General features: G+C 37.8%; 8 protein-coding genes across 17 annotated transcripts in view; 5 read left to right on the forward strand and 3 right to left on the reverse strand.

Annotated features, from left to right (window-relative positions):
• Nucleotides 1-6487, forward strand: part of LOC115419194 (sodium- and chloride-dependent GABA transporter 2-like) — a 17342-nt gene extending 10855 nt beyond the window's left edge. The window contains exons 8-15 of the mRNA XM_030133846.1: nt 272-375; nt 459-583; nt 675-787; nt 1782-1919; nt 2242-2344; nt 2570-2670; nt 4671-4841; nt 5161-6487. Of these exons, the coding sequence (XP_029989706.1) occupies nt 272-375; nt 459-583; nt 675-787; nt 1782-1919; nt 2242-2344; nt 2570-2670; nt 4671-4841; nt 5161-5316 (1011 nt within the window). The 3' untranslated portion in view covers nt 5317-6487. The remainder of the gene's footprint in view (nt 1-271; nt 376-458; nt 584-674; nt 788-1781; nt 1920-2241; nt 2345-2569; nt 2671-4670; nt 4842-5160) is intronic.
• An 11045-nt stretch (nt 6488-17532) lies between these two features.
• LOC115419199 (green-sensitive opsin) lies at nt 17533-22321 on the forward strand. Its single transcript, XM_030133850.1, has 5 exons — nt 17533-17986; nt 18097-18265; nt 19308-19473; nt 19590-19829; nt 21954-22321. Exons 1-5 carry the CDS (start codon nt 17623-17625, stop codon nt 22050-22052), a joined length of 1038 nt encoding a protein of 345 aa, XP_029989710.1. The 5' UTR covers nt 17533-17622; the 3' UTR covers nt 22053-22321.
• Nucleotides 22322-25362: 3041 nt separating this feature from the next.
• On the forward strand, nt 25363-27691 carry LOC115419195 (green-sensitive opsin-like). Its single transcript, XM_030133847.1, has 5 exons — nt 25363-25795; nt 25899-26067; nt 26426-26591; nt 26727-26966; nt 27171-27691. Exons 1-5 carry the CDS (start codon nt 25387-25389, stop codon nt 27267-27269), a joined length of 1083 nt encoding a protein of 360 aa, XP_029989707.1. The 5' UTR covers nt 25363-25386; the 3' UTR covers nt 27270-27691.
• Nucleotides 27692-39168: 11477 nt separating this feature from the next.
• On the reverse strand, nt 39169-41066 carry LOC115419197 (green-sensitive opsin-like). The gene is made up of 5 exons (XM_030133849.1): nt 40584-41066; nt 40327-40495; nt 40010-40175; nt 39643-39882; nt 39169-39545 (listed from the first exon to the last, which is right to left on the reverse strand). Exons 1-5 carry the CDS (start codon nt 40966-40968, stop codon nt 39447-39449), a joined length of 1059 nt encoding a protein of 352 aa, XP_029989709.1. The 5' UTR covers nt 40969-41066; the 3' UTR covers nt 39169-39446.
• An 11537-nt stretch (nt 41067-52603) lies between these two features.
• LOC115419196 (green-sensitive opsin-like) lies at nt 52604-54748 on the forward strand. The gene is made up of 5 exons (XM_030133848.1): nt 52604-53074; nt 53167-53335; nt 53520-53685; nt 53828-54067; nt 54170-54748. Exons 1-5 carry the CDS (start codon nt 52690-52692, stop codon nt 54266-54268), a joined length of 1059 nt encoding a protein of 352 aa, XP_029989708.1. The 5' UTR covers nt 52604-52689; the 3' UTR covers nt 54269-54748.
• Nucleotides 54749-63015: 8267 nt separating this feature from the next.
• Nucleotides 63016-71435, reverse strand: synprb (synaptoporin b). Its single transcript, XM_030134886.1, has 5 exons — nt 71385-71435; nt 70696-70820; nt 67008-67206; nt 64841-65032; nt 63016-63423 (listed from the first exon to the last, which is right to left on the reverse strand). Exons 1-5 carry the CDS (start codon nt 71406-71408, stop codon nt 63046-63048), a joined length of 918 nt encoding a protein of 305 aa, XP_029990746.1. The 5' UTR covers nt 71409-71435; the 3' UTR covers nt 63016-63045.
• A 14334-nt stretch (nt 71436-85769) lies between these two features.
• Nucleotides 85770-156896, forward strand: cadpsb (Ca2+-dependent activator protein for secretion b). Of its 10 annotated transcripts, none has more exons than XM_030134385.1 (33): nt 85770-86373; nt 100787-100900; nt 102248-102580; nt 113654-113734; nt 114006-114239; nt 120496-120617; nt 123994-124105; nt 125000-125139; nt 125470-125536; nt 126573-126681; nt 127111-127323; nt 129865-129876; nt 132661-132797; nt 133284-133471; nt 133874-134032; nt 134264-134365; nt 134470-134533; nt 134631-134754; nt 136976-137008; nt 139244-139350; nt 139994-140023; nt 140544-140555; nt 141942-142098; nt 144165-144306; nt 145069-145230; nt 146448-146603; nt 146735-146882; nt 148200-148274; nt 148379-148462; nt 148796-148828; nt 148989-149096; nt 155402-155506; nt 155596-156896. In XM_030134385.1, the coding sequence occupies exons 1-33, from the start codon at nt 86041-86043 to the stop codon at nt 155770-155772; spliced, it is 4173 nt and encodes a 1390-aa protein (XP_029990245.1). In that variant the 5' UTR covers nt 85770-86040; the 3' UTR covers nt 155773-156896. The 10 variants fall into 10 exon arrangements, with proteins under 10 accessions (XP_029990245.1, XP_029990255.1, XP_029990246.1 ...); XM_030134386.1 differs by having other exon boundaries at nt 86041-86373; nt 140547-140555; XM_030134395.1 differs by lacking the exon at nt 133874-134032 and having other exon boundaries at nt 85771-86373; nt 140547-140555.
• A 185-nt stretch (nt 156897-157081) lies between these two features.
• On the reverse strand, nt 157082-240179 carry ca16b (carbonic anhydrase XVI b). The gene is made up of 28 exons (XM_030134397.1): nt 240080-240179; nt 211660-211839; nt 206440-206588; nt 200938-201033; nt 197980-198046; nt 195547-195704; nt 194234-194426; nt 187954-188138; nt 185356-185464; nt 185202-185251; nt 184392-185112; nt 182890-183028; nt 180050-180141; nt 178459-178550; nt 176327-176423; nt 176130-176212; nt 175632-175766; nt 175406-175543; nt 170420-170592; nt 170162-170297; nt 169304-169450; nt 168738-168831; nt 168153-168229; nt 167891-168019; nt 167581-167727; nt 167273-167415; nt 162534-162669; nt 157082-160251 (listed from the first exon to the last, which is right to left on the reverse strand). The coding sequence occupies exons 1-28, from the start codon at nt 240123-240125 to the stop codon at nt 160105-160107; spliced, it is 4059 nt and encodes a 1352-aa protein (XP_029990257.1). The 5' UTR covers nt 240126-240179; the 3' UTR covers nt 157082-160104.
• Nucleotides 240180-249501: the final 9322 nt, after the last annotated feature.

The following is a 249501-nucleotide window of genomic DNA, read 5'->3' on the forward strand; positions in this document are numbered from 1 at the left end:
CCACTGCGAAAATTGCAGTGAGAAGACAAAAGTAAGTGGGAAAAATGCAAACAAAGGAACAAAAACTTGATCCTCAGTTAAATCTTCAGGAGTGAAATTTCCCTCAGTTTTCTAATGCACACTTTACAGTCCATGTTACACTTTATAAAACCAATTTTCTTCAGAACCAAAACAGAAATTCAGGTTTCATGCAGTTGCTTTTTGCTATATCTTTTCATTTGCAACTCTGTATTATGTATACAACATTTAACCCTGAAGGTTAACTCCTCAGGTATGGATGGACGCTGGCAGCCAAATTTTCTACTCCTATGGAGTTTGCACGGGTGTTCTGACATCTTTAGGAAGTTACAACAAGTACAACAACAACTGCTACAGGTTTGTAGTGTTATATTATATTTCATTCCAACTCTGATAATACTGATTGTAGTCTTACTAATGTTTCATTTCTTGGTCTACAGAGATTGTGTTTACCTCTGCCTGTTAAACAGTTTAACCAGCTTTGTAGCTGGATTTGCAATCTTCTCCGTTCTTGGTTTTATGGCAAAGGAGCAAGGTGTGGATATTTCACTGGTGGCTGAATCAGGTATAAACACTGACTTACTATATTTGATGGAAACCCAAACATGTACAGTTTGAATAATGTAAGATGAGTGTTTGTTTTTGCACATCTGCAGGTCCAGGGTTGGCATTTATTGCTTATCCTCGTGCTGTCGCTCTAATGCCACTCCCTCAGCTCTGGGCTATTTTCTTCTTCATCATGATCATCTTTTTAGGATTAGACAGTGAGGTAAGACTATATGTACAATAAATATGAAAAATCTAAAACACATTCCTTTAACGTAATACCAATTAATTAATTCAAAATATATGATGTAAAATAAGTAACTGCATATGCATTCATCACCTTGTCTCTGGTTAATCTGTATTTTTGGCTATGATTATATCACAAAGACAAAAAGAATACTCCAAGCAACTAAAGGTGCTGAAGAGGATAAGTCGGATGGATAAAACAACAACAAAAAAAAACAACACTCCAAGTCAGTGAGCAGTGCTTTTTGGGAAAAGCATCTGAGTTAGAATTTAATAGGAATGCAGCAAAATACAGGGACGTCCTAGAGGACAGTCTGATCTAGTCTGTAGGAGAAGTATGACTTGAGAGATTTATTTTTCCTGCAAGACAATGACCCAAAGCACTTGAAAAGCACCGTTTTTGCCCAATACCCGTGGCACCCCTGACACAGCTTGAGCAGTTTTACACAGAATAATGGACTATAACTGGGCGTCCAAATGTGCCAGCCTTATTGGAACCTTTTGTGTCCGAAGGGGCTCTGACTTGAAGGGGGTGAATATACACTACACTCAGTTCATTTCATTTACATTCTATATTTGTTCACATTACTTTGTAGAAATTTGTTTTCACTTAATTGTTGAAGAGTTTTTTGGGAATTTTTGTAAATTTTTGCCAGTGTCACACAGAGGGACATGCACAACATACGTATACATGATTACATTCTACCTTAGATGCTTTTCCCAAAAAGCACTGCTCACTGAGGGGCATCTTGGCCCACTGCAAAAAAAGTGCAGTGTGAAAGCAAAAGTATGTGGAAAAAATGCAAACAATGGAACAAAAACTTATTTTACATTCTATATTCTAATTGGTTGACATGACTTTGTGTATATTTTGTTTCAGTTTATTGTTAAACATTTTTTTTTGAAGATTTTAACATTTTAATTACCAAACTATTGAATGCATTGAATTAATATATCTGTCATCACCATAGTTTGTATACCAAGAGGCGTTGGTCACAACCATCTCTGACATGTATCCGACCTTCTTTCAAAACGAGTGTCATCGTAAACTCCTTCTGCTTGCCATCAGTGTTGGGAGTTTCTTTGTTGGCCTTCTGATGGTTACAGAGGTGAGTGGTAAAAACAGTCAAATAATTATCTATTCACATAATTCTAATTCACTGAAAAAAGTGTAAACATTAAATACTGTGTCTTCTTTTTTTTCTTCTTTATGTAGTTTAGATTTACGATACAAACAAAATAAGCCCAGATTTAATGGCCAATGGAATATTTTAGTGTTTTCTGCCGATTTTACTTAATGGGGATTTTAAAAGTTAAGTAAATTGTGTATATGTACTTCAGACACAATGATGGAGATGGGCATGTGCCACTGCAAAATGATTCAGTGATTATTTTATGTTTATCTTAATGAATGTGTTTGTTATATTTCAGGGAGGCCTATATATTTTTCAGTTGTTTGACTACTACGCCTGCAGTGGGATGACCCTTCTACTTTTTGCTGTTCTTCAGTCTGTCTGTATTGGATGGATCTATGGTGAGGATCATTTTTAACTCTGGAGATCTGCTGTTGCATACTGTACAAACCAGTGGTTGCCAAACTGTGTATACAACAATGAAAACAGATTTGAGAAATTGAAACATTATTCTGTATTTTCATTTTTTACTTTACACAATTACAGGATGGAGTGTATTTTTACTTTAAATGGTTGTGTGAAGCTGTGAAGTTGATAACAAAGTAACTACTGTATATTCTGTGCAGGTGCAGATCGGCAGTATGATAATATACAGGACATGATTGGATATCGACCATGGCCTTATATGAAATATTGTTGGCAGTACTTCACACCAGCTATCTGTACTGTAAGTACTGGAAGTATGAACAAGCCTGCCAGGAAAATGTCTTCATTCTGTACTAACAAACAAGTGTATGTGACAGCTGCCAAAGGCTTCTGTCCTCCAGCTAGTCCATGTCTCAACCAGATGGAAACCAGCAGCATCGATGGAGAGCTGCAACTCAAGGTTGCAGTGACAATAAGTTATGCAGACCTGTGGATCTGTGATCCCATACGTCCACTCAGTTAATGGTCGATCAGTTTTCACTTCAGTAAATGTGTGACTTTTAAAGCAGTGTATGACGTTCGTTGCCAATTTTTCATCAAATCTGTAAAACCTGAGTGGTAGCCTAATCTTTTAGTCTTTCCATGATTACGCACCTGAATCACTTCCCTCACGGTGAACAACTTCGAAGTGTACTCCATCACAAGCAGTCTGGCAGTATGGCCGCACCAGCAACAAACACAGAAACGAGTTCATTTTTTCTTGCTGCTGTGGTTGCATGGAATTTCGAAAAGGTCTGAGGGACGGTTTGGTCTTGGTTTCGGTTTGGTATGTAAACAAAGGACTGCTTGCAATGGAATCAACTTCGAAGTTGTTCATCATGAGTGAAGGGATTCAGGTGCTTAATCACAGAAAGACTAACAGACATCATACACTGCCTTAAAGGGGTCATATTTTGCTAAACACACTTTTATTAGTCTTTGGTACATTTATTTGTGTGTTTGGACCCTAATAGTTAAAAAAGTTTGAACCCTCCAGGTGCTGCAAAGCTATCTTTATATTCATTTTGGCAAAAACTGAGTGGATTTCTACAACCCATTTGAATTCCTTCTTAATTTCTTACATCTATAACTACGTCATGACATTTGCTGCACATATAAAGTCAAGACTTCTGATGAACATTTCTCTGAGTATGTCATAATTGTTTTTCAGCAGCAGCGGTTGTAGTCCATACTGAAAATATGTCCAAACTTAGAGCCAATTACCTACAATGTTCAGTTGTTGGTTGAACGGGACAGAGCAGCACAGCCAACAACCTGGAGGGGGTGGGGTGTGAAGTGGCTCACTTGCATTTAAAGGGCCAGCGCTCAAAACGGCCTCATGTCATTACTCAGAAATACGGTTGAAGATGGACCTGTGGAGTTGAATTAATGAAGAATTTAGACCCAAGCAGAGCATTTACAGTTTACGTAGACCACAGGGAAATGTTTTAAAATGCAGAATTCCATTAAAAAAAAGCAAAATATCACTCCTTTAACGGTTCAGCATGGACCAGAGTTATTATCCATCTTACACCAAAAAGCCCAGGACAGAACAACCAAAGACTGGCTATACTGGGATGCTTTTAGCATCCACTTTAGCAGACGATGAGGTAATATGGATGGTAGTATTTAATCAGGTGTAATCAACAACCTCATTAGATCCCACTACATCTTACACACTGACCCTATAAGATAAGTAAAATACTCTGTAGCTGAGCCTTAACCCTTAAAGACCTTGAACTGTTTTGGTGGTGACTGTCAGATGAATTGTTCTGTACATTAAACTTTTCCTAAATTATTCCACACCAATTATTACAGTCCTCTGTATTGTGCGTTTTCCAGTAAAAATCAGGTATTCCCCTATATTTAATTTATTGACCACAGTAAATTTAAAGGTCAGTGAAATACATCCTTAAGTGCACGTAATAATGGCTATGACTACTATCATTTGCCAAACTACATGGGTTTCATTGGCGAATCAGTGTTGCAGATCATGACTGTTTTTCCATGTTCACTATAGAACCTCCGAATCTCAAAAAAAAAAGTACATCTGCTGCTGCTGAAAAAGATGAAAAACTGCATTTTACCTGAATTATTTCAGTGTATTAATAGGATTAATGGTTTAAAAGTTATTCAATGTTTTAGATCAGAAGATGCTTTTGGTTGCTGACTGTTTAGGTCTTTGAGGGTTATTATCCATTCCTTGTGTAATATTGATGACTAATCTTGCCTTTCGTTTTTGTTCTTTCTTGCGTGTTTTAGTGTACGTTTCTCTTTTCCTTGGTCAAATACACTCCACTCAAATTCAACAACACTTATGAGTATCCCTGGTGGGGCTACGCCATCGGAGGATTTTTTACTCTTTCATCAACACTTTTAATTCCTCTGTGGATGCTGTACGCTGTGAGCATCACACCTGGAACACTGAAACAGGTATGGACACATTTCACAGTGAGAACAAACTTTCAAGACATGTACAAGAATATTAGTGTAACACAATTAATTTTTGATGTTACACATTCTTAGTTTAGATGCATACGGTACATTATATTGTACAGTTAATTTTTTGTAAGATTTATCCATTTAGGTGATATTCTTCTCAAAAACAATGACAGGATCATTTCATTAAATGTTCTGTATAATCATATTTAAATTTGAGTTAAAGGGATAATGAACAAAAGACTCAATTTAATGCAGTACACTTGATTTTAATTAGTCACAGTTAACATATCTGTTTTCTCACTCTACACAGAGAATAAAGATTCTGTGCTCTCCAACTAAGGACTTACGAAGGGGAACACTGAAGAACACATCAAATCCAGAAGCATTTCAGACTTTCACAGGATTGTACACGTTGCGGACAACAGCAAATTCTGATGACAGAGCTCAGAAAACTTCAGTTATTTAAAACATCTCAAATAATTTCCATAAGACTGAAAAATGGTGCAAATGCTGGAAAACAGAGAAAAACTCATTGCACAGAACATTTTAGCATTATGGCCTGATTTGGAGGCTGAGAATGTATATATTTTTAACTTTATATCTGACCTGAAAAAATATTTTTGTTACAAATTTTGTAAAGTCTGCTGCAAGACACTATTTTGTGAGAATTGTTTAGTAAATCATTACCACAGAAACTGGGATATTATCAAGAATTAGCATACAGTTTTTTTATGTGTTTAAAATTGATCAAACTTGCAGGTGTTTGCATAAATATCAGTTCTGAATGCTGGTTGACACAAGAGATATTAAAAGTATAAAGCATTATATTATATGTTTTCTATATGTGTATAGAAATTACAGGGATGTAAAATACCTACCGAGTAATAAAGATGAGATGGAGTTGTGTAAAAAGCATTTAAAACAATTATTTTACACAACTGCTGGTATGATAGCAAATACATCTGCTGCTGCTTTGGGACTCTTGTAATGGTGATATAATATCATATAATATAATATAATATAATATAATATATTGCTTGGTGTTTTTGAAGTTGACAAATGCACTTTACAATGCACCTGTACAGTATAATCATTTATTTAACAAGTCACATTTTCTATATTTCAACACCTGAAACTGGTAAAACTGGGTTTGCAGGGGCTTAAACAAAACTACATTGAATGGATTGGCTTTATTTTAATTCTAATTATACATTTAGGTAAAATCTAGTAAAAGCATCAGCACTACAGTTTTAACCCCTGTATTTATTTCAATCACTATGGAGACTGGTCAGGTCCTGTATTTGTTACATATTGTCAATAATCCTCATAATGTTCAAAACTCAAATTTTTGTTGTGGAATGCAGCTTGACACTGATCATTCAATAAAAAAAAATGTATGTAAAAAGATGTAAATGTTGACTTTGATACCTACAATTTTCAACAAAATGTAAAGGAATGCTTGAATGATGCCCTCTTGTGTCTAAAACGTGCAGTACATACATACAGAATATTTTCATCTTTTACCACTTTGCATGCATATTCTACCATTTTGATACCCTTTATTTACACAAATGCTGTGCATTGGCTTGACATCTCTGCTGAAACAATAACAAGTCATTCATAAACTAATAAACACAAAGCAGACAAACTGACTGCATTAAGCTGAAACACCAGCAGAGGGTACTGTTTCTGTATCTGTTCAAGGGTGAGTACAATTGAATTAAGAAAACAAAGCAGAAAGTTACCATTCAGTGTATCCTTATGTTGTCATAATAGTCTGTTATAGTCACTTATAAATATAGAGAGATGATCATAGAAACATCCTGCAATGGATTGTACAAGAAATATGTAGTGATAAATTAAGTCATTAGTGACTCCATGTATTAGGGCAGGGGTGTCAAACTCATTTTAGTTCAGGGGCCACATTCACCTCAATATGATCTCAAGTGGGCTGGACAGTAAAATGATAACTGTGAAAAAAAGTAAAAATACATTATGATCAGGTTTACATCCACAAAGTTTCCTTAAAAATCTGAATAACATGAACAACTTGAATCGTCTTAAGAAAAACAAGTGTAATTTCAACAATATTCTGCCTCAGTTTATCAGTTTATCATTTACACGTGTGCGTTACAATCACACAAAACATTTAGTAACAGGCAGAATATTGGTAAAATTGCATTTACTTTTCCTAAGACATTTCCTTTGGCTCATATTTGTTCAGGTTATTTACATTGTTTGTAAAAGTATACTTTGGTAATGTAAACATTTTCATGTAATTTTACTTTTCTACACCAAAAAAACAAAGAGAAAATTTGGTGTTGTCATTATTTATAAGTTATTATGATAATATTTTACTGGTTCTGACCCACTTGAAATCACATTGGACTGTATGTGACTGTATGTGGAACCTGAATTAAAATGATTTTGACACCACTGATTGTTAATATCTTCAGTGTAATTTTTGCATTTCACAAATTCATCCCGCGAGCTGGATTTGGCCACATGTTTGACACCTGTGTATTAGGGAGATTAACACACATATTAGTTAAGGGCTACATTAAGTTTGGTAGAGCTGGATACATGACTATGGTCACGGACAGTCCAGGTCATGATGAAACAACACACACACTAAGTGACGTTCATACTTTGGCCACTAGGAGGGGCTACAGACCCTTTTTTTTTTTGTTTCTCACTGTCTTTCAGTTCTCTCTGCAACATGGACTAAGTGTAATAACCTTTCAAGAGCTCTATACTCTGTCACCATAACTATTACGAACAATATCTTTTCTGAATTTTAGTAAAATAAAGAAAAATGTAATACTGATGATATATATATTTAATACCATTTATTTTCACTTAGATCGTTAAGTAATTAATATATAAATCAATTCATTTATCTATTCAAAAGTGATTCACTTAAATGGCACATACAGTAAACGTCATTATTTTTAAATAATAGATATCATAACAATTTTGGAAATATGTAAGAGTGCTGCTTTCAAAGAATAATGCATGTTCTGGCCTCCTGTTTTCTTCTTCAGTCCAGTCCAGTCCTGTCTCTGTCTATATAAACAAGACAGGAAACAGAGGGGATGACTCACTCAAAAACACTCAGACATGGACACCAGACCTAACCATTTAATAAAAACCATCAACAACATATTATAACAAACCACCAGTGCAATGAGTGAACTGTCACGAAAGGGAAAAACTGACCAGTAGAGGGCGCTTTCACTCATTTCATTATCACACCACAGGAGACCCTGTGAGTTAGTTTAATTCAACTCAAAACACTGCCAGTATGTACAGCTAACACTAAAAATTATGTATTTGATAACAGTAGTAATTGTTCTGTTTTAGGTTCATATCATTTTATTTTCCTTCATTTTCCTTCAGTTCCTTTGACAATTACTTCATTTTGATATGACTTTGACAGAGGAACAGATTAAAAAGCAGCACAAATGCAATAGATATGCAAGTATGCATCAACTAATGCATCCCCCAAATAATACACTAGAATAGAATAGAATAGAATAGAATAGAATAGAATAGAATGCACTCCAGTCTCCTTAACCACTGAACACAGTACATATAAAATAAGAAATTTAACCAAAGAAATCATGCAAATTAATGGAATCACCTCAGTGAAATGTCTTTCACTCACCATCAGAGAGAAAAATCAACTAAAAACCATAAATAATGTGCACATACTGTCAATATCAGCAGGGCACTATACAGGGACATTTTACAGTATATTAACTTCTTTTGTCATTGGTGATCCTTTAACAGCAATTCCAGCAGATTACTCTCGCATATTGTTTAATCGTGACATTTTGCACGATTTGCCAGGTGCGTCACATGAGGTGCTGGGAAACAGTCAGCAGCAGGTGACGGTGAAAGCAGAAGAGAAAAAAGGAGAATGGTAGCTGTTAATCCTTAGTGCACATATGTCTGGCCCCTTTTAAGCACAGATTAACTGTAGTACATACCTTATCAAACAGGGAAGTCTGTCATCAGAGAAAGTGTTCAACTGAACTGAACTGAACTGAAAATAGTCTGAAAACATTGTAAAATAATTGAAGGCTGAAAAACAGTTTTCCTTCAAGACGTCACAATGCTATGAAATAATAAATCTTTTCAGAACAGCTATGCAGGTTAAAAAAGCAGGGCTTTGTCTTGATATCTGAACTTTAATTCTATTACATTAGATGTACTGTTGTCTTGAAAGCTATTAGTTACAGATATAGTCACACCATTATGTCAGTTTTTCCTCGTCTTATAACAAAATTTTAAGAAATTCTCTTGTGATTGAAACATTTTATGCCCATGTACATACCGCTGCTTTTTTTTTAAATAGTTTTGTGACATGATGTTAGTATTTTGTATCTGAGTATGTATGTGCTTATACACACACACACACACACACACACACACACACACACATACACACACACACACACACACACACACACACACACACACACACACATATATATATATGAACCCTTTTTTTCTCTCTCTATACCATACATTTCAGATGAGATTATTCACAATTTTTTTCAGCTTTTGATAGGTCTTCATTAAAAAAAAAAACAAAACAGTAAAATTAGAAAAAATGAAGCCTTTGACTCATAAACTATTTCATAAATTTTACAGAATAACTCATATTATGTACAGATTACAGATATTTGTTTCAGATATTTTTATTGTGAAGCTTTATCATGGTACAGATTTGAGATCCCCTGATGGGTACATTATGCTTCATTTTTTATATCAACATAACAAATGCACGTTCAAAAGTAAAAAGAAAACAGCACTGATAGAGTGAGAAAAGAGAGTACTGATATTTGATTGTTATTATTTGGTGTATGTCCTATTAAACCATGCCGTCACTGTGATGTGTTATGTGATATATTCCTTCATGACCTACAAACAGATTAGCTACAGTTCCTGTTTGTCCCAGGTGTCGTACTTTCTGTAACATCTCTTGTTCTCTACAGGACTAGGACACTACACATTATGTCCTGGATCATGTCCTCTGCTTTTAACCACATTTCATAGTTTGGCATCATTTATTTAATCATTTGTTTTGTTTGTTTATTTAGCAGGGACAGTACACATTAATGAACATTTCTGTAACTGTGCCAGTATTAGCAAAAAAGCGATTTTTCAACTGTTGTCCCTGGGTAAGATGTAAAATACCAACATTCATAAAATTAGAAACATTTTAAAAATTCAGTGGTAATTAATGGTATTTATACTCTGTAATACAACATCCATTTTATCAGTTAGTTTTTCTTCTGTAGTGTTGTGTTTTCTAGTGTTGACTCTTCTTTTATTCTTATATTTTTTTTCATAGTTTGACCTGTTTTGCATAATTTCAGATTAGATATTTCATCTTTTCTCTGACCTTGATTAAGAAAGTAAGAGTAAAACTCAGAAAAGTGGTATATGCAACATCCTCTTACGCACATACTGTTGAATTATATTAAATGTCATTAAATAGATTGTCAGTGTTTAATGGTTGATTTTTTTTTTTAATGTGTCCTTAAAACACATACAGTTACTTTAATATATTATGTGATGATTCTTCCTGACCCACTAAAAGATTAGCTCCAGATCCTGTTTGGAATACGTACTACGTACGTCCTGTTTCAGTGCTCTTATCCTGCACAGGAGAAAGGTAAGTACCGGCATAGCTGTAAACCAGGATCCAGATTAGCACTTATTTACGTGTGACAGGCACGAGGCGAGCACCCTTCTGATCTAAGCTTTACTTGACTTCTCACCTGCCCTAGGCTTAGGAGTAGTGCCAAGCCCATTTAGATTTCACATCCACTTGTCCCTAATGACCTACATATGTCTGCCTGTTTGTTTGTCTATCTATCTATCTATCTATCTATCTATCTATCTATCTATCTATCTATCTATCTATCTATCTATCTATCTATCTATCTATCTATCTATCTATCTATCTATCTATCTATCTATCTATCTATCTATCTATCTATCTATCTATCTATCTATCTATCTATCTATCTATCTATCTATCTATCTATCTATCTATCTATCTATCTATCTATCTGCTGCTTGAATATCTACTTATTGCATAAAGCTCAGCTTCATGAAATAATTTCATGTATAAATAAATAGAAAAGTGCCAGTGATACAGTGCTGCAGTATGTTCATGTATGTGTATCTCTCACTCATGAAGTATTTTGAATTGATGTGCAACATACCTTTATTAAAATGTGTGAGACAAAGCCACAAAAGTCAGGTCAGTCCACTTCATGTGATAATTTACACTGTTGGCCATAAAGTTGGAATAATTTTGTTTTCAGACACATTCCTCTTTTTATTCCTGTTTATACACATCAGTAATCACCTTTGACCAAGTGTAATGATTACATACTGAGTCCCAGTTACACATTATCAATGAAGAATAAATCACATTGTCACAATCATTTAATGAGAAGAAATAAAAGTATTTATTATAACTTTATGGGAAACAGTCTATTTTCATGTTATTTGTCATGATAGTATTTCATGCATGGGTTTAACAAAAGTGCACTAATACCTAATACACACACACTAAAAATAAGTATCTTAAATCTAGCAGTATTGTGCTTTTTCATGCAATAGAAAAAATACAATATGCTCAGAGAAAATTCGAGGTCTTTGACCTGCAGTAGAAGTATGTGAGTTCTGTAATCACTGTTGGGGACTATGTAAATTGAAGAAGACAGGTGTCACCTCTAACATGCATCCTGACACCCAGGCCACCTACCCAACACCTCTGACTTACGTACAAGGTAGGAATCCAATTTGTGGGAGATGAAGCTTAGAAGAGGCCAAACCCCTCCGGTTTAACAGCCTGCTGGTGACAATTTTGGGACACTGAGCAGATAAACAAAAGCTTCTTAGTCAGGAAATCCCACTTGGGGGAATTGGTATACTTATGAAAGCCCTGTGCCAGATGGTTTCCTGTTTGTGGGTCCTGAACTAAATAACATGTGTGAGAATGTGTTAGAACAGGAATTTCACACTTTCTCCAACTGTGTCAGCAGTTTGCATGTATAATTATAAAGCAAAACACAACAAAACACATGGACACACAACTTAGACACTATGTACACGGTAATGTAAATCATTAGCAAATCAACAGGTAAATCAACAAATAACAAAATAAACATTGCAAGAATGTGGCATGTGCTGTTGAATGAGCAGTCACTTCCATCTTTCTAAAAAAATAAAAAAGATCAAATTATAAAAAAAGATGCTTTGAAAGCTACACCACTATGTTCTTAATATGGTGCTATAGGTCACTATAGTAATATATGTGCATAATATTGTAGTGTATTTAAATATTATGTATTATTTGTTTAAATTGTAACATATGTTATGAGTTATGTATACACTAAATCACATCTAACAAACAGTATATTGCTATTCATTTATGTGCACCAGTTTCCATAAATTCTGTAGCAGGCCCCTCATCCGCAGCAGTAAACTTAGATGAGGGGCCTGTTTGAGTTGAGTTGGACTAGGCACCTGAAAGACAATTACATTTTTCATGTTGCACAAGTGTGTAAGTGTTGATTATTATTATTTTTAAACAGGAGAGTGATATGAGATAGAAAGTGACTGGGATATGAGAATGGATGAAAAGGTGGGCAGTGAATGCCAATGGCTTGGAGGACACAAATAGGAGGGATGTGGAATGTGGGGAGAGGTCAAGTGAACAGGTGGTGGTGAAGATGGACAGAACAGGGCAAATGTTACAGAAACATAGAGCCAACTCACTTTCTATTCAGCAGCAAAATACTCTGAGCAGGGGGTTGAGGGAAGAAACAGTGGTGGGATGACTGCAAATATTTAATGATAAAACTATAACAATTAAAAATGCATCATTTACAGTTGTATTTTTTATGGAATGACTTTTAACTAGACAACAAATATAAAATAAATCTATGTCAAAGTGATCAATATTGGTTTGTATTTTCTTTTATTGTTAAGTATTTCCTCTTCAAATATTTTACCAGTGAGAGAAATGACATACGTACATTAAAGTCTGTTGTTTAAATATACCTCAACACATTTATACATAACCTTTAAGTATGTCTAATTTGCTTGTTTCTCAACTGTACTCTAAATTAAAAGAATATTAAGGAGTTAATCGGGCTTCAGTTCTTAAGTCAGTTTGCAGAACTGAGCAGCAGTTTACGGTCATCCTCCACACGTTTACTGCATGACACATTAGTCCCAAGACCACTTCACCAATTTACCAATTAACCACTTTACGACTTTACCAATTCTCCAATCTTCTAATTTACCAATTATTTAAATTAGGATTAATGTGTCTGTAGGGCGGACAACATCTCTTTTTAATTCAGTAAACCACTGAAGTGACCTCGTTAAGCATTCAAGCTTAATGAGCTAATCATGTAGCTGCCACACATCCACTGGTGTGCATCCGGATAATCAGTTAAACTAATGAGATTGAATGTGTGAACACGCCACCATTCTGAAGAGTTTTCATAGATGCAGTGTTTAAGAATTGAAAGTTATAAAGACTATATCAAGTTTAAGTCTTTCTTAAACAACCAATCATATGTCCACATGATGAGACACTTTGTAAACCAGTGTTTTCATTCTGTATATCATTTTTTTTTACACATAATCCTCAGGATCACCATGTAAAAGGATTAGTTGCAAACACTTTTACGGGTAATTGACAAATGGATGAAACTCATCCAAAAATGTGATTATCTAAGATGGTGTTAAGGTGTCAAAATGTTACTTTAAATGAGTAGATTATCGGGTCCTGTTCTAGTGGATAACGTGGAGGAGCCTGTGGAGCGGCCAAGCTTCATCAGATCCACAGGCCTGTAACAAAACATGGTCTTTTCATACTCACAAAATACATATTTCAGTGGTGCTATGGTGTGTGACAAATCACCTCCAGCTGATTAGATCTTAAAAATTATTCAGATAACAAAAGATAAAATAAACCTTTTTGAGCCCTTGTCAGGGAAATTTGGTTTGTCATAGCATCTGAGTAATACAGAGGTTAAAACCCAACAAAGGGAAAGAAATTAAATTACAAAAAAACCTATAAATGCAATATACATAGAACTATGAACACAATAAGACATAATAAAAATATATATACAGGTACAAGTGAGGACATCAAATACAAACACCAGGTAAGAAATATACACTTTATGTTTTCAAACACATTCCTCTTTTTATTCCTATTTATACAGATCAGTAATCACCTTTGTCAAGGTGTAATGATTACATACTGAATCCCAGTTACACTTTATCTATCAAAAATAAATCATATGGTCACAATCGTTTCATGAGAAAAAGTACAAATATTTTGTTCCAACATTATGGGTAGCAGTGTATATAAATATGATGGTTATGTAAAAAATACTAGACAGGTGCAAAAGTGGACATGATGATCTAAATTGGGCAAAATGATGCAGATGAATGTTGAAACTGCGCAAAAATATACATTAAGGTAAAATATTAAATGTAGCCATACATGCAGACATATACATGTATCAATTAAAAAAATCAAATAAATCCACGATTATGTGGTAACATACCTTACACCATAAGCATACCCCAGTATTCTCATTTGCTTACATTTGTAATTACAGGTTACTTTAAGATTGTAGGTTGCATTTCCCACAAAAATCTAAAGGTTGATGTTTATGTTTACTCCCAAGTATCTCATTGCCTCTCTTCATATTATATTTCACTTTTACCTTTCGTGCAAGAGGCAAGGACATCCGTTTCAAAATTAATGAAATGTGGAAATACTTCACCACCCATACATGTACAGCGTATGCTTTCACAACATGCCTCTGTATGTAAAGTCCAAAAATATCATTCATTCATTCATTAATACAAAGTGGCGACTGGTGAAATAATTTTTTGGTGGGGCAGAGTATCCAAGTCTGTTTTCAGCTGTACATGCAGCTGTACATGCACCACTATTTTAAAATATTAGTATAAATTAAAAAAAACACAGAATGTGTTTTCGGTCATGTATTTTTTATAAGCAAATTTCAACCGACTATTCTTCAAACATGCACATTTTTCTATGACTCATATTGTTAAAGTCAGGCATGTCCCTGACATTGTCTTTTCCACTGATATTATGGACAATGCATTTAGATCAGGGGTGAAGGTAGTGCAGGTAGATCGCATGGTATTAAAGAATAGAAAATCAGTGTAAGGGTTAAAACAACTGGATGAAACCACTCATGCTGGGAATCCAACCCACACCTCCCACATCAAATCCAGTTGTGTTAACCACTGAGCTATCAAGCTGCTGAGTAAAAAAAATAGCATTACTTATGGACCTATTTGCTGATTCCATTTCTGAGGAAGATGTTGATTCTTTTTGGAATGTGATGTTTACTCCTGTGGGTGGGGCTTGGGCTCAATTTTTTGTGTCCTGAGGCTCTCCTATCTCTTGTACTGGAGGTGGTGTACTGCGCACGCACCATTTATAACTCAAGTCTATTATGGTAAATGGAGAGCCTTGGGTGCAGATTTTGCGCCCCAAACAGGAAACACATCACTTGACTGCTCCCTAAATGACCAAAAATATTTTTAAACTAGAAAAGCACCAGGAGAGCGCAGACCTCCACCAAGGCAGATCAGTGCCCCCCCCCAGTCACCACCAAAATTTAATCATTTGTTCCTTGTGCCAGTTTTGACATTTCCTGAAATTTTCATCCAAATCTGTCCATATCTTTTTGAGTTATCTTGCACACAGACAGACAGACAGACAGACAGACAGACAGACAAACCAACGCCGGCAAAAACATAACCTCCTTGGCGGAGGTAACTACACTTGAATGCAGATTATACACAGTACCCACAGACCATATCATGTATAGCATGTTTATTTAAATATTGATGTGTTTGCAAAATTATTTTAGGTGATTCCTGTCATCTTCTTCATGTGAAGGAGGTGGGGCACCTTAGCACCCTTTATTGGATGGTGGAGTTTATCCCAGACTCCAATGGGTGAAGTTGAGGTACACGCTGGATGTGTCACATTCATTGCAGTGCTGACATATACAGAGAAGCAATAGTTTATTCTCACTTTCATTAAGGTGCATATCTTTGGACAGTGGGAGGAAGTTGGAGTCATTGGAGAGAACCAACGCAGACACAGGGGGAACATAAAAATTCCACAAAGAAAGATTCCTGCTGACTGGCACTGTGAGGTGATGGTGCTAACCACTGCACAGCACTGTGTTTTCAAATTAAGGTATAGTTAAGTTTCATTAATCTCTGCCACTATTTATTAAAATCATGCCAAGACTTGAACTTAGACCACAAATTGTCTGTATCATATATTGTACGCTGCCTGGCCAAAAAAAAAGTCACCACTTGAATTTAAATAATCACATAGGTAAACACCTCTCATTGGATGATAACTGCAGGAGTGATAATGTTTAGGGGGCAGAAAGTTATGTAACCCTAACTGATGAGGTGAGGAGTTTCCCATTTCTTAAACAACCATGTTGGAAGACACATCCTATGGTCGTGGAAAAGATGTTGATCTTTTTTGGGAGTGTCAAATTATTGGTATACATCAAGCAAAAAAAGCATTCATGGAGTTTGCTGAAACTGCTAAAATTGGGCTAAGAACTGAAAAACACATTATTAAAAACTAGAAGGATAGTGGGGAACCTTCATCCTCAAGGAAGAAATGTGGTCAGAAAATAATCTTGAATGGTTGTGATCAGCAATCACTTAGATGTTTGGTGAAATCAAAAATGTAAAAAAAAAAAAAAAACCCAAAACAAAACAAAAAAAAAACACTGTAGGATTCACAGCAATGTTTAATAGTTCAAGTAAGAACATTTCCACATGCACGGGGCAAAGGGAACTCAAGGGATAGGGACACAAACAGCTGTGTAACCTTAAGAAAACCATTTATCAGATATGTATTGCCCTTGATAGTATACTAACATGTGTAACACATACATGTACATAAATGTATGTATATATTCATAAAATTATGACCACTTTGCACTGCATAAAAGCCAAAACTGATGTTTGATTTCAGAAGCTAATCAAATGCTGTGAAACTGATAAATATTAGTCTGAAGTAGCATTGTGTTTTCTGTGACAGTGCTGTTGTGGCTTCCTCACTGCTTCACTACACGCCAAAGCTGCCCGCTGAAATCTCATTAGTAAAATGTGGTTGCCCTGTAAACTAAATGGATAATCAAATTACTAAACTTGCTTAGTGTTCCTTTAATGGGGTTTAAGCTTTTAAACACATTTTCTTCATTCAAAAGTGCCTCAGGTCAATTTGTTTACTTGTGTTTTGACGGCAACTCTGTCTCTGTATGTATATTTTATATGTTTATAAGAAAAATAATGGATAAAGGAGGTCCATTTTTTAACACTGACAAAAAAAAAAAAAAGAAAAAAAAAAGGGAAGTACTGAATGAACCGCACAGTATAAACCTACAAAAAGGCAAGAATGTTTGTCTGTCATTGTTAAATAACCTTTAAAAATATATAGGTTGACATACTACCATTGCAAACTGGGCAGATTAGGCGGAATTTGTGTGCAGATCCTCTTTGCTTCAATTATCCAGTGACAGCTTGTTAAGGGGCTATATAACCACAGCAGAATCATCACATAAAACAAGTGTGGACCTCTGGCTGTCTTGACACTGCTCCAAAAATATTCTACTCTGCCAACTGAAACAACCCACTGGAAAAGATGGAGAACGGCACAGAGGGAAAGAACTTTTACATCCCAATGAACAACAGGACCGGGCTTGTGAGAAGTCCTTTTGAATATCCGCAATATTATCTAGCAGACCCAATTTTTTTCAAAATGCTGGCTCTTTACATGTTTTTCCTGATCTGCACTGGATTCCCCATCAATTTTCTGACATTGTTGGTCACAGCCCAGAACAAGAAGCTTCGACAGCCTCTTAACTTCATCCTGGTCAACCTGGCTGTGGCTGGGCTGATCATGGTGATCTTTGGGTTCACAGTAACCTTTTATACTTCAATTATGGGTTATTTTTCTTTGGGTCCAATGGGTTGTGCCATTGAGGGATTCTTTGCTACACTTGGAGGTAAGCCTTCAGAAGATTTTTATGTTTTCATCTGATGTATTTCTTTTGGAATTCTGTGAAATTGCTTTAACCTGGTATTTCTAAAAGATGTTCTCTCTGTTTTTCTACAGGGCAAGTGTCTCTGTGGTCACTTGTTGTTCTTGCTATTGAGAGATACATTGTGGTCTGCAAACCCATGGGTAGTTTCAAATTTACAGCCACCCATGCTGGAGCAGGTTGTGCATTCACCTGGATCATGGCTATGTCCTGTGCAGTCCCACCTCTTGTTGGATGGTCAAGGTAATTAAGGACACATAGATAAAGGATCAGCTGATAGGGTTTTCTCAGGGCTGATTATGATACAGAATTTTAACAACTGACAAGACTAATAACAGATAGAACCGTACATGACAACCTGTAACTATTACAAGGAGGGCTTTATCAAAATAGCTTTACAAATATCAAATAATGTACAATTCAATATCTTTTCACATTCAAGTGCAATCATAAATGAATCATATTCTTGTTTCAGTGTTGACATTGCTCAGGATGCGAGAGGCAACAGTATTACAGCCAGAACATTGGACAAACATATAAATACCCCCACTACTGATGTAAAACTGCTGAATATCAGGCTCAGTAAGTGTCTGTGGCAATAATTATAACCCCGCCCACCCTATGTGCGGGAATTCTGTCCATCCATCAGAGTTTTGTCCAACCAATTTCTCAAAAACTATTCACTTGATTCTTTTCAAATTTGACACACGTTTTCTTTACCACTAGGAGAGGTGCAGAACACAGTTTGATGGCTAAATTTCAGTTTTTAGAATCTTTACGATTAAAAAAAAAAAAAAAAAAAAAAATGAACTCAAAGAATTTGCCCAACCAATTTCTCAAAGACTATTCACCCAATTTGGTAGACAAAGACTGAAAGTTAAGACTAGGGCAGAGTAATGTTCTTGGTTTGAATGAAGTACCCAAAAAAGACAGTTATTAATTTAATTTAGTTTACAATAATCTTTAATTTAAAATTAGAAATTAATCCCTGACTAAGCAAGGTATCAGTGAGCAGGAGTGGCCTAGTGTTGTGCAATGGGGTGTTAGTAAGCTCCACTTACTTTCTCACTTGTTGTCTATCATTGGTGGAGTATTAAACTGATCATAGGGTGTCCACATGAGAGTAAATTGAGTTCTTGAATGATTTCTCCTAATCCTTACCTGTCTCTCTTTCTGGTGCATTAATCTGAAGACAATTATGCTAAATATTTGAAGAGTGGATGTGAATATTCATATGTGTATAATGAGGTCCACCAAACACTCATTTTACTTCTTGAATTCGCAGATACATTCCTGAGGGTATTCAGGTTTCATGTGGACCCGACTACTACACTCTGGCCCCAGGCGTCAACAATGAGTCCTTTGTCATGTACATGTTCTCATGCCACTTCTGTGTTCCTGTCTTCACCATTTTCTTTACTTATGGAAACTTGGTGTGCACAGTGAAGGCGGTAAGAAACATTTACTTTACTAATCTGTAAAAAAAAAAAAAGTGTTAGTGCAGCACAGTGTGTAGTAGTTTTCCATATAATTTTCTGGTAGTGACTGATGAAAACCTCATTTTCAGGCTGCAGCCCAGCAGCAGGACTCAGCATCCACCCAGAAAGCAGAGAAGGAAGTGACACGTATGTGCATCTTGATGGTGATGGGCTTCCTTCTTGCCTGGACCCCATATGCTAGCTTTGCAGCCTGGATCTTCTTCAACAAAGGAGCTGCTTTTTCAGCCACAGCCATGGCCATTCCTGCCTTCTTCTCCAAGAGCTCCGCACTGTTCAACCCGATTATCTACATTCTGATGAACAAACAGGTATGAACATCAATGAAACAATATTTGTTATATAAATAATAGTGCTGTCAAACGATTCAAATTTTTAATCAGATTAATGACAGGGTGCTGTGGATTAATTTTGATTAATCATGATTAAATATCATTCATTTTTAATGTATATCAATTGTATTTTATTTTGCATGAGGAAACAGACTCAAGAAAGAAGGGAATATATATATGTGCTTGAGGTGTTTGTCGCAAGCTGGGCGACGCATTAGCCAAAGTACAAAATCCCCGACTAACGTATGCTTCAGGTTAATGTGGTATTTTAAACTGGAAGTGCTTTGGTGAAAAGAAAACTTCATCCTGCAGAGTGTGTATAATACTTCATGTCAGTTAACTGTTCTGTTTTGGGTTTGTTCGTACTCATATTTCCATCCAGAAGCCCAACATGCTGTTTAGCATCTTCCATCTTTATGGGTTGGTTCTGCTGCCTGTTACTACTGGATCGACTGTCCATTTGCACATGCGCGACTCCAGCTCTACTTGGACAAACTGCCCAAATGTGTTGTCAAAGACATTTAGAGTCATTCTGCTCTGCAGATGGATTAATTGCATTAACGTTTTTAAACAGATTAACTATGATGATAGTTTATCCGCATTAACACGTTAAATTTGACAGCCCTAATAAACAGTGAAAATAATTGGACCTAAAATTGAACCCTGTGGGACGCCAATCTTTATGTTATTGTTAGGTTTTGACAGGTGCTCTCGATTTAATATTATGTATATTCTCTGCAATAGCAGGCAGTTGTCTACTGGAACTTTGGATAGGTAAACAAAAGATACAACATACTGACAGTGTAAAGTAACATCAGTTACCATCCTATGCCATACTAGATTGAAGCAAGATGAGAGACCTGACACAAGCACCTTGTAGGTCTTTGCGCTACTTATGTAAGGTATAACATGTTAAGTCCACTGTGACATGCTTCACCAGAAAATCTTATCTATTAATGGCTAGACAACATACAGCCATTCACTGCAACCTAGGAGATGAAGAAAAGTCATGTTCAGCTTTGATTTGAATTTTTTATCATCTGAAAATTTTCTAACAATGGACCAAGCTTTTTTTTTCTTTGTAAATAAGCCTAGTAGATGTAAGGTAAACCAGAGTTTTGATGTGCTTTTTAAATGGATCATGGCTGTTTGTAACTTAAAACTTCAGTCTCAAATAGTCCAAAGCCAATCCACTGTCCAGAATTTTAGATGTAAGGATACATATCCCTGTGGTTGCTTAAATGATGCCCCATCATAATAAGGGGTTGGCTTTCTTTCAGCAAAATCACCAACCTCTAATCCCAAGATCAAACACGTTGGCAAAGGCCATCGTGTTAGCCCTGTTGGATACAATTAAACCGATTAGCAAATGTTTCTAAGATTAGGTCTAAAATCTGTGATTAGGTGTGATTTTGCCATTTCAAAAGAGAAGTTCAACTAAATTTCTCAGTATTTTAGAATTAGAGTTAGGCTCAATGATAAATTTTGTGACCATAATGTGCATATTACACTTAATTAGAGAGGGAACATCATCTATTTTCTTTGTTTAGCTCATGACTAACACATGACTTAAACTACATCACTGAGTTTGGCTCAAATATAAACCTTAAAGTAGGCTGTCAGTAGAATGAGAAGTAGCATCAAAAAGCCAATTTATTTTTTTATTTGTCTGGGACAATGTAATGAAACCTTGTGGACATATAGAACGTTTGTTTTGTTATACACTTATTATGTACAAAGAGTACATAGTATTCAGCTATTTTGCAACTACTGTCCATAGCTAGGCTTTTCAACAGAGAAATACTTTTAGAGTATAAACAACTATAATATAAAAACAGTATAAACAATAAAACAATAGTATGAGCAAACAAAAGCCTACCACAGACATACACACAAACACACACACACACACACACACACACACATATTCATATAGTCAAAGAAAAGACAAAAAAAGAAAAACAGTCCAATCTCACCAAACACTGGACATTTATTTTGATCTATGTTTTATACATGTGGGTTACATGTGGTTTAAAGTATTATCTAGATGGGATTTGTGATTCTGAATTTGTTAATCTCTCATAATCTTTCCTGCCTTTTCAGTTCCGTAACTGCATGCTTACCACTGTTGGAATGGGTGGCATGGTGGAGGATGAGACCTCAGTATCAACCAGCAAGACAGAAGTGTCCTCTGTTTCCTAAACATGGAAGAATCACAGCGACTCTAATGGATCATTCACATGGACTGGGAAAGTTTCAGTACAGACAAGGTTTTAATTTGCTTGTGTACTTGCAAGAAGTACGCCAGGCTGAATTCCAGGATTATTTTTTGTTGTTTTAATATCAGAAAACTTTACCAGCACTTGTTTTCTTTTGTTATATTGGACTTCATGTTCTTGGCTGATTGTAAATATATTTTATAAAGACCAAGTATGCTGTAAATGTAGGTGAATAAATAATGCATGCATCAAAAAAATGAATGTGTTCCTTTTGGTTAATTTACTTATTTTTTTATTGTGAATTGCATTGGGATGCAAAAGGCAAATCATTAACCAGTGGGAGAAGATCCTAGAGCTTCAGTTTTTTTTTTTTCTTTTACAGTTTATTGTCAGATGTAGGTGATGCAAAGCAAAGCAAGGCAAATGTATTTGTATAGCGCCATTCGTACACAAGGTAATTCAAAGTGTTTTACAAATGCATAGAGACATAAAATTACATGGGACAATAGCAGAATAAAACATTAAACAAAAGGAAAGTGCAGAAAAGATGCTCCACTCTGGCGGAAACCACTGCCTCATTGTGAACACAATTCGCTACATGGGCCACCCAAAGAATCCAAGAACCTCAACCGGTTGTTAACAGCTTCTCTGCGAACAGACTAATCCTGCTATCCTGGGTCTGAAAAACCCTGAAGCCCAATCTGGTTGTTTCCCCCATACAAATTATGAAACCCTGGCAGCGACTCAAGCTGCCTGCTGACACCTTTAAACCAATACCACACACTTTGAAACCTGAGTGGCAGAAAGAAAGAAATTAAAACAAGAATAAGAGACAGTTAAAACAAAAGCTAAAAACAGTCTTGATTAAAATTAAGAATTTAATGTTAAAACATTTAAAACAGTTAAAATTGTGAGTTGCAGTGCAGGTATTAGAACTAAAAAAACCAACCTCTAATCAAAGGCAGCCGTAAACAAATGAGTCTTTAATCTTGATATAAAAAAACTGAGAGTTTCAGCAGACCTGCAGTTTCCTGGTAGTTTGTTCCAGATGTGTGGAGCATAAAAACTAAAAGTTGCTTCTGCCTGTTTGGTTCTGACTCTGGGGACAGAGACCAAACCTGTGCCTGAGGATCTGGTCATACAGTAAAAGGAGGTCACTGATGGATTTGGGCCCCGAACCATTCAGAGCTTTATGAACTAACAAAAGTAGTTAAGTCTATCCGCTGAGAGACAGGAAGCCAGTGTGAAGACCTCAGAACTGGTGTGATGTGGTCAACTTTTTTGGGTCTAGCTAGGAGTCGAGCAGCAGCATTTTGGATCAGCTGCAGTTGTTTGATGGACTTTTTAATCCATCAAACAACTGTAAAGACACTATTACAGTCATCTAATCAACTGAAGATAAATGCGCGAACCAGTTTTTCCAGGTCCTGCTAAGTCCTTTAATCCTAGACATATTCTTCAGGTGGTAGTAAGCTGTCTCTGTAATATTCTTACTGTAGTTTTGAAAATTCAGGTCTGATTCAGGCTGATTTTTAGTTGTAATAACTGAAGCTCAGTGCTGACTTTTTATCGCTCTTCTTTTGGTCCAAAAACAACTACCTCTGTTTTGTCCATGTTTAGCTGAAGGAAATGGTGGCACACCCATTCGTTTGTACAGTTGTAAATGGCTTGAATGACTTTGTCAGAGCAGTGAAGATAATTCCCTCCTTTACATTGCACATGTCAAAGGTGAAGAAGAATGCATCTTAGTCCTGGAAATAGAACCATACTGACACTAGCTTTTAACAACACTGTACTGAAGTGGTTTCAATAAAATTTTCATAGTGGTTTGCAGCATTAATGCACAGTTCGAAATGCTGTATTTGTACTATAAAAGCAATTAAATGTAATAAGAGACACTACTCTGATGAAGAACATACTTACATTAGTATTAGATATGACAGTTAATTTGTAATCCATAACATTTCAACAGTAATGTGAAGAACAGTGATCAGGTAAAACAAGGGACGTTAATTTGCAAAGCACATTTCATACTTATAGGCAATGTATTGTGCTTGACATAAAAATAAAAAGAATGGAGAAAGTAAGAAAATTAAATACATACTTTTAGAATTATTAAAATACTGAAAGGAAGATACAGTTCTCCAAAATATCAAAGCATCAAGTTTTACAGTGCAATAAGGATTAATCAAGACTTACAGTAACAGCAAAATACTATAAGAACTGACTGTAAGTTACATAGTGAAATGAGAAAGGAAACCTAAATGAATGCAGTCTGTTGTGTGTTTTCAGCAAAGCAACTTTATTTATCTGTGTCCTCGATACATACCACTGAAATGCAATATGCTGATTCAATGTTTAGAAAAAATTATGGACACAATATTTGCAATAAAGTATGGTTGGAAAGAATTTATGAAGCAAATGCATAAAGTGTAAAATTTACTTGTGTAGCTGTTACTTAGGGTCTTTAACTGCAGAAAGTGCAAGGGCTTTTTTCTGTCAGACATCGGCTGTTATGCGTCTGAAGGAGGAGGGGGTATAATAAGCCAATGGTGAACTGTAACTGTAAATGCAACCTTTAACTGCTCTGACAAATGAGGGATACACAAACAGAAACACCTATGAACTACCTCAAACTTAACCCAAAATATACATATATATTAATAATAACACTCTACATTTGAGTCTGGGAGTTTCTACACCACAGAACGTTTTATTTGACAATATCTACTGAACTATAAAATAATCCATGTAAAGACTATGCTATATACAATATATATGCAGTATTTATTATTTAATTTCCAAATGACAAAAAAAAAAAAAAAAAAAAAAAAGTGGAGATCTTTTAAAGACAAATGTTTCTCTCTTCAGTTTAAGTGAGTTATTGTAAGATCTTAAGAAGGTTGTGATGGAATGAAAAAAAAAAGCAACAAAAGAATAAATACAACTTTTACAACATGAAATACTTTATATTTACTGTTAAAACAACCAAACGAAGAAACAACCAAACGAAGAACGAAATCTAAGCTAGTAAACTAAGTATAGTCAGCATCAAGTACATGCTTTTGTAGATACAATGAGAGCTCCCAAACATGTCATATAAACAGCCTATGGTACTATACTTTGTTAATTCACACTGGTCCCTCTTTAAAGATAATTTGCACTTGATGTATGTTTACTGCAGATTAACTGTTTAATGATTATCCGGTGTCAGGGTGACTGACTTGACCTAAGACTTATGCCAAATCCTTTAGTAATCCCATTTTTGAACAGTATAAAACCGACACCTACAAGTGTGATGAGCTGCAGAGGGTTTAATGCTTTGGCTGAACAACGCACAAAGGTACCTTCAATCAACAAAGATGGAGAACGGCACAGAAGGGAAGAACTTCTACATCCCTATGAACAATAGGACCGGGCTTGTGAGGAGTCCTTTCGAATATCCTCAGTACTACCTCGGGGATCCCATCCTTTTCAAGCTGCTGGCGGCCTACATGTTCTTCCTCATCTGCACTGGCTTCCCCATCAACTTCCTGACACTTTTTGTTACAGCTCAGAACAAGAAGCTCCGGCAACCTCTGAACTTCATCCTGGTCAACCTGGCTGTGGCTGGACTGGTCATGGTCTGCTTTGGCTTCACCATCACCTTCGTTACTGCTATCAATGGCTACTTCATTTTCGGACCAATGGGCTGTGCAGTTGAGGGATTCATGGCTACACTGGGAGGTATGAAATGAGAACTTAACTTAACTGGGATATTTCCATTGCTCAGATGCTTTCATATAAATGATCAAATCCTGACCTGGAAGCTTTTTCATTTTTATTACAGGTCAAGTTGCTCTCTGGTCCCTGGTCGTCCTGGCTGTTGAGAGATACATTGTCGTCTGCAAACCCATGGGAAGCTTCAAGTTCACTGGCACCCATGCAGGAGTTGGAGTTCTTTTCACCTGGGTCATGGCTTTGGCTTGTGCTGCCCCTCCATTGGCTGGCTGGTCCAGGTAATTCATTTTCTGAATATCTGTGAGGGAATTTGGGTGACAATTAAAAAAAAAAAAAAAAACACCTAACAAAAGTCAACGTGTAGGAGGGTGAATTTTCCGCAGACACAGATGTACTTGGTAGAAAATGAAATGTTCTAAAGAGTTAGTGGCCTGACAAATAGGTAGACATGGATCATTGGATAATGTGAGACATGGTCTTTGTTACTGAAGTTATAACAACTTCATGTAAACATACAAAGCATATACAATCTTAAAACATGATCTTAAACTTACACTGTATTCATGCCTTTGAGAACTCATTTCTTTCACAGCACTGACTCATAGCTGCCTTTTGTCCATCTCCGTCTTCACACAGGTACATCCCTGAGGGTCTGCAGTGCTCATGTGGACCTGACTACTACACTCTGGCCCCAGGCTACAACAATGAGTCATACGTCATGTATATGTTCGTCTGCCACTTCTGCTTCCCCGTCTTCACCATCTTCTTCACTTATGGAAGCCTTGTGCTGACAGTCAAAGCTGTAAGATATCATTCTTTTACCTGTATTATTTTAAAAGCAGTGCTGTAGCAGTTCTTAACTACACAATGACAGATGCCTATAGCTGAGTCATGTTTTTACTATGACGTTAACTTCTTCCTTCATAAAATATTTCAGGCTGCAGCCCAGCAGCAGGACTCAGCATCCACCCAGAAAGCTGAGAAGGAAGTGACACGCATGTGCTTCTTGATGGTGATGGGCTTCCTCGTTGCTTGGACCCCATATGCTAGCTTTGCTGCCTGGATCTTCTTCAACAAGGGAGCTGCTTTCTCAGCCACAGCCATGGCCATTCCTGCTTTCTTCTCCAAGAGCTCTGCACTGTTCAACCCAATTATCTATGTGTTGATGAACAAACAGGTGAGTTTCTTTTTACAATGTTGTATCAGCTCTTAGCGTAGAAACAAGATTGGTAAAAGATGGACAGTGACTGCATATCTGAGCACCTTAAATGCAAACATAGGGACATTAGCTTGTGATGTACACATTACCTCCAACAGCCTAACCAAATGTAGCCTGATACTCTTGTCATCTCATCTTATCTGTATTTTCTCACCTTTTCAGTTCCGTAACTGCATGCTCAGCACAGTTGGAATGGGAGGAATGGTTGAGGATGAGACCTCAGTATCAACAAGCAAGACAGAAGTGTCCTCTGTGTCTTAAGGACAATATTTTCACTCCTCTGGATATTTTCCTTCCCGGTGATGAATATGAGCAAATGGATACAAGATAATGATTGCTTCTCCAACAAATGGACATCAATCTCATGCCTATGACAACACTTTACTCTTCCCCATTTTTTATGGTGATAAAAAGGGATGTCAACACGTCGTCAAAGAGCAACAATCTGAATTGGACTCTGAAATCATACCAATAACTTCTAAAACTTCAGTTTCATCAAGTAAATATGCTTGTATTTTCTTGTAACAAATGCTGATAAGAAATGCTCTGACATGTTGGTGGGTGAGTGGGTGAGATTCACCTTTTATTTATGACATTGGAGGTTAGCATTTGTTAGCCTCTTTCTGTATATATTTTATAAATTAAGATGTGTAGAAATATTAATAAATGCATGCATGAAAATATTTTTGCTTTGTGCTGTTGTTTCTTACAGCCCAATACATTTTGTTTCTCTATAAATTGTAAAACTTTGAAAAGTACACATAAAAAAGTAATGCAACAGACCTGTGACTACATCTAAATTAAATGAATGTTTGCAAGTTAAAACATCCAGTTTGTTGATATAGATAATTCATTACCTCCGCCAAGGAGGTTATGTTTTTGCCAGGGTTTGTTTGTTTGTTTGTTTGTCTGTCTGTCTGTCGGTCTGTCCGTTAGTGTGCAACATAACTCAAAAAGTTATGGACAGATTTGGATGAAATTTTCAGGGTTTGTTGGAAATGGGACAAGGAAGAAATGATTAAATTTTGGTGGTGATCGGGGGGGGGGCGCAGACCAGAAAATTTCATCAAAATCTGTCCATAACTTTTTGAGTTATGTTACACACTAACGGAGAGACAGACAGACAGACAAACAAACAAACAAACCCTGGCAAAAACATAACCTCCTTGGCGTGGGGGGGCCCACGGGGGGGGGCCACTGATCAGCCTTGGCGGAGGTCTGCGCTCTCCGAGTGCTTTTCTAGTTTAAGATTCAAGTATTATTTGATGAGTTGATTTGACTAATAATGGAAGGAAATCTATCCATCTACCTGTACACGGAGTGACGCTCTAAAAACTAAAAAAGAACAGCAGTTGAAGAAAGATAGTCTGAATAACTCTTTAACTCCTGTGAAACTGTCACCTCTCACCACAGCTTGTGATGATGGAGAAGATGGTAGCATAGCAGGTGGGTGGCTTAGTTCAGTGTTAAAGAACATGCTAATACTGTAGTGAATGCTATTTTCTCCAGAGATCAACAAGGTCAGGTTGTACGATATTATACAAAGCTGACAGGGATATCACTCTGTAAGTCTAATCCCACCTGATCTCTGCTGACAAAGGGCATTTCAACCACAGTGTCATGGCTTTGCTTTTTGGACAGTGCCCATTGCTGAACGTGGCCAGACATCAGGAGCTGAATGAGATCTGAACTTTCAAGTCCCAAATCACTGCACTGAACTACCTGCAAATCACATTACACTCGTACAGGTTAAAGTGAACTCCCGACCACTTTTAGTCCTGACAAACTTTAAAGAATCACTTTACTTTGTTATACGTTCCGTTTACATACAGTACGAGCAGTTTACATGCAACAAAATGATGTTAATTACTATTTGAACTTTAAGCCTTGGGTTCAAACAATAAGTAAGTAGTAAACTTTTGTTGTTGGGTCCACACAACTGTTTTTTAGAGTGGATGCGTAAATACAAAATGACGCACACCTTTCCATAAACTGTATTATAAGTATCCCATAAAGACCCAATGCCACTTTAGTGGCAGTTCCCGCATGATTTTTTCCTCAAAATTCACCCTCTCTGAAGTGATTTATCACCATTTATTATCCGTTGAGTTTTATGTTACTTCAGTGAAAATGATGTATTTTCCTATATTTAATTTACTGATCATGTAGATGGTCATAAAAGCTCATGTTAATTGGGAGGCTATATAAAGTTGCTCTCCAAAAATATTACCCTTGTTACTTTTATTTACTAACTAGAGTGGCTTGCTGTGCTTTGTAATCATGTGTTGATTTGTTTTTGTGGATTTCTTGGTCTGTGACTTTCACTTGATTAATGTTTTATGTGTGACTCTTGTTATGGGCTGTGTCGATGGAGAACACCTACATCCAATCTCCCACTGACACTCCTCATGTCAGATTTTATGCTGTTTAATTGCTTCTGATTATAAATGCACAGGCTGAGTTGAGTAGAGACATGAAGGGACGCGGTGATTGCTGTGGACCAGGAGTCGACAGAGAATTGACCAGGGTGTTGGTGATAGCCAGGGCAGACAGCAAGGAGGACAACATTGGGAGGCGAACTGAAATTCTCAGCACAAGCTACAGCTAAGTAAAGGAACATGTCCCTTCTTCCCTCTTGTGAGCGTGTGTGTGTGTGCGTGTGTGTGTAGGTGTGTGTGTGTGTGTGTGTGTGGAGTGCACTTGTTGAGCACTTCTGTCTCCTACAGCAAAGCTACCAGCTCTTGAGATCCACTCTGCTTCTGCAGCAACACCACCTCTGCACACATGAGGAAGTTGCCAGCCAACCTGGAGCGTGGCTGACCCAACCAAGAGGATCTAGCTGTGGAAGCTGAAGAGTAGAGCTCCACACCTCCACTTCCGTTCACAACACGTGACCTCCACTTAGGGTAAAGGTTTGGGTTAGGGTGGTGATTCTCCAGAATTGACCTCCACTTCTGGTTAGCATTAGAATGACATTTCTCTGGAAGTGGAGCTCATGTCAGTGGAGCTTCGATTTCTCCGGCCTTCCACAACCAGAATCATCTTGACCCAACTGGGTCACCTCAGCTGGCCCCTCTCAATGTGGAGGAGCAGTGGCTCTACTCCGAGTTCCTCCCTGGTGGCTGAGCTCCTCACCCTATCCCTAAGGGTGTGCCCAGCCACCCTGCGGAGGAAACTCATTTCGATCGCTTGTATCTGGGATCTTGTCTTTTCAGTCATGACCCAAAGCTCATGACCTCCGCCCTCCGGAGGACCCACCACCCACCGAGGGAGCCGTAGGGGCTGGGTGCAGTGTGGATTGGGTGGCAGTCGAAGGCAGGAGCCCCGACGACCCGATGTCCGGACACAGAGTCTAGCTCTTGGGACATGGAATGTCTTTTCAACACAATATATCATTATCTGAACACAAAACTAGTGTCTCCATCCACTGTCATTTATCAAACTCCATGGGTTTCCATGTTCTCTACGGAGCCTCTGAACATTCAAATGGGTCATATCTCATGACCATGAAAAGATGACAAACTGCATTTTACACCAATTATTTGCATGTTTTGATAGGATTAGTGGATCAGAAGTTATTAAACATTTTAGATCAGTAGATGTCTGTGGATGTTTGGGCCTTTATGGGTTAAATTTAGTTTACTTCTTTGTGAATCTGACTTGTGGTGAATGACATACACTACGGCGAGACCTTCTAATAGGCTGTTTACTCTACAACAGCAGTTTACAGTCCCTAACAAAAATCCTATTGCTTAATCAAGTTGTAGGAACAAAAAAATGATAAGTTGACGTGTAGTTGATCAATTGGAATCGGAGATGGCTTATATGAAAGACAAACCCCTCTAGAGTATGTTTATTATACCAAAATAAAGTTTTATATCATTCTTTGAGTTTTATCATTTAATTAAAACAGGTCAGATATTGCTTGGACAAAAGTCTTGTTGCATACAGAAATAATGTAGAAATTATACATATAGTTTATTTTGAATATACAAACATGCTACAGTAACATCAGAACATGAAGTCATAGTGCCGTGGGAAAAAAAAAAAAAATACTATGGTGTATGACTCTCATGGAGGACTGAATCCATACATCTGAGTAATGACTCAAAAAGCTTTTTGATGAGGTCATCTGGAATGGCAAAGAAAGCAGCCTAACAGGACCCCCAGAGTTCATCAAGATTGTTCAGTTTCATCTTTCATGCTTCTTCCTTCATTTGACCCCAGACATGCTCAATAATGTTCATGTCTGGTGACTGGGCGGGTCAACCCTGGAGCACCTTGACCTTCATTGCTTTCATGAACTTCAGTGTAGAGGCTGAAGGATGAGAAGGAGCACTATCCTGCTGCACAATTTCCACTCTTTTGTGGTTTTGAATGAAATGGGTAGCAAGAATTTCTTGATACTTCAGGCTATTGATGTTGCCCCACACTCCACAGATCTCTCACACACCCCCATAATAGATTTGACCTTAAACCATGATTTTTCTGCCCCCAAATGTGACTGTGTTCTGGGTGAATCTTGGGCCTATGCAGGTTCCAACAGGTCTTCTGCAGTATTTGCAGTGACTGGGATGCAGTTCAATGGATGATTCACCAGAAACATCAACAGAGATGTGCACAGGATTATAGAGGGGCAGGGGCTCAAAGTCAGAAAAGGGCAGTATGTGTATGCCAAATTTTTTTCAGGCCTTAATAACACAATATGTGGCTTAATGCAAAATTAATTAAGTAGCCATAGATAACAACAACAACATAGCTGTGTATATTGTGTAGCAATACAATTAGATACATGCAATACACAGATAATCCACCAGGGGGGAAGAATTTATTCACCAAAGGCCTTTCCAGTGACACTACAAGATTGCCATTAATGAGGAAGGAGGAAGAACTTTGCCACTTTTGAAAAGGAATTACCAATTTGTTAGACATGTTTGTTATATTATGTTTTTGTTTGTTCAAAAATAATAATATTTGAGCACTGAGACATGAAATATGATATGAAATTGGAACTCATACATGGAAACTGATATTTGAAAAAAAAAACCCCAAAACAAAACAACATTTTTTTTGGTTGTTCAGAAGGACCAATAAAGGCTCCCGTTTCAAAGAACTGGAATTTTCTTTCAATGATTTAATGGTTCAGGCTTTACAGGGTTAAAACCGTATGGACTCTTACTTATCTCAATTATAAAGTCTCCCTCTCTGTCACTGTGTACTGGTGGATTTACCTGCAAAGACCCTGTTCTCTGCCTGTATTTTCTATTTTCCACTTATTTCTGGGCATCCACCTTCAGGTAGTGATATTTGTACCTTAAGCCAATAATAGAATCATGCAGCATACATGAGTGGAACAATATAAAAATGAACCAACTCTGGGTACTTTATGTTCTTCTGTCTTACTGCAGAGTTCTGCACAAAACTGTGGGCAAAGCATACACATAAACACAGACCCTTCAGTCAATCACCTCTAACAAACCTGTAGGCAACACTTGGAGAAAATATAATGAAAATGCATTTTGCCTCTCAAACATTCCTGTAGAGTTTTACATGTGTATTTATATGTTATAGAATCAGGAAATAATGTTGTATTTTTCTATCTCACTGCTTTTTTTCCTTAAGATTCTGCTCTGTCTCCCCTTTTACACCCAGTTCTGATTATAAACACAAGACAGAGAATTTTGCATTCTTTGTCTTTAAAATGTGGACATTATCTAATTAAACATGAAAAATTAATTTATTCATTGAATCCATCCTCACATGTAACATCTCAACCTGGTTCAAGTTCCTCACCATGAAACACAAAACAAAACTCTCCCGAATAATAAATCAGGCCTGTAAAATAATTCAGTAAGTCCTATTGAATGTGTTTCCTAAGTTATACTCTGGATCTGTTGTCAGGATTCACCATTTGATTTACAAAAGGAGCTGAAAAGAGAGAAAACCTCTTCTAATGTACAACATGGGTTAAAATTGACTCATATTGTCTCTTATTTTATGTACAAGTAACAGTTTCTATGCTGTCTCTTCGAAGATAGTATAGATGTTTATTTTAGCAACATTTTTCTGACTGTGTAGGTACAATTTAGAAACTGGGTGAAGTGGATTTGCAAGACGAGAAATGCAGCAAAATCAAGCTGCAGCAAGTGTATTTATGGGTTAAAATGACAGATAATATTTTAATTCAGCCTGTAAACTTGAGAATGACTGCATGTAGGGTAGGAGATTTGTACACATAATTTATAGGTTTTTACTCATTTTGCATAGATTTACTGTTTTAACCCTTTCATGCATAGTGGTCACTCCAGTGGACAGTTACTCTCCAGCTGTTCTCTTGTATATTCATGGGGTTTGTTATTTTAGTTCCATATCAGCCAACACAGTGGACACTTATGCACCATCCCATCCACTGACATTCATACCGTTACTGTAACTTTGCTGTTCTAGATAAACCTGATCTGCACTAACATGTTTGAGTGTAAAAAAAAAAAAAATTGCTAATTGTTATTAGATTTAGGTTGAATAGTTATTCTGTTTTATTGTTAATTGTGTATCATGTATGTGTTTATGTTGTTTGGACTTTGTATGGCTGCTACCTTGGCCAGGTCTGCCTTGCAAAAGAGATTCCTAATCTCAATGGGATTTCTTGGTTAAATAAAAGTAAAATAAAAATAAAATAAATAAAAATAGACTGTAATGAACAGGTTTGTTTTTTTTTTAAACAAAAAGTTGTGGTTTTTTTTTGCATATTATCTCCATGAAGTGAGTAATAGCTAGTATTAGAGTATGTTAAAATGTGAGAAAACATCAGATTAGCAGCATTAAAAATATTTTTATTTCATAGTTTTCACACAGTAGATCAGTAAATAAATGTCTTTGTTTCTAAAACTAAGCACATGGTGTCCAACAGAGTGGATGTTTTTTTTAACTTCATGAAAAATAGGTTCATAAAAAAAATTAAATTGCATTGTTTTTTTTCCATGCTGAAAGAGAAATAAAAACACTCAGGAAAAAAAATATTGATTGAGGTCCTCGTAATTCATGCACGAAAGGGTTAATTCAATCATGCAGATTGAAGGTTCATATTAAAAACCAGTGGACAGATGAGTGTGACTGACTGGTAGTGTAGTTATAGTTATGCCCATTATTTAGGACTATTTCTGCAGCAACCTTATAAATGAAGATGGTAATATTGTCACATTATACCGTGATGTCCACTTTTATATCCTGCAAGAAAAGTTCTTTTTGTTGTCATCATTAAAACATTGTAGACCTACGTAACATCGGTTTAATAGCGGCCGGATTCTCTCAGTATAATGGTATCCCTTTCTAAGTCCTTATGAACTCTCCTTCCCATTTTTCCTTAACCCCATGACATTTTCCAAGTAGGGGCAGAGGATTTATTTTATACAAACAAATATATAGATAATATATACCAGGAATTCTTTCCTTCCATCTGTTTGTCCAAGATTTTTTGTGCATCCCATTTTTTGGACACTTTTCAACTGTTTTTTTTTTGTTTGTTTGTTTGTTTTTTCAGATTTGACACACATGTTCTTTACCACTAAGAGGTGCAGTGCAAAGTTTAGCTGAATTTAAATTTGGGATTTTTTACACATTTTTGTAAAGTTTTTTGAAAAGATTAAAAGCTTAGACTAATTAATTAACCCCAGTTTAGGCAGGATGCCAATGAGCAAGATGGGCAAAGTTTTGTTACTTATTCACTTGTTTTATTATTTATTATTTGTTTTCCTATACTGTCTCTATATATCAGTGTTTTCGTAGAATAAAAAAAAAAAAAAGACTATAATTTCCTTGTTTTCTCTAACATCCTTTGCTTCACTGTAAATCTGAGCAGTGAATGGAATTCTTTTATCCATCCCGTGCTGTCTATCCTCTGCCAGTGTGGTTTAAACCAATAAGAAACAGCACCCTGGGATCTGTTTACAATTGGATTGACTTGATCTAGCTTTACCACACTAATTTTTAACCTGTCAATATTGGATGACCTTACGAGTAACCATGCTCCCGAGGGCCTCTTGTGGGTGCTACGCCCCCTGCAGACAGTCTGGGAAGGGGATAAGGACATGAGGTCAGACAGGTGCAGGACCAGTGTGTAGACCCACCTCTTCTGGTGAGGAAGGGTAGTGCAACCATATGAAGACTCCTCCCTTTGTTTCCTCTTCAGCGCCTACTGGGTCTCCTGTAAGGCCAGCTCCTGAGCCACAGACAGGGTTTCCAGTGAGAGCTACTGAAGACATGTGGCTCTGTAACATGGTACAGTCTCTGGATGAGTTTGTACCCTGAGCACCAATTTTCTTTTGTCTATCTGTGTTTGTATTTGAGAAAAATAATTCATTAAGAGTCACATCAATCTTATGTAACCTGAAAAACATAATTGACTGAGTTGATGTGTATTCTGTTACACACTCTCTGTCCTTGCACTCAACCTGTACATTGTATCTACAGTACTTCCACTGTATAACACGTTCACAGTGCATCCACCTGTTTTTTTTAATTCTAATTATTTATATATAAATATTTATATAAATACTACATTTCTTACTTTTCTCCAGTATTTCATTTCTCATTTGTTTGTGGTTTTTCTACTTGTCTTTTTATCTGCACTTGCTTGTTGCATGCTGCTGCTGAGAACTGTGAAATTTGGGATAAATAAGTGGGATAAATAAAGTCTTATCTTATCTTATCTTATCTTATCTTATCTTATCTTATCTTATCTTATCTTATCTTATTTTATCTTATCTTATCTTATCTTATCTTATCTTCTTGCCTTGTCTCATCTGCACTGCAGAATGACTCTAAACGTCTCTGGCAACACATTTTAACCAGTTTGTCCAAGTAGAGTTACCGCAAATGGGCAGTTGATCCGGTAGTGAGAGGCAGCAGAACCAACCCATAAAGATGGAAGACGCTAAACAGCACGCTGGCCCTCTGGATGGGAAATGTGAGTTCAAAAAACCCCAAGATGGAACAGTTGTTTCAAGTTGTTTTGTTGAAACTCTTGAAGATGTTTAATAAAGTGCATATATACATACAGTGGATATAAAAAGTCTGCACACCCCTGTTCAATTGCCAGGTATTTTTGATGTAAAATAATGAGACCAAGATAAATCATTTCAAAACTTTTTCCATCATTAATGAGACCTATAACCTACGGAAGCATATTGCATTCACATGAAAAAAAAAAATTGTTATGTTTTTCTGAATTAATAGGATAATTATCTCATAATTTCAAGATAATTATCTCATTAATTCAGAAAAACAGAGCCAATTTAATTTTAGAATTTATTTTTTCTCGTAATTACAAGAAAATTATCTTGTTAATTCAGAAAACAGAGCCAATTTTTTTTTTCATGTGATGCAATATGCTTTCTTAATAACCTGTACAAGTCAATTGAATAAAAAAAAAGAAATCTTTTAAGGTGAAAAAAAAAAAAAAACTTACAATAACCTGGATGCATAAATATGCACACCCTTAAACTAATACTTTGTTGCAGCACTTTTGGCTTTTATTACTAGCCTCAGTCTTTTTGGGTAGGAGTCTATCAGTGTGGCACATCTAGATGTGGTCATATTTGCCCTCTCTTCTTCATAAAAATGCTCCAGATCTGTCAGACTGTGACATCTCCTTTGCACAGCGCTCTTCAGATCACCCCACAGATGTTCAATCAGACTCAGGTCTGGACTCTGGCGGGGCCATTCCAAAACCTTCACCTTCTTCTGGTGAAGCCATTCTTTTGTTGATTTGGATGTGGGCTTTGGGTCACTCTCGGGCTAAAAGATGAAGTTCCTCTTCATTTTCATCTTTCTAGCAGAAGCCTGAAGGTTTTGTGCCAACACTGACTGGTATTTGGAACTGTTCAGAATTCCCTCCACCTTGACTAAGGCCCCAGTTCCAGCTGAAGAAAAACAGTCTAAACGCATGATCCTGCCACCACCATGCTTCACATGTGGTGTTCTTCTGGTGATGAGCAGTGTTGTGTTTGTGCCAAATATACCTTTTGGAATTATGGCCAAACAATTCAACCTTGGTTTCATCTGACCATAACCCATAACACATTTTCCCACATGTGTTCTGGAGACTTAAAACGTGTTTTTAAAAAATGTCGCCGGGCTTGGGTACTTTTCTTCACAAGATAAGGCTTTCATCATGCTCCCTTAACCCATAGCCCAGACATGTGAGATTACTGTCATATGTACTACATCGCAAGTATTTACTAGAATTTGTTGCATCTCCTTCAGTGTTGTTGTCAGCCTCTTGACAGCCTCCCTGACCAGTTTTCTTCTCTTCTTTTCATCAGTTTTGGAGGGATGTCCATTTCTCAGTAATGTCACTGTTGTGCCATATTTTCTCCACTTGACGATGACTGTCTTCATTGTGTTCCATGGTATATTTAATACCTTGGAAATTATTTCGTAGCCTTCTCCTGACTGATACCTTTGGACAATGAGATTCCACTGATGATTTAGAAGCTCTCTGAGGACCATGGCTTGTGCTGTAAGATGTGACTACAAAAATGTCAGGAAAAGCCTACTAGAACATCTCAACTTGATGTGGAGTTAATCAGAGGCACTTAAAATAGTGTGTATGCATGTATTATATATATTTACATATATGATCTAATCTATAAAGTAATCCTAAACTATTACTTATTACCACTTGATTTGAGTATGATTTTTGGACCCAATAATGTCCAAAAATCTCTGTTGGTTTAAGTTCCCTATTTACTTTAGTGAACAAAACTGCTGAACATACATCATCAGTTTGCCTCTACACTCTCCTATCATACAGTTCAGCCTGTAGCATTTTAAGTTTGTGTAGTGGAAGTGTGATAAAAATGATCTAGAACATGAAGCATATCTGTGTTAAAGGTGCAGTATGTAGAAATTATGCTCTAAGTAATCATAAAATGGCCCTGACTGTCACCAGACATTAAGGAATCATGTTCATTTCAAATACTGATATCACTGACAGTAGTAGTCCAGCCACAATATTTGCATTTGAAAAGCTAAGTGTCAGCCCCTAAATAATGTTTATGTTGTCATTTTGTGTTTTGGTCTGATGCCCCACCCATCATCTATCTGCCAGTCACCAAGTCAGTAGTGTTTGGGCATCCAGGATGTCAGTTCCCACTGAGCTGCAGCTGAAACATTTCTGATGACAAATGTCTGACATTAAAAACCCAAAAAGCATCTTATTATTCCCACATACGTTGTGACAAAGTGAGAAACAAAACAAGGATATGTATAGGAGATGATTTTCAAACACGGAGACGACTGAAAGCGGAGAAGAATTTGACGACCGACGCTGGGTCTTTCTTAGTCTCACCACCCGGTAAGAACCACTGAGAGCCGGGGCTGTGGTCTCTTCACTTGGTCCCAGACCAGCGGTGTCTTCTCCTGGGGCCAGGCTGTGGTCTCTTCTCCCAGGCCCGGGTGAGAGGGGGGGGTTCTGTTGTACTTATAATACTATGGGGAAGGGGTACGGCCCATGCCGCACATACTTTGCAGAAGTAAAAGTGAAACTTAAGGCTCATTTCCCTTTTCCCTATCTCCTGAATCTTTGCAAACTTTCATTTGAGTGGGCAGGACGTTTGTCCTGGCCTATTATATATTATACATATGTATAATAAGTCTGGTGATGACTTTTTTTGTATGAAATTTATGGTGTGGTGGCAAGGATTAGTGGAAATGCTAGTAGTAGACACTCATGCTGGATCTGGCAACCCCTAGCCTGGGGGGAGGAGGAGGGAATACCACACTCTACAGTATTTTGAATGTGATGGCAGTACCAGTTTTGGCCACAATCCTACATACGGCAGCTTTAATGTGACTTTAAACATGCAACACCAATAAGCTTGTTATAACTCATTAGCTCTTGGGTCAGATTAGAGTACATGAACTCTATGTGTATAACTTCCTAACAACTGGAGGGATTTTTGTAACACTTTGTAAGTATACTGATAAATATGTAACAATAATTATATTTATTTGCATCTAGTTTGAGAATTAAGGAAAAGGTATGCCAAGAAGGGTTGTGCCTCTTATAGAGGTGGGTCATTTATCCATGTGTAACGTTCACTTGTTTGATTCTTCAGAATTTTTCTCATTTTTAACATTAACCAGGCAAGACAACATGTTTTCATGCATGCATTTATTTATCTAAGCCTACATTTTTATATACAATGTTTACATTTCTCAATGACTGATTAAGAACATGGCAAAAATAGATGATGACTGTCGCAATATGAGATCCAGCCGATGTAGAAAAAAACCCCAAAAAGCTTCTTTGTTAATATTGCTGCATCACACATTCTTTAAAAGTATCAAATTAGTTGAGCTCCTTATGTTCCTGAGAAGATAAATTTCCATGTATCCACAGTGAAAATGTCCACATATAAGAAAATGTCTCCATATTTAAGAGACAGAGGACACTTCTGTCTTGCTGGTTGATACTGAGGTCTCATCCTCCACCATGCCGCCCATTCCAATAGTGGTCAGCATGCAGTTACGAAACTGAAAAAGCGGCAGAACAGGACATTAAAATATTGGAATGTCGTGTTTATTATAGTGGGTAAAAACAGTGAAAGTAAGAACGGTTAATTTAATATACCTGTTTGTTCATCAGCACATAGATGACGGGGTTGTACAAAGCAGAGCTCTTGGCAAAGAAGGCAGGGATAGCAGCTGTCAGGGCAGTGAATGCAGCTCCCTTATTCATGAAGATCCAGCCGGTGAAAGTGGCATATGGTGTCCAGGCTACCAGGAACCCAAAGACCATCAGGACGCACATACGTGTCACCTCCTTCTCAGCTTTCTGGGTAGAAGCAGAGTCCTGCTGCTGGGCGGCTGCCTGAAGTGTTTGAGAACAGAAAAGGTGATGAGAAGTTGTACAGTTTATTGGAAATACATTACATTTATTCAGTAACTTTGGAGTTTTAGCAATCAGCCCAATACTTACAGACTGAAATTTTACTTACAGCTTTGACTGTGAGCACAAGGCTTCCATAAGCAAAGAAGATGAGGAAGACAGGGATGAAGAAGTGGACAACAAACATGTAGATGACGTATGACTCATTGTTGAAGCCTGGGGCCAGAGTGTAGTAGTCAGGTCCACATGAGCACTGCATGCCCTCAGGAAGGTACCTGGGTGAGGTTTGTAGCAAATCATTGAGTACAACCATTATGCTTTATTATCAACTAATTCTTGAGTGCACCTATTGTATCTTCTGTTGATAACTTTCAATATAGCTCAATATTTGATTCTTAATTTAACAGCATAACAAATTTTAATTACCTGGACCAGCCAAATAGTGGGGGGCCAGCACATGAGAAGGCCATGATCCAAGTAAAAGCGACTCCAACTGCTGCGTGGGTTCCGGTGAACTTGAAGCTGCCCATGGGTTTGCAGACGACGACATACCTCTCAACAGCCAGGACGACCAGCGACCAGAGAGCAACTTCACCTGTAGAGAGGAAATTCAACTTTTCATGTTAGCCTGTTTTTATAATGTTTGACTGTCAGATATTACAATGAAAGACAAATGTTTTTACCTCCAAGTGTGGCCATGAATCCCTCGACGGCGCAGGCAGTGGGCCCAAGAATGAAGTATCCATTAATAGCAGATGTGATGGTGATGGTGAATCCGAAGCAGCACATGATGAGTCCAGCCACGGCCAGGTTGACCAGGATGTAGTTCAGAGGTTGCCGGAGCTTCTTGTTCTGAGCTGTTACGAACAATGTGAGAGCGTTGATGGGAGTTCCAGTGCAGATGAGGAAGAACATGTAGAAAGCCAGGAGCTTGTATATAATTGGATCCACCATATAATATTGTGTATATTCAAAAGGACTTCTAACAACCCCGGTCCTGTTGGACATGGGGATGTAGAAGTTCTTTCCCTCCGTGCCATTAGGCTCAATTCCACCTTCCCAAACCATCTTCAGTCGCCTGTTGCTTCAAGCTCAAGGGAAGGAATCTGGCAGTGATGAGTGACACGGTACCTTCAGCTGCGGAGTGATTTTTATACTGCGGTAACCCCGTCATCAAACTGCCAGAATGAGATTAGAGGATTGGGATGCTGTAATGAAGTTAACAGAGTTCAGTAATTAACCTCAAAGCCGGATAGAAACACCACGGCTCAGTGCTGATGTCCGGAAGAGTCCTTTTAATCCTGATTCAAAAAAAAAGGGAGTGAGTTAGATTAATTGTAACTTGGACATTACCTACCAATGAATAAAATCTCTAAATATTATAACATTAGTCTCATAGCATAATTGCCTTAGTCATAGTTTTTTTCAGTTCATAGCCAATGCTAAAAAATGAGGTAGCAGTTTTAGAAGGGTGAAGTTGCACAGATATCACTATTTGGCCAAAAATATAACTTAGGCAGTTATGCTACAAGACTAACGGTATGTAAACATTAAATATTGTGACTATTGGAACCTGGAAGTATATACTCTGAGTTGAGTTCAGTACAGATTTAATTAATCAATTTTATTTATTTGTTTGCACAATAAAAGAAAAGCAAGCAAAATGAAAGTCAAAATGTATAAACTGAGCAAATGAGAGAAAAAAAAACCTCAAGAGGTTTAGAAAAATATCTCTACTAAGTAGGCACGAACAATTTTGTGTGTTGGAACTATACTCCTTTAGTTGCAATAGTACACATTTAATTGATATCTGAATAAAATAAATGGTCAGAATAATGTACATGTGCAAACAAAATAAAGATTTCAGCACTGTGAAAATGAATCTGCAGTTAATTAAGTTTATTGCAATTTAATGAACTTTCATTATTTGTCAGGACTGTGGTGCATGTATTGAGATACGATAGAAAACTCACATCACTGCCTTGTACAAACTCTCTTGTAGTTGTTTTTCCTACTCAAATCCTAACAGAACACACATAAGGCACCTTTACATCTTCTTTTTGATTACTTCATGTTTTTAAACCAGAAGTATAGTATTGTAAAGTCACTGTCCATCTCTATATGGAAGTATCCTACTTTGGTGCCTTTATTCTGATTGGATTAACCTTGAGTTTTACTTGCAACAGCAAGACTGTGAAGTAGCAAAAGCTTATTGTTACCTGATTCTGAGAAAAGTCTTGACTTGCTATAATCCCAGAATCACAGCAGCATTGGGGTCCAGACAGGAATACTGTTGGGTTATACTGATGACCTCTTAAATCTTTATTTTTATCAAAACGGGGGCACAGAAAGTATAGACACCCATAAAGGTAAACTATTACTCTATTCGCCATTCTATAATTATTATAGACAGCCCAAGGTTATGACATAGTTTCCTCCTTTTTGTCAGTTGTCAGTTTTGTTATCATCCGGCTAAAAGATAGATGCACAAAATGATGAAAAGATGAATTAATGGATGGAACAAGAAACGTGTATGCAGTCATATGAACACATAACCTCTTGGACAGATGTGAACCCTAAAAACATCTTATATTTTAGAGTAGGGGTGTCAAACATGCGGCCCAAAAATTACACTTAAGATATTAACAGTCAAGGATGTCAAAATTATTTTAGTTCAGGGGCCACATTCAGACCAATTCAATCTCAAGTTGATCAGACAAGTAAAATAGTAGCATAATAACCTTTAAATAATGACAACTCAACATTTTTTGGGGGAAAATGTTTACCATGACAAACAATTTTTTTCACAAAAATGTGAAAGATCTAAACAACCATGAACAACCCAAAAATAAGTGGAATTCTAACTATATAATGCCTGTTACTAAATGTTTTGTGTATTTGTAGATCCACTGTGATCTGTAAGTTGTAATGTAGCTGAGGCAGAATATTTTGATAAAAACTGCACTTTTACTTTTTTGCATTTGCATTTGGCCAGGCTATATATCCTTTTTGGTGCCCAGCTCTCCAAGCAGATTGAATTTTGGCCATACATAGAAAAGCATCTCTGTTTCAGGCCAGTGCATTTCAGTTTGTGGCCTTCAGTAGGGTCATCCTCAGAAAGGTAAGCTATACAGAGAAAAACTCTACGAGTTACTTTCATATAACCAGTAAACATGACCAATAAACTTTCTCACAACATCTTAACTTGATTCTGGCTCTTGATTTGTCACTGGTATATGAATAAATAGAAGTGAAGTAAACAGGAAAAGTGTACTGACCTACATGAACAGGAAGCTTAAGACAGATCTTTCTATCACACTGTGTTTTAGCCGGATTTATCACAGGGGCATACCAGGCGGATGCGGCTTAAGAGGCAATCCGGAGTTAAAACCGTTAACATCCTTTGACCTACCTCAGCCTGAAAGCTAATTTAACCTATTTAGAAACTATTACAAGTAAAATAAGAAACTTTAATCAGATTGACCATATGGCAAAGTGCAGCCACAAACAAACTCAGGGTTCATCCTCTTACGGACGGATCTTTACAGCATTGATTTTGATGTCATCCACATTCCAGTGTTCAACACAACAGAGAGATGTCTATGAAGTTTGATGGCAGTTAGTATTATTTATCATTTAGTAGTTCAGTTTAATGGCAACATTGCAAGCAACATCTAAGCCACATCCTGGTCAGCTTATGGTGGGACGGATGAAGAACTGCTGTGGATTTATCATCTCACCAAACTGTGCAACTGTGAAGGACTCATGATCACACTGGGAGGTAAAACAAAAGCTTGTTCTGCATATGGAGCTTCTTAACCATTGAAGCTGCATATGCACAACTTTCTACAGTGTTGTAAAAAGCCATTTTGTGAGACTGTTGTTGGTTGTGACCGTTTCCACCAGAGTGGGAATGTGAGAGTGAATGAATAATGGATCAGTAATGTAAAGCGCTTTGGGTGCCTTGAAAAGCACTATAGAATTCTAATCCATTATTCTTATTCTTATTCTTATTCTTATTCTTATTCTTATTCTTATTCTTATTCTTATTCTTATTCTTATTCTTTCAGTGTTAACACGATATTTGATTGAAAACTAAATGTAGCTACTTCTCTCCTTTGTGAGAATATCACTGCATTGCAAGATTATGACAGAAGAATCGAAATTAGATGTGCAAAAATAACTTCCATAATTGAAGTCAAAATGAAAACAACACTAGATAAAAATGCAATGAAATGCAAAATCAAGTAAATCCCATAAAAACTAAATAAAATAATAATTCATAATAATAAGGAAAATTCTAAAACTATAACTCTGCTACATTGAATGCAGTAGATTTTTTTTTAAACCCAGGAAGTTATTTGGGTTTGGGTTTTCACTTGACTGAAGGACTACACGCTGAGACAAGTACTTTTAAAATGTATTACTAAATTACAGAATACACGATCTCAAGTATAATTTGCTGTTCAGATAGTTTACATTACTTTGATAGTGTCTGATATTATTATATTATATTATAATATATAACAGAGTGAATGAATTGGGTCCAAAAAGACTGGACCATGAGTCCCTCTGACTGTATATTAACAGTTACATGTTCACATTAGAAAATTGTAAGTATATATAAACACAAAGCAGTGGGATATTTGACTGAAAGGACAACTTTGACCTTTTTACTTTCCAAAGCATTAGAGTGAAAACCTGTTTAAAAAAAAAAAAAAAAAAAATCTGTTCTTTGTTTTAAATCAGGGACTTATATGAAGTCAATGAGAAAATACGGTCGACAAAAAGTGAACCATATTAAACTGTAACCGGATGTAAATAGATGTGGTTTTGATGCAAAATATATGCATTTCATTGCTCCTCAAGGATTAATCTCGGAACGACCTACAAGGGATTTGCAGCTTTATAAAAGAACATGACAGCAAACCCGTGACAGGGACCAATACTGAAATGAGATCTTTGGGTTGACCTATGTCTTTAAATCAGAGACTGTTATGTTACTGGTGAAGAGTAAGAGTACAAGTTAAGAATGTGCACATCAGAACAATAAAGTCTAGTAACAGTAAATAACAAAACATCTGTAAGTATTCAAAAATAATAAATAAGAAAAGAAATATCTAGTTTTTATACAGTATGTGACGGTGAAAGACCTGTTTTATTTACTGACTTTATTTCTTAACTTCATTTACACACTGCATCTTGAGACATTTAAGCTCTCAACATTAGTAACAGTTTGTCTCTGGGATTGTTATAAGGGCATGAAAGCAGCTGTTAAAACATTTCCTGTTTCCCTCCTTACACATGATTTGCATTCAGTGGAGCAGACCACTGCTACCATTATTATTCTTATTATTCTTATTCTTATTCTTACTATTAATGCTTTCAGTCTTAGCCTGACTGTGACAACTTTTACATTAATTTTGCTCTATGTTGAATCTTTCCTAAATTATTCATCACCATTCATTGTAATATTATTCTCTCTATTTAGTATTTTGTATGAAAACCAGGTATTTTCCTCCATTTAACTTACTATGTAAATATTGATACAATCTCAAGAGTTAATTCAGAGGTTATTATATCTGTGTGAGTTCTCATTTGTCCCGGTCATTGTTCATCCTTAGTTGTTTTCCAGAGTTCAACTGAACTGATTTTTGTTCTTGAAAATGTTTTGTCTGTCATCCACAATACTTAACTGGCAACTAAGGAAAAAGGGTTATTATATCAAAACTGAGAAAACTGAAAAAAGGTCACTCTTTCAGTAAAAAAAATATCATTAACTGAACATAAAAGCAAGTATTTTCATCCACTGTCATTTATCAAACTTCATGGGTCTTACTGGTGAATCAGTGTTGTAGTAGATTACGGAACAGAAGATGACTGCGTTTCCATGTTCACTACGGAACCTCTGAACATACACAAAAAGATACATCTGATGCTGCTGGGAAGCTAAGAAACTGTATTTTACCTGAATTAGTAAAATGTATTGATAGGACAGGGGGATCAAAAGTTGTTAAACATTTCCGATCCGTAGATGGTTTTAGAGGCAGTTTAGGTTGTTGAGGTTTCATTGCGTAAATTCTCAAGACAGACTTGTGTAGCCTGATCATTTTCATAAGAGCAAAATTTAGCCTAAATAAGTAAAGAAATTAATATTACCTTCCCCATTTGGGCAGCTATTTTGATTTAAGTGAATTATTTCAAACATGCAATGAAATTTAACATAAATGTGAACGCGCAAAACATAAAAAACAATACAATAATCAACAATCAAGACAATCTTAGATCGAAAAAACAGCACAATAGTTTCATTTACATGCCCGAAAAGGGGTAGGAAGAAGTGCTACTTAACAATTAAAACAATTTTCCATTACAAATGACAGGAATGAATAATGTATTGTACAATAATTGTATTGTACTGATGTACCTGTTGGTCAGGTCTCCCTCTAAAAAGGGATTTTATCTCAAGGGACTTCCAGATTAAATAAACGTTTAATACAGTGTTTTTCAACCTTGGGGTTGAAAAACCCCTCGTGGGGTCGCCTTGTGGGGTCGCCTGAAATTCAAATGGAGTTGCCTGAAATTTCTATTTCTAAATTACTAATAAAAAATATATGGTGAGTTAAGAGAGACAATCCCAATATATAGAAGACATGACAAACTGTGAAGCTGAAACACTGTGGTACTGTTTATCTTTCAAATGTTCATTGTGGTCGGTTTCAGATGCTGCAGCTCTTTCATAATTCATAGTTTGACTTATTGTTTGTTCAGTATTAATTGTCAGCCTTGTAAATCCAAGCTGGACTGACTGTACATATCCTGACCAAGGAAAATAAAATTCTCCCTTTGTGCAGTAATCTACACCTGGCTTTTCTGCCTCCGTCCATCATAATATACATTATATAGACTAAATGTCATCTAATATTATTTGCAACATCGTATTGCAAACTATTATACGATCAAAAACAAATTCACCAAAAAAAAAATTCTACATTTTGAATGTCTGGGGTCGCCAGAAATTTGTGATGTTAAAATGGGGTCACAAGTCAAAAAAGGCTGGGAACCACTGGTTTAATAAAAATGAGACACTGCTGTGGAAACTATTCATAGTAATATTGAGTAATTATATCCCAGCTCTGTCTCTGAGTAATGACTGACACAGAAGTCAAACATTAAACTGTACTGAATCCATGGTGTTTACTCGCTGAACTAACTGAACTGAGCTTTGCCACAGTCTGGATTGTGTTGTGGCTGGTTTCACATGCCTTGAGAGCAGGAGTCACCACCTGTTTGTAATCCTCATCCTAATCCTGTTATCTCTGTGCTGCGAGCATGGCAGCAATCATTCACGGATTTTGTTTCATCTGTATATAAAACATGTATGTTTCATGCACATATGTTAATTTATGGGAAACATATAATAATAACAATGCTTTAAAGTGAATTAATCCCACTGTAAGATCATAAAGTGTTTAAAGTGATTGATGAAACTTCTGAGTTCAGTGTTTAATGTGAACTCTGAACAAAATCAACTCAGCATTTATATCTGACCACATTTATGGACTGATTCTTACTGTTTTATATCGACCAAACTCATGTGGTCTTGATAACATAATAACTGACATAATAATTTACTACACATAATAATTTACCACACTTTAAAAATGATCATCATGTTATTGGTTAGTTTAAAAAGTCAAGTTTTAAAACTCAACCACAGATGCGTCTCACTCTCCCAGACACCTTAATTCTTCCTGTCAGCCAAGCTGTGACATGTGAGTCTAAGGTCAGGTATTAACTCTACAGACTGAAGACTGTGTGTAAAGTCTTGAAAGTAGTTTACACAGTTACTTTTGTCTTTTAATGGACTATAAAAAGCAACATTTACGTTATTCAGTTATTGAGTAACTAACAATAAGGCTCCTTAAATAATATTCTGATCCATTTGGATACATGCAAATAATCATTTAAATATTGTATACAGCTAAATAAGAATGATAATTGTAGCAAAGTCAGTTTTTTTTCTTTTCTTTTGAATCCAGGTTTATTACTGGTGATAAGTACAGTGCGCACTGTTGTGAATTTAATGCCAAAGTTGGGTGGTCTTTGTTCTAACGCATGATAAACACTGGATTTTATTTATTTATTGGTCTTTTACCTCTATTTATCACTGGATTATTATCTTTTAATACGGACACCCATAAAACCAGTTCAAATGATTTCGTGATGCTACCGATTTTCACTGATCTCAGAAAATCCAGTTTTACTTATTGTGCACCTGAAAATTAAAGAGTAGCAGAAAATGGAGAAGAATGTGTTATCTATATCTATACAGCAGGTTTTTAACTTCAGCATAATTCACTAATAATTGTAATTATTTTAGGTAAATTATGTGATTTGTATTTTTCATTGGTTTTAAGTGTTTTATTGAATCTTTGTACTGTTTATTTCTTTTTTTTTTTAATCAACATGGTGAATGGAATTAGTGTCTAATCCTATTTATCAGGTTTTCTGATGTTTCTAGTATCCACTGTTTTATTTTATTTATGACAGGAATGGATAATGATATGCTGCAGTGGAAGCTATTCATTGTAATACTGAGTAATTATATCCCAGCTCTGTATCAGAGTAATGACTGACACAGAAGTCAAACATTAAACTGTACTGAGTCCATGGTGTTTACTTGCTGAACTAACTGAATCCTGGCAGCTTTACCGCAGTCTGGATTGTGTTGTAGCTGGTATCACATGACTCAAGAGCAGAAATCGCCACCTGCTTTGTAATCCTCATCCTAATCCTGTACGGTTTTACCCACGTTATGAATGGAATAAATGTCTAATTATATTTATCAGGTTTTCTGATGTTTCCAGAATCCATTGTTTTAATTTTAATTTTTGCCAATTAGGCCTTCACCTCAATATACACTGACACTAAACAAAGGATCTATAACTTTTTTTTGGTTTTTTTTTGCACTTGTTTTCCAGTTTCTTGTCATTCCCTGCAGTAATGGTTTCTTGCTGTTTTCAGTAGTAATAGCTTTAGGTCATCTGGCTGAGCTCCAATAAGCTCTACCTGTCAACACTAATTCATCCATGGTCAAGACACACGACGTAAAGCTGCTGGTCACTCCATGGCAGGAACAAGGACCCTCAGGGTAAAAGCCCTGCACCGGAAACTACTTACTCTTCAAAATAAAGGTCTTCTTCATCCACACTCCTTCATCACTGATCCATGGATTGGTCTGGAGTGGTCATGAGCACTCTAGTGTCTGTGGGGAGTAGTGCACAACCATGTGTCAGGTACAAGAACCACGTTAATCCTGACTTCAGCAGAGAAAGAGAAGCTAAAGGCAGTGTGAATTTGTCGACAGTATAGACAGTAGATCTAAAAAAATAGGCTATGTGCAGAAAATTACATTGAGCAGTACATTTTGGCCAGAACTGATGAAAACAACAATCAAATTTGTTAAAGAATAGCATAAATACTGATTCTTTTCCAAAATAAAAGTCTTCTGCTTCTTTCATGTGTCTGTAATACTGAGGGAAATCTATGGGAATATTAGAGGGGGGTGGGTTTAAAGTACTTATAATATGCTACTTATTTTTCTTGTCTTGAAAATGTTATATACAGTAAATGTTAATTTTAATCTTTGTAGTTTTCCCACTGCTGTGTTTAAGAGATATACATAAATGTGGAAGGTTTACAGTAAATTAATCTGATTATGAGTGAAAAAACAAATTATGGTTATAATGAGCTACGTTTACTCATTTTGTTTTTGCTAAAAGGACTACATATATATAAATCTATACATGAAAAGTAAAGTACTTTTAGTAAGTACAGACAGTTTACAGGATTGCAGATGTGGATAAGGTATATATAATACAGTATTGCAGTTTAATGGTTGATGCATTTTCTATTTATTGGTCATTTGTACTTTTGCTGTAACTTTGAGCAAATAACTGTAATAATGCACAACAAAGCAAGGTTTATTTTCTTCTTTTTCGTCTAATTTTAGAGAGGACATCCAAGTTTATTAGAATATACACTGTTGCACATAAAGTTGGAATAAAATAAATTTGCCTCCTCTTATAAAATAAGTGACATTGTGATCTATTGTAGCAGCTAGTACCATGACCTGTCACTTAACTGCTGAGTGTTAGTTAGTTAACCCTAACAGTCTTTTAAGTATTTAGACACATGCCACTTAATGCCTAAACTAAAATAGCAGCGTTAGCCAGTTTAACCCTTTCATGCATACTGGTCACTACAGTGGCCAGTTATTCTACAGCTGTTCTCTTGTGTATTCATGGATTTTGTTGTTTTAGTTCCATATCAACCAGCACAGTGGACGCTTATGCATCATCCCATACACTGCAATTCATACTATTACTGTAACTTTCCTGTTCTTGATAAACCTGATCTGCAGTAACATATTTGAGTGTAAATCAGTTAGACTGTAATGAACAGTTTCTTTTAAAACTAAAAGTTTTTTGTTTTTTGGGGTTTTTTTTTTGGATATTATCTGAGTGATAGCTAATATCATAGTATGTTAAAATGTGAGAAAACATCAGATTAGCAGAATTAAAAAAAAAAAAAAAAAATTCAATAGTTTTCACACAGTATGACTGTAAATACATGTTTCTTTGCTTCAAAAATTAAACGAATGGTGTTCAGCCTAGTGGACACTTTTGTTACTCCATGATAAACACGTTCATAAAAACATTTCAGTCACTTTTTTTTCATGCCTAAAGAGGAATAAAAACACTCAGGAAAAAAAAAAAAAAAAAAAAAAAAAAACTAAAACAAAACAAAAAAAATCTTGATTAGGGCTCTCATAATTCATGCATGAAAGGGTTAAATAATAAGTAGTTCCTTGTGTCACATTCATTGTACATAAACATCAATATTTGCTAGTTGAAGGACTAAAAGCCTCACATTTTCTCCAGAGTCCATGGCTCCATGTAGTGCTCATCCTCCAAATGTAGATTTCGGCTCTGCCCGGTTGAGCCCAGGTCCCAGGTACAGATTCTTCATAGTCTGGTCGAGTCTTAATCAGTGACGTCATTCCTTGTAAAACTGGATGCAAATATGGCCCATTGAAGAATCGAGAGGAGAGCGACGAGAACATAAAACTGAGAGTGAGCAGAAAACAGACTGGAGAGCAAAGAGAACAGAACCGAGTGTGGAAATCAGAAAGTGAGAGGGGATTTTGCAAAAGGGAGCGAACATTTGGATTGTGTGCGCCCTCTCACTTTTTTATGTGTCCACAACAATAATTTTACTCCCCGTAATATTATTATATTATTATTTTTTCCTTTTCTGTTTCAGTTTGTGTGCTCGTTTCTATGTAAATTACGCCCTCCTGCTTTTGATAGTGAAATCCCTCCCTCCAGATCCAACTCCAGCCTTGGACTGTGCGCAAATCCAGAGGAGTCGGACTGAAGCATAGACAGAGCTGGACGCAGACTGTTCTCATTTACTAAAATTAATCATTACTTATTATTTATCATCATTACAGTTAGTTCTCCCTCTAAATCTGAATTATCATAACTGTCAGTATTATGCAAGAACTTTATAATCATTGTCATTGTATTTATGGTCATATTTTTCTACCGCTGTGTGAGTTGAGGCGCAAGAATGTCCTGTCCAGTTGACAAATACAATTTTATTTTATTTTATTTTATTTTATTTTATTTTATTTTGTTTTGTTTTATTTTTTACTTATTAAAACCTAAAAAGTACATGTCTGAACAGAATTTTCTCTAGTTATTTACCTTTAGTTTGCCAACAGCAGCACAGAAATGTACTCGCCTATCACGACTGAAAGTCAGAGCTTTAGAATGTGATGAGAAAATAAAATGTACTAATTTGTCAGAGGTAGAAACAGTTCAGTTTCAAGTGCACAACACACATCTTTATAGTGTTTTTCAAGTGTTTGGTTGAGTTATTATTCACCATTACTGTTATTATTGCCTGCAAAAGTTTATTATATTCAGATTAGTTATTCTTATGTACACAAAAGTTTATTAAGGTTATTAGAATTTCAGTTTAGTTATTCTTGCATACACAAAATGTTAATTGTACTGTATATTCAGTATAGCTATTATTGGCTATACAAAAGTTTTTGAGTTTATTATATATTTAGTTTAGTCATTATTGTTATTACTGTTATTACTGTTACTGTTATTATTACAATTGTTTAGGGGTTTATTATATATTCAGTTTAGGTATTATACAAAAATTCCATCTGCCATGCATCAGCTAAACAAAAATGAAACAAGCCTGTTTATTTATCTATTGGCTGGTTTGGAGTTTTGCCATAACTAATCTTATACAATGCTCTGAATTAACCTACATGTGAGATTAGGTTACATTCTAAACACAGTTTATAAAGAAATGTCACGTACCAGTTTTTCTGTTAAATGAAAATGGTGCATCCACCACTAAAAGAAGTTAAATAATGTGAGTATTTTAGTCCTTGTATGAGAAAATCATTGATTTGGTATAATGACATAAATAAATAATTTTAAAACCCAGTCTTGAAACGGACATGCCTGTCAGTGACCTTTGGGTCAGGGCTCTTTACTGCTTTCTAAGGTCACTAATTAGTCGGACTAGAGATTTCCACTTGGTCTCAATCCTCTTATAATGTAATTGCTCTAATTTACGGATAACCCTGAGTAGGTATAAAACAACACACGTTGGTCCAAGTCTGTGTGGAGTGTGAGACACCCCAGGTGACAGCTCAACTCAATTCTACATCGACCAGCACAGACCAAGCGACTGAAGATGGTTTGGGAAGGTGGAATTGAGCCTAATGGCACGGAGGGAAAGAACTTCTACATCCCTATGTCCAACAGGACTGGGATTGTTAGAAGTCCTTTTGAATATCCTCAATATTATCTGGCCGATCCTATCATGTTCAAGCTCCTGGCTGTCTACATGTTCTTCCTCATCTGCACTGGAACTCCCATCAACGCTCTCACATTGTTCGTAACAGCTCAGAACAAGAAGCTCCGGCAACCTCTGAACTACATCCTGGTCAACCTGGCCGTGGCTGGACTCATCATGTGCTCCTTCGGATTCACCATCACCATCACATCTGCTGTTAATGGATACTTCATTCTTGGAGCAACTGCCTGCGCTGTCGAGGGATTCATGGCCACACTTGGAGGTAAACAGAAGAAAAAACACCAAATTAAGAATTTAGCAGTGCATCCTGTATCCTCAAATGAATAACCCTTCTTATCTTTCCTCTCTCTACAGGTGAAGTTGCTCTCTGGTCCCTGGTCGTCCTGGCTGTTGAGAGATACATTGTCGTCTGCAAACCCATGGGAAGCTTCAAGTTCACTGGCACCCATGCAGGAGCTGGAGTTGCTTTCACCTGGATCATGGCTATGGCTTGTGCTGCCCCTCCATTGGCTGGCTGGTCCAGGTAAATAAAAATCAGTGCTTGTTTTGCTATTTCTTCCAAATCTAAGTCAAGATGTAGATCATGAAAAACACTTAGAAACACCATTCAGCCTAAGGATAAGAAAATATCTCACAGTTTAGCCTTAATGTAAAGAAGGAAAACAGCAATTTTAATACAAAACCTGTTTCTCTTAAACCTCACCCAGGTACCTTCCTGAGGGCATGCAGTGCTCATGTGGACCCGACTACTACACTCTGGCCCCAGGCTTCAACAATGAGTCATACGTCATGTACATGTTTGTTGTTCACTTCTTCATCCCTGTCTTCCTCATCTTCTTCACCTATGGAAGCCTTGTGCTCACAGTCAAAGCCGTAAGTTTTACCTTTTTAGTAATAATTTATTGTAAAGACAAGCAACATAATAACACAAAGTGAATGTTACTAAAGGTAGAACACTAGAATTTAGTTAATAATCACACATTTTGCTTTCGTGCTTTGATCTTATCCACTTCAGGCAGCCGCCCAGCAGCAGGACTCTGCTTCTACCCAGAAAGCTGAGAAGGAAGTGACACGCATGTGCGTCCTGATGGTCTTTGGCTTCCTGGTAGCTTGGGTGCCATATGCCACTTTCGCTGGATGGATCTTCCTGAATAAGGGAGCTGCATTCACTGCCCTGACTGCTGCTATCCCTGCCTTCTTTGCCAAGAGCTCTGCTTTGTACAACCCCATCATCTATGTGCTGATGAACAAACAGGTCTGTACATAACATTCTTTACCCTCTAATAATTTCTTGTCTTTACTTATCCCCCCCTGACTTGTGAACACAGTTTTAACATCTTTCTTTTCTCCTTTTCAGTTCCGTAACTGCATGCTGACCACTATTGGCATGGGCGGCATGGTGGAAGATGAGTCCTCAGTTTCTACCAGCAAGACAGAAGTCTCCTCTGTCTCTTAATCATCATAACATGCTCAAACCTGTGGACATTTTCTTTAAGAATGGCTTCCAGATTTTAACACATCCCATCATGAAAGCTTTGCCAAATGGATACAAGGATTTGAAAAATGGACTGTGGACAAAGCACACAAAGGAACTCAATTTCATCTGTTAATATGTGTAAACCTCAAAAATTACATTGAAATGCATTTGCTGTGTATGTTACCTTGCGCAGTTTTTGTGTGTGTATGTACAGCAAGCTTGTGTGACTGAGTGAGTGTGACGGAAGTGTGTCTCAATGTACAGCATCTGGTGACACTAAAAAACACTGCATCTCTAAAGTCAAACTGTAAATTTGTTGAAATGTGACAACTGTTTCTGCTCATGTAAGTATGTGGGGAGCATTTGTTTTACTGGTCTGCCAGTTGTATTATTTTTATGTATTTTATGAAATGGAAAAAACATAGAATGAAGTAGTCAATAAATGCATGCATTGAAAAACAAAAAAAAAACTATGTGGTGTGTTAATTTAACTCTTTACTACCTTGTGCTTTACTCTGTTACTGTGCATTTTGCTTTGACTGTTCTGATGCACTGCTTTAAGGAAACCTAAACTACTTTCAAAGTTAATACTGAAATGAACTTGAAGCATTTATTGCAATAAGATCTGACTCCATCATAAGTTGGAAAAGAGTTTTACACTATACCACAAAGTCATTAAATAATTTGAACATTTAACTTGAAAAACACATAAAATAGTTTTACTAGGAAAATGGGATAAGCTTCACGGGAGCAACTGAGAATAAATCCTTCGTGCCAGAACATAAGCTGTCTTGACGGAATCTAAAACTCTTACACGTGTTTAGATAATTTCCAATAATCATCTTATCTGTCTGTCATCATTGCTCAATGACAGGGCAGAAAAAACTCTCTAATATAATTGCTGAAAGACCATTAGTGTGATCCACTTTGGGAGAATCCACAGTCTCTATCATAACCCTTTTATCCCTAATTGTAATCCTTTCTGTACCTGCAGTAATGGTGCAGTTTGTTCTCAACCAGTAACCATTACATCACACATGACGACAAAAAAAAAATTGAGACACAGAAACAAAGATTCAGTTCATTTCAGTTTTATTCATACAGTTAATAGATAAGACAGTTTGTTATTTTAAGTTCTTCTTTAATACTTTAGCTGATGCAAATGCAGTGGTTTCTGTAGTAATATTTAGACAAAAAATAAATAAATAAATAAATAAAACTAATATTTAAAGTTTTAACAGTTAAAGACACCACATTGTATGTTACTTATGCACAAAGCAATATAGGCTACATGTATGTCACATACAAAGGCCCAGGTAGATCCCTGAGTATAGATGTTGACTGGTTGTTGATTCATATAAAAAAGTACAAATCTGCTTTTTAAAGTATGTTAAAACTCATGATTTAAACAAAGACACATTTTAGCAGCTCACCAAACAGGATCATCATTGTAGTATTATTTGCTACTATTTACTATTAAGTAAATTAATTCTAATGTGGTCAATTTGCATAAGTTTTCCTTTATTGCTTAAATACAATAAAACTATCAGCTATTGTATCACATCTTTGCTCTCATTGATTAATGACTGAAAGAACGAGATCATGGACACAAGTAACTGACACAAGCTTCCTCAGCAGGGTGTCTGAGCTCTAACAGCTATGAGTTCAGGAGATCAGAATCCACCGTGAGGTCAGTTGAGGTGTTTTGGGATTGCAGTTAGTCCAGGATGCCTCCTGGATGCCTTGTTTGTGAGGTCTGTTGAACAGGACACTCTGAAGGGATCATGTCCCCACATAGCAAGAAGCACACAGAGTATATGAAACACTGTGGCTGTTGCTTTTCTGTCTGCACGCAGAACCATATGCAACAAATGTTTTTTCATACATGGTGTAGGGTAAAAACAAAGGACAACAGGAGCATAAATGTACTGTATATTCTGAACACAACACACTATGCATATTTACACTGTATTTGTTGAGTGAACCAATGATCTCACAGTTTTTGTGTGCATGTCAAAGTACAAAGGCAACTGATAGAACAGTGTGACATATCCAGACCATTGTTTAAGGTTTTGCTAGAAGTGGAGTTGTCATGAATCTGAGCTTAAGCAGAGGATGTGCCTTCAGTTTGGCATACTTCATGAACACTTTGGCCAGAAATGTAAATGTTTTCAGGCACTGAGCTTCAAGAATCACTGATAGTGTTTAAATATTGATTCAAAAGGGTCTGTTGTGTTTTTTTCCTTTCCTTTTTTCCCCCCTTTTTTTGTGTTGTTTTAACAAATGGAAAAATCAAGGAATATATTGTTTCTATCTAAATATGGGTTGTGTTTTTGGGGCACAGATATTTATGGTTAAGGGGCTTTGTCATTCTCCATTTGTCTTAAGGAAATGTGTTTCCAAACCTTAGATGTCTCTGGTGTGATACTCTACCACCCTCTTGAGGTCAATGACTCTATACATAAGACCCTAACCATAAGACACTTGGTTCAGAATACCAACCCATTCAACAGCGTATGTGCAAACATTCTGAAAGTTTGATATTGACTGTAAGGTCTACTTTGTGGAGTCTGTATAAAATATGTTGTTTCTGCTATATTATTTTTCAAAAAAACATTTACAACAGGAGGATCCTTTGGTGGTTAACAGTCAGATCATCAGACTGGTGGATGCTGCCCCCTGCAGGAATCTACAGAGAAGTGTTTCATGGTTTGGCACCATCACAGTGTACACAATGTTCCAACATGTTCTCCATTTGCAAATGAAATTCACAGCTGCTGCATGTTCTGCTCTTGCAAAATCCACACAAAACCAACAGTCAATGTTATATTCTAGTCTATAACATGTTACATGTTCAAAGGGGATTAATTATATGTAAATACACCCTTCCATAGGCGATGGGCCATCTATGTCTTGATGTAACCCTTTATTTCCTGCTGATAACCTGACCCTAATTGTCATGCAGTGGGAACATGCTCTGTAATTTCCTTCAAAGAGCCTTCTGTGGACACCTGCATGTGCTTAGAGTCTCTGTCAGGGGGCCGGCAGAGATGAGCTTTGCCTGTTTTTGTTCTAATTGGAGGCGCTGCATACAGAGGTCTTAATAACAAACTTGGGAATTCACTGGATATATTTCCAGGCTAATGTTCACATTGATGAGGTCAGGAAAGGCATTCATTCTGCAAGCTGAGGCCTGCAGTGGAACAGCTCTCATCATATATTAGTTTTATACTGTCAGTAATATTGCTGTTGTGGTATGACATGAGTCAATTACATGGCATATGCTCAGCTAATATTTATAATTTCAGGCATTCAAGAATTAGAGAGAATTCACAGTTATACAGGGCTGCAACTGACAGATTATCTTCAATAGTTTGTGATCATCTCCTTAATTAATCAATTAAGTGTTTGGGCAATAAAAAAAAGAAAAAAAAATGTTGGTCTGTGTTTCTCAACATGTTCAAATGTCTTCTAGGGTTCATATATTAAAAAATATTCAGGTTACTGTCGTAGTGAGGCAAAGAAAAAAAAATATGATGATTTAAATGTAAGAAGATAGATTTAAATGTAAGAAGATAGAATCAGATAATATGGGCTTTTGTCTGGAAAAAAGACTCATACGAGATCAATAGATGATCAAAATAATTCAGAAACTTATTGATTCATACAATAATCCCTGCAGGAAGTTAGCCTTCAAAACTGCTGCTTTTTGCATTTAATTAACAGTTACTTGATGTGCTGCCATGTTTATCTTGTTACTAAAGATTTATTAAGGTTTATTAATAAATTCAATAAATAAATGTATAAAATGCATTAAAGATTTATCAAAGAGCTGGTCTCAGATCATGTTAAAAAAAAAAGAAAAAAAAAAGTTTTTTTATGCATGCTTACTGGTAGAGCATGCATGATAGGTGCTATAAAAAATATAGCAGAGAAAAGGAAACAGCAAAGAATGACAAAATAGCACAAAAAAACCCTATCAAATGTAGCAGCAACTAAATGAGTGAATGAATGATGAATTCCTGTATTTAATATCAGTGTTTCAGCTGTAGTGGTGATAAACATTATGAAGTTTCAAAATAATATCATTACCATCACCACCGCAGGTGTTTAGAGCCATAAGAGGTTTTGAGCATTAGTTGGTATTATGTTAACTGACTTAGGTAGGATGAAACAGACACCATGAGGGATTATCCCTTTGGCCTTTGCAGTTCAGATAATCCTGATACACAGTGTGAAACATGCTTTAATGTCTGAGCTGGGGTCTATGTGAGAGTCAATATTCATTACTCATTCCCTATATCACTTTCCCACATTTTCTCAGCATTTCCTCACTTTCAGTCTCCTCACCTCCTTTTCTTTTAACATGAAAATAAAGGAGAATGACAGTTCTCACAGCATGAGGAGAGACTTTTATCAGCTCTACAGTGAATTTTCTCACTTGAACTGAAAATGTAGAATACTTGAATACTCTGAAAAACTTCTGCAACACATGACCAAAAACCACAGTAAAAAAACAACAACAGTAATTACCTAATGCACCTGCCACCAGTGATAGCAGATAGTAAGCTCCTTTATATTACTGTACACATTATGAATCTTATGCACATTTTCTAATTTGTAAAATTCAGATTTTAATAATCTGTATATTATAAACATCACAAACACTGCAAACATATCTTAGGTGTTTAGCATTCACCACATTGATTTAGATGACATCTGTATAAACAGTCCTCTGTAATGAGTAAATACAATGAAATATGAATATACATATATTCATACACACATCTGAATGTTCCACCAAAATATCAAACATTATCCATTTAAATGTTCAGTGCAAAAAAATTGCGTCACACAGTCACACATGAAGTACTGACAGAAAACTGTAAATGTAGTCAATAGATATAGCACTGTTTATGTATATACTATCTATTGAATATTACACTCCATTTATTTATTTATTAGCATTTGACTCTGAATATCAAGGATTTATAAAATAAAGTTAAAATGAAACCTCAAAACAATGTGGTCACAATGAATCAAAAGCACGTTATGTAGTCACAAATTTCTTATGTTGAAAAGAATACTAATAAGTAACAACATGCTTCGCACAGGTTCCTGCAGCACATCACCACTGCAGACCAAGTGCTGCCACAGTACTTTGTATCACTTCAGATCATTTCAGTGAGTTACTGAACACACTTCTAAACCTGATGAATATGGCAAAGTAACAACATCTGAACTACTGTTAGATGTTACAATATAAACTATTTCAGGCTCCTTGTGGTAAAGGGACACTGAAAAGACAAATACATCTTTTCTATATCTGACTGTGTTTTAGACTATTAACAGTGCACTGTTATTCTACTCCAGTTTAATGTATAATACTTGTCAGTCTAATATAAATAAAACATCTGCTAATCTACTGGCACATCAGTTTTAAATTTAATCCTTGCTCAAACTGTTTTATTCAATGTTTTATTACATGAACTATATCAGATTAACTGACCATGTATCAGCGACAGAAATTGTGAAACCAACTCCATTGTCATAACAATGACATGATCTTTGCAAATGGTCCTTCCCCATGCCCCACCCTTCTTAGTTACTGTTGCCATGTCTGTCACTTGGCATGTCACTTCATAGACTGCTGAGGTCCCGCCCCTTACGGCTGTGCCTCCTTGGATTAAAAAAATTGGACTTTACAGTCAATGGCAAGAGACAAGAAATATATTGATCCCATTATTTGAATTATACCATCATTTACACACCATACCATTATTTTATCAGTTTAAAAGATAACTTTGCAAATTCAATGGAAAGACCCAAAAGGCAACGACTCCAATACCCAATATCTATTCAGAGTCTGAAGATGTCACTGCAGCTTCAGCATGATCTGAGTTGTAGTGACTTTCTCTATTTTTACCCCACACCCCAAAGGGGACTCAAGGGGTAGTGTTTGTTTGTTTCTTTGTTCATATCTTTGTTTGTTACCACCCTAGTAGCAAAACTATTGGATGAATTCATACCAAACTGGGTTTATAGATTGCCAGTGACCCAGAATAGATCTGATTACATTTGGGAAAAGTAGGTCAAAGTTAAAATTTCTTATGAATTTTTAAAATCTTTTTTTTTTCCCTCCCATTTAATTATAAGGGGCAACATTTCAAATGTCTATAAAAACATCAATTTGTTTCAATTTACTTCAAACTTGGAACATATACAGTAGAGGGGGAATTGATATGCTGACATCAGCACACACATACACATGATGACATCAGCTGGATCAATGCCAAAATAAGATACAATACGTGTGAGGGGTGGAGTTTATAGTGCCTGGCACCACTTGTTAATTCTTTTTTTGAAAATGAGGTGAAATGTGCTGTTTTGGTGTTGGTGGCTGTTGGTGATATGCATCACATGATAAGAAATGTAGTCCACACCATTTCACACTTTATTCAAAACAAACTGCAATTTTCTTAATGTGTACAATATTTTAAATAGACAAACATCAAACGTGTAAACGGTAACACAATTCAAACCGGATCAAAACACTACTTATTTCTTCCCACCGATTGCTGTTCATTTAAATTAGGTCTCAGTGGGGTACAATTATGGAATAGATGCAGCTCTGGCTGTCAGTGGTGGCAGTGTTAGAGAGATATTCCACAGAAAACTAAGAAATAGAGAGAGGGAATGACTACAGGAGCTAACTTCACAATATATTACTAACTTCTTTAAAACGTCTTCGGTGAAACAGTAAGTTAGCTAGTTTAGCATACAGTTAGCAACAAAGATAATGTTATGTCAACTTGACGAGAAATAACAGTGGATCATTTGAAAGTAAATAAATACTTAACACCTTACAACACACTGACATGTTTGCCAACAACTATGGACTAATTTCTCCAACATTAGTCAATGTCTTAAGTCTAATTTAACCCATAAAGACCCAAATAGCCACCGACAGCCAAAACTATCAACTGATCTGAAATGTTTAATAACTTCTGATCCACTAATCCTATCAATACATGTACATACTTGTTGCAAAATACAGTTTGTCATCTTTTCATGGTCATCAGATATGACCCATTTGGATGTTCAGAGGCTCCATAGTGAACATGGAAACACCGTCACCTTCTACAACATTGATTCACTAGTAACACCCATGGAGTTAGCTCAATGACACTTGTTTTTATGTTCAGTTAATGATATATTTTGCTGAAAACGTCACTTTTTCTTCACTTTCTTTGTTTTTGATATAATAAACCTCAACTTTAATCTGGGCTTTTATGACCGTTTACATGATCAGGAAATTGAACATAAAAAAATACCTGATGTTCACTGAAAAAATGTAAAATACAGAGGATTATGTCATAATAAATTGTGATTAATCACTTAAGAGAAGTTAAATATAGAGAAAAAAAAAGTATTTGGGAGCTGCCAGAAAAGTAACACTGGGTCTTTATGGGTTAATGTCTTATTTTTCTGGGCCAGATTAGGAAAGTAGCTCTAAATTAATTTTTTTTTTACAGCCATTTCTATCTTCATTTCTCTGATATTTCAAAACTTTATTGCAAAATTTGATATTATTTTCTTCAAAATATCTGATCTATGTCAAACTGATCATTTAGGTATGAATATCATAGCACAATGAAAAAAAAAAAAAAAACCCTCACAAGTTCAGACATCCTCAATTTAAATTACACACAATATATTATCATTTACCTAGGAAATGTCACGCCACTCGAGGCACTATAATAGAAGAAAGTCAGAGTGTTTTCCCCGGTTACTTCTTCTGTAAGTTCATGGTCAGTAATGAACATCTAGAATTATCTGTATGTAATAAGGAACATAGTCAGTAACTTTTAGTTGTGAGTGGCTTTCATCTTCAGAAAATAAATTACAGCACCCTCCTCTAAAGATATCTGCTATTGAACTTCCATTATTGATAATATTAACACTCATGAAACCATAAAAAGCATGAATGGCTGTGTATAACAGCAGTGATTTTATGGGCAGTTTTAGCAGCATTCTATTCAACTTTTACTTTAACCGGAGTTAAAAAAAAAAAAAAAAAAAAAAAAAGTAGTGTAATATGTCTAGTTGATAGAAGCTTACATTAATCACTGGCAACACATTAAGTGACTAACTATACAAGAAGTGCTTATATGTATGAGGTCCCTCCACACATCACCTCAGCCTCCGTCACTCATATTGGAAGCTTGATGGGCTTCCAATGCTTCTTTACAGTCACTATTGTAGGATTGGGATGTAGCCATTTTGGGAAGGGTTTAAGAATGTTACAGATTTCATTATATACTCCTCATAAACATATCTGATATTTCTATTCATATATATTTAAATCGTTATGACACATATACAGTATATATATATTTTATTGAATATTTTCACTCTATAAAATTTTCTGATTAATGAATTGGGCTTTTATTTGCTCTATTGATTATACTATCTCTATTGAATATAAAAATCTCTAAAAGACATTTTCTATATGGTAAAACATAAAACAACAACAATCATACTAACAGTCTTACTATCCCAGATTGCTCTACTCAAATGGCATCAAATGAATGAGAATTTCATGTTTAGGAGAAAAATTGTCACATTATAAATTCTACACATCTCAAATGCATACAATTTATTTATGTTAATATCATCATACGACGTATTTAAATAATTTTATGTAAAAATGTTGATGCCACAGATGTATGTTTCCATGTGGTTTACCTTCAGAATCACATCTCATTGACAAATATCATCGGCCCTTGAGTGGCAGCTTTGTTCTCCCTCTCGTACATCACTGGTTTACCCAGATATGTCTGCGGTAAACTGAAGCTCACTTGTGACTGATTAAAACTGCTTTGTTTATGGACCTTCTGACCATATTCCCCCCTTGACTGATTGAAACTGTCTTGCCTGGATGGTTGTGGTCCAAAACTCTCCTCCGGTTGGTCGAAGCTGCTCTCACTGTAGAGTCGCTGCCGCATTTCACTGGCACGTTTCCCAGAAGCACTCCTGGTCGGGTATCTCTGACCAGTCTTGTACCAGCCTGTCTCTTTGAAGACAAACCAAATATTCCCAACCCAGAGGACCACATTCACAAAACCAAAAACCTGGAGAAAGAACAATGTGTTAACACAGTGAAACCAAAACCCATTTTCACCACTGTGTTGGGAAAAGGATCCTGTGAACCAAAATAATGAGTCTCTCAACATAATAAAATAGTATCTGAAAATAATCAAATAGTAAATCAAAATAATGTGGTACAAATGATGGCTGTGCTTTTGTATAAGATACTATTTTAACCCATAAAGACCCAGTGTTACTTTAGTGGTAGTTCCCAAATCATTTTTTCTCTGTATTTAACATTGCTCAAGTGATCACCATTCATTATAAAATAATCCATTGTATCTTGTATTTTTCCAGTAAAAATCAGGTATTTTCGTACATTTAATTTACTGATCATGTAGAAGTTCATAAAAGCTCAGATTAAAGTTGAGGGTTATTATATCAGAAAGAGAGAAAACTGAAGAAAAAATGACATTTTCATTCAAATCTCTCATTAACTCTGTGTCCATCCACTGTCATTTATCAAACTCCATGGGTTTTATTGGTGAATCAATGTTGTAATAGATTACGTTGTTTCCACAGTAACTATGGAGCCTCTGAACGTCCAAATGGGTCATATCTGATGACAATGAAAATATGACAAATGTATTTTACACCAATTATTTGCATGTATTGATAGGATTAGTGGATCAACAGGTATTAAACAGTTTAGATCAGTAGATGGTTTTGGTCGCCAGTGACTGTTTAGGTCTTTAAGGGTTAAGTATTATTTTCAGATGTTATGTCATTTTCTTTGAGATATTAAATCATTGCATAATAAATAATTTTCAAACAGTAATCCATTATTTTAATATATTAAGTCATTGTTTTTGAGATATCAAGTCATACTTCTGGGATATTTAATCATCATTTTCATATACTGAGCCATTTTCAAGTATTAAAATCTTGAGAGAGTGAGTCATTACTTTCAGCTGTTAAATTATTATTTCCAGATACTGAGCCATTGGTTTGGGATTTTATCTCTTTTTTTTTTTTATATGTAAGTCATTATTTTGATACGTTGGTAATAGTTTCCTAATTTTAATATTAAATAATTTTTTTTAGATACTGAATTTCTATTTTCAGATATTAAGCCATTATTTTGATATATTAAATATTATTTTCAGATATTGAGTTCATGTCTTCAGATACTGAATCTTTGTCTCTAGATACTGAGCTATTATTTTAAAATGTTGGGTCATTATTTTCAGATATTAAATCATTATTTGCAGAAAATAAGTCATCATTTTGAGATATGAAGTTATTATTTTTAGACATTAAGCAGTTTCTTTCATTCTTTTGAGATACTGAGTCATTCTAATAATCTTTGTCTTTTCAACACAGTGGTGGAGTTGGGCGTCCATACTCATTATATAAGTCATTGAGGTTATTTCTGTGTCCGATGTCCAACTGTTGACTTACAGCAGATGTGTTGAGTCGTGACCACAGAGGCCCCTGTGTGGCCGTGCATCTGTTTTCATGAGCTCTGCAGGCAGAGATGAGCAGAAGCACCTGGGTTGGGTTTGTCGCAGTCTTGATGTCAGAGAGCGCTTTAGCCCAACAGCAGCTACTAATGAGCCACATGACAGAGAAGATCATGGTCACCACAAAATCCTGGAACAAATAGACAAGAATAGAGGCGGTCACATACAAGAGAACATATGTCATGTCACACATATAAATAAATCAGTAAATACAAACTATTATATTGTTAAGTTAAAGGGTACCTGTACCGGTCATGTTTACAACATTAATTGTGGTTTGTGTGAGAGGCACAAATCCAGTAAAAATCACTATAAATGCACCACACTGGGCCTTTTTATTATGTGAACTATGAGTGGGAGCAGAACATATTGGGAGCAGATATTGCTGGCTGGAAGTGACGTACCATCATTGATTCTGGGTGATGAATTCGAGTAAACAAGCAGCAGTCAGTGAGCAAGTCTGAGTGGATTTCCGGGATTTGCTTGTGCAGCGGTAAGCTTTGCACTCCACCATTGTCCAAGAGATGTGACCCAGCACTGGTCAATAATGCGTCATGTTAGACACTGGGTCAGCGACTAGTCCATCACAGTCCAGGTAATCAGACAATATAACAAGGTTTCATCACTACTGGTGCTGGAACAGTCCGTGAAGTTAGGTTATTATCGTTAACGAAAACTAACAAAATGACGAAACTAGAATTGAAAAACATTTTCGTTAACTGAAATAAATAAAAACTTTAATTAAAAGAAAAAACACTAACTAACTGAAACTGTATTGTGTGCTTACAAAACTAATTAAAATGTAAAAAAAAAAAAAAAAAGGAAAAAATTCCCTTTGTTTTCATCTTTGTCAATGTTGGATTGATATGAAATTGATTTATTTCGTTTGAGCAATTTTAGCTGACAGCACCATACAGCACTTCACGATCCGTCACCTCTTGTCACTTGTCGTTTAGAGTCAGCTTCTAGTTCCCACTCTACTTGGCAACATGGAGACTAAAGTTGGGAGAAAGCAGCAGAGTCCTGTATGGGATTTCTTTAAATATGACAGCGAGGAAGGTAAAAGAAATGAAAAAGCTAAAACTAATACTAACAATAAACTAAAGCTTAGCATTTAGAAAAAAATGAAAACTAATAAGAACTAGAAAACCTGCTCTAAAAACTAGTTAAAACTAACTAGATTAGAGAAAAAAAGTCTAAACTAAATAAAACTAAACTATAATGAAATTCCAAAACTATTATAACCTTGCCATGAAGAAAGCAACATATCTCTGACCATGTCTGACTGACGGAGCAGTGACTTAGTACTTGACAACAAGCTATAACCCGATGGAACCGCTAGTATTATATGTGATCAAATAGCTAGCAATAACAATTCACAACAGGTACCCTTTAAGACATTGGTGTCAAACTCATTTTAGTTCAAGGGCCATATTCAGCTAAATTTGATCTGCAATGGGCCGAACCAGTGAAATAATGACATAATAATATAGAAATAATGTCAACTCCAAACTTTTTTCTTTGTTTTAGAGCGAAAAAAGTTAATTTATATGATGAAAAGGTTTACATCTACAAACTATCTTTTCAAAAGATGTGAATAACAAGAACAAACTGAAAAAGTAAGTGTAACTTTAACAATATTATGTCTCAGTTTATCATTTACACCTGTACATTATAACTTACAGATCACAGTGGATCTACAAACACTTAAAACATTTTGTAACAGGCAGAATATTGTTAAAATTGTGCTTGCTTCTCTTAAGACATCTCAGGTTACCCGCATTTTTTGCAAAATTATATTTTATTTTAGTGTATTTACATGAAAATGTTTACATTTACAAAGAGAAACTTTTGGAGTTGTTATTATTTCTGTGTTATTATGATGGTATTTTACTGGTTCTGACCCACTTGAGATTGAATTAGTCTGAATGTGGAACCTGAACCAAAAGGATCCTTAATATCTCAGTGTAATTTTTGCATTTCACAAATTCATCCCAAGGGCCGGACTGGACCCTTTGGCGGGCTGGATTTGGTCCCCGGGCCACATGTTTGACACCTGTGCTTTAAGACATATAAGTGCTGGTTAAAGGTATAATTTCACTGACCACAAGCGGGCCTCTGTTGTTCTTCAGGTATTTGTTCTGGTAGAAGACGTACACAACAGTTGCCAGGAGTGAGTACAAAAAAGCAAAAACACCCACAACCACGAAAAACTGAGCAGATGAAGAAAAATCCCCATCCAGGAAAAGAATCTCATTTCTTTTTGCTTCACACAGGGGAGCCTTGAAATGCACTTGTTGTAACCTAAAAAAAAGGAAGAGGAGGTTTAATGTGATGAAAAGAAAAACAAAGGAGCTTCGTTGTGCAGGCAGCATGTCACTTCACTTTGCACGAGGCAAATCATAAGAAGAAAGTCAGAGTGTTTTCTACCGTTACTTCTTCTGTAAGTTTAGTTTTGCATAAAGTAGAGTTCTGCAGCTCAGTTTTTCTAAACCTTTGATGTGAAACTCTTTCCAAATAACTTTCAGACAGTGATAACAAAAGAGGATTAGATGATTGGCAAAGTTTTTCTCATTCACATAAGCCCCTTTTACATCACACACATTAAAGATGATGTTTCATTATTCTGTCAAAATACTCCTGTTTTTGTTGCGATAAACACAGAAGCACAAACTATTTATTACTGAGGGCAAAAGGTTGAAACTCCCTCAGTCTTCACAAAGTTTTTAGTTTTTTGCTTTTTCTTACTTTGAGTTATCTAGAATATTTTACATGGGGTTGCAAAGAGGTCATCAGGAGGACACAGAAGGATGGTACATGAGAGTCTACGTAAGTGGAATCAACAAAAGATCCACAAAAACAAGACTCATTATCATGGGTATCATCAAAGTTCCCAAGCACTCTTAATGTACAGCAAGATCAATACCAGTGTTCAAGAAAAACAAAACTGTGCAACTGCTAAAAACTAACAGTATTAAGAGGAAAATGAAAATACTCCACTGCACATAATAGTTCTGATGTAAAACTAAATGATAATTGCCTCTAAGGTGCTGTGGAGAAGAAAAATAAAACACTTAACAGCACAGTTTGGTTGATTTATTGTTTGTTTCATTGCACCCCTACATCTTGTTAAAAACAATATTTAACCCTTTCATGCATAATGGTCTCTACAGTGGACAGCTATTCTACAGCTGTTCCATTATTTATTCATGGGTTTGGTCGTTTCAGTTCCATATCAGCCAACGTAGTGGACTCTTATGCATAATCCCAAACACTGCAATTCATACAATTATTGTAACTTTGCTGCTCTTGATAAACCTGATCTGCAGTAACATGGTTTAGTGTAAATTAATTGCTAATTGTTATTAGACTCTAACAGTTTTCTGAAACAAATTTTTTTTTTTTTTTTTTTTTTGTGGCATATCCTCCTGAGACCCAGCAATGCATTTTGTCCTCTGTAGGGGACAAAAGTTTGACAGTTTAACTTAAAAAATACTGTCAATTTCAAAGGACATGCCATTAAAAAAAATAAAGCAATAAATAAAAATATTTTTAAAAATATATGTGGAAAAAAATGCAGTTTCCAATCAAGACAATTTTAATGTAAAAAAGCTAAAATTGTCAACTTCCTGGGTTTAAGGAGGATATTATCTCCATGAATTGAGTAATAACTGGTATTAGAGTATGATAAAAAGTGAGAAAACATCAGATTAGCAGCATTAAAAATGTTTTTATTTCATGGTTTTCACATGGTATATCACTTTCTGATGATGAATTTTAAACACATGTTTCTTTGCTTCAAAAATTAAACGCATGGTATCCAGCTGAGTGGACATTTTTGTAACACCATGACAAATAGGTTCATAAAAATAAAAAAAAAATTCAATTGCATCATTTTTTTAAATGCCTAACAGAATAAAACACTCAAGAAAAAAATATTGACTAAGGTTCTCATAATTCATGCATGAAAGGGTTAAGGATGCAGATGTAGATCCACCCCTGAATGCAGTTTTCTAATTGTTACATGTCTATGTATTCCATTTCTGATGATTCTTTATCATCAATTGTTTTGCAAAACACACATCTTTTTTTTTAAACCAGGTCCAGAGGAATCGTTTTACACCCAAATTAACTGATTGTGGGGTAAATATTCTTGATTGAAATAATTGAACTTAAAAATACTTTGTATTTCTGTACAGGATAATAACAGGATCCACACTGGTGTCAGCTGACCTGACACTGAACCGTTAATTACACATCGCTGATTCTGACTGTGGATGCTGAAACGTTGGGGGTGTCGACCACATTCCTGCACCACAATAACTCACAAACAGTCAATCACATAAACGTGAAATCCGTCATCCATGTTAAATAACAGTTTTGACCAGTGCTTCTGAAATTTTATGGAAGATAATCAGTTGCATAATTTCACCTCAAATGTAGAATTACAAAACAATTTAAATAATGATTGAAGGAATGTATAGTAATTCTTGCATTTAATAAATATTTGTCGGTTTAACACACAGGTGTCAAACATGCGGCCCGGGGGCCAAATCCAGCCCGCCAAAGGATCCAATCCGGCCCGTGGGATGAATTTGTGAAATGCAACAGTTACACTGAAGATATTAACAGTCAAGGATGTTAAAATCATTTTAAGGTCAATTCAATCTGAAGTGGGTAAGACCAGTAAAATACTATCATAATAACCTAGAAATAATGAAAAAAGCTTTTTTTTTTTTTTGTTTCAGTGTAAACAAAGTAAATTTACACAAAAATGTTTACATTTACAGACTAGCCTTTTACAAAAAATGTGAATAACCTGAACAAATAAGAACAACCTGAAATGTCTTAAGAGAAGTATGTAGAATTGTACCAGTATTCTGCCTGTTACTAAATGTTTTGTGTATTTGTAGATCCACTGTGATCTGTAAGTTGTGATGCACATGTATGAATGATAAACTAAGGCGTAATATTGTTAAAATTGCACTTACTTTTCTTCAGAATTTTTAGGTTGTTCATATATTTTTATGTTATGTTCAAGTACAGTTCGTAGATGTAAACATTTTCATTACAAAATGTTACTTTTTTCACCCAAAAACATAGAGAAAACTTTGGAGTTGATATTATTTATAAGTTTTCATCCTATAATTTTACTGGTCTGGCCCACTATGTACCATATTAGGCTTTATGTGGCCCCTGAACTGAAATGAGTTTGACACCCCTGGTTTAGCAAGACTGTTGAGGTCTCAATAAAACAACTTCAGCAATAGTTTCAACTATTATAATCAGATCTACATTGACAGAAATGTGTTCTAAAAGAAGGGCGGTCCATGGTGTCATCCATCCAGCCTCAGAGGAGCTCTTCTCACCCTTTGAACATGGTCCAATTTAAAATGAGGAAGCTGCACAGCTGAGCAGGAGGTCGACCCAGTTTAAGATCTGACTCTAAAACATTTCATTGCATCATTAAACGACACTGTATCTGAAACCCCTGTGGTTAGGGCTCTCAGCTCAGGTGGTCCCTTGTTAAACAACTACTGTCACTTCTTTGTGGCTCTTTTTTTGACTCTCTTTGTGGCGTGTCTTTGAAACCTGGCCTGGTTACATCTGAGGACCTGCATGTATTCTTATTACAATGATATTTGTCTGCCTTGATGCTAATTTAAGCCTAAACTCAAAACAGACACCAGTTTTTTGCTGCTTTCACAACTCTGACAGTAGCAAATAAAAGTTAAATTTAGTGTGAGATTAATAAACATCATGAGTCAGTGGATCTAAAAATGACTACTTTACCTGAAGGGATAGCTAAAATCAATATTGATGCTGAGATTATTCTGCCTCCTGTCTGCACAGTCCACTTTAACCTGGAGAAGACCGTGGTATCCTCCACATGTTGCAAAAGCACAAATGGCAAAAATCTATGAAACAAACAAGAAAATGTAGAAAACAGATCAAAAATTCCCCAGTTTTTCCAACGCTGTGTGAGTTACTTCCTGCACAATGCACAAAAACCAATAGATTACAGCATTGTTTATAAAGATTTATAATTGGTTTCGAAAACAAAACCTGAATAATTTAAAGGTTGGAAGACAACTAGCAGAGCTGCTGACTGTGCACTGGAGGGTGCACACAGCAGTAAAGTGAGATTCAGTTCTAAAAACACTCGGAGCTCCATTACACTATTTGCCTGTAGTTTAGAGCATTATCCAATTACAAATTTACACACAAAATAAGCATTTCGACTCATTTAAATAGAATAAATTAAATATTTGTTTTTAATCATCTGGTATAAGTTGCATGAAAATAACGCTGAGAGGCATTTCAGATCTTTTAATTAGCAAACTGTAAAACCAATTAAAAATGTTAAGTTCACTGTTCACACTTCATTTTACATTTAACAATTTTATACACGACAAACCTGAACAGAAACACAATTCATGATGAGAAGATAATTGTAAAACAAATGAAGAATTGAAACTTACCGGAGCAAATATAACCATACACATTTAAGAACCACAGAGCTCAAGTTCAACTCCAGAGTACGTTGGCAGCTTTTATCATCAGGTTGAAACACCTCAGATGTTGACAGAAGAAGAAGTAGAAGAAGAAGTGGAAGATGAGCGATCCGAGCAGCAGAGGGGAGGGCTGACAACAAATACTCTCCACAAGGAGGGGTTTGGGTTTTTACTCACATAATGATAATAGACCGCAAATATTAAAACTAAGTAAACCAAGAGCACTGGTCTTAAATATTGAGCAAAAATGTTAAGTAAATTAAACAAACTACATTCTTATTTCTCACCGGGTTTTGACTGAAAAATGCTAAAGTGTCACTGGAAAATTTATGAATTAATTATTTTAATAATGAATAAATACTATAATTTGTCTCATTGAAACTTTGTATGACTGTATTCTTCTTGTTCTTCTTGTTCTTCTTCTTCTTGTTCTTCTTCTTCTTCTTCTTCTTCCTCTTCTTCTTCTTCTTCTTCTTCTTCTTATTATGCTCTTAAGTGTAACCCATAAAAATTAAAGTGTACTTTCCTCTAAATGTATTACTTTCTTCAAATGTGCTTCAAATTTATGTTCAGATATAATTTTACTTCATATGTTCTTGTAACATATATTGATTCAAACAATGACCAAACCAACACCCCAGGGGAATTATAATATTTTGGAGAGTTTATGTATAATAAGAATCATTTAATACTGAAATTTAATTTGTTTAATGTAATTAATCATCTAATTTTATTCCCAAATGACCTGCACTAGATGAACAACTCACATAAAAAAAAGAAGTTTGCTGACCTCTTTTGGTGATTTATTTGCATTACAGGTTCATTTTTGTAAAACAGTACTGGTTAAACACTTCTGAAAACAGTGGTAAAAAAAAAACATATTAAACAAGCACTGCTGTCATGAGTAAATGTTGGGGAAGTTTACAGAGAGTTGAATATTTTGTGTTGGAGTATCATGAGCATAACTGATGACAAAAATGGCGATTTTATTTCCAATTTTACATAATATTGATAAAGCCCTTTATGACACAGTAGCAAGTAAAACATGTAAAAAGGTGCAAATTAGATATTTTCAATGAAAAGAAATAAGAATATGAATAAAAATAAAAATAAAAATAAAAATAAAAATAAAAATAAAAAATAAAATAAAATAAAATAAAAATCTGAATTTTTGGTTACAGAGAAATTCTTACAGATACCAGCAGTCAACTACAAACAACACATGCAACACAAAAGTCACAAAGGACTACAAAAACGTTCTACTTAATCCAGATATGAAGTATTACACTGAGTATAATCAAACAACCGCACTTTTATTGAGCCCCTTGAAAACAGTGTTGTGCTTGATGAGACAAAGTAAAGGCCGCACTTAAAGACATAATCAAAGTCATTAAATGTGATTTAAAAAAAAAAAAAAAAGCAGTCATTAAAAATTATAGGCACGATAAAGTAACTATAGATGCAATAAAAACATTAAGGGGGTAAAACAAACCCAAATGGACCAGTGTAAATAGAAAAAAACAAATATAAAAAGATATAAAGAGTAGATGTAAATGGTGCACAAACAAATAACTGCTGCTTTGTCTATTACCCTGTGACAGAGTGAAGACAAACTGCACAAGTAAAGAGTCTGTTAACATAATAAAGAAAGCAACTTTTACACTGAACGGTAAAAGAAATGCATACAGAGGACCACAGGACACAGGAAACAACAACATACCACACAACTTAAGATGGAAAACATGAAACAAAATGGCTTTAAAAGTGGTTAGCAGCGTGTCTTCAGAAGTTAAATGGAAGAACACAGTGGCTCTAATTGCCTAATTCCCTCAGGCGAGCTTTTGATGTTAATGAAGAGATAACCAATCACATTTTGTTTTCAGTCTAAACTGAGAAACAGCCAGAAGAGGAGGCAGCACTGAATGGCTGGTTCATATGAGGTGAAGTATTTGAAAGGTAAAGCCCCACAGTCAACCGGTGTTTAGACAGTATTTAGTTATGTCGTTGCATCTATCCTGAACGTGACGAACAATCAAAGCAGAAAGACATAGGCAATAAAAATGAAAAAAGTAACACGCTTTGGCTCTGGATGTTTAATTCACCGCTGAGAGAAACTAGACTTGATCAACAGCTTATTTTTACAGCTTATTTTACAGCTAATAAAAGGAAGTTGTAAGGGAATTGGACTTACTTTTGCTCTACAGGTTCTATTTTGTCTGAGAGGTTTGTGGACTCCATACCTCACATGTATTTGGTGCCATCCAGCTCTTTCTTTCTGCAGAAAACTATTATAGTATATGTCAAGGCCACAACTTCAAGTTACCATCTTTTTGAAAAGGATTAACCCTTGTGTGGTGTTCATATTTTTGCTATCCAGCCAGTGTTCGTGGGTGTGGTAGACCTGCTACATTTGTGGGTTTTTAATTCAATATGATCAAATAATTTTATGGTAAAATACTCAACAGATGTTTACTTCCCAATTACAAGCAATATAAAAAGCAAATATGTTTAATATTTGCGTTTTGCCTTTGCTAGATCACATTTATGAATTAAAGTGCTCCTCGTTTTAGCTAGTTTTTTTAAAATAAAATGTAATATAATCAAGATTAGGGGTGTAAGAAAATATCGGTTCTGCAATATATCACGATATTTCATTTCACAATACTGTATTAATATTATAAATTACTGTATTGATATTTTTAGGTATTTATTCAATTGCAGATATTGTGGAGGTTCATTTTTTTGTTTTGTTTTCCTTTTTTGTTCATATTTAGTTTATTATTATTTAACACTCTTTTATTAAATAATGTTAGTTCTTTTGTTGGGATTGAACTAAAAAACTGTTCTGATGTTAGTTCCGAACTAATAGAACATGAACATTTGAACAGGATCTTAAACTGTAATGTCTGTAAAACAGAATAAGTTTTAACAGAGGAACATTTTGTGATATAACATTAGATCCTGTTGTGATCAAATAAAAATGTGTTTAGTATTTGTGCATATTTCTGGTGTAATTCAATTCTTCAAGGAAATAATCATTTAAAAAAAGAAACAAACAAAAAAAATGGCCTTTTTAACAGTATTGTGATATATCGTGATATATCGTATTGTAATCCTAGTATTGTGATTTGTATCATATCGCCAGATTCTTGCCAATACTCAACCCTAATCAAGATATGAGAGGCAAAAAACTCATTAAACAATAATTACCCATTATTTTTCTTTTAATAAAAAATAAAAACGGGTCCCACAGACCCACACACCATACAAGGGTTAAATAATATTCAAGCCATGCAGAGGTCAGACACAGGAACTGATTGTTAGTTTGCACATGTAAAATCATGTAGATTCACCTCAGAATTGTATCAGTACAATCAATCTCTGTTTTGTTCAGCATGAAAGAACAATCTGCACTGGTGTAATCAGTATTCAGGTCATGTACAACCACAGAAGAACTAACCCCACTTTATACAAGTAAAAGTCCAGCATTCAACCACTTCTTTCAAAAACACTGATGTTTAAATAAAAATGCATTTCTTACTGTTTCTCATCTCCCTCCAGCCCAGACTAAATCTGATTAATGATGATATCAAATGTTCATTTTATTTATTTAAAGAGAACAAAGTGCTCTGTGACTAATTATCCAACAGAGGGCAGTACTCAGCCATGTTGAATGTGAAGAAACTCACTGAAGCTGCAGTCATGAGCCTTTCTTACTTTCTTACTGCATTTGATCTTTCTTCTGAAAAAATCCATTTGACAAATATCTCTCCTGTCTGTACAATTGGCTAAATACATCTCAGCTCATCTACTATTGCTTAATGTTGGGATTAAACTGTTTTCCTGCTGATAAGGAAACTGGGTTTGGATGAACAGCCATAGGTTTTCATCACGGTTAAGTGTAAGGCTCCAGCGTTTCACTGCATTATTAATGAACCTTTTTCTGGCATCATCTCCAGCCTCTGCCCTGAAAACGGTGGGAGCAAGAGACAAGCATAAATCTCTCTCTCTCTCTCTCTCTCTCTCTCTCTCTCTCTCTCTCTCTCTCTCTCTCTCTCTCTCTCCCTTCAAGGCTGTAAGCTGAGCAAAAACCACATAACAGTACATTTCTATAAACCCAGCACTATAGAAATATATTGTCCATGAATTTTGACAAGTTCTTTTCCTAGAGTCAGAGCACTTCTGGCCTGGGGCTTATCTACAAAATCCAAACACACAGACCTACCTGAAATTATACTTAAAGCTCCCATACAATGCCTTTCAATTAACTTATATGTGTCCTATAAATGAAAATAGTACATTCATCCATATTGTTTTCAAGTAAATAGAAGAAATCCAGTGAAAATAAAATAATTGAAAACTGAATGTAAACCATGAACTAAAAGACTAAATGTCCTGATTTTTTCCTCTTGACGTCACTAAAAATTCTCACAAGATTAATGTCAAGGCGGGAACATGGAATTTATCAGAAGTGATTTCTAATTTCGACGTAGAAGATGCTCTTATGTAAAAGAATTTGTGCAGATTTGTAATTTCAGGGGGTCTTCTTACTCCTACAACTCAATTACCACTCATCACAGTCTTAAGCTGTTTAGCATTTCACTCCTCTGCAATCCATATATGCAGTCAATTCCTTATGCAAAGCATCTACTTCAAGACACATTTTAAAATGCCAGTTACCCTGGATGTAAACATATTCATGGTGAAAATATTGAGCGTCATCATACAGTATTTGCTGGGCATGAAGCCTTCTCTGAGACGGCTATAGTAGCTGCATTGCCGACACTGACCCTATTCCATCAATCTCACATTAAAAACGCTTCCAGCATTTAAATATTTCAAAGAGCTCCTCAGCTAACTCCAGAGAAGCTCTGAGCCTCTGTGTGTTTGTGTGCATGTGTGTGCTGTCCTCCTGACAAACCCTTTTTCATTTAACATTTTTAAGATGCTACTGAACTGTGCTTGTGACTGAAGAGTAAAGGCAAAGCCTAAGACAAACAATACAGATTTAAATGATCCAAAACAAGCTGTAAATGAAATCACAGGTTCCATGTATCTATCTCTCTTACACTTTCAGAATATATACTGAGTAAATTAAACATGATCTGTACATATACAGACCAGCAGGCAGGACTGAAAAAGAAGAGAAGTGAGGAAGGGAAGTCATGAATATATTATCATGCAGTTATTCTGTGATGTTTCAGCTGAGCTGTTCTGTCTGGTGCGTCACTGTGAGCTTTACATATGCTGTCTGTGTAAACTCTCCAAAGACATACATGTGACAGCGTTCAAAAGACACATGCAAGAATATACATATGAATGTATATACCACAACCTGGGAGCACACACCTCCGCCAAGTCCCCACAGACCTGTATTCAATGAAAAGCTCCAACATGCAGTGTAAATGTTCAGGCTCTGCCTGTTCTCATGGTGCTTTGGTCTTTGGCCCATGCCCTACTATATCCAACAAGTTTCATGCAAATTGGTACAGTAGATAATGCACAGTCCAGCCAAAAAAAGAAGTCCCCATCTGGATTTAAGTAAGCACATAATTCAGATCCTTCCTTTGGATAATTATTACAGAGATTAATGTGTTTCTATAACAAGTTCTTTAAAACTTAACTGATGCAATGAGTAGCTTCTCATCAGAAACATAGGGATTAAATAGAATAGAATAGAATAGAATAGAATAGAATAGAATAGAAAAGCCCTTATTGTCATTGTGTATACAATGAAAGTAGGAGTGTTACTCCAGTCAGTGCACCTATATTAATAAAGTAGTATTCAGAAAATGAGAATACAGTGAATATTAAATTACAAAAACTAAAAATAAGATAAGAAGTAAAAGAAGAATAGAGCTAAAGTAAAATAAAAATTTGAAAATAGACATAAAATATGAATAGATAGAATAGTAACAATATTACCAGTGTGTGTATCTATGAACCCAAGTTTATATAAAAATGGTGCATTTATGTTCAGATAAATATTGAATAAATATTATATGTTATTGTAAGAACAAAGATTATTGCACATGATTCACATTGTACAGGGTTATTGCACATTATTGGACTGTGTTTCAATGGTATAACATCATGTGGTCTGATGAGTCCAGACTGGCAAATAGACGGACCTTATATAGCACATTTTATACACCTTCATGATGTCCAAAGCCCTTTACAACATACCAGTAGGTGGCTGCCGCCATGCAAGGTGCTGCCAGACTGGGAGCAACTTAGGGTTCAGTGTCTTGCCCAAGGACACTGCGACATGTGGACATTCGAACCACCAACCCTTTGGTCATTGGATGACTTGCTCTACCAACTGAGCCACAGCCGCCCCAGACTGACCCTGTTCCAGAGTGATGGTCCATCAGTAGTGATGGGAACCATGAACTGGTTCTTGTTGAGAACTGGTTCCCCGTAGCTCGATCCCTCGGAATCGTTTGCCTGCTTGCTTAACGATTCTACGATTCCGCCTTCGTTGCTCATGCGTGATGACGTCACACGTACACTGTATTTTTTTGGTCAGAACGTAGCCAACATGGCATTGAGGCAGAAACAGTCCAAAAAGATGACACCAGGGCCACTGGTAACACTTGCAAAGCTTCCATTTCTTCAAAAGGGTGGACTCCCTCCAGTCTGCTCAAACATTTGTCCACACAGCATGCAATTCATTTACAGGAATGTCACGTATTTGATATGCTACTTAGCGGCACTTGTGAATCTAGCGGCAGAGTGAACACCAGGGCGTCATCCGGGCCCAGTTCTGGCGCGGGCAACAAATGTCATGCCCACTCAAATAAAAGTCCCCCCACCCCCCCCCCAAACCGGGCCCGGCTTCATTTATTATTGTTATTTGTGCATACTGTGTATATTATATTTTCTGTGCAGAGATGGAAATATAAAAGACCGTTAAAGCAAACACACCCGTTTGTACTCTTTTATTTCTTCACCCAATGAGAATCTGTAAGAGAACTGATAAGGAATCGGATTAATAAGCAAAATCGATAATGGAATTGGAATCGTTAAAGTCTTATCGATTCCCATCCCTATCCATCAGGGTGAGAAAAGAGGCAGATGAGGTGATTACCCATCATGCCTAGTGCCTACAGTAGAAGCCTGTGGGGGCAGTGTTATGATCTGGGGGTGATTCAGTTGGTCAGGTCTAGGTTCAGCAACATTATGTATCAATAAACTACGGTCAGCTGCCCACTTTAATATACTTGATGATCAGGCCTGAACATCAGTCGATTTTCTTAGGGATATATTTGTGAAAGAATGGTTCGTGGAGTGGAGCAAGAGACATAATTTTCACACATGAATTGGTCATCAGACTCCAGACCTGATGTAATGGAGAAGAGTTTTGTAATTTGACTCTCCCATCCTCAATACAAGATCTTGGCCAAAAATTAATGCAACTCTGGATGAAAATAAATGTGTTGTGACATTCATTGTGACATTGCATAAGCACTGTGTGGAGTAAACAATGCCATGATGAATTTGTCTCAAGTCATAGGTAGTCCAGTGAGATATTGTGTGTGACTCAGTATTCAAGAATTTCATAACTTGCAGACATGAACTCAATAAATAGTTCGACCATTTTAGACTGCATATATTCAGAACTGGTTACCTTTGAAGTTTGAGTCCTCCTGTTACCTGGTATATTTGTACTTCTTAAAAACCACAAATTAAAATAGAAACAGAAATCAGTGAAATAGAGGCATTAGGAAGAAACAGAAAAAGATGTGAGAAACTGTTACAACAATGTAAAGCATCTGTGAATATAACAGATCTAAACCTCTGAACTCTATAGGGATTCCTGTCAGTAAGATTATGGCTCAAGAGTGTAAATAAAGTTAATAATGAATTATCAGACAGGGTCAAGGGGAGTTTATATACTTCATCTTATGTCAGCCTGCCTCATAATCCACTTATTACTTTGCATAACAGTCATTAAAAAGTCATTTTATTCAAAGCAGGTAAAGCCATACTCCATTCGTGACTTTCTATTACTTCCTTTATGAACTTTTATTTGATGAATGAAAGCCAGGAAGGACTCCTGGTTCTACAAATAGACCTTGTAATAGAATTTTCAACTTTAACTCAAACTAAATTTCTAAATTTACCATAAAATTAGATACAAACAATCTGTGTTTCTTTAAATGCAAGTGAAACACAAAATTAGAATTGTTGCATGACTTTACTCGTATTTATTTTTATTTTTTCCACATTGGTTGACATTGTGATGAAGTACCCTGAAGAACATCAACATTTAATGTGTACACACTCTTGCTGAAGTAGAGGAGCAGGGCATAGAACATCAGTCAATTATTAATGTTTAAAAGGTCTGGAGAGTCCTGCTGCTGAGGTTAGTGCTAGACCTCTCCAAGGGATCTCAGGAAAAACATGGGGTGTCGGTTTAGTAACAGCCTCGCCCTTCTGTGAGTGGCAGCGGCCTGATGAGGTGTATGGAAAACACAAAACCCAGGCTGAGAATGTGCAAGGACCCACTATGTGAGGGAATACAAAAGATGGAAATGCCAAGACAGGGCAACAGGAGGCCATGTAGAGATTAAGAGTCCTTGAAGGGAGGACTTTGCTGGTAAGACATAACGAACATCTGGAGGAGCAGCTCGTCAGTCCAGCTGTCAGATAGGGTTTAATCTCAAAGGTGAAGCGTGCAGGCGTGGTTATCCTCTGTTAACGCTGACTTCACAGTATAAAACCTGTCATGCTCCTACTATAAAAGCCATGAAGGTGGGGGGAGGTGAACATGGTGCAGCATCATAAGGTGGACATGAGTGATGGAGGTAAAGTAATTAAATTGTTGAAATGGGTTTTTCTAGCATGACAGACGTTTTAAACAATACAATTCTAACCCCTTTATGCACAGTGTCCACTTTTCTGTTTGGGTTTGTTTATCATGGTAAGATTTGATAAAGAACTCAGCTGTAGTATCAATAGATCCATAGTGAAATTACAACAGTAACTTGTATTTCAAAATTTGTACCCTCGGCCACACTTACCACAGGGTATTGTCATCAGTTTGTCGTCAGTCCGTCCGTCTGTCTGTTCAAAAACTTTGCCATGCATGGATAAGTCACGCCACTGGGGGCAGTAGTGAGCATGATAAGTCAGGCTGAGGGTTTTCAAGTGTGCACGCATTATATTTTGTTTGGTGACACCTCTAAATAGATGTAAAAAGAGAGACATGAAATAAAGAATTCAGATGTCATTGTAGTGTAGACTCTCAGGTGAAATTCAAGATGTTTTTACAAAAATATTGTATTCATCATTTAGATATTACATTCACTAAACAAAGTCCCTCCATTTTCAGAGGCTTATATGTACTTGGACAAGCTAAGATTGTCATAAACATGAGGATAATTTTAATACTTGGGACGCTCTCATTAACACTCTTTATTTATGATGTCCTGGCTGTCTGTTCTTTAGGCACACCTCTTAAGGGTGTCGCTTAAGATTGTAAAACAGCCACCTCAGCAGGTGTACACCCTCCCTCTGACCGAGCAGCCTGCTGACCTCACAGCCAACACACACACTGGTTTTGTTTGGTTTTCACACACAGAACTCACTCACCCAAACATGCATTACATAACTAATATATGCTATCTACATATTCCATTTTGAGTTACATCCTACTATATAATGCACGTTCTGTGTCTGTCTGTCCGATCGATGTTGCAGCACAGGAGGGCGTTTGTACGGATTTTCCTCAGCCTTCACAGGCCTGATCGCCACCAAACTCGTCAAATGAATAGAAACATTATCTGACTATCTACTAGGCACAATTTTATGTCCTTATTCAAATGTTGAGAGGTATGCTGGGTGATTTTAACAGGGTCCCAGCTCACTACAGACCGGGTCCCAGCTCACCACAGACCGGGTCCCAGCTCACCACAGACCGGGTCCCAGCTCACCTCGGACCAGGTCCCAGCTCACCTTGGACTGGGTCCCAGCTCACCGCAGACCTTCACAGGCCTGATCGCCGCCAAACTTGTCAAATGAATAGAAACATTACCTGACTATCTACTAGGCACAATTTTATGTCCCTATTCAAATATTGTGAGGTATGCTGGGCGATTTTAGCCTCTCATGCTATCGTACAATGGTACCACGAGTATAATGCCACTAGTTTACTTAAAGTAGCTTTCCTAGCTTAAGGAGGTGAGTGTATTGTCTTTTGTTACATTAATTCTGCCAGGTTTGTAACAACCAAAATAAAAATCCTTTGCAGTCAGTCAGTGACTACCTGAGATCCGGACTCCATAGTCATCAGTGAATGTTAAGTTTCCTCCTGGAGATGCTTTGCCAGGCTATTACTACAGCCGCCCTCAGTTGCTGTATGTAGGTCTTTCTGTCTTTAGTTTGGTCTTCAGTAGCTCAAATGTTGCCCCATTGGTTTAAGATCAGGTCACTGACTGGGCCACTGAAAAACATTCCATTTCTTTACCTTTAAAAGCTCCTGGGTTGCTTTTGCAATATGTTTTGGGTCATTATTGATCTGCAGTATGAAGCACTGTCCTATCAGGTTTTCAGCATTTGTCCGACTCTGAGCAGAGAAGACGTTCATTCTGTGTCTTCTATCAGCATCACCTCATCAATTAACACCAGTGACCCAACTCCACTCATACTGTACATGCCCATATCACATCATGTTGGACACATGATGTGGTCTTCTGTGGATCATGTGGTGTGATTGTTGTTTTTCAGATCGACTGTGGTGGTGTGGTGTACACATGCAACATTACAGCCCAAGTACTTTTGGACCTGACTGTATTTTCTCCCAAGATGTTACTATCATCTTACTAGGGGTGAGAATGGTCACTTTGTTTGCAGGAACTGTAGAATCCACCAAGGAATCTAAATTAGCTAGATTTGAGTTTTATAATTACATTTTGGAAAATACATTTTTCTAAATTAATCACATATTTTTTTTTCAACAATGTGATCATTAGTTTAAATCATGCTATGACCTGTTTTTATCTGTAGGCTACATCAGTCTACATTTTAGTTCTGTCAGAGTTGTAATTAGTCCCATGACTTTCCTATTAACCCATAAAGACCCAGTGCTACTTTTGCAACAGCTTCCAAATGAATTTTTCTCTTTATTTTAACCTTTATTAAGTAGTTTATCACCATTTATTATAACATTATACTCTTTATTTTGTGTTTCTTCAATAAGAATCAAGTATTTTCCCATTTTTAGTTTACTAATCATGTAGATGTTTGTGAAGTGACACGGTGGTGCAGTGGATAGTACTTGTATCTCACAGCAAGAAGGTGCTGGGTTCAATTCCAACCAGGGACCTTTCTGTGTGGAGTTTGCATGTTCTCCCCATGTCTACGTAGGTTCTCTCCGGGTACTCCAGCTTCCTCCCACCATCCAAAGACGTGCACTGATATTTTAATTGATAAACCCAAATTGCCCATAGGTGTGAGAGTGATTGTTTGTCTCTATATATCAGCCCTATGATGAACTGGTGACATCTTAGCCCAAAAGTAGCTGGGATAGGCTTCTGTGACCCTAGTGAGGATAATATGGGTTCAGAAAATGAATGAATGGAGATATTTATAAAAACTCAGATTAAAGTTAAATGTCATAATAGCAGAAACACAGAAAAATAAAGAAGTAAGTTTTTCAGCAAATATATCATTAACTGAGCATAAAACAAGTGTCTCCATCCACAGTCATTTATCAAACTCCATGGGTTTTACAGTGAATCAATGTGGTAGAAGATGATGGTGTTTCCATGGTAACTATGGAGCCTCTGAACGTCCAAATGGGTCATATTAGATAATCATGAAAAGATGAACAACTGCATTTTACACCAATTATTTACATGGATTGATAGGATTAATGGATCAGAAGTTACTAAACATTGTCTGTTGGTAGGTCATTTTGGTCATCAGTGGTTGTTTGGGTCTTTATGGGTTAAAAAAGACTCTAACACGTGAAGCTTGTTGTATTGCTAAAGGTGTGTAGCTTTGCAACAGAGGTTTCCTATGTCTCTATTTTATTTTGATGCACCATCAGTCCAAGATGGCCTGATGGCAGTAGTCATGAACAAAATGGTTCAGACATATCTGTGAAAAACCAACTGTCCTCACATATGGATGATATGCAATAGTGGAACAACTTATAATGGAAAAGTGATCACACAGAATCACACATTACTCCAACTTTATACATGCATATACAAAACAACTGTTTCCATTTTTAGGAGACCTTTTATTAGGTTGAAACCAATAAAACATGCATCAAAAGCTCACACTCCAGAAGGAAAGTCAATAACAGACGGTGGTGCAATTAACTAACCAGTCCTTTGTATTAGAGCTGCAACAAATAATCAATGAATCAATGAAGTAATCAATGAAATGATTAGGTAACTGTTTATTAGTTAATTGCTGCCCCTTTTGTCCAACATGAGAACCAGTGAAACATCTTAAGGTTTTGGATAAAGGAATTCAGAGATCACTTTGGGATGGTGGAGATTACACAGACATTTTCCCCCCTTTTTTTTATCTTGAGAAAATTTAGAAAATAATCATCAGGTCAATCAATAAAAACATACTCAGTTGTTGTGAGTTCAGTGGTTTAATCAATGAATTACCTAAAGGGTGTGTCATTTATGGGAACATTAGTCTTAGGTCGTTGATAGTCTAAAATGTTAAAATGTCTATTACAATATATTCTGTTTGTCTGTAGATCATATGTGCGCTCTTGCCATAAAAAGCGTCTCTGGTCTTGTGATTCTGTGTAAATGTACCAACAGCCAGGAGGACATATAATTAATGGCTGTCAACATAAGTCAATACTGACCACCTAAATAATTTCAAGGTTTGGGTCAAAGGATAAAATGCTGTAGATTTGACATGTCTTATTGTCCAACTCCAGCAACAAAATCAACTGAAAATGAAAGTAGGCTGGTCTTTGTTTGCTCAGCCATGGCTGCAGAGCAAATAAATATTTTAGGATGTCAGGATTCTGATTTACTTCCAAAGCTCCAAGTCCAAAGCAAAAAACACTGTTCTGAATCAGAATAATTACAGATAATTGCTTTCTTTTTTTTCAAATGGTGTGAGAAACATGCTATGATTGAATAATTTATTAGCACAGTAATCTAATGTTTTACCATTTGATTTACAGAAACGGATATACACTGTTACCCATCAAGTTGGAATACTTTTGTTTTCAGCCACATTTCTCTTTTCATTCCTATTTCTGCACATCAGTAATCACCTCTGAACAGCTGCAATGATTGTGTGCTGAGTTCCAGTTACACTTTATCTATCAAAAATAAATCACATTGCCACAATGATTTCATGAGAAGAGGTAAAAAAATATTCTATCACAACCTTATGGGCAACAGTGAAGGTAAGTCTGTACATCATGTAAATCTGGGAAAATCTGATCTTTTTATACAGTATTATTGCAGTATTTCAGGCTGATGAAATTGACTTGTTTGTAGGATGCAGTGTATGCATCTAAAAAGTCATATGACCACTTTGGATAGTTAACGTTAAATCCCATCTTAGTGTTACATGTAAGATAACTTCTGTGCAGTGCTGACACTAATTATTTATATTATATTATATTATATTATATTATATTATATTATATTATATTAGTATTTAGACTCCAGCTCCATCTTGGATTAGGCCTGGAGCAGTTGGTGTTGATCTCTCTGGGATTCTGGGCACCTGAAGTTTTTCACGAAACTTGCAAATTACACCTCTATTTAGGGAATGAAACGTGTGTGTGACTGCAGAGTGGTGCTGCTTCCTGACAAGAGATACCAGCGTGCTGCAACAATAAATTTCTCCACCAATAGCCTACAGACGGAGAATGAGTGTTTTACAGCCACCCCACCCCACCATAAGACACGGCATGGGGCGGCTCAGGAGTCATTCTAAAATTTTTACACCCACCAATCTGCATCCTGTGCAGAGGCTATAAACTGTATAATGTTCCCCATTTCAGTGACAATATCAGAGGAATCCTGTGGCAGCCATCTTAGGTGTACTACTGCAGACCGTTGTGATGGGCTACAGTGGGACGAGCCGCGCATCCTTGACTCTCTGGTCCTCCTCTCATTTCAGGACCACGGACAGCTCCCCGCGCCTGCGTCCCGCTCGGCAGGGAGAGGCCATCTCCAGCATCCACCGAAAACAGCCGCTCTGCTCTCTCTGCTCTCTCTGCTCTCTCTCTTCTCTCTCCTCTCTCTGCTCTCTCTCCTTTACCTCCTCTGTACACTACTCTCCCCTGCCCCTCCTCTCCGCCCCCTTCTCACCTCCCCCGCTCACATCCGCAGCAGTGACTGGCCAGTAAAATACAGAAAACACGTAAGCATCGACGAGTGCTCGGCGCAGGCGGAGAATGCTCATTGTGAAGCAGACTAAAGCTCTTCCAGCTCCACTAGTACTGCTCACATCTACCAGAGAACGAGTCCAATCTGGGCCTAACCCTGTCCTGACTCCGGGCATATTCTACAGTATACCCCGACACTGAGAAGACAACGGCACCGCGATCTTCAGAGGACTTCGGAAGACCTTATTTAGAGGAGTCGGATATCTGTAGAGGCGCATCAACCTCTCAAACAAGATGTTAGACCCGTCGTCCAGCGAAGAGGAATCTGATGGGATAGTAGAGGAGGAAAGCAAAGAGGCGATGGCACCCCAGGCCGGATCCCGCATCTCTCCAAGCAGGACCAGCGAGAGCTCGGGTGGACTGGCCCCAAGCAGCAGCCGCAGCAGTGCCCGTCCGACCAGCCCGAGCCCTTCAGCCGTCAGCGAGGAGAAAGAGGATTTGGAGAAGCTGCAGAGGGAGGAAGAAGAGCGGAAAAAGAAGCTGCAATTGTATGTTTTTGTGATGCGATGCATCGCTTATCCATTCAATGCAAAACAGCCCACAGATATGGCCAGGCGACAGCAGAAGGTAAGGGCCCTCAGTGCAAAGGCATAATTAATAACCACATGCTGACGAAATGCTTCTTTCATATCGCAGATGTTGTCATTGATGACCTACATAAGCCTGAACACACAGGGGGTTTTGGCCACTAGGCCTATCCGATAGCTCATGGATGCTGCACAGTTCCACTGAAACCACTATTTGTTTTTTTTGACGCAAAATGTTGAAATCCCCGGAGCATGACAGGAGCACATTAGGCGCTTCGAGCTCCGGATAGTGGAAGGACACATGGCACTGCAGAGCTGCAGCCTGAGTGCAGTGCATGTCCCTCCATTCACAAGCTCCAGAGTGAAATCAATCCCAGAGCCCAGCAAGCCCATTTAGTGGAAGGGCGTTCAAGACATGGTGGATGGCGATTTAAAACAAGACACTGTCAGTGTCCTTGTAGGTCCATATCTAGTCCTGCTTTCCATTATGTCCAGCTGTATATGTCTCTGTCTGCTTTCCTGGCGGATACTCAATTCCAAGCCGTTTGCGCCATCACTTACCCCGTCAATCTGGCCTCCCAAGGTGACTTTTAGGCACAGACCTCTTGAGGAGGGTTGCTTAATAGCCTTTCTCCTCTACAGAGGAGAATGGCTCCTCCTGATAGGTTACAGTAAATTAATTGCAAGAAAAAAAATCCACACATGTCCAGGCATTTAGTTTTTAAAGCAATTTTCACAAAAGGCCTGTAAGATTTATACAAGTTGCTCCAAGGGACAATACCCACATCCTGGTTTCATGTTGCTGCTGTGTGCTCCATTGCTGCTGAAACCAGTTTTGGGTCATGATGTCCTTACTGTCAAAGTCACTATGCACAGGCCCTACTGTACTAAACAGACAGTGAATTGATTGTTAGTCAGGAGACTTGGCTCAGTTTATTATCAGCCTGTTCTAAATTTGGCTGTCACAGTAAAAATAGACATTCTTTTATTGATGTTTCTTTCTTTAAGCTCCACATGGTCCTCAAATATAGAGGCATGTCATCAACATGTTGGGTTGGCTTCAGATTGTGGAAATGTTTGTCTTGTAACTGAATGAAAAGATAGCATCTTTTACTTGTAACTCCTCGTAAGGCAGCAGTTGGCATCAAGTGTTGGTTTGAACCTGCAGAATCTTCATTCACTTTGCTAAATTTAGGTCTGATTATGAGTCAGTTATACAAGGAAACACTGTAAATATCAGAGGAGAGATTACACCTGTGACTGTTTTCTTTTGTTTAACATGCAGACAATTTGTCTTCCTTTGGCCACAGTTAAGCCATATGGTCTGAATTTTCTGCTGACTCATGCAAGTGCCTGTGGGAGGCATAAACCACAGTGTTTCCATCCATTTGTTTATTTGTAGTCCCGTTCAGACTAGGCTACTGATAGTCTAATGCATGCTTACTAATGCACTTTCATATCTGGTAGCCTAGGCAGTCACAATCCTCTGCTGTGGGTGAGTGAATAACTGGACAAACAATCCAATGCTTTCTGTCAGACCAGGAATTCAGAGTGTGTCTGGCTGCCTACAGTCTGCATCTACACTTTGATTTGGCTCAAACAAATTTGGCTTAAACAAATCCCTTTGGGGAAATCAACATCCTTGTGCAAACTTGAATGGAAATAGTAGATTTTTCTGTTGCTGGTTTGATGTAATTGCCATGGAATGAGGATAATTAATTACTGAGAAATATTGATTAACACAGATTGCTTAAATGGAGGTGATTCTTTCTGTGGATTTATATCGCAGTGCTATCATATGTCAGTTAATATTATGTAAATGTCACTTTGTTACTGTTCATTAAACATCTGCCTTGTGGCTGTTTCAGGAAATTGTTTATTACCAAATATATTTTAGTGAGGGGAAAATATCCATGCCCATGAATGTCCTTCATCATTGGCTCCTCAGATGTTCCTAAACAATTATTTATAAAGACAGTCCGCCTTGTGTTGGCTACCAAATTGAATATATAGCCTATTACATTTTGGCTATTTTAGATTAGTCACAGAACTATGATGAAGCTACTGCTGTAATGAAAAGACTTAAAGGCCTCAGCAAAACATGTGGAGCAGCTTCATGATAATCCGTTATTAGAAGCTCTGGCACACAAACAGTGGTGATGGGCTATCACACAGAAACAGGCCAGGCTGCAGAGCATTCAGGCACCACTGCTGCTTCTTTAAATGCATTGCTATAACCTTGTGAAAAGGTAACACTGTGAGGCTGTTGCCTGTAGTTTTGAAGGGCAGAGGAAGTATTTTCTAATTCATTGGAAAAGACTTTTTTTTACACAGTTCTATGAAGGTTGACCCTTTTTAAACACTGGCCAAGTGTGTTTGCATATTTAATTGGAAACAGGTTTTGCATTAAAAAGGCCAATTGTCATGGGAGACACTTAAACTAATGGCACTCTCCCTAAGAATATGATGTAAGTAACCTATCAAGGTTATTGACACATATAGATTGTGCCAGTATAATTTATGGAAATACACACTCATTGTGATTGTCCTGCAGGGCAGAGTCATCCTGCATTTAATGGTATTATGCAGCCTAAATTGTGTTCACAGAGGGATAATTTAAAGGATAATCTGGAAGGCAAAAGTGTGATGGCAATAAAGTAAAATGACAAATTAGCATTTTTGTTTTTAAATGCTAATAAGGACAAACAAAAGGCTGTGTAAAAGGACATATGAGGATACATGAAACTATCTAGAGTAAAGAGCAAAGAGCATTATCATGCAGCAAGAAAGAATCAGGTGCTGCAGTCTGACTGCTCAATGTTAGATCTGATTTATTGAACCCTAACATTTTTATTCGCTGTAGTATCACAATGTATGTCAGAAACAGGTAATCTCTTTGGTAGAATTTTTTTTTTCACTCAATCAGAGAGTGTGTTGAAGATAATCTCACCTCCTCGACTCATCTGCCAGCAGGTTTCCTTAATAGACTGCCTCTTGGCTCAGCATTTTAATACTATACAGTATGCTGTTAATGCTCCAAGGTACAGAGCTGTGAATTGTGCAGGAGGCTTTGTGGTATGAATGTGAAACAGGCTGAAATGCAAATCAGAGATACTTGGAGGAAGTTTGCTACTTTGGTTTTTAGTGCTGAGTGTGGCAGAGGACTGTGGGTGTCCCCCTCTGAACTGCTTTTAGTCTTAGAAAATATAGATACTTGTTACAAGTGGAGTGAATTTCATGAGCATTATTTGAATCTATTGTAATTGTTGTGCTATTGAGTCAAAATTAATGGCGGCTTTTAAAGAGTCTTATGCAAAATGTAGGAATTAGTGCTGTACTGACTTCAGTTTGACCTTTGTGTTGAAAGCAGAAGAAGTTAACCTGTTAATAATATAATGACAGAAAATGTACAGGGAAGCATCACAAAGAGACAGACAGAATATAAAACACCACAAATCCAGACACATTAAGCAATATGTTATTTGCAATATGGGGGTGGGATTTAATAAGTTTTCTTCTTCCCACTCCTTTTTGAACAGTACATATTGAATTTATTTTGTTATTACTTGTGTACGTGGCAATTGCTCTTTTGTCTTGATCACCGTTATTTATTATTATTATTATTATTATTAATGCATTTGTTCGGATATTAGTTCCTTGTACACAAAAAATGTTTATTTTTTTCTAATGCTTAAAACAAATAAATGAATGAATGAATGAATATGTTAGATATGATATTTCACCTTTGCTAATAATTTATTGTGACATGTAATAACATGTGATGATAATACTGTACATTAATAGTTCAGGTGACTATAGTGTTTAAGGCAATGTAAGGATAAAAACTATAGGAAGCAACTGAGAGGGAAGATGAAACTGATTTCACTGGAATATATATTTTCTGATTGCTATTTGTAGTGTTTTTTCACTTCTACTTAATTTATGTCAGCAAAGCCATTCCCATCGCTCATCTCAATGTTTGTACTTGAAGCAGAGCAGAAGAGATTTACAAGATTATATGTGAGTGACGATGTAGATGTAAATACCAGAGGTGAAAGATTCCGAGCTCTCTATGTTCATGAAACACACTTTCATGGGAACAAAATAGAGCAGCAGTAAATAGAGAGCTCAAGTTTGTCACTGAAGTCATTTGCATTATTATGTAACCTTTTAAGCAATGTTCTGCTTGAAAACGCTATCCTTTGACAATCCAAACAAGCTCTGCAGTCAGTGTCAAAGTCAAGCTCTGACTTAACAATACCATATGTCAATCAATGTTGATGGAGTGTGAAAAATATAAATAAATAACTGATCTGTCTCATGAAGAGCAGATGTTTTTTGTCATTTCAGCAATACCAATACTGAAGAATAAAAATGTTCATCAGTAGTATGGATATAAAACTGGGTTCAAAAGAAGTGACAGCTGAGAAACAGCAGGCAAAATACCCCCTCACCTACAATCTGTGCAGCCACGTGTAACAAAGCATAGCTTCACAAATTAAACATCTCGTCTGTCAGCACATAACCAAGAAGGAATGCTGCAATCTTTGTTAGAACACCACCATCATTTCCCCAAGGTTTGATGACTTTGAAACGCCGATCACAGCTAGGATCAGGATGAGTCCTATTTGCCTGCATATGTAACTCATCCAGTTTTGTGACCTGATATTTCTGTACACAGAGCAATCACATGCTCACGAAAATAGCAGCAGAAATGCAAATGTTACCCCACAGACTCTTTGAATGTGAATGTGCAGGATTTTATGTTTATCAAGCACTAAAGCGTCACCGTCCTAAAAGGGAAAGATGCGTCTTTATTCAGACTTGAAAGCGACATCTACCATACTGATGTTTCCCTCCTCACTGTTATCAGGCCACTGTTTATTTATTTATTTATTTTTATTGGTAACTGTTTGCAGATGTTCAAATACGGCAGAACATACAATATGTGTCCTCACTGAGGCTATGTAATCATCTCTGCCATCTAAAGCAGAACCTTACTTCATTCAAGCAAACATCGACCATCTACATCTACCATTTTTAACCATAATCCTTGCGCTCAGGACATGTACAACAACTACAACATGCATCTCTGGACATGATGATGGTGTTGTTGACGATAATGCAGACAGTGTCCTCACACTGATTGAGACAGATTAATCTGTAGGGCTCCTGTCATACCTCTTTTATTGCTGAACAAGCTATAATCCCTGCTCCCAATACTCTACATTAATCACATGGAGGAATCTGGAAAATGAAAGGTGGTTTGTCAATCTGTATCCTGTTCTTTCTCTATTTTATTATTTTCAACACGTTTTTATCAAAACTTATCTAAGTAAATAAATAAAATAAAATATAATAAAATAAAAAGAAGAAAAGCACTTGGAGAGGGCAGACCTCTGCCAGGACAGATCTGTGCCCCCCCCCTCAATCACCACCAAAATTGAATCATTTCTTCCTTGTGCCAGTATCAACATTTCCTGAAAATTTCATGAAAATCCGTCCATAACTTTTTGAGTTATCTTGCTGACAAACAAACAAACAAATAAACACGCAAACACTCAAACACACCAAGCAAAGTGATCACAATACCTCCTGGCGGAGGTAAAAATAGGGTTTGTGGACTTCTTTGTGCATTTGTGCTTAAACAATATCAGCAATTACATGTTCTTTCTGTGCCCTTATTGTGCTTTAAACATCTACATTTCTCAATCATGTCAGAGTCTCTAAATGCACCAGAAAAAGTAAATTTAAATGAAACCAGCTATTATCACCCTATTATATCCTCCTGTCTCCTCAAATGGTGATGATCACTTCCTTTTTTTTTTATACTATAATTATAAGATAGTTTTCTTATAATTATGAGATGCCGAGGCATAATTATGAGATAGGAAAGTTATAATTGCTCTGCAACAAACTTTTGTGAATGTGAGTTCGCATGATGAAGACAATGTACAGCTGTTCCTCACCACCCTTTTAAATGTCTTCTGATTTGTGGTAATGTAATGAATCTAGGCAGCTGCTACTGGCCGTTTGGGGTGCAAGGATTTGTTTGTGTGACTGTTATGTTGTTATGTTGAGCATGATGAAACCTTGTTTCAGAGGCAAAATTAGACTGGGCAATACATGTGTATGACCGGGGTAATACAAAGAGGAGAGAGACAGAGTAGCACTAGTGTTTTTCCACATTAAGAAAACAATCCAAAGGTAAGAGCTACAGCGGGATCATTACTGCACTCGTCTATTTCCCTCTTTCTCCAGAGACTCGCCTTCAGATATAAAAGAGGACAAATAGAAGTATGAAGAAGCTCTCAGGCTATAGAAACCAACCCAATGTCTCCCATGTGTACTATCGCCAACACATGTCCTGCTAAAAAAGTCACCTTTTGTCAAACATAAGCATGTATGGTTGTCATATAATTTCTTTTACAAACAGCAACAACTCATTTTTATAATGATATGATAAAAAAATATTACAGAACGCTATCCTTTTGCCCCATATTCCCCATGCTAAACATGGCTAACACCACATTTCAAAAGACTGATTCATGTAATCTGTGTGATCTGGTTCTTCTACATCCTGGATTATTTCCTATTGGTAAAAACACAGGATTTCAACCTAATTGAATATCAAATGGACTGGCCAACAGAAATAAATATCAAGATCTTTTAAAAGCAAAGAGGGAAAAAGAGATTGATACAAAAAAAGGGGAGACAGTAAGTGATTTGTGATGGCAGCGCAGATTAAAAGGATTTATGTCTTTTCCTTTCGAGAGTAATGTACCAACAAATAGAAACCCACTGTCAGTTTTGTGCACTCAGAGGTATAAAATAACAGTATAGCTCAGCAGTAGGCAGTCAATTCTTCATTTTTAAGGTTTAACACTGACACCGTGGCACAAAGACATGGGCGTTAATATTGTTTTAGTTTGAGCTGAAAACATCAGTGACATAATAGAGCTATTTATGACTGTTTAGATGGTTGATTTTTGTAAATTTTGGGTGCAGCTAAGTGATTCACAAAAAAGTTAAGCTTGTCCTACCCTAAAACTTTCAATCTTTTTGCCTGGGACTTTATCCTTTTGGCTTTTCATGATCTCTGATGTTCTGCATTGTTATATTTTATTGAGATAAACATTTTAAAAAGAGACATTTAGAAATAAAAAAAGACTTCATCAGCAGTACTAGCACTAGCTCGAGGCTTTTCTATTTCATTCCTTACACCATGACTTTTACATGTCTATACAATTCTTGTTGTATTTATTTTCCCCTGTGAAGCTGAATGAGCATAATGAGGAGCCAGTTGAGATGTACGGTGCTGCCTGTGAGTTGTGAGGTGTGATAACATATGACTAGTACAAGAAGGGGCTTTGCTGGCTACGAACACCGTGTTCTACTGTATATATCAGCAGTGCCACAGTTCCTGAATATGACAACAATGAGGACACTGGTTATACAGAGCCAGAGCTCCCTGTTTTATCCCTGTTTGCCATGTGTCAGGCTCTGTCTGCGGAGTATACACCTGGCTGTTTACTAACCCAGCGGAGTGGTATTTACTCACACAACGCTGTGTTTGTGTGTCTTCAGAACAAATCTATGTGAGCGTGTCTGGCTGGGAATAATAGCTTGTGCATCTGTCTTTGTATAATTGTACTTTTGTGACCACAGTCACTACATGGTGCTGGTGTTTTGTGTTTGATGAGGCCTGTTGCTGGTAGATTTTGTGCAGCTGTCATGCAGCACTGGCTTTTGTACTAGTGTTTGCTGTTTATTCAGATGTGGACCGGTGGTGTCATCTGCAACATGACTGAATTGAGTTTTGTCTGGCGAAAGGATCCACCAGTATCATGTTTACTTAAACTAACAACAGCATTGGCAGTGCACTCTTCCAAAGCAAACACATTTGTACACCATGAGCACATTTGCGTTGCATGTCATTGTTTTATTAGATAATATGTGTTGATATTACTTATATTGGAATAAAGACAGGTTTATTCAAATGTAAAATCTTTATAATGTAAAATCACAGTATACTGTCTACTTATCTAAAATCTTTAATAACGTTTGAGCAACTAATCCTATCAATAGGGGTGTAAGAAAATATTGGTTCTGCAATATATTGCGACATTTCATTTCACAATACTGTATCGATATTAAAAAGTACTCTATCAATATTTTTAAATATTTATTCAAATGCAGATATTGTGGAGGTTTATTTTATCTATCTATCTATCTATCTATCTATCTATCTATCTATCTATCTATCTATCTATCTATCTATCTATCTATCTATATATATATATATATATATATATATGATTTGTTTGATTTTTTATTATTTAACACTCTTTTATTAAATAATGTTAGTTCCTTTGTTGGGATTGCACAAAAATAATGTTCTGATGTTAGTTCTGGACTAATAGAATATGAACATTTGAACAGGATCTTAAACTGTAATGTCTGTAAAACATGATTACATTTTTAACACAGGAACATTTTGTGATATAGCATTAGGTCCTGTTCTGATCAAATAAAAATGTGTTTAGTATTTGTGCACATTTCTGGTGTAATTCAATTCTTCAAGGATACAATCATTAAAAAAATTGCCTTTTTAACAGTATCATGACATATCGTGATATATCGTATCGTGATCCTAGTATTGTGATTTGTATCGTATCACCAGATTCTTGCCAATACACACCCGTACCTACCAATACATTTTAATAAATCTGGTAAAATGCAGGTCCTCAGCTTTTCAGCAGCATCAGATTTGTCTTTTTTTGGATGTTCACAGGCTCTATAGTGAATATGGAATCTTTGAAAACCCATGTAGTTTTGACAAATGACAGTAGTGGTAAATGCACGCTTGATTTTAAATTATTTATATATTTTGCCAAAATGTCTCTGTTTCTTGAGTTTTCTCTGTTCTTATATAATCTTTGAATTTACTCTGACCTCTTATAACACCTATATTCGCAATAAATGAAATACCTGATTATTACTGAAAAAATCTAAAACTAGACTTTACAATACATTATAATACATGGTGATAAACCACTTTGGAAAGGTCAAATGTAGAGAATAATTCATTTGTAAGTCACAACAAAGACACTCCTATATGTCTCTAGGGTTCAAATGACTAATGTGTTTTTATTGTACATCAGTGAACTCTATTGCATCCATTCAATTTAGGGAAACACCTTGATTCAACTTTCCTCTTCTGTGTTGTGTAACTTCTACAGGAAACCCAAGTGTGAGTCAGCAGAGACTTTATTGTGCTGAATTTTTCCAGCTATACTATACGCTGCATTCACTTAGCTAATTACTTCACTTATCACTGCATTACAAAGACAGCTGATATGTTGTGTACCTGTCAAACCATGTTGATTAAAACCCTCAAACAGATATTAGAACCAGTAGGAATATGAACATTTTAATTGACAGGTGTTATGTAAGCCTGCTTTAGTCTTTTATTCTTACTGAATACATCAGGAATTTAACAAATGCACATATACACACAAAGAAAAGCCGCTCTTCTGAAGCTACTTAATCATGTCTCATCTTTTAAATATAGTTTGTGCTTCTCTGACTCTTTTTCCGTCACTGGAGAGAAAAACTGAAGGAATCAAGTGTCAAATAATGGCTAGATAAAACACCTTCAAATCAGCGTCTTTTCAGCAATTATTGTATCACAGCAATTACATCTCACACTCAGGGTCAAACCAACCGACTGTCGACTGTATGTACATGTAGGTCAGTACACACTGTGGTTTGGTGTCAGTTTTCTATCATTAAAAATACATTTTGACTGATTTTACTGTAACATCAAATAAGGTTTGTGATGATGTTAATGGATTATACTGAAATTATAGTGTTCCTTCTTCACCCCAGGACAGGATGGTAGCAAAATGGACTACATACATATTGACAGGGCAATATGAGGGAAAATTTATTTCAGTTCACTGAAGAATCACTAAAGACAGCTTACATTTAACGAGAGAGGTGCCTGAGGGGACTTTATACTATGAACCTGCATTAGAGGCTCAGTGCGCTTTAGGCTGCAGGACTGCTCTGACAGACTCATCTTGTGTATATCATGCACGTACATTATAAAAATGTTGTAGGTTTTCTTGTAAATTAGGCATTTTATAATTTAACTAGTTCTTTGTATTTATTACAAAAATCAACTTAAGTCCTCCATCAGTCACATGCACAAATTTGCATTGAAATGTAATGAAGTTACTGTACATCAGGCCCATACAAGGCAAATATCTCCTGTATTGATATGTGAAGGGTGATTAATGTTACCGCCTACTTCATTGCAAGCCAATGAATCACTGTGTTACACTGCAATCTTGATAAGAGCCACAGAGAGAGAATCAATAAGAGCAAAGCAGAAAAGTATGTCTTGGGAGTCTGGCAATACTGATGAAAATGGAGGCATTTTCTCGCATCAATCAGCTCGGTAACTAATCAGTACAGTTCTCCAGTCAGTAATGAAATGAGGAGTGTGCAGAATTGAAAGTCATACTGTAAATACTGGTCTATTATTTGTTGGGGGAAGAGACACATTTTGCTGGTATTACGTTTGTGCACTTCAGTGTCAGGCACTGGCAGCCCATATGGACTGGAGCATCTTAAGTAAACTGAAATCTCATATATTATGACTGTGCTCTGAGGTTTATTTGGTTTGGGATTGTCCAAAAGTCAACTTTAAAGCTCATGTAGAACCACTCTTAGTTGGTTTTCAAGACGATTAAAGATGTGCTCTCCTGATGCACTTTCATTCACAAAGTGCCAGCTTTGGTCGAAGTCATTTTTGTGCCTTTTTCTAAACTTAAACAGCCCTTTAGTGGAGAGTATCCAACCTCAGTATGTACTATAATGTAGTGCTGGAGGGTCTGACCAAATATTTGTAGTGAAACTGACAGTTCCATAGTAGCCTGGGCCCTCATGAAGGTTTGTGGCTTAACCTTAGTTTAATTGTGCATTTGTTGAGAGCTCTGACTTATATAGACTTTGCCTCTCTCCACAAAATTTGCCAGTATACAAAGGATGGACAATGTAAAGAAATGTTATTGTCCAAACTAGTTAGATTTATGTCATATGAAAAATTAAAACACGGTATACCCACACTTCTTTTATATTTACCAGCATTAATATATTGTTTACAGACTATTTTATTTATTTATTTTTTAAAACTTTTTGTCACTTTCCCTGTTGCGAATTAATTGTATAACTTATTACTCAGCAAGTTTAAAATTCAGCCTGAGCGTGTATTCCAATTTATTGCCTTTAATTAAAGCCTGTACTACATAAGACTCCTACTTATAGTATTTTAGAACTTAATAACGGAATCAAATCTCAGTGGGAAAGAAACCCATGTCTCTTAATTAATGTTCCTCTTTACATTTTTTATTCTACAATCTGCCACCTTACAGTATCAGAAATGAAACACTGCTATAGAAACGGACAAGCAACCCAGGATGAGTGTGTTGACTTCAGCCTCTAAGTGTCTCCATAGACCAGCCTGATTTGCATACTGGTGTTAATATTAACATTTCTTGCCTCCGGATGTTCCTTGAACATCATGGTCTATTAAAACAGAGCAAGGACGCTCCACACTTTCTCTTTAATCTCATATCTAGCTGTTGCAAAGATGAATAAACCTGAAACCTTGAAGCAGAAACACAGGTATTGATCTCTGGTGTTGTTGATGTGTTGTAAGAGGATCTTTTATGTTTGGACATTAAGTGGTACATGGTCCGCTGATTCACTCTACCACCACAATCGTGAAACAGCTGCAGAATGAAAGTGATTTATCAGATTTATGAGTTTAATTTTTATTGGCAGTAGGGAGAGGATCATCCAAATGTTAATTGCAGGTGTCTATTCTATCTATCATTATTTGTTTGTATATATTCACATGTATCTTTGTCATTTTCACGCTGAGTTGAACTTTGGCACTTTTACTTTGACCCTATTAGAGAAATCTTATGTTAGCTACATGATGGTTCCTTATTTTCTGAACATTGGTGAGGAAGGGTTGGGGTTGTACGATGGACACGCAGATGGTGTTGTGAGTGCCTCACAGGCACACGATATGTGGTACTTTTCCATCTCACTCCTACACCAAAGTCTGTCACACGCAATGTGTGGCCGAACGCACGCGGACATGCAGTTTTACAGCAGGTCCTTGTGCTTGGTACACACAACAGCTTCAACTATAGACTGAAGGCACTTGTCAGAGGGATATTCACTCTGTTCATGGTTAAGTCACTGACTCACTAACATGGAAGAAGTCAGTCCAAGGACATCCAGAGCTTTGTGGGGATTGAAAGGGAAACAAGGAAAGGAATAAAGAAACAGTTTCATAAATGGTCAATACAATTGCTGAATTCTCACTTTAACAAAATTTGAACATGTATGAGCAGCTTATGCTCATGTACTTGTAAATGTGTCTTTCAGTGTGGGTTTTGATGGAAACTGGTAGAGATTTAGTTGACTCCATTTGTCAGGTAAGGGTGGCAAGTGTTGCAGAATGAAGATTATTCACAGAAAAACCTGACCAAACAGGGGCTGCTACATTGAGAAATCAGTATACAGGTTGTTTTCTAGCCAACTGTGACTGTTGTCAGCTCAGAAAAATAATTAGCAAACATCAACAAACAAGCATCTCCGAGCATAAAAAGGACTCCAACATAAATGTCATATAAGCCTACAAGCGCAGACGTACAGCTCTTAAAATGAACCCATACATGTATTGTTCCATTCTTTCAAAAAAGAATATGTAAAGTACTTGAATCTTATCCTTAAAATTTGTAAACACTGAAGGTTAATTCAATATTGAAATTATTTAATTTAATTCTACATGAAAATTCTTGATCCTGTTTCGAATTCAGGCATTCGTGTCATTCATTCTGGTTTGTACAAATCTTTTCTTCTCCATAAATACACATTATCATGGCAAGGACATCTAATTTCATCCCTAGAATCTGAAAAGAGATGTGGTCCAAAGAAGTATTAACTCGAGTACTGTTATCAAGTACTGTTATTAGTTTAATGAATCTAAAGAAATAATGCTGGCCATAAGAATCTAATTCACACTCAACAGAGGTGAAGACCTGTCCTTCCACTGTGCCTTTTGGATTTACCTTCAGGAACAGTAGTAATGGTGAAAAACATTTAGATCATATCCATTTACACATATGATGTCTATCTATCTAAAATATAATTCTACAAAAAAGATAGTTTTGTGTGGTATGGCTTGGTGGATTGCATCTCTTGTTGCACATGATACACATCATCAACACCAAAACACCCGATACCTTGTTCTTTGAGAGCAAAAACTATACACAATTAAGAAAAAAACATTGGATGATAATCAGTATTTGGCTAGAATTGAACAGATATCAATAAATCTGGCAGTGTCACTCTTTTAGCATCATTTGGCTAGTGCTTAAATTTCACACATCAATTTAATTATTTGTCAATACATACAACAAAAAATATCTAAGTTGATGTTGTCAGGCATTCTTTTCATTCAGTGTATATTTAGAATTTAGAATTACCTGAATACTTTCTTCATGTCTTTGTCACACCAGAACTCAAAAAGAACATATTGAGACACTGCTGTATATTAAACTTCTACCCATAATGCCTCAGCCGACCATGCACGTCTATCTAGGGGACTATGTTAAATCAGAATGCTATTACCTGATGCATGGGCCTTTATTACTTAGCACCCATGATTAACACCCATTATCTTGATTTCCCGTTTTGCCAGTACTGCAGGACTCATTCACTCATCACCTTATATTTGTGATATTTATAGACAGGCCGTCAATGTTTGCAGATGATTTTATTCTTTTGGCTTCGTCAGACCATGTCCCAGCAGGTCCAGTGGAGTAGTTTGCAGTGTAGACGATGCAAACGAGCTGTTGGATGGCTCAGGTTCAGGAGAAAGTATCCAGTTGGAAGAATTCCTAGAGGTTTTATTCAGGAGTAGTGGTTAAGACTGACTGCTCTTTATGGGCTGCAGTGATCCAAGCTTTTCATCAGACTGTAGTAGGACTGACACAGCTGAGATATGGAGCAAATCGGTCAGTTTAACTATCAGGCTGATATCTGTGGTCACGATCTCTGGATGTGACTGAAAGAATAAGGCTGGAGTTCCTGATCTGTGATACCTTTGGAAATGTTCAAAGCAAGACTGGAAAGGAGCATAGATCTTCGAAATACTGCAGGGATTACATGTCCCAGCTGGCCTGGGAGTATTCATTGACCCCTGGGAGGTGCTGGAATGTTTCTGGAAAAAAAGGAATCATTAGGAGAGTAAGAAATGTATAAATATGTGGATAGTTTTCTTCTTAAAATTGATGCTCGCGTGTTTTGACCCATTTTCTCTTGTGGCATAATGTAAAGGTGTTCTTCATTTGCCTTTTCTCTCACAGATAACCAAGCAGCAGCTTCAGCAGACGAAGGATCGCTTCCAGGCCTTCCTCAATGGAGACACACAAATTGTGGCAGATGAGGCGTTCATCAACGCTGTGCAGAGCTACTCTGAGGTACCAATGTTTTTTAACCATAGGGGCATGATCACATTTACACCCCTTTTATGCTGGAGCATTTCATAGTGAAGCAGCCATCTGAAAGTGTCTAGTTTCATGTGTGCTGATTACCAAAATGTAACATTTCATCTGTTCTGCTAATACCCCTACAGAATCTATGATGTGCAGTGGACAGTATTTTTATGGTACTTGCAAATACATCCTCTCGGTCACTTTGAAACAGACATGAGCTTCTAGTCCGAAATTTGAGAAAATTACAGTATGCCTGCTATTCCATTTCAAAATGCTATTCAGACGGCTGAGTGGTAAAATGGTGGCTGAAGCTTTTCACTGCACAGATTATGAGTCAGAGCATGAGGCTGACACAGCCATCTTTCCAACCTCACTTTTTCAATCCACAGATGAAAAAGCAAGTCATTATTACTATGCATATGGCTCAAAAGCCACAGCAGATAGAAGAGAATGTTAAAGGCTAAATCCATGATGGAAAAAACAAGCATACCCATTATGTTAATATGATGCATGAGGTTTAGAGTCATCCATAAATCCATACGCAGACTTATAAGAAGTTAATTACATGATAACCTGTGCTGTGTGTGACAGCTAACCTCAAATTATGTTTATTTATTTCATAATATTTCACGTTGGTTTGAAATTATGCATGGATTTTGAGGAATGAAAAAGTGAAATGGAATCATATTGAGGCTGAACACTAACCCAATCATTAAAACTGTCCTAAAGAAAACTCCCAGCAAACAAAAAGGCTGAGGAGTTGGCTGTAAATGTCAGTGATATAATAACATGCAAATATTTTGGCACCAGCTGGGGACATTTGACTTCTCCCTCCGTCTATTCATCTTACATCATTTTCTACTGCACAGCTGTCTAATAAATGTACATGCGCTGATAAATAATACAGAAATAAAGTGGCGTTCAGTATCTGACACTGACGCATAAACCCAATGACAACAGACCACAGTAACAGTTTCAGTATAGCTGCTGCTTTCAGTCTTTCCAGATGGGAATAACAAAGTGTGACTGTCAAAGTGACGATGAAATAACTCTGCTCTGATGGTTACTTTACTTCTTGCTGCAGCTATGTAACCGTGTTGTCTGTCTTTAGTAGGAAACACAACGGAGCTTTTGCCATTTTAATTTAGAAAAATAGTAAGCTTAAATTTTTCAGTTCAGGAGTAACATAATTTTTTTCTTATTTAACAAGTAGTGTTCATAAGTCTGGTTCAGTATTAGTTTCTCTTGGTTGCCATATTATTACACATCACTGAGAATGAATAATAAAAAGCCTAACAGCTGCAGTTACTGACACTGATGTCTTATTTGTAGGTGTTCTTGAAGAGTGACCGCGTGGCAAAAATGGTCCAGAGTGGCGGTTTCTCGGCCAATGATTTCAGGGAAGTGTTCAAGAGGCACATCGAGAAGCGTGTGAGGAGCCTCCCAGAAATAGACGGTCTGAGCAAGGAGACGGTCCTCAGCTCCTGGATGGCCAAGTTTGACACCATATACCGTGGCGATGAAGATCCACGTAAGGCACAGCAACGCATGACTGCCAGCGCGGCGTCTGAGCTCATCCTCAGCAAAGATCAGCTCTACGAGATGTTTCAGAATATTCTGGGTATCAAAAAGTTTGAGCACCAGCTGCTTTACCAGGCCTGTCAGGTAAGACCACAAATACACTACATGAATGAACACACCTGTTTCTACAGCATTTGGGCTGAAAACATCATCATAAGTTCATTTAGACACCCACAATCTTCTATTAACCCATAAAGGCCCAGTACTTTTGTGGCAATTTCCAAATTAATTTTTCTCTCTATTTAATCATTTTTAAGTGATTTATCACCATTTCTTATTGTGTTATCCTCTATTTTTTTTTTTTTTTTTGCATTTTTCAGTGAAAATCAGGTATTTTCCTGTATTTAATTCACTGATCATGTAGATGTTCATAAAAGCTCAGATTAAAGTTGAAGGTTATTATATCAGAAAGAGAGAAAACTGAAGAAAAGGTGACTTTCAGCAAAGATATCAGTGACTGAATATAAACCAAATATCTCCATCCGCTCTCATTGATCCAGCTCCATGGGTTTTACTGGTCAATCAATGTTGTAGAAGAGGACGGTGTTTCCACGTTCACTATGGAGCCTCTGAATGTCCAAATGTGTCATATCTGATGACCATGAAAAGATGACAAACTGTATTTTACACCAATTATTTACATGGATTGATAGGATTAGTGGATCAACAGGTGTTAAACATCAGTAGATGCTTTTGGCCACTGGTGACAGTTTGATTCTTTATGGGTTAATTACAGATTTGTGCATCCATGTAATTTTTAAAAAGGTCTCAATATTAGATAATTCCAAACAGAAGAATGCTTTACACATCTTTTTATACGACAGGTGGATTTGAGAGGGACATGTTTTTTGTGGGAGTCTTTTAGCAACTTTTATTTTGTTTTTTATTTTATTTTTATTACAGTTACATTACGTTTCTTCTCACTCTGACCTTTCATTTGACCTGTCCACTCCCATATGCACTTCTTAACCACAGCAAAGTCCATGACAACTCCACTGAAGTTGTAGAGAGACTTCACATAAGGCAAAGGCCTCAGATCAGCAGTTTATAATGATTTTATTTGTATTTTTTAATGTACATTACCAGTCAAAAGTTTGTTTTTTCTTCATTTTCGTGACTGTTTACACTGTAGATTCTCACTGAAGGCATCAAAACTATGAATGAACACATATGGAATTATGTAGTTAAAAAAAGTGTGACATAACTCAAAGCATGTTTTATATTTTAGATTCTTCAGAGTTGCCACATTTTGCTTTTATTACTGCTTTGCACATTCTTGGCATTCTCTTGATGAGCTTCATGAGGTAGTCACCTGAAAAGTTTTCCAGAAGAAGGAGTTCCCAGTGATGCTGGGCACTTGTTGGCCATCTGCGGTCCATCTCATGTCATTTAAATGAGAAGATGAGTCTAAACTTTTGACTGGTAGTGTACTTTATGTGTGGTGTATTTTTGATAAATTACTTTTTGTTTAAGACATTATAGTTATTTTAGATTTCACTCAAATTTATGCTGAAGGCAGACATTTCTGCCATACTTCAAAGAAGGCAGGATATGTTGAGATTGCAGACGGACACTTTGGTGCTTATGTCTGACATAACTCTCCTTCTCTTGCCGGCTTTACTGCTCTCTGTGGGAATGCTGAAAGCAGCAGTAATGTATTCTTTCTTGGGGAGCTTGATTAAAAGTCTTAGCAGAGTGGGATTTGAGGGAAGGCTCAGACAAATTTACATTTTTTAGTCATTTCAAGAATGAAAACATACCTCTTCATTTCATCTACAAGCAAGCCAGGACACAGAATATTTGTGAGGACAAGGTGCTGCTCTGTCAACTATTTCGAATGTATAAATCTCAGATGGTGTGATGTGAGCACAGTAAAAGTGTTAGATCATTCAGTATTGTTCAAATGTCTCAGCTGGTAAAGATCAATATAGACTCTGTTCTGCAGAGTCTTCATTAATTTGACGCTCCTAATGCTGAGGTGAAATACACCACAGCTCTCAAATCCACTGTGCATTTTTCTTCCAAATCCTTTGATGATGCTTAACCTAGTTTTTCTCTTTTTTTTTCTTTCTTTTTTTTATACACTGGCACCAAAGCTGTTAGTATAAGGTCAGAAATCTACAAATAATACCATTTCCCTTAACACATCCCACTCTGAGCAAAACAGCACAATTGAAGAAGAGTAACACAGGCCCACATACTCTAGTGTAACACTTTTCTGAGACTTGGGTCCAGGTCATTATCTTAAAAAGCATCCATTTTATTTCAAATCTGCATAAAGGCATGTAGATATAATCAAATTCTGCAAAATATTACCTCTGTTGCAGCAGTTCATTTCTCTTACTCCTCCTGCTGTTACAGTGAGTACAATAAAACAGTGACTTTGAGTGTTTCAGTAAGCAACAGCAGCAAAATATTGCCCTCTGCTAAATGATACAATCCTCACTTAAAAGGAGACGAGGCAATCCAGTCAGCATGGCTCAGGGCTGCTGGGATTTGATGAAAGGTTTTCATGGATTGGCTAGGATTCAGAGGCCATCATTTTTAGCTGTTATCGCTGGGGATTTACATTTTCAGCAGTTACATTCAAATAGTAAAAAGGAAGCACTAGTGTATTTGTCTCCTGCTGAAATAAGAGCAGCCCCTGGAAATGACTAAGAGAATGATTAGACTGGTTGGACGAGTGGCCTCTGAGCATGCTCCGTTCACCGATGACCGCACTGTGATGAAACCAAGCACAACTTCACTGAAAAGTGTACACCACAAAAGAGAGTATCGATTGACTTGTCATGTTTCTTTGTATAAACATCACCTAAGATGAAAAAAAGTGTTTGTTGCAGTAATACTACAAGTCCTGATTGAATTACATGAAAAACTTCAATTTCATCATAATCATTACTATAACAAACGTTGTATTAGCCTGATTTATATCAAAGATGCATTTACCAAAATAACATTTCCTACCAAATCTGGACAAACTGTATTAACTGAACTAAATCTACATTCTAATTGAAAATTTACAAAAACAAAAAAAAAACAAAACAAAAAACATAGAAGTAACATGACCGATCTTGTCCGTGTCAAAAATTGTGTAACAACTAAAATAAATATCTTCTGCTTTCCATTGAGTCCTCTTTTGCATAGTCCAATGTCATGTTTGCTGACCCAGCCTTGTCCAGTAAATTTAACCTTCACATTAAATTAATCATAAACAATGACCTCATAGAGACTAACAAACAAACCCAACAATTTTAGTAATGCCCCTCAGTTTCAGTGTCAATGTCAGAGACACTGATTTAGAGCTGCAACTAATGATTATTGTCAGTGTTGAATTTTTTTTTTATTGTATTTTTCATTACTGTAGTAATTGTTTGGTCCATAAAATGTCTGAAAATAGTGAAAAAACAAGTATTTCCCAAAGTGCAACAGAATGTCCTTGAATGTCTTATTTCATCACAATTCAAAGATACTCAGTTTATCGTCAGAGAGGACATTCATATGTAAGAAAACAGAATCTGAGAACTATCTTATATCATTCTAAACCACTCAAACTCACTATTAATTATTATTGTATTTAATTTATCCTTGTATTTAGTAATAAACAAATGGTCTAAATCAATCAATCAATCAGTCAATCAATCATTTGTTGCTTATAAAATGAATCACTAAGATTTTACTGATTAATCACTAGTCGACAAAGATATTCATTTTGCCGTCACTGAGAAGGAAATATACCAAAAAATAATTTACATTTAACAGCATGGAATAAATGTGGACCTCTTTTCCTAAATAATTGCTCAAAATGATTATTGATCATGAAAATTGCACTAAATTTACTTAATAATCAACTGCAAATGGGTTTAACGATGCTCTAAACTGGTACTGTTTGTTAAATGTTTTTAATAAAAACAGCCTGACTTGATGATATATGGTAAAGCTGTTGTTGCAGCTGCAATTTTTATAGCATTTTATCATTTATCTTAATCTATTAATCATTAATTGAAGTCTGAAGAACAGCGATGGTGCTTGAAACGTCACAAGTGAAATAAATCTTAATATGGGAGCTATACTGGTGTGCAGATTTTTTCTCTCTTTTATATCGATTATCTGGCTCCCAGCAAGATTATTTATTACGGGAATGTGCATGTCTTAGTGCTCTATTGCACTATTCCAATAAAAAAAAAATTCTATTTTCTATTATATATCAAGAGAGGCAGCAGATGGGTTGAAACAATGAAATGATTATTGAAAAAGTTGCTGATTGGTTCCCTTGTAGTCGATTGATTGATTAATAAACTACTGTTTCATCTTTGGTAATGTTAACGCTGCTTTGTGTCCTTATGTCAAGTTGTTTGAATCATTAATATTTATCTGCATGACTGGACTTTCACTGGCTCAAATTATTTTCCAATCTCAAGTGGTTGATTAAATTACCTTGGCCTGGGAGTTAAAATACAGCACAAGTACATCCGCACAAGTACCCCCCCACAGAGCTATAAATCACCGCCTGTGGGCCCCCCAGACTGGCACACCATACTCAAATCAGCTTTTCCTCCTAGGCTTCGAAAAAGCCCCCCCCTCCTTTTCCTCTTTAATTTGTCTTGTCAGCAACTGTTACTTGGGAAATGAGGCCTGAGCTTTCCTGGTTTAGCCGTTAGCTGATATAATTGCGTAATGGAGCCTCTTCACTGCACATAGGATTGTGAGAGGATGAAAGCATTGGCGATGCTTGTCCAGCCACCTATAAACTAAAAAGACAGTGGTGCTAAAACACATGGTGAAGCCTGACTGCACCAGTGTGGTTAGAAATTTGGACAATATTATCAACAGGGGAAGACAGAAAAAGGGCTTGGTTATCTTGAATAAGGATGTCAAAGCTTAACTACACTTAATGTGCACAAAAAGATTTAATTCAACCTGTCTCTAACTTTACGAAGCTTTTTCCAGAGATATTTCTGTAAACCTGTAATAACAGCGTGGGTGTGTTATCATCTAAGCAAAGTGTTAAGAGCATTCAGATGGTTGCAACAATACTAATTATTTAGGGTTTAACATGACCCTGTTAGAGCTTTGTTTTGATTTCACAAAATGAAAAGTAAATTAGTAAATCATTAGTAGTTCACACATGACAATACCCGTGGTTGCAAGAGCTTAGGGAGGTTAAGTCAGGTGGGTTCATTATATAATCTCATGGTTCCGTTCCTTGGGTCTATTTTGGTTAGTGGTGAGGTTTGTCAAAATTAGATGTATGTTATATAAAACACAATGTCCCAGATGAGAGTAGTCACATGGCAGCTATTTGGCTTTTTACACCCACACGTATACATAAACGTGCACATAAAAACTGTGTAATGGAATATGCTTCCATCAGAATAGGGATGTGGTGGGTGAGTGGATGTGACACAGGAGACGAGGGTGTGATTCCTCTGTGAGTTTTCTAAGCCTGTTTTTGTTTTATAGACCTTTTCACAATACACTTTAGAAAGTTTGTCTGTCCATCCGTTCATCCATAGCATCTGCTTAAAAAACCTGGAATACAAAACTATGCCTTTGCTGTCCTCTCAAAAATACTAGGCTGTTTAACAGGCCACACCCCTCTGACCTCTGTGACCCACATTGTCAATCAGTTTTGTCAGGTTAACAAGCAGCTACATGACCAGCCCATCCTCACTTGCTTCTTGCACCATCACTGTTTTATGTCCAGTGTATTTTCATGTCCTAGCAACTGATGCTGTTTACTGTGTGTGTGTGTGTTTTCCATGTGTGGAAACAAAAACATAGGCAACATGTATTTATGTGTAGAAACACATTTATCCACATAAATTCAACTAAAAGGGGAGTAATTCTTATCAAACAAAGATAAATTCAAAAGGAAGAGAGAAACTGTAATCAATGTCAATTATTGGCAGTAAAGATGTAGAATGAATTGCTTTATTGTTTGGCTGTGTGTGGGTGCTTTAGAACCAAACATTTTTGCACATGAATGAAAGAGTTTTTTGTTAAGATGTAAAAGAAAAAAAAAATTAAAGATTTTTTTATGATGTAACAATGAACAGATTTCCTAATTAGCATTCCTTCCATGTGGCTGCACTCAAAACAGCAAGTTTTTTTCTACCGCTGTGCCCATTTTTCTTAAAAACACAAGTGCACAAAGACAGACACATAGTCACACACAGCAAGTCTAAATATAGACCAGCTGCTTCAACTCCTCCAGGTCCCATCCAGCTTTGATCACGCCTGGCCCGCCTTGTCTTTGTTTTCCACAAGAAATGGGTGTGCGCTTTGCCTCTAATGTCCCGGAATCCACCAGGGAATCTGTCATCAGCTGTGCTGTTAACTACCAGCATGCTTCTGCTTTGTCACCTTTAACCTGCTGTCAGCTTGGCTACCAGTGAGCCAGTGTCACCTTTATTTAGCTGCAGTGCTGCTGTCTGCTTCAGTTAGAGGGAAACTTCTTTTAGCCAATCTCATTTTATATCAGATTGCCTGTCCTCCTGTTTTGTGCTCGTACACCGTGGACAACAGTGACCTTTCAATAGTTGTAGGCTTCATAAGGTTGGAGTGCTGTGAGACTCAGTAGGCGGTGTCTATTAATTCACACAGTCAGTGACCTCCAGCTCTACCGCCTCCTACACCAAGGAAGGTCTTTTCTTTACTGTCAAGGGAGAAATGGGAGTAATAGAAGAAGCTGCCCCATCCCCCTTCACATTACATGCTCTAAGTCACCAAGTCAGTCGTTTCATGTTAGCCATTTTGCAGACAAGCTGCAATCTGCAAATAGTCACAGTAACCATGATAATCTGCTGGAGTTTTCACTTTTACTTTTCAGTATTACTAAGGATTTTGCAGTTGGGAGAATTTTTCCTGTGCATATGCATCTAGGATGGGAAAGCCACACATATGAGACAGTAAAAATGCAATGTCAGGCACCAACGGGCCAGACAAGGCACTGACATTTCTTTTGGGATTGTACGAGTCAGATGTCGCTGGCACTACAGTCCAATAATGCCTACAGTTCTGAGTGTTTTGACAGGCAGCTCAGGATTGCCAGCAGCAGGGGGAAAAGGTCAATTCACGCACAGCTCAGGCAAGAATGTAATCAGGAGAAGTCACAGTTATGGTCTCGGATAACTCTGATTTTTGGGGGGTTGTACGAGACAATGAAAAAATCTGCTTGTGCGACTTTCTGTAACAGCACCGTTCTAGTGCCATTGTGTGTCAGAATAGTACTGTGTACCACTGTGCTGCAAGAGCAGATATTCTGCTGCAGCTGGTGGCAAAGTCTGATTATGTGCTCTACTAAACAGGAACTCTGGGTTATGTAGCAGGGTGGCTGTTCAGTGGACAGCACTGGTAACACACCAGACTCGACGGTTCACACTAACTGTCCTCTATTTAAAATGCCATCTGGCCTGCATCATTCTATAATGCACACTGGTGAGCTGAATTGATCACAGAAATTGATACTACAAAAAATAGACAAGTGGATTTCAGATACCACAGTTTACAAACATGATATTTTCTTCTTTCATAACCAAAAATATGCATAATCCTCAATTTAGCAATCAAACGTTTCTTAAATCAATGCGTCAAAGTGATTTAGACATGACTGAACCAGCGTAAATAAAAGATCCTATCAGCAGCAGTAGATTTTTTCCATGCAAAAGACTCATAAAAGTTTCAGACACAGATTTCCTTGTGATCTCTCTGTAATTCTTTGTGCAGCTGTCACTCTTTTGCTGATCCTTGTCCCATCTTGTGTTTTTCTTGATCTCTGTCTCAGCTGCACAACCACCTCTTCACTGTGCCCCCTCCCCTCCCGTTAGCAGCTGCACTGTGACTTTGGCTCCTTCTCTTTTAAAAAGGATTGCTGGAAGGGGCAGAGAATCAATATGGTAAAGTCTGAAAGACAGTGCCTGTTAATGTAATAGGAGTGGGTGAAATACCATAAGGCACAGAGAGGTCAGCCCTGGCACTCGTCCCAGCAGCAGAGAGCAACAGAGGAGTTTAGGACTGTATCACAAATAGAATCAGGTGCTCGGTTGCAGAGGCCCTGCAGCTGTGGAGAAATGTTTTTCTTGTTAGTGATATAATCTTCTTAACAGAAAAAACTCATGAATTATAAAAGGCAGCTGGCTCTCAGAAACAAAGTTCCAAATAAAAAGTGTTTTCTTACAGAGTCTTCTTGCTAATACAAAGTTAGTTTTTTATCCTAACACCCGGCAGTGACAATTCCTCACATTTTTATTCCAAAAAAGAACCTCGTCAAGTTCCCACTAAAAACACAAGACACTAAAATATGTGAAAACTGTAGCTTCACTTCCATCTCAGTTTCAAATTGTAGTATTTAGGACTGAACCTCAAGGATTTTGTGGAACAACACAACAGTGAGGTGAGGTTGATTTTCTTTCTCTCATACAACACAGCAGTGTGGAAAGATTTGTGACTCCCCAGGTACATCTGTGCTCCAGATACTATGTCTCAATTAGGCCACTGTTCTCATGGAGGACATGGTGTTGACTAGTGAGTCACTGCATCACATTTGACAAGAATGAGCTGTTTTGGCTGAGAGAATAACTGAAGGAGTGAAGCATACAGAAGCAGAGAGCAAGAAAGAGACATCACCCTTCTCGTCTGTTTCCTTGTGTCAGCTAATATGAAACTCTCATTCATTATTGATGTGAAGGAGCCATGAATTTCTATGCTTTTCAATACTCCAGGGCAAAAACTGGGCTAACTAATGTCAGACTTCTTCAAAGAGACACCGATCTTCAAAACACTTTCCTTCATTTGGTATTTTGATGTTGGAGGTGGAGAGTGCTGTCTAACATGTCGGTCCAAATTGTCCCAAAGGTGTTGAGTTGGGTTGAGATCCAGCGAGTGGCTGTTACATGTGATTAATGTCATTTACATACCCATCCACAGACATAGATTACAGGGTGGACACAGAGAACACATCACTCATTTAGAACATGTGCATTTGTCGTCCGCCATAAAAACACACATGAAGTAGTCTTTTGCTTCTGTAGAATTGTTTAAATTAAAAAAAATATGAATTGTGAAATCATACAAGCACCGACTCTTCTGAGGTAAATGCAATTATCTCCATCACACAGTTTTTTGTTTTTTTTTTCATTAGTGATAGTTAACAAGACATTGTGGACAGAAAAACAACAACAACAACACAAACAAAAGGAAAATCAAACAAATAAACAAACCAAAAACAACAACGACAGAGTAATGACAAACAACAATGACAACATCATATTACAATGATAAAGATAATAAATGTAAAGAGCAACTAAACAATATAGATGGATTAGGAGCGATAGGGAAAAGGGGAAGAGGGGAGTGTGAATGAAAGTGAGAAAGGGGGAGTGAGGGGGAAAATAATAATTATTGTAATAATGATAATGATAATAACAACACAAAAATATATAATAATAATAATACCAATAGTCTAATTTGCTAGTATTGTGGTGGTGGTAGCAGCAGAGGCAGCCACGATACAACAATGGGTTAAATAATTTAATATTTATAATAATGTATTTATATAAATTACTATCAGTTTGAATTTATATTAATTAATTTAAATTAATATGGCTATGGGGGGGGGTGGAGCCAAGCACATAGAGCCCCAGGAGGGGAGCACACCATCAACCTCCCACACACCCCACACAGACATAGATTATAGGGTGGACACAGAGAACACATCACTCATTTAGAACATGTGCATTTGTTGTCCACCATAAAAACACACAGGAAGTAGACTTTTACTTCTGTAGCATTTTTTTAACTTTAAAAATGTGAATTGTGAAATCATACAAGCACTGACTCTTCTGAGGTAAATGCAATTATCTCCATCACACAGTTGGTAACATGGTGTTATTCTCTAATAGATCTTATAAATGTTTTAATGGGTTATGGGTGGTGTTATAAGGCAGATGTGACATGTTTATGTAAAGGTGTTACTTTATTTTACTATTTTACCTTTATTTAACCAGGAAGTCCCATTGAGATTAGAAATCTCTTTTGCAAGGGAGACCTGGCCAAGGTAGCAGCCATACAAAGTCAGAACAATACAAAATACATACATGATACACAATGAACAATAAAACACAATAAAAACTATTCAACCATAATGGCATCAAGAAAAACTGACATTCCTCCTTCACTGCATTCTCTATGATACTTTAAAAATCATTAACATCATTAATTTCTCCAAACAAAAGATACAAAAGACGACTAAATCTAACCTATATGTACGTTGAGACCAGGGTTAGTATTAAATGAAAAAGTCGATCGACAGGAGACTAAACGACATGTGACAGCAAAACAGAATACCTTAAAACCTTCCACCAGGGGCTTGAATTTTGTATGCTCTTTTACATAAATAAAGAAATCGTCACCATAAACAGACACAGAAAGGGCTCACGTCCATGCATAAATATTCACCAGGATTCAGGAAATACAATGTTTAATGTTCCAGTTTTCTGGTGTGAGAATGCAGCTTAATGTGCCCCCTCCACCCAAGTGTTCAATCAAAACATACATCCATCAACCCATTCACTGGCCCTTTGTGTGGCTTATCGAAGGGGCATTGTAATCCTGAAAGAAAGCACACCCATCCAGCTTGTGCTTTAATTTGCCACCCATTAAGCTTTCTTTTTTCTCCTGTAAATGTCATAATTATCAATCAGTTTTTAATTTTACTGCCCACCTGTCAGCTCGACTGCTTCAGAGAGCTGACTGCTGATTAGAATCAACAAAAAAAAGGAAACACTCAAAATCTCAACACTTCCAAAAAGACCTCTCATCACACACTGGTCCTTTCATGGTCTCTATGGTGATGGAAGCATGGCTCCTATGATGAATTTGCTTTTCATTCTGACCCATTCACGTCGACCACCATGCCATACTGCAGTGATTACAGCCTTTTAGAATAAACGCATGCATGGGCTGGATGAATAATCAGGAAGTGCATCCAGTAATGTTAATCTAGTTTAAGCAAGGTATGTAAGTAACATCTCATTTGATGAGATAAATTAACCTGGGAAACGGCAATGACCTTTGACACCGACATTTGGCTTTGATAAAGTACTGCTATGCTCTTTTGCGTCCCCTCATCGACCTGCTGCTCTCCTTTTTTATCAATAGTTGGACAACCTGGATGAGCAGGCTGCACAGATCAGAAGAGAGCTGGATGGTCGTCTTCAGATGGCGGACCAGATTGCCAGGGTGAGTCAGACACTGCGGGGGACTCAGACTGTTTTTAATCAGCTTTGTTATATAGTTAATATGTCACTAATATGGTTTAACTTGGTGTAAAATGGCATAGTGTGAGCTGCCACCCACAAAAGAAATGGCAGTAGTGTTCAAAAAAACATATTTGTAGATTTGCATGTTTCTTTTCCGCTCTACTTTACACGGATGTTACTGTTCTGCTTTTGGTGAAATAAATGTAACTGTTATTTTTTTTTTGCTAATGTTTTTCCGCTTCTATCCACAGGGTGGTAAGTTCCCCAAATTTGTGTCTAAAGAAATGGAAGCCATGTACATTGAGGAGCTCAAGTCATCCGTGAATCAGTTGATGGCCAATCTGGAGAGCATGCCTGTCTCCAAGGGTGGGGAGTTCAAACTCCAGAAGCTGAAACGGGGACACAATACCTCCATCATCGACATGGGCCAGGAGGACGAGAACACGTTGTCCAAGTCTGATGTGGTTCTGTCCTTTACTTTGGAGGTAGAGTACATTCAGATGAGTCTTGTTATGAATGGTTAAAGCTACATTGAGCAGAAATCATGAAAAAAAAACTCTCTGTCCTGAGCATGGAATGAATATAAAAAAGACTGGATAAAGCAAAGGAGATGGATGATAAAATCATTCTGAAACTCATCATGATATAACTTCCCTGTGTTATGAATAGCAGAAGTAGGCCGGAACATTTCATAGTAATGGATGACCACTTATTCTACATCAAAATGTGTGAAATGTTTCACTGTTTGACATTTTCTGACAATTAAGAACCAGAGGTAACAATCGCTTTCCCTCAGGATGAAAAATCAGCCCTTATTCTTCAAAGAAAAGGTGTCAATGTCAACTGATTTTTTCAATTGTCCTTTTTGTACTGATTACATTTTATCCGTACCTACAGTGCTGTTTAGGGTGACACTGTGGTGCAGTGGTTAGCACGTGTGCCTCACAGCAAGAAGATCCGGGGTTCAATTCCAACACCAGTCAATGGGGGTGGGACCTTTCTGTGTGGAGTTTGCATGTTCTCCCCGTGTCTGCGTGGGGTCTCTCTGGGTACTTCGGCTTCCTCCCACCATCCAAACACATGCACTGAGGTTAACTGGTTAATCTAAATTGCCCATAGGTGTGAATGTGAGAGTGACTGTCTCTGTATGTCAACTCTGTGATGAACTGGCAACTTGTCCAGGGTGTACCCCGCCTTCGCCCCTGTGTAGCTGGGATAGGCTCCAAGCGACCCCTGTGACCCTAGTGAGGATAAAGCGGGTTTAGAAAATAAATGAATGAATGAATACAGTGCTGTTTAACCCATAAAGACCCAGTGTTACTTTTGTGGCAGGCCCCAAATTATTTTTTCTCTCTATTTAACCCTTCTTATTTGATTTATGTCCATATTTTGTAAAATTAACTTCTTTATTTTGCATTTTTTCAGTAAAAATTCTGTATTTTTCTACATTTAATTTACTGATCATGTAGATATTCATTAATGCTCAGAGTACAGTTGAGGGATATTATATCAGAAACAGAGAACATAACGTGCTCACACTTAAAAACTCTCAGTCGTCAGTCCATGCCAAAGTTTTTGCACATATGGACGGACGGACGGATGGACAGACAGATGACGAACTAATGACAACTCTGCGGCAAGGGCCGAGGGTAAAAACTTAAGAAAAAAGTGACTTTTTCAGCCAAGATAATAATAACTGCACTTAAAAATAAATGTCTGTCTGCTGTCATTGATCCAACTCCATGGGTTTTAATGGTGAATCAATGTTGTAGAGGACGACAGTGTTTCACTACGGAGCCTCTGAGCATCCAAACTGGTCATATCTCAGATGAAACATTATATACCAACTACACATACTGATAGGATTAGTGGATCAACAGGTATTAAACATTTCAGAGCAGTAGATCATTTTAGTCAAAGCTGCATGTTTGGGTCTTTATGGGTTAAGGCCAATGCTGAAACGTGAAGGTCAGATATCACAGGTAGGAGAGCTCTCAGAGATGTGCCTGATCAAGTCTTTACGGCAATTGGTCATTATAGCTGTCAATCACTTGTTTCTGTATCCTCCCTCCTCTCAGAAAACACCTGGATTGGCCAAAATTTTCCTGAAAAAAAGCTGAAATCAAAGTTAAGAGAAGTGGTATATATCTTACTTCCTCTTAGACATATTGAATTACAATATATGCTGATATATGTGCTAATATGTATGTAGCATATATATATTTATGCTATAGTTATATGTCAAGGGATGATTTGAGTCTCCAGACAATGAGAGTCATGCATGCATAGAAGCACTTATCTTTGTTGGCCGTCTTTTACGACTCGCTATGGCAACCTTGCTAGGACAAATCGCTGCTGTGTGAGTCAAATTGTGTAAAAGTACAAAGACTTGACTTTACCTTTACGGAGTATCTTTCTAGCAATCAGAAGTGATTTCGAGCAGTGACGGGACTTTTGACTCTTTGAAAGGAGTCGTTCAATCAGGAGCCGTTCACTGAAAAGAGCCGTTCAATGACTGGCTCTTTTATGTTTTTTACATTATTTTGAAACACCAATGTTTTAATGACTAAACAGGCTACATGTGATGATTGACATTACATTTTAAAGGTGTTTAATTGGCGCAGCAGTAAATATTATCTTACCGTAAAAAAGAATAGTGAGTTCAAATGTGTGGGCTAAATACATGACATGAGAGGTGACATTAGGCAAATGCTGGAATTTGACAAAAAACATCATGGTACATTATGTGGACTAGTCTGTAGCCTAAAAATGAAGAAGAAAATAAAACATTTTCTTTTGAAATAACATTTTAGTCTCCTCAAAAGAAGAACAACTAGAAGCACTCGGAGAGCGCAGACCTCCGCCAAGGCTGATCAGTGGCCCCCCCCTGTGGGCCCCCCCCACGCCAAGGAGGTTATGTTTTTGCCAGGGTTTGTTTGTTTGTTTGTTTGTTTATTTGTCTGTCTGTTTGTCTGTCCGTTAGTGTGCAACATAACTCAAAAAGTTATGGACAGATTTTGATGAAATTTTCAGGGTTTGTTGGAAATGGGCCCCCCCACCCCCGATCACCACCAAAATTTAATCATTTCTTCCTTATCCCATTTCCAACAAACCCTGAAAATTTCATCAAAATCTGTCCTTAACTTTTTGAGTTATGTTGCACACTAACGGACAGACAAACAAACAAACAAACAAACAAACAAACAAACCCTGGCAAAAACATAACCTCCTTGGCGGAGGTAATAAATGTGTGTAAACATACAGAAAAAATTGCACAAAACACAACAGTGATTAATCACTGCGATTACTTAAATACCTGAACTGTAGTGCAGTTCTCAGAACAAGAACAGTATGTGTGTAAACATACAGAAAAAATGCACAAAACACAAAAGCGATTTATCATTGCAATTACTTAAATACCTTAACAACTGTAGCGCATTTTCCCCAGTGGCGCTAAATTGACAGGCAATCAGACACTCCCTCCTTAAAAAAAAAAAAAAAAGAACGGCTCTTTACAAAGACTCGGTTCCCATCATTCATTTCAAAGAGGCGTTCAAAAGATTCGATTCGTTCGTGAACATCACATCACTAATTTCGAGTGTCAGTTTATTTGCCTACTTTTGGTTTCTTTCACAGCTAAGATGTGCGGACAGGAACCCCCTGGCCATCAGGTGGATGGGTCACATTGACATGCCAGTTGGGGGTGCAGGGACTGGCGGTCTGAAGCTCCATCTGCAACCACTAGCACCACGCTGCTAACGTTAGCCGCAGAGCTTAAGAGCTAACCAGTGGCCTGAGGCTTGGTCTGCAGCCACTAGCACCATGCCGCTAATGTTAGCCTGAGAACCTATCCAGCTGACAAATGTTTGGATCTAAATCTGGGGGAAACTTAGCGGTGGAGAGTAATCGTGGCGCTGTAGCGAGTCGTAAAAGATGGCCGACAGAGATAATTGCTTCTACGTATGCGTGACTCACACCATCCAGAGACTCAAAACATCCCTTGACAGATATATATAGAGGGTATGCATGTGATGTCACCGCTAGCGGAAGTCACTGCAGTTCCGCACACTGAGTGGCAGAAAGAGGGAGTAGAGTAGCAACATTGGCTTCAATACTGTCTAAACTTAAGAACAATATTTTTTAAAAAATGGGGAAGAGCTGTTGTGCGATTGATTGTATGAACAAGTTTGAAAAGCAGTCGGAGCTATTGTTTTACAGACACCGAAAGCAAAAGACAAGAGAAGTAGATGGATCCACAAATCCAGGAAACCAAACCTAGATTTGTGGATCCCGTTTTGTGTCAGGTAACATTCATTTATGCTGTACTTCTGGGTAAAAGCATACCTTAAATTAAGTATTGTCTTGGCTAACATTACTTAAATACGGGGGTACTGGAGAATAAAGTTACGGCGACGTATTAGGGCCACATAAGAAAATAAAAACGGTTGTCACTACGAGTATCAAGTCATAAAACATTGATTTTTGATTGACATTTGAATTTTATGATAATAAAGTCGAATACAAAAAGAATCACAATGTTATGAGAATAAAGTCATAGTTATAAAAAAACCTCATAATTTAACAAAAATGTCATTCGTTTATGAGATTAAAGTCGTCATATTCTGACAATAAAGTCATAATATTACAAGAATAATGTCATAATTTAAAAACAGGTGGGAAAATATCATAAATTACAAGAATAAAGTCATACCCTGCTCGTACATAGCAGTAGAATCTGTGTTGTATAAAGTACTTAAATCTTCTCAGTACCAGTAGATCATGCATGTGTTCACTGGGGTCAGTACACGGTCTACTGTAAATGGACTTTGATCAGTTGGTTCTCTGCCTACTTTTGGACCCTGGTTGTCAGTAATGATGAAACCATGTATATTTGTAGGAGGTAAAAATAGCGATGATCCCCTACACCCTGGATGTCAGGATACATGATTTCAGGCCACATGTCAATGTTCGTGGACCACTTGTTCTTTGGTAGCTCATACGGATCCATGTCAAGTCCAATTGTCCTTAATTTAATTTTATATTTCATATTTTCCCGGTCTTGCTGTGTTTAGTGCTATACTCCGTCATGTTGAGCAGGTAGTTTTTTGCCACTCAGTCTGATTTAGAAGGGCGTGGCCCGGGGGGAAGTGACGTATGTGCATACCCTTTATAGATATATATGCTATAATACTGTATATGCTTTTGGGATTTTTGCCCAGTGATGCCAAAAAATATTGATTATTGCATCTTTAATCTTTATCTTTTTATGAGAAAAACTTTGCATTAGAAGGGATAATATCATCGCTGTCAGGCGGAGAGCTATGTCCAAAATGGTTATTTTTCAGCAAACTGGCAAAACGATATATATTCTAAATAAATGAATGAAGTTAAGAGATGTAGCTGCAAGCCGTTTTCAACACTTTGCCTTGGTTAAATATTTCTAAAACTATCAGGCCAACGAGAAGACTGACCAACAGAATCATTTAATGACAAAAAACAAAATAAGACCAGAAATGGACATACAAGGTTTCCACCCGACAGTGACGATATAGAAAATTACACTGAGGATTTTTCAGGTTTTCTTGCAATAGCCAGATGATCGATTATCCTAACTCGGGGAACAAAAGTACCTCTGCCTAAACAAGAAATCTTAAATTAAGGCTGTTGTAGGCTCCGTCTCTGTTCCAGACTAAGTATAGAAACAGACAGCAGACCTTTTCAGGGGGTTGAACAGACGCCATGCGAATAACAGACTGACATGCATACACCTGCTCCTTAACAGGGAATGTGAGTCATCTTATTATCAGCTTGTCTGAGATGAGCTTTCACCACAGAACTGGGAGCAATCGCACCTCGTTCCTTATGATACAGTGCTATTTCAGAATCACAACGTACATACTGGAATGTGTGAGGACTATGACAGTGTTTTTGTGCTGTTTTACACAAAAGTGGGGACGCCATTATGGAGTTTGAAAGCTGATATTATTTGCACGATAGCAGCACAAAGCTTTGTTTGCAATGCGACAAGTCCATGGTGTTTCGGGAAAGCCTGGTTTTTTCAGATTAGTTTGCTTTTCAATTGGTCAGTTTGCAGCTTTTTGCAATTTTTCCATCATGAACATTTAGCTGTCTTGCAGTGGATAGCAATATTGAATCTGTCCTGAGTGATTTTATTGTCATTTAAATTACAGCAATACATATTGTACAGTAATAGTAATGTATTAGATGTCTACTGCCAAACATCTAATCTTCAGAAAACTGTCCTTTATATCAGTAAACATCATCACAAATACTAATTTATTGTAAAAGTAAAATACAACATTTTAATGACTGGAGCTAAACTTATTATCCTCTGTGAAATGGCTAAATATGCATGTGAGTTAATATTTTTATCTCAAAAAGAAGCATAATATTGACAGTCTACTTCATTTAACAGCTGCAGATGGTTGTGCATTATATTCATTAATGTATTTAACACCAGGTATTAGATTTAATGTGGTAGATTATGCCTACTCTACAATTATTGACTGATTATTGGCAAAAATTCAGACTTTGTAAGGATGGTTATAGTATTTGTGGAATCTCTCAAGTGAAAATAGTGATCTTGGCTCAGAGAATATTTCTACAATTTCTGTTAAGATGGAAGGTTTCAACATGACCACATCTGTTGCCCACTCTTTGATTCCAAGAGGAGAATCTTTCTTGTCCACAGCTTTCACTCAAGTGTCTTGTGCTTCTTAGGTGGTAATCATGGAAGTGCAAGGGCTGAAGTCTTTGGCACCTAACAGGATTGTCTACTGCACCATGGAGGTGGAGGGAGGCGAGAAACTCCAGACTGACCAAGCTGAAGCATCTAAGCCAACGTAAGCAATTCATAATTCTAGTCATGTTTGTCATACATACATTCATACATTAATTCCTAATCAACCATTTTCCATGCCACAATATTTCATCTTAACCCTGATGGTTTAATCCATAAGGACCCAGTGTGACTTTTGTGGCAGTTCCAAAATATTTTTTTCTCTATATTTAACTTTTTTAAGTGATTTATCACCATTTAATTATAATATTACCCTCTGTGTTTTGTGTTTTTAGTGAAAATCTGGTATTTTCCCAAATTTAATTTACTGATAATGTAGATGTTCATAAAAACTCAGATTAAAGTTGATGGTTATTATATCAAAAACAGAGAAAACTGCTGAAAAAGTGACTTTTTCAGTAAAATATATCATTAACTGAACATAAACCAAGCATTTCCATTCACTGTCATTGATCCAACTCCATGGGTTTTACTGATGAATCAATGTTGTAGAAGATGACAGTGTTTCCACATTCACTACGGACTACTCTGAACGTCCAAATGTGTCATATCTGATGACCATGAAAAGATGACAAACTGCATTTACATGAATTATTTACATGTATTGATAGGATGAGTGGATCAACAGTTTAGATTAGTAAATGGTTTTGGTCGACAGTGGATGTTTGGGTCTTTATGGGTTAAAGCGATTTCTTTCAGATGAATAATCCAAAGATTCCAGTTAACAATTCAAGGAAGCTAATTAAAAAATATCAGTCTCATTGTGATTACTGATCCCTGTTTGTGGACAGATAAGGCGATCAATAGTCAATACAATGGCTCAGTAGTTTGGAATCTTAGTAGTACACAAAAAAATAATGTCATTGATTGTAATAATGTTAAAGTTTGGGCATCCGTGTTATTGACCTGAACTTTCTAAACACCATCAGTTTTATCTGAATATTTGCCAAGTACTTCATTGTTCTGTTTTCTTATATCTTTTTACTGTTCCTAATTCCTCTACACACAGTGAGTTTTGGACACTAGACAGTGGCTCTGAGACTTTCTCATCTTTGATTTTTTCCAAAGAGAAAATGTCATTTTGTGATTTAGTTACCTCTCCAATAATTTAACTGTGCTCATTTTAGGCGTGTGCTGCTCACATTCTGTCTCCGTCTTTAATTGATCTGTGGTGCCTCCTGTGGGTTGATTCATAACCTCTGGATAAAATCCACTAGACTGAAAATCCTCTTGAAATAAAGAGAGAGCTCATGCTTTTCAGTGGCATCTTGTTTACAGGAACATTTTTTTTTTTTACCTTTAATTGTTCTTTGGTCTGTGTGAAATACATCGTCTAAGAAATGGCACTGTTCGCTGTTGAGCAAAACGTCAACGCTAAATCTTTCAAATATTTGGTCAAAGTGTCATTGTGGGAGAACAAACCTTTATTGTATGACAGTTTTGTTGAAGCTTTTGAGTCACTGATGATTCACAGTTAAATCAGGAAACCTTTGAGACTGGACGGTTTCTGCCTCAGTAAGACAAGAATGGGTGCATTAAAAAAAAATCCATCCTTGATTTGCAAATCCATTTAACCTTAAATACTTATGACCTCACATTTTCTTTTGCAATTTCATTGTCAGAGCTCCGGTTGACTAATTACATCTTCATACATTTTGTTACATGTAATTAAGCAGCATTGCACATCACAAGATAGACGGTAAAATGTCCGTGAAACATTCATGCAAATACAAGTTATTTTAAGACCCAAATGTCTTCCTCTGATCTCTCTAATTCAAGAGCCATTTCATGAAGAGAGTATGAGAGAGATGGAGGGACATGAATGAGAGAAGGGATTAGACGAGAACAAGGCAAGGCTAATGTGAGTGTATCTAGGTGTGGGTGGGTATTTACACACAGAAAACACACATGAGATAAATATGCTGTATTTGTGTTCATAGGAACTTATTTGCATACGGTAATTGCTTGTGTTCAGATGTATTGCAAAGATTCACACTTAACTTACTATTGTTATTTTACATACATTTACATTATTTTACTTTGGTTGCATATCTGAGGTTGATATACAGTACATCAAATGATACAAATGATCTCTGCTATTTTTTTTCTGTCCAAATAATTTTATTTGTTGCAAAACATTTAATTTTGATCTTATCATTGCTACAGTCAAGCTATTCTGTTTTCACACTTTCATTCCAATTCAATGTTCACAGGGCTTTATATTGTTTAGTGAAAGAGCTTTAGGAGCACGGCACTGTCAAACCCATTAACAGACCATAGATTGATCCACAAGGTCACCTTCATACCATCACAATGGTTCCATCTGAAATGAGCTCGGCTCTCCACGGCTCCTCAGCGTCACTCAGCAGCTTCTCTGCTCGACGCATGTCACAGCTTTGGTGTGTACATGAACTCGAAATTAATCATGAATGTTTGAAATGGTTACAAGAAAAACAGCTTTCCAAGGCTGGAGATCGACGCTGTATTCTCCATACCACACTACAGAGAATATCACGGATTTGTGTTCCATGTATCATGTTAGGCTGCACATGAAAGCAGCACAACTCGTTGGCAGCCTCAGATAGCAGCGGGAGGTAACAAAAGCCCATATGCGCTGTGTAACCTGATTACAGTAAAGTGGATCATTGCCTTGTGTCTTGTTTGTTTTATGGTGTTTTCTCTATATTTGTGGAATTTTCTTTATGTATTCAAGCAGGCCAGTGGACAAAGATGCAGCATCATGTATACAATGTGCTTCATGTGGTGTATGGTCCCTTTAACGGTGTTCTGTTTTCCAGTATATCTTATTTGTAAATACCCTTTAGTGCAAAAACTTGCCTTGCTTTCGAGATGCATTTGTCTTACAGGTTGAATAAATACAATATAGTTGACAGTAAGTTAATTTTAGCAAGTCTGTGTCTGTCTCTGCTCCTCCCTGTTGCGGATGCACAAAATAACTTTTGCTGATAAGACAAATGTTTTGTTATATGAAAATCTTGCATAACGCAGGCTTGAAAGGTCTGTTACACAAATAGCCAGAATGCATTTAAAACAAGTGATAGTGAGGAAGGAAGAGGTGTGTCTTTGTTATTTTCCTTTGTCTTACTGTAGATCTGTATGAGTCTGCTGCAGCGTGGGTTTGCATGCATGAACTACATAAATGTATTACCTTCCCTCTAATGTGAACTGCAGTCCCTTAGGCCTGAAAACTGTCGGGTGTTATTTAGAGCATGTGTTGACGTCAAAGTGTTAGTTGGGAAATGCTAAGGAGAAGGTGAAATAACTCCATGAGACTTCAGATTTTATGTATAAGTAAGTAGTGCAGTGATCTCTGTGGATGAAGACAGTGTGTGACAACATCGCCCTATCGTGCTGTCATGGAAGCTAACCTCTGGAGGGTCTTTTGTTATGTCTTTCAGCTGGGGGACCCAAGGGGACTTCACCACCACACACCCTTTGCCTGCTGTCAAGGTGAAACTGTTTACAGAGAGCACAGGGGTACTGGCATTGGAGGACAAAGAACTCGGCAGGGTAACACTTCATGTTCTTTTCAGCCCTTTCACTGACACAGACCCAACACAGTGTGGAAATATTGTGATTATACACAAAACTAAACAAAAACACATGCTCTCTCACACATTGTTTTGGGTGTATGTGACTAAAGTCTGTGTTCTGTTTAAGCTGCCTGTACCTGTGTCACATCCTGAAGTCGATCGGCTCGGCTTAGTCTCCACCTTCAACTGAATGTGATGCAGAAATAACCCAGTTTTTTCTAACTCGACTTGAAACACAAACTTTCAGACTCTATATTTTCCAAATACAAAAAAACTCAGCTCCAGATATGCTGATTTCTTTCAGCATTTTTCTTAGAAGAAACAACAGTGTTCAGTGTTCTCATTTTTCATTTTCCGTGCAATATTTGTGTTTTATCATCACCCAAATGAATAGTCCGGAGAAGTAGGCCGAGAAACGAAAAAGATTTCTAACAACAGACAGCAGCTGCTTGATCATCATGTAGATGTTCATCATGTCTTACCTGTGGTTTAAGGTAATGCTGTTGCGGGTCTGTGTGCGTCAGACGTCCCTGTAGTGGCAGTGACCTTGGTGGTGACAAGGCTCTTTGATCTCCCACTGCAGCAGCACTGGCAGGAAGGCAGGCTTCCTCAAAGCTCTTTAACTCGGCAAAGAGAGATTAGGCCTCCTCTTCAGGGAGGCAGAGCAAAGCACTGCTCTGTTCCTCTACCCTGACTCACTTTATTCTTTCACTTTCTATAAAAGTGAAGCACTCACACAAACACTTTTAATTGCCAGGTCTTGCAAACACATTGATTGGTATTGCTGAATGTTGCACATGATGAGATCAAAGATTCACCTCCATGTAACTATGAAGTCTTAAGTCTTTCTGTCTTTTTCATCTGAGTGCAGGTTGTTCTTCACCCAACTCCTAACAGCCCCAAGCAGTCAGAGCTCCATAAGATGACTGTGACCAAGGCTTGCCCCGACCAAGATCTGAAGATCAAACTGGCCATCCGCATGGACAAACCACAGAACATGAAGCACTGCGGGTAAGACATGTAAAGATTTCCTATGTAGCTTTCATTTTTTATGTTTTTCTTATAAAACTCCAGCTCTCTGAGCTCCTTGGCCTCATTTCCAGTCACGTACCATGGAAAAATACTGTGAAGTACACTACTCCCCCTGGTGGTGGACAGTGTGTATCCTACATATTTTTAATTAAAGAATGCCAAGAATATAAAAAAAATTATGCTGATACTTTCATTTATATAAGAATTATGTAAATTACCTCAGAATTGAGGTCAGATTTTACATGTATTTGATCAGATTACTCATTTCAAATATAATGATTTGGGCTTTATCCTCTTGTTTGTGGACAGGTATCTGTGGGCATTTGGGAAGAATGTTTGGAAGCGCTGGAAGAAGCGTTTCTTCGTCCTCGTGCAGGTGGGTTATAGTGTTCATCCAGATGGAAACAGCAAAGACCCTCTTAGTCGAGGTCATGGCTGTTAATGTTTTTAGTCCATTAGTTACCTTTTAAGGGCCCTTTTTAACCTACTGAGGCGCAATATTGAGTGCATCTTAAGGCTAAAAACAATAATCGTGCATACTCCATGAACTAGTAGCATAAGGTCTCTTTATATGTCAGTATATAATATGTAAGATATGTCAGGAAATGTATAGAAATTCATTGTTTTTCTAGTTTCATTGTGAGTGGACAATAACATAACCTACAAAACGCCACTAGTTTTCTGCATCAGTGGTAAAAGCCTGGAGACACAGGTTGGATTATCTGTTGAATTTAAAGGTTGTTTATGTTTTCTCCTGTGTGCGTTTCTTCTGCTTCACAGTGGCAACAGTGAACCACACTAGCTAATGTGAAATGGAATCTGTTAACGTCAACAAATGACAAGCTCCCAGTAGAGAACAAACTCTACAAATGTTGCAGATTTGACCTTTAACTGACGTCTACAAAACAAAAATTAATTCAGAGGTGTAAAACTTCAAGGCCCTCTCATGAATGTCTTTAATGTCATGGCATATTAAACCTAAACAAGAGACTAAGTGTTAAGTTTGTTGGGATTAATTTGATCATGCCATGACAGGTAGTAAGTTTGTTGAGGTTTCCTTTATTTAGTACAACACTGATCTACACACACATCCTGCATTAGTAATATGAATGTGTGTGTGTGTGTATATATATATATATATATATATATATATATATATATATATATATATATATATATACACAGAGATTTGACATTTGACACTATATTTCATGGCAGGCATTGTAATTCTGCCTTCAAGCACTGTGGGATTTTTATCTCTTTGAACCCACTTTACCATTTACTTCAAATATTTTGTCCAGTTTTGCTAAAAAAAAAGGGGGTGAATGTTTGTTGCATCATTAAAAGTCACTGACTCTTGCCACACATTGTCGCTGGCTTGTAGAGGTGATGACTAACTCCTTATTTTGTAGGTGAGTCAGTATACATTCGCCATGTGCAGCTACAGAGAGAAAAAATCAGAACCACAGGAGCTTCTCCAGCTGGATGGTTATACTGTGGACTACAGTGACCCCCAGCCAGGTGAGTCTACATGTTTTCCATTCATACAGTCACCCTTTATTTAGTTATTATTGAGGGTAAGGCTTATTTTCAATGATGTCAAGATCACAGAAAACAGAGTAAATACTTAGGAATTAAAACAACAGTTGCATTCAAAAACAGAATAGTTTGTAGTAATAGTTTTAAATCATTCTATAGCTTTAAGTATTAATTGATGTTTCAGTGTTCCATGTATTTACAACAGAATTGTAGTATTTGTCTGAGGACCCTTCAGTGGTTGCCAGTTACTTGCAGGTGCTCAATAATGACTGATCAGTTTAATACAGTAGTGATATATGGTGACATGTTGCCGCTCAAGGCTTTATAAATAAATGTCAGTGCTAATGAATTGGAGCTTGGCGTGATACATGTGAAGGTACAACTAACTGCCTGTTCATCTTGATACTCCAGGCTTGGATGGCGGCAGGGCTTTCTTCAATGCAGTGAAGGAGGGCGACACTGTGATCTTTGCCAGCGATGATGAGCAGGACCGCATCCTGTGGGTCCAGGCCATGTATCGTGCCACTGGCCAGTCCCACAAGCCCGTCCCACCCACTCAGGTCCAGAAACTAAACTCCAAAGGGGGCGTCTCAGCTCAAATGGATGCTCCCATTTCTCAGTTCTGTAAGTAGCCCGAAACTCAACATGGTAACTTAAGTAGAAAGCAGTTTCCATCCACAAATCAGTGAAAGCTCTAACCCATAAGTGTCTCACGCCATGCGCTCCACACTGCAGTCACAACTGTGCTGGTAGAACTAACACACAAGCACGCACACACACGCCCTGACCACACACAGATCCCACCAGCATCTGATGGACTTCCACTCATTTTTACCTCTCCCACAGTATGTAAAGGTGCAATCCCATATTATTCCATCAATCTGTTCACAAGGAACAACCAACCTGAAAAACCCTTATCATACAGCAGTAGGGTATGGCTTGTAAACTCTAAAATCTTAACAGGTCACCACACATTAAGATTTGAACATTCAAGCCTGCTGGGGTTGAATTCAGACCGACAGTGCAAGGGTGTGTTGCTCTTGTCCTTAACCGTAGGCCTGTGTTAATCCTCAGAGTCTTAGCTCTAAAAGGGCAGCCGTGGTTCTGAGGCGGTTCTCAGATGGTTAACCTGTCATTGAATGGCAGCCAAACCAGCCATGTCTAAAGTTTTAACCAATCTGTCACTGTACCTCTAAGCAGCCCACAGGTCAGGTAGCAAAGTGAAGGTAAGACTGTCTGCAGTAGTGTGGCATCTGTACAAACTTATGTTGTAACCGTCTCCTGTGTCTCCCCTCATTAAAGAAGGGAAATTATTTTTGTAAGTATCTCCATAAATTCTCCAAACAGCCTTTTTCTCCACACATTTAGTCTGTACTCCAATTAGTTTTATTTTCTACTTATTCTGAACCAGAACTTCAAAATAGGCCATAACAACACAAACATAGACTTATTAAATTTAATGCCACATATGGTTGAACAGTTCACAATAATAGATCCTGCTATTCAGAACAAAACATGATTTTTTTTTGTGTGCATCTTTTGACTCTGCAGTTTAAGAATTATTTCTTTTCTAACTCTAACATTTTTATCTTTATTTTTTCTAACACAAATAAAAGTAATTGGCACCCTATCTATGTTCTAGTAGTAGTATGGATAATAAAAAGCCCAGTCATTGTAGTAAAATACTCAGACATGAATTGGATCAGTTACTCACAATCCTATCACATAAATTCTATGTTGTTTCTCCATTGATTTCTTTGTCCAGTATGTGATCGTTCTTGTGGTTAGTTGACTCCTCTGATGCCAGCTGTTGCCATTCAAAGCCTCCTCACAGTGGCACAGACCTCCTACCCCCCTCCCTGAAACATTGTGGCACACCACGCGTACATGTTTCACCCCCTGGTGGTCTTGAATGGCACTGGGACCATAACATACACAGCCCTCCTGACTCTGCTGCAGTGGCCTGATTAAAACTAGAGTCCTATGAAGGTTCTGAAGGATGGGCACAAACTTAAAAACATTTACCTTAATAGTTAAATGTTTACCCTCTGAATGCTTTATTAGATTGTACAGAAAATACATCTAATAAATGTCATACCGATTTAACCCTTAAAGACCTAGAACTATTTTTGTAGCACCATATTTAAGCTTTCTTAAGTGATTTATTTCCATTTATTATAATATTATCCTCTACATTTTGCTTTTCAGTTGTATTTTCCTATTTTTATTTTTCTAACCTTGTAGATGTTCATAAAAACTACATCAGAACTGGGGAAAGTGAAGAAAATGTGACTTTTTCAGCAAAATATATCATTAACTGATTGTAAAAACAAGCATCTACCTCCACTGTCATTTGTCAGTCTACATGAGTTTAATTGGTGAATCAATGTTGCAGAAGATGACAGTGTTTCTGTCTTCACTTCAGAGTCTCTGCACATCCAAATGGATCGTATCTAAAGCCAATGAAAAGCTGAGAAACTGAATTTAACCTGAATTATTTCAACGTATTGATAGGCTTCATAGTTGAAAAGTTATTAAACATTTGATATCAGTAGATGCTTTTGGTCTTTGAGGGTTAAAATGATCAAAATCATAAGAGAAGCATGTAATTAAAAACATACTTAGTGTTTTTTCTGGATCTTCATAGCCTCTTTTCTATGACAAAAGCCATGGATTTAATCAGATAGGTGTATATTTTCCCTCGTGTCCCCTTTAAAATGAAGCCTCCTGTTTGATCTGCAGCTCAACTCAGTGACAGTACTTAACGTGCAGCTCTCGACTCCTTAAGTACTTGTCCAAAATCCAGGATAAATAAACTGCAGTGGAGTGATGAGGATCGTAAACTCTCTCTCTCTTCCTTCCTCTCTCTGTCTCTGTCTCTCCGACTCTCTCTTTCTGACAGTCTTCCTCATTCTGTCTCTAATATGCCTCAGCATCTGTTGTCAAGTTCACGTATCCTCACATGTACTCAAACACCACCGCCCACAAACTCTCATGTTGGTATAGGTTGTTGTTTTTGAGTTGTGTTTTCTTCTTCATGCTTTGCCTGTACCCTTCTTCAGTAATGCAGCTGCTAGGTCAGGGTCTCGTGATTGCTCTCCTCCAGCCTTGTTGCTAGTCTTTATGTTATTCTGGTTTGTCCCTTCTTACCCTGCTGTCTTCTAGCTGGACTCAAGGGTAAGTGCTTCCCTGTAGCCGGCACAGCTCAGATAATCCCCGCCGATTATCTGACCAATGCAACGTTCTTTCTCTCTCTTTCCCTCTTCTCCTTTCACGTCTCGCTTCATGTCTTAGATATTAGTCGATAACCTTTGTTTTTGACGACCTCAACTTGAGGATCCAAGTATAAGCATCCATTCGTGCCAGTATAGGATGCATGTATTTTATTCTAAGAATTTATTATTTGACACAGTAATGGTTAAAGCTGATATGTAGCTGTTACTGCATAATTGCCTTCTCTCTTTATTTTTTATTGGTGACTGGATCCCTCAGTGTAAAGCAATCTCATAATGCATAATATTGAAAAGCCAAAACTGGCTGACTTATTTTTGCAGAGAAATTTTAACATCAATGATACAACTTAGAGTAGAAACTATATAACATTATGTTTTTAACACATTGTTTTGAATGTAGACATATAGGTAAAGTGTGAATGAATTTTCAGGTTTATAACGCAACAACTTTCAGAAATATTTGTGATTCTTTGATAAAATTTGCTCTGACAGCCTTCATAAATATCATGCTTTACGTCAGAGGGCTCAATTGGTTTTAGTTTTTTTTTGTTTGGACTTTTCTCAACGAGAGTTGGCAAATATGTACGCGGAGTATTCTGAATGCCAAAGACAAGGAGTAGCTAATGCCGCCCCTTCTTACGATAAAATACTCCGGACCCCTCCCCCTTCCTATAGTAGATGGGCCTGTAGATAGAGGCTAGACGGGTGTTACACCTCCAGAAAGGAGAGATCTCATTTTGATTTGTTTTGACTGCCCTTTGTTTGCCTGAATAGGAGAACACCTGTGTCATGTGTCCATACTTTTGTACAAATACATATATTTCCCCCCATCTCCCAGAGAATGATACAGTTTTGCCTCTGTCGGCTTCATGCTATTTACCCATGTACTTGCACCAAATTGTATTGCTACCCTATTAGAGTTCTCCGGTAGTGGTATGCCTGTTAGTGTGCTCTGTAGAGATCATGAATACACTGCAACATATTCAAGTATTGTCAACTTGCAAATGCGTAGAGAAAAAAAAAAAAAAAAAACAACAAAAAAACGGAATGCCAAAAAAAGATATAATGCAAAATTGAAAATGGGTCTGCAGATGTGCATGACATTAAAAGCTCAAAGTCACACTGTTCGCCAGCATGTGATGATTTATAAATGTATGCAACAGTATTTGCCTATACACTATGGTACTCTGGTGATTTTATTTATGGGTGAAGTGATTATTGACAAGTTACTGTAAGCTATGACAATATCACTGTAGTATTGATTGCATTCTGGATTTAAATCCCATTTCCAACCAACAGAAGGAGATAGAGCCCACTCACTGTGTCTCATAGCTCAAACACAGGCACCTTCTCTCCACTCTTTGGATGTGTTCTCACTATCTCAACACTCCTCCACGGCATCACATCATTTCCAACTTGGCCTCGAGTGAACCTTCGTCTTGTGGTCATCACTTTGCTCTAACATTTGTCCGACCACTGGCCCATTAAAAGGTTGTCTCATCCTGCCACCGTCTGTCATCCAGTACTGGGCCCATTACTAGCGCTGTTCACTATTTTCTCAGTGTTTCTAGACCTCATGTGTTAACAACCCGAATCTTTTTACATTACGACTCACTGTACTTGTCTCGTCCCTCTTCTCTGAACAATCTCTATTTCCATCGTCCACATTTTACTTGTTGTCTCACAGGTTTTGTCTCTCAGATTGGATTAAAAAAAAAAACAACAAAAAAAAAAAAAACACGCTAATTGTCAGAAGTGTAACACATAACCCTCTGTAAGCTTCCTGTGTGCAAATTTAACTGAATGTTTAACCCCCTTACGCCTTCCCTCTCACTGACCTGGAGGTTGACAGCCCTGCCCAGACGAGATCAGGCCTCCACTTCCTCCACCCACACACCCAAATCATCCCCATTCACATCAGTGTCTCATGGACATGACACCTGTCTCTCACACTGAGGACATGACTGCATCTTTTATATTTTTGAGTCATCCTTGTCCTCATCATTTCGTCTGACAGCTGTAATATTTACAGAGCACAACAATTTATGGTCAGTTTAGCTTGTATCTGTTATGATTTATTCTAAGGATGTTTTCTCAGCGTTTCAGTACATTTTTTTTACGCAATTTATTGTAACATGTTTTTTCTTTATGTGTTTTTCTTGACACAAAGAAAGTTAATGGCAACTATTTTTCTTGAATCAGTACTTCATGCCTTTATCTCTACATTGTGTTGAGAGGAATTATTCTTTTGCCATTTTTCTATCTTTTTACTAGCACACGTCTCAATATTTGTCAGGACCTGAGCGACATTCAGCAATTGAGAATGGCAGAATCTATTGAATACATTAAGAAGAATGGATCTAATTTTATCTAAGCAGGACTTTTTCCAAACATGTTTTGGACCCTTTGAGATTGACGTCCCCTGTAAAACATCAGGGAATGTGACGTACCAAGATGCAAGCATGCACATATAGTAGAAGCACCCGTCCCTCTGAGCTTAGCTTCAGATCAGTAGAATCTCATCCACCAATACATTAAATCTCTTTACGCTATCTGACACAATGCAAGTTGACAATGTAAGCTGTAAGTGTTTATAATTTGCCCTTAGAAGTAGCCAAATAATTCCCTAGTGTTTCTGTGTTGTCATGAACACTTGCTGTTTGGCCTTGCCTCACTGATGGCTTCTCCTCTGAACCGTGTGCTTTTCCCTGTGCCATTGGCTGGATAGACGCTGACAGAGCTCAGAAACATGGCATGGATGAGTTTATCTCCGCTAACCCCTGTAGCTTTGACCACGCCTCGCTTTTTGAGATGGTGCAGCGACTCACATTGGACCACAGGCTCAATGACACCTTCTGCTGCTTGGTGAGAATCTGTTTTTACTCATTACACATTAGATTTTGTCATTTTTACACACCCAAAGCAGCTTCTTAAAATAAAACAACAACAACAACAACAACAACAAACCGGTTCAATGCAAGTTAAATAGTTTAAATTTAGGTGTCTTTTTAAGGTCTTTAGCCTCATGTTTGTGGCAGTTTTACAGTTTTATCACTTAAAATAAACCTATTACCTACAAACTGAAGGTATCTGTCAGTATGATATGATGAATAAAAATGTGTAGAAGCTGTGTGTGCATGCACAGACACGGATAAGATTTACTCCACAGGTATTGAAATTTGGTGTCAAATTTCTCGACATTTCTTGAAAGTTGATAGTATAAAAGCAATTCAGTCAATGCCACGATAACATCAAAGTTCAGTACCCAGTCCTATGTACAACACCACATTTTATATTTCATTCTGTCACCTGACGGGTGGTAAATACATTCACTTATGTTTTGTTGTGCAGGGATGGTTCAGCCCGGGCCAGGTGTTTGTCTTGGATGAATACTGTGCCAGGAACGGGGTTCGAGGTTGTCACAGACATCTGTGCTACCTGCGTGATCTGCTGGAAAGGGCAGAGAATGGGGCGATTATCGACCCCACTCTTCTACACTACAGCTTCGCTTTCTGTGCCTCCCATGTCCACGGGAACAGGTGCGCCCGGTTCCCTTTTCTTGAAATAAACAAATGGCAAATAATATTTTCCAAAGTCAGCACTGCTCCACATATAGTCATTCATTAGGTAGGTCAAGTTCAATCTCAAAAATCATCCCACAACAGGAACAGAATACTAATAAAGTTGGGCTCATCATAAGGAAGCTAGGCTTTTTGTGTCATTTTCTATTTAATTTTGTCATATTTATGTTGTCTTATTTTTACGTTGTTGTTTTTGTATTATTTTTTTGCAGTTTTTGACATTACATATTATGTTGTTAATTGTATATTTCTACATATTTCCTTGTTTCTACCATTTTTGTTTCTTTTCTCTCTGTCTTTTGTTGCCATAGTCTCTTACTGTCCATATTATTCATCCTCCCATGCGTCCGTTAAAGTCAGAGAGGGCAGCAATTACTGGGGGCCACTGGGCTATGAGGCTCTACAGTCTCCAAAGAGCTCCCAAAGCCCAGATCCCAGTACTGCCAGTAAACGGCCACGCATGTTCAAGTTTAGAAAGAGAAAGGATTCCAAAATACCACTCTGTCAAGGCCCCAAAAGGTGAGACACTGTCATCTGCTTGTGAGTGTAACACAAAACTGGAACTCAAATGACAAAATTAAAGCAAACACAGATTCACACAATGTGCACCAGCTCCCGGGGAGCTTAAAGCTGTCGGCTAGCGTTGTGTTTTTATCGCGCATTGCTCCTGTCAGACTCAGACTTACGTTGCATAACTTGAACCTCTGCGGGGTTTCTGCTGGGTTAAATATGTGGGTGTGATCTTCTTAGGCCAGATGGGCTGAGCACAGTGAAAGTGGATGAGAAGGAGCGCTTTGAGGACATCAAGGAGCGGTTGCGTGTGATATTGGAAAACCAGATTGTAAATTTCAGGTGACTACCAAGTTATCGACTGCTCACAAGCTCTAATCACAAAACACTGTGCCGGTTTGTTTTTCCACTGTTACTTATTTCTGGATCTACATCCTTCCTTGTAGATATTTTTTCCCCTTCGGTCGTCCAGAGGGTGCACTGAAGGCCACTTTATCTTTGCTGGAGAGGGTCTGTACTATATCAAAAAGACATTTTATACCCCATGAAAGAACAACTGAAGCACTGAAATAGATTGCATAATCCCTCTTTTAATGTGGTTTTTTAGGTCTTGATGAAGGACATCGTGACTCCAGTTCCACCAGAAGAAGTTAAAGGAGTTATCCGCAAATGTTTGGAGCAGGCTGCTCAGCTCAACTACCAGCGGATTAAAGATTATGCTAAAATCGAAGGTAACCAACCAATCACATACTGCGTTCCAGAGTGAATGCTCAGTTGATATAATGATAAAACACCATTAAAATGTCACTTTGTACAGTTAAAAAAGTTTCTGATTAAAATATTCAGTGGTTCTGTGTGGAAAAAAATGGAAAAGCTTTTTTTTCTTTTACAAATAATAAGGTGATTTTCCAGTAAGTAGGACATTAAACTTGTCACTGTTATTTATTTATTAACACATGGTGAATTCACTTGGTATATGGTGTATTCGTGTCCATATCCCAAATGATGTGTGGCATCCCAAATCTTTTTGTGACAGTTTGTCGGTCACTTTTTGTCTCTCAGTCCAATAACTCTCTCCTTTGTTTCAGGCCCGCTTTAGCTCTGTGCTGTTCTGTAGGTCAAGTTGGCTTTTGTGTAGAGGTGTGTGAGTAAAAATGCATTCAAATCCAAAGCCCTGAAATCTGTTGATGTGCTGATCTCTCTTTGTGCCTTGACTATTGAAGCTGTGTAGTTTTCTGGCCTCAGACATTCAATGATTGGGCTGTGAGTTCAGCTTAACTGAACCTCCTCTGTGAGTCCCTGCTCCCAGTCGATGCACACTCCCCCTCTCCCACTGTAGCTCGTACCTCTCTGATTCCTCCAGCTGACCCCCACCCCCCTCCCCCTTTTTACACCCCTGCCTTGAAATACCAGCAGCTCTCCTGTCACCTCTGTCTTCTGTTCTCGCTGAAGAATACTATCTTCCACTCCCTCCTCCTCCCTGTCTGCTCTGCTTTCCTCCTCTTCCTCACTTGTTGGCTTTATCACTTTGTTTGATCACTTTACAGTTTGTTATAAGTGGCTTTTTAACCAAAGGGATGCTGGGATTGAATAACTACAAACCAGCATCATCCACCTGCATGTGCTTTGAGACATAACAACATAGCCTTCATTGGCATGAATTACAAAGTATTACAAGATAAAACAAGACATTTTCTAATGTCTTCCATGTCCCTGCTGAGCCTTTCCTAAGTACATTGACTTACACTTTGCATATTTACCCAGAAAACACTGATGTTGTTTATGCCTTAAAAGAAATCCCTCAGGGTGCTAAAGATACTAAGGATTTCAACCTTACTATCTTTCCATGCTGTGTGAATTATTCCCACTGTCCTTGTGAGGCGCCAAATTAAACCACAGTAAACATTTGACTTTACTACGGGCCTCCTGCCCAAAACAGTGACGTTTTCACCTGGACAGGCGTTTTCCCATCAGTCCTCTGATCTGTAGCCGTCCCACCTCTGACCCCAGCCTCTTGCATGCCCCGATCCTTTTTTATAGGGAAAAAGAGGGAAATGTATGAGCACCCTGTCTTCTGCTTGGCGTCTCAAGTGATGGATTTAACCATCCGTGAGTACCTTCATCGTCCTCTCCCTCTCCAGTCTCCCTCCTTCTCCTTCTTTTAAGTGCTTTTTCACCTCATCCCCCTCTGCCTCTTCTCTTTCTTCAGTGATGTGGCTCGTGCCATGCTTGTTTTTATCTGTGCCTTTGTCTGTGAGAGTGAATGGGGAGTGCAACAGTCAAGAGATCTGAGCAGTACCAGTGAATCAGTCGGGGTCCTTTTTTTAGTACCATCTGTTTGTGATGGACATGAATGAGCGGTCTGGTCTGTAAGCTTCTTTCTTTTGGTTGGGTTCCCATTCCTTTGACTTGAATGCATTTTTACATTGCTTACATTGTTATCTCCTTCAGTCATTTGATCTGATCATGTGTCAGTGGTGTGCTGTGCCGAACAGGTAGGCTTTATTTTTTTCACTAGTGATGGAGCATCTGTGCACAGAGCTATTGTATGGGGAGGACAGGGTAGGGTGTTTTTAACCGATTCCAAAACAACACAAGTCACTCCGTGTGTCGTGTCTATGATCCTGGCAGCTTTTTGTGTGTCTTACCTGTTTATGGGTAGTCTAAGCTTTTGTGTGTTTGTTAACAAGCATCTTATCACTTTTTTGATTTCCAGTTTTCCACAGGCTAATGTTTCAGTGTTTCTGTTTTTATTGTATGTTTGTGACGTTTGTCTGTTGCCTAGAAACATCAGTCCCTGGAGCTGAAACCGTCCCAGCAGATTCATTGACAGGGTCACATGGTGATGAATAACAACTCCGAGCTTGCCCCTGTAACCTGAAAGACAACCATAGAGCGTGCTAATTCTAAACATCTCCTCTTTATCTTTTCTCTCCCTTTTTCTCGCTGAAGTTGAGAAAGGTCAAAAGGATCAGAAGGATCCAGGTGAACTTATGTTTAGCTTGTGGTTTAGCCACAGTGCACACATTCATGTACATATACACATACCTAAAACCCTCACCCCTTCACACATGTATTTTGTAAATAGATACAATGCATATGCATGCATGCACAGAATGTCTAAATACCAGTATCACATCTTCTATACAGTCTATTATTATATATGAACTAATACACACATTCTCAAATGTCTTGGCATGTTTTAAACTAGTACAAGTACATACTTTGGAGACTGTATTGCTTTATATCAATCTACATGTGGCTTTAGATGAGTTAACTCCACATTTACATTTAACAATGAAGTCAGTTTTATTTGTTTTATACTTTTCTACAGTAGCAGTACAAAACACGCTTCTCAATTTGGTTAATATGGTTAATTATTCTACTTAATCGGATGTTAGATTATTTGTAAAAATATGTATGTATGGAAAAACCTTCTTGTGTGAACATTATAAAGCAATATAGTCTCCTATATAAGTATAATCCTGTGTCTAAGTAAAAAAAAGCACAAATGAAATAAAAGTGACATAAGCAACGTTTTAATATAAATCACAATTTAGCCTACATTTATTATACACTTTTAATATTTGTCCATGATTTAAAGATTTATGTTATGATACATTTAGATCAAATTCAGCAGTTCATTTTAGGTGCAGAAAGGATCTATTCAACTCTATTTAAAACAGTGAAAAAGAATTTAAAAAATCATTTATTTATACTTTGGAGGTGTATTGTTGTGTAGAGGTTGGAGGTAATTTGAAGCGTTCCACATAATCAAATATCACCAATAAAAAGCAAAAAATAGCTTTGCTTTTTACGCCTTGTAATTTTGCTGAATCGAGCCTTTAAAGAGTACAGTTTTAACAGATATTTGACCTAATCATGTGCTGTTGAAGCCACAGATGCCCTCTCTAACCTAACTTTTTTCAGATCCGCTCCCATCGCTCCCTCTTACAGGGCATTATGATCCTAGAATATATAGTTACTGTAACACAAATCCATGTGATCCATCCATTAGTGTCGATTAAACATCTCTGAAGACGTGACTTGAGAATGACCTCAGCTCTTCAGATGTCTCAAATTTCCCTGCTGAAAAACTTGACCCCACAACGGAAAGTGTAGCCTGAAGTTGTCAGTTTTAATCTGTTTTACAACCATAATCCAAAAATGAATGAGTTGAAAAACCCGAGTAATACTTCAGAGATTAAAAGTAAAAAAAAAAAAAAAAAAAAAAAGACGGCAATTAAGACATATCAGATAAGTACAGTATTAACATAGTTACTGTTCTATGTAGAGTCACGTATATTTGTGCTTTTGATTTCAGATTTGTGTAGTCATTCAGTTCCATGTTCAACTCTACATTTTTCATTCCACTTAGCTTTAATGTCTGAATAATCCCATTTCATGACATGTAACTGTCTTATCAGATCATTCTGTCAGCAAAGGTATGAGCAGCTTGATTTGGAGCTTTGACAAAACATCAACAGCTAGAGCTAAATAACGAAAGCCAAAACAGCTTTTTTATAGAGTAAAATATTAGTTGGTGGCAAATCCATCACCATCACGCTATAGAAATATTAATTAATTCAATGGATGAACCGATTTTATACTTGACTTTTTTGAGGAGTAACACTCCTAAAGCATCTAAGTAATCAAACTAATCAGAATGTGTCAGTGAGGCAAGGTGAAAAGTAAAAAAAAAAGCTGTCAAATCCTTGCAGATTGTCTTTAAAAAGCCAATATTAAGTACTTGATGTTGAAAATTTGGAGGATAGCTTTAGAAATTGATGATTATTAATACAGTGTGTGCTCATGTATGATTTTTTTGACCACGCCATGTAACGGCTCCTTATACAGATGGCTTATCAGTACCGCTTCACAATGCGCATGTTTCCAATGCTACATTGCACCTCCATTTCAATGCCACTTTTTGTGTGCCTGATACTCTTCATAATCAAGTCTGACTATTTATTAAAAAAAAAAAAAAAAAAAAAAATCAGCAGTGTTGCTTTATGTCATGCAGCCCAAACTGCAGGTGTACTCTGCTTGTGTTGGGGGTTGTGGTAGGTAAACATCACAGTGTAAGCACTGTGTTTGTGCTTTATTAATCAGTCAAAAATATAGACAGGAAAATCTTCTGAATAGTCATAAAAATCCCCCTGGAATCCTTCTCTGTGCTTGACTAACCACTCATCCCTCACCCTCATCCTTTTGTCTCAGAGAATGTAGGCCGCTTAGTCACGCCTGCCAAAAAGCTGGAGGAAACAATTCGCCTGGCGGAGTTAGTCATAGAGGTCCTCCAGCAGAACCAGGAACACCATGCGGAGGTGAGTGAGAACCCTCTCCTCCTCTCCTCCTCAAAGCACTTTCCCTCTATACTCTCACTCTTATCTCACTCCGCCCAACGGGAGGGAGTTAGTCTTATTATCAGTCTTCTATAAATAAAGCTGCTTTCATCTACTGCTAACTAAAAAAAAAAAAAAAAAATCCTTTAAAAGATGAATTTAATTTAGGAAGGCTCTAATTGGTGTTCAGCAGACCATGGCTACATGGAGTCAGAGCGCTATGTTTGTGCAAAGAATGTAAATTAGACACTACATGATATAATGTGTGCAGTTCTTTCCACTAATTACAGTTCATAGCTCAGAGTCAGAGTTACATAAGCTGCTGAAAGGGTGTGAAAAGTAGTTACATTTTATTTAAGGTAGCCCGGTACAAACAAAAGTTAGGTAGGTGCAATAGGCAGGTAAACACAAGGTGAAACTCATCGACATTGCTCAGTTTGATTTTGTCTCCCTTTTGCCACAGTTACACCGAAACCTAGACTCCTTATTGCTTTATATTTTTCTATAAACATTCAAGCTGACAGGAAAGCATGATGAGCATGTGTAGATCTGAAGGTGATCCATTGTGATCATAGAATATGCAGATAAAGCAGATTTATTGTATCTCTCTGAATATGCTTGACAGGCGGCAGTCACAAGTTCTGGAGATCAATCGGTACAGTATTTTTATTTCTTTTTCCTCTTCAGCCCCCATCACGACCCCCCTGAATGGCATGTGCGCCACTATGGCAAAAGGCACCTTCTAGGCAGAGAATGAAGTCATAGATACTGTAGTAAATGGGTGGGGTTTTGTAGGTGTAGACCTGAGAGCAAACTTTACAAATTAAAAGGCACTGTAGCTTGCACAACATAATTGTGATCATAAAGCATGTTCATCGGGCCATAAAAAAGGTTTCCTTTCTCTCCAAGCATGCTGAACCAGTAAATATCCCGAAGTATGCTCATGTGAACCTTTGAAGTTTGATCCTCCATAAACATTTGTTTCCCCTCCATCCGACGATTAATTTCACAGTCCGCTCTTGTTCAAGCATTACCTCCCCAGCTTCTCCTCTTCCATCACTCCCTGCTGTCTATTCCTAGTTTATAAACCCTATAAGACAAATGCCTCAAAAATACATATTTGTTTTGTACATCTTCCTGTGTTCTCACTGTCATATGATTGGTGACTGTCCCAGCAGGGAAAAGAGGTATGTAGTACAGCTGAATGACAAACTCCCCTAATGGTCTGTGCATGTCCGGTAGAGGATGCCCCCCGTCCCCTGTCCCCCCCCTCCCCCCAGCATCAGTACACTCCCTCAGGACTGGTTCTTTGACACTGTTGCCTTGAAACAGCACTGTAATCTGTCTGGCTGAACACTGGGTCTGCTGTAAAGCTCAGGGTCCTGAATGTGTCCCTTAACCACTATCAAAGGTTGGAAGCCGCTCTGCCTGGCGACCTTTGAGCATTTCCCCTCCTCTCACCTGTTGGACTCTCTTAGATTCCCCCCCTTTATAGTCCCCCTACCCCTGTCCATTACAAGAGTATTTCTCCTTGAATGTGATGGAGAAGAGCTTTGTTTGCTGCCTGTTCCTTTAACATTAGAGCTATTTATAATCTTGGGAGTGGGCAGGTAAGTACAGAGGTAAGTAAGGTCTTGATGGTTAAAGCCAGATGGGAAAATAACTCAACAATTGAAAAAGTACGCATGCAGCATTATTTGGAAAGATTAAGCTTTGATTATTCAACTTGGCAACATGTTATAGTCTGAATGAAAAGCAAAGAAGCCAAGCCAAGACTGCCAGCAAAGCAGCTACTGTACTCCCGCTGTCAAAGGGCGAGGAAGTCCTGACTGTGCTAGAAAACAGTCAGCTGAATCTCAAGACGTACTTAACTAATTGGAAGCGACGCAGTACAACACTGGAGACGCTGCGTGCTGCAGTCTTTGGTGTGCCGAGGCAAAGATGGCAATGTGCATGAGTCACATTCACATCTATGGGCCGTGGGTTTGTTGGTGATGTGAATGGTGGAACCCTCATCTCTGAAGAGAAAAGCATGCAGGGAGCTCCACATTTGCATGAGAAAAGCATCGTTCTCTTTAATCTATAGGTACTGTCATGAATACAACGAGGCACGAACATGCAACCCCCTACTTTGTGATTCTCATGTTACATATGAAACGGATTTCCAAATAATCCCTCCTTGAAATCCTGATCAATAAAAGCTGTGGATTTGATATCAGTATATGATGGGAAATACACACACATTCACAACAGACAGATTTAATGTTGTGTCTTTTTGTCCATATGAAAACTACACAGAAGCACCCTGCAATATCAGTGTCTACATAAAGCATGGAACAGCCACTCAAAATTCATGAACTAGCAAAAAAATCTGCAAGATCTACAAAACAGTGGACATATATTACACATATTTTCCATACACAAGCCCTGTGCTTCCCTTCGATGAGCTCCAGTGTATATTATCTCATCCTCCTTTGTCTTTCTCTGTTTTTCCCCCCCATCTCATTTCATTTTCTCTCCAAACAGAAAGCCCTCATTCACCTGCTTTGCTTTCCCTCTCGGTGTGTCTCTAGGCATTTGCGTGGTGGACGGACCTCATGGTGGAGCATGCAGAAAACTTCCTGGCCCTCTACGCCATCGACATGGATGCCGCTCTGGAGATCCAGTCCCCTGAGAGCTGGGACAGCTTCCCTCTCTTTCAGCTGCTCAATGACTTCCTCCGGACAGACTGTAAGCTCCTGCACTTCGTTCCACGTTTCTGAGCAAATTCATGTTCTTTATTCTTAGGACTGGGTATCATCAAGGATTTACAAAACCTGCACCAATACTGACACCTTAAATTTGATACAGGTTTCTGAACCCTACTATTTTTATCCGAATTTCCCCTTAGTACACATTTTTTTTAGCACTTTACTTATTCAACACATTTTCATAACGTAACAAGTGGTGCCAGGCACAATAAACCCCACCCCTTGCATGTATTGCAGCTAATCTTAGCATCGATCCAGATGATGTTATCATGTCTATGCGTGTGCTGATGTCAGCATATCAATTGTCTCTATATATGTGAAAAGTTTGAAGTAAACTGAAAGAAAATTGATGCATTTATAGATATTTGAAATTTTGCCCATAATATATAAATGGGAGAAAAAAAAAAGATTTTTAAAACTTTAAAAAAAAACAAACAAAATTTTAACTATGACCTACTTTTCCCAAAATGTAACCACATCTATTCTGGGTCACTGGCAATCTAGAAACTAAATTTGGTATAAATTCAACCAGTAGTTTTGCTGCTACAGACATTTGAAATTTCACCCCTTATAAGTAAATGGGGGAAAAAAAAGATTTAAAAAGTTCATAAAAAATTTAAACTTTGACCTACTCTTCCCAAAATGTAATAACTTCAATTCTTGGTCACTGGCAATATATAAACCCACTTTGGTATGAATTGAAGCAATAGTTTTGCTGCTAGGGTGTTAACAAACAAACAAATAAACAAACTAGAAAAGCACTCGGAGAGCGCAGACCTCCGCCCTTGCTTCCCCTTTGGGGGGCGGGGTAAAAATATAAGTCTGTTTACCCAGATATGGTTTAAAATGTGTAATATTTAGGAGTTTTTTCAACTGTGTATAAACTCACAAACTTTTTTTTTTTTTTTTTAAAGTTGCAGTTTATAACCACAGTTCTTATAGCTGCATCTATAGTGTGAGTGGGCTGCTTGTCACAGACTATTCCATATCTCTACAACAGCTCAGATTTTGCATAACCTGTGGCATCCAACATTACAGTGCATTACTGTCATCTACTATGTTTGAGTGTGGACCAGGTTTAATATACTCTTTACTAAAAATCTCACAATAGATGAAAACAACATACAAAAAAACACATCATGTCACATTGTTAAAAAGAATTCTAAACAGCTGTTTGCTTGTGCAAGCTGTACTAATGATGACCTTGTTATGTTATATGTAATGTTTTTATTCCAAACTATGAGGAAAGGAAGTCATGAACCAGAACCCAGTCACTGTCTGAAAGTCAGTTTGCACAGATCAGTAATATGGAGAGCCACTCAAAGCTAGTTTGCTTAGCTCAGTGGTTCGACTTAAAACAGCCACAGTGAAACCACAAACCCTCTGTGTTTGTGTTGTTAATAGCTGCACTAAACACCAGTGCACAGTTTAGCCATAGTTTGTATAAACAAAATTACATCACACCTCCATAAGCTTAGGAAAATGCTGTGATTTCAGCCTCAAACTCCATTCTTTTCATTTAGAGTAGTGTGTCCAGAGGTGAAAACAACAACAGCACTTCTAGATTTCATCAGTTTACTTTTTTGTTGTTTCTTAGAGGTTGTCATCCCGTCTGGTCACTTTCTGATGCTTTAGTCAAAGGCTCTGTGGTGTTGGTTGACTGACTCAGGTGACTCATTACTCCCTCTAGTGGTCAACATAAATCCTCTGGACTATTGGTGTGAATAGGTTTAATACATTCCTTTACAATCCACTACATCGGTATCTTGAGCAGAACTTTAGATATCTTTATTCTTGCTCATTTTATAATCTTAGGGTATATTTTTTTATATTTTTAAGTAGAAATACTACATATAGCTCTCATAAGTTGTGAACTGTGATATCAAACACATTTCAACACCCTGTGGTATATAAGTACATCCATTGGTGTCAAAGTAAAAGTATGAGTTCAGTACCCAGCCCTACTTATGCTTACATCAAGATACTGATATCTTTTATGTCACTGTCTTTTTTTTGTATTTTTTCCTTTTTTTTTTTTCTCTATAGACCATCTGTGCAATGGAAAGTTCCACAAACACCTCCAGGATCTGTATGCTCCTCTGGTGGTTAGATATGTGGATCTGATGGAGTCCTCCATCGCACAGTCAATTCACAAGGGCTTTGAGAGAGAGTCCTGGGAACCTGTAAAGTAAGGAGCCTTCCGTCTTTCTAGCTCAGCTGTAGGATGGTTGGAGATGCAGGGCTTTTATATTCCAATGACAGGCTGACTGCATGGAGGCGTGAGAATCTGGGCGAGCAGCTGTAATGTTCACCCAGGCTCTCTGTAGGTTCACTTTTAAAGAACGAGCCAAGAGTGGGCTGAATAACCTATTTTTTTCTGTGAAAGAAATAGGTTATTTAGTTTTAAAATAGCTTTTAGTCTTCTTTGACTAATGTATATGTCTTACCAATTTCTCCCGACACATTGGGGTCAGGGCAAAACCAATATTTCTGTTGTTTTGTTTTGTGAACTAACCTTCATAATGTGTGCTTTGACATGTTGCCAGAAACAAAAGGCCTCCAGTCTGTTATGTTGCCATTATGATTTATTTGTTGTGGCTTTCGCTGTTTTGCTTTTGCATTTTTTATTAATAAGATTATGAGTAAGATTTATTAAGGTTAAAGTATATTTGATATATTTGTTTTTTCTCAGTCTATATTTGTGTTATTATGTTGCTTATTCCTTTCACTGCATTTAATACTGTGTGTGTATATGTGTGTGAGGGTCTTTTTGTATAATGTGTGTCCTTGACGATGATTGTCGGTCTTATGTGTATGTTCATGTGTGCTCTACGTTCCTGTCCTCACTTATTGTTAGACTTTAAGTTTATGATGAGTGTTACATGGCTTTCTGCAGCTCCCACGCCACTGTTATGGATTCTTTTTTTCTTTTTGTCTGTCTTTTCTGCAGGAGTTTAACAAGTAATCTGCCCAATGTGAATCTACCAAATGTGAACCTCCAAATTCCCAAAGTACCAAATCTGCCAGTGCCAGTAGCAGGACTATCAGTTAACCTTCCACAAATGCCTAGCTTTTCTACCCCGTCATGGATGGCTGCTATATATGACTCTGAGTGTGTATTCAACTAGTTCACTTTAGAAGTATTAACAAACAGAGACTGCCTTGGTATGAAGATGACAAAAGTAAAAAAAAAAAAAAAAAAAATAGAACAATATAGAACAGCAGATCTCAACCTATGTGGCTCAAAGTCAATACAAAATATAAAACAATATACAGTGAAGGATACGTGTTAGCATATATATGTTTTCCTCTGTGTGAATCCTGCATAATGCACATGTTCATGCCAAGGACGCTCTGAGAGGTGTTAGAGTAGATGGGGTTCTGTTTTGTAAATGAGAGGCTGAAACGCTCTCATTTGTCTCAACATGCATGCAGTTGAGCTGAGGTGCGGAGATACAGGCCTAAAAAAAAAAAATCTATACGTACTTGCTTTGAGGCTACATGAGGATTTACTGTGCAGTTTGTCCTCATTTGAAAACATTTGCAAGTCAAGATCTCCCTTTCTTCTCGATGAGATGTATCTCCCCAGATTTGTTGTCCACAGACATTGCTTTAGCATACTGCGGATATATGTTTATGGCCGTAGGTTCATCTCTGACCTTGATTCCTGATAGTAGTCTGATTGGACGGTGGTTTGGAAAAGGGGGTGATAGTACAGAGAGTTTATCACCTTCCCTTCTGACTCCACGTCTTCTCCGCTGCTGTTTCCCAATGAGATCTACTCAGGATGCTCAAAAGGTCTGCATGGTTTTGTTTGGTAAATCTTCCAGGGGTCCCACCAGCCTGGAGACATGGATGTTATGAGAGAGGGCTTGTAATGATAGGAGTCAATTTGGAGATTTTTGAGGAACACATGACAGTCAATACCATTTTACATGCCCTCCCTCACTTGTCCATTCCCCTTTCCTTTGTCTTCACATAGTGTGCCTAGCTGCTGTATTTGCAGTGACTTACCTGCATGTGGCCACTTCACATCCCAGTCAATAATCATACTCTACAGCATGGTTATTGATCCGTTACAGTAAACCCTGCCTGCTCCTTTTCACCCATACACTGACTGTCCAAAAATACTGATCAAACAGCACTGATGCACACATTCAGTCACAGTCAGTATATGGTCGGAGTAAAATCTGACTGTGTTTAGGTGTAGAGGAACTGCATCCTCCTCTACACCTGCCACAACACAACCCACCCCCCATCCCCGCTGCCTTCCTCTTTTCCATCAGTGACCTTTCTCATCTGACCTGTGTGTTTGGGTTGCACTGGCAGTAACGGCTCTGGGACGTCGGAGGACCTCTTCTGGAAGCTAGACGCCCTCCAGACCTTCATCAGGGACCTGCACTGGCCGGAAGAGGAGTTCGCCAAACACCTCGAGAGTCGCATTAAACTAATGTCGAGCAACATGATCGAGAACTGCGTGAAGCGGTGTGTGTGCATGCCCGAGAAGAAAACAAACTGACAGAAACAGAGATGTGTAGAGGCACCGGTGTTAAGAATGAATACTGTACTGCATATTTCATGTCCCAGTGCGTATTAATATTTCACTTGCATTGCAGCACTCGGATGGCATTTGAGTCCAAGCTGACAAAGAGCAGCAAGTCTACAGATTTCCGCATTTCTCCAACATTATGCACCATGTTCAATGTGATGGTGGATGCCAAGGACCAATCAGCTAAATTGTGTGCGATGGAAATGGGCCAGGAGGTAAACCCATAATCTGACATAGTGGAATCATGCTGACGGGTCACACTGTACATTTAACGCTTTGCATTAAGTTACACGTAGCTTTTACAACTTCAGTTTTTCTAGATGCCTTCAATACAAAGCTCCTACAGTACTTAGTTAAGCAACACTCTCTTATTTTGCTTCTTTGTCTTAGAATAACCTTCAGAATATTCTACATCTAAATGTTTTTGTCTCCTTAAAGCTCTGTACCCATAAAATTAATTGCTATTCCTGGCTGAATTTTGTCTCTTTTACCTTAGTTTCTGTTTTGTTGTCCTTGCTTTTACCAGTTGTTTTAATCTGTACTATATTCTACATTTTGTCCTGTCTGGGTTGTGAATTTTCTATGTTTTCTTAGCCAATTCTCCTTCAAAAAAAAGAGATTTCCTGGTTAAATAAAAGTTAAAAGCTAGAATAAACATGAAATAGTTGTTTAGGTTATATAGTGCTTTACAATCACTTTAAAACAGAGAAAACTGAGGACAAATCACAAGCCCAGAGCAACTTACATTAGTAAGATTTTGGCTCTTTATTAGTCATTATAATGCACTTATTATTGCTTTATTTGTCATGACCATATTCTACAGCTGCCAAGCCATTAACAACTGCAGTTGCAGAAAAAATTATTAGGCCACCCCTTGTTTTCTTCAATTTCTTGTTCATTTTAATGCCTGGTACAACTAAAGTTACATTTGTTTGGAGAAATATAATGATAACAACAAAAATAGCTCGTGAGAGTTTAATTTAAGAGCTGATACATCAATAGCCATGGCTTTGTACTGCCAAAAACAGTGCTTTTAGGCATTCCATGTTTTCCTTTCTGTCTGTTTTAGTCACATGATACACACAGGAGTTAGAACTTGATTGCATAATGATTATTTTTGATGACTTTTGATGGTCTAATAATTTTTTCACGACTGTATGTTCCCTCAGTCACATCCTCTTTCCTATGTATGGATAATAAATAAAGAAGCTGTTGTGCATTAATTATTAATGTGCTTTTGTTACTGTGGGCCTTTCAAGGTTTCGTTCTAGTTAATGCACAATAACTCCTCATTTAGACTCAATAAGTGCATTAACAGGTTAGTGAAGGAAAACAGTTAGTCAGTGGCCCAGTAGTTGTATTAACAGTGCTTTACAATGACAAATAAAAAGCAAAAAATGTTGTCAATATGTGGGCTAATAAACAACTAGTGGTTAACGTGTATCTTCATGTAAAGTGTTGCTTTACAGATTTCTTTTATGTTGGCAATAAGATTATTGTATTGACACTTTAAATTCTCTCCTGTTCTGCAGAAACAGTTCCACTCCCAAATAGACGATCTGATCGAGGAAAGCGTGAAGGACATGATCCAGCTCCTGGTTGCAAAGGTATGACTGCAAATTAGACTAAACACTGTATAAGTTTGTGAAATATAAAAAAATATGAACTTTTTAGTCATGAATATAGAGCGTCATTTGCTTTTTTTCCACAGTTTGTTGCAATTCTGGAAGGTGTTTTGGCAAAGATTTCCAGATATGACGAGGGCACTCTCTTCTCCTCATTCCTTTCATTCACGGTAAGATGTGGCTTCTCTTTTTTTTTTTTTTTTTTTTCATTTTAAATTATACATTTACATAAACATGTACTTAGACAGAAGAAACCACACAGACACAATACAAAAAAAAATATATATACAACAAACCAACCGTGACTTCTCTTTTTTTACTTTGTGATGTTTAGGGTTCAGTATCCAAACATTCTAAGAAAAAAAAGTAAAAATCTTCTCAATGTTAGCTAAGATTAAAGATACCATTTTGTCATGGAATCAATCTGGAGTGTTTTCTATTCAAATCCATGTTGATAGAGCATTTCTATTTTTAACTTGTTGACATTCTCACTCTGATTTCAGGTGAAAGCTGCCTCAAAATATGTGGATGTACCTGTGAGTTACTCATCTGTGTGACCATGAGCCTGTCTGATTACCTGATACAACTTCATGCTGTTCATTTTTATTACCTAGTGTTTTTCCTCTCCTGCCCTTTTTAATACATGTTTTTGGTAACACAAACTATGATTCAGCCCGCTGTGTTTGTGTTTTACAGAAGCCAGGAATGGACGTGGCCGATGGCTATGTGACCTTTGTGCGCCACTCTCAGGATATGCTTCGTGATAAGGTCAATGAGGAGGTGTATATAGAAAGGTTATTTGATGTAAGTAAGATGCCGTCTCCTCCTCACAAGAAGGGAGGGGCCTTCCAAAATGTGGCAAAACAGCAGGGCAGAGAGGGATAAGTCCCATTTTGAAAACCAGGAAGTGTATGTCAGCCTGGCAGAAGAGGCTTTCAGATCCTCTATCCCTCTTCTCTTCTCTCTCTCTTTCTTTCTCTCTCTCTCTACTCTCTGAACTTCAGCTGCTGCCCTCTGCATTCTGTTGTGCATTGCCACAGTGCTTTTGGGCCTTTGTGTCTTAAAAAAAAGGAAACTTTTATTTACAAAGAGTCCATAAAAGCATCCTCAGAAAGGATTATCTAAAGCAGTGCTCTCTGGAAAGAACAGAACAACTCTCCATAGTGATGCCATGATAGCGCACCAACATACTGTACATGTCTGAGCTAACCACGCCACTCTGTGCTTTCAGATACCTTCTACATAAAGCATGTCAGCCTCCAGGAGAAATAACACTCAGCGCTCTTGACCCAGTCCACAGTGGAGCACCCATGCTATTTCTCTGTGAACTGAAAATGCTGGGTGAGAGATGCACTGCTGGATGGTCCTGACATAATGATGTCAAACTCAGAGGCTGACATGTCGTATCCCCTTTGTCTGTTAGAGCAGTGGTTCTCAACCTGACATTACAGGCTTCACCAAGCGCTCACAAGAAAAACACTCGGAATGATAAAAATTAATCCTAGTTAATGACCTTTTTGGCAAATTTGTACTTTTTTGTCTATTACTTTTGTCTTTGCACCAGCTGTTTGACTGTAATAGAGAGCTGAGGTCCCGCCCCTTCAGGACTTAACCTCGGAAAAATATTAACGGCATTCAGTGACGAGAGACTAATAATATTTTCATTCTATTTGAATTTTGCCTCCATTTACACATATGATAAATGTCACTTTAAAAGAAAGTTGTGGTCTGTGGTAAAGATAGTAAATAAACATCTAGTTTTGTGTTTAACAATTAAATGGATTTTGTTGCACATAATACACTTCACCAAAATTAGCTTTTAAATTGGTAAACATCATATGTGGAAATGACGCATGATTCAGAAAGGATGAAAAAAATATTCGTGACTCGCCACTGACTGCAATACAATTTTTTTCCTGAAGTTAAGTCTCATGATGCACATCAGAAGGAGCAAGACCTCGACTCTCTTTTCCAACATATAATAAAAAATCAGTTTGTTATATTTTAATACTACCTTTTTCTGTACTTATACCATACTTCTATCTTTACCACTTTTCAGATCTGTTTTGAAGGCTGATTTATGTCACAAGTCCAAACGCAGTTACATTTTCTCTAACACATCCTGCGGCTGGTGCAGTAAAATACCATAAAAACAGATCTATGAGGGAAACATCACTTTCCCACTTCATAGATGAATGGTTGCTGGTGAAAAAGGTTGGGAACCAGTGTGTCAGAGGGTTAAGAGAGCACTGTCTTACCAAAACATAATCCTACCGGGATACATTGACAGCAATGTGTCCTCCATGTGTGATTTGAACGACACATAATGCTGTGATGTGTGTGCTTCATGTCATTCAGAAACTATTTGTACAGACCGGTGTCTCTGCAGGCGTGTGACGGCTTTGTGTGTTTGAGAGAGTCTCAGTTCTGTGAGGCGCTGATGTGAATACTTATGTCTGAAAGGTACCACAAAGTCTCCCCTTTTTGGTTTTGTATTTTTTGTTTTTCGGATGTAGAAGCGGGAGTCCTGTGCCAGATAAATCTGATTTTGTGTGCTGGAGTGAGGAGTGTTGTGAAGTGGGTCTGCTTCTGTCTTTGAGGTCCACACTGGCTCCCCTTTTGTCTCCTCCTGTGCCAAGTTTCCCTGTGTGCTCCGAAATCCTACTCAGCACTGTCATGTTAAACTCTTCTGATGATTTTCAATCTCTGAATGTCTCAGTTTTAGCAGCGTTTTAGAATACACTTCTTCAGTTCAAGGGTGTCAGTGTTTTTCGCTTTCATTTGAATGCATTTCCATCCATCCATCTGCATGCATGTGAACTACTAGATGTTGCATAGGCTCTACTTTATCTCTCTTTCTTTCACTGGTTTATTTCAATCCTTTGGATCTCCTCTTGATTCTTTTCTGATTAACTCCATTCCTGCTGCCTCCTCTATTCAAAAAGTGGCACTTATCTCTAGTGTTGCGTTGCGTTGTTTTATCACATTATGTTGGTTGGCATGATTTTAGAGTCAAATAATCTTCCTGTGTACATCTTCTAGCATGACCCTCCTCCTCAGAGTTCTGCCTCATTTGCACATAGAGCAGTCTTCCTTAGCACGTACTCTGCCACCCACCCACCTGCGAGGTCTGCATGCACTGCACGCTCAACTCGACTGTGAAGTGGACAGGCATCTGCATATCCGGCCTCAAGTTCAAAGCTTACAACCATTCACCTAATCCTGATCTAAACCTCAACTAAATCTCGACAGACAAACAAATTTAACCCTCACACTTGTAATTCGGGCCTAATAAGCCTTCTTTTGCATTCCTGCCTACTCACATGTTTAAAGTTGACTTCTTTTCTTCACATCGGAGGTATGACAACTGTTTCTATTAGACGTTGGTGCTGTTCTCTTGTAACTTTAAATATACACAGTCTGGGAAAGTCGCCCAAAGCTAACGAGAGAAAGGGTACAAGAAAATAGCACCGCTGCTCCCTGCCTGCTAACCATTTACTCACTCCCATTCTATTTTTCTTTTGCTAATGAACTCTTGTCAAAACTATAATTTCAATCCCTCATAGTAGTTTTCTATCTTCAGCATAGGGGGTTTTAAATGTAGCTCACATTTTTACCATAATAAATTATAAATAAAGGCTAAGTAATTGCCTTCAGTAACTGATGGGCCATGCAAGTTCTAACAGCAGAGCTCTTGTAAAATATTGACGCGGAGAGCATTTTCTTTTGTATTTCACAAGGTGATTACAAGTTCAGACAGACACTGTAAATCTGTCTGTGCTTTATGTCTTTCTGCTCTTTTATTTTCAGTATGCTAGTGTTACCGATACATGTAACACTAGTATGAGTAAATTCTTCTAAAATGCCTCTTTGCAGCTTCTTCAGAGTGCTCTAAACGCACGCTGGGTGTGGATGTTAAACTCTTGGTGTGTATGTGTGTCTATGTGTTTAGAAACATGAACTATAAAAAAAATCAGCAGATGTGTACAAAAGTTGGAGATTTTTGACAGTGGTGGAAGAAGTTCTCAGAAGGACAAAGAAGCAGTACAAAAGAGTAAAAATACTCTCCTATGTGAATGTGCAAGTACAAATCTAACATTCATTAAAATACACTTAAAATATCAAAAGTAAAACTGCAGAGTGGCCCATTTCAGAGTAACATATAGCTGTAGATCACAGATGTCAAACATGCAGCTCAGGGGCCAAATCCGGCCCACCAAAGGGTCTAATCCGGCCCGTGGGATAAATTTGTGAAATGCAAAAATTATACTAAGATATTAACAATCCTTTTACTTCAGGTTCCACATTCAGACCAATTCAATCTAAAGTGGGCAGGATTCAGTAAAATACTATCATAATAACATATAAATAATGACAACTCCAATTGTTTCTTTTTGTAAATGTAAATATTTTCATGTATTTACACTAAAACAAAGTATAATTTTGCAAAAAATGCAAATAACCTGAAATGTCTTAATAGAAGCAAGTACAATTTTAACAATATTCTGCCTGTTATTAAATGTTTTGTGTATTTGTAGATCCACTGTGATCTGTAAGTTATAATGTACATGTGTAAATGATAAACTGAGGCAGAATATTGTTAAAATTACACTTATTTTTTCAGTTTGTTCATGTTATTCACATCTTTTGAAAGGATAGTTTGTAGATGTAAACCTATTCATAGAGTAAATTTACTTTTTTCGCTCTAAAACATAGATAAAAGTTAGGAGTTGACATTATTTATATATTATTATGTTATTATTTTACTGGTCCGGCCCATTTCCGATCAAATTTAGCTGAATGTGGCCCCTGAACTAAAATGAGTTTGACACCCCTGCTCTAGATTGTAATTATTTATGCATTAATACGTCCACCTGTATTGTTGTAGCTGGTAATAGTGGGCTGTTCAGTAACTGTACAGAGCGTCTCAAAACAACATTAAAGAAAACAAACAAACAAACAAACAAACAAACAAAACTCTGTCTTTTCCTACATTTCAAGAAAACTGGAGAGGAAATAAAGCAGCATGTATGATAAAGAAGGTCCACATCCCAGGTGTTTCTTATATAAAAAAAGGATTTTTCAGTCGATTCTGTACAGAATGTGGCATTAAAATGTGAACCTCCTCCATTTTGTGACTGTGCGTGTCTCATGAAACCCCAGTTACTATTTTCAATTTCTCTTAAATGTGTTTTTGATTGCAGTATTTGTTATTTCCTGATATAGAGCAACAGGCAGACAAAAAAGACCATTCATCCAGAACGTTCCTATTTTACTGCAACTCAAACCTGATTCAGTCCCACTTCAACCCTGATTTTTTGGTCGACCTGCCAAGCACATTTTGTTTGATTGGTCCTTTTCAAGCAACCTGTTCTGTTCTCCAGAACCACTGCAGAACAATGTCTCTGTGAGCTGAACTCACAAAGGGATAATTCTGGGTCCAGTCGAAGGTGACGAAGGTGAAAAAGATGGCAGTATGGTTGAATGAGAATCTTTTGTTTGCCTGTTAAATACAGTGTTGCTCTTCATCAGGGTATGACCAACATTAAAATAAAAGTCAATGTTTGAGTGAAACTGGAAATAGAAAGAGGTGTAGCACGACTCATGTAAAACAGAGGGGGGACGCTTCACATTTTGGCTTCAGTGTTTCCGTTAAAGTAACTTAAAAGTGTGAAGTTTCGTGTTTTTAATCAGTGTAAAATAACCATGACTTCCATGTTTTTTTAATGTTTCTCTGCGTCCTTCATGTACATTCAGTGTGTTTTAATTGGGTTTGTGTGGATGCAGCCCAGATGGACACCCAAAGCATATATTACCCTACGTTGTGGGACAAAAAAGTGAATCTGATGTTGATCTATGGGAGACACCTGTGATACACACCCTCTAAATCATGCATGAGACTTTCCTACAGGTTTCTAGCAGTTTTCTTGATATTTTTTAAAAAACAGTGTGCTACTTTTTGAGACTTCCAGTAATAATTGTAAATAATTTATTTGTTGACTTTTAGTCTCAGCTAATAGTATGTATCTGCACAGTAAATTAAGATAAACCTTGTGGAGCAAAAAGCACAATATCTGTCTCCATAATGTAGTAGAATAGAAACATAAATACATTTGTTTGTTGGATTTCACTACTGATTTTAGATCAGTATAATTAAAGGGAGGGTAGGAGATGCTGGACTAACAGTTTGAGCAAGCTACATTTTGAAAATACACAATTCAAAAGTCCAAACCCCTTTTTTTTCAGACATCCTCCCAAAGCCACGCCCCCTAGAGTACTGGATTGTACTCACAGAGGGGGGAGGGGGGTGGGACAAATGGCAGTTGAGTTTGATAGACATATCACCGTTCAATCATTTTGATGGGCCGGTTAAAATGATTTGATGGTGTTTTTTCAGTCCTGTCCGTTCCACAGGTGACTAAAACTTTTTATTTTTGTGTTAGAGCATTTAATTAATTGGTTGCAATCAGGGTGTGAAGGGAATTTTAATATAGTAAAAAAAAAATGCTCCAGGAAAACATCTCCTACCCCATGTTTAAGTATTAATTTGGCAAAGATAGAAGTTTATTTAAAACAAAAAAAAATGACAGATTACAAAGACAGGTTGGGACTGTATCAGCCATCATGTTTTATTCTTACATGTTCCAACAGGTAAAGCACAAGTATAGGGTCTTAAATTAAAAATTTCCAGTTAAAAGGAAAGTTCAAACAAACACATACTGCAGCTTTTAATTTATTCCAGTGTTTTCTGAACACTGATGCATTACCACAACTTTGAAGGATTTGTTTCTGACACATTAAATGCAAGAGTGTCCAACTTCTGAAGTTGGTAAAAGCCTGAACATTAATTCTCCTTCACTGTGCATTTACTGTACACATGGGTGAGATGAAATGCAGCCACATGAAGCCTCACGTGCATAAATAATCAGGGGTTTTATTGACGACAAGCCTTAAAACACACATGGGGGTGCTTGGAGGTTAATTGTTACGGTCTTACACTGCAGGTGTTCAGTCTTTATGTGTGTCTAAAAGCGTAGTTCTATGTCATGATGTCTTGAGTATGTGTGCGAGTGTGTGTTTTGCTGGAGAGTGTTGTGTTTGTGTTTCAGCAATGGTACACTGCCACGATGAACCTTCTGGGGACCTGGCTCACTGAGCGCATGGATCAGCAGCTGCACGTCTACCAACTAAAAATCCTTATCAGGATTACAAAGGTACCTCCTGAGAGCAGTAAACACCTGTCAGGTCTGATGTATTTTCTTTGTGTCTATGCCAGCCGTGCTGATTTACTGTCCTCCTGCAGAAAAAGTACCGGGACTTTCGCCTGCAGGGTGTACTCGACTCCACCCTGAACAGTAAGATGTACGACACAGTGCGCAATAGGCTGACTGTGGAGGAGGCCACTGCTTCAGTGAGGGAAGGAGGCATGCAGGGCATCTCCATGAAGGACAGCGATGAGGAGGATGAAGAGGACGACTAGAGCCTGTGCACTGACACTCCAGACCCCCTCCCCGTTCCTGAACCCTTCACCCTGACCCCTTTCACACTTTTGACTTTAGCCTGGTTACCGATGCATGTACCAACTCAGATAGCCACTCTAGGACCTCTTTGTCAGCTCGAAATGCCTATGAAGGAACTATAACTATAAAAAAAATAGTACTTATACTGAGGAAACTCAAAATAAAAATGTAAAAAAAAAAAAATAACCATGATTGGCAGTTTAGCTGTGTCATGATAAAGATAGCACCTATCTGATTCATTCATTTCTAAATTCATTTCTATGTGTTACTAAGCAATATGGAGAACCATTTGTTTGACAATGTTGAGTGAGATTAATAGGTGTGTCCCTGTCCAATGCAAACCTATATGGCGCTTCTTTGTCGTATTCTACATTCATTAATGGTACATTGTCGTGATGATGAGTGTGTGGACCCTTTTATTTGTCTTGTCTGTTTTTAAGTGAATGCCAACTGCTTCAAACTGAAAATAAACCTCTGTATTTGTTTACGGCTGTTACAGATAAACTGTTGTCTACTCACTGTTATTAACATCAACAGTAAGTCAAGACCTGCATTTTTATCATGTGTCAATGCTATGTGATCTCATCTCAATTACCAATTAGACATGGTTCAACAGGAACCTTGAACTTAAAAGAGTGGGTACTCTATAGAGATGCAATATTCTCATAGCTCCATTTTGATAACTTGGGAGATTCTATTTTTATTTCAACATTAAAAGGCCTTGAAACAGGTTCTATTTTAATTGAGTTGCACTTTTACAGAGAAAAGAGCAAAATAATTTTTTTTATTAAAAAAAAAGTTGGTCTGTCTTTGTTCTGTAATTGTGTAGAATGAGATGTCTGGCATTTGTTTGGGTCTCACTGTTGTTTTGTATATATTATATAAATATATATATAAATATAAAATGCTGTACATTGCATTCTGAGCCATCGCTGCATGCCTGTGGGTTCCCACCCTCCCCAAACGCTTTCTGTTTTCTGTGTGAATTAGCTGGTGGATTCATTCTTGCTTTTGCCTTATGAAAGCCAACAGTTGTAATATGCAAGAGCTGTGGCCTCGAAATAAAAATTACTGTACATGTGCATCCTCTGTCATGTTTACTAGCTGCATTTGCACCTAAAGACGTGATGCATCCAGATAAGTCTCAATTGTGCATAAGGTGTCAGGCTGACAGCAGGGGGCGTCAGGGTGAACAAGTCGAATGTTTGATTTCTACAGCATCAAAACAAGTCAGAACTCAGCCATTGGTTTGTTAATGTAATACAATGATGCAGTGCATCCAAACCCAGACTTTATTTCATGTATAGCAGTACAAGTTACCTATTAAATAACACTATTACACTATAATATGGTATATAACAGCATCATAGGAATATACTGCTATGATACCATCATATAAATGTGTGATATGAAGGAGAAAACCACTTCATCATTCATGTTCAGTTACAAAATAGACTTCATTTTCAACCTGGCTGAAATGCACTGAGGCTGACATACTGAATCCCTAGACCATTTAGCAAATGTCAGGGAAATGTGGTCTAATTACAAGCATGGAGCTCTGCGAGCTTTTTACGGCTGTGGAGATTTAGATGATAAATCTTCCACAAAGTACAATCTGTTAAAGGGCCACTGTACAAACAAAATCTTTGTATGAAAATATAAACTTCTATGATCACAAATTTACATGTGAAGCCACTGCACATTAAAATTACTGTAGAAATATCAAAGAACGCTGGCGATCATCCAAAGGAACAAAAATCAAAGATTTGCTGCAAAGGGATGTTTTGTTGGGGAGATATGAGATCTGATTCTCTCCAAATGCTGGACAGTTTTCAGTGGATTTATCAAACCCCACTGGAGCAGAGAAGTGTGTGTTCACAGAAGAAAAAAAACAAAAACATTAACACAGAATTCACTGTGGACAGTTTACACAAGAATCAATGAAGAGAGGAATATTCAGGGTTGAAAAGGGCTTATAATTATAGCCACAAAGCAGTGTGGATACAGAACTTCAGCCCAAATAAAATACATTTTACAATCTGAATTTCAATCTCAGGTCTAGTGTGAGGAAAGCGTCATGTACTCTGATTCTCTACGGTGAGTTCCTGAGGCTACAACAGAAACATGCTTAGGTCTGGTTAAATTCATATCCAACACTGGAAATCTGTAGTACAAGATTTAACAATTTAGATTGAGTTGATTAAATAGATCTCAGGTTAAAACCAGTGAGCCACTGAACCACATCTTTGGTTACAAATAAAGCATCAACCCCGAGTAAAAAGAAAAAAAAAAACAAAGAACACTACCTACAAAAAGGATTCACCCCCTCACTGACTGTACGTTTTACTTATTTACACCTTTTAAACACAGTGGATGCTTGTTTTAGATGATTTTTGTTTAAACAAAATCAGCCTTTTTAATCGCAAAACACAAAAAGAAAAAAAAAAAATCCATTTGTGTTAATTCCTTTACTGTGGGACCTAAATAATCATTAGAGTTGCAGATTGTTTGCATAAACAGCTAAATGAGTTATCAAGATGTTTTTTTAATCAGGTTTAATAGACCTGATTAAAAAAAAAAAAGTTTCTCATGAGACACATAAAAAGTCAAAACTTTACTGAAAGAGAAACACTGTCAGAAAACTTCCAAGGCACTGAACATCCCTAGTCTGAGAATAAGAAAAGGAAAGGATATGATATAGCTGTAAATTTGCCCGCAGCAGCTCATTCTCAAAAAGTGAATGTGAAGCCACCGGGGGCTGACGGGGGGCCCTGAAGGGGCCACAGACTGGGATTGGAAACCCTGTCCAGGTGTTTTACAGTCACAGCTTTATGAGGAGGAGCAATGCACAGAGAAGAATCCAAAGGACAAGAAAAATGAAAATATATGAGAGACTGAATCAAAGTGACAAAGCATGCAGGGCCTGCAGAGAAAACATGGAGGACACTCTGCTGTGCTTTGTCAAATAAAAACTGCAGCAAGATTTATCTGTCACGGACAAAAACGACTTCAAGCGGAAAACGAAAACAACTCAGGGGCGGCTCAGAGACATCATTAACATCCTGGACTGGCTAAAACACAGTCCAGACGACAAATTCAGACGGAACTAGCAGTGGGAATATTTACCCTCCCTGTCATCACTCAAACTCGACATCATTAAACAGATAAATGAGACAAAACGGAGGATCGATATATACGATGACGCAAACCAGTCTGTCTACTCAACATGAGGGCTATGAAAGCTTCTAATTCAGTAAAGGAAAGAAGAATATACAATACATAAGGGGCTTTAAATTACATCAACGTGTAGCTGTTTATTTTTGACATTTTTGGTGGTAAGTGTAAAAATCTGATAACATCCACTGTTATTCAAGGGTGTAAAATAATAAAACGTAAAATGACCGACGGGGTGGAAACTTAGTGTAGACACTGTGCTGTGCGAATAAAGACATGTTAATATGTGAACTTGGGGTAAAAAAACAAAACAAAACAAAACAAAAAAACAAAAAAAACGTGGATATTTGTAGGTTATTCATAATAAGCTACAAAAACTCCAAATTATGTTTTTTACACCAGGGTCAGTGGACAAATAGATAAAGGTACAAAAGAAAAAGACATTGGCTGGCTATTAAAGATATAATATACAATACAAAACAATATAACAATATAAATCCCTGTAAAAAGCAATAAATGTTCACATTAGATGTTGTAACACAGTTAAACAAAATAAGCCTTAAGTACAAGTTTTACATAACAGTAGTGAGATATTTGGACAGTATATCGATATTAGGTGACTAATAGTCTCTTCATGTGATAAAGAGCTGCACCCATGTGGAGGGGAGCCTGAAAACAGTTAGTTTGATCAAGGTGACAAAGTGACTTAATGCATGCTGGGCTGCACTGTGATGTTATATTTTCAGAAAATGGATCCTCTGAACTCATCCTGGTCTTCATGCTTCAGGTTTGTCTCATTATGGTCCATGATCCCAGTTGTGTTGTGTTGTGTCGCCACGATTCAATCGAACATTTTTCACTCACTGGTTTTTAGGCAGTAACACTGATAGTATAGTGCAAACTGGACAGAGCTGCTTTTTCCTCACGTCAACTTAAAACAGGTGCAAACGCTCAGCAGGATAACATTTAAGACAAGAAGTAAAGGACAAAAACATAAATATCAAAAAACTTTATCAGTATAAAAAGTAATAAGGTTATTCATTTAATCAATAGTCTGGCAAAAAAGGCCTCAGAAAAGTTCTTGGATTTTTACAAATTAAGTGCCTGTAACAATGTTCTCAGACGAGCGACTCCATGCTCTCAGCGGGGTCCGACTCATCCGCAATCACCACCACCCCATTAGTGTCCATGTGCATGGGGCTCACACCACACTCTCTGTTACTGACCAGGCTGAGCATGGCTTTGTAAAGGTACTGGTACTGCTCCTGCACACAGACACACAAACACATGTCAAACAAAGGGATCAGGTCATTGACTTGAACTACAGAAAATGTGCAAAAGACAGATGAGGACAATGAATGAAGAGCCTCACTGCAAAAATCTAAATCTGACCAAGTGCATTTTCTCATTTCTAGAGAAAATATTTCATAACACTTAAAATAAGACAATCACCTAAAGAGTAAGTTTTCAGTGAGATATAAGAACTTATTTTTAGACAATAGATCTTGAAAATCTTATTTCAAGAAATCTTACCAAGATAATTTTCACTTGTTCCACTGGCAGATTTTTTGTTTGTTTCAAGATTTTTTTTGCTTAATTCAAGCAAAAAAAAAAATCTGCCAATGGAACAAGTGAAAATTATCTTGGTAAGATTTCATGAATTAAGATTTTCAAGATCTATTGTCTCAAAATAAGTTTGTATATCTCACTTACAAGTTACTCTTTAGGTGATTATGTCTTATTTTAAGTGTGATGAGATATTTTGACTAGAAATGAGAAAATACACTTGGTAAGATCTTGATTTTTGCAATGTTCAACTTAACTCAGTGTTTTGACTTTTACGCTTTTTCTTTCTAGGCTGTGACTTCTATTTAACCTTCTGTGTGTCGCCTGTCCTGTCATTAGAGGACAAAATGATGCATATAGGAGCTAAAACACCCACATCTTATCCTCAGGAGATGCTGAACACCAAACCAGAGCTAATAAGAAAGTGAATAACACAACTCCTGTCATTTTACTATTTTGGGTTCGCCTCGTCTTTCCTCAATCCCCTTGCCTGTGAGTCTTAACTCAGGATCTTGAACAATGTGTCAGTTCCTAAAATGCATCTTAACGGAACAGAGGCAGTTTCAGGTAGGAGGGACTAGAGCAGTGTTTTTCAACCTTGGGGTCGGGACCCCATGTGGGGTTGCCTGGAATTCAAATGGGGTTGCCTTAAATTTATTGCAACTTTAAAAAATATATGGGGAGTTGACAGAGACAATCACAATCCATAAAAGACATGACAAACTGTGAGTCTGAAACTGAAGCACTGTGGTACTGTTTATCTTTCAAATGTTCATTGTGGTCGGTTTCAGATGCTGCAGCTCTTTCATTATTCATAGTTTGAGTTATTGTTTGTTCAGTATTAATTGTCAGCCTTGTAAATACAAGCTGGACTGACTGTACATATCCTGACCACGGAAAATCAAATTCTCACTCTGTGCAGTAATCTACACCTGGATTTACTGCCTCCATCCATAATAATATACATTATATAGACTAAATGTTGTCTAAAATTAATGTTTATTTGCAACATAGTATAGCAAACTATTACATGATCAAAAACAAATTAATTTTAGCAAAAAAAGAATGTCTGTTTTGAATATCTGGTGTTGCCAGAATCTTGTGATGTTAAAATGGGGTCAAAAAAGGACTAGAGGAAACAAGGAAAGGAACCAAGGTTGTCCATACTAGGAAGTGAGAGGAGGGGATTAATTTAAGAGGAAGAAACTAGATTTTTGTATTGATTAAGGATTAAAGGCAAAACAAAACTGTCACCAAATCAGACATGGATGAAGGTTTTGTGTTTGTTATATATAACATTTTTACATTTAAGTTAGCTAAAACAGTGATTCTCAACAAGGGGTGGGGGGTGGCCCACCGGGGGGCCCTCAAGAGCTGCGAATGTTTGTAACAAAAATACAAAAAAACACTAATGACAAAATAACGAGAAACACATATTTAATTAAACAGATAATCGATCTGCAGTGCTTCATTTGTATTAAACAACTGCCCAATCACAAATAAATAAACTGATTAAAATGCAGCACTGGGCAGTAGTGGTGGATGTACACACCACTGAGGACCCCCTTGTCTGGACCTCTGTATTTTTTCTTGATATGGATATAAATAAAAGTAGCAAACCGCTTAGAATAACTTAACTCTGGTGCATTAAAGACTTTAACACCAAGATCATGCACATTTCCTCAAAGTACTCATATGTGTGTGTCTATATGAATGCTACTACATTATGATGCTGTTCTGATATTATGTGTGTTGACAGGCAGGAGAGCTCACTACAGTCACTTTGTCATTTGTAAGGGGGCCCTAGAGTTTTTATGACACAGGGGGGTGCTAAGTTAATACACATGGTGATTCAGGCGGCTGTGTCCCTGCTGGTTTCACGTGTTTTGTTTTGTTTTTTTTTATCTGTGCCTAGAGGCCAAAACATGATTAAAAAACACACAAATACAAAGGTGCATGAGTCAAACTGTTTTCAACTTACTATATCAGTGAAAACTCCCGGCCTCATGAGATTGATCATCTTTGCCACCTGATAGATGTCGACGACGCCTTCGCTCTCCAACTGCTGGGACAGAGTGGTGAGGGCACAGAGTATCCCCGCTGACACCGCTCCATACCTGAGAGGAAATGTTCACCAACAGCTCAGCAGGGCAGCCGCGTCAAAAACAGCAGGCCTAATCTAGACTGACAACTGAATATCCTCTTAGATACTCTTTCTGGTGTAGTGTGACTTAAGCTCTGGTCAGAAATTGAATTAAAGGGGTCATATTTTACTACACCCTCTTTTATTAGTGTTTGGTACAATTAGTTGTGTTTTTGGACCCTAATAGTTTAAAAAGTTTGAATAGGAACCCTACAGATGCTGCAAAGTTATCTTTATATTCATTTTGGCAAATATTCGAGCAGATTTCGACAACCTGTTTTAATTCCTGCTTAATTTCTTACGTCTATAACTAGTTACGTCACAACATTTGCACGTATAAGGTCAAGACTTCTGACGAACATTTCTCAGAGTACGCCATAATTGTTTGTCAGCAGCAGCGGTTGTACTCCATACTGAAAATATGTCACTTTGAACTGATTACCTAAAATGCTCAGTTGTTGGTTGAGTGGGACAGAGCAGCACAGCCAACAACTTGGAGGGGGTGGAGCGTGAAGTGGCTCATTTGCATTTAAAGGGCCAACGCTCAAAACACCACTTGTGTTCATTAAAGGGGTCATATTTTGCTAAACCCACTTTTATTAGTGTTTGGTACATTTATTTGTGTTTCTGGGGATTCTAATAGTTCAAAAAGTTTGAATTTGAACCCTCCAGGTGCTGCAAAGCTATATTTATATTCATTTTGGCAAAAATCAAGTGGATTTCTACATCCCGTTTCAATTCCTGCTTAATTTGTTACGTTTTATAACTAGTTACGTCATGACATTTGCAAATATAAGGTCAAGACTTCTGACGAACATTTCTCTGAGTACGTCATAATTCAGGGGTGTCCAACTCCGGTCCTCGAGGGCCGGTATCCTACATGTTTTACATATTTCGATCTTCCAGAACACCTGGAAGCCATTACATTGTTATCAGGCTTCTGCAGAGTGATACAATGAGCTGATCACTGATTGAACCAGGTGTGCTGTTGTAATCCATACTGAAAATATGTCCAAACTTCGAGCCAATTACCTAAAATGTTCCGTTGTTGGTTGAACAGGACAGAAAGCACAGTCAACAACCTGGAGGGGGCGGGGAGTGAAGTGGCTCATTTACATTTCAAGGGCCAGTGCTCAAAACAACCTTTCTAGTGTCATTACTCAGAAATAGGGTTGCAGATGGACCTGTGGAGTTGAATTAATGAAGAATTCAGACCCAAGTATAGCATTTACAGTTTATGTAGACCACAGGGAAATGTTTTAAAATGCATAATTCCATTCCAAAATAGCAAAATATCACTCCTTTAACATGAGACATAAGACAAAAGTACCCAGCTGTAAGTGTGTATGTTCATACTTGCATGCATTTCTAACATACTGCATTAAGAATCAATCTTAAGTCACTGAATTCTGCCAAGTATTGTCCCATTCTCCAAACCCACATGCGCTCTGTTCTGTCAAGGTTAAAACTGGATGTTTTATAAAAGATAAAACACATCCAGGGCATGACATGCAGAAATTACTACTTCAGAAAAAGTTCGTTGGAATAGCCACTTTTTCCAAACCAGGTGCTCTAAGTGCACCTTTGTTTTACCAATCAAACCTTTCAAACATTTTTGATATTAACACTCTTCTGACCTGCACATTTATTTTCAGAGCGCTATATGATTCTGACTGGCCTTCATATATCAAGCATTATTCTCTTCACAACTCCCAGACTAATCAATATCCTACCAGGCAGTCTGCAAATCTGCATTTACCTTAACATAAAACATTTCACACTCGGTCTTCAATTAGATTTCATGGTGCTAAATCATGGAACACTCACAGATGTCTTAGATACCTGTACACCAGTATCTATAGGAATAGACTAAAACATAAATTGATGGCTTTGACTCACTCATCCCAAAGTGAACTGATAATAGCTGAACCAGTTATGTTTTGGTGACTGTAAAATTATTTTATTTCATTCTTAGTTCATTCTTTAGTTTATATGGGCGTGGTGTTTTATAAACCTTTATGGCTTCTACCTCTTCCATGTACATGTTGTTTGATGTTATTATTCATATGTTGTTATTATTCTTTTGTCTTTACATGTATTTTGGTAGTTATTATATTTGGTATTTGGTAATTATATTTTAAATCAACATTGTATTAAACTGTTGTGTGCTTAAAAACAAAAAAAAAAAACAAATACAAAATTGAGTTTTGTTTTGTTGTGTTAACCATAAGCACAAAATAATCATTTGCCTTGGTTTGTGTCTGTCTGACGCAGTCACACCTTTTGAAACACAAAAAAAGATTTTTCTGCATTTGAGATTGTGTAAAATTTTAAGGGTGTCTGAAAACTTTTTGCTACTACTGTGTGTCTGATCGGATCTTATTTCCCTGCGTCTAATACAAATAATTAACCCATCTATAATCTAAAACATAGCGTATATCCTAGCATATCAAGTTGAACAAACCGGTTTTGAAGTGTTTCTTGCAAATGTAATTCACTGTTCTTCTTAAAGGTGGACTGTTTTCTGTCCATTACTCAGTGCATGAGGTGAAGCCATAACGTTGACCGTTTGATCTGTTTTTATTGGCTGACATATGCTTTAATAAAGATTCAGTCTTCAAACACTAAGAATTTCTGCTACATTATTCCAACTGTGGATCTGTATAAACTCTCTTCCCTCAGCCCAGTGAAGTGTTGCTCAGGTGAACTCACCACTCAGCACCACATGTATGAAGTTATAATAATACATCTTTGTGGGCATTTTGACTTCAGACATTTTTATAACACCAACAGAGTATGCCAGCAGTGGCAGTCCTTCCATATGTCCAACGGTCCATAAATGTTAACATTACAAGAGGAGGTGGACAAATGCCACCTGGACCGCCCCCCAAAGTGTCCTGAGTGTGTCTAAAGCTGTTCACATGTAATCAAATTTTCCATAACAGACGTTAATGTTAGGTCTGAACAGAGCCTTAATTACTCGACAACAGCTCTATGTAACTAGACAGTAAATTCATCTTCTTCCATACACTATACTATGTAATGTAATGTACTACTATATATACACACACGGACATTTACTGTACAGCGTGTACCTGTCCTTTCCTGATTATGCAAGCTACAGAAAAAGGAAAATTATTAAGGATCAGAAAATTAAACATGACTAACAGATTTGATTTGTTTTGTTGTTGGAATAATTAATCAGGATCTCATTACGTTTGGGGTTTTTATAAATAAAAGAGCCAGAAGTCTGTTGATTTATTTAGTGTTCTAAGTGACTGGATAAAGTGCGATTGATTGTCAGGACATTAAGCAATGAGGACAAGTTGCTGATGTTTTCACTAATGGCAGCAGAGGAGCTGTGAGCAAAGGAAATACTTGGGCTTGGTACAACTGTGGAGGCTGTTATGGTTGCCTAGTTACTAAAAGACTTTGGAGTAGTGTTTTGTTTATCTTGGTAGTTGCCTGTAGACTCTCATCACCAGCAGACACTAAAGGACTTATGAAATCTGAACCATGAAGAGCACTCCACACTTAATGCATTTTGATCCCGGTAAGGTAAACTCTACAGTTTAGATGAGGCAGTAACAGGTACAGAAGTCAATGTTTTACATGCTTTTAGATGTCAGGGACTTCAAATCCAGCTGTTTTGTGAGTGGAGCACACAAAATAGCAAACAGGAAGAGTTTTTTTTGTGATCAGTTCCAGGTATGAGCTATTTTTTTAAGCCAAGCTAATTGAGAAAGCTGAAGAAGTGGGCTGTAAGTAAAGACTGATCTATGGAGAACACACCCCACCTTCTAAAGCAGGGGTGTCACTTTAGTTCAGGAGCCAAATACAGCCCAATTTGATCAAAGTGGCCCTGACCAGTAAAACGATAGCATAACAAACTATAAGTGATGAGAACTCTGTATTTGCCTCTGTTTTAGTGCAAAAAAGTAAAATTACATTATGAAAATGTTTACATTTACAAACTATCCTTTAACAAAAATGTGAATAACATGAGGAATCATGAACAACCTGAAATTTATAAAGAAAAATAAGTGCAATTTTAGCAATATTATGTCTCAGCTTATTATTAAAACTGACAAAGTCACAAATCATTTAGTTACCAGTATTATAACTCTATGACCAAAACAACATGTCGGGATTCAGTGACATTATTAATGCCTTCTTTGGAAACTTTGTACTTTGCAGTTTCCTCCTGTGGGGCAGACTGAACCCTTTGGTGGGCCGATTTTGGCCCGCTGGCCATTTGTTTGACACCCCTGTTTTAAAAGCAATGTATTCTTAAAACCTGAGGATAGTACACAAAAAAGCAGCAGGTCAAGACTTCGACAATACTCATCTAAAATAAGATATTATGCTGTAAAGTTTGCGTTTCGGCTTGTGACCTTCATCAGGGTCATTAGGAAACACAAAAGCAGCGGCTTTTAAATAAAATATGACCATGAAAAAATATCTGTAAACATGCTCCTTGGAGGGAGGTGAAGTTGTACCTTCTACTTAGGAATACTTCACACAAACGAAAACAACACACACACACACAAGTCCTTTTTGGGTCAACACAAACTTACTCATCGTGCACAATGGTGGGGCCGTCTCGAGTCATGGCCTCCTCCTTGATGACACTAATGAGCTCGAAGGTGCTGCTGAGAGGAGCATCAGGGTTTGGCCATTTAGGGCACTGAAAATGTCTCACCTCCAGAACATAATCATCCTGAGTGTCACACCAAGGAAAAACAAACAAACAAAAGTACACGTAACAGGTTAAAATATATCACATCTAAGATTCTACATGTTATATTAATTACACAGAGAGAAAAGATGCAGAGAAGAAACAAATGACTGACTGGTACTTGTTATGAGGATGAGGATGAGGTACCTGTGTAGCCTCTAGGATGAAGTCATGGATGATGATCTGCTCCTCATTGGAGAGGCACAGTCTGTCTTTACTGATCAGTGTGACAGTGAAGGCTATACAGTTCATGGCCTCTTCACGACTTGGCCAATACACAAATTCATCCTCAGCCTGTCAAGTCAAGCATAACAAATATGTTTGTTACAAAACACTATAACTAATATATTGTTTTATTAATTTGCTTAGAACAAGGTTAAATATTAATGGAAAAACTCATCAGGGGGAAAAAAAAACAAACATTTAAATGGTTTATGGCTTATGTGAAGTTACTTACCAGGCCTTGGTTGTCAGGTAGCATGACAATAATTTGAGCATTATGGTCCCAAATCATCCTCCAGAAGTCTGTGGTGGTGTGTGGTAAAGGATGCTGGGTAATAATGAACTCATTACTCCTGTAGTAACCCTGAGGTGACAGAGGTGAGCTGTAAGCCTTTATAAAGCTAAAAAACTGACAAATTATCATGAAGTCCTGTCAAACACAAATGCAATCTCTCACAAAATACAGTGAGTAAAGCTAAAGATGCCTGTCACTGTACCATTATGTAGGACGCATTAATGTAATCTGTTCCTTTCATCCCAGGCAGAGTGGTGAGTCCGACCCTCGCTCGTTCCGCTGTAGAAAGGCAAAAAGATTGAAAAAACCACAAACTAGGCCTCTATAATATTGTTCTGGCTGATAATGCACACATTCATTACCAGGCCTTGCTGTTGCTATAGCAACAAGTCCTTCATTTTCCCCTGTCAGAGTGCAGAGGACGCATAGAAAGATTAACTTATAGGATTATGGAAATAGATTCTAATTCTGGAATATGAATTGTCTTTAATAATTTATTCCCTGAAAACTGGAATGTGTGGAATATTGCATGAGGAAATTAGTCTTATTTTCTTCTAGTCAAAAAAGAAAAACAATCACATAGATAAGGCTTTACTTGCAGCAACAGCTTTTTTTTTTTTTTTTTTAATCTTTTTCATTTAAATACACTGCACCTGAAGTGTGCAAAACTCATGCCACTTTCTATGCAAACCCACTCTGACCAACCCTCCTGAAACATGACCTATGTTCTCCAAACCTCAGCTCCCTGCCAAGTGTGCTGTAGTTAAAATAAAGATGGTGTACTCACAGGGAACCACTGAGGAATTGCGGTTCTTCTCCTTGTTACAGTCTTTGTGGGCGCTAAAGCACTCCACAAAGCGTGTGTTGCACTGAGTCAGCAGCTGGTGAGAGGAGAGGCAGAAGACCAGATCAGAAAAGAAAAAACGTGGTGTTGAAGAGCAGTGAGTGGTGGTTTTAGTCCAAACAGTCAGGCAAGTTAAACTGAAATATAAAGAATAATGATACAACATCGTGTAGCACCAGAGAAGTGCATATTTATTCACTTCAAGAGCGTGTGTGTGAAACTCAGGAGGAAGTGACATTATGTGAAAGCAATTAGTTTGTTTCTCCTGATGTTAAAAGAGATGGAACCCAATGAAATATTCATTAAGCTTTGCATAAGGCAGCAGGGGTGACACAAATGACTTTATTATCGCCAACATCAGAGACACTCTTCCAGTCTGGAACAGCCACTCTGCATGTTGCTAACAAGCTTCTGATCCCAAGAATGCCTCGATTTGAGCTGCCAGCGTCACAGCAGATAGTGACAGCTCGTCTAAGTGGACCAGTCAGACTCCCAGAAGGTTTACTCACCCTGAACTGCTTCTCCAGTCGCGTGCGGCCTGTCGAGTTCGGTGTCAGGATGCTGTTGACATAACTGTGCAGCTGCCAGGCAGGCACCTCTGTCTCTTTGCTCAGGATGGCCTCCATCAGAGCATCATGGATGAAAACATACTGTTCCTGGGGGGGAACCAAACAGGTGTAAGAAAAGGCACATGAAGGAATCTAAACGGTTTCAAGGACTGTCAGAGCTTAACAGACATGTAATGTTAAAATAAAACAAAAAAACACTTTAATATTGTTTTTATTAAGAATTCAACACTCAGCTGATCTACTTCATCAGGTCTTGTGATTTTCAATCAAACTTCATTGTGTAGTAGATTTTAGACAGTACATAGTACAAGATAAGTGCTTTATATGGCTGACTATGTCTGATATGATGGCATTTAATCAACAGTGCAGTCACCATAATCAATCAACCCTCAAATTTGATGCAAAAATGCCTGTATCTGCATAACAACAGACTAGACAATGCACAAAGTACCTACATCTCTTAGGTGAAACTACAAAAACAAGCATTTAAGATCAAAAATAGAAAAAACACAGGACCCAGATCATGCATGATAAAAGCTAATGGAGAGAAAATTGGTTTTCAGGACTGTTAACATACCTGGGGCCTGAGAACGGCCTATGTGGACAAATTTAGCTGTTTTACATTCACCAGCTGTTTGTTCGCAATGAAAATGCTGCAACTGTGACCTTTACCTGAACATTGAGTATTAAACTGAATAGGTTTCAACCTCCACATCCATCTTTAATCACAGGTGACCTTTTCGATATAAGAGAAGTAATCCTGTTTCCATCTCGAAGGGGCGGGTCTGCACCTCTTACCTCCGTTTGGACCAGGTAGTTGCGTTGTGTGCGTATATGTTTGAGGAAATCCAGGACGCTGACTGTGCTTTTGTCCTTGATCTGTTGCAGCATGCTGTCAATGACAATGTATGTTCCCGTGCGTCCAACCCCTGCACTGGAGAGCAGAGAGAGAAACCATGAGCATAATAGCAGGCCCATAGAGGGAGCTGTTCACTAAGTCAGCAAATATGAGCGTCTAATGCTCATAAATAACACTAATTTAAGCTGGTGTTATACCTGCAGTGCACTAGGACGGGGCCCATGTCTGCAGTACGAGCTGATGATGAGCGGTTGATGAAGGTGAGGACAGGTAGCGTGTACTCTGGTACTCCCATGTCAGGCCACTGAGTGTAGTGATACTGGACCACGGTGCGCTCATTTAGCTTCCCTTTTGGGTTTCCCTTCTGCCCCTAAAAGATGAACATATCCAATTATGAAAACAATGTACATCTGCTACTTAAACAGAGCAAGAGGGATTTCAGTTCTGCAATTAGTTTAAAGAGGCGGAGATATTTTGATGCTTTGAGTGTTTCCACAACCAGCAGCCTTTAGTACTTTTGAAACTGACTGTAGTATATTTTTCCCCCTTTGGTGAAAATCATCAGTGCAGGTGTGAACACAGTTTAGTCAGACAACTCACCTTTGGAATGTTTTATTACAGCAGCTGAGTTTGTTTAGTTTGCCATCTATTTACCCTGAATTCATCATTCCCCACAGGTATGTTTACATATAGATATTGCAATGATGAATAAATATCCTCCCCCTGGAGTCTACAGGTGGATGCGAGGAGGCAACGAAGCAGGGCAGAAGCAGAACGGACTTGTCAGAGGGAGAGCTGGAGAATTCATTCGGTTTAAGGACCTGCCAAAATTGAAGGATGCGTGTGCTGGATGAAGCGTGGGGAGTGAGGTGCATCACGTGAGTGTTCCGCAGAGCAGCTCAAGTTGACAGCATGAACCAGCTAACAGGCGTTGCTCCATTTACCGCGCTCGAGTACAGACCAGAACAACCGCACTGAGAATGTTTTGAAGAGTCTCGGTCCTCTTCCAAATGAACTCTGGAGTGGTTGTGGTCCGAACGTGATCTGATATTGATCCAGCCCGACTACCAGGTGTACTCTGCAAGTTAGAGAAACAGCTCCTACTTTTGCAAACTGTAGGAGCTTGTTAAGCAGCGGTAACATATACAGAGCCATTAGAGAGCAGTATATCCCCCCCAGTCCTCATAACATGGATAAGTGGTTTCAGCTTATTTTCTTTGAGTTGGCCCACTGACAGCAGAGGAGTTGAGTAGTTTACTGGAAAAATATTGAATGGTTTTCACGTTCTGCTCCAGTAACAAAATGATGACAAACAGCATGAGGGGCAACACAGACACATGACACACAAACTAGCAGAAAAGACCCACTCCATCACATAACTGTATCAAACATTGCAAAAATCAAAATCTTACCAAGTGTATTTTTCTCATGTCAAGTCAAAATATCTCAAGCCTCTGTCACAAATGCTGTTATGAACGGCTACGAACACTGTGCGAACAGTTTATGGACCATTTCGTACAACCTTCCCGAGGCAGGCGTATAAGAATGGAGTGTTAATGGAGTGTTCGTGGACCATTCTTAAGTTCGTAGCCAGGTGAACGATCTTATCCAAGATTTTCTACGAACGCAGTACGAAACCCCCTTTCACACGGTGCACTAACAAATGCCTTATGAACTACGTAAGAACAATGCACGACGTTCGTGGATCAGGAGGCCTTTCCAGAACCCACATGTTCCTGCGGTGGCCGCAAGTACATCTCAAGAACACATTATGGTGTTACTAGGGGTCCCTACGGCGTTCACATGAACGGACGTACAGACGGATGCAGTTTAATGCAGTTTAATGTCTGAAAAGAGCATCAATAATCACAAAATTATGGAGATTCGTATGAACCCATCGTTCGTAAAAAGCTTTGTGACTGAGGCTTTATCACACTTAAAATAAGGCATAATCATCTAAAGAGTAACTTTTCAGTGAGACATAAGAACTTATTTTTAGACAACAGATCTTGAAAATCTTATTTCAAGAAATCTTATCAAGATAATTTTCACTTGTTCCACTGGCAGATGTTTTTGCTTGTTTCAAGATTTTTTTTTTTGCTTAATTCAAGCAAAAAAATCTGTCAATGGAAGAAGTGAAAATTATCTTGGTAAGATTTCTTGAAATAAGATTTTCAAGATCTATTGTCTAAAAATACGTTCTTACATCTCCCTGAAAAGTTACTCTTTAGGTGATTATGTATTATTTTAAGTGTGATGAGATATTTTGACTAGAAATGAGAAAAATACACTTGGTAAGATTTAGATTTTTGCAGTGAGTTTGGTACAAAAAAAAAAAAGACTGAACAGTTTTCGTGTTCACTTAAAGTCTCACATACCCAGACATATCTCCACACTTCATTAGCATTGTGACAGCAGTATAGAATGTTCTAGCATCCTCCACTACCATTCTGGAACATGGGTAAAGTTACGTTGGTTGTTTAGTTGTTTATTGGGAGGTAATGAGAGCAGGAAAAATAGTGGTGAGAGAGAGGATGTTTCAGTGGACCAACATGTGCACAAGAAAGTGTGTCATGATGTTAAAATGACTAAATCCCCACAAAAAAAAGCGCAGACATGTGTCTTTGGCATTTTCAGGGTGTAGTTACAGATAAGAGTGCATTGCTCTTATGTGTAGTGAGGGGGATGCAGAGTTAGCAGAAAGATGGAGGCGAACCCGCCACGGCACAGCAGATATATTCACTGAGATTACATCAGTCCAACATATAGCTGGTAAATTGAACCATGTTCAGTAAAATGTTGAATGGTTCCAGTTATGGACGGATAGACAGACAGACATGCTTATCATTACATCCCCCTGCATTAATATGGTGAGGGGATAAAAGTGAGTCGAGATCCTGAGCCTACGTTTCTCATTGAGAAATATGCATTAGCACATAACATAGGACTCAGTGGAAACACTCAGAAGTGATTTAGACCGGGACAGACGACACATGTGAAAATGCCCTCAGTTCTTCATAGGGTTCAAGATTCAAAGACATAAGATCTCCATGATTCATGATTAGCTGATCATCTAAATATCAATATGAAGTTATTTCCTTCCAATCAACTAACCGATTAAGCCAGTGGTTCTTAACCTGGGTTCGATCGAACCCTAGGGGTTCGGTGAGTCAGTCTCAGGGGTTCGGCGGAGGTCAATGAGTCGAGTGTGTGTGTCGGGCTAGGTCCGTGTATGTAAACAAACGGCTTCGGAGATTCTTTCTCTGATTGACATCCAATATACGCGGTGTATTGTTGTTGCTTATAGCACTACAACACATCCGGAAGTGTTTATAATCTCTTCCACTCGTCTGACGATGAATTATTTGAGTATTTTCCACATCGTTGTTATGACTTTTGCTACTTCCTGTTAACCACGGAGGCAGCCATGTGTAGCGTTTGTTTACATTTTTCGGTCACTGCACCGTTCAGTTACAATCATGTGACAACCGACGCACCGTCGCGGATGGAGAAATCGTATTACGCTAAAGCCAAGCTAGTGCCGTAATAAAACAACAATCACAAAAATACTGAAGGAGTATAATGAGAACTTTTTTTTTTTTGATACACTACATGCAATTATCTTTTTTTATGTCAAAATTGCGTGGTTCAGAAAGTTCGGAGCGAGATGAAACGAAACCCGGGTTTACCTGACGGCCTACACATACTTATACACAACAGCAGAAGTCCCACTGATTTGCAGTAAATATTCATTATTATTGTAGCCTGATGGAAATTAGGTGACGGGTGTGTGTTAAAATGTTAAAAATGATAAATAGCATAAATACAATAAGTTCATTATTGGAATACATAAGGTTAAAAATTAAAACCATTTCAGTGTGGTTGTATTAAAAAAGGTCATGTCTTTGTGAAAAGATATGTAATTTGTTGTAAGTTCATGCACTGTATTGGTTTTGTTCTTTGAGCACAGTGATGTTAATGCACGGTTCATTTTGTGCACTAGTAAAACATATGCCTGTGTCTTGAATTTGAAAAAAATCATATTGTATTTTTTAATAAAGAAGGGTTCGGTGAATGCGCATATGAAACTGGTGGGGTTCAGTACCTCCAACAAGGTTAAGAACCACTGGATTAAGCATTTCATTTCTTAACTCTTTAAAACCTGACGTGTCATCGCTGACACACCCTGCACACATGCAGTTTGGATGGCTGTAACTTTTTCATCATTTATGCAATTGCAAAAATTCCAATGGTTTCTGAAACCTGAGACGTTGTGCTTTATAGGCTTTATTGGGTCATTACAGTAATTTCACTCACACCTGTACTAGAAGCTGGAGAAGCCATTTTAGCAGTAATACAACATGCAGAAAATTGTAAATCATTGCTAGATTTTGAAAGTTCTAAGTGCTCTGGAAAAATGGGCAAATGGATTCACTCACAGCATATTTTCCAACCTTTTTATAGTCAAAATAAGAAAAAAAGTCCAGGCAGACCATTTTAGGCTTAGGGTTTAAAGGGTTAACTATAGACATGCTCAGTGCTACAGTAAGTATAGCATAGTAAGCAAGTTATTTTTTTCCCAAATTAGTCAGTCAAACACATCAGATCATCTATCATGATGATTGTTTTTGTTATTCAGCATCACAATACAATTATTTTCACCAACTGATTTGCCCCCATGATAGTGCACACTAATCTTAAAATTTCTTAAAAGCAATAATTTATAGCAGTAAAATAAGATTAGGCAATGACTACTGCCACAGTACTGTAGCACTAAACATCGGTGTGTCTATTGCCACAGAGCCAAACAAATGATCTGCATTCTGCACTATGAACGTTGTCTCAGTGGCTCATTTGTATTAATCAAAAATCCGGGCAAATTCAGTTGCCACGTTTCATGTTGTTTGCCTGCATGCTGAAACTGAAAGTGTGAATATGTGCACAAACCAGCTTCCACTAACTGGTCCCCTAGCCTTTTCCTGTGACCGGAAAGGCACATGGCAGGTGCGATGCCTATTACCACAGCACTGAGGCAGCAGGGTGACAGGTTACCAGCCTACACATGATATAACGAGGGCGCTGATTGGCTCTGTGTAATAGACAAATGAGAAAGTAGTCCCACAGTGCTGAAGCAATAGCCACTTCGAGAAGATTAATACAGCATGGGTGTGACATTTACTTACCTTTTTAACTTTAGTGTTCCTTATAAGGAACTGTCGCAGTGTGTAGCAGGCGTGTACTTTGGTGCTTTTTAGTGTCACCACAATGTTTCCATACTGCTCACTGTTCTGTTCTGTTGGCCAGTACTGGTCACATTTCCTCTGAAGGACACAACAGTCACATCAAAGGTCAATACCAGACAGATAATTGATCTCTAGCAGGAATGTTTTATGATGGAAGTAAACCTACTCTTCCTTTCTCCACCAGGTTTGTGATCATGATGATGATGCCAGTGTTCTGCTCCCACACCATCCGCCAGAAGTCTTCAAATGTAGACTTCAGAGGACCCTGAGCAGCAATATATGCTCTAGGTTGGTTGTAGCCCTGAAACATGATGGTGGAGGTTTCTGTTAAGAAGTGGCTAACTTTATTTTACCCACTGACACTGACAAAGCTCATAGACACAGCATCTTGGTCTGCCATTAAACCAGCTCTTTAACCCACCGTAATGGCAAAGATCAAGATATTAATGATCATTAATGGTTTTTAAGATCAGACTCACAACTTTTCTTAGCTTCTAAAAGTACAACTGAAACATATTTCAATTCCATGAACAAAATAGGAGCTGTTAGCTTTAAAATATTCCTATGAAATTGTACTGCAACAAATTCAGTCAAACTACCACAAAAGAAAACCAAACCAGGATCTTGAAATATTTCAACAGGTCAAGTGTTTGGTACTACTCACATCCACATAATTGGCGTTGATGTAATCTGAATGTTTAGCATCTTTTCCTGCAAGAGCTCGTAACTTCACCCTGCTGTGGTCATCTGGGAAAAGCATTGACATATTTATGTGAATTAACCGCAGAGATTTTGTACAGAATCAATCGAATTTGATTGTGCAGCAACAGACACCATAATGAGATTTTGCAGCTGACTCACAAGCTACAATGTTGATGTATCTGTTTTTGTGCTTGTTGTCTGGATGATTGGAGTGTTCCGCTGTGATTTTCAGGTCTGCTGTGCAACGTTGAACCTCCTGGTGAGACAACAAACACAGAGATGGATTTTATTAAACAAGTAGAAGATACAAAAGTGGTATTACCCTCCCTGAGTAATCCATATTTACTCCGACTGTTACTGTTTTCATGTGACCTGAATGTTTTTATTCCTCAGTAGCCTCTAAGATTTCATTTATTCGATAGTGCTTTAACTGCAAGCAGAAACTGTGGCAGCGATTTAGTGTCTCAGTCAAGGACACTTGAGCACACAGATGCTTACTACTGCTGGGGCTTGAACTCCGCTACACAACTTTCTTCATTACTACACTAAACCACAATGCACCCACCCACAAACTACCACAACTACTGCCAACATAGCTTTACTGTAGCACATTTGCACACAGTCTTCACATCAAATGACCCCAATTAGAATGAATCCTCCAGGGGTAAAGCTTTTGCCTCATTTCTTAACCTGGTTGCACAGCAAATGTGTTTCCATCCAGAAAACCAGCAGACAGTACTCCTCTAATTAACCTCCGTCTCACTTGATCTTTCTCTCAGTCTTTCTCTCAACCATCTGTTCAAAATTAGAAACCCTGCACACGAACACATGCAGAAAATAATCTTGAACTACTGTTCAGTCTCAGGACCCAGTGCAGACAATATGTGCACAGTGGAGTGGGGTAATGACCTGTGTCGAGTAGACCATCAGTAAATACACAAGGAAAAGAAGACACAACAAATATGTGCTGCAGTCCCAGTGCTTTCACACCTACCCTGTTACTGTGATTTTTTTGTTCAAACTCTACAACTGACTGTGTTTTTTAAGGCTGGCATCAAAGCAATGTAATAATGTACTCTGATAATATATCTGTTAATCACAATATGGGTGTGGGGATTATGTCTGAAGCTTTTGTACAACGTGATTAGTATTAATAAACAACATTTAAACAACACACACAGGCACTTATATCATTGTGGTAAAATCCATCTTTATGATCTTCTCCAACCTGTTTATTAACAGTTCTGATCAAGCTTACCAATTACTTCTTTGCAAATGCTTTGTAACAGCATAGAATATACATATACACTGATGTACTAGAGTGCCATATAAAGTGGGGTACACACATAAGGATTTTCTAAATCTGAAGAGATTTTTTATTTCTTACAGACCAAACACATGAAGATAAAAAATCAGGCATTGCACAGTTTTGATCGTGCTGTGTGTGGTGTGTTCCGATAATCTCAACACAGCATACCACTCATGTAATAATTCTGTACCACCACCGATCTAGAATCTAGTCCTCCAAGCCAGAAATCTCGTGTGATCAAACATGATCTAACAAAAACGAAGAAGAAACATAGCAACAACTGGAAAACACAACATACAACATGGAAGAGGACATATGAGAGGAGGGAATGATGGCGTTCTTGGGACTATATTTGACAAAAAAAACCTAAATTTCGGAGGCCCACCGAACTTTATGTTTCAGGTCAGCCATGCTTGTTATTATTTACACCTGCTTCCTTGTTCCTCAGTCAGCTTGCTTCTTGATTGGCTACATTCCGTTTCACGTCACAATTCACAGAGTCATGACTCGGGAGTCGTCCGCTGTCCCCACACACGAAGATGTTTGGTGGTAAATACTGAACAAGTTTAATATTTAATATTGTCAGCCCCAACCCGTTTTGGAGCCAATTATCGGGACATATTCACTCTTAACACACCTCAGACCACAGGATAATCTTATAGGATAATCTTATAAAACATAAGATAATCTGGCGTTTGCCATCCTTGGTTGGGAAGGGGGAAAATCGGGACAAAAACAGCCCAATTATTTTTATGTGTGTACCCTGCTTAAGTGTTTTTTTCCTTCCCATGGGTACATGTAGAGCTAATGATGTATATGACCAATCAATGAGTTAACCATCACTCCCTCTGACATTATGTTTACATTTTGTGGTTTGTAAGAAGTCAGCGTGAACAAGGCGTGGACATCAACACTAAGATGTTGGTTTGGATCAACTATTCACGTGTGTGGTCAACAGTAGTTCAAAACTACATAGACATACCTCAAACTCCTCTGAGAAACCTTGCAGGTTGTTCTTGTACAGTTCCATGATGTGTTTAACAAACTGCTTAACAGGGATGGCCTCCATGTCATCTGCAGGAGACACACAAAACTATCAGTAAAGTGCACTTATCAGGGTTTGTGTAAGGTCTTATAGTGTTGTCTTGTACTGTTAGTGTATGAGCGAGGTCTTCAGGCAGGGCTCACAAAGAAGCCAATGCCATCCATCATTTTTCCAATTCCTAAGCAACCAGGCAGCAAATGTAAAGTATGGTTTGTTAACCTTAAATCAGATGCTCAGAAGGACATTTTTGAAAGAAAAAAGAATAGAAAAGGGGAAAAAAAAGAGAAAAAAAGAAAAGAAAAATGAAGCCATGCCATCCTAATAGACTCGCCTCACTGCCTAGTTTTGGTATTTTGAGCATTTATAGGAGGTAGCATCTGTTCCATCTGAGTTAAATCAGACCCCAATCACACGTGAGGGATCTCTGATAAGACTGGTCGCTGTTACTCTGGGACAATAGTATAGAGGACCCAGCTGTCACTGATACTGATGCTGGTCGATGCCTTAACTAACACAGCCTTGCAGCTGGGGCCTTTAGGACTCTTACTTGCCTCAGTGGTTAGAACATAAAGGTGAATTTCAGGTTGTAAATCTGTTCATTTATCAAAATGTCTTGTCTGCCCTATTAGAATAGAGAGCCTTAGCAGTCTGTTAAGTTCATCTGAATAGTCCTGGGTGAAATGTGGCTTTAGGAGTTTGAAATTGAAATAAACTAAGGTTCATTAGGCACAGATTTACTTGACAAGGAATAAAACTGTACAGGAGCCTTGTTCTTCTTTTAAGTCTCAAATGCCCTGTGGAAGATCAATACTTCTGACACTGGGCTGATTCTTCCATTTTCTCTTCAAATATCTATACGGAGATGAATAATGAAAATGGTGAGCCCATAAAAGTCACTGTTCTATGAATTTTACTCGTGTCAACATTTTTCCTCATGTCTTAACTTCTATTAACTACTTGTTCAATCATTCAGAATTTATGTGCTTGAAAATTGCTGTAGTTTCATAGATAATTAAAAAAAATAGAAAGAAAAAGGAAAATGGAGAGAGAGAGAGAGACAGAGAGAGGGAAACGGAGATCAAAAGAAGCAGACGAGTAATAAAAGCAATGAATGTGGAGTCGATCCTGGCATCTGCTGTGCTTTGTAACTACGATACAGTCTCATAGCGTTACAGTGTCCCTGAGCTTGTGAAAGTGAAGTTTGATATCAACTAGCTGTCATTGCACTACTGCCTCAAAGAGGAAAGGCCAAAAAAAAGCCAAACACACAATATCTACAATGAAAGCCATTTTATATGTAAATGAACAGGCACTAAAGATACTGACAGACACAACAAAGAAAACAGTAAGTTAAATGGTGTTTTCTGTCTGACATATAGTCATTTTTAGGTCTAATCTTAAAATATGAACATATATAGTAATGTAGAAATAGAGTATCTAGATAAGGGCTTAAATGCAAAGGCAACGTTCACATAAAGTTATTAATATTTAGTACTATAAATAAATAATACACAGAAACAGAGGTTACCTGGTATAGGGATGACTGGAATATTCTCATTGGCCACCACCCGTGGGGAGCTACTCTCCTCGACATAGAAGTGAGCAGTCTGAAAAAACCTCCTACAGGGACACATGGAGAGCAGTACAGTGAAACCACACACTATCGGCACAGATGAAGTCACAGTAAAGTCTATTAGGGAGTTGTTATCCCATTGTTCTCAGATCCGGTCTGTCAACATCAGCATCTGAATGTCGAGTAGAATGACACGGGAACGGCAGCAAACTGCTAATGAAAACTCCAGAGTAGCTGAGACACAGCTGATCGCACACAGATAAAGTCTTCGTCTGCGAGCGCATACTGGAAATGCAGTGTGAGCTGACAACAGGGAACAGGTAAACAACTCACAGCGACACACAGCGCAGTGCCAAAATTAGCCCTTATTCAAACTGAAGACAACTAATCCAAATACAATCTCTCCACAGGACAAAACAGAGCACTTTCAAAACTCCCTCTCTGATCTGACGAGATCAAAATCCAGTAAAAGGTGCATTTTCTGCTGGACACGTTTCTATGATTGCCCCCTGCTGCTGCTACTCAAAGCAGGTGAAAAACAATATTCATAAAGTTTTGTGTTACAAGATGAAAGTTTGACATCCATTACACAGCTATACCTAACCCCAGGTCAGAAATACTGTTATTTAATGTGTCATTTTTTGAGCTATCTGAAGTGCAAGTCCTCCAAACTTTTACACAGCAGTTTAAAGTCTGCAGTTCAAAGAATTAACAGCTTCTAAAAGAGCAAATCATTGCCACTCTTGTCAAATTGATGCATACTGCTAATAGGCTAAAATATTTTTGTGGTCTGTAAAACTCTTAGTTGAGGAAGGATTCCAGAGAAAATAAAACAAAACTCAAATTACTCAAAAAAAAAAAAAACTTTGTAAATCTCTTAAATCTCTAAGGTGCTAAACACCCTCCACAGACTGTCAAACCCTACTGCCTCCTCACACACCAACACACACAATGTATACTAATAAATGCAGAAAGAAAGACCCTGTGTTTCATCCAGTGCCAGCTTTTTTTTTTTTTTTTTCAGGTTTAATCCTACCTGTACTTGATGCAGAGGAGGGAGCAAAGGCTAGTCATTCTTTAAGAGAGATGAAACAAAAATAAGAAGGCTGCACAGCATTTAAAAGATATAGAAGGAGAGAGAAGAAAGAGAAATACACAGAGAGAGAGAGAGAGAGAGAGAGAGAGAGAGAGAGAGAGAGAGGAGAGACAGAGAAAGAGGGGAGGGTGAAAAACAAATGAGGAGAGCTCCCCCCTTGCTTTGCGTCACAGCCTCCCAGAGTAATGGGTCCCTGCGGGTGCAGATGTGGTGCAGCTAACTAACCTGCTCTGTCAACATCTCATCACTACTTCTCATTCAGGGTCTCACAAGAACACTTGGGGGAGTGGAAAATGTGTGGAAATATACGGCTTGTATGGATGTCAATTTCTTTAAAAACTGGAGTGAAGCATCCAATTTAACATTTAACACGGCCGTCAGCAGCACTCATATGAGATGGGATTCATACCCTATTTAACATCTGTGCGTTTTCAACAAACACCTTAGAGCACAGAAACTTCCAGATGTGTACTGTAACTCATGAAATTACTCCAGTATAGATAAACCTAATATGCTAGAATTAACTACAATTTAACAAGCAAAAAATGAAAGCTTGAATATATGGTTTATAATTACATATTGCTAAATAAACAGTTATAAATCAAAATGGACTACAGCGATGTGTTCTTAATGACCAGAACATCTGTGAGTAGAGGATTTTGTTAGTCACACTATTACTAAGAAAGACTACACAGAGCATGAAGAGTGTGAATGGGTTGATTTCATCTTCAATCATGGTCTCTTCCCCAAGGGAAAGCAGGCGTTGTCTGAACTGTCTGAGCTGTCATAACAACAGCTGTGATGACCATTTCTAATCTCCCAGCAGCCCCTGCTCTTCTGCTCAAATAACACAACTCTCAGATGCACCTAATACATTCCTTTTCAACATAAGGCTGTTACATAAAAAACGGTTCCATTATGTGGCACTATACAATGCTCCAAACTGCAGTTAAGTCACAATTCAGATACTATACAGTAAAAATAACTATTTAGCATGATTCACAAAATATCCCAGACTGTCAATAAACAAAATCCTCCACAGAACTTTACAAGCGGTAATCTGCATTATGTATGCATGGGACCAGCTGAGGAAACAGTCCATAGTGCTATTTGTAACTCATTATCCAGCCTGCATGTGCCAGTGGCTTGGCCTGTGTAATTACTGGGTGTCCAATAGCGTGGCTGGAAATTAGCCCAGCAGATGAAGACACAGCTGGGACCCCTGCTGGCTCTGGAGGGCCTTCAGGTCTCCTGGCTTTCACCAAGGAGGGTGATGGGCATGATGTACAGCGAGCAGGTCAGACGAGGCCAAGAAAGCAGAGCAGACCGTTGGAGACTGATGGCACAAACGCATGCATGTGTAGAAAAGCAGACGGGACTCACTGTAACCAGACAGGTGTGAATGTGTAACAGACTGACTGGAAAATCCTGTCATGCAACCAGGCGTCAGGCGTGATACTTTTTTTTTTTTAACCCACAAATGTTAGTTTAACACAATGTATAGATGACACCTCTGTGAGTTAAAGGGCAGCCTAGTTATTGATACCACTGTGAAAAGTAAGAAAAACAGAGCCAGAAGAGATGAGGCATTTCTACGGGTGTAATGTCATGTTTCTGTTTGACCAGTTTAGCTGTAAAATGATCGCTCCAGAATGTGGTTTGATACCTGAACACGGCTACGCTTTGACCTTCTTCTTACCTCCAGTAGACCATCACAACCAGCAGCATTATGAGGCAGAGCAGAGTGAGTGCTGACACTACCACCAGGGGGACAATCCACACCATCCGGCCCATCCCCGGCTGGGGGGTGCGAGTCATGTTGGTCAAGATGGTCCTATCTAGAATGAAACACCAGCACGTGTAAATGCTATATACTTTCACATGCACAAAGATATTCTAGAGACAGAATCATTTTTCTACTGCAGTGTTTTTAGACACTGTGATTAAAGAAACCAACAGAAAATGAAAGATTGATGCAGTCTTTGTATTGCCTTCTGTCCTTCATTCTGTCTCCTTGACATATTCACTGGGGAGACGTGGGGTACATCAAAATGAGAACATTTCAAATCCGACAAATAGGAGCTTTAACTGTCAGTGAAAATTGGCAGCAAATTTAATCATTTTGATTCTTTTTGAGGAATATGGCAAACATAAAGTCTATTTTCTAAAATGAAGCTTTTGAGGATTAAAATATTTAAAGAAACAAGAGCTTTGGTTTATATTTTCTTGTATATTTATGCAAGATCAGATGTTTCTTGTGATATTCAAAGAAATTTAATGATACATTTCATTTGGTTGCCAGTCTACAGTGTCATATCACCTATGTTAAGCCAACCTTAATGCTCAACATTACTTGCATCTATTCCACCCAAATCAAATGACATAACATGAATATACTGTGCACCACTAAATGAAAATTTGAGCCTTTTACTGGGTTGCCTCTGAGTGAAATGCTCTCTGTGACTATGTTGAGTCATGCAGTGTATCTGTTTAGGGCTCAAAGTCTTTTGTTCGTAACTCTTGGTTGAACCTGAAAAGCAATTTGAATCACAAATAACAATCAGATTATGAAACAATGAATGTAATCATGTTACCTCAGAGAGTTCATTATTCGATCCAAAAATCAAAGCCATTACAGATTAAAAACTACACACTGCTTAGAATAAAATCATAAGCTAAACATCTGTCTGTCAGTCAGACACTGCAGTACTATCAGATTCAGATGAGGTAGGTGCTTCTTATCTAACACATATTCTCAACAGTTTGAGTGCAACATAAATATACAATTCCAGACGCCAGTTTTCAAATCAATCTTCACTTGATATCTATTTCTAACATTGTCACAGCAAAAGATTTGGCTAAAAAAAATCTTCACAAAAAGGCTCTCCCTCGAGGCAAACTCTTCTGTAGTACTGTATGTTTAAACGAATTCCTCGAGGCACAACCCCTCTGGCAAACAGCTTACTTTTGCCTTCAGGCCTCTGTGTTGTAGTGACACAAAAGCCTGGAGCTTTGTCTTTGACTGAGATGGTAACCAGTGAAGTCACCGTCTTAAATCAAGTTATTTGTTATGCTAAATTAGGCTGCTTGGAGAGAAGTCTTGCCTCATATGAAGACGCCTTACTGAAATTTCAAAAGAGATTTTTATGTTTGGATGAAAGACATTTTGATTGCAAAAAAAAAAAGCATATTGTGACATACCAGTCTGGACAGAAAATGGCCAAAGACGACTGATCTTCGGAGCCAGCGTGGAGCTTTGGGGAATCTGCATTTCTACACTGTCATTACGAGGCTCCTGACTAGGGACTGCATTTACATCTATGTTGACCAGCTGTTCATCTCCAGTGCTTTCAGGTACTGTGGTGCCTTTAGCTGTAGGCTTCCCTCCGTCTTTCTCTTTGGCTGTGGATGCAGGGGTGGGGATTAAAGACTCTTTGGCCACAGTGCTGTTAGTTTGCTTTTCCTCATTAGTGGACGCAGGCTTGTTTTTCTTCTTCTTCTCATCCTCTTCTTCCTCCTGCTCTCCTTCTCTCTCCCCCTCCTCTTCCTCCTCCTCCACACCGTCTCGTGTGGTCTGGCTGTCCTCAGATGGGGTGTCTGTCTCTGAGCCCTGTGGCGCTGTTTGCTCCGTGCTGGACTTCGCAGGTGGGACTGAAGGATGAGTGGGGTTTTGAGTGGCTTGGGGCGCCTGGGTGGGCCAAACGGAACTAGGCAGGGAAGAGATGACACCTCCACCAACACCTAAGCCCGCCAGCAAGGTGCTAGTCACCACTGATGCTACTGTGGCCTGACTGCCACTCGAGGAGGGACCCATTCCTGTTGCCATGGAGACGATAGAGAAATGGATGCCAGAGGACGTCCAAGTGGAAGAACCAGAGCTAATGGGAGCCATGTCTGCTGAAGATGCTGGGGAAATCGTGGGCTGAAGAGGACATAAGAGAGTGGTTAAACAACAGACCCCAATGTGAGTTGCCAAAAGAAATTTGCGCTGCCATCTTCAGGCAAACTCACCATCCCAGTTTTCACAATGCGAGAGCCTTCAAATATCCTTGTTGTATTAGCTGAAAAACAAGAAAGCACTTTATAAAAATCTATTTTGTGTGTGTTTTTTTCTTTTTTCTTAACAGACACTTATTACTGTGTGTGAAAAGATGAGTGGAGTTACCTCTGAACAGCAGTGTTTGGCTGAAGTCACTGCGCAGGTCATGCTGACACACTGCCTGCACTCTGAAGAGGTACAGGACGTCAGGGGAAACATTAGTGATGACTGCTCTCTGCAAGAAAAAGATGCACATACAGAAGCACTTAAAACCTCTTGCACATATTATAGAAATCCTGATTAAATTTGTGGATAAAACATATTTACATTGATGGTTAATTCAGTCACCATTTTGCTCAACTGATCCTGAAAGCAGCCACATGTTGTTAAAAACCCCGTGTCCAGTGTGTACATGGATTTATTTATATTACAATGATCCTCAGTGATTGCCTATGGTAATAAAATGCTTGTTTTTTTTTTTCTTGAATGCATGGAAAGATAGAAAGTGAAAATTAAAATGGTAATGAAATGGGCAAAAAATATGAAAAATGACAGCTAAAGGAGAGGAACATACCAACACTGTCAATGTGACTTGCGGACTACTGAATTTAACTACATCTACAGACCAGCAACCGCTGTATTTAAAACATTCTAAACTGCCTTTGGGGCTGAAAGGTTAGGGTGCAAACCAGAGATTCACAAAACCTCTTCTTTCAATTCTGGCTGTTGGGGTTTGTTGGATGTTATACTTCTCACTGTTCCTAAATCTGTCTCTATACTTGTGACCATCAAAAACAGATCAAAATGGCAATAAATATTCTTCCAAAAGTCAGCATTCTGCTCCCCTGCCGCTACCTGCATATTTCTTTGTTCAAACTCCCCGTCGCTTTATCAAACAGCAACATCCAAACTAGTAAGTACATGCTGAAAAGTTTTGATGAAGATGACATTTTGGCATTTCCTCGAATAGAAATGTAGTGATTATAATAATAGGGTTTGCCTCCTCACATGGAGATGTTGCACCAAGACAAATTTTCATCCTATTCACTTTGTAAAGACACCATCACTCTGCATCCTTGACTTAGGACCACCCTAGACGATGATGGTTTTAAGAAACACAAACAATTCCCTATTCTCAAATGCTAATGGGTTCAGCCAGACCTTTCTCCTGCATCGACACGCCATTAAAATTAAGTCTGGCTCTGTGAGGCTACTTCACAAGCCAAACAGTAAGTGGTTACATGCAACACCCAGCTTGTGAGGCAGGTTGTTTCACAGTACTGGAGTCTTAAGGGAGAATATAGAATGTACCAGTCAGTAGAGATATGATAAGTCCGCCAGAGGACCTTGGGGTGCACTGTGGCTGATGAGAAGTTAAAGGTCAGTAAATACAGTTGGATGATGTTCAAAATAGGATGTAACCAGTGCAGCAAGTCTCGAATTGAGGTGGACTACGGTATTTCTGTTTCTGAAAAACAGAAAAATGAGCTTGAAGGACTAATATATAAGATATATAAAGTAAAAAGGTTATACACCAATGCAGAAAACAAGAAGAAAAGAAAACAAATAAGAAGAAAACAAATAGATGTTGTATTTGAGAAGGTTCACATTAATGCCGTTTGCCCCCCCCCCCCCAAGTGTGCAGTAGCTCCAACCATCCAGCAGAAGTCACTAGTGGTGATCTCTCACCAACCTCCCACCCATGATGATGGCAACTGGACTCAATGAAACGCATGACCAATCCAGATGTACAGCCACCAGGAAACTGATCCCAGGTCTCTGCACTGTTGGGCGTCTGTTTTGCCCCTGCACCATTTATATCAAAAAAGGCAGTCATGCAGACTGTCAGGACAGGTGGGGGTCAGTGAGCTTGAAAGCGATGCACAGCTGGGTATCCACAAATGGAAGGATGTGTGACCGGGGAGAGGGATATATGGTGTGAGCGTGAACAGTGCTGTAGCTGTAGCTTCCTAGAGGGGAGGATATATTTCTGGTGAGAAAGTCAATGTTCTCTATTCTGTGTTCAAGGCAGACAGGCAGAAATGTATGATCACTGATGTCAAGAACTGCATTGAGATCTAAAGGACTACACTTGCACAGCTGCCTGCATAGTTTAGTAAAAGAAGACAGTTTGTGTTCAAAGAGCTGTCTGTGTGGCCAGGAAAACAGACAGAATTTGCTAAAATGATTACACAGAGTTTAAATTGGTGAAAGAAAAAAGCATAGTCATTTCGTGTGAAATCTGTAAGAAATGAGTCCCATTCCACACTTGACCCCATCACATTCTAAACCCGTTCACAGAGTAATTACAATTGAAATCAATGCAAAAAGAAGTTCGTAGAAAATAGTAAGATTGAGAGAAGACCATGAGTGTTTTTGTCAACACACTGCACAGATTATAGGCTTCTCAGTTCTCCCTACATGTCTATTCATGGACAGATGAGTGACAGGGAAGTGCTTGGACCCTCATATCGACCGAGCAACAGCCACACGCCGAGTTCATCACAACCTGTCACTCCTCTAGCCACTCTGATCCCGCCAAGAACATCTGAGGGTCTGCCCGTCTGTCATAGCCATTTAAACTGTGTCCATCCCAGGGGGGAATAAAAAGCTGTTTAGAAATACAAACGTAACCCAAATAACCCCAGCAAATTTCCTTGCTTTCTCTGTGTAAATACTACAGTATATTTTCAGTTTTTGTTGGCAGCTGTTGCTATTACTCACCATGCTCTGGTCTCCAGTCTTTGTAAAGGTTTTTTCATCAGCAACATCACGTTTCACCCAGCTGTAGGAGACCATGTAACTGGTGATGGGTGGGTGGTAGATGGTTAGAGGGCGTTCCCAGCTCACCATCAGAGCAGTCTGGTTCAGCGGCTGGATCTTCATGCTCACTGGGGCACTGCTGCACACTGCAAGAACAGAGAGAGGGAGCATGAAATGAAAATTATTAATAAGAGAAAGGAAAAGTGTCACTTTTTCCCATCTGAATGCAGCTGGGTGGAAATGAAAGGCTGTGGCTGGGAGGAGTGCTTGACCAGAAAGATTTGTGTCTGTGCAGGATCCAGGTTTTCTTTTAACAAGCCTATTATTACTGTCTGCTGCTGGCCTGACTCGAAGCCCTTTCCACTTGGAAAACTTCTATGGTGTACATTGATACAGTAACTCAATAACAAAAACACTCCAGGAGGCTTGGCTGTGGTCAGGTAGAATCTCAGGTATCTGTTGAGACCGCCAGTCTCCACAACTGTGACATTTTTCATTTTTCAACACTCAACAGAATTCAGGAAAAAGTCCCAGTGGCTAGTTTGAGTATTTGACATGGGATACGGATAACACTGCAACTTCCTGTCTATTACATTATGAAGGATGCAGGAGGAGTGGAAATAAACATGGACGTCAGCCTCAAGGTGGCAGTGTAGGCTGAAGCATGGATATTTACACAAGGCTCTGTCACTGTGACTGAGGGACAATCTGGACATGCTTCTCAGTACATCAGGGCAACAGCAATCAGGAATCAGTGTCAGCCGATTACATGCACTCAGGGTTTGTGCCAAATTGAAATTGTCACCACAGTTTTCTCCATTTACACAGTGAAGCTATGGTGCAAATTATGCACCACGATATGTGAAAAGGAGACAGGGTGAGGGAATCAGTCAGAGGGACATGACGGAAAAAAAAAAAAACAACGGCAAGGAAATCTTTGGGTGTTGATGAGGTGTGAAAGGTGTGAAATACATAATAACACTTTGAATGTTCTAATGTCAATGAGTAAAAGCTGAAGATATCATGTGTGATTACCGATATGGCAGTCATCATCCTTTCCTTCAGTATCACTAAAATACACATCTGGGACAGTACACAATATATACTCGACAGCTTTATCGAGCTCCAAGTACACATGTAACCTGTAATTATGTTATGACAACAATCTACTGTCGTCACATCTGTGTACTGTATTCACTTACTGATCTGAGGGAGGTGTGATATTGAGATGTTTAGATAAACTGGCAGGTTGGCAGCTCATCTGATGCTTGAACTGTGATATACTCCCAATCAAATGGTGAACTGTGTATCAAACACTGAATCAGCAGCAAAATAACTACCAGCAGTGATGCCACAGGTGAAATCCTATGTTTCTTTGAATACATACAGTTATTTCCTCTAAAATAAGTGCTAGCCTCAGAGCAGTTTCACCTCAGTGTGCAATACCACTTAGAGCAAAGCATGAATCTTTCTCCTGGCAGGTTCTACCATGAAGGGGATGAATTGACTGTTGTCAACAAATGGCAGTTTCACTGCTTCTCTCATCTCTAGGCTGTACAATATGTCTTAAGTAGCTGTATGTTGACATTGGTATGATGACAAAAGAATTCAATTAAAAATGTAAAGAAAGCAATATGGCTGAATTTTGAAAACTGTTCACAGTTATCTCACGATTTGCATGACTTCCTCCTTGCTATGGGTAGATCCCCATTCCCTTAATTGCCCATTTCCTTCACTTGCATCTTTTACTGTTGTCTTAGTCCCTCCCACAGGAGACATGAAGAAAGAGGAACTGAGAAAATTTGTTTTTAAAGAAATGAGACATCCTTTCCTCCGAGCCAAAATCTGAAGCAACGTCTGTTTCTCGTGATGCCTTCAGAGCTGATCAGCTATCAGTGGGCTTTAAAATGCTCTGTAGAGACCCTTTATGGTTTTATGGAGTTTGGATTTGCACACATAAACTCTGTCCAGTTAATTAGTAAGGACACTCATTTATCAGTGTCGGCACAGCAGTGAGGGTTTTTTTTTTAAGTCCGTCTGTACAGACTGTGACAATATGTTTTAACAGTTTGACAAATATCTGCATATGTATTAATAACTGCATTCTACATTAATATTATGTACGGATCGGTCACAGAGTGTGTAAATGTACTGAGCACACATGAACTGTTTAATGTAGATATTCCTTTTCTGAATTCAATATTTAATACTTCTATAATTAGAGTGTTTTATCTTCTTTGGCAGGCAAGAAATAATTTTATTAGACAAAGCGTATATTTTGTTTACCACAGAGAAATGGGTTTTTTTTTGCAGCCCCCCCCCCCCCCCCCATTCACACCCATAGATGCACTATTTTTGTCTAGATCTTTAATCAAAACAGATCTAGTTCTATTCTGTTTGTTTTGTCCACATCTAAACTTCATTCATGCTGTGATGTGGTTTTAGATCAGTCTCATTGACTGTAGCATCTGATCAGTAACATATTTTTAATAAAAGGCTGGGTTGGTTTGATAAAAGACTGAAGGATAGTCTCATGTATCCTCAATTCTCACTCCCCAGAGCTCAAATAGGAACTTTGGGATGCTCTCTTTGATGATGGACCAGAACGATTTCCAGGTCATGTGGAGAGGATCAGGGAATAGGGGAATAAGGGCAAATAAGGGAATGTGAATGTACTCTATGCTAGGTATGTCATCTAAGGACTAAATATGGCTTCAGCACCGACTTTAAACATTATAATATTAGACAATTAATGATTTGGAAATCAAAAATAATCTTTTACCAAAATATTGTTATCACATAAAATGTCCAGCTACAAACAATTTAATTAAGAAATATAGAGCTAAACGAATTAAGACAAAATTTCTGTATTTTATTTGTGTAAAGGTTGAACCACGATGCTCCAACTGTTGTGATCTATTTTTTTTTTTTTTTTTCATTTGTTTGTCCTGCATACTGTAAAATTTGTATATAAAAATAAAATGTGAAAAAAGAAAAAAAAAAAAAAGACAACATTTGTGGCGGTGACAAAAACTGGTGATCATGGAGGGTTGTATATATAGAGGTTCAGAGAGCAGTAAGTGATGTTACACATACAGATATACAATATACACTTTTTAATAATGTGCAACCTTCCATTGCATCAAAACTATTATTGGCCACACAATAACATTCATGGCTATGAAAACAACATTGATTGAACACCCGGCCATGGTGCGTCCCTGGTTCTCAAAATATTTACAAGCCAAGCCATGATTTACCGTGCAGAGATAAATATCTCCCTCACACAACCTTGACAGATGTCACCCTTGAGGAGAAGACTGACAATGCTAACACCTCCCACTTTTTTTTTAACATTTTAACACAGAGAAATAGAAATATAAGAGATGTAAAGAGGAAAAAAAGAACAGGAGAAAAGGGAAGTGGAAGTGTTGGGAAGAAGAAAAAAAAAAAAGTACAGATACTGGTCCACATTCATTCTGCCCACTGACATAATGCCACAAAAGCAATTTCACAACTTAATTTGTATGGGTCTATTTTAGCTGTGCCACATATTAATGATGATTACTGATCGGGCCCGTTAGAGTGCTCCAACTTCATCACAAGCAATCCCAATCAATTCTCCCCGCCAGACACCAACAACACCACTTTAAGGAGCAGCAGCCTCTCTCATTAGTCTCCATAGTTCATGTACTATTCTGCTGAAGAACGCACTGTTAGATGCACATATAAAGAGAAAGATGAACAAACATACTCTAATCAAGTCCTCCATGAGGTCTGTGTTTGGTATTAATACCGGCTTTGATATAAAAAATATGTTGTAACGATGAGAGAAAAGAAATTAGCTTCTGCAATGTTGTCTGACCTCCTGATTTATGCTGGGGCTCATGAATGGATATCCATGATGACAAACTAGATGAGGTACCTTAATTTGCTCCCGAAATGCTATCAGAACTCTCATTATTCATTTTTAGCGTGGCATCTATGAATTTTTGATCAGGAACAAATGCTGCTGAAAAACCTGGACAAATTTGCAGAAATATAATGGTAGATGTGGACAAAATATTTAATATGGAGACAGTATTGGACATGATTTGTGGCTGTTGGGTCACCTGAGGATGGGCGCTAATGGGGAACCAAATTAGAACATTTTGAAGATTGCAAACCAGCAGACAGAAAAATAATCATGTTGTTTGTTTGCGTGACAGCATAAAGATTTTGGGAAGGTTTTGGATGTACTAATGCAATACTCCCCCGTCTTTGCCTAATGCGTGCTTTCTCAAAGAAATAAACAGTTCAGCATACATTATGCTACATTAATGTACACTTAATGACCGTGCTCTTATTTTCAACAAACTAACTACTTTCAGCCCGGAGAATTAATGCCATTGTGAGTAATAATTGTAATTACAGGAGCTCTGTGGGTTTAACCAGTCAGAGGTGGACTGCAGTGTAAATACCAAGGCAAATCTGATACAAGCAAGAATAAAAACTTTTTATAGCACATTTCACTCTAGGTGGGAGCGCAATGTGATATGACATTTCACCAGTAGCAGTAGCTGATACTTATCTGCTGTGATTTATTAAAAGTTTTGCAATAACTCTATATGTGAGAGTGTGCAAATTTGTGCTCATTCAAAGATAATCTGATGAGAGCCTTGATGACTTTAGAACAGGTCAGTGTTTTGTTTTATAATAATAGTTTCTTTGTTAGGGACCAAGTTCGCAGGGCCTGAAAGGCAAGGCCCCTGTTGTATTTCATTTGTTTTTTATACCATTGCCAATTTAAACTGGAATTTGACACCCTGAACATGCTGAAAAATTCATCAAATTTGGCACACGTCTGGCAAAAAATTTGATGCAGTATAAATATTAACCCCTTAGGTGCCAAAATGTGCTCTGTAGCGCCACTTACATACACGAAAACAGCCCTAGCAGCCAGTGGGAATGTTGTAGAGACATGAAACAAACGGTGAAATTTTTGTCTCATCAAGCCCTACAAACCATACACTGACACCCATGAGCCAACTCCAACAGGAAGTTTGCAATCTGCCTTTCAAAATAAAACATCAATAATTATCTTTTCCAAGGCCATTTGTCTGCAAACCTTTGTCAAAAAACTTATTCACAACTTTGTTATAACTGCCTTAGTTTTTTCTATATATATATATATATATATATATATATATAAGCTCTGAAAGTTGCGAAGTCTGAAACTGATTATTCACTTCAGACTTTTTTCCCACATTTTATATATCGATACATTCACAAGACTCACCACAACTCTCACATGCAAAACATTTTCAGATACGATGTATGGTGATGGATTAATCACAGTTTGTGTGAGAGGTGGTTTCTCACTGAATTTAACACAGACACAAATGTCTACTCCCTAAGGAGCCATGTCACAAACTCAAACACACAGCAGCTGTGTAGCAGTAGTTTGTGTAGTAAGTGGTTAGTGCATCAGACTGCCACATGGTAGACTCGGGTTCGACTCCTGGGAGGAGAGGACTTTTTTTCTGCACATTTTCTAACAGTGGTTTGGAAATGCTTAGCAGCTATAATGGGTTTACAAAATAAAAGCTTAATGAACAAGATTAATCATGAGTATTATAAAGTCCCCCGAAAGGGTGAGGGCTGGAGCCAGGACAGAGAGGTGTGAATGGAGCTGAGGTGTCAACGGTGACACGAGGCGGAACCGGGCCGAGCACAAGTTCCGCCCAATGCTGCTTGCAGCTTTAATTTTCATTTGTTTTTGTTGTATCTTATTTCCCTTTTTGGTGCCATAAAAAAGAAAATAATCTTATCAGTATTGGGCAAATTGTAATTTTAAATGGCAGCCCAAAATTTCACTATTGCATCTCTGATAAAAACAAAATAACAACAACAATAATAGTAATGATAATAATAATATCAAAGCCAAAAACTGAACATTAAACTCAAGACAAGCGACTTAAAACTTTTAAAACTAAGAATAAAACCTCATAAAACAATAACTAGTGCAATGAACAGACCAATAAAACCATCCAACGGCATGCAATTTAAAAGTAATACAAGTAGAAATAAAATAATACTAAGAGTAGACTATTCAGAGATGATAAAATGGTATGGTATTAAATACACCATGGCAGAAGATTTGGGCCTCTTCATAACCATTCCTGATGGTTAAGATAGTTGAACTAGACTGTAACACTCAGCTATAAAGGCATGCTTTCGAATGTTGGAAAAAGCAGCTCACCTCTTGAAGCCTCTGTGCCATGAGGGCTTCCCAAGATCTCTGTCAAGTCTTTCTGCCATGCGTCTTTTACAGCTGACTTAAAGACTTTCCTGTTGTCAAGGTCCTGCAGGGGTCGGAAGTTGTTCCTCAGATATTCCACAGACTTGACGTGGTCCTGTTGCTCAGTTGTAAGGATGTTGTAAAAGGCCTCAAGCTAGATGGAGAGAAACAAAGAGCGGCTATTGAAAATTTGAATGATTCTGTCAGTGTGTGCGTATGTGTGTGTTCAAATGCAATATATCATCCAGGACTGCATTTATAGCCACTTGCTAGGAGCTGACTGTTCACAACCGGAGCACCATATTTGCAAGAAATATTCACACCACAGGCACCAGCAGGCACAGACTTCATCATCCTGGCTACCTACCGGGTTGTAACTTCTCAATGGGGCAAATTTGTGGCCATTGATTGCCATGAATGATCTCCTGCTGTGTGCAGTAATGACTACACATTACTGATACTGTGGAATCAATGTGTCCTATGCGTGCTTGGAGAAATGAATTACAGGTTCATAAAAGACTATCTGTGAGCGTCACAAACACAGTAGCTATGGTCAATATTCCTGCAGCACAAGTCATTTCAAAACAAAAGACTTGTCCTCTTGCAAGTTGATAGATATTCCACTGAACCCTGCAAATTTCTACAGTACAGAACGCTCTAGAGGATATGCAGCTGGGTAACTTAAGAACCGTATGTATAAAAAGATGCAGCCAAGGACTGTGTATGGGATCAGCAAAAAGCGCGGGGCATGATTTGGCATATATTATCTCCAAAAATCACAATACAGGGAGCCAAGCCTGAGGTAAGCAATTATACAGAACACAGTTGAGAGTTAAATGCTATGATTTTCATTGAACATATGTTAAATTTACTGCAATAATTTAAATTAATGAACATTTAAATTAATGAACGTTTTTGCACTTGAACAACTTTGATAACCATTCGGTGCAGCCATTTTTTATTTAAGACCTCACAGGCATTGTCTCAGACCGACAGCATGATATATGCATATCATTCAAGTGCCAGGAAGCTGCTGGCTCCCCCTTCCTGCTTAATCATCCACTATATAGGCACTTGTGGTGTCATATGCAGGGGAGCTGGGGAGGAATGAGGGAAAACGGAGGAAAGAGGAGAGGTAGATGAGGGGAAAAATTGCTTGCACATCCCCACTGTGGGACAGCAAGTGATCCACTAACTGTGTGAAAATGGGATCTGACTGTGTGTGGAGAATATAGCTGTATGTGTGTGAGCGTGAATATGTGGAGTAAACGTACCTGTGACTGAGACACATATACAGGCCTGGAGAAGATGATCCACTCCACTACCTTGCTGCAGGGTGGTGTGGTCAGAGAGCCAGTGTATCTGTAATAACTGTCCACAGATGACGGCAGCAGATCCCTCAGGATGAATGACTTGAGGTTGGTCTCCTTCTCTGGATATGACAAAAGAAGAGCAGTGGATTAAAACGTGTCAGTGCGCAGGAAAGAAAACTCCACATTTTCAGCACAGATGCATGAATATATTATCTTTTACCTCTTTAATGCTATCTCTTTCATCTCTTTAATTATACTCTAAAAATCCTGCATAGTATACCACGAGTTACATTTCCATCACCATTTACAAGGTCATTTAATTTAACTCTCCCATTGGCATTTTACCGCTTTCCTGAAACCTCCACCAGTGGAATGGTGGTGGCAGCATTTAAAAGCCTAACCAATTGTTATCACTGTGGCCAGATTTCTGTTCCCAGATGGGCTGGAAAGAGGAGCAAAGGGAGAAGAGTTAAATAAAATGGCCAGCTCTGACAGCTGATCTCTTGTTGGGTGGTATCCTGCTCTGCTTCATGCAACAACTGCGGCACAGGCTGCCAGGATTAAGACAGATCCAAATGATTACCGGATCGGTTCAGGCCTCTGTGATCAGAATCAGGCAAGACCGTGTAAACCAAACAACAAGCAGGGATCAGCCTGTGATGTGAGGGGAGGATTCCTTCATCTCCTGCAAATACACTGTGTGGGCAGTGCAAGTGGGTTTGTTCTTTTCTCGATTTAGGACATGAAAACCCCCACAAAAGCGGAGTTTACGTCAAATCCAATCTCTCACAGTTCATGACCTTATCTAAAAAATACAGAGGTTTAGGGTGTGGTTTGCATTTGATAGGACTACTGAGACACTGGGAGCCTGGCCCCGATGCCTCATCTGTACTCAGAGTCAAATTCAGTATTCACAGCCTTTCTTCTCTCCGTCTTCAGACAGTGTACGTGCCCTATCGCTCATGGGCCGCTGAGATGCTGATGGATGGATGACTGTGGGATAACGAGCTAGTGGAAAACCAACCACCCTAACAAGGGAGGAGGCGAGAAGCATTTAGCAGCCAGCAGGAAGAGTCCAAAAACCACCACACCCACACAGAGCTCTTTCTCTTTCAGAGGGGAGATGAGAGATACTGTGGTGCTAGCACGAACATCTGTGTAGCTGCACAGCACAAATAAAATATTGAAAAAGTTCAGTTACAGACTGTTGGAGATTCAAAAAGGACTTCAGTATAACTGATATATTTATTAGAGTAAGATGACAAAAGACCAGAGGGGTTTAAATACCTCTGAAATTAAAATCGCAGGTGAAATGTCCTCCCTGCTGATAACAAGCCAATCATAAAATAACTCACATTCACATTGAAATTGCTTGGATTAAATGAAACTTTAAGGGTAGAAATTACATATTCACTTGAGTTTTTAATGGTCTCCAGTGCCCTTTCGTTCTGAGTGTTGTTTGTCTTCAGCTCATTCACCAAGTTGCACTAGCTGTTTCTTTTTTTTCAAAGATTCATCATAGTCAACACATAACCACTGCACATTGCACAACATCAGATTTCACCCACCTCCAGAGAACACACTGAGTAAGAAAACCTTGGTTTTGTGAAACCAGCATATAGCCTACTCTATATGAAGCACTTAAGTCCAAGCCCCAATATATCTGCCTCCATTTGCATGTCCTTGTGCGTATGATTATACCCACATAAAGACCGCCGGCAGCAGGTTGTAAAACAAGTCATACGTGTCCATGTAAACAAAGCTGTATGTCCCCAGCTGCAGTAAAGGATTACACAGTCATGTAAAAACATCTGCTTATGGTCATGCTGGCAGTGAAACCAGCACAACAGCAGTAATGCAAGGCAATTTACCATGAAGTATGTGGCATGGAATACAGCGCAAGACACTGGGTATAAATGTAAAAAGGATTTGATTTAAAAATGACTATCAACCTTTACAGGAGCTGGATATTCATCATTGCACTTGCATGTACACATCAGAGGCAGAATAAACCCGAGTGTTGTCTAATTGAGGCTCAGATGTAATTAATAGTTCTGTCTCTGAGTGAAGCTCCTTAGAGGTCCACACATGCAAAAGAGAGGCGGTATCTAGCAGATTTTGTCTCCTTTTGAAGTTAAACTCTGCTCATAGCTTGTATTTAGATTCTAATTTGGGATTTAAAAAAATTAAGCCCAGTGTTTAGACATTTGAATACGAAACATCAGCTTTGTTATGGGGTAACGCAATGCCTGCAATGCCGTGTACAATTTGTGCTTAGGCTCACCTCCAACTGTACCGTTTCATTTAAAATAAGACAGTTCAATAAAAACTATAGTCAGTGAAAAATTACGCATTTTGGACAAGTTTGTGAAAAGATGGATTCTTGTTCCTTACCATGATGCACTACTCCTTTCAATCCCTGGATGATAGGGTCCACAGCAGGATTGTCTTTTTGCCCCAGCTGCAGAAAAGGTCCAGAGAGAAAGGATTACAAAAGGATTACAAGACTAGTATGATAATCTGACATAATAACTGAAGTGGGTCAATGTAAACATTACAAAAACAATTACAGAGCCTGAAGAGGAGCAACATCCCTTCAATTCAAGTTAATCTAGCGGCACTGCAGTAAAATATGCCTTTGGATGTTTTAACGTTGGATTCTGGTGAGATTGTGCCGTTTTATCCAGGATCTGATTCAATTTACAATGCTGTTGAAATGGGTGGTATTACATCATAAAAGTGAGACTGAAGGGCCTGAGAAAATCATAAAAAAATCTATATCATATCTAATTGTCTCTGAGATTCAGGTAATGCAATCGCCCACTTTTGCTGCTTCGTTTGTTGGTTTGTCTGTGGGTAGGATTACGCATCAGCTATTACACTGATTTCATGAAACTTGGTAGCGGGGTGGGGCACGGGCCAAGGACGAAACCATTACATTTAAGAGCAGATCCATAAAAAAGGGGCGGAGGCAGGAAGTTTTTATTGCGAGATAAGGCGTTTGATTGAATTACATGACTGGACGCGAGGTCCGCCAAGGCCCCTAGCGCCCTTCTACTTTTAATTTGTAACGTCATTGCACGGGTCACTCTGTCCAGAGTTCCAAATGGTACACCAAATAACCCTAAGGTATATAGATACAGCTTTTTAAATAAATAAAATGGCCATGTACAACACAACACAACACTATAAACTATTTATTTTAACAATGGTCTGCTTGCAATCTGTTTATCTTTATTGTGCTTTTGATGGTTTAGTCTTTATGAGGAATTGGAGACATCAGATCTTTTTTATAAGCTTTGCATGCTATCCAGAATGACCTCCACAATTCAATATAACAACATTTGGCCGGCAGCTACACTGTCTCTGGAGGACAACACCAGCGACGGATCCCTCCTTATCGCTTACTCCTTCCTTTAATTCATGCAATGACTGAGGACTGGCAATAGCATCGGGTCCCATATTCTACAATATTCCCAATGTCCTACTTAATAGACAAGACTGGACAAAACAGTGCTGGGACATGGGGACCAATCTTCCCTTGCTCAACATTAATTCAGGTCAGTCATAGGAGAATAATTGTGTGGAACTGAATGCTGAATGTGGATAATATGCGCACCTTAGAGGCCATTAATAGGCCTTTGGGGAGCACAAGAAGAACTCTCTTCATTGATTAGAAATGGTAAATCTGAGCCAATGTGTGTGTGCCCGCTTAAAAACCTCACAATGTAAACTGCTATTCAGCGGATTGTGTATGTTGGTGCTAATTGCAGTAAGCAATAGGGCTGTCAGGACCCAGCGGAGGCATTTAGGTCCTCGTACACACATGGTTCATCACTGTCTAAGAGTAGACCTACATTACAAACACCTGTGTCCCCATTCCAGCCTGCCTCTGCCTGAGAGCTGACCCTTGCCTATATACTATTAAGCTGAATGTTAGCTCGTATTGATCACCCGCCATCAATCTCGCAGATACTTCTAAGGGAAAATTAGGAGTGTGAACGCAAAGCGGGATCCTTAAGTTGTTGGCTGGATGCTGTTTCACGCTTCATAAATCTCTGAGGTAATTTTACAGTTAACAGAAATTAGGACCATTCTTGTGCATTAGGAGTTTATGTGCACGGACCTTTAAAGTACAATTTGCAGTATTTCAGTGGGCCATCTGCAGAATGCCACAGGACTGGAGAAATGATCAGTAAGAGAAGAGAAACTTTCCTATCACAACATTCAGTAGGTGCCAAAGATCAATTCCAATAAAAATGTATTATGTACAAACCTCAAAAGGTTATTCCCATCTACTCTTAAGTAAGAAATATAAAATATGAAACCATTATTACTTAAACACTGTCAATTTGCGGTGCTTTTCATGCTGTTATACTCTCGGTATTCATTTTCAAGTGCTTTTTTTTGTAACCTTTTGTATGCAGTTTAGTTTTATTCACTCATTATAATAGATGTCTACAGGTGTGGAAAGAGACTGATAATACTATAAAAATGTCACATCTGTGTCTGTTTTCAAAAGGAGCTTAAGGCAGCAGTCATTACTATTACTAATATATAAAAGCTTAATACCCTGAACGGCTAGGGACTTCTAAATTTACTTTACTTGTGCTGTTCTGTTGTGTTATCTCTCATCTTTCTACCTTTTATCTTATGTATTATATTTTTTCTCCATTCTCTTGTTTGTGTATACTCTGTTTATGTTATTGTTCTACTGATCTGTGATTGTCGGTATGGTGTCTTTGAGTGTTTTGAAAGGCACCTTTATTTAAAACTTATTTTTTATCAATTTATATATCCATCCACTGTTTAGCCTGATGGAAGAAAATGTCTGGGGACCAATTAACAATTTCGAAAGACATGGAAATTTCATATTTGATTTGGGTCTTTTATTAGTTTTCAATAACTTGTAGGCTAGAAACACCACTGTAAAAATATCTGCATTTTTTTCATCCAATACAGATTGTAAATATAGTCTACATAGCACCTTGGACATATTCCCTAGTCTCCTTTATCCGAAATTACTATATATATTTTGCTTTGTGATTAAACTGAACTGGATTGATTGCTCTCATCTCAGAATAACCATTTCTAGCATCTGTTGGTAAACACCATTTATGTACATACGGTCATTTATAAGCCTATGAAAATGGATATTTTCTTACTCCAGCAATAACAGAATGTATTACCATTACAATGGAGCATCGTCCCCAGCTGTGTAACTCCTGGGAGAAGGATAGACTATAAAGGGATGTAAGCATGTACATTGGGTATTTTGAAACTGTCGCTAATGTAGTCCCTGTTCTTTTAGATTATAATAGTCTAGACCTTCATGTTCAGGTGATAGCTTACCTCAAAGAAGATGGTCATGGCAGCGATGATGCGTCTTTCCTTGATGGCAGCACTGAGGCTGTCAAAGTCATCTGAATTGTAAAGGTAGATCTGCATCTAGGATGGGGAAACAGAGCATAAACAGCTTGAAGAGTGGACAAGGAGAACGAACAGTCCTGTCATCAATCACTTGGACACACTGCTAAGGAGCTGATGAAAAGCTGTTTGGAGGGGCATAAAAGAGGGTGTATTTACCACTCCCATAAATCTCCCATAATCTGTGTCATTCCTTTTTGTGTTCTGCCATTCCTTGAGGATGCCGGAGAATTACGGCATCCAGTTCCTCAGGGCTACTGTCCATACAGAGACAGTCACAAGCAGAGAAGAGTATAAGAATGTTATTTTCTCCTGTGGTGAGATCTAACAGAATGGTATTCTTCTAATCATTGCTCCCAGTTATCATTATCCACCCACAACACACTTTCTGATTTCCCAACAAAGCAACAAATGTGTGTTTATAATGTAAAGAGTCATCATACGCCAAATATATTAGTCCTGTCATACCTATGATTTCTATAAAAAAATGTATTCCTGTCTTTTCAAAGCAGGCGTATAATAGCAGTGTTGATGAAAATCAGCAAATGATTCTAAAAATATCAGTTGGAGCGCCTATCATCTCGCAGTTTCCAACCTCTCTAAATTAAGAAAACCCTTTCATGTCATTGAAGAGAGTTAATTGGCAATAAAAAGGTCCTGGATGCTGATTTAATTAAAGAGTATGCTTGCTTTTTTTCTCCCTTTTCAAGGGAAAATTACCAGAAACCTTCAGTCACTATTGGCCCTGCTGACAACAGATGCAAAAAGTCAAAGTAAACAAGCATATAAATAAGGATAAATCCATTAATGCATACCGCAGGCCTAAACCAGGTACAAATGACTCAATTCAGATAATTTAGGTTAATCAGTTTCTTTCAGAGTTCCTTTAACTGCAGCCTTTAATGGAACTAATTTGTTGTCTGAGAACTCAGCAAGAAAGAGCACTGGCCATTCATCACCCTTCAGATGTTATTAACTACATTACCCAATTAAGCTGGCCCCCTTAGGCTTCATTTACTCACTGAGATTGGCTCATGTGACCCGCTCATTTCAACAGCACACTTTGAAAAACGTGATATTCAATTATCAAACAGTTTCATAGCAGCCAGTAAAAATAAATGTTGCCAAAAGCGATCTCACTTGATTGCACACTTCATTTCTCTGTGCTAACTATGTTTTGCAAACGTGACATAAAACCCCTTGTTTGAGTCAACATCATGTGCAGTCATTGCTACAAGTATGGTACCTGACCAGTCTTTAAGCTGTTTTACAAGACGTGTTTATGCATGGCTTGGTTTGTCAAATTTATAATACTGCAGAAGTACGAATGGTGTGAAGACAAATGTGAAAACGATAAGCAGCAATAACCGATGACAGCTTGTGAGAAGGAAGAGGAGAACAGGTGGAAACTGAAAAACAACACAACATTATTTGGGCTTTGTAATTTACCTCGAAATTTCTCCATAGACCAGACAGCCCATGCTGTCCACATCTCCCAAGCCATTCCTTTGTCTAAATTCAGCTCATTTCTCTCTATTTTTTTTTTGTTGTGTTCAGACACAAAGTGAGTGCGAAAACAAGAAGTGAAAGCTGTTCTGCATCCCAAAGTTCCATTTAAGCACAGTCATGTTTGGCATGATTTCCCTAGACAACAAAATAGGAAAAACAAGAAAACTACAAAGATGTTTTTTTAGAAAGGAAAAATTGTAAGTTCCACTGGCAGACATTTATTTATTTTCTCCTCTTTTACAAGATCTGTCCTCGAGTCTAACATAACTATCCACCTCATCCTTTACCATGAGCACTCAATAAAGTGTCCCTAAATCTACAGGAGGTGTTGCTGAGTGAACATAGCTGTATGAAACTCAATTCTTCATATTACAGATCTCTGATAAGAGAAGGGGGTGATTAATGGTGGATGTCTTATTATTAAAACATTATACAGCCTACTGTTTGCTACTGCATAAATTCCCGATAAGAGTTTCCTTTTTCTCAATATTGATGTGGTCTGTTGGTGCTAAACAAGCCTACACACACAAGATAAATTTACTGATCACAGGTTTAAAGCAATCATTAGAACTGTTGTTGAAGTCAAAATAAAAACCATGATGCCAAACAGCTACCTTCAAAAATATTCTCACTTGTTTTTTGTTTGTTTTTTTTGCCATTGACCCTCCTGGCAGAAAACAGTTTTTAGTTTTTAGAAACAGAAGTGTATTCTGTTCCTCAGACTAAGGACCAGTTTGACAAAATGAATTAAAATTTGGCAGAAACATTTACTCCAGCTCAAGGATGAACTGAAAAGCGTGTGCTGCCAAAGGTCAAACACCAGGGTCACGATGTCCTCAGAAAACATGTTTTAGACCAGAACTCAAGATTTCTGATTATGATGCAAAGAAAATGGACACATCTGACTCAGTTTTGGACTGTTCTGTAAAATAAAAATCACCAAAAAACTTTTCATCATTTTATGTACTTACAGTAGTGAGAAAAAAGTTTTTAGACATCTTTAAATTTTATACAATCTCAATAATTATCATGAAATATCAAAAGCTGTGGCTGTATCAGACAAATGATTTTTTTTGTTTACTGTTAACAAGAAAAAGAGAGAGAATGGCAAAACACACAGGTGAGTTTTAATGGCTTAAAAGAGTGATTTTTAATGCAATAAATCACAAATGCATGAGGTCTCCAAAAACTTTTTTCGACTTACTATATACATTGAGTAAGCTAAATGAACTGTATGTCTGCTTTAAAGGCTACTGAAGCATTTCTTCCCATTTCTGCAACTTACTGTGGTATAAACCCTGCTACCCTTTATTCATACATCCACAGTTCTGTGCATGCATGTGGACCCTTCCAAGGCGTGATTTGTAATCCATGTATAATTAATCTAACCTTGGTGACACTCTAATATATTATTAGAAAAGATCTCCCCATGGTAGCCTGGGGGAGAAAAAAAAACCTGCTGTTTCATTTTTCATTGCACTGTTTGAGCGAACAGGTGGTCCATCTATCGATTTCATGAGAGTGAAGTGGGGAAAAAGACCGTGGTTAGATTAATGTCAAGCTCTAGAGCCACAGGCTGAGAGACCACTGTTTTTTTTTTTTTCTTTTACATGACCATGTGACAAAGGCAGTGCAGTTTCATAATGCAGTTCACTGAATTTGTCATTCCACTCCTCCTATGTGAACTATATTTGTGTGTGTTTTCAATCTGGGCAGGTGGGATAAACCCTTTAGAGCGTTTTTTTTTTTTTTTATTCAGTGTATGAGTAAATGCTTCATGGAATGTGTTATATGCGACTCAGGGCTGAATGTGACTCATTTAGAGAGGAGAGATAATTAGACGGCAGATTGGAAAACAGTCTCTGTTTAGCAGAGACAAATAAGCCCTGGAGCTAAACCTCCAAGGTCATGCTGCTCAAACCTTGAAGAACAAAACATACACAAAACAAAACAAAAGACAACCTCTGCTAGAAGATATTGCTAAGCACATGAAACGCAAACATTTATAAACACGTATCGCTTTGCTATGGATGCGGTGTCAGATGTAATGTAATCTCAAATGCATCAAGTTCTGTCAAGATATGAATATGAAAAATGAAAATGTCACATATCACAGGATGGAACAGTTAAACAGCCAAAGGCTAAAGTAGATCCTACATAACTATATCCCCCTTCAGCTATCCATCATTTTATTTCACTCTTTTACCTCCTGGTGCACAGTGTGAAATAATATATCATGGTGGATACATGTAACCTGATTTATTGATATAGAAAATAATTTTGAAAAAAGACTTCCTACTCTGTTGTGTTTATGTGCTGGTAGTGAAACATGGCCCCGTATAGAGGAAAAACCACACAATCTATTTAATGTCGCTGATGTGTGAGCAGAATATTTGCTATTTTGTTTCCTGCAGGAAAGGTCGAGGGTAACTGTACATTTTCAGTGTGACTGTGTCAAGACTGTATTCTGTTGTCCCGGTTTTCTCTAATATGGTAATTTCCTTCAACGTTGCTCCGTGGTGTCTCATATGAAACCTCAATCGTTGTCATATGTCAACCCATTCCTATCTGGATGTGCTTGACATGCATGTTAACAGGATAAATGGTAGGGGAAGACAGCTACCCATCCTTGAGATTATGAAAAATATACCAGACATTCTTTGCATCCAAATGGCGAAGTTTCATTCATTACTGCTGCGAGGCATTTAGCAGCAGCGTCCCAAGTCAACAAACAGGTAAATACTGAACAAACAACTTTGCAGGTGCTTTAAATCTGTTTTGATTTACATAGATGAGCATCACTGCAGGTTTTAAATATAAAAATATGTTCTTTAACAACGAGGTTAAAGCAAAAAGATGGGTTTACAACACAAAACAATACTCGACTACAAGTGTAGATTTTACATTCACCAAATGATCTATCTGGAGGGCATCTTTTTTTTTTTTTTTGCTTGGATTTTTTTTTTTTGTTAAACAGCTGCACAAATTGGTCATTAAAGTAAATTCCACCGTTTTATTTAGAAGCGCCCCATCAAAGAAGCCATATGCACAGCAGCTTTATAATGGCTGTATATAATCCAGTGCCCTTTAACACTACACTGAACACAAAATGATGTGGCAAAAATAAATCTAATTACTCAGCCATTCAGCATCAAAAGGCATGCCTGCAGAAAGGGCTCCAAAGAACAAGGCCCAGAAACAAACACAGTCGCATGTTTAGAGATAGAACAGAGAGCTATGGTAGCAGCCATTTCCTGTTTTCATGCACTATTTGCTGTATGTATTATTCGACAAAGAAAAGGGTAACAAAAAAAACAAAAAAAAACAAAAAAAAAACCCTAACCCTCCCCCAAACTCACGACATTCACAAATTCATTTGAGATAGTAAAATAGAGAGGCAGTGTTAATGATAAAAATTTGAAAGGCACTATGCACCACATAAAAAGAGTGGGATTACCGCTTTAATCCACAAACACAGAACAAATAATACCAAAAGGTTTAAGACTTAATACCCTTTGTATCTGTGTTAAAGGAATTGGTGATGTCCATTAATTTTTCTCCTGCTTTTCCTTATTTCATGCACTTGGTTTTGCCTTTGTTTCTTTAGGCTGTGCTTTGCCTTGTGCTACTAATGGCAATAAGAAATCTGCTGTGACCTTGTGCAAAAATCGTTTGAAGTGATAACTCCTGCTTTAAAGCTCTTGTCAAAAGCACATCCAGGTTTTCTATTTATAGCCTTAATTAAATGCTATATTATTTCAAATGATTAAAAATCAATTTGTTTAACAAGACTTCATTTCGCAAAGACTTTCAGTTTCTCTCTCTAACAATCACTGTTAACTCCTACATTCAGCAGTGACCCTCCAGGCTCCATATCGCACATTTGTCATTGTGTGTTGTAGCGACAGGATGCTTTACCTCTACAGGAAACCTCCTGCCATTTACGCTGTGTTCAGAGCCAGCTGATCCATCACTCTGGCCCCAATGAAACTCCATCTTTTCAGCTTTAAAACGCCCGGGCAGTCCAGCACCTCTTACAAAGTAGTCATCTTTCAGGAAAACAGCAACTACAGACAAAGAGAGATAAAAAAAAAAAAAAAAAAAGAGAAGGAATGATGGAATATTAGATGCAACAGTATAAAGAAATGAGATTACAAACCAAAGAACAGATTCAAAAGAAGCCTGGTGTCAATGCATTGCCTCAAAATCATAGCTATATTCTATTTACCTTTAATTTTTAATTTTCTATCTCTGTATTATTATTTAGTAGCTTTCAAATTTATTCCAACAAAAATGAATGTCATCCTCAATTGCAATATCGGTCTTAATTTCTTTAATACAGTATTTTTGTATTGATGAAACTGACTGTAGGATATCATTTCCTTCATGATACAGCCTCTTCATGTATTCTTGATGCCCCAATAACTGACTGTAGGAGGATTTAGTGAACAGTTTCAGACAAAGCCGCCCGACTTTTTAACTTCAACATGGTTTTCTAAGAAAACACAATGGCATTCACTTGCTTTTTCTCCCCATTAGGTTTTTGCAAGGCAGTAATACTAATGCTTCTGAATAATAATCTCAAGCAACATCATTGCGAATTCTGAAAGTGCTGAAGGTTTCTTCAATAACTGTGAGCATGTCTGCAAAACAAAGTATACTTTAAAAGAAAAGAAAAAAATCTTGTCTTGTTAGTGCCTTTTGGTCAATATGTGCTGAAAGTTTGCATTGGCTTCACAGGGGAGTTTCTTCTATTTTTAAAAATCAAATCAAGGTTCATTTGATTTTTCATAATTCATTGTGAACCTTGTAATCCTGCTTCTAAAGCTAAACAGAAATTGCTCATGTTATAAGGTTTTCATGTGGCAACAGTAATTTGGATTCAAGTAGAAATGTTCTGCCTTTCTGCGTGTAAATTTCACCAGTCATATAAGGCTGAAGACATTCTGTTACTTCTGTTTTTTCCATCAGAACATGGCAGATTAGGATTCTTCAGGTGCCCCGGCTGAGGCTACATCTTAGTGCATCTATAGCCCTTACCATGACTACCTTTGACATCATTAACCAGATTAGACCGGCGCTTGGTCGACTGATCCCCCTTTTTACAGCGGGATTTAGTCAGCCTCGCCGGATAAGGACGGCCCACTTTTAATCATATAACAAAGCAAACCAAGAAGATGAGTATGTGTACAAGCACTCACAGGCAGTTTACACAGATGATGTGGTGAACAATGGGTGAAATCAAGGTAGCTTCAACAGATCATGAGGAGCAGTAACAGGAGGAAGCATGAAGAAAACGTGTAGAGATCCAGGGAAAAGAGACAGGGCGATCTGCACAGAAGAGAACCTTAAAGAGCCTCGTGTGATGAGGGATGAGCTGAGCCCCTGTCGTGAGGCTAGAAAGACTCTGCCAGCAGTATTAACGTGCCAGTGCTGCTTAAGCTGATGGCCCACAGCATGAAAGGAAAAAGTCTTAAGATACAGGAGATTTCCAAGACACAAAGCGTCAGTTCAAAGTGATAATCAGCCTGCACGGGAAAGGACTACTCGTCACATGAGCGTAATTGTGCAACCTACATACTTGCCTGATGCACAAACATTTACAGAGATGCCGATTAATCCTAGCTGCTGGTATTGTTGAAGTAGTGTAATCCTGTGTGCAACATGAGGAAAGTCAAGCAAAGGGGATGGTCGTTGGCCTTGGGAGTTTCATTAGAAATGCGGCCCTGGGTGTGTTTGAACCCTCCAACAGCAGAGCAGGAATTAGAAGCTAAGCCAAAAAGACCTTGAATCACAGCCTGTGAAAGAAGAGCAGTGTGTGTGAATGTAAATCCTTGATCAATGCAGATGTCTCTGGGGTCTTCCGATTCCTCATGAATTTGGTTGAAGAGTTGTTTGAAATTTTACTGAGAAATGTTTTGTTGAGGAACGCTTCTTGAATGGCGGCCAATCAACTCCATCTCAAAGCAGGTCAAGCCACATGGGAACGCTGTGAAATCAATCTCAGTGAACTTTTGAGATCTATTCACTCAGTTCTTAATTACGACGTTGACTTTTAAATAGTGTGGAAGATATTCAAACCTCTGTGCGTAGTGTTTCGTTGATCAGAATAACCAGATTTCAGTTACACTAGTAAGAATTATGTTTAGGTACACTGGGGAAATTTACCAGGCGTGTGTGTCATATTGTGGCTTCCTCACACTAAAGCTTGTACTTTAGAGAGTACTCCCCCAACATACATACAGCAGTCCATGAAAACAAATGACGGATCCAGAAATAAGTACTGCTGGTCTCTTGACAATTTATGTGTTGTGAGAAAAGATGTGGCTAAGATATGAGGCTATGCTATATGGATAAATATTCATAAAATTGCCATCTGTACTTTATTCTGTGCTGCAGAAAATTAATAACTATCTGACACTACGGATGAATCAAGTGTCCACATACATACATAAACAGAACATTGCTTGGTTTCTGAGGGTGCTGTGGCATAAGACAATGACTACAATAGGGTAGGATTTAGTCTGACAGAAAAAAAAATAATCAGTGTACATCCCAACAACATATTTGGCATCATCACGAGGCATTAACCAAATTCTAAGCTGACCTTTTCTGAATAGTGTTTCTATAACAGCTTGTTGCTAATATTGTTCCACTTTCTAAATTTTCACACTGCTTTCACAGAAATCTAAAATTCCCTCTGTACTGTATGTGCCCAAATTACAGGCAAGCCGTGTTATTTCCATCTTTGTAAATAAGCAGCCTGAAGCATTGCTCGGCTGTCTCAGTGGCCTTGGTTGTCATGGAGCCTAACAACTCTCATTATGATCAAATGCAAAAGATGACACAACTCTCTGATGGAAACATTGCCAAAAGCGGGGAAGATCAATTAAGGTCAGGGTTTTCACACCAATGGTCCTCAGACTTGCTGACTGGAAAAAAAAAAAAAAAAAAAAAAAAGAAAAATAACTGAAGCAAGACTTCAAGTACCAGTTAATTGAGCAATTGACTACACTTTAAACTGCGTCTCCAAACAAAGAATGCAGCCTGTATAAAACTGCATGGTAAGAAACATTGAGCCAAAGAGAGCAAACTAACAGTTTATGATGGATTTACTAAAAATACTCAGAAAATACTCAGCAAGATTTTCTGCTACGCTTAAAGTTCTAGAGCGGAGTTTTCACTTTTGTAGGTATGATGTATCTACATATAGTAAATTCTAATTTTAAGAAAGTTCACCAGTTTCTTGACACTATACTTTATGAAAGTGAGTGACATAAAACCTTCTGTCGTGTCGATTTCATTTAAGGCTGCATTGTCACTTTGTAGCACAGATCATTAAGTATTGTATTGAATATATTTTTACACAACAGAGTCACATGGTACCTCTCCTTCAGAAATGTAATCACACACTTAAGGTTTTCCCCAACATGTGTGAGGGGCTTAAGTGCCATAATTTCTGAGGGGTGTAAAATTTTATTAACTATTAATTCTTATGTTTTACTAAATGTACTGACTGTGATTTCAGTGTCCCTTCATCTTCTCTAAGTTTGTTGACTTGTGATTTTTTCCTTCCCATCTTCTATTTGGACCATCCACAGAAACAGTTTCAGTTCAGAATCACTGTGATGTCCATTCTCTTCCATATTTTGTTTGTTTTTCCCTCTTGCAAATTTCCTGCCAGTATCCATCTGGAAGAACACAAGGCATTGTCTAAATAACAATACAAATTGTGTAAAGAGTTAGATTTGCGACAACAATTTACAATGGTTTTAACGATAAGACACATAACGAACAGATGAGACAGATTTTCTGTTGCAACATAAGATGTGTTGTTATGCTGCACAGCCGTGTATGGAGGGTTTCTCCTTCAGGAAGATGCCACATTTTTCAAATAATAATATTCAACATCACATTATTTTGGACTACTATTAGTGCCATATTAAGTACACCCATTTGGAAAAGCTAGGGCAGAAAATAAAAAAAATAAAAATAAAAAAAAAAAAATGAAAATTGCTAAAGATCAAAATCACTGGGAACCAACTATAATTATTAGATGTGAGACAAAGTTCAGTATTTAGCCTGTTCTGTCATTCTCCACATTGATTTTACATTAATTTGGCTTAGGTGGTGTCCAGAATAGCTTGAGTACTACACCTAAACCATATAATGGTGAGAAGAATTCTGAAACTAATCAATATTATTCTCAGTAAAATCATCCTTTCTAGATCATTTAACACTTGCTTTATATTTATAATATGTTTAATTTCAAAATCATTGAGGGTGACAATGACATAAAACACAAGTCAAAGATACAGAGTAAAAATTAATTAAAATAGGTATATCACACAAAAGGCTGAGCACTTTTAGTTAAGTTACTGCCCTATAGGTCACCTATTTTGAATAGGCGTCTGCTCCATGCCAAGATGCATCCACAGAATAAATTTGGTGCAGATATCTCAATGCATTCTTCAGATAATGTGATTACGTCGTTGAATGGGCAGACAGACTGACGGACAGACAGACAGACAGATGACAAAATGATTACAATACCCCTTCAGCCATAGCTGGCTGAGGGGTAAAAAACAGTTTGAAGATAAAAACTCATCATTCATCATTCATCTGAACTACATGCAGACAGATGACTGATTTGTAACTATAGAATTACATTCACTACATGGCACCAGTTCAGTTTTATGCTGCTCTGTGAAGAGTTCCATTTAGTCGGGGCATAAAACTCTAAAGGCAGTTTTTCAAATTAGGTACAAACACGTGACAGTTGTAGTAAACTCCAGTCAGTGAATGAAGTTTGGCAAATTCCTGAGGACCACTGAAACACTGATGTGATATACAAAGGTAGATTCCCAGCCACAGCTTTATAAACAGACACATAGTACACATGCATATTTGATCTTTCATACAAGGAAGACAAACTGATCTTTTCATATAAAATGCAAAAAGTATTATATATATTATAGTATAATATTATTGTAGAGCATAATTAATAATTCTATTATTTAGAAGAATAAACTTAAGTTTAAAGCAAAAAAATTAATTGGATTGATATTGAATGATTCACAATGAAAAGGTTTTTAACCATGTTTTATGGATAAAATACAACTGATCTTTAATGCTGACCTGTCTTTCCAGTGTTTTTCATGGTGGTCTGGTTGGAGGACTCGGCGTTGAACTTCTCAAGCACCAGCTCCTGGTACTCCTCAGAAACCACAGCCTGTTCATCTGTAATGTCCACAGGTGATTGGTTGTTCGCAGCACATTCAGGGTATAAGGCTGCCCAGCCTCGAGGTCCATGGCTCCCTGCAGAAACCGGAGATGGTAGCTTATAAAAATGCACACTAACCCACAGAAATCACCAGTAAAGTGCTCCTCTTTCACACAAAATTAGAAACACAGCAGCAGCCAGGTTTCAAACACCCTCAACAGAAATGGAGAGACAGAAGACAATGATTCTAACATATTCATTTAGCTGCAGTGCCCTCAAAACCTCTCCAACAGCTGAGAAAACATGTAAACAAAATGAAAATTTATCAAGTGGCCACAGGCCATTTCAACCTTAATTATCCTCATATGGTATGACAATTCAAATAAAACATATTCCTAAAGCTGACTGAAAGTGAATTAATGTGGGTCTAGACCTCTGATATGTTCGAAAACAAAAACATTACACCAAAAAGGCTTTTCAATAGAAAATGCTCCACGCTAACAATTCATGTTCATTGTGAGCTGCAAACTAACTTCCTGTAGAATCCCCAACCACTATGTGCTCTTTTAATCCTATATCCCCTACAGTGGCGCTTCTACAAAGAAATAATCCACAACCGACAGGGGTCCCCTTGATCTCTTCTCGGGTACAATGGGCCAATGCAACAACAAAAGCTGAGGGATCAGGGGAACAAGAAAGCATGCATGGATTTTAACTTTTCTGGGTTAACACAATATTCATGATCCCATTCCCTACAGATATGGGGCAACTTTGCTACTGGCTCATGAAAAAGATATGCGAATTTCTCTTTAATAAAACACCCTGGATCAAGGGTGACTTTGTGTTTTGATATGAATAAACACCTTGCAGCCAAAGACACTGTGCTCCAGTCCCCTGAAAAGACACTAAGACGCAGAATTATTTTGAAATATCTACTGTTTTACCACATCAACCATAAACAAGGGCTAGAAGGGTGTGGAGACACAAACATGAAATCATTCTGTTCACCTCACCAATGAATATGCCACTAGGTTTGGAAAAGAATGTACAAGACGTAAAACCTGGTTTTGTAAAGTGACATGATCAATTGCTTTCTAAACACCACCTGAAAGTTTATGTTCTGGTCTGTGATGTGCTAAAATGCTGGAACAGAGTTGAGCTGCAACTAATAACTACATTAGCACCCAGGATTAAATTTGCCAGTCATGGCTTTAGACCGACCAATATATCTGCACAACTCCGATATTTCATACTCTGGAATAGAGCCCATTATGAATGCCAAACTTAACTATCAGACAAGAAAAAGCAATTGACAATCTTTATTACACAGAAAGGGTTCATATGAAATAAAGAAAATGCCTACCATATTCTAATAAAAGTGTCCTGAGTACAGGAATTACTTTTAGCTATTATCTTCCATTTAATTTGCTAGTTATAAGTTCATAACTTTCCTTAAACACAGCAGCTGTAATTAAGTTTGATTAAAACTATTTACCAGTTTAAAGCACCACCGGGTGATTTCCTTGATTGTTAACACTAAAGGAAAGGACTCTCCTAAATGTCAAAACATTGCCAGTCTTACTGAAAATCAACAAAGCAAAAGATGTTGCATGCTAAAACAAAAAAGCTAATGAATTACAAATTTCAGCAGCATGTAAACTGAGGAGATCGGTCACAGTGTGAGAGTTAATGATGTTCTCTAACCTGTCTCTACCTCTTCTTTAATCAAGTACACTGAGTAAACAGACACATCTTCAGTGAAAAATACATAGATGACTGCAGCTTGCTGTGATGAATCTTTCCTCTATCTAATGTGTCAAAATAAAAGACACAGTCCCCACCAAGCCCATTCTTACATTGGGGATTGTTCTTCTTCTAAACCCAAACTGTGTTTTTAATCCAACGTTGCCTCTAAAACTGTCCAGCAAGCACTTCACCATCCTTACTGTGATGATGACATTTCTTATTTGTTATCTTATTGAAGTTTCATTCTGGTTTAACTAGAGCTGTCAAAATTAACGCATTAACGTGGATTTAATCCATCATCATGATTAATCTGATTAAAAATTTTAATGCAATTAACTCATCTGCAACACAGAATAACTCTGAACATCTCTGCCAATGCATTTCGGGCAGTTTATTAAGGTAGAGTTACTGTCGCGAATGTGCAAATGGGCAGTTGATCCAGCAGTGTCAGGCAGCAGAACCAACCCATAAAGATGGAAGATACTAAACAGTATGTTGGCCCTCTGGATAGAAATATGAGTACAAAAACCCCGAGACAGAACAGTCAACTTTAGGGGAGTGGCCTTGAATTGGCTCAAAAGCTATTTGACAGGGAGACAGCAGTATGTGAGGATGGGTGAGTATACATCAGGATGTCTGGATATTGCTTGTGGGGTCCCTCAAGGCTCAATATTGGGGCCCAAATTGCTTAGTTTATATATAAACGGTATATTCGAAGTATCTAAAGCATTAAAATTAAAATTATTCCCAGATTATACCAATATATTCTATTCTAGTGAAAATTATAATAAACTTGTGGATATGATAAATAATGAATTAACCAAAATAAAACTATGGATGGACATGAATAAATTATCGCTAAATGTAAACAAGACTAAGGCATTGTTGTTTGGTAATTATAAAGAAACCTCAGAATTATGTATAGATGGCGTTCTGATAGAAATAGTGTCAGAACACACATTTTTAGGTATAATTACTGACAGTAAATTAAGCAGGAAATCACACATCAGGTTCATACAAACCAAAAAAGTATCCAAAAGCATTTCCATCATTAACAAAGCTAAACCTATGCTGGATTATAAATCACGCTATATATTGTATTGTTGTCTGGTCCTGCCATACCTAATCTACTGTATAGAATTATGGGGCAATAACTATAAAACTACTCTACACCCTCTCTTCATATTACAAAAACGTGCAGTCTGAGTCTTACATAAAGTCGGCTATTTGGATCATACTCATTTATTATTCTTGCAGTCAAAACTATTAAAACTCTATGATTTGGTAAATTTTTACACAGCTCAACTTTTATATAAAGCCAATAAAAATCAACTACCAGACAACAAACAAAAACTATTTGCCCATAGAAAGGGGGGGCTATATCTTGAGGGGATGTGGGAATTTCAAAGTCCCAGCAGTCAGGACCACTAGGAAAAGTTTGTGTGTATCAGTGTGTGGGGTCAAGCTTTTGAATGGGTTGGGGGTAGACCTCAAACAGTGTCCAAACATTCAAAAATTCAAAAAAATGTACAAAGAAATGTTTTTTTTTTCACAATATCTGGCTCAAGGAAGGGTGTGATCATTATTTGGATTGGCAGGTTGTTCTATTGTATGGTGTGTGTGGGTATAAACATGGGGGTGCAGACGTGTGTTGGTGTACAGCTGTTGAGATAAACTGGTGTGTATGTAGATGTGTACGTGACTGTATGGGGGTACAGTTTGTATGGCTGTGTTTATGGATAATCACAATCTTATGTTATATATCAAGTGATTAAGCACTAACAGTTTGAGGACTGGAATTGGGGGGTAGGACTGGATAAGCAGTGGCTTCTTCCTACTCCCTTTCAGGCACAACAGTCGTTCATTTTTTCTATTTGATTTTTTATTTATTGTTTAGTATTATTTTTGTTTTTCTTCCATATGTTTTGTATTATGTCTGTGTCTGAAATAAACTAAACTAAACTAAGCATATGTTAGTCAGGGATTCTGCTAGCACTATGGCTAACACGTCACCCAGCTTGCAACCAACATGTTAAGTGCATATATATTCCCTTCTTTCTTGAGTCTGTTTGCTTCTGCAAAATGAAACGCTAATCATATAGATTAAAAATGAATGATATTTAATTGTGATTAATCGAAATTAATCCCACAGCAACCCTGTGATTCATCTGATTAAAAATTTTAATCATTTGTCAGCACTAGTTTTAACCTTACTTCTGGTTTTGAAATCCTACATTTGTTCAATAACAATACAGTAAGATGTCAGGGAGGAGTCCGGCCAAGCTTTAGTTTTTAGTTCATTTTTAACAGGCAGGTCCTATGAGGCTGGCTGGTAGCTATATTACGCTGCCAGAACCATCCACTCCAGAGGGAGTCTGAGCTGTTGCCCTCCGGCCATTGTTCAGGGCACCTGTTTGGAGAACTGAAAGACCCCGCGTCTCTTTCATGCCAAGTGCTATTGATATGCTTAAAGGCTCTTAACACTTTGACCACATCCCTTGCACATTTGTGCTCTTGCATACTTGCACTCGGTATGAAATTCCATTTATTGTTGATGTCTTTTTACATTCGGTCTTGCTATATAAAAAAATGGTGGGACAATGAAGATAACCTTGAATCTTGAACATTGAGATGTGTTAGTTTACATAACCTTATCTGGGAGTCTCATCTGTAACAGTAGCATTCATCACAAACTCACTTAAATTCACCCAGTTAATCTAAAATCACACCAAAATAAACCTGTTTTATATGCTATAGCTTATCACAAATCTTTCAACTGTTAGCTACAGATTTACCATTTGGACCCAGTATTTCTAGAAAGGTTCAAGACAAAAATTATTGCCAGACGTGTGAAAAGTGTTAGCTGAGGACAGGATTTTGCAGTGGCATAGATATACTTCTTTAAAACCAGGAGACAGTTTTGTTTCCAGGACAAACACTGGTGCTTAGATGCGGTGTAGTTAAAGCTATACATTTGTACTGTTCTGGGAAACATTGCTGACAAAGTAATGCCCACCTGAGGCTGTTGTGCAATTGGTTAAAACCTATTTCCAACCTATTTTACGGACAAAAAAATATATATTCTTGCTGGCAGAGCTGTCTGAAGTGCAATGCCTTGAGTTGCTTTGAACATTTACCATTCCCCTAACCAACAAAGTGTGCTATGTGGGCTACCAACAATAAAAAAATAAATAAATAAATAAATAAAACACACAGAACTATTCTGGCTCTCTAGTGGGCAATTCAAGCTCCATTTTCTTGCTTTTCTTCTTTTTTCTCCTGAGTGAATTGCAGCAAACAAACAAAAACCTTTCTCAGATATTACTGAAATATATAGGGCCTCCAGTAACATGAGTGACACATCTTGGAACAATAATGAATTCCATAGGTTAGCTGTATGGAAACAGATTAGTTGTTGACTAAGAACATGAAAGGAAATTACAACAGCAACAGACCCAGATTTATTGTTCCTTAGTGTGAGCAAGTATAGAGTGAGGATGTGAAAATACATAAACTAGGACGCGTGTCATTTTTTTAATCACATCATAAACATGGTACTGAACCCACTATAATGCCTTGTAAGACACTTATTTTATTATTTGTTGAAATAAAAAGTGTAATCTTCGGCTAATTTTCCATTTAGTCACACATTACATACCGTTTACTGCAAGACAGATAATTCTGTCGGTCAAGAACAGAAAGGGAGGAGCTGCACTAAAATCAGATAAGTGAGGGTTGCACAGCAGTCGATTAATCTGTCTCATTGCTATCCATCAGAATCACTATAATCCTCGTGGTTAAGCCTTTCCCACTGCAGCCCTGTCACTCTGTACTGCTGCAATGGGCAAATTAAAAGTAAGTACATGTTCTAAATTGTAGCAGATTGATTTATCTAAAACATTACATGCCACATTTGCAACTACATCCAGAAAATGGTTCTGCTGCATGACACACTAATTCTGGTGAAAATCAATTTAGAGTCGCTATCTGGAATTTCACATAGCAAACAAAATGAGTGAATTAATTACTACTGTTAGAGCTTACTTTCCAGGAATAACACATTATTTAGCTAAATTTATCAGATGTCACCAGTGCAGAGGAAACTCAGGTCGCCTTAAGTAGCTGCACAGCCTGGAACCAAACCACTGAATCACGATCTACATCTCCAATTTCATCAGGCACTTCAGTCTCATTAGCAGGTTAATACAGTGGATACCTGTAATCATGATGCAAGACATTCTGAGGCTAGCTACGGGTTGTCATTATAAAAGAGTACCTTATTTCTCAGCAGCCGTAACTGTTAACAGTAACACAGATACTTGACATCCAGTTGGAATTTTACACAGCAGCTTATTTTAATTATAAAGGCTACAAATACTCTCAATGATTTATATGCACTTCAGAGGCTGAATGATGATCTTCTTCCTGAAGTGGAGGTATGAAAAAGAAAAGAAGATTTTTTAACTTATTTATTTAACTGTGTTTTAGCCTGAAGATGCAAAGCTCTCTCTTGCATCATCTGTGCTCACGACAAGGAAATATGCAGAGGTTAGATATAATAAAGAAACTTGCAAAATATAATACGGCACAAAACAACAGCCCTGCGGCAATCCTACCATTATGAAGATGGTAATTTGCTATATTTGTTAACACAGTGAAAAAGAGGTGCGAATATTTTATTTTTGGAACCCTTTTTTTTTTGTAGCGCATTATATTGCATATTATACAGAGCTGCTGTTGTGTTTGGTGAACTGAGCTGATATTTGTCATTAAAACAGGTTGGAGTGCATTAAAAGTGTTCTACATGGATGGAATCAGCATCACTATACTAAATCCAACTTGTTTTGCATCAGGAATAAGCAACATGTTAATATGATGAATTAGATATGTGATATTCTTACAAATGACCCAAACAAACTAACAGAAAAAAGGAGGTAGGGTACTGCTTGGTGCACAATGCATTTGGTTACTACAAAGTTCATATGCCGTTTGGAGTTGACAGCATGCGAGAATAAAACTGCATCATTGTGGAAACATGGGAGATTTGAGGCCGATGAAATAAATTAAATGAAACACATGGATGGCACGGGAGAAAAAAATGTCATGGCAAACCTGATTAGAATGCTGCTATAGTCTTGCATAGCCAGTCCCATCTCTACAGCACTAAAGATATCATTATAATTATCTAATGTTAATATCAAACAAGTTTAGAGGTGAATTACTGCCACCAGGGGGAATGGAATCACTACATTCTCAGTTATGGGCTTTGATAGTCTCACTTTTTCTCTTCTGCTGAGTGGAAATGGGACATCTAGTTTTAAGATCCAATCAACCAGTTTGGTCTAGTATTTAGCTTCATACCCAGGCCCAACTGTGGTAAATACATCTGTACAGTACTTTAGAGCAGATCTCTCTTTGATAGTATGCAATTCATAATAAGTCCATAATTCATAATATTTATGGTCAAATTGATCCAATGAAAAACAGCCCAAATAAAGAGTTTAGACTAATTCCTCTTGTCATCTGTTAACAGTTGGAAGTGACAATCTTTAATTACAAAAATAAATGAATATTGGCAGTCTGGCCAGTGTCCATTTGGCCCATACCCAGCCTTTATTAATACTGGTTGTCAAAAGCTGCTTCAATGGTATTTACTTGCTGTAACTTTTTAAAATGACAAATCAACATGTAGGACAGAAAATAAATATCTAAGATGATTTCTTTCAGAGTAGCCAGAGTAGACAAACTATTTATGTCAAAATTTTCAGAAATCTTACCAGGCCTGCTATCCAGTCATTTATGACCGATGTTAGCAGAGGTTGGGTGATGTTTATAATGTGTCACTCTATTTGGTAATCCGAGGGGATCTGGGCTCACTTCTGTGTATGTGACACCACTCTGTGTTATCCTCTTGTTTTAAGTAAAACAGGCACATGTTTCTCTCCGTCTGGCAATTTCAGTTCCAGCCGTCATCCCATTAACCTTGGGATAAACAGCCGTGCCTGTGCTACCATGGCAATGCTGACAGAATGGCGATTGGCTTGTCATTTCCGTTTTGTCCCTCAGAGAAAGCGTCCAGGCTGTATGCTGCCTGGCAGACCTCCCAGAACTGGCACACAAGCACTCTAAAAAAAATATATAAATAAAAAAGTGACGGCCATAAGTCCATATGTAGTGGTAGCAGTGAAAACAAAACATAGCCATAGATATAGGGCTCAGAGTGACCAGCTCTGAGAAGGGTCACAACAGCTTTATTTGATAGAAAAGTTGCAAGTCAGATCAAAGCTGTGTATGCTGCTGCAGAATCTCTTCAGTGAATGCAGGAGCATCGAATAACATTTTGAACACCCTTCCTGCTGTCAGTTTCAATATGCTGATAACACTCCAGATGGTGGAGACGCACACACTGCAACACCGGGGAGTTTCAAATGTCCAGGTTAGACAATAATGAGCTCTGGGCTTGTACGGACCAGGATGGGCTCGAGTCCATGTCTTAGAAGAAGGTAATCAGTCAACTGCTGGATATACTTTTTTTTTTCTCCATCCCCCAGTATAGACTTGAACATTTTTAAGCCATAAATTAAGTTAAAATTGTGATATCGATTGCACAGTTGAAACAAATCCTCAGATGATAAAATATACATCAAGATAAGAAAACAAAGCATTAAATACGATCTATTGCAAACATCAGCCTCAGCCTATTGTTTAACCTTCCTGTTCAATTTGTGTTTTTAATCATTTTTATCCGAATTTTGACCAATTTACATCTTATTTCATCAGCTTCATCAGGAAACTATGGCGTGATGCAGTGGGAGAAAACTGTTGATCTCACTGAGGTTTGAATGTGAATAGGCATCTTACAAGACTGAGGGAGAAAGAAATTAAGTATGTTAATATGTTTGTTACTTATGGGACAAAAGAATATAACCTGAGAGGAGTGGAATTCATCTGGTCAAAGTATTGTTTACTTTTCCAAATACTGCAGTTCAAGTCTAATTTATTCACGTAACCTTTATCCCCCTCCTCCTGCATGGCAAAGCGTGAGTAGGTGTGTGGGTGGAACTGAACTACGCTGCATTTCAAAACAGATCACTGTTATACTGTATTAGTTAAGCCCACACCTACATCTAAACAACTTCTGCGCATGGATGGAGGCTCTACTGTGGAAAGACGAACTGACTTCTATAAAAAATAAACTCTTCCATGTACCATCTCCTCTTCCACAGTACTAGTCTCTCAGAACACAACCATATTAAAGCATATCTGCGGTAAACTGCATTGCCAGAGCTCCTCTCACAAAACAAACTGACAGACTTTGTCCCTCCTTCCAGCATCACTTCGTTCCACTGTCTGTGTGTCGCGTAGAACCTTTTACATGCTTCCTGGCAGCTCTGTGACCTAATGGCTAGAATGTGATGGGGGGGAAAGGGAGAGAGCTCAGTGCACAGCTGAATCAACTGAGGGAAGAGCATAGCTTTAGTCGACCGAAGAATGTCAATTGTGAGTGTTCAACAGTGACAACAGACTTCATCTGCTTCAGGTCTAAAAAGCGACTAAGGATGTCAACACTTTACAGATTCAGTCACTACGCTATAGTGTCATAAACACCTACCTATTGTCTGTGTAAAGTGGAACAATCTCAAGATGCACCTTTTAGTTGTACAATGAGTAAGCCCAGAAGAAAAATACAGAGAAAAAATACAGCCTTCATAACTGTGTGTGTAAATGTGCCAGAATATATTTGATACTGTATCACCCTGCACATAACTACAAACATAGTGAGGAAAATCATCCTGGCAAAATTGGGGCAGCCAATTTTGGTGACTGACTACTGCCGTGTCTAAATGAGGTCATGCTGCCAAACCCACAAAATGTGACATTAAGTGAGTCTTTTTCCTTGTCAGTCACTGCATTTAAATATATTAAATAGACTGTTAATCTTAAAAGTTTCAACGCGGCGAAGGAAACCGTCAGAAAAATGAAAGTGAATGCTGAAAGTGAATTGTGAATCATGAATTTAAAACATTACTAGCAAATAAATTACCCTTATACATCTTCTATGCGTGTGTGAGTTGTATTTATAGGGGACTCTTTCAAAGGCGGTTCCTCCTTCTCTGGCTACTTTGAACGAGGCAACTCATTTACCAATGAAGCATGAAGGTCAAAACTATAATGTCCTCAGAAGGCTTCAAAGACGAGCGAGAGAATATGTGAGGAAGATATTTTAAAACAGAAATTAGAAAAATAAGTGAATAATTGCAGGCTCCAGTCCTCGTGATCTACTTACCATAGTCCAAGAACCTTTTTAATAAATAACATCTAACAAAGCAGGTGCTAAAAAAAAAAAAGTCAATAGTATACACTGTTTCTAACAATGAGTGAAGGCCTTTGGGATCATGAAAGGTGACAGAGAAGGTGCTCCATGAATGAGTCTTCAGTTACATTTTATTAAATTAAAAAAAGCATTTATTTGACCTTTCGTGTGGTCAACAGAAGCAGTGGCAAGAATCAAAGATTGTGCTTTGAGTTGGTTCTCACTTTTGAAGACAGACACAAGAAAAACCAATACTTTGTATTTTGCTCAGAGCTGGGAGAGAAATTATGACATCCAAGCAAGTGATTCATGTTTAGTCAGAACTCTTATAAGTATCTGTTACTGAAGAGCTCCTCAACCTCTCTCCGTATATGAAGATTATTTAATACAGTGTAATCTTTGCCATAAACATTTATCCTTAGAGGTAGTCTGGAACTAAAACACCGTAATACTGAACAGTAACAAATAGGCGGCATTAATGAAAAATAAGTTAGACAACATTATACAGTTCCTTTTTCAGTCTGTCTGTTTCCAATCAGAAGGGATTAAAGTAATAAAATTTAACAGAGGTAGACTAGAAGTGGCAGGGAAAAAAACAAAATATCAATACAATGTAGCAGGGCAAATTATTGTTTTCCTATAGCCAATGCATCTTTGAGTCACTCTGAGAGGAATGACAGAAAAAGCCATGGAACAGAACAGGATGTTACACTATAGCTGTTCCCACATCTGGGCCAAAACATCTGCCTCCGCACATTAGTCATGTAGCAGACTTTGTTTAAATATTAATTACTAAAAACGGTAGCAGACATTAAAGTGAGCATTAAAACTCATTTTAATTTCTTGGTTTTCCTTTGGCAAAAATAGGCAAGATTCTAATTTCGTTGATAAACAAAACATCAGTTCATAGAATGCATAAGTGTGTTCTACACTTATAATACAAATCTTTTCAATACAACTTACTGAATGACTTTTACATGTTGAGAAAAGACTGATCATTTTCATCCTTGACCACATAGTCTGTTTACATCTTTTATTTGTTTATCTGTCACACAATACCCATCACATTTGTAGGTTTATGGCAACACTGCAACATTTGATACATATGATAAATGCTAGGCCTTTGGGTGTAACTTTCCGCCATTCAATCCACAAGTACAACAGTATCAGCTTCCTTGGAGTTACTGCAGACACCCACTGTGGCAGGTGATCAAAGGTCTGGCTGCTCTGGGAGATAGCTGCCAGGGGGTACAGATAAGATAACTACTTTCACCCCAAGTGTTATGGCGAAGCCAAAGTGACATAAAAAGCAGACAAGATCCAATGAATCATCAGATCCAGTGGATCATCAATAATCCCCTGCTATCTCGACCATCAAAATGAAACTCCACAAGAGTCATTTTGAAGTTCCACTCCCTTTTGCTGATGTTGCGGGTCACTTGCTGACCCATATTACGCAACTTTAAATTGGTTTTTATATAACAGGATGGCAGCTACACTTTGGTGATGACTGATACGATAAGACACAAGTTTTGCTAACAGATTCTGTCTTTTCAGTTTCAATTATGAGTCTGATTTCCAGGCCTTTTAACACTTCATGGGGTGGCCCAAAGTGGTTCTTCACTTAGATATTAATCTTCTTTATTAGTTTGGAAGAAATTCATTCATCTATCATCCTCTACAAACATAACAAACACCACAATTATGCCTCCAGCACACCAAAAAAGGCTCTGGAGTTCTGCCTGCCACAAAGGTTGTAAGCCAAATTAATTTCATGTACAGTTACAGTTTTCAAGAAAAAAAAAAAAGCTTTCTGCCACTAAATGAGACACAGTGTGCTTTGGCTTTAACTTGACATTTAGTTAAGTTCTAAAGCTTTGCCCCTAATAAAGAGTCTATTTTTCAGAAATTGGTACAAGGTCCTGTGAGTCAACCAAAAAAGATATGAGTAGTCCTCTGAAAACAGCCAATAATGGAGACCAGTATCAAGATTTTTTCCTCCCATCTAACACTTTCTCTCAAGCGTTACATGGTAATCTAATGAACAATTAAAATGCCTCAAGCCAAATGTAATGAAGAGCAAAGTGGAGGTTAAATGTCTTATCTGAAGTGGAGTTCATAATCACAGCCTACGTAGAATGTGATGAGGCCATAACATGGAGTTATGGTGGGAAAAGGCTGTGTGAATGCCCATTCGGTAGTCCACCCAACCATTTACTGTACAGACAGCACCTTGCCTCAAGTTAAAATAAGGATTTGACCTGTATTTCCCTGACATAATGTACTTTACCTGTTACCAGCAGTTTCTAAAAAAGAACAGGGCTGCAAAGAGAAAAAAAAATCTAATGTCAAACCATTTTAAATGCTGTGTATTCCTACTACAAAATGACAGAAAGATTGTAACTGTTGCTGGATGACAAAAAATAGTCCAAACACAAACCAGCTGGACAGGCACTTTATAATCTGCTGCCTTGTAGAGTACCATTATCTTTCTGTGATATGCCAGACAGAATGACACTAACTGACAAGCAATCGCAAGCAACGCAGATTATCACGAGGCACTTAATTCTACCTTTTCCTCAAATCAACACAGAAGCAAAGATATTGTGGTAGGTGTTACAAGTTTAACAGCCTTATCTGGAGACTAAAGTCAAATAGAACCTTCCCAGGAGAAAACAGCAGCTGTAAAATGCCTTTAACATGTAGTAGAAACATGAGTTATTTGTTATAATGGTAAACAATTTTTGCATATTTTAAGGGAAACAATAGAAACAGTTTATGGCTATCTAAGCAACAGTCTTTAAGGGTAAAGTAGTATTGAAGATCAATCTCAAGCTTGCGTTTTGAAGAACTTCATCTCCCCTCATTAGTAACCTTGTTTTTATTCTGGTTCTGTTCATTCTCAGACAAAAAGGCCTTTCGTCTCACAGCAAAAAGGTCCTGGGTTCGATTCCCAGGGGGGACCTTTCTGTGTGAAGTTTGCATGTTCTCCTCATGTTTGTGTAGGTTTTCTCCAGGTACTCCAGCTTCCTCCCACAGTCCAAAGACACACACTGATAGGTTAATTGTTTAAGCTAAAAATTGCCCATAAGTGTGAATGGGAGAGTGTTTAATTGTTCGTCTCTTTTGTCCGTGTAGGTTCTCATTTGCCCAGTTCTTCTTGGTAGTTCTTCTCCGTTCAACTGGACTAGTTCTGAACTGAACTTAGAGAAAGAAGAAGTCTCTTGGATGAGAGACGAAACATTTTCAAAAGAGCTAAACCAGTCCAGTTGAACCAAGAAGAACTACCAAAAAAAAAAGTTGTTCGTCTCTATATGTCAGTTCTGCAATGAACTGGCAACACGTCCAGGGTGTACCCCTCCTTCACCCATAGGTAGCTGGGATAGGATCCAGTACCCCTGTGACCCTCTCGAGATCAAAGTGCTTCAGATGATGAATGAATATATACACACACACACACACACACACTATATAATTTCAGTTGCCTGCCAGTTCAGCTCAGTTTCCTTTCCGTCATGTAGTGTGGTGCATAAAAACTAATCACTCTCATATATTAGGAGATGTACCTTTGTGTTGGTGTTGTTTTGGAAATTGAAGGGTATAATTTGATAATTACAGTTCCAAAAATCCATTTGCTTTTTGTAAACAAAAATGAGACAGGCAAAATAAAATGTATTAACTAGAGTATAAAAAGTTAACATTAACTGGGTTGGTCCATGATTTTGCCCCTATCAATCATATCCATGTGTAACTATTAATAGTAGTTGGATACATGCCCTTCCTTTGACTACAGACTGGTCTTGTTCTTGTCTCAACTTTGCTCTATCTTGGTCATGTTCTTGATATTGTCTCAGTTTATGTGGTCTGGATTACAAACCAGTATAAGGATGTCTTTTTTTTAAAAAACATCAACATGCTCTTCAGTCTTTACTATTGTTTCTAAATTATAAAATAATAATTATATATTATAACTTCGTAAATTTCAGTTCTCAGGATGAAACTGAGAAGAGAGATGAGACTAAAATTAAACAGAGACATCAAAATAGGGTGCAACAATATACATCTACTTCATTAAGTGAATCTGAGATTTAATTAGCAGACTACGCAGCCGCATAATAAGGGTAGAAGTTCTAGCTCTTTTCTTCAAGATGAAATTACAAGTTGAGACAAGTCACAAAGATTACATTAAGATTGCTGTTTAATATTGTGTAGCACAAATAGCTGATGGCAGGTTGAGGGTAAAAACCCAGACATATAGGCATTTTATTTCCTGTTCATATTTTATTTCAGACACTTAGTAGGTTGATGTTATGCTTCAAGAACAAATAAAACACAAGTTCATTGGGACTGAGGTCAAAGTACTTGACTGGTCAAAAGTTGGTTTCATCTGAAGTGCCCCAGAAATCCTTGGCTGACGTTACATACATTAAGGATCATTGTCATGCTTTTCCAAAGACTATCAGCATGTCACTTTTAGTCAGCACAGACATGAATACCTTAAGACCCCAATTCAGGCTCAAAACCTAAAACATGCATCACTGTTTTAATAATTTAACGGATTTAATCAACCATTCACCAAAACAAAAAGTAAGTCCTTAGGTTACATAAGAGTGTCTTTGAGACGTTATCTTAAACTAGACATGTTTCATTATGCAATTAACAGGGTGACCTCATACCCCTCAGTCCGCCCAAGCCATTCAAGATCCGGGCTTCACTTCCAGCCTATGTCTACAGGAGAGGGTGGAGGGAAAGACAAACAATCCATCCGTCTCTGCCTCCGTACAATGTGTCCCAGTAAACGCTTCACAAGACAAAAGGCTCTTAACACACAGCTACTGCTTTCAAATCCTTTAATATTTCAAAGTTCACTATTTGACTGTAAATCCTACATCGGTGTGTTAACAGGACTTTACAAATCTACAATCGCAAGCAATTCTAATATCTTTAAAGCTTTCATGTCACCTATTCAATAAAATATAATAAAATAAATGGATTTTTATAATAGGGTTCGAAAAACCTATGCAAAACCTGTAATTGCCGCTCCAAAATAAATTTTCATGTAATAAATTTGATTTTACAAACCTTATTTAACATTTACTTGTACTGGCTGTATGTAGAGTATTTCAAATAAAAGCTTCATACATGTTTGTCCAGTGTTATGGAGCATTCAACCATTGATTTCAGGTGGTCCTGCTGAGTTCTGAGCAGTAGGCATCTGATAAGAATGGCGCCATGGCCGTCTCAGAGTTTGAGCTCAATCTTTAATCACGGGTCATTGTGTTCCACACAGCAGCCCCAAACACATAAAAGCAGGTAGAGGAAGTGGTAAATCATACAGGCATTGGGGTCTAATTGGCCACCAGAATGAGCTCCAGCCAAAATATTGTTTTCCCTTGGCGCTATCCGTTTCCATCTCGTGGTCTTTCATAGAAACTGTGGCTTCCTGTTCTTGGGTGTTGGCCGCTGCATAAGTACAACATCCCCTAGTCTGTAAAAATAATCTCCAGGACCTTGTGTAAAGAAAATGAGGGACAGAAATACATTCTGTCCTATGAGGAAGAGCTTCCTCTACAATTCAAAACCTTTAACAGTTCCCCCTTCAGGATGGCACCAAGCCAACATACCTACAAATAGAGAAACGTCTGGACAGTCAGCGCACTACTCATCTGACACACATTTACCATCTTCATTCTTACCCAATCTGTGTTAACCAGTGCCGTTTCTGAAGTGTCTGCTGAACCTTGATAGCTCAGCGTCCTCAAAACTATACAATGACACCGCGGAGGTTGTATTAAATGTGTAAAATACAAAGCAGGAAATGACAAAATTATCGAAATAATCAGTATTGTAGAGAATGGAAAACTGCAATAATGCCTAAACCTGCCCTGACCCTTTGGTTGGCATATGAAAATGGGCCAAACACAGGGTATGTCAACACCTCCAGGCCATATTAGACACAAACCTAAGTGTGAACCTTAATTTTTGAATACAATGAAGGGTGTACAATTAACTTATGTAGCATGGTCCAAAAAGACAAAAAGGGCACAGAGCCACCTCATGTCGTCTGTTCTGGCTCTCAGCACAGCTGTTGTTCTGTCACATGCAATGCATGAGACAGAAGAAAAGGCAGCAGGTGAACAGCTAACTTTGGCAGATCAAACTGCTAGACTCTACACTTAAGTCCACAAAATAATTAGTTTAGCTCTAGTACCAACTTTTCAAAGAATGAAAAATCAGCTTGTTGGAATAGTACCCACAATATATGATGTATATTTGATGCAGTATGTAAACATCCTTATTTACCCCCTTCTTAAGATCATGTGGTTGGAAAGGCTTCAGCAACCGCATAATTAACATCTCAGTGAGCAATATGGCTTAACATTGTGAGAATCATATGAAAACTTTGCTGTGAACTCAATTAGCTTTTAAAAACTGTTATGAAAAGTAGCCGGTGAGAACTTATACATAATAGCTTCATTATATTCCAACTGTGCAACTGAGTTTCTGTGACATTCATGTGGCGATCCATGTTTCAAAAGACATTCTGACATATACTAATATTAAGTGGCCGTAATTTGTAGCTCCTCTAATGTTTTTTGTAACAAGGCTTTACAGAAAAACTTTACATATGTTAACTATACCATCTCCATTACAGAGGTTTTCAGATTTAGCTCAAATGAGCAGAGTACCAGAAATTCAAAACTGCCAAATTTGATATAAAAGACTCTGTCTTAACATGATTCCCCCTAATTTAGTTCATTTGGCTCCAGATTATAAACCTTATGTTTGTCTGGCTAATGACTAGGTTTGCAGAGAGGGAGGTTATACATAATTAAAGTAAATAAAGTGAGTAAATAAATGTTTTCGCTTCGAAATTTAATAGTTGCATTTCCGCACATTAAAAAGTTGTTTTTCCACATGGTACAAAAAGTGTTTTCCTCTCTTGGGTTCTCCCCCTCTGCATTTCAGTGTGCATTGACACCACTCCAACTTTGCATCAGTATACTGAAACCTCTTGCTAATTGTCAACAGTGGAGAGAGGTGAGCGCTCCGTCGGGCAGAACACTGATCTCCTCTGTAGAGCTGCAAAGTGAAACACTGATTAGTGACGGTACATTAGTCTGCTTTGTCCAAGGGCAACTGTTTCATATCAGCTAACTGTGGGAAGCACAGACGCTAACCTCAGCACTCATAAATGTCCTGCAGCTGGTCCTGTGACAGACATTTTAATATCAGGAAAAACAATTGTATTCATATCACAGTCTAAATTACATTAGGGATAATTAATATGTGTTTCAGTAATTATTCAAAGCAAAGGACCCTTAAAATGGAGATCAGGCTGGAGTAGATATGATAAGGTACAGTGTGAGGACAGCAGAGAAAGCAGCCAGGTTAAGATCATCTTTTCTCGAAAATTAACCATTTACAGGTCCACTTTAAACTGTGCAAGAGCATACAAGCTCTGTAAAAAACAAAAAAAAAAAATGACAGAAGGAGCCTCTAATTTGTCACATTGGCCTTTTGATCATTTCCTATTGTGACACTTCTTTTCAGAGAACACCGTATCTTTCCTGAGCCCTCACCACTTTCTGAATGGACACATACTCATATTCCATCTATGAAGCTCCGTCCATTAGTTTAATTATCTCTCCTTTGGCTCTGGAAACTTCCACTGAGCTATGACTTAAATACCTGACTATTACAAAAGACACAGTCCTTTTTGGATCCATTACTGAAAGTGCAGAGTTTTAATGATGATAATGCTGGTGGGGAAGTCCAAACCATTTTAGTTCAGTAGGATAGAGGTCAGAGCAGGGTCTCTGGGGAATTTTCTCTTTGTCTTGAAGCAAAATAAACAAATTGCGCTCGTGTTATTAGGCTGTCATAAGAACACATATCCAATAGGAGTACTGCTATAACAGAACAGTATATACACCTGTCAGCAGGCGCTCGTACCTGGAATTGAGGAGGGACATAACGGATGAGTGGACTGTAGGTCACTGTGGAGCCGTAAACCAGGACAGCATAAGGAGACAGACAGGTTGCGGCCTCCTAAGGGACAAAGGTTGTGAGACACCGAGGCGCTTCACACTTACCTGCCTGTCAGGATGACCCCACAGCATGAGGTCCCCACTAAGAAGACTATTAGCCACAGTCAGCAGATGGAGGTGGGAGAGATCATCCTACACACTGAAAACTGAGATGACATGTTATCTCGAAATGTATTTATAGTTCAGAGCTTTTATTTACAGCTTTGCATTAAGGTTATTCCTTAAGTGCCAGATTTATATTATGGGGACTGGAAAACGTTCAAGTATTTTTTTTTTTCTCTTAAATAAACTATAATACTGAGACTCATTTCTTGCCAAAATGTATTAGAAGCGCCTGGCACTTTGGGCATGCATGAAATATCAGATATGAGCTATGAATGAAATTATTTCAATCTTTCTGACCAAGCAGACATTAGTGCTCAGGCTGATGCTGAGATGTCCTGGCATCGCAATACTTGTGAAGACTAATGAGTGATTGTATTAATCTACTACTCTAAATAGAAATATATAGATGTTCACACATCCACTCACACACTAGGACAGAAATTCAATGAGAGCAGGAGAGAAAGAAGAACAATTAATTGCAGTATGCCAATGGCAAAATTCTAGCTATTAGCTTTACCATTCCTAGCTCTATTGTGCAGTCAGAGGGCTATCAAAATGCAATCATATATGAAGGGATGGCAGAGGGAAAAGTGCAGCACCATTTAATGGCATACAACCTCCACGCAGTCCTAATAACTCTATTGAATAAACAAATGTGTAATAAAACTGTTTCACAGGGTAGAAAGTGGAACTGCTGCATACCTGGGGTCTGAGCGTAATGGTAAGGACAGGTCACGAGGTCCACACATTTTAATGGCTGCATCCGTCTTTGGTGAATCAACACTCTGAAGAGTTCATGACCGTAAAAAGAAAACTTAATGCAAAGCAGTCATTAGCCGAAGACATGTTGAATTTAAGCATGACCTGTGCTTAGTAAACATCACCTTCAGCTACATTACGATTCCGATTTGCACCTGTGCATGTTGACCTGAACTCAGAAGGCATGTATTTAGTTTTGCCAGCAGTAATAAAGTGGTGCACAGAGAAGAGAGAAGTCTTCATCCATCAACACAGCTAAACCCTCGTGTCTATTGCTTGTTTACTTTGCCTGTATTTTATAGCTTGAGAGCAGGAGATTGGTCATGTACATATGCACACAGTCAGTAGATAAAAAGAGGAGCCAGAGTGGAAGAAATAAAAAGTGAAGGCTGCTGAGTGAGAAGCAGTGGAGGTTTTTTAGCCTTGGGTACCCCAAAACTGCTAATTAGGCCACAAATCACAGGATAGCACATGACCACATCCCCAGATGAGTGTTGGGCTAAGCACAGCGAGCAGCCATTTTAAATCCAGCCTTAATCCAGTCTGTGTCTCACCCTCCTCACTGCCCCCAAAGCATCACCATGCAAACCTCTGCTCAGAAGTGAGATGTGGCCAGCATTAGGAAAGATAGACGAGAAGGGAAATTAAAGAATGGTGGGAAGGTGGGGGCTTCACATAGAGGAAGAGAAAATTGATTCCAGGGGAGAGGTGGATGCTAGGCAAGATTAGTGAAATTCATTTCACTATTAATGTGGCTGTATGCAGGTCTCTACAAAGTATGGACAACAGAAAAAGAAAAATCTCCAAATTAAAAATGAAAACAAGCACAAACAGTTTTCCACACGTCTCGTCTGGCTTAGCTGCATGTCTAGTTGCACTCCAGTTGCACTTCCTCTTACAATGCGTAAAAAAGTCCAGCTTATGTGACAACCCTTATCAAATGAAAATAAGAGCTTGGTGATGTTACAAAAGGAGCTTATGTCTAAAATAGCACTGGCAGTGGTGTGCATGAGGATAATTAACAAAGTGGTCCTTAGTCCTCCGGATTCAAAGTTTGTCTATGCAGATTGAGGCTAAAAATATATTAAAAGAGAAAGTGAGGTGAAAAAAGAAAGGAATCCATTTATATTTCAGAGAAACACTGGACTACAACCTGAGGATTATTACTATTATTATTATTATTTTGTGCTTTGAAAATGAAATAGTAAATGTTTGCACATTACACAACAGCTTTAGACTATCACACATCTTACAGCACACAAAACAGCTTCTACCCCAATACTTCATGATACATGTACATTATTTATTACCCCTCGCAGGTATATGAGCTCCCCCTTAAATGAGTCATGAGAGCCTACAAGACAAAAGATGACAGGCCTGAGTGATCTTTCTCCTACTTACCTTGAGTGGATGAAGCTACATCGCTATAAATCAATATTTTACTCTTTAAGCTTACAGAGAGATTATGGTCCAGGTCACTCCTAATTATATCTACTACTTGATTTTAACTAGCTTTACACTGCAACTATTAAATAAGAAAATGAATGATACATCAAATTCCATATCAAATGACTTTATGCACTAATGCACTTATTTTGATCAGTTACAAGACTTCTAAATCAAACCATATCAACTAAAAATTCCCACAGCGCAAAAGAAAAGGCCTGAACCACCCTGAGCAGCCGCCCTCTCTAAGCTCGGCGCACCCCCTTTCACAGCCATTACTCTTCCATGTTGCTGCTGTTCTGCAAGCTAAGCAGGGACAACAATGGCCACATGTTTACACAGCAAGTGTCCTTATAATTTAGAATCCAGACAGAAATCAATAGTTAGCGGTGTAATTCAGTAAAATAGAGATAGTAGCACAGGAAAAACGATCTAACAAGCCTGGAAATGTCAGTGATCAAGTGATGCCATTCTACAGGCCATCTATTGCTTCTATATAGTTGCTACTTAGTGGCTTGCACTTCCAAGTACTATTTTAGATCAACATACCTCATAGCACCTCAACATATAATAATCAGTCAAACATTGTTTTATAATCCAAGCAAAGCATTCCACTTCCTCAACATTGGGCCATTACAGCCCTATTAAGGCCTTGCCCCCTACCGTTAACTCCTCACCTCTGGCGGGATATGTACTCATTACAAAGTAAGTCATCATGATTATGAATTTAAAAATTTGCTGAGCTGCTAGCTTGCTCATTCCAGCTCATCAGCATAACCGCATTAGAGAGGAAACCTGTGGGCTGGCAATCTCACACTTCCTCAATATTGCAATCCCAGCAGGCCGAGCATGTCCACATCCATTAAGTTGGACCCAAGCCACCAACAAGGCCTAATATCCTGCCACGAGGCACATCAGCACCATGTGACACCTGAAATAAAATTAATTAGGTTCCCACAACGAACCTGTCCATCTAACAAATCTATCTGCCATAAAGAGGGAAACTAAGAACATTCAGAATTTATTTATCATAGTTAATGCATGCCGGGGCCAGGCGTTTACACATCCTGGTGGCAGAAGCCCACAATAATATTCTCTGGACATTCCAGTGTGACAATACAAACAATCAACTCCAACAAAAACTCACTGATACAGTATTAGCTCAGGGCGCTGGAATCCCTAATTTATTTTCGTCCTTAATATATTTACCTCGTTTAGAGAAAGGAAACAGATTGTCAGAGGCAGTGGGAAGTAAGATGATTTGGAGCTCAATTTTGCTAAATTGGTTGCTGCCAGCGTGATACATCATGGAGAATTAAGATGCCTCTCCCCTAGCACAGAACTTCAGCTGCCATATTGGCACATCTGTCAAGGGCCCGCCCCTGACAGAGACAAATGGACCAATTCTGGCACACGAGAAGCTGATCCAAACTGCTAGCAATAACCAAGATGAATAATGAGTCAGCTTGGGCTCCAGCAAAATTCATTTTTAATAATTAGTGTTCTTGCACCTCTCATTTTCTCACAAAATGAGTGCAGGTACAACTACAGGTTGATACAACACATCAGCAAGACTGGAGCAATATAGATGATGTTGTGTTAAGTTTCCATCATCACAGAGAATGGGTGAGACTGTAAATGCAGGTGTAAGATAGATGAATTGCTCTCCATTCTCCCAGGAGGACCGAATTAATCAAGTCCAGAAAGAACCACTACAGAAGACAGCAGGGAATGCAGAAGGAGTTCAAAAGGTCCTCCCGAGGTTTTAACACAACTGCACAAACACAACAGGTCTGACAATCTATGCAAGGAGAAGGAAAACAGCACTTGAGACACAAATACTGTATCTCTCTCACACATATACACACGATGCACTCCTATCATGTATAAGAGGTAGTCAAGGTGCAGAATGTGATTAAGTTGCTTTTGCAGAGAGGTGAATTGGATTGCTGGTAGACAATAAGACAGCTGCTTGTTATAGAGATCAAGAAGCTTTTGTATACAAGTGTTTGGATGATGCTTTTAATAGCCTGGTCGAGTGTATCATCCTTAAGCCCCGGAATGGAAGCTGGACAAACTGTATGTGTAGCTTTGTGTTTGGAGAACACAAAACCTTGAGTGGTGGCCAGTACTAGAATGGATAAAGTACTAAACTATACCTAATTTTAACCCAGCCTAAAGAATATTTGCAGAATAAATTTCCATAGGAGCCAACAAAAAACAAACATAGCAGGAGTCATAACTTAACAGACATCATACATATCAAAAAGGGGGAGTCACATTTGCAGACTGATACATATCCAAATGACAAGCCCTGGCTGTAGTGACTTCCAATGTTGTTAATGCAGTAAAAGATCTAGTTGAAGTAATGGAGCTGAAGTAATTTACAAAGCATTTTTAGATGAGTTTCTAAATATGTAAAGAAGGAAAAAGGACTGTGGCAGCTGAGACAATGACCTTCCAAATTATAATTTTGGCAACACAGCAGTTACAGTCTTCAAGTAGCGAAATAAAAAATAATTTGCCTTGATTGGAACTAACTATAGATGTGGATGACGCATCAGAAACAAGAGCACCTAGAGCTGTCTTGGTAATAAGTACTATCTGAAAAATAAAAAGGAATCAAAATAATCCCCTCGTGGGTAGGCACAGACCACAGCAAGAGCAGACTTATTACTATGAGACTTAACTAGAGACGGCTTTGCAGGTAGAAGCCAGGGAGGTAGAGGCATGGCTTCACTAATCAGCAAACTGGGAGACCGAACAAATGTGGGAAGAATCAAAGCGAGGTGTGGTCATTTAAATACCGGAGAGTTCCATTTCTATGAGAGGGGACTGTATTTGTCATAGATATAAGCATGCCTTCTCTGAACTAATTTGACTGATTCATTATCTTCGAATGACAAAGGGGTTTTTATGGTCATGTAGCAAAATGTCATAATAACTGGAAAGCTTCTTCTTAAGTCTAGTCAACCACATTAATGCCACAGAAGCATTAACTTTAGTGCCATTCTAAGTGTGTCATTTGGGCTGAAACCTGATTTACTAATTGGGTAATAGTACAAAGACACATATAATAGCTTTAATATGTGTGATGTGATTGTCTGAAACAAACAAGAGCAAAACATAATTTACAATAAATTGGATTTCATTAATGAAAGCATTGCAACATCTGTAGCGCTCTTGTAAAACTCGCCCCTATAATCCTTGTAGGAAATAATGGCTCAGACTGACGTTTCAGCCTTTTCCCACAGGAGCTTGTCCCTGGATCTTTGTGCAGAGTGCTCCATCCTTTACCCTCCTTGCATTCCCTACAGTAAGGCCGTACAGTCAGGGAGCTCTGCTTTAAAGTCAAGTGCTTCTCGTACGCGGAGGTCTACCGGGACCAATCCTCCTCTCGATTCATTACCTTCAGGAGGCAGAGCTCCTTCTGTCGGGCACCATGACAACATGGCATTGCTCTTTTCCCTCCAGCCTTTTCAGGGGGGGTGTCAAGTCACAGGAGACAAAGTGCACAGCCTTCACAAGCACCTAGCCAATTTAAGGTTATATGAATCATAGGGTTTAACATGTCAAACCCAACTAACTCTTCTAAGAAGCACAGTCACATCGGAAATCAACCCAAAAACTCTCAAATGTTGCAGTCCACATCTTTAAATAACTGTAGGGTTGTAGATTTTTTTTTAAAATAAGCAATATAATTTGTGCTTGAGCATAATTTCTCACATCTGATAAATTCATCTGGAAAAAGATGTATTCAATTACAAATGTACTTAGAAAATTAAGTGAATAATAACATAATTCTGAATACACAATTGTAATAGCTGCAGAGTAGTAGGATCAAGGTGTAACTCAAAGCTAAAGCAAACAACCCTATCAATCAACAACAGTGAGATACCCAGTCCTGCTTTGTATCCTCTAAAGTACTAATTAAGTTGGATCAACACAGCAATTGATTGAAAATGACACTTCATTCACTTCATTATGTGAGACATGAGTGGAAAGATTGCTAATGATCACGGCAACCTCAGTGAAGTGGAATAAAACAGGCTAAGAGGAAAATATACAATCCACATGAATCAGACAATCATAGGATTTTTCTGTAGCTGCTCCAGCTTGTCAGACTGGGCTGCATCCAAACATACATGACTACTGCTAAAACAGACAGGAGGAGATGTGTATTCATTTGACGCTCAGTGCATCAAATGGATACACAGGATATGGATATGAGCAGTTTTATTTTCTTCTAGTGTGCAGTCATTTGATCTTTACCCAACAAGCAAATTTCTCAGACTATGGGCAGTAAGAGCATTATTTTCATTATGCAGAGCTGAATTAGGGAAGTGACAACATTAGCTGGTAATCTTTGGGTTTAGATCTACATATAGTTTTATATGTCTAACCTTGATTTCTTTGCCTTTTTCTCATTCATTCTACACAGTGTTAGAGGGGATCAGGCATAATGCCTTTGCAAATGCACATTAAGATAGTCCAACTGTTGTGCTGTAATTAAACTAGAACAATAAATCAACAGAGTGCAATCAAAAGTAAACTACTGCCTATATTAGCTAAAACATAAAACTACTGATATAGGAAGCCAGAGGAACTAACAGAGAGGACGTGAAAACCTGCAGAGATATAAAAAGGGGAAAAATGATGCATAGCCCTGTTCCTGTGGGAGTCTTATGGTGAGTATGATATCATCCCTCTTATGAAAAATGTCTCCACACACACATGCACGGTATGCCTTAAATAACCTTTAATCAAATTTCAGGGTGTGGGTTTCAAAGCCTCTTACATTGAGGTTCATAACCAAAGCACACATGAAAGTGTCATGTCATGGACTGATAAGAGCCCTCAGTGAAATGAGTGCCATATTCTACACTGGACTAGACTACTGTTTAAAATACAATGGCGTATGATTAGAAGCACTGCACCTATTTTGATACTGACAACATTAATATCACTGCAATAAAAGAAAAATATCACTGCATAATGCAAAGACTAAACCAATTACATCTAAATATAATAAACTGTGAACATTAAAAGTTTTGCCAAAAAAAAAAAAAAAAATTACTTGAGAATTAGGCCTAAATTAAAGATTTACACTGTGACACGAATTCATTTGCTTTTGTTCCAGTTTCTACAACTGATCATTTTTCCCATTATGCCAACAGCTCCTTCTATTGTCCAATGCACAAAAAGTCTGCATCAAATAACGGGTGGGATTTTCTTCTGTAACATCTGTATGTGGCTCGTAGAGTTTAAGCCTGTCTTGCACTAGCACCTTCTAGCTTCAGGCCACAAATGTGAGCATTGCATTTCTTTTACACTCACTTGCACAGAGCAAATGCCCTTAATAACCATTTAGCTGCTAAGGCACGCTTGTCTGTCCCCCATTCACAGCCTTGGCCACTAATTACCTTTCCAAAGCAATAGACATTTCTGTGTTCCCTCAATGCTTCTCTTTTTCTCAGTACAATCAGCCAGCTGCCTCGACTGGTAGGAATGTGTGCTCTGCACAGACCTTAAATGATGTCTAGTACCAACCCTTACACAAACCTCAACTTAATACACTCTTCATTTTCTGCCTGCCCTTCCCACATCAAAGTTTGTTTGTTTTTTAAACACTAGAGATCTTATCTTCTTAAATTTACCAGTATGCCTCTTACATTTGCATGGATGTGGTAATGCACATTATATTACATGAATGCCAGACAAATGTGTTATAACAGCCTGCAGCTATTATGTAACTTATGTGAGCAAAAAATGTGCTAAGCCTAATATCGTAACTGTGAAACAAAATTTTGAAAAGCCAATGTTTTTTTATATTTAAAGGTCAGATCCTAGTTTATTCTTGGCAAATCCAGCAGGAATTAAAAGAAAAATCACCAACACAGGTTAAAGAGCTGAACTGCAACTTCAATACAGTGCTCAATAAAGATGAAATACAAAACAGAAATATTACATTGCTACATTAATACCTGGTTTATAGTAAAGGTAGACTACCTCACTTCAAAAACAAATCCATTAAAATGTTACTCTATATATACATATATATAAAAACACATACATACATACATACATACATACATACATATATATACATATATATACATATATATATACACACACATACATATATATACATATATATATACATATATATATACACACAAATATATATATATATATACACACACACACAAATATATATACACACACATATACATATATATATATATATATATATATATATATATACACACACACACACACATATATATATATATAAACCAAGGACAAATACAGCTGAGTGCCACTCCACTCATCTATTATCCAACTGATTGAGAGGAGGTTACCATCTCAGCAGAAGTCACTCATGAGTATATTTAATTGTTCAGAAAACAAGGCCACATTTGAGGCTATTACAAATCCCATAATGGGCTTCACACACCTCATAGATAGTGAAAAAGCAATCATGCTGGAATAGTCAAAGCAAACACACTTTCAGTGGCTCTGCTGGACAACTGCGAGAGATGAAGACCACGATCAGGAATGACATGAATACCAAACAAACTTCAGTCCATAGTGAGTAGAGCTCAATCATTTTTACAATGATTTGGAATTTTTTTAACACTAAAAAGGTGTAATTACAGCCATACTGAACATAAAACATCCCATCGGTATAATAATTTTCAGAGCTGCAACACACTCCAGGAGAAGCGAGTTAGTTATTTTGTAAGTGGTGTTTCTGGACCTTGGAACCTGTAAATATAATTTTACTCAGTGCTCCTCCCTTCCTGAGCTCTTCCAGTGAGGTGCCCTCGATCAAAGCACATAACCCCCATTTCCCACTGGAGCTGCTCAATGGCCAGTAGTGGAGTGTGTTTACACTAGTGTCTCCGCCACTGCAAATGTGTATTCCTGAATGTGAAGCAGCTCTCTAACATAACATTTATTCTCATCAGAGCTCTTATCCATAAGAAAAAATATGTTTGTGCATATACATAAGATACACATAGTATCTGAAATATCAAGATTATCCTAGCCATATTTTGAAAATATCAGAATGTTGATGGTGTCATCTCGATATAGATGCTAATTAAAATGTTAACAGCATTTTTAACTAAACCTACTCTGACATATCATATTAACAAAATATGTATGTTTTGCTGAGTGGGCTCCTTTAGGATCTTGAAATAAACAACTTTCAAGTTCTTGCAAGTTAGCTGCTGCCCCTCCATGGTGTCAAAAAAGAAAAAAAAAAAAGATTTCAACATCCATTTGCCTCATTCGCTGGAAAAATACACTCAAAGTTTGCAGCTCAATTACACATAGGCAAACTAATAGTACTCTGAATATTTACAAGCATAAAAGTGCACATAATGAATCATCCATTAGAGCTTGCATCTGCACGTTAACTTTGGTCTGCCAGATCCATCCATCTGTCCAATTTGTTGAGGTAGATGGCTGAGAGAAATTAGACGAGGAGGCAAGCCCAAAGCACTTACTCGGCATTAAAAGCATGTATATTATCAATAATGGAGGAAGGAATTTAAACAACAAATCGAGCGTTTTCACAGAAAGGCCCGCTGTACTTCTGATGCCAATCATTAATACAAATCAGTGTAAGTGTGCTGGAAAACAAACAAACAGCAACATGTTTCATCATCCTTGTGCCATGTGTTGACATTCTTGTCTGATCCTTATTTGGTTAATACATTTCTGATGGAGCCAGCTAGTTATTTGTGGTTGATCACAATTGGCTCCAAAACAATCCGAAAAAACAAATCACTTTGCACAGTGCAATATTTCAACTGCAGATTTAAAATAATAAACAAGACAAAAAAAGCAGAAGATGAAGACAAAAAAAAAAAAAACACACTCCAGCGTACACACACGAGAGCTCACCTGAATAGGACCAGTATGGGTCACCGGCTGCCCTCCTCTCCCTCATTACGCCTCTGCTTTCATGATGTCCGTCTCTGGCGTGTTGAGGCTGGCCATCCAAAGCAACTGTGGAAGCAGAGATATAGGTCAGAAACTCTACTGCGTGGGGGGGAGTTAAAGAACATGTTGGAGAGGAACTGAATATTCAAACAGCAAGCTTTGCAGAATTGTCCAATATCAGTGTCCTGTCAGGGTTGTAAGTGCAATGCTTTCGTAAATAAAAAGGAAGATAAACACCTGGAATTACAGATTACAGAAATTACAGCTAACCCTACACTTTGATTTAATAAAAACATCCTGACAGACACTCAAATCATCTCTGAAATTGCACTTGCAGCACTTTCTTTCAGATGGACCTTTCAGCAGATGATGGAGACCATACTAAAATTGAACAAGATTAACTTTGTTATTTGACAAATACGCATGTGGATAAAAAGGGACAGTTTGCTAAACTTCCTATCCCTTAATACTGAGCCAGTGAAAAAAGAGGCAGAGCTGTTGTGACTATTTGTACCAAATACAATCCCTTGCTTTCAGCCCAGGTGCCATCATTTGACACATTGCCGTAATGGGTGGTAATAATCATCACTATCAGAGATCTGTGGAGAACAAGAGGAACCCTCTCCTACAGACCCTATGATTCCTTCTGCTGTGCTCTAAAGTTACCATCAGTCAAGTCCTTTACAGCAGCATCTGGTCCGGGAAAAAAAAACACCTAAATGGACTGGCTGGTCAGTGTGTTGGTAGTACATGTACAAATATAAAAATGTTCCAGCAGCTTGCCTGCGAAGCTTGCATGTGGAAACATTTGGAAAAACGTAGAGAGAGCCTATCTACAATAGCGCGACAATGTCTCTTTTAAAAGCTAAACTGCCCAAAAAAAATTGCAGCAGAATATCAGCAAATGTTGGAGGCACTAATTTTCCTTGAGAATGCATATTCCCATGAGCATATGTAGTCCCGTACTTATAATTCAATGTACTGGTAAAAATAAGCTCTCCATCAGATGCAGTCTGTGCCAGAGGAGGAAAAAACATGTCTAGCTGAAACCATCTTCAATTGGCTGCACGAGTAAGACAAGAGTGCTCCTCTGTTGCTTTAAGCAATATCAGCTAATATTGGTTTCCTGTTGCTAGACGGATGCAAACAATTGGACAGGCAGATTGTTTCTGTGCCTGTCCAATTGCAGGAAAAAGTCAAATAAACCAGCAACCAGAGAGGAACAACTGCCAAACCTGAAATAAAAACAGAAATCCCTTGCACCTGCTGCAATAGTGCTTCTGATTTCTGATTCTATTTAGATCCACTTTTCACTGAAACAACACTCAATACGGTTGTTGATGTATTGACACTCCACGGATCTCTCAAAAAACAGTCCATCTTGGCACAGAATATAATTTTGCACCCAAAGTGCGCTAAAACTAACAAAAGCACTTCAAAATCAATTAATTCTCCTTGTCTTGCAAGCACCTCTACTAGTAAGAACACTTCAATGCTAAGGTTGCAATATCTAAACCACTATTTCAGCACTGTGGTAAAAAAAATAATACATTAATATTTATGTATTACACTGGATGTCAAAAATGTAACATCTGTGAGAGATGGGAGCAAAAGGCAGTAAAATGAAAAAGAGAAATTCTGTTGTGCAGTCTGCTGTGAGGAACAGCATTCAAAGGATTCAAAGACGCCTACGGTATTTTGCAAGCAAATACAATATCACAAATTTGTACTACTGCCTAAATCAACCCCCCAACCCTCAAAAAAAGGGAAAAAAAGAAAAAGAAAAAAGAAAATCCCTTTCACCTACTCATTTTAACATCCAAACTCAACCACAGATTGTAGGATCAACACTAAAAAATTACAGAATAATTTTTTTCCTAGATTCTGTAATTTTTTAGCAAAACTGAGCTGTTTCAGTTTGTTTTAAATAAGGATCACACAAGACTGGTGCATCTGGTCGATCCCGAGTTTGGAAATAGAAAACTATAATTGCATTTGATCAACACAGTGAAAGTGGACAAGGCCTCAGTGTTTTAGAGCACAGGCTACATCTTCTGTCTTTAATTATACACATTCATACAAAGGGAAACACAAGAGCAGACAAAGCCTTTATTGATTATTCCTAAATTCTGCAGCCCTAAAACAGATACAGGCTGTGTTTTTTGTGGATTTGCCTCAGGGCTATTTTTTTCCCTCACATTAAAGTACACAATGTGACAAGAGGCACATGAGTCTCAGGATGTAGGGATGGGAGCTGAAGACTTTATTCACACCACAATTAGGCTTATCCATCTGATAGTTTATCAATTCCTTTACTGATAATGGTTCAGCAACTTAAAACCAGTTCTTCCTTTCCGTTCCAATATGTCTCTGTATTATGATAACTACTCTGTGTCACAACTGTTAGCATTGTCATGAGGTGCTAATGAGCATAACAAGCTAAGAAAGGGTTAAGTTAAGCGTTAAAACTCCTGGGAATCCTGGAGTGGTAGGTTGCTTGATCAGTCTCTCAATACATATAGCGCGCGCACACACACACACATATCTAACTACTCAAGAAAAGCTCAGCTCTTACGAATAGTTGCATCATTACCAAGGATTAATTAAACTAAGCACTACATCAAACCAAGTCTTCCTTTGCACGTTACTTTTTCTAAAAATTGTCTCAATTATGGTATGAGCCACATACATAGTGTTTTCCAAATCAAATTCGCTGCTTGGAGGGAGGTCACACAGGCTACATGGGTAAAGTCATAATTGGCTGCTTTGTTATTATCAGATGTATCAGCTCACTATGGAGAAATGGGTTAAAAAAAGTGTGAAATAGAGAGGGAGGGAGTCACTGTGGCTGAGACTTGGAGCATATTTGAAGGCAGGTTGTGAAACAGGAGGGCTGCACTGTCTTTGATCAGGGAGCATAGGAGACAGCACCATGTCAACAGTTTACACTCATCCATGTCAGCCGTCCCCTGTGGGCACAGGATTAAAGCCACAGCATCTCTGATAGAGCAAAGCAGACAACGCAGTCAGAGCTGGGCCTGAAGGAGACTGAGGACTGCACTCAAACATTCACAAATTGTAAATAGGAAAGACACAAGTGAATTACAATTTTGTAGGTTAACCACCAGTTTAAATGTGACGATACATACAGGCAACTTTGGCTAAAAGGTATTTCATACCTTTAGAAACTGTGAAACCATGTCTTACTTTTCAGTGTTATTGAGAGACTGAGAAAAAATAAAATGCATCAAAAACCTACAGAATAGCACCTTGTGTAATATTGAAGAATACAAAATAAGTTCCTTTTTCACTGCCCTAAGGGCAGTTAAATCATCTACTCCTCCATTAAGCCCTGCTATTTGTTCCATAATATTGCACTCAACAACAAGGCAAGAACCCCTGAGAGCCCTTGAAAAACAGCAGCCTAACAACAACCACAGGAGCATTTAACTTGCATTAGTCATTGGGGGCTAGAGTTAAACTATCAATCTCATCACCTGTGTTGGCATCAGAAAAGTGACGTCCAGAAAGTGGAATGTATAAAACAGAATAAACTACAACATGCCTCCTAATGTACAACAATAATTTAGGGGAACAAAGAGTGGTGGCAGGATGATAATATATTTAAGGTGGCAACCCTAAATAAAAAAATAAATAAAATGCAGCTGGAAATGATGCATAGGCATTAGTGTATTATTCTGAGCAATAAATTGTAGGCTGGAGATGTCTTTTTTTTTTTCTTTGGTTTTCTTCTTTCAAATCAAGTTATCACTTACTGCAATTAATTCTGAACTGATTTTATAATGTATCAAAAATAAACCAGAAAATATGGACTCAACCGAGATAATGTGATTTCTGAGAAACTGAGGAAAACAGCATCACAGGGAAAAAGTTAAGACTTCAGTAGATCCATTTTCCCCTTCCATTTAATCCACTTTGTTATTATTGTTTCAAATACCACGTTCTAGTGACAATTGAATGTGCAGATTTTAGCATCTTCAGACTCCCCACTGGTTTCTAATTTCAGCTGCACAAGCCCTGACATATATTTGAACAGAAAAATTAAGTAACAAAAGTAGGTGCAAACCTGTTTTTTGGTCATTCTTTAAAGTTTAAAGAGGAAAAATGTAGCATTCATGGAAACACAACATCTTGCTTTGTTGCAGAGTTAAACAAGGCGGCTGGTAACAGTGTCATATCTATCCATCAGCAGTTAGCTTAGCATAAAGCTCAATACAACGGACTCAAAAAACAATTGGAAACGACACAAAATCCTCATTGCAGCCAAAACCAAAATGACCTTTGCTGAATGGCATTCTTTGTCTCTGCCCTTGTTTCCTGTCTGATCTCTACTCTGGACCATCGGATACAGGCTCAAACAAAGACATCAAACCTCCCAGAAAAAGAAGTGGTTGTGTTATTTTAACCTATTAATAAAGAAAAAGGTTCCATTAACACTTTCACTTCACAAGCATTTTGCAAAATAAGTCACAAGCACTTTCTCTTAACACCTGACCTCGCTAAGCCTAATAAAGGCAATATGCCAAAATGTTTGACTATAAAGTGGATTATTTTCAGCAAGTCAGTGCCATCTTGCTGCCTCAGTATCAACCTGCTTTACATTCAGAATTATATATACAGTGGCACGTCAGTGAAGAGAACAGCACACTCACTTTACCCATCCCCATTTTTTCCCCCTGCTAGGCTTTAATTAGAGGGAGACAGAAAGCATAATTAAATGTACTAATTAGGCAAACTACAGTCTAAGCAACTTATATTATTCTGTCTGAATTTATACTGTATTTACCATGAGTGTATGAAGGGTAGCCTGTTGGTACTGAATTGCTATGTATGGTATATGTGGAATAAATGTACATGAGCAGACAGCTGCTGTCCATAGAAATTCATGTGCAATGATATAGTCAACTGTCAATGTAAGGACATCTGTGTAGCTCTTCATTTTAGTCATTGAAAACTCCTACCTTCATGTCAAACACACCAAAATCCCTTATGTGCAGTCATTCAAGAGTTCACAAATAGTGCAAGAATGACATTAGATTTATTAAAAATGAGAATAATAAATATGTACACAGCTTTCTTTGTAATTTTGGGTACTCATAAATATGTCTTCCAATCCATATACGAATATCAACCAATCTTTTCAGTTAACATATATTTTATTTCAGGTCACAGTGGTAAAAAATAAGGTCTGGGCTTCTCAGTGAAGCAGAAGTGCAAAGAAAATGGACTGAGCGTTGCCTGATATGGCGCACGCATGTGTTTCTCATTCTGTCTGGAAGTGGGTGATGTGGCTAGATACCCCCGGAAGTGTTCAAGTCACACTACAGACCTTGGGAACAGGGAAAGTGCCAAGATCAGCCAAAGCTATGGCACACAGGGAGCCAAACCTTAGGGCTAAAAGATCAGGCTTAGAAATAATAAAAACAGTCAAATCCCAATGCAGATATTTAGGCCTACACAGCTGAAAGCAAATAAGCAGTTTCAGCAAAGAAGATATCAGCACCCTTGGGTCAAAGAAATGTAGCCATGTTACATTAAAATTAGTCTACAAATAAATTGTTCCTTGAGCAAGCCATGTAAGAATAAAAGTGGACAAAAAAATTACAATAACTAATTTGAAAATACACCATGACAGCTCGTCTATATAATGTTATTCTTGTGCGTGTATGAACATGTCTGTGTGCATGTCAAGCCCTGTCTGGTTCTTTGTTCATCATGTTAATTGACAGGAAATACGACTGCACATTCAACAGAGCCGAGATGGTTTTGTCAATGGCATGCAGGGGGCTGAAAGCCTAAAATACAACTTCGTAGTGAGACACAGAGACAGGAAGGGATAGTGAAGTGACACAAACTCAAAACTAACTTTTAAACAAATCCAGAAAAAAACAGTGACTAAAACACACATACATACACACACACACACACACACACACACACACACACACACATATTTTCTGGCATTGTGAGCATTATGGCCTTGGACCTCCTCCCAAGCAGAAACACTTTTGTTTGTGTTTCATTAGGGAACCTGAACAACAAAACGAGTAGAATGGGAGGAAGGGCAAAGAAGGCGTACTTGACTTTCTCATTATGCCACACTTGCTCTGCAGTCTATTCTCCAAAGTTATGTGGAGAAATGTGGAAAGGGCCATCTCATTATAATCAAAACCAAATGTGTCACCAACTTTCAATCCATTCAAAGTTCAGGTGCCTGCACTCCGCCTGCAGTATTTCTCCTCTTAAAAAAGTATATTGTATAGATTCATGTTACTTATGCTGCAATAGCATGAGAGGCAGAGGCGCCGGGATCCAAGTAGTGCACATGTTATGTCTTACACAGTATCTCAGCTTTTTACTGGATATAAGGTACACAGTACATGAAACATCACAGTTTGACACTTGGAGTATGTGGACGAAAAGGTTTGGAACAGAGGTATCAAACATGCGGCCCGGGGGCCAAATCCGGCCCGCCAAAGGGTCCAGTCTGGCCCGTGGGATGAATTTGTGAAATGCAAAAATGACACTTAAAATATTAATCGTTTTAGTTCAGGTTCCACATACAGACCAACTTAATCTCAAGGGGGTTGGATCAGTAAAATACTATCATAATAACCTATAAAAACTCACAACTCCACATTTTTCCTCTTTGTAAATGTAAACATTTTCATGTCATTTTACTGTATTTACAGTAAAACAAATTATCATTTCACAAAAAAAACACGAATAACCTGAACAAATACGAACATTTTGAAATGTCTGACGTGAAAGTTTACCAATATTCTGCCTGTTATTAAATGTTTTGTGTATTTGTTGATCCACTGTAATCTGTAAATTGTAATGAGACCTAATATTGTGAAATTGCACTTCGTTTTTGTAAGAAACTTAAGTTTGTTCAGGTTATTCACATTGTTTTAAAGGATAGTTGGTAGATGAAAAACATTTTTATCACATAATTTTACTTTTTCACTCTAAAACATATAAGAAATTTGGAGTTGACATTATTTATATATATTATGTTATTATTTCACTGGTCCGGCCCACTTCAGATCAAATTTGACTTAATATGGCCCCTGAACTAAAATGAGTTTGACACCCCTGGTTTAGAAGAAAGTCTCCAATGTATTTAGTCTTCCATGAATAGAAAAAAAATCACACATCCTGACATTTATTCTCTAGTCATAAAAAGCCAGTAAAGAACTATTGTTCTATTGTCTCAGAAAACTGACCCTTATGAATTAAAACTCCTTGACTTCCTACAGTAAACTCAATATTTAACTCACTCACTAACGTAAAGGCTGAAGCTAGAGTAGACATGCTCCCTTTGAATATTGTAAAATTATACTATAAATCTAAATTGTAAATTGTCAAATATGCTTCTAGGCCACTGGTAGTACAGTGAATTAAGTGCATTAAATAACCTGAGCGCTCACTGATTGAGTGCATCAGAGACTTTGATGAAAACCATTACGGGATTAAATAAATTCAAGGCTCAAGACCTCTATTCAAACCAGCCATCCTGTATGTTAGTCCTTTCAGAATGCAACAGTGAGAGGGCACAGACCTCTAACAAAGCCCAAATTCCAGTTTCCTCATTCACTGTATCATTAAATCTCAATATACCACAACTTCTGACTTTACTGTTTATCAGTTGGTGTTACTGGTTGGGTGTAACCGACTCTTATCATGATAACAAGGTCATAGCTCAGTTGGTACCACTGGAGAGTTTTATTTTTAGTTACGTCCACCCATACCTATAAGAAGGTATATCTGTTGGTAAGTAACTCCTTGGTCTGCCCATCTGGATTACATTCAGAATCAATTCTTTGGCTGTACTGGAACTTGGTAGCAAGTAGGTTTTAGTGCTAATGCAATTCACATGAAAATTTAATGAAGATAATGCAAGTTATGTCAAATGGAATGTGAACGTATTATTGAATTTATGTTCTTGTTTTCTAATTTAACCTACATTAGACTGGAGCTCTTGTTGATGCTTAAAGAAGATGTAAAACAATCCAAGTCTCTCCCTTATCAATCCTTATCAAGTGTCAACTCCAAAATTTAAGGTAACATTGATAGCCCATCACTTCACCACACTTCATGAAAATTAGTGCAGTATTTTTGGGTAATCCTACTGACAAGACAGGCAAGCAGACAGATGGACAGACAACAATGTGAGGTAACACATTACATCCTTTGCGGAGCTGATGCACATGTCTCCAGACAACGTGTCAGTGATGTGCCGTATATAACAGCGCTGACTGCCAGGGAAAATTTACTGTGGAAAGTGAGGTTTTCAAATTTCAATATGTGGCAACTGGATTGCTTAAGTGCTAAGAGCTTGTGAGGTCATTCCTCTGGACACGGTGTACAGGCCTGCGTGAATTGTCTAGTTATTGATTCACAAATAAATTCTGCTGCCTCTGGTGGATACGTTACACTCCTCACACATTACTGACGTTCATGAATGTGACGGTTGATTACCGGTGTTGCATATAGTGCTGTGTGAACTCCACAGGTAGATGACGCGATACCTGCCTTTCCAACCTACTGACTCGATCACTGCCATGCCCCCTGTGCTGAAAACATACACTGTAATGGCTTCAGAAAGGTTATTAAGAAAAGAGACTGTCAAACCAAATATGTCAAGAAAAAAAATGCTAAGTATGCTCCTGCAAATGTGTTACACGTATGGAATCTTACAGCTGAAAAAATGTGCAGCAGTAGAAATATTTGCTTGTTGCTGATGAAAAATACCTAACCTGCAGCTCACTAGTCAAATGACTCGATATTGGCCATAAATAATACCACCTGCACTAGGACTTTGCATGCATCACTTCCAAACAGGCTCTTGAAACCTGCCTGCGGCCATACAAGCAGTCAGACCTCCTCCCTTCCTCTTTAAATGCTCTTTGATGTTAGACTCTAATCAATACTTGAAGGCTGAATTTAGAAACGATAAATAAACCATGAGGAGCAATGCACATGATACCGCTATAACAGCCTCTTTAGTAGCCTCACTAAGTAATGTTTACTGGACACAGTTCATTATATATTTTTCAAAACAACAACCGCAAAGCAAAAATCACTTTTTTTTTTCCTCAAGAAATAACTGATGTAAAAAAGAACAGTCTACAGCTGACCAACATACATTTTTACATATTAATTAAAAAAACATTAATTCAAGACACAATTTGGCAGTAGCATATGGCACGCTAGGTCTAAAGATGATGTCTAAAATTTACACTTCACACTTTGATTTACAATATTTAATATCTCTGTGAGCTGATAACACTCGTAATGAGATATTCATGACAAAAACAACATCACAAAATCACTTAGATTCCTCAAAGCCAAGAACA

This window comes from Sphaeramia orbicularis, chromosome 5 (assembly GCF_902148855.1).
Source record: "Sphaeramia orbicularis chromosome 5, fSphaOr1.1, whole genome shotgun sequence".
In the NCBI taxonomy this organism is placed as follows: domain Eukaryota; kingdom Metazoa; phylum Chordata; class Actinopteri; order Kurtiformes; family Apogonidae; genus Sphaeramia; species Sphaeramia orbicularis.

Bases quoted from the DNA above. Each gene is read 5' to 3' on its own strand.
- LOC115419199 (XM_030133850.1), top strand. From the start codon at position 17,623: ATGGAGAACGGCACAGAGGGAAAGAACTTTTACATCCCAATGAACAAC. The intron at 18,266-19,307 runs GTAATTAAGGAC...TTGAATTCGCAG, and splicing joins CCTCTTGTTGGATGGTCAAG to ATACATTCCTGAGGGTATTC. The intron at 19,830-21,953 runs GTATGAACATCA...CTGCCTTTTCAG, and splicing joins ACATTCTGATGAACAAACAG to TTCCGTAACTGCATGCTTAC.
- LOC115419195 (XM_030133847.1), top strand. From the start codon at position 25,387: ATGCTTTGGCTGAACAACGCACAAAGGTACCTTCAATCAACAAAGATG. The intron at 25,796-25,898 runs GTATGAAATGAG...TTTTTATTACAG, and splicing joins ATTCATGGCTACACTGGGAG to GTCAAGTTGCTCTCTGGTCC. The intron at 26,592-26,726 runs GTAAGATATCAT...AAAATATTTCAG, and splicing joins TTGTGCTGACAGTCAAAGCT to GCTGCAGCCCAGCAGCAGGA.
- LOC115419197 (XM_030133849.1), bottom strand. From the start codon at position 40,968: ATGGTTTGGGAAGGTGGAATTGAGCCTAATGGCACGGAGGGAAAGAAC. The intron at 40,496-40,583 runs GTAAAAACATTT...TCCTCTCTACAG, and splicing joins ATTCATGGCCACACTTGGAG to GTGAAGTTGCTCTCTGGTCG. The intron at 40,176-40,326 runs GTAATTAAAATT...AACCTCACCCAG, and splicing joins CCACTATTTGGCTGGTCCAG to GTACCTTCCTGAGGGCATGC.
- LOC115419196 (XM_030133848.1), top strand. From the start codon at position 52,690: ATGGTTTGGGAAGGTGGAATTGAGCCTAATGGCACGGAGGGAAAGAAC. The intron at 53,075-53,166 runs GTAAACAGAAGA...CTCTCTCTACAG, and splicing joins ATTCATGGCCACACTTGGAG to GTGAAGTTGCTCTCTGGTCC. The intron at 53,686-53,827 runs GTAAGTTTTACC...TATCCACTTCAG, and splicing joins TTGTGCTCACAGTCAAAGCC to GCAGCCGCCCAGCAGCAGGA.
- synprb (XM_030134886.1), bottom strand. From the start codon at position 71,408: ATGTGTATGGTTATATTTGCTCCG. The intron at 70,821-71,384 runs GTAAGTTTCAAT...TTTGTTTCATAG, and splicing joins GTATGGTTATATTTGCTCCG to ATTTTTGCCATTTGTGCTTT. The intron at 67,207-70,695 runs GTAAAGTAGTCA...CCTTTTTTTTAG, and splicing joins GATTTTAGCTATCCCTTCAG to GTTACAACAAGTGCATTTCA.
- cadpsb (XM_030134385.1), top strand. From the start codon at position 86,041: ATGTTAGACCCGTCGTCCAGCGAAGAGGAATCTGATGGGATAGTAGAG. The intron at 148,463-148,795 runs GTAAGATGTGGC...CTCTGATTTCAG, and splicing joins CCTCATTCCTTTCATTCACG to GTGAAAGCTGCCTCAAAATA. The intron at 149,097-155,401 runs GTAAGTAAGATG...TTTGTGTTTCAG, and splicing joins ATATAGAAAGGTTATTTGAT to CAATGGTACACTGCCACGAT.
- ca16b (XM_030134397.1), bottom strand. From the start codon at position 240,125: ATGAGGGAGAGGAGGGCAGCCGGTGACCCATACTGGTCCTATTCAG. The intron at 178,551-180,049 runs GTAACCTCTGTT...TGTCTCCTGCAG, and splicing joins TCCAGTCATCCCTATACCAG to ATGACATGGAGGCCATCCCT. The intron at 176,424-178,458 runs GTATGTCTATGT...TTGTCTCACCAG, and splicing joins GTTTCTCAGAGGAGTTTGAG to GAGGTTCAACGTTGCACAGC.